General features: G+C 40.5%; 6 protein-coding genes across 8 annotated transcripts; 5 read left to right on the forward strand and 1 right to left on the reverse strand.

Annotated features, from left to right (window-relative positions):
- The first annotated feature begins 28 nt into the window (after window positions 1-28).
- On the forward strand, window positions 29-10,615 carry psat1 (phosphoserine aminotransferase 1). The gene is given in 10 exon segments (XM_030061124.1): window positions 29-206; window positions 2,521-2,581; window positions 3,450-3,519; window positions 4,633-4,838; window positions 7,619-7,665; window positions 7,668-7,793; window positions 8,237-8,406; window positions 8,800-8,928; window positions 9,634-9,771; window positions 10,185-10,615. Coding segments are annotated over 10 exon segments (1,107 nt in total). The 5' UTR covers window positions 29-149; the 3' UTR covers window positions 10,288-10,615.
- A 28,049-nt stretch (window positions 10,616-38,664) lies between these two features.
- LOC115364812 (transducin-like enhancer protein 4) lies at window positions 38,665-101,562 on the forward strand. Of its 3 annotated transcripts, XR_003928714.1 has the most exons (21): window positions 38,665-39,342; window positions 39,752-39,849; window positions 42,058-42,121; window positions 42,339-42,383; window positions 54,310-54,372; window positions 56,741-56,815; window positions 58,023-58,224; window positions 60,736-60,752; window positions 69,165-69,287; window positions 71,762-71,815; window positions 71,910-72,062; window positions 72,614-72,746; window positions 73,676-73,863; window positions 75,669-75,745; window positions 75,910-76,159; window positions 76,894-77,141; window positions 78,193-78,340; window positions 80,648-80,798; window positions 82,304-82,380; window positions 83,045-83,778; window positions 101,549-101,562. XR_003928714.1 is itself a non-coding variant. In XM_030059420.1 (20 exons), the coding sequence occupies exons 1-20, from the start codon at window positions 39,298-39,300 to the stop codon at window positions 83,150-83,152; spliced, it is 2,319 nt and encodes a 772-aa protein (XP_029915280.1). In that variant the 5' UTR covers window positions 38,665-39,297; the 3' UTR covers window positions 83,153-86,815. The 3 variants fall into 3 exon arrangements, 2 of the variants coding, with proteins under 2 accessions (XP_029915280.1, XP_029915281.1); XM_030059420.1 differs by lacking the exon at window positions 101,549-101,562 and having other exon boundaries at window positions 83,045-86,815; XM_030059421.1 differs by lacking the exon at window positions 101,549-101,562 and having other exon boundaries at window positions 58,026-58,224; window positions 83,045-86,815.
- Window positions 95,217-112,575, forward strand: mccc2 (methylcrotonyl-CoA carboxylase subunit 2). Its single transcript, XM_030059422.1, has 17 exons — window positions 95,217-95,434; window positions 98,090-98,156; window positions 98,492-98,576; window positions 98,861-98,962; window positions 99,943-100,070; window positions 100,534-100,646; window positions 102,059-102,172; window positions 102,435-102,499; window positions 102,921-103,020; window positions 103,221-103,316; window positions 104,662-104,734; window positions 104,893-104,969; window positions 107,042-107,108; window positions 107,572-107,728; window positions 108,222-108,336; window positions 109,974-110,059; window positions 111,870-112,575. The coding sequence occupies exons 1-17, from the start codon at window positions 95,303-95,305 to the stop codon at window positions 111,985-111,987; spliced, it is 1,695 nt and encodes a 564-aa protein (XP_029915282.1). The 5' UTR covers window positions 95,217-95,302; the 3' UTR covers window positions 111,988-112,575.
- A 4,295-nt stretch (window positions 112,576-116,870) lies between these two features.
- On the forward strand, window positions 116,871-152,464 carry tmem8b (transmembrane protein 8B). The gene is made up of 14 exons (XM_030060383.1): window positions 116,871-116,988; window positions 121,600-121,789; window positions 122,910-123,117; window positions 125,784-125,917; window positions 127,141-127,409; window positions 131,078-131,460; window positions 135,416-135,512; window positions 135,742-135,849; window positions 138,782-138,797; window positions 139,596-139,738; window positions 142,738-142,916; window positions 143,665-143,811; window positions 147,479-147,595; window positions 151,360-152,464. The coding sequence occupies exons 1-14, from the start codon at window positions 116,904-116,906 to the stop codon at window positions 151,693-151,695; spliced, it is 2,412 nt and encodes an 803-aa protein (XP_029916243.1). The 5' UTR covers window positions 116,871-116,903; the 3' UTR covers window positions 151,696-152,464.
- Window positions 152,465-177,914: 25,450 nt separating this feature from the next.
- Window positions 177,915-194,722, forward strand: tars1 (threonyl-tRNA synthetase 1). Its single transcript, XM_030060702.1, has 19 exons — window positions 177,915-178,066; window positions 179,007-179,084; window positions 179,864-180,054; window positions 180,755-180,878; window positions 182,480-182,604; window positions 183,383-183,500; window positions 183,606-183,670; window positions 184,580-184,658; window positions 184,915-185,061; window positions 186,347-186,445; window positions 187,672-187,838; window positions 189,017-189,179; window positions 189,886-190,023; window positions 192,000-192,077; window positions 192,160-192,260; window positions 192,834-192,938; window positions 193,198-193,270; window positions 193,770-193,884; window positions 193,998-194,722. The coding sequence occupies exons 1-19, from the start codon at window positions 178,007-178,009 to the stop codon at window positions 194,144-194,146; spliced, it is 2,175 nt and encodes a 724-aa protein (XP_029916562.1). The 5' UTR covers window positions 177,915-178,006; the 3' UTR covers window positions 194,147-194,722.
- Window positions 194,723-246,805: 52,083 nt separating this feature from the next.
- Window positions 246,806-249,006, reverse strand: gas1a (growth arrest-specific 1a). The gene has a single exon (XM_030060324.1). It carries the CDS (start codon window positions 248,436-248,438, stop codon window positions 247,656-247,658), a length of 783 nt encoding a protein of 260 aa, XP_029916184.1. The 5' UTR covers window positions 248,439-249,006; the 3' UTR covers window positions 246,806-247,655.
- Between the last annotated feature and the right edge of the window lie 39,352 nt (window positions 249,007-288,358).

A 288,358-nucleotide genomic window follows, 5' to 3' on the forward strand; every position in this document is an offset into this window, starting at 1 on the left:
TGTTTCCGTGTGGGACGTACGAGCTGACGTGGAGCACGTGAAGGCGTCACAGAGCGTCGGTCTGGAGGAGCACAGGAGGCTCACAGCGCTCAGTCCAGCGGAGGAAACACCAGGGCAACTCATCCCACACCAAACACCGTCTTTGCACCATGGAGCAGAAACAAACCATCAACTTTGGCCCCGGACCTGCAAAACTCCCTCAATCCGTAAGATCCCACCCTCATGTTAACTGTGCGTGGCTGTGAGACAGGCGAGGAAACAAGACAAGTTGGAAATGTGTTATCGCCGCGAGGAGCGTCACTTTTGTCAGTGTAACATTTAGAGCTTTACTTTTGCATTGTGCATCATGCATCTGAGTCCGAGTTTGATGGCTGGCTTATTTCGAGTCTTTTATTGATTGTGGTATGTGTATTTCCCTCGTAGTTGATGCAAGTGACACATTCAAATGTTGAGGCAAAACGGCTTTTTACATGTTTCGATTAGTCTGAATCCTCCTTCCTTGCGGTGAAAGACAGCGACACGCAAATGCCAGCGAGTAAGATTTGCTTTCACTTAAGTGTTCTCGACTTGGCATGTGTCGCCTAACCCGCTGCTGAGTTGCATCAGCCGGTTATCATTCATGTGGAAAGGGGCTTTTGTGCTCCGCTGGCAGCCGAGCAGCCTCTAGATGGCAGAAAAAAAACATTTTTGATCAAACACCAGCTGCCATGAATCTTACTCGACACAGGTTTTAACGCATGTTCTCACTACTACTACTACCTGATTCATGGTTTAGGTTTCCTCATGTAGCGCTCCCCTCAGTAATTTTATCAATGAGGGGGGGATTTTGGGTTCTTTCAATATCTGATTTATTTTAACCCTGATTAACTCAGTTTTAATATTATTTTTAGCTTAAAACACAACAGTATTTTAAACTCACTAAATTATGAATTTACTTTTTTAAGCAGTTTTTTTTAAATCCAAAATATTATGAAATGAACCTTTATTACCTTTTAAAGATTTTAACCAAGTATACCCTCTATCTAATAGAAAATAGAGTCATGAATTCACACACACACCAGGATTTAGAAAAATAATTCTCAATTATTTAATGAATGAATATTAGTGCAAATGATTAATGCACTATCAACAATGCAAATACATAGAAAAATAAAATTACTTTTTAAACCTTCCAATGAAATTTCCATCTTCCTTAAGGAAAATGCAAAATTACGCAATACCTCTATTGCAGAATACCAAAAAATAGCCTTTTCCCAAAACAGAATTTGGCAAAAACACATTAATATTAATTTTCAAGTCACTTAAGGTTTCAAGAGCCCCACAACAGCACACACCTAAAGCAGTCCCATAAAGCCGGCAAACTCACTTATTTAAACAAATAAAAAGTTGCAGGCTGGTTCAAGGCTAGAGTAAGTTGTGGCCCAAAACACAGATGGCCGCCTTCACTCTTCAGTGAGTAACATAAAACTTGTGTTACCTTAATGTATCTTGTTACTCCTCCAACAGTCACTCACGGGTGCAGGTAAGGTCCATAACAATGTCTCTCAGCACAGTCACTGTATCACCCGTTGGTCCAGTCCGTCTCTCCCAAAAGTTCCACTCTGAAACATACTGCTACGTTGTGCTCTGCAGATGTTAACATTAACCCCATAAATGCTGGTTTTGACAGTAGTTTTCCAGTACACATATTGGTTTTTACACAAACAAATGAATACAATGAACTTAATAACTAATAGTGCTGTACCATGAATTAAACACTATACTTTTTAAACAAACAAAAACACATCACATGCTTTTTAAATGCTTTTAAATCTTTTTAAACTAAACCATATTTAAATGATTTTAATACTATTTATATCATAACTTATTTATTTATGACATGTTTTTTTAACTGGGTTACACTCAGGTTACTGCTCTCATGTAGGATGTTTTACCCTCCCTGGAATAAAACTTTATCAAAGATTGGATACCACCAGCTAAATTCTGCCTAATTTCAAATCCTCATCGCAGTCTCAGCTGCAAGTCAGTCCTCTCTAAACAGGCATGAAGTTTGTATCTTAAAATTGAAGACTCGTCCATCAGAATCAGAAATACTTCATTGATCCTCAAGGGGAAATTGAATCTGTTGCAGCTGCTCACATTCTTGAGTGGAAAAAAAATAAAAAAAATAAATAAATATATATGTGTGTGTGTGTGTGTGTGTGTGTGTGTGTGTGTATGTGTGTATATATATATATACACACACACACAAATGAAATCATAAAAAATAGAAAAGGGAAATAAGAAATACATGTATGCACAGGCATGCATGCATCCACCTTGTGTTAAAGACGGCCATAAAAAGCAATGACTATCCTTCACTGTTTGCTTTTGGTTTTGATTCTTGCAGAATTATTTCACCACCAGCTACAGCTCCTTTCCCTTTAGCCCACTAACAAAATCCCTGCAACCCCTCATGTCTGTCACACTTCAGCGGTTTGGAACTGAGATGTTTATTCTGTGACTTAAAACCTGTTGCAGGTGCTGCTTCAGGCACAGAAGGAGCTCGTCAACTACAATGGCATTGGTATCAGTGTTCTTGGTGAGTATAAAGAAATAACTGAAATAAATGAATATAACAATGTGCATCGTCTGTATTCAGTGCGTTGCGATTTTTTTTGTGAAAGGATCATGAAATATACTGTGAGGTAAAGTATGTGCTTTAAATTTGCATTACCTACAGTGAGTGTTGTCTTATAAATAAATAAGTAAGTAATTAAGTAAGTAAGTAAGTAAGTAAATAGATAAATAAATAAGTCAATTAAATTCAATTTTCTCATCATTGTGAATTCTGCAGAGTTGATTTTGTTTGAAGAAATGGCAGATTGGTTCCTTTCTGACAGTAACAAGCAACAAGTTCACTGACAAATACAGACAGATTTTATTTAATTTACTCAAAACAATATATTAATATCTGAAACTGATACATTGTGTATTTGATGATGCTGTGGAGGATGATCAACAAATTGCTTCTGTCATGTGAGAATCTGGAGACGTTTCTCTCAGCTCTTGGGCTCACCAAACACTTTCAAAACTTACTGGAGAAAAGAGACAAACAAACAAAGAACAGCAGAGTCAGCAAGTTAAAACAAGGCTGTGCTTCTTAGTTTTGAAAAGCTGACATTTTGGAGATATGTGGCTTTCAATGACGGCGAATGATATATGAATATATCGACATTGCTTTGATGATGAGATGCACAAGGGGAAGCAGCCCATCAGCAGAATGAAACGGCAGCTTTTGCAGCTGATCTGTATTTCCTGAATCAGTGGAAGTTGCTCTGGATAAGTATGTCAGTGTTAAATGCCTTAAATGTAAATTAGATCATCTAAAAAGTGAGTAAAAGGCATTTTAAACAAACTCTGTCTGTCTGCGAGATGAAATTCAAACGGAACTGATTTTGTCCCAACAGAGATGAGTCACCGATCGTCGGACTTCAGCAAAATCCTCAGCTCAACAGAGAGTCTCCTGCGAGAGCTGTTGTGAGTATCTCATCTGTTACTTCACATGGCTTTTATAATCCCTCTTCTCCACTTCCCCTGTGTGACTCCAGTTTGAGCATTCCTTATACACTGTGGTAAGCCAGCATCTCAAAAAATTCAGATGATGGGTAGAGTAAAAATGCCATTTTAAAAAAAAAATTACAAACACTGGAAAAATGGCTGCTGGATTAATGACAAAGGAATAATAAAGCTAAATGAATTCCCTGTACATACTGCTCGACACAGAAGTCCTTTCTTTCTCTTGGAAAAACAGCAGGATAGTGAAACTTTGACGTTGCTGGCTGCTTGTGCCCACATGCCCGGCTGCTGGGTGCGTTCACCAAGCTGCAGACGCAACATTGCTACTTAGTAGAAGCTGCAAACAGATATATTTCTCTTCATGGTCATGCATAGATGCATCTGGAGGAGCTGACTAGCCTTTCTATACCACCATTAGTGCGATAAAGACAATAATATTCTTACAGCAGGCCTGCAAATGTAGAAAGAATCTGTTTGACTGTTCTGCCATTGGTCTTTCAAGCATCTGCATGTCAGTATTTTGTGTTTGTGTGTGTGTTTTTTTTTTTTTCAGGAATACAAATTTTACACTTACTTCCCTGTCAACATAACACTAGGCTCTCAAAGCGATGTAACATAATTGTCGAGATTACCCATCAGGGAACATGATTTAAAAACAAAAATACACTTATTGCAAATGAGGCAAGGTGTGCACACCATGTGGATGACCGTGTGTTGTCAGAGCTGCTCTGACATACACAGATCCATGTTTTTTTTTTTCCCAGAGTCTGTTTTTCATTCTGCATCTCTAAGCGGTGTCAGATCTTGGTTTTATGCCCAAGTTTCCCTCTCAGATTGGTATTGAACTTGCATTTAAAAGTCTATGGCTGGAGTACAACATGCACTGATCATATTTGCAGAGCATTTGGTTATTATTTGAATACATTTCACACACGTAAATGTATCAGATGCCAGGATACTACATCTATTTGGATTCGGATTCATACTGATATTAGACATTGTAGTGCTCTGTTATTATGTTGCTGAGTAATGGTATGTCTGCATATCTAACCACTGTAACCTTTATCTACGCAGAAATATCCCAGACAACTATAAGGTGATGTTCCTGCAGGGAGGCGGGTCTGGCCAGTTCAGTGCCGTTCCTCTAAACCTGATTGGCCTGAAGGAGGACAACTGTGCTGATTACATCGTGACTGGCACGTGGTCAGAAAGAGCTGCAAAAGAAGCAGCGAAATATGGCAAAGTTAACATTGTCCACCCCAAGCTGGATAAATACACCAGTAAGTGTGTGTGTGTGTGTGTGTGTGGGCAGGGGAAAGGTCTGCATTCCATGGCGTGTGAATGCGCACCATCAAAATTTACTGTGTAAAAACATGCTTTTGTGAATGTTTTATCCAACAGCCCGCTATTCATTAAAAGAATGCAAAGTGGGCAGACGTGACTGTGAAAGTAGGTCAACAGCAGCACAGACACGCTGGCTGCTGGTGATCGAGAGAGATCAGATGTTCTGTGAAGGCCTAATTGTTACTAATGACTGTCATGGAGTCTCCACTTGAAAGAAAGTGACAGCCACGTGCAGCCAGTAGATGTCCGCCGTGTACAGAAAAAAAAAACAACCAAAAAAAAAAACGCTGCTGTCATCACGTGAAAGCCATGCAGCTGCAGTTGCCTCAATTTATTAAGTTCATGTTGTAGTTCCTATGCTGTGTGTGTTTTGTGAACCATGAGCTCCATTCAAAACTCGCTTTGTGAATCTAAAAATGTATTCTTTTGTTTGATACCAACATTTTTATGTGCTGGTTGCAATATTAGGCCATCAAATGTTAGCATAGGTTCAGAATGGAGATACCCAATTTTTTTTGCATCAAGGACCTTCTGACTTAAACGTTTTATACCACAGACAAAACACTAACAATGAAGAAACAATAAAAAAATTAATCTCTGGGTGGTCGCTATGTTACTTTTTATGTACCAGAGAGACAGCAGCGAAGTGACTGTGGTATGTTTTTAGTCCAGCAAGTTAACAGGAAAATGATTCACATCATGTGTGCACTGTAGTTGGGTCCACCTGGTTTAAAGTAAGCAAAAAAAAAAAAAGTCACTTCAGATAGGATGAAACTCCATCGTTGCAATATGTTCTCAGTTATACTAACGTCAATAATGCAACAGGCATAATAGCATAATTGTTCCCATTTGTGAACCCATTTCCACATGAAGAAGAGCCATGGTAGAGGTGCTCTGCAAATCAGATAATGCAGGTGTCACACTCAGAAGACAAACTACAAGTAAGGCAAGAGGGTAACAGCGTAAGAGAGTATGACGAGGGTAAAAACACTATAATAAGACATGGCTGTTTTTATTCTAACTCTTATGTTGCCTTCAAGCGCTGTCAGAAAAGTCATAATTTCAAGTGGAGCACTCAAGAACGATTTAGAAAAGAGTTAAATATAACCACGATTTTAAACAAAACTACGGAATATCCCTAGAAATGCTTATTCTCTTATTTGTCCACATTATGAGGGGCAAAATATAACAGTTTGTTTGTGATGAGCCAGTCCAGAACTGCTGACCAAGACTGAAAAATGTTTCTAAAACCAAAAAGAGCAACGAAACTACATTATTTACCATCATATATCGTGGCAAAAGTATATAATAGTGACAAGTTTCAGTCCTCAAAAAGTAGGTTTTGTAAATCCTGTCATTTCTGGTCAATGGCCAAAGGTTTTCTAATTTTTGCATTTTAATTCGAGTCTTTAAATGTTGAGCAAAATCGGCTTCACTACCGTTGCAACTCATTTTGGCTCATATGAGTGTGGTCGTTTTTATTCCCAGTGCATGAAGGCGTTACACAAAAGGTGATGGCCTGTTCTTGGTGCTTGTAATAAACAAAAGGGTCCGACTCGCAATAAAAGACTCTGGCATGCAGTCTGCCTTTCCACATGACTGAGCTTGATTTTGGGCCTTCGTTTTTGTCGCTGCTGCTAGGAAGACCCTTTCCACTTTATTTTTCGCAGTGTAGTTGGTGACCAGTGAGTGAATACATGCCAAATATTAGGCAGAATTAAAGAGGAAACCTAAATTTCATCCAAATGTTGTTATCTACAGGTTTGTTTGTGCACATCCTGCTGATACAGAACCAACTGAGATCAGCTGAATAGACTCACAGTGGTTGGACCATTGTTGGGAGTATTTCATGTGGATTTTCAGGATATTTGTGCCACATGCTCCACACTGTCTTGTTCAAGGCCATTTAATGTGCTCTTTGATTTTGGACAAGTAATTCTGAATGCTGTATTCTGAAATTGACCCTGTTTATGTCTTTTTGTTTTTAACATGTGTCTCTCCCAGTTCATGGCGACCAGATATTCAAGTTCATGTTTATTTGGAGCCCTCAATCACAGTTAAGTCTCAAAGGACTCACAGGCCCCACAGTGAAAAAACAAACAAAAAAGATGGCTCTGACCATTAACTCTGCATAGTGGGCAAGAAAAAACTACTTAACTCTGGCAAAGAAAGTCACAAATTGGTTGAAGAACTATGACAAGGTAAATGGAAAGTTGACAGTGACCTTATCAGAGCTGAACTAGAAAAAAGGACTAGGCTACATTATCATTTTTTAAATTTATATACTTGATTATTTGACTCAGGACGACAATGTTGCATGATGTGTTATGGAAAAGAAGTCCGTATTAATAAAACCTCCAATGTGAATTCCTTAAAATAAATCTAACATTGCTGTCTGATTTAAAATGAAAAAGAGTAGCTGTTTGTGCATGTAAAAAAAAAAATACTATTTTCATTACAATCATGTAAGTTAGGCTGCTGTTCAGGCTGAGACGGTCTGAACTGATGTGTGGGAATATGTGAGCTTTAATTAAACAGCTGTAGTCGGCACAAGCAAGATGTGGTGCACGTCAGCTGACACGATATCAGAAAAACATGATCAGACAAATCTTGGAGAGAGGTTAGATGTGAGGAAAACTGGCCCCGCATAGGAAATAAACCTGACTATCAATGTAAAGCAAGGTCATATGTTTTGTTTTGTCTTTGCTCACTCCAGAGATCCCTGACCCCAGCAGCTGGACCCTGAACCCGTCGTCCTCCTTACGTTTTACTACGGCTGCAACGAGACGGTCCACGGCGGTGGATACAACATCACCCGGAAACAAAACGGGGTGGTCCTGGTCAGCGACATGTCCTCCAACTTCCTGTCTCGGCCTGTGGACGTGTCCAAGGTGAGACAGAAGTTTGAATGGTACTTAAAAAAAAAAGAAAAATTCAAGCTTAACTGTGGTTGTTGTCAACTGTTTTCTGAATTATTCCACCATATTGACTGATTCTGAACAAAAGCGTGTACATTTCATCAAGGCAAAGTACTTTTCGCTTTGCCAGGGTGCCTGGCCTTCCATCACAGCCCTATCAGACCAATGGACACTTCAAAATTCAACTGTAAAAAAACCCCACATTACACAATGAGTTTCAAAAGTGTATTAAAGAGCCGCACCAACATGCGAAACCTGAGTGGCTCTGGCGAAACAATTGATGAGCTTTGGTCAGAATCGATAGATATGATGGGAAAAGGGGCTCAGGTCAAGGTATGTTTTTAAAAGAAAGCCAAGTCAGTTTTATTTGTACAGCCCAATATCACAAATTATCTTTTTCCTGTGTGTTTGTGTAGTTTGGGCTGATTTTTGCCGGCGCTCAGAAGAACGTGGGCTGTGCTGGGGTGACTGTGGTCATCGTGCGAGAAGACTTGTTAGGCCACGCCCTGAATGAGTGTCCCATCGTCCTGGACTACAAGGTGCAGGCCACCAACAACTCCCTGTACAACACACCGCCTTGTTTCAGGTACAGGTGCACCTCTGCTCCGCACTAACACAACCTCCTATTTTTTTTTTTGTTGTTGTTGTTCTGTAGTCCTGTTATATTCTCTTCCCTTTGCTTCAAATGTAGACCTGCTTTTGAATATGAAAGCATTCCTATGTATATTACTATTGTCTGATAAATGCCACATATTTCCAAAAGGTTGCCTATATTTTCAGGAACGAGGGGAACATTAAATTCATTTAACATTTGTTGTGCAAATTCTAATTTAATTTTCATGCAAGAAAGCTAAAAAAACGCTGAAATTATAGTGAAAAGATTTTACCAGAACAGCAACATGTGGAAAAATATCGCTTTCTCTGTGTGTGTGTGTGTGTGTGTGTGTCTAATGTCCCTCTTCACCCTGTGTCTGTCCAGTATCTACATCATGGGCCTGGTTCTGGAGTGGATCAAGAACAACGGGGGCACGGCTGCCATGGAGAAGCTCAACAAGCACAAGTCCTCCATGATTTATGACATCATCAACGTCTCTAACGGTTTCTACGCGTAGGTATCAGAGAGCTCCACCTGTGTGCAGGATTATTAGGAAAGTCACATGGTGAATGAATCGGGCTAATCCAACAAATAAAATGTTTTTCTCTAAACTGCAGACTGCGTGAGGTATCTATGATCTTTATTGACCTTTTACCTCTACACTAGAAAGAAATTGCAACAACATGTAAAAGAAGTCACTGAAGCTTTTTAACCATTGTAGTTTAAATGTCTAAATGCAATGCCGGTTGCTCTCTTTTGCACCATCCTCCGTTCATCAGCCACCATGTTATTTCATAGATTTTTACACTGAAGTCATTTTGACAGGAAGTCTGTGCCAGAGGGAGGGGAAGGGGTCATGTGTTGACGTTTCATAGTGGTTCACTGTTTTTAAACTCTTTTAAACTATATAGAGCACTGAAAATAGTCTGTAACCATAGTCCCCTTTAAACCAAATTTAAAAGCTTATTTTCAGTATTAACATAGGAAAAACATTCATTTCTTTCCACTGATAATATCCAGAAAACATCTTTACATATGCATGCTACTACAGTATCAAATACAGGAATACTTATTTTTCCACTATAGACATCTGAAATTTTCAGTTCAACTTAGTTCTGCTGCAGGCCAATTACAGTGACTGACAATGAGAGTGAAATAGGATGTGCTGATTAAAATAATGGATTGAAAGATATCCCGGTTCTGTGTCCACCTGTGCAGGTGTCCCGTGGACGTGGCGTGTCGAAGCCGCATGAATGTGCCGTTTCGTGTGGGGAAGAAAGAGGGAGATGAAGCCTTGGAAAAGAAGTTTCTAGATGGGGCATTGAAACGCGGGATGATATCTCTGAAAGGACACAGGTAAGAGCCGACACACCACCTCTGAATACACAATCCCACCACTTGCCTGATGCTACTTTTAACATTATTATTAACCACAGCTGTGGGGTTTAAAGGGAATTATTGCTGGATTTCATGAGTTAATGGAGAGAATTTTTCACTTCTTAACAAAGCAATATTCATTAATGCCTTTTAAAGCCAACACTTTAGTCGTATTTATTATTATCAGGCAAAATAGACATAAATAAACAGTAAAATATAACATTTTACACTTACTTTGGCTAACCACATTTCTTTTGAGAAAACAGTGAGGTCATTTGCATCCATCAGCAGGTGTGTATGTGAATGCACAGTTTCAAAACGGCGTGTTGCTGATCCTGAGCTGCCTCCACACTTTAGAGCTCAAACTTGACAGATTTTCTCTCTCGCTGCAGGTCAGTTGGAGGAATTCGTGCCTCTCTGTATAACGCCGTAACGTTGGAAGATGCTCAAGCCCTGGCCACCTACATGAAAGAGTTCCTGAAGGAGCACCAATAAAACCAGACCATGCTCACACTCAGCCAGCTGGTCTGTCACACACTGACGGTCAATCACTTCAGCGTTTTTTAAGCACACCTCTGGTTTATTTGTAGGTTGGGGTCCATGGTGGATCTGTTAGCTCTTTTAGACACATGTTTTCTAACATCCACTCAGTGTTGCTAATAAGCTTTAACTACTGGACAGTAATATCTTAGTTCCACCTGTGTCTTTAATTAATTAATGTTGTTACAGATTTGTTAATTAACGGTTTTTGATGTACATAGATACTTATTGTCTGGTCAAAGTATATTTACATTCCATTAAATCTAAAGTGGCATTATTCGTATTTTGCAGTCTCGTGTTTTGCCCAAAATTGCAGTAAAGTAGCCTATGTGTTTTACACAGCCTTTGTTTTCCAACAGGCTGCATTTTGCAAATTAAAATCAGTGCAGCCACAAGATGGGGTTTATCTCGAAGCAATGAAGTTTGCTGACAAATGAGAGGAAAAGCTAAGCAACAAAACTTAACTGTACTCGCCTTGTTCCCCTTGCAAGGACTTTTTAAAATGTGCAATGTGACTAGAGAGGGTATAGATCAACCCTGCTGTGTGAAAATGAGCTCACAGCTGCATAACTTAAACTCCACTGTTTTGAATAAAATTGTAGGTGCCTCAGTATATCTGAACGGCTGAGTATAACATGACCTTCCTAGCTTTTTTACCAAGGGAGCATCATCTTCATGCAAAATCAGCATGACTTCACAATAACAATATCCAGTACAAGTCATATGTAAGCAGATCTACAGTTCTCTCTTTTGACTGTTAGCTAAGTCACTTCCTGTAGTTTTTCTGCCTGATGACAGCAGAGGCAGCCAATCAGGAGCCAGCAGGGCTAGCATCAGAGCCCACCCTTCAGCTGGATGACCAGGGGTCAGTCCCATAAAGATCTGCTGAGACTGTCTGCAAGATGCTGAGCTCCTACCAGCTCTAGCAGGTGCTGATCTGGAGGTGACTCTGACCTCTGTGCAGGGGAGTTGCCTTGCAGAGATCAGTAAAGTGTTAGGCATTATGACAGGCTAGGGAAAAGATAATTTTATGTCACCAACTATATTTTTTGAAGAGAAATGGTCTAAATGTTTTACGGCAACACATGAGCTGTGCATGAGTGCATAGACACTGTTATTTGTTCTTGCTGAGTTTTACCTCTGCATATGGATCAATATCAAGGCCTAAGGACAGGTGTCATCCACTCAGCATCTGTGTGTTATTCCCCAGGCCCCACCACACCACCAGCTTCTCCAGCTTTTAACCCCGTCTCTCTTGTGTCATCCTTCAACACTGCATAAAAACAATCAATTCATGCAACACCACCTGTTTAGCACCTCGTGTAATTAGTGAGAGTTCATGTATGGAATACAGTATACCAGCTAGAAGCTAAAAAGCCCCAAACCCCAAGACAATTTAACAGCTGTTATATTGTCCGCTCATTACTAAAAGTCGCAGTCACATTTTCCAGTGCTGTGATAGCGTGCTGTAATGAGAAGGTTTATTGAACTGCAAGCAGTAAAGCAGCAGGCTGTCCTTACTGAGACTGACCTCAAGGTGGCAGCATTCTGCAAGATATTTGTCAGCAGGTTTTAGAGCTGCTCAGTGATTATTCTCTAAGCAAATGGGGTTCTCAGACTTTTCTCAGTAATGTGTGTTGTAGCCATACATCTCTCTCTCTCTCTCTCTCTCTCTCTCTCTCTCTCTCTCACGCACATGCACACACACACGGAAGGGGATGGTTTCCTCTGATAAATTCACGGTGAATTCACCATCACAGGCAAAGGCCCCAAACAACAGGGAGAACCTACTGTAATAGTGGGCTGTTGCTTTTCTTATGGCACTGTGTTCTCTCTCAAATACATATTTCAAGCTCAGCTTCGTAATCTCTTGACATATTCTCCAACTGTTTTGTGGTTTAGCACAAATATGCATCACAGTCAATCAGGACAGTTTTAATAGATGCAAATATTTCCATATCAGGGCGATGAATTCTTCAGTTTTGAAGACATTGCGATCACTTTTCAAGTCTCCAAAACAAGAAGTAATGCAAGAACTGAAGATTTTAGGTGATTAACAGGAATGGCACTTTGCCTGTGACTCTCCCTCTGGTGTGGCCTTGCGTAAAAGTGGGTAAGATGTTAACAGAGCATGAAATATGCCATTTGGTCAAAGTCTTTATCCATCACATCTTACAACACCATCAGTGCATGATTTTCTAAGAAAAATAAAAATCTATGCAGTAGGTGAATGTTTATCCCTTAAAATCAGTCACCTTCTTGCTTGTATTTTTGCAACTTGATGTAATAATCATGCCTCTAACATAGATGGAAAGAAGATCAGGTAGAGAGTTATTATTTATATAACATCCCAGGTGATTCTTTTCAAGAAGTAATTTTGGCTGTTTGCAAATATCAATACCAAGAGCAGGGGAGAAAATCCTGAATGCTGGTGTTGACTGTGGATCCCCAGGGCAGGTAATGTTGGACCTTCTCTGAAGTTGTGTGTGTGTGTCTGTGTGTGTGCAGAAAAATAAAAATGTTCTACCAGAGTGAAATATTACCTTTAGCCTGCTGAATTTCCTCTTAATACAATAATACACTGCCTCATAGTTTTTTTTTTAATGTATGTCTTGAGCTTTCATGCCTCTGTACAGAATTCTATGTTAGGCTCGAATTTCTGTTCAGTCTCGGTTCAGGATCATCCTCATCTGTGGCCACGAAAGCCCTCTTGCTCCCTTCAGCTACATAACCTTGGCATCATAGTCACTATAGTGTGCAAATCTGGACATCAGTAAACATTGGTCATGTCTTATTGGGGCAACAGGGACATGAATATCCCTCGTAGCTCCTTCACCTCCATCCTCTTGTGCCCCTTTTCCACTAGTACCTACTCAGCTCGACTCAGCTCGACTCGGCTCGACTCTACTCGGTTTAAGAGCTTTTCCATTAGGTCGTAGTACCTGCTAGCAGGTCCCATTTTAGCACCTACTCAACCGGGGTTCCAAGCGAGCTGAGTCGAGCTGAGTCGAGCTGAAAATGTGACGTTAACGCCGTGCAGGCAACTGATTGGACAGGGAGTGACGAGAGCGACTCCCACGAAAACAAAACCCGACATTTAAAAAAAAAAAAAACGGCAACAGCGGCCGTGCGCATTGATCGTCAGTGAAGTTGTCAAAGTCGGAAAGTGGCAAGCAAACCGCGACCGCGGTCAAATAAAGACGTGGAGACTTTTCTGAGCTTGGTGGCGGCCCAAAGAATCCAGAGGGACTGGTGCGCCGCCTTGCTATGACGACTCCACCCACGGCGAGGTGCTACTCAACTGTAATGGAAAACCACCTAAACCGTGTCGAGGCGAGTAGAGTCGAGCCGAGTCAAGCTGAGTCGAGCCGAGTAGATACTAATGGAAAAGGGCCATTAGTAGCCTGAGGCTCTGCAGATGGCCAAAAACTTGTAATGAAGTCTGCAGGTGTCTCCTCACCCTCTGATCTCATCAAAAAGGTGTCGATTTAGAGGTGGATCGGGCTCGCATGTTCCAAAAAGTCTTTGATTATCTCTCATGGTAGCGAGCACAAATCAGCACAAATTAACTGACAAAATCTCTTATGAGTCACCAGTGGTCCGGCTATAATCTCCTCACAAAACTGCAATAACAAAAGATGGGTCATTAAGTGATTAAACCTGAGGAAATTGAGTCTGATAGAGCTGTAGGCACATGTACCACTTCCAATACTGTGTTGTAACTGTCTCTTGTTCTTAGTGCAGAAAGACACCTTCTGCAGGAAATGTTCGTTAATAAACAAAAGGGCATCCAAAGTATTTTTCAACCCAAAGAACAGAAACTGTCCAAGAAAATGTCCTGCTCAAAAGCAAAATAACTGAACAAAGATAGTCTTTGCAGCAAATCAATTTGTGTTTGACACACAAATAAAAGCACATACATGTCAATGACAACTAATTTACATTCAGACAAAGTACAATGAAGACAGGCAAAGAAGTAAAACTATTTAGAATAATGAAAAACAAGTTTATAGAAATGAGTCTTTCACAAGAGGGTATAAGGGTGTAATTATGGTCTGAAAGGTGGGTTAGACACACTTTTCATGGGGGTTCTCAGGTTCCTCCCCCAGGACTTTTTTTTAGCCATTTTTGGGGGGACAAAATATTTTCAAAAGTAGGGTTGGACATGCCAGTCCCTGTCACTAGTGGCCATTATACCCATGAACTCAGCTGATGGGAGGCGGATGCAGAAAGTGATGGCCAAACTGCAAATATTCAGTCACCTCTGATTTTAAGACTGGAGAAGGGAACTGCTAAAAGATCTTGATTTGTGGACCTGAGAAGCATTGACCTGTGTTATAAGGGTTCAACAATTCACTAATATAATCAGGCACCAGACCACATGATGCATTGTAATTACAAGGATTTAAAATCTGTCCTATAAGTCACCACCAGCCAGTGCAGGAAAACCAAAACAGAAGTGATGTGAGGCCTGCAGCTGGTCTTCGTCAAGAGCCTTGCAGCTGCAGTCTGTACTAATTGAAGATGCACCACAGCCTCTTGGTTGAGGCAGGAAAGCAACATACTGTAGTAGTGCAGGTGGGAGGTAATAAAAACATAAATGACATACTCCGAGTCCTTCACCAATAATAAAAGCTTGATTTTGATGATGTTTCTTAATTAATAAAAGCAGCAATGAACAAGTTTGGTAACATGTTGATCGATTCTTAAATGTGAAAATCAAGAATGACACCCAGATGCCCAGTCACACTTGATGTTAGGAGCCAGCGAACCAAGCAAGTGATGGTCTTGGTGTGTAATATAATCTCAGCCAGTAAACCCCCTTTCGGTTTATCAAGTATCAGGTTTTTAATGGACATCGGGCAGTCATTGAAGATACTTTTATTACTAAGGTCAGTTGGTTTGACTGATAAGTAAAGTTGTGTATTGTCTGCATAACAATGATGTGAATTGGGAGATACAGTTACAATGACTAATTACATGGACCAGGGGGAGCAAATACTATGAAAACAAAAATGGTCCATGGAAAGCACCCTGAGTTACCTGAGTTACCCCTGATGATGAGCTGTTAACAATAGCTAATGCCCATTAACAATAGAGACTACAAACTCTCTGTTTGTCAGGTAGGAAGATAGCAAAATTATTACTACAAAAATCAGTGTGGCCTATCGTGAAAAAACTAGACAAAATTTCACCGAACTAAACAGATGACTGTAATCCCTCACTTATCTGCTTTGATCATGCGACACATGCTACATCTCCTACAAATAAACTTTAAAACATAGTTAAAGAAGTTATACCCTGATTTCCAATTGTAACAAATTCCAAGATGGCAGGGTTGGGGGGATAAGGTCAGTCAGAGGAGGATGGAGGCAGGGTGAGCAGCTGCTTAGGACTCCTGAGACACAGCGACAGCAACCAGGCTGGGAGGGCACAGTCAGTCAGGACAAGTGGCAGCAGCAGGGGGCTCCTGAAGCACTAGAGATTGGGGGTCTGACCAGCGTCTCCAGACCTTGCAACTTATTTCACAGCCGAAGAGCCTCAGGTCGCGGCTTCCACAAAGAACATTTGCCTCACGGATTTCTGCCCTTGACCAGGATCCATGGCTCTGGGGTGGAACAGGCATGCTATTTGGGTATTGCTCCAAGACTAGGCCACATATCCGCCCTCAGAGCCACAGGTTCAGCTGCAAAGATAATGGAACCGGATCAGGGGAGGGTGGCATCCGAGTCTGGGATCATAATTGACAGGGACTATCAGGTGGCCTGGGCAGCACTAAGAGCTCCTTATTTTACTTTATTTAAAATCTTACAGACAAACAATGAAAAGACATATGGAACATTTAACAGATTACTCAGAACAATTTACAGTGAGTTAAGTGTCTTAAGGACTCAGCAGGGCACGTGGCCATTGTGGGTATTAAATCTTTGATCTTCTGGTCATGGGAATGTCTTTCTAACAACCTGGCTACTCTGCCACCCTAAACATCAAATATCATGTGGCAAATGTGGGTTATTTGAACTAATTCCCTTTGAGTTTTTGGCTTAGGTCCTAGTTATTTTTCCCCTCCTGATGGACTTCACAGCCATTGTCTTTCAACACCAAGGAAAAAATGTTTCTTCTCTCACAGTGTGTATAAAAAGGACAAGGCACAACACGCATTCTTGTCAATCTTAGGAAAGAAAACCAGGGAGTTCATACAGTTAGGATGTGTAAATGGAAGAAATCTTGATAATTATGAAATGTCCTGATGGCTAGGTATGGGGATCTTCAGTTCCAATGCAAAGCAATCAGTTGCCCAAAGGGGATTGAGGTAGATGATGCACAAAATTAGCTTTAAAATCATGTTTCAACATCCCTGTCTACAACACAAGGCCTATGTCAACCCCAAAAAGCTGCTTAGGGCTCCACTAGCCACTGGGGGGTGCAACAGCGAGTAGCAATCATGCATTGATGGATCTAATCCGGCACCACCGTGTACACATCTGCAATCATGTCTTACATGATTGAGTATTAATTGAGCAAACTTAGCAATTCACTGCTTGCACTTGTGGCATCAAACTGGAGGCATGCAAATCTGCTGTCAGACTGTGCAGGGTTATTTTCACAAATGCAAATTGTGCAAAAAGCATTTATCTGCCGGGTGCAAAAAGCAGAACAAAAAAACAAACAAAAAAGCTCATATTATTGAAGCTATATATTGCAGCAAAGATAAAGCCGTTTGATTTTCCCTATCCTGAGCCATCTAATTTCAGCAGCCCCTCAATCTGTAGAGATACATTTCTGTAGGAAATCACTTCATGTTTAATGTGGCCTCATGTTTTGAACTATTCTTTTCAGTGGAGATCTTGTATGAGTGAGACTTTGTTACTTGTTGATGTGTACATCGTAGTACTAGCTACACCAAAACACCTTCCTCGCACATGTACACTGGTAGATGAATAAATACAATTTGTATTCTGACAAACCAGTTAACCACTCAATAATTTCCGCACATCCCCAGAAATATTATCCATGACCCTGCTGCAGCGCCCTACCTAAAAGGGAAAAAAAAGTTAAGTGAAGGATAAGAAGGGAGAGAGGGTTTGAAACGCGAGTAAGGTTACTGCAGAGATGGGAGGTTGTGACAGGATTGTGTGGTGTCCTCATCCTGTCAAGCCCACTAATGTCGAGGTAATGCCACCGGCAGGCTGCAGTAAGGACGGTGATAATGAAAACACCCGGGGAAGACAATATCAATGGCTCCTCTACATCCCACGGTGGAGATTAGTCGACAGAAAAGTAGGGTGGCAGAGGCAGAGGAAGCAGAGGCAGGCTTTAGTACTGCTGATTGAGTCTCCTGTCAAGAGCTCCATGCCTGCCGCTTGAAGGTACTGTGACTGACGTCCGTTATGCAGTCTGTTTCAGACTGACACATCCACACTCTGTTGGCCATCTGTGAGTGTTGTCTGACAGTTTGCATCCCCTCAAAATGTGTCTCTATAGGTATTGTATGTTTGCCATCTGTTTCAAGAGGAATACCAATGATCTTATCTTGGAAATAGGTAGTCAGTTTGTATTCAAAGCTATTTACGTACTTTTTTTTTTTTCCTCATAGCCAGAGGCAAGAACAAAACATGATTGTGTCCTCCCCATGAACTTTGATGCCACACTGCTGCATAGCTTGGAGAATTCACTGGAAAATGAGGATTTCCTGTGGATAAAGTGGACATTATCTGGTCTGACAGTGATAGCTAATACTTATCAACTGATGAAAACTACAGTTTTTTTCCCTTTCCTTGACAATCCATGTCTGTTTGTGGAAAATATTGGTTTCAAAGGGCTCCAACCTCATCAAGCCAAAACACAAGCTACTCAATTAATGACCACATTTTTTTGTGTGCGGTGAGGCGGTGAGAGCCTTATCTCACTTTATCCCCAACCTCTTTCCAGTGCAAAGAGCCCAGTAAATTTGCTGAAGTGATGGTGGACAGGATGAAAAAAGTCCAGTGCAGTCCTTTACCCTGCAATGTTTGTAGCAGAGCTTATTATTTATAACTGGTCCCACAAAGTCCCTGTGGATCTGGGCTGGGTTGGGCTGCGTTTCTCACTTAATCAATCCAATGCAGTGGGTTTTCCACTAGTCTTACGGCACGCTGACTTAGTGCAGCTAACATCTTTGCTATTCTTGCCAGACACGTACTACCTTGACCTCTTTTCATAAGCCTAGCCTAGTTTTTCAACCTCGCCTACTTTGTGCTATAGCACGACTTTGGTCATAACACAGTGCCGTGCTATAATAACAATTACACAGTAATATTTGATCCATAACACTGCCATGGCATGAGTGCTACTATCATTTCATTTCACTACTGAAATCATAGTTTTCCACATGTGAGAGTGGTGCAGTGCCATGGCATAAATAAAACCATATTTACATTTCATGCATTTAGCTGGCATCCTTATCCAGGCTGACTTACAACAGGTGAAACAGTAGGATGGAGTCCCAATGTTAAAATCAACCAACAGCAAGGAGTGTGAGGTTCCCACCCACGATGCCCGGTTATAATAAATTAAAAGAAAATATTATTGCTGTGTTGGATCAAAGATCATGAATAACAGTGAAGTCCTAGCCAGAAAAAACTATGGACAAGCAGGGTGGCATTTTTTTTTTTTTTTAATAAAGACTGAGGCAAAATCAGACAAAGGCGGAGGAGAAGACTGCACTCATGAAAGTCCATTGGATTTACTTAAAAAAAAATTTATACATCGGTTTCACGTAGGTTTCTGCTTGCGATTATATCAGTCGTAACTGATTACATAGCATTATAGGAGTCAAAACATGATTTTGTGAAACCGACAGCCATTGTTAGGCTGGAATCTGATTCAGGAACGAGGAGGAGTGGGATGGTCTTGAACAGATGAGTTTTCAGTCACAAAGGAGATAGGGAATGTGTTGTTCTGACTTCAGTTGAAAAATTATTTAACCATTTGGGAGCAAGAAGAAACAGGTGGGGCAACATTAGGCCACCACAGGGATAGTTGAGCCCCTAACGAAAAAGAGTGCAAGGTGGCATGGAGTGAAGGTACAGTAGGCTTGCATACCATCAATAAAGTTGTAGCTTTATATGCGGAGCCACAGGGAGCCAATACTGTCAGCGCAGCAGGAAGTAGCATGGGATAATTTGGAAAGATGAAAATAAGGCAAGCTGCAGTGTTCAGGGGTGAGTCTAGAGTCACATTTACCCGAAGAAACCTATTTTATTTAATGTTCATCTCCAGGAGGTATTGCACAGTATCACTAGAAGTGCTGAATCTGTGTGTATCATTTGGTTCACAGTTTGTTACTAATTTAAGCTGCACTAGTCGAGGTTATTGCAGCTCACACACAACTTGTTAGCCTGTTCAGTGTACTTTTGAAAGAGTAACCTGGTGTGAAGTAAAAGGGAAAGAAAGAAAAGAAAGAAAGACAAGCTTTGGTTTTAGGTTGTGGCCCTCCCTTTATGCTGTAGTACTTTTGAAGTGATACACATAGATACATCACAAAACAGCACAGAAGAGCAGTACACAGCATACATTTTCACAGCATTGATCTTATTTTTCTGGAGCCATTATATCACGGAAATGAAATTGAGATTGATACATTTCGATAAGTGTATCAATAAATATTCTACATGTGGGTCCTTTAAGTGAACTTGTAATTAAGCTTTTGCCAGATCCAAACTGCTTACATTCAGTGGCATAGTGTATAGTATATTTTTGTAACTGTTCTTGCACAGATGTGAGAAAATGCACACAAGCACAAACTGTGGATTGTAGCTTTAAGCATAAAGTGCAAAGAAATTGTGCCTTTTTTTCCCCCTTCTCTCTCCAGCCTCCCTCGGCCGAGGAGGATGATAGATCTTCAGAGAGTAAGACTGGTTTGCCAACAGTCATATAATGCCAGATGTCACTTGGGGTGCTAAGTTTTGCATCATTTCATAATTTAGGGGTAAATAGTATACTATGCTGATTTTATTTATTACCTCTGTCCTTCCCTCTCAGACCCACTCGTTTGTCAGTAATTAAACATATTCACACACAGAGATGTACAATCTCTTGGATCTCTCTCTTGCCTGTGCCATTATTTAGTGAGTTCATGTGACTGAATGTCCTTTGGAAATGTCTCATTTAAAGGCTGCTGGTGATTCATGCAGGAAAAAAAAAGGGAAAAATAGAAAAGGTTGAGCTTGAATCTGGGCTGCAAAATTCTCTTTTCCCTTACTATCCTTTCTGCTGTCCATTTCTCTCTCCTTATCTGAACCCTCCTTGTCCATTCTCCTCTTATTTAACTTCATTGGCTCATTCCCTTCCGCTGCCTCTTTTCTTTACCTCCTTTCCCCCTCACTGCTTTCTTTTAGGCTCATTGTCTCCTCTTCTTTCTCTGGGTCTTTATATCTACCTGCTTCCATCCAGCACCTCCTAATCTCCATTCTCTCAATTGAATTTGTCTTCCCCTGCTTTACATTTTCCTCCTTCCCTCTCTCTGTCCTTGGTGTGTGTGTGCGGTGTGTCTTTTTTCTCCAGCAAACTCATTGCTCCATGAGGCTAATCTTGTTAGCACCAAATGCACATGTTCCACTAGCTCGTCCTAATTGCTGTTGTGTTATTAATGAGTGGGGAGTGGGGAAATCACTCTTAATTAGCTTGTCTCATTCGGCAGGCATCTCGAGTGAAGCAGTGGCGGCGGCGCACAGGCACAAACACACAGGGGATAATTAAAGCACTTCACTTGTCGGAGTATTATCTAAACCAAAGAGCAACAGCCGTTCCCGCAATTAGCCCTTGTCATTCATTAGCAGCAGAGTGCCATTGATTGAGTGTTTTAGTTGTCGTTTTGCCGCCCGCTGCCGCTCATTCATTCATGTCAGCCCCGCTGAAGTACAAGTGTGTATAGGTTATTTGTGTGGCAAGGTCACGGCATGGCCTTTGCTGTTGCACAGTTGTTTGCATGGGCTTGGCTGAGCCGCTGAGACGTGCTGTCACAAAATATGATGGTATTTATCACTGGTGTATCATTTGGAGCTCATTCATGATTTTTTCTTTGAATATGTAATGGAACAGTTTGCCGTAGAGAAAAGATTTACTTCACCGTCGTATTACCTTTGGGTTCAGTTTGACCCCATTCAGTGTTTAACATCTCTAAATATTGGATTAACATATGTTTTATTTCAAGGGCTATTTAGGTAGTCAACAAGACACATAAAGTACCTTACACATAGGCCTAAACTTGGGTAATTTTTTTATTTTAACCATTTTCTGGAGGTCTAAATTACTTGGGTGAAACTGACTCCAGTTGATAAAACATGTTTGTTAATTTGAATAGGAGGGAAAAGTGAAACTTATTTGGGGTGTCACAGTTAATATTTTGTCTTGGGGAAGATGCTACAATGCGTATGGATTCCAACAGACAGCTGCTTAAAAAAAACAAACAAACAAACAAACAAAAAAACACCACAATGTATGCCAATTCACATTCTTGCACAGTAATTATTCTCTGTACCCTTTTTTAACTGAGCTGGTATGAATGGACTGAAATTATTCCCTAAGAAAGGCTCAGCTGACAAGTCTTTCAAACAATGAATGACTTGATGAGATAAGATTAGTCTTTAATGATCCCTGTGGGGAAATTGCAAATGCATCCTTCAAAAATAAAGATATCCAATGTTTTAGAAATGGACACTCTTTAAAAATGATTGAAAAAGAAAGTAAATTCACATTGGATTGCTATTGAAGTTGTTAGCTATAGTAGCATAAACGTTCAGGCTTCAGGTTTTAAATTATGTAACAGTGAGCCACAGATAATATTGTCTTCTGAACTGAATACAGTGTGTTGCGTTTTGCAGTGAAACCCTTTAGAATAAGAGTAATTGATTTGATTGTGTGTCGGATCGTTCTGTTTTCCATTATGTACTTTAAATTAAAAACGAGGCAAACGCAAACAGATGCAGTCTTCATCTCCTACACGTCTGTATTAGTTCAAATTGCTATGTTATTGCTATCATTCACCCTTCTATTTTCCCTCTTCAAAATGTCAGTTTTACCATAAGCTCAGTTATATGATGTACAATTTGACAACACACAGAAATTCAGCAAGAGCTCTGCAGCTTTTGCCTGACCAGTGAAGGCTACATTTCACAATAGTGAATTTAAAAGGACTGTAATTTTGCATTTTTGTCATGTGCGTGTATGCATGTGTGCATGTGTGTCTGTCTGTGTGTGTGTATGTGAGTGTCGCTCCATGACCCTGACATGTTACAGAATGGAGCGAGACCAGTGACAGTACATTAAGACAAATTTAATTTGCACCAAGAGTGAAGTCAGACGATAGAGAAAAAACCTTGTGGGGCAAGGCTAATTGCCGCCTGGAGGCCCATGTATATGTCTAAGTGTGTGTGTGTGTGTGTGTGTGTGTGTGTGTGTGTGTGTGTGTGTGCCTGTGTGCCTGTGTGTGAATATATGTGCATGTGTGTATGTGCCTGCCTTTCTGCCAGCATAAATACTTGAGTGAATATTTAATGCACATGTTTATCTGTGTGTGTCTGTCAGTGTGTGATAACAGAATGTCAGCAAGACAGAGGAGCTAATGAGGCCTTGTTGTCACCATGAGTGGAGTGAGCAAGGTGCCCACAGCGCCGTGGATTTGTGTAATCACGACTGCCATGGTGTGTAATATCTGTGCAGCATGACTCACACTGCTCCCTTGACGTATATCAGAAGGAATTCTAATATATGCCCGACAAAATATTACACATTTAAATATTGTGAGAGCTGTCCTCAGCGACACTGACTTTTAGGGAGCTTGGCTCATTGGCTGCCTCTCCCAAAATCTATCCCAAATCATCTGGCTGTGTGCCAGACAAACAAAATACCTACCAACCCTACCTACTAACAATGTCGACCAACAACATGCAGCACTATGTATTCAGCTGTGCTACATTATGTACATTTTAAATGTCATTTAGATTACAGTTGCAGTTAAAAACCACCAGCGTCTTTGTCCACAATACATAATGGTGGCATTAGCACTGGGTGCCTTGCCTCACAAGCACCCACCCAATAGAAATGTCATGACTACTGTAATATTATGCAACAGTTAGATCCAACCGAGCGATCTGATTGGACGAGAGGGATTCCATGAGAACTGATTTTCAGTACAAAAGCACGCTGACCTTTTATTATTCTGTTGATCTACCTTGCATGTGTCCTGTAATAATTTTGTTTACATTAATAGCTGTGACCCATTTTATAACAAACTTCGCATTGCAATGACACAAAGATGGACACATTTCCAAACGCAACATGAGAGTTATTATTCAATTACTATTACCAAATTATGAATGGTTGACTGAAGAGGATGAGGGGAAGTAAGGAGCCTGGATCCTGCGGCCTTCTACGTTTCTTACAGCTCCTCCAGGCTGTAGTTGTGGTTATGGCTGAGATGAGGTTTAGGAAGCGCTGCTCTCCAGGCAACCTTCTGGACAACAAAGTCCCATGAGTGGATTCTGCGGAAGAAACCTCGAGGTAAGCTCGCTTGTGGTCAGGAAATCTTTTATGTTCAATTCAACTAAAGTTTGGTGGGGCCGGAAATTGATTAAGTAAATATCTCATGATTTGTTGTTGCTTATTACTGTTAACTGATGAATGGCACAGTTTCTTAAAACTGTTGTATAAAAGCAACAGAAAGATAACCCCAGCTGTGCTGATAATCAGTATAACAGCACAACTTTGAGTTTGCTATAGCTTAATTCAAAGACGACAGTGGAAGGAGCACAACAATGGATTGTAAATGGTGGTTTCCAGCCACAAAAAACCTTGGCTTCATCTAAGGAGTCCACATCAAATTAAAAGAAAACAAACTCTAAAGGTAAGTGTCTGCTGTGCACAGATACTACTACTAAGATACTACTATTTATTACTACTAGGAGGTCTTAAACCAACTTATTGAAATGGGAAGGGCAGTTTTCCCTCCATTTTCTCTTATGGACTCTTGAGACAGATATCTCAGCTAATTAAAACGGGCCACAAAAGGCTTGAAACAAATTATTTAAATGGCAAAGCTGTGCTAAATTTTGAAATGAATAGGCCACATTATTTCACAGCAGCTCATTGGATTTCATACCAATTTATCTGGCCTGGGACAAAGGTTACTGGGGAGATATGTTGCAGTTTGCATGTTATGTACCAAAGAAAATCTTCATTATTAGCAAAGCCAATTACAAATCAGTGGCACTAAAACTTTGTCTGATCAGTGTCACTTGCTTCCTGTATCAACCAAAGTGGTTCCAATGAGTTTTTGCCTGCTTTGCCAATCCCCTATACACGGCTGGAAGATTTGGACAGGCAATTATAATTTTAGGATAACATGAGTCACTTGCTTTTGCAGTTGAAAAGCTGGCATTGTGGCACTGTCAATACGACGAGGTGCCGGTGAGGGGAGGCTGTCCCAAACCGGAGTAAACAGAAATCAAGACGTAAATCTCAGCAGCAAAGTAATCACTTAGTCACTGCTACTGATCAGTAAATGATCAAACCCATACAGATATAAAGAGTTTTGTGGTTTTAGCCAGTAAAAGTCTTGCTTATTACGCCTGAAGCTCCTCAACTCTTAACCACCGACGACACAACAATTTACTGGCCTTGGTTTCTCTCAGTAGCAGCTGATAAAATACATTTTACTACTAAATAATCTAGAGTATAAAATATTACACGTTTACAGAATGAGTTTAATAACATGCTCATCAGGCAGGTTGGATTGGATTAGATAGACTGGATATGAATGTGCACCGACCTTTACATGAACCTATGAAGACACTAATATTTTTCACTTAGTGAGCCACTTCAGTTTCTTTACCCCTTGTATGAACAATTTAAATATGGTGTCTCATGTTTGCATTTCCGAATAGAGCAAGGCAAAAGTACTGTCAGGGGTAAAACTTTTTGCTCTGTATAATCTCATCTGATGTAGTATTGGTGTGTTTCCTCTGTCTCAGCCCGCTCATGTCCTCGGCAGGCAGGCTCATAAATTGGACAGCTAAGCCTTTCATAAAGTTTAATAAAGCGCTGTTGCATGGCTCAGGGGAGCTGGTATTAGTGATGAGAGCCACTGCTGCCGTTCCAGCAAATCACATCATCATAATGAGGCTGTACTATGGGAGTTAGACACCTCCCTCACCACCCACACATCCACCCGCCTCTCCTCCACCCCCCCTTTGTTTTCTTTATCATTTCTCTGACACAATACGATGTCTTCACTTCACAGCATTTTTTCCTGTGGGAATTTTGGGGATTGCGTTGTTTAAACGTCGTGGCCAGCTTGGACAGGCTAGGGTTATTTCTCATTTAGTAAAGATCACAGACGCTGTAAATGCTCCGGCGGCACGCCGTGAATGCCAACACCAGGATGATTGGCAGCTTGACGGCAGCAGCAGCATTTGCATGGCATTTAGCTGGGCGGGCGATGGCCACCCCTAACACCAAGGTGGGTAAATAAGATGACTTCTCTGTTCACACAATGCACGCACGCACAAACACACACACGCTTATGCACTCACGCATGCAATCTCACTCCTCAACAACCCAACCATCTTGCCCTGCCAAACCTGGAGCCACTCATAATTGTGTGGCATTTAGCCAGAGAAAAGGGACATCTAGTGTGGGAGAGTGGACCACAGAAAAAGTGGTACCCTCTCAGTACTATTTTTAACTGTCATTTGAGAATGATAAGGTACAGATGCAATTTCTCTCAACTCAAAAGTGTATTTCATATCAAAATATAGACTGTCCACACAATAAGTACAATAAGAAAAAAAAAGTTTTTTAAATTTATTTTCTAAAATAGAAATGAAAACCTGAGCTAGTAGAGTTAAAACATGAAAATTAGTCATGACGAAAGCATTTAGTATATTCTTGAGTGTTATGTTCTATAATCTATCATCCACCAAGATCTGAGAGTTACTAAAAGTTAATAACTGTAATAAAATAGAGTTTTAGGGGTTGTATTTCCACAGTAATACATTCCAGTATGGCTGGGTGGGCTTTAACTCTCCTTGAAGGGTAATGATACAGTCTGGACCCTATTAGACCAACCAACTATCCAGCAAAGTACAAATATCCTGCTTGTAGGAAGTCAAACAGCTACAGGTCTTCCTAGCACTGCAATAATATGTTAACACTTGTCTTAATAGCTAACATCACTGTAGAGCTCAACTGTTAAAATCTTAGGCCTACGCTTTGGAAGCTAGTGGTAGTAAAGCTCATATGATAATTTTTTTGACTGATACCACTGCAAGCTCCATATTAGATAGAATTGCACTCCTAGGCCTCACCCCTAAAATAATCCTTGATAATATAATGGATTTCTTTTTTTTTCCTTTTTTTTTTTTTTTTATCTTGGAAGAGCACAGACTCGGCGTGCCGTGCTAACAAGCCTACAGTTACTGTTCCTCCCAGCTGTTTGTTGAGGCTAGCAGAGGGTAGCAGGTGCAGCTGAGGAGTCAATCAAACGGGGAGGGGAAGAATAAAAACTGGGGTTGTGGTCTGATTGGATCGCCCCACTCTTATGTGTGAAAGTAGCTTTTAATCTCCAGCAAAAGCACTGGTTTGATTCAGGGTTTTCATTAGCATCCAGGGCCGAGTTTTGTGATGTTTTCTGCACCTGATGATAACAATAAATATTATTTTAATAAGAAATTACATGTTTGAGGTTACCATCCACTTAGGACTTATTACCTTGGTTCATTTGGTCCATGCTCCTTGTTTTATGATGGGCTTACAGTTAATATTCCTCATATTATACCTTCACTTCAACATACTGTGCTGTGCTGAGGCCTCCTGGTGAAGCACTTGTTACCTGTCTTCAGGTATGCAGGGTTACATATGTTATCACCCCATTCCCCAAACCTTGGGTTGACATTATGCACCAGGCAGGGAGCCGCACCATCACACTCGACCCTTGTAGTCAGCGTAAAGAGACAGAGAGAGAGTGAAAAAAACGTTGGTCACAGTCCATGTGACACAGCAGATTGCACAGTAGGTGCCATGCTGGGGGCCATCATGTCCAAATGGTCAAATCTCAGCGCACTCCTTTCACTGAAACACCCTTGAACAATGCCCAAGAGCTGAAACTGGTCAAGATCTAATCAGGCATTTTAACCTTCTTTGCATTATAGGACTTTAGAAGTATAACCTCAACCATGCAATGAGACAAGTGCTGTTTAGACAGTTACTTGCCCAGGGCAGGACTACCAAAGCAGACAAACAGCTGGTTGCATAAGCTCAAAGCTGGCACAGGGCAGAGTGCAGGGCGTCTCCTTTATTCAGCGGAGGCAAAGGGTGGAGGGAAAAAAGCCTTTCGGTCTAAAGCTGAGGCCTCACAGGAAAAGCGAGGTACTAAAGGAACATATGCTGGGGTAGGGTGCAAAGTGACCTTAAACCCCTCTGGAGCAAAAGAAGAATGAGGGGGTGAACTAACACTGCATATAAATTGCCTTACCCTTCTGGCTGATGCGAGCACTATTTTTCGTGCATGGAAAGCATGATGCTCTGCACACACTGAATTCATAGTCGCTATTGTAGAACCCACATTTGGATGAAACGGAGAAAATAGGAAAATGAAAATGTTACTTGAGGTGTTGGCATGTTTTTTTTTTTACACCAGGTCAGAGGTGTATGGCTGACCAAATGTCCGAAAATCATCCATTCATCACCTTTACACTCTTTGGAAAACCAGATGAAAACACAATGGCTGACTACAGGTTTTCTCTTCTGGCCATTTATTTTAGTATCTTGAGGAAAATTGTGAAAAATTGTTGACATTTGTATGTTTCATAAATGTGTGTTGATCTGATAGTGAACAGGTAAGATGGTGATCAGCTAAGTTAGACTTATTTAATTAGGATATTTTTCTGATGGAGGTAAGATCTTACCCCACATTTTATTTCTGCACTAATCAATAATTTTTCAAATATAAATGCGACTGTACAAATCTATTGTTTTAAGTCTTAAATATTTCAGAATTGTGATTTGGTTTGCAGGGTAATTTAGTGATTTCTGGTCACTGTCCCTTTTCCATTAACAATGAATTTTCTTTTTAAAATTAAATAATCATCCAGGTATATAGTTCACATATTGATTTCTTAATGTACAATCAAGATCTCAAATGAGCATTATGGTTGTAAAAAGGACTTAAAAAATTACTGAAGCATGTCACAACCTTTAACTACATCTGCTATGGTAGTCTAAATAACTCTCACAGCCATTTTAACCTTGTGTCTTTCCTTTGCATTCAATGTATCCACATAATCATAGATCTTATTGTGGCTTTATTAACATCCCACAGCTTCAGTGATTTCAGTTTCTATGGTTCCTTTTGCTTTGTGTTTTATTAATTGTGTAATATTTGGAACAACTACCTTATTGTCCAATTCATGTTGTTTTATGTACAGTGTAGTGTGACTTGATCAGATGCACATTCATATAGATTGTCACTGTATTCAAGTGTCTACATGATCACCTTCAATTAGCATCTTTATGGTGTAAGTGGTATAAATTGCAGTGTTAGTGCAATTTATATGCAATAGTCAATGTAATAGTCAATAATCAATGTTTTATATCTCACAAGATGCCGTTTTTATCTTTAACATGATGAGATTAAAGATGACTAGGAGTCTTAGGTCCTCTAGGAATGACCCAAACAAAAATAATTGTTGAACCAGCGGTTCTCAACCTTTTTTTGGGTCATGACCCCTTTAAAAAAAAGCAATGCCGACCTGTGACCCCTGTCACAGGCTGCATATGCAGAGTGGTTTCATTTACTTAATTAGCAGAGGAGGCCTTGCATTTTAAAATTACCCAGCGTTTCACAAAATAGAAAATAGAAAACAAAAGATAAAACTGGAGAAAAATCATGATGATTTTGCATACTAAAACCTTTTTCTTTTTCCCCTATGATGTGATCATCTTGTGACCGCTGAAAAATTAGCATGTGACCCCTTCAGGGTTCCCAATCTCCAGGTTGAGAACTGTTTTACAACAAATGGGGAGGACCGTGTTTGGGAGATTGATATCGTAAACCTTTAAACTCTGAGCTTCCCTTAAATTTCCCCTTAAATTGCTTCAAAGTAAAAGTTTTTTTGTTTTTTTTTTTTTGTATTGTACAACAATGTCACACACATATTCTGCATCTGCTGGTTGCAACACTGAAGCTACGTCACATTTATTTTGAGTGAAATCTTCAAACCCCAAATGCCGTTGTTTTATGGCTGCAGTGTTACATCAAACAGAAAATATCTAGATGTCTTGTGCAGCATTATAGACATATTTCCCTTCAATTCATCATATTTGGCATCTTTGGAAAGCTCGGGATCTGGAATTGATAAACCCGCCAGTGGGACTGGCTGGGTTGGAGAATTTAAGTCTGTGATAAAATTTCAAGATTTTTCATGTCAAAAAGTTACGTCACAAATTCATTTTAGAGTGGACATAATTAAGATTAGCATAATTAATGGTAGCATCAGTGGTAGTAGTACTGGTGGTAATAATAGTAGCAATATTAATCATTACTAATTCTTATCATTTGCAGTTAGTTTGCATTCCCATTTTATTCTTCACCACTGTGTAAACAGCCTGGATCCATATAAATAAATCCCGATGTATACTTTAACATGCACGTCTCTGCTCCGAGAGGAGATGATCTGTTCAGGTGTCAGAAGTCATATTAACCTCTCAAAGTCTTCATATTTCAGATCTTTTATCCAGCCACAGTGTGACACACTCACATTTACACACCGTCCCTCAACTTTTATTCACCTGAAATAATTCTGAAATGACATTACGGGTGACAGCCAGGCAATAACAAAAGTACAAAAACTTCTTTGGAAAACAATAAATCAATAAGCCTCGCCAACATATCCTGTTACATTGCCGACTCCTTGACACCTGAAGCTCATTAAACACAGCCTAACGTCAACTTAGAAGAGGAGAGTACACAGAAGCCAGCCTTTTCACAGCCTATCACAATAAGAGGTACTGAGCAAGCCTGATATATTGTATATACTAGAAATAAATATGATTGTCCTTTAATCTGATTTTATTATACTGGGGACTCCCGCTGGCAAATCTACTGAGGGCCGATAGCCTGTAATCTTATTGCAGGGGGGCACAGTGTGTTTCATATCCCTTTCTTGATGGTGTTTTATCATGTCAGGACTATTATTGTTCCTATTGGTATGTGTGTATCTGCATTTATATGTGCTGGTGTATATAACCTAATAAATGGAGTTACTTTATTGCACATTCTTGAGTGTCTGTCTCTGTTTGCATGGGCATGCGTATACAGGAAGTACGCATGCACCTGCAGATCCAGAGGTCCATCCCGCTCGGTTGTGGGTGCTAATTTTCCCCTGCAGCGTGCCGGACTGCTGCGGGGTTCTGCTCTGTTTATGAACCAGGCATATTGACCTAATTTGTGGCCTTGGCGTTCTCTCGCCAGCTCTCTCTCTTCTCTCTCTCTCTCTCCTCTCCTCTCTCTCTCTCTCTCTCTCTCTTTGTGTGCCTGCCAGGAGAATTGTGCGCCTGCTTGGCTAGAGGAACTGGCGCACTCAGACTGAACTAAACGCCACCGCATCATTGAACGGCATTACCAGCCTCTCCCCGCTCATCCTCACACTGGGTGCTGCGGGTGTGTGTGAATGTGTGTGTGTGTGTGTGTGTGTGTGTGTGTGTGTGCGTGTGTGCGTGTCTAGGTGTGTATATGTGCATGTGTACAGGGGTGAGTTAACTAGAAGGTCTAATAAATCAACCTGTCTGTCCACAACCTCCTCCCCTCCTTTGCTCTTACCTATCCCCCCATTACTCTGCTCTCTTCTTCCTTCCTTCCTACTTACCCCACTCCATCTCTCTCTCTCTCTCTCTCTCTCTCTCTCTCTCTCTCTCTCTCTCTCTCTCTCTCTCTCCATCCCTCTCCTTTATGTCCTGTAATTTTTCTTATAAAGCACAGGGGGTGGTGGTGGAGGCATTACCTGCTTCCTGATAAATCACTGTCTGGCAGCACAGCACAGTAACATAGCATATGGCCATCTGCAGATCAATTTACTGCTGTATGTGTGTGTGTGTGTGTGTGTGTGTGTGTGTGTGTGTGTGTGTGTGTGTGTATGTATGTGTGTATGTGCGTGTGTGCATGTGCATATTCTGGCAATATATATTTCAAGTGATTGCACACTTTTTTAACAGTGTGTACTGCGCATATGCACATGTGTTTCAGGTACACCTGCTCATGATAGCACATTATGTTCGGTATGTGTGCATGGCTGTGTGCATGTGTGTGTAAGTGTGCATGCACCAAAAGTGAGTGCAGTATCTGGCCGGTACTGATCTCCCTGTCCTGCTGAATGGTGGCTGATTGAGACACATGGACTGCCTTTGTGCCCTGATCTAGTTGCCATTGATTACCTATCAGGGTTTTTGATTGCATCCTGGAAGTAATTCTTTTAAATAGGCCCTAATGGCCTCCAATCTGGGCTGATGACGACCTCAGAAAGTCCAATCGCAGATCCATTTAGGCCCTTTCAGACCCTTCCATACACTCTGAAACTCTTGCTCTTTGCCCCCGCCCTCCTCACACACTCACAAACACACACACACACACACACCGATCCCACTCTTTTGCCCTGTGTCAGTGTCAGCACCAAATCTCTAAGCTCTCTTGCAAGCAGGTTTAAGCACAGCGATGATGAAATATGCCTCAAACATCATGATCATTAATAGTGTGGACTGGGACTTAGTTAAGAATAACTGTTGTATGGAGTGCGCGAGGTATGAAATCGAGAATGACGGTGAAAAAGAGAGAGAAGGGATGAGAGAGACAGAAAGACGATGTAATCCTGCCATTAACTGAGAAGGATGAGGTGAGTGGGGAGAGCCAGGGTTTGAGATATGCAAAAATAAGGTAAAGGAGAAAGGAGATGAGACACATCTGTTGGGATAAGGAATAGAGTGAGAAAGAGAAGACAGGAGGAGAGGAGGGCTGGTTGTCAGTGTGTCAGGCTGTGTATTAGGCTAAGGGCTGGATGGAGGGATGAAGAAGAGGAGGAGGAGGAGGGGGGACTGCAGCAGACAGGAAGAGGGCTCGCCGTCTAATCCTCCAATTTTCTTACATCTGCTCCCCCTCCTCTCCACCCCACCTCCTCCCACTGCCAGGCCTGTCGGCAAATGAAACTGGAGATAGCGGTGGCTTCACAGAGAGAGCGCCTGACGTAGTAAAACACACACACCACACACACACACATAAAGAAGAGATGGAGACCTCCTGCACCTCTAACAATGTAAATGTACCTAGAATACCCTGGCGGCTTGGTCATCTATTGTACCGTGCTTTAAAAAAAAAACTATTATGACGTTCAAAGCCCAACTTGAGCGATGCTGTCATGAAAACTCCCTCTGCTTCAATCAACGATCAAAATATCACAGCAACGCTAAGAGAGGAATATAAATGCACCTCCAGTATCAGAACGACATCCACAGAAAACACATCTGCCCTGTCGTGAAAGCAGCCCTGATCTTGATCAATAGCTTCCTGCTGATGAGGAGAAAACCTGATGACAGAATATAAATTAAAGAGATGGTTTTACACTGGGAATGTATTAATGGCTCACTTGGCAGACTTATGTAGTGATGATGATAAACAAGGCTCTGTGTCAGGCAATGTTACCTGCTGAACTATGTGTGTGTATATATACATACATACATATATATATGTATGTATATATATATATATATATAATATATATATATATATATATATATATATATATACAGCTGAGATTGATATAACGCTATCTAGCCTTGAGCTGATGAATGTCTGCTGCTGATTAAATCTGGGGTTTGGAATTGGGAATGAAGCTGTGCTTTTAGGGGAATTAAACGCCACATAAATTTGGAGTAATGTTCCTACAATTTACCATTGATTCTCTCACGCTAATAACAACCACTATGACCCCTCTGATCTTAAAAAAAAATCACAAGACATTGCCGTTGGGGATATTTTTCTTGGATAAAGGCGACATTATCTACTGATACTGACCAAAGCCATCTATTCTTCTATTCTCCGCTTTACTGCCTCTTTCTATTGATGATGACAAACCCACACCGACTCAATCTTAACCTTTCTTGCTGAACCTTTTCTTTTAATTTCCAGCAAACAGGCTTACTTGATTTATCTGCCCTAAAATACAATTTTACCCATTTCCTTGATTTCCATATCCCCGCCCTCTTGATTGATTTGCATTCCAATCACTTCCCATTGGGTGAGGCAGAACCCTGACTGAGTGGGACTAATTTGCCATGCTAATGAGACGGCTCCGACAAACAGAGCCAGCTGGAGACCAGAGTAAATGATCCTGTCATCAGTCAAGAACACAAACATGGCTAACAGCTAATTAGCTCGCGGCAGTTTGTAGAGGTGACATTCTATCTGATCTGCGCCGTGGTGAAGAAGAAAAAAAAAAGGAGGGGGAACAATAAAGGAGATAGGGATGGGAGGAAGGCAGGGGGAGAGAGGGAGGGAACTTGGCATGATGATAAATTTGGCTGTTTGTTTTCCCAAACACACCCTTGTGGCGTGTGACGTACAACACATACACACACAGAGACATACACACATGCACAGCACACACAAAACCACCTCTAAAGCACATCTGTAACTTCCCTGTTGCCTTTGCATTGTGCTGTGCGATGAGGATAAGGGGTGTATGGGCCATCAGAATGAGGGAGAAAAGCTAAGCAGACAATCAGAGGTGTACCCCCTGGTGTTTAACAGCCAATCAGGGCTGTCCCAGTGTGTCACTAGCCAGCAGGAGGCAGAATTAGTCCTGGTTAGCATCCAGAGTCCTGCCGAGTGGCTGATTAGTCTTTTAGACTGAAGCGGTGACAGAATGTTAAAGTCCGTCTGCTTATTCTAGCCTCTTCTGCACACCAGACAAAGGCAAGGACTTTTTATGTTCAAAAGAAAGTTAGCAGGCTTGCTTTGTGATCCTGACCCCCGGACAGAGCTGCAGCATACTAAATTGAATAATGATCATCGAATCACCACATTTTTTTAGTAGTACCTCCAAGCTGATGAGCTTTTTTAACACAGGAACTGATGTGTTGTGGCGGAGCAAACAGGGCTGAGGAGAAGACTGATCTACAACGCATGAGACTGATGTAATAGAGTCTAGGTGTAACTATATAAACTTTAGCTTTCACACATTTGTGAGGAAATTGGGCCACTGCATTTCTGACAAAGGACAGATTTGTGATGCCTTACACAATATCTGCTATGAATCAGTGTCACAGACAATGTGCTTTGCTCTAGTCAGATTGCTACATTATTTAGGCCTCTGTGATTTTTGAGTCCCTCTCCCTGTCATCAGCTGTATTCCTTATTAATTCATTATTCTTCATCTAGCTCTGTCTCCCCTTTCTCACACGCAATATCTCAATCCTTCTGTCATCTGGCTGCTCTATGCTATTTAGGTTTTATCAACAAGCACGCACATCCACACACACATCTATTTGTAATCTAATAAAGAAATGGCAGCAGTCTGTAAGTTCCTTTTTTGGGGACTGGATGACTTTGAGCGCCAGATGCTGATGTTCCCCCAGAGTCGTTACTGTGATGGAGCCGATCCTTTACTGTCTCCATAAAGACACGCACCTACTCACACACGTCACCTCCCCTCGCTCGCTCTAAGAGTGTGAAGGCAGGATTAACCTGCTGGTAGAGGAGTAAATCCAGCGCGGCGGTACCTCTGGCTCTCTGTCTCTGTGTCTGAGGAGGCCTGGTTATCCCTTCACACAAGCTCCGTGTTCAAAGGGGCGGCCGCCGGGGATTAATAACATGTTAAAGGGGCGGCCATGGGGGATTTAGGCGCAGCTTGCTGTAAGGAGGGGAGATTTAGGAACATGGACCAGTGGTTACTGCTCATTGAAGTATGATTAGTTAGACATTGAACCCCCTGCACACACACACACACACACACACACACACACACACACACATAGACACATGCACCCTCACACATGCACACATTGACAGACAGGAGTTATATTATTCTATATGCCCAGTGGTGAAAACACAATCCCATTGTTCTGGTCTTATAGTAAATACAACCCTACTCCCACAGCCCAGCTGGCCTACAGGATAACAGCAGAAGCATGTTGGGATCCTGTTTGTATCAACAAAAGTATCTCAATCTTGTAGTCAGTTGTCTCTTTGTGTGTGTGTGTGTGTGTGTGTGTATCTGTGTGTGTGTGAAGACAAACTCTGTTCACGGAAGGATAGTGGCAGACATTATGGTACATTTTCTGCACAAATTGCATTGTTTGCTATTAAATGAGCGCTGGCCTTTTGAAGTTTAAATAGCATGTAAAGGATGTAATGAGTGACACCTACATGTTTTTAGGATTTGTGAGAGAGACGCCTGCATTTGATCAAGGTGTGTGACAACAGACTGTTCCGATGATAGGATGGTATTTAGGCAAGTGTAAAGAGCATTTATGATGACAAGAGAGAGAGAGAGAGTGTGTGTGTGTGTGTGTACTTTTACATAATTAACATATAGTGAGCAGACGAGTTTGAATGTGTGTGTATGCATGAATGAAACGATGTGATCATTGCTTCACCGTGTAGCAGATTTGATCATATACAGCTGGTCAGGTTGTGCTGGTGAATAGATGGTTTAAGTCTCAAGTGAGGCTATGGGTAAGTGCTGACATTGAGGCAGCTGCTCGTGGCCAGAGACCCTCGGTTAGAGGTGAGCCTGCTGATCCAGATGATATGCTCGTCCAGCTGAGGCTGCTGAGGGAGTTTAGAGGGATAGTTGATGCCACACGACGTATCTCGTCTTACAGCTCACACCCTAAATCGAGCGCCTCTTCTTTGCCGTTTGATTTAGATTATTTTCATGCAGCATATTGGGTTTGAAACGATGCCTATTCAACTTTAATGGCCATGTAGATAAACAGAGGGTTTTCAGCTCAAGTCAGGGTGCGGGCAAATGCTAAATGTGGCCACTGTCTTCATGTGTGTGTGAAAGCATGAACTGTAACAGCTAGCAGTAGTGACAGAGTATATCACAGATAAGTACATGCAGTAGGAATTGTGTGTTTGTCTGAGTGTATAGGTGTGTGTGAGAGAGAGAGAGAGAGAAAGAATGAAAGTGAGGGAGGGATGGGAGGAGAGAGCTGCAGTGAGATTATTGTAGAGGTGCTGATAGCTTGTCGGGATCAGCGCACTGAGCAAGATGTTAAGGCCGAGTTTCCTTGCCACCCGCGCTCCATCACAACCCATGTCAAGCTGGCCTCCTCCCTCCTAATCCCTCCCCCCCTGCTAGATAAGCCACTCTGCCCCACGTACACATACATCCAGCCACCTACCCATCTACCCTCAAAATCCGCTCCTCTGCAATCTCCCGTGCATCAGCTGCCAAATGAAGTTCCTCTTTAGAAAAAAAAAAGAAAAAAAAAAAAACAAAAAACCCTGGCTGTCGAATCTTCGGCGGCGTCGCGGCTGGCGGAGAAGGCAACCCTCGTGTTGAAGCCAATAATCCGGCATCGGGGCTTCAGGTGCGCAGAGGGCCGTGATTGACAGGGCGCGATATGAGGCCCTCGCCTCACTTGACATTTGGGTTTCATAAGGTCTGGAACAAAAGGCAGGGGCAAAATAATCAGAGAGGGGCGCAGGCAAATAAATCTGTTTATTCCTCCTCACCTGCCCCCTCCCTCACCTCCATGCCCCCCTCACTCGCCCACACCAAGGCTCAACCCTTGGAGGAGGGAGGGAGGGAACGATATTACCTTTTCTGAGCCTTAGTGGATTCACGCACCACGACAGCAGGCACCTTTAGGCCCTGTGCTTACCTGAGATATTAGTTTGTATGTGTGGTAGATAGAGATGTGTATTTGAATGGCTGAGCTGGTGTGTATATGTGTGCACAATTGCATGTATGTATGAGTGAGAGAAAGTGAGAGAGGGATATACAGAGACAAGAGATGAGATAGAGACGCATAGGCTGGCAGATCGAGTGGAATAGAGGGAGAGAGAGTAGTGACATTGTGTCATATCTTGGGTATTATGCTTTAGCTATACCCAGTTGTGTGTGGAGATGTGTGTGTGTGTGTGTGTGTGAAGAGAGAGAGAAAGAGAGCGAAAGAGAATAAAATAAAAGGAATAACATGGAGATAATTAAAGAACATTTATTATGGTACAGCAAAACAACAGTTTAAAGGTGCTGGTCACTGTGTATCATAGATACCATCTTTTCCAGGACACCATTTGCATTTAATCAGTGATATAACACGACACGATAGTTGAACCAAACTGTACATAAAACAATTACACACCGCATGCGTACACAAGGGCCCAGCAGATGTGTGTGTGAGAGCTGATTCAGCCAAGACAGATGAAAGAAATTTGAAGTCTAATGCACCACAGGAAGATCACTTAGATGCTTAGAGGTTTTAGACACAGTTAGTTAGTGCAGATAAATGACTGAACACAGTGGTTAGGCAAGCCACTGACCCAGCAACAATGTGTTTCATCTACCCACACTAAACGTCTGCTCACAGAGGCAAATCTAGGCTGACACACAGTATACACTTACTCCCTCACACTGAGCAGGTGTGTGTATGTGTGTGTGTGAAATGGAAAGAAAGACAGAGAGAGAGAGAGAGAGAGACTTGTTTTCATCATAGATTATATTTCAACCTATCCAAAGGTATCCACATTCAATGTTTTAATTGAAAGGGGTTTTTTATTAGTACAATTTATTTCAAACACATCTGTTTTTGCATGGCTCATATGTTTTGCATCTTATACAAGAGAGGGGAAAACAATGAAATCCAATTAGAGTTTAATTGCAGAATTTATTTGAAGTACAGCAGATTAGTCTACAACTTTAACTGAGAGGTCAAAAGAAGGAGAACAAACACACACATACACATATAAGGGCCATATGTCCACCTTTACCTTGAAGACTATAAAAAAATCATGGGTCAACAGATACTTTCCAGATTAATTCCCGTGACATCTTTTAGTACCACCAAGCCCCACGTGGGGAGTCTATCGCAATCGCATCCTCCTGCAGGTGATTGGACAAAATGTCCATGACTGGCACGAGAATGGAACGCAACCTGTATTTTGGGTTGTCGCCATTGGCTGTCCGTAATAATCGCTCCTCCTTTCGACCACACACCATTGGCTCCGGGGTTTCGCGGAGGAGTCAGGAAGTTGTAGTTCTTTACAGCGGGCGCGCATCTGTAGTGCTTATTATCGAGTAATGTGAATTAAACTACACGTCCCGACGCCGCGATACGGGCACATATAATTGTTATGAATATGTAATTGCATTCATATGACTGGTTGCTGCTAAATTTGGTTTCATAGGGGTAGGGTGCCACAGTCGGTGAAGTGGTCGCTGTGCTGGGATGTGCACATTACCGGAGACTGTAGGAAATTAACCGTTAAATGCGCGTGACAGGACGCCGTGGACGAGCCCTCCCTCGGACAAACAGGTTTTAATTTGCTAGAAGTAGATGCTTTAGGAAAACCAGCCAAAGGCGAGATGGTTGTGAGAAAATAGAGGAATCATTTATTAGTTCGGAGGGAAATTATTAAGCTTTGAACAATACTGGATTGCGGAGGCGCATAGAATATCCCGCTCAGCCCGCTGGAGATTCTGGGAGCGAAAAAAAAAAAAGACTGAGGCAACTCGTGCTTTGTTTATGGACTTCTGAAATAGTATGTGTTAGAAATGACGGCCAGCCAAAGGTTGGAGGATATTTCCACTCTGAATGGAGCCTGTACATAACCCGTTAACCGGCCGCTGACACATCTTTACGCACGGGACAGATCAGTGCGCAGACATTTGTTTTCTTTTTTCTGTGGATGAACTTCGCAATACATTTTTAATGATTCGAGATCTGAGCAAGATGTACCCCCCGGCACGACATCCGGTAAGTATGCGTAGTAGGCAGTTTGTCAAAACAAGGCGGATTAACACCAGCGCGCCTGATGCGTAATCAGTTTAGATCAAGTTTCCGTGCCATTGCGCGCTCGCACGGACAATTACGCTCATTGTCAAGCTGATGCAGCTGTATGGGCGTGTGCGTGTGCGCGCGTGTTCGTGTGTGTACATCAGTGTGTAGCTTGGGTTCATATGTGTGAATACACGCGCGTGTATATATGCGCGTTCACATGCATACGCACGTATACAAGTAAATAGAGTGAAACAAAAAGCTATCCGCATGACAGAGAACTATTGTCAGCTACAGTGTTGCCTGTGTGAATCATGACATTGAACTTTGGTGCCTCAGCTCTGTTTTCCTCACACACTGGTTTGGTTTGATGCCGTTTATTTCCAAGATCCCCCACCAGCCGGGACAGCCGTTCAAGTTCACCGTCACCGAGTCCTGTGACCGGATCAAAGAGGAGTTCCAGTTCCTCCAAGCCCAGTATCACAGGTAAGAAACTGTTTGGATTGGAGACCACCCAGGTTGCAGGGGCAAACATCAGCTCATCAGCAGAATAGTGACAAAGTACCACTAAGGGCCTCTGGAGTCAACATTAATTGCAATTTGGGGCTCTGTGCTAGTCTGTGATCCTATTATTACCTGAAACCTAACCTTCACAAAGTCAGGGTCTTTAATCCTTAATGTCTTTAATCAAGTTAAAGATAGTTACTGCAGTAAATGAAGTCACTTCTGCACTATGAACTGATGACCTGCCTTGCACTGGGAAGATATGACCAGCAAATTAATAATAATTTAATGAACAACATAATCTTATGAAATATCAAGACTTGTATTAATTTCAATCTAATTTAAATTTTTGTTTTAGAATTTGATTGAGAAACAAAACATGCTCATATTTGGGTAAAAACACATTTTGAACCATCCTACTCCCACCTTGCAAATGTCACGATTGCACATAAAATGACTCTGCACACCCTGCAACATACAATAGACCCAACATGCCGCTAGTCCACAGTTTGTCTCAGGTCCATCTATCACTGGTGACTACCCACAGGTAAACCCCATCTAGCCTGGTATGCACATCTCTCTCTGAGTGCAAGTGGTGTGAAATACTTTTTACCCGACGTGATGAAGTGTGAAATACATTGCCCAGGGCAGAACCGTAAGCAGATGAGATGAGCAGGCTCTTCCAATGCATAATAATCGCCCACCTCTGGCCACTTGGCAATTATTGTCCAATCACCTGGTGAGATGAACCAGCGGTCCAGTCTGCTGCCCAATCCTGGGGCTGAGCGAGCTGCTGCTTTGCTGTATCGAGCCTGATGGTAACTGCATGTGCAGTGTTGTAGCAGCCCAAGTCCAACTTCTCCTTATCAATAGAGTTTTATCTGAAATGAAGTGCTCCCAAAAAAAAAAAAAAAAAAACACAGACTAGAAGGTGGGTCAGACATTTAGTGCATGCTGAATATACAGTAGAATTTTCCTTTGCTGATGTTATTTTTTTCTATACTTATTATGGGTATCACATTTTATTCGGTTTGAGGTTAGATGTCTTTTCTGTGTCTTCTCAAAAATCATTTGGCAACCCTTGGCATTTGGCAAGTAACTATCTAATCACCTGTTAAACATGGCTTTTTAAATTCAACCAGAGATGTTGTCCGTGTAAAAAATAACTTGTCACTTCAATTTAAGGATTACATGCTCCTCCACTGGTTGATAAAATTCTCTTGCTTCTTGGGCTTATGAAACCTTTTAAAAGCCTATGGATAATGTGAAACGTTACTGTCGCCAAGCTAAAAAAATAAAACAAAACAAAAAAAACAACCAGGCTCTTGTTTCTGAAAAGTTGACATTTTGGAGATAGAAATGTTTCCCCCTGAAAGTAATGATATTCTTCAGCCTCTGCCTGTAATTTTCAGTAATACTGTAAAATGTATTCAAACAGAAGATGGCATTTTTTGTCAGCACTCTTGCATTAGCATTAAAACTGACATTTCTTTAGCCTTGCATTATCCATCTTCGCCTATTAGCAGGAATAATAAAATATTTGGTAACATTTTGAACCTTGGAAATCTTTTTCCTTTGTATTTAACAATGACGGCTGTATTTGTGACAGAGACAAAGCCTGGTTACACTCGTCTTTGCCTAATGGTGATAGATTTACTGTTGTAGACTAAATGGGGGCTGATGATATGTTATCCTTCTTGTTGATGGTGAAGTTGGTGGGTCCACTCACACTGTGAGAATATATGATGAGGTTTGTCTAGCCGCCTATTGATCCGTTAATTACTGCACTGTACCTGCTGAGTAAGTGGTGGGTGTGTGTATCCGCAGGGGAAGCTGCAGCTTGATCCCAGAGCCGCAAAGCTTTCTTTCCTCTTTGTCACCTTGAATTGAGAATCCTGAACTACCTGGAGTGCTTTGTACTCACTTTCCTGAAAGGTTCAGTTTGGAGGAAAAAGCCATCAGCAGTGTGTACGGTATATTGTATTTATGTGAGGTTATGACGTGGCCATCATAAGCAAGGTAAACTGAAGAAAATCATAATTCATAATAGATGTCAAATATAGGCGCAATTCCTGATTCATGCCTCTGTGTGTGTGTGTGTGTGTGTGTGTGTGTGTGTGTGTGTGTGTGTGTGTGTGTATGTGCATCCTGGTAATCAAAATGCAATATAAAATTTCCCTCTGTCCACAGTCTGAAACTGGAGTGTGAGAAACTGGCCAGCGAGAAAACTGAGATGCAGAGACACTATGTCATGGTGAGTCTCATTTTGTGTGTGTGTGTGTGTGTGTGTGTGTGTGAGTGCGTGGGTGTGTGTGTGTATTCTCATCCAGTAAAGGCATGTATGAAAGTGTGTGCAGAGGGTATTTGTGTATGTGTGGACATGCCTGTGTGTGTTTGTGTGTGTAGGAAAGAGTGAAGGAGAAGGCCTGTTTGCTTGACTTTGCTTTGATCTCTGTTTTTTTTTTTTTCAGTACTATGAAATGTCTTATGGACTCAACATTGAGATGCATAAGCAGGTAGGAGAACATTTTCCACTGATCATGATAAATAATCTGAAAAAAGACTAAGGCTACGCTGTTGTGGGTGAGAAATAGGACAGGAAATAAGATTAATGCGTAAGTGAATGATACTGTTTTCACTGTATCATCGATATGAAACACTGATATGATATGATTTGTACTGTTAAATTCTAAGATATGGATATCGCTTTGTATTTTGCTGGCTGACTGTGCAGCGAACTTGGAGATAATTGATTCACCATGGCCTGTGTGACAAGGTTAACACTAGAGTCAGCTGATAGCTGTTTTGTATATTTGAATAGAAATATCTCAGCTTTCAAAAATGTCTCACTTTCTGAACAAACCAATGATGTTAGATTTATGTATTTATATATTTATATTGTCTATATACATACTTACATTGATGGCATGTTGGCCCTCTTTTTTGGCTATATTGTAGCACATTTCTAAAGGAAAAGTCTGTCAAAAACCGAAAGTTTTATATTTTGAAGTTGAAAAGTTAACTGGTAAAAAAAAAAAAAAAAAAAAAAAAAAAAAAAAAATCCAGTTATACTGAAGGAACTGATCCTTCTTCTCCGATATTATTATTAGTTTTTGTGTTTGGGTGCCAAATCAGACGCTCGGCATCCCCTCCGTGTGAAGATTTATACGTTGCAATGCCACAATAACAATCTCGCATGTTTGATTAAACACCAAAATGGCCAGAAATACGGCTCAAATGATCGGGAGGATTTTTCCTTTCAGGAGGTTTTTATGTGACTGTTTCCTTTTTCCAACATGGAGGGTCATTAGCATAAACGTCTGTGTTAAACACACATTAGCTGCCAAGCTAAATGGGGCACAGCTAACCAGCTACACAATCATTTGCAGAGAAATGGTGTGTGCAGTGTGTGTGTGTGTGTGTGTGTGTGTGTGTGTGTGTGCGCACGTGTGAGAGACAGGCATGAACTGCGTATGCATGCATCTGTCTGTATGTTTGTGTGGCCATACTGCACATGTTTACTTAGCTGTGTGTGTGTGTGTTCTCGTGTCTGTCTCTATGTTGGCCTGTATGTATACTGTACATATTTACATAGGTGTGTGTGTTTGTGTGTGTCTGTCTGTATATTTGTTTGGATGTACACTGTACATGTTTACTTAGCTGTGTCTATGTGTGTGTGTGTGTGTGTGTGTGTGTGTGTGTATGTATGTGTGCTCATATACTGTAGAAGTTTACCCAGAGGTGTGTGGTGGTGTTTGTGTGTCTTGGAGTGTGTGTTTCTGTTGCTGTGTACACGCAGCTTGCACACTAATCAGAGTTATATGATGAAATATGGGGTGTCTACTATAAATCCTGTGTTGCTCCCCGGTCTCTGCTGCTGGTGTGTGTGTGTGTGTATGTGTGTTTTTATATGGGTGAGATAGGAAGAGAGAGAGAGAGAGAGAGAGAGAGAGAGAGCGAGAGAGAGAGAGAGAGAGAATGTTGCCTGTAGCTGTGTGTGGTGCACAATGGTTTCTGTCAGGAAAGACTACTGGACAGTGAATCTTTAATCTCTGCCAGCAGTCTGTTTGTGTGTAACTATATGTGTGTGTGTGTGTGTGTGTGTATTTATCTGTGTGTATGGGGGTGACTGGAAGGAGATGGGGTGGAAGTGCACAATGTGTGTGCATACATGTTTGTGTGTTTATGTGCGTTCGTGTACATGTGTGCGCGGGTGTTAACGTGTGTTTTCCAACTGCGGCATTTGATGCGACGTGTGTGGCTCGTTGAATGAGCGGGGGGGTGGAGGAGGGAGGGAGGGCATTGGGGGGGAGGAGGGGAGGGGAGGGGGTCGGGGTGGGGATACAGCCCATTAAGGCAGTCGGCCTCCGCTACCAAGCAAATTGCTAATATTGCTTGTTTAGCATTTTCTGAGGGTAATAGGCCCATTGATTTTTGGCTCTCTGTGTTTTATTTACACAGAAGGGCTCTAGTGCCCGGGGAGTGAAATGTACCAACGCTCGTTAAAGAGAAATGACTCGCAGACGGAGGAGGATGAAGGGTGGGCGAGGGGGGGAGGGTGATAAGAGGGGAGGAGTGTGTGAGGGGGGTAGAGCCCGGGATTGAGCTATGAGAGGACAGGTAATCAATTGCAAATTAGCGAGGTTGAGAGAGAGAGATAAAGCAAGCGAAAGGTGGAGGGAGCGAGAGCGGGAGAGGGAAAGGTGGAGGAAAGGAGAAGCGAGTAATAACGGGTTTTAATGCTAAAGACTGGCAGTGTTTCCGACAAGGTTTGACAGCTCATTTCACTGCAGCGGAAATGGAGCGGCCCGTTTCATTATGAGGACTTTGGTCCCACAGTGTTGTATCCACCATTTTACAAAGTGGCACCCACACAAAATTCAAAATATTGTAGCCTTTAAAATGCCAGTGAATGCTGGCTGAGAAAACATCCCTGTTTCAGACTGTGTCCTTTGATGACCTTTGATGACAAGCATCTTGTATCCATTCCTTCAGATTTGGTAATGGTTTATAAAAGGGAACTTTATTATAAGGCATTTTACTAACCCCAAATTCAAAATACACTTTGTAGTTCAATGTCATGTAAATGTAACATAAAACATGAATGTAAAGAATGTGCTGGGACTTACATTGAAGCTCTTATGCTTCTGCACGGATGTGTGTGTTGTTCAATTGCTGTGCACAGATATTGCGTTATGATCAACCAATCAGAGTGCGTGACATCAGGACGCATAGTTGACATTCTTGATAAGGCACACCTACAGTGTAAGGGTGTAACAATCCATTGATCTGGATCGATATATCAAGCTAATGATCAGCACTCTAATATAACTGATACTAAGTGAAAATATCGATCCATATCGTCATCTTGGAGATTTGCTTTTATTTTGAAATTCCCAATGTTAAAGTAGTGGCAGCACCAGTAACTGATGAAGTTCAATGGGTGTATGATATTGTCTCATATCAATCGTAGGCCCAAAATCGTATCGCGGCTGATTTTCTGATATTTTACAAATATTGTATCATAGACCAAAGAATCGATCCAATATCCTATCATGATGAAACTTGTGATGTGCACCCTTACTACTTGGAGAACCATTTTAACCTCAAATATGTGTCCGATAGAGTCAGTTTACTTGTAGAGACGCTATTTCCATTGGAGGGAAGAATGTGCTTGAAACTGTGAGCCAAAACGGCTGTTCAGCTTTAACACGTTTTCAGAAAATGTCCACACTGAATATTCCTCATGCTAGAATCCAATCTCCAAATGCAAGACGTGTATTGCCGCTGCATATTGTGGCTGCAGGGGGGAGAGGGTTCAGGGTGAGGTCATATATAAGCTGCAGGAAGCAATTCAGCCCCGCAAAACTGTAAGGACTCTCCTCATGACTGCTGCGATTTAACAGCAAACAAATTCAGTTTTCTGGTTAATGAGGGCTGTGCGATTCTGTGATCACTCATGCTTTGTATTTTTTTTTTTTTTTTTCATTTGCCTCCCTTCCTATCTGTCTGACTCACTTTGTCTCGGGCACACATGGGAATATAGGCTTTATACGGTGGGTCCATTAGGTGTATTGGCTTGTGGTGAAAAGTGGTGCTGATGTGGTGCTTACGAAGCTCCACGGGGGAGAAAGACATTTGATCTTCTTTCCGACCCAATCTGACTCCATCGCTCCAGATCTAATTTCTTTGTTGTAAGGAGTTAAAGTGGTAATCTGTGAGACATATTTTTATTTATTTTTTTAAAATTATTTTTGTATTTGGGCAACAGTTTTGACGCAAAGTTGGTCCTGTGGTGAATTTTCTTCCACTGCATTTGACACTTCAAATGATGTGGCATTGTTTTCCTTGGATTTTTTGTTGATGAACCCATAAGGTCACCGTAGACAAGGATACGCTTGTAAATCTCATGGTTATTCATGCCTGCATGGAGTGGTGGCTCTGGACAGGCAGGGATAGAGTGTTCATCCCTGTAATCTGTAATCCATACAAGCTAAAACAGTTATGTGCTGGCAAGTTGTACAATCTCTGGGTCCTATTTTGGATCAAACAATGTGCAAGTCAATGGAAACAGGAGGACTTTGCCAAAAAATATTTGCTGTAATACTGAAGTTAGGCTACCACACTGCATGGACACCATTATGCCATTCATTTGCATGTCACTGACCCGACCGGGAGGCAGACCATGAAGTAATACCAAAGAGCTGCACTGTTGCCCTCACACAGCTCCATGTTCTGGATCTCCACCTCTCAGATGAGGCTCACTGATTTAATTTATTTGAGGACAGATTGCTTTAATATAGCCAGAAACTTTGTGGATTGACCTGGTTTGAGCCCTAACCTGAGAGCACTCTTCTCTCAGTTATTTATTTATTTTTTTTTTAATATTTTGTGTATTGTCAGACTGTGGAATCCAGGTCAGACTCAAGGCTATGGCATACTTGCCGCAGAAACAAATTTTGGCATGTTTGTACAGATAAAAGGACACTTTGTGGGAAAAAAGTGCTGCACTGGCGATGGACTCAGGCTTGCTGACTGAATGAGTTGAATTCTTCTCACATGAGGCGCCCATAGCACGATCGAGTGCAACTAATCTAAAATGCACGCGATTTGTTGTTGCCTTTTGGAAATGCACCTCCATTTCCTCTCCTGGTTCATTGCCTTTGTTCTAATCTCTGCGCTGACGTCTCATGGTCAGCCCTTCAGCTCGGAGGCTCGGCTTGCTGAGGTTGATCGAGGACATCTGCATCTTTATGACCCATCAAACGGCTTTCTAAATCCTCATATTCCCTCAGCTGTGTTTGTCTTTGTCTGTGTTTCAAAGGAGTTACAGATGTTGTTCTTTGGGTTTTTGTCACAGCTATTTGCAATCCCCCCAGGTTAGGTACAATGTAAATAAACCAACAATATGAAGCCGCAGCAAGTATACACAAAGTTGGATGCTGCAACGTGTTTGACTGTGTTTCTGTTCCATGAAACTTTCGCTTTGTTGCGAGTACACCGCAGCCTTCAGAGTCTGGTCTGGCAATGTCCTATTGTTCATAGCAGTGCATGACAGTCCCGTCAGGCTCCAGCAGATGTGATGACGTCTTGTGCACTGGATCCTCATCTTTGCCATTTATTGGCCATTTCCAAACAAATCCTTCCCCTCAATCAGAATGACAGAAGCAGTTGCATTTTTTTTTTGTTCAGCCTCTTCTTCAGCTGCTGGGTTGGTGCTGCTCCTGTGGTCAAAAAGCCTGAGACCAAAGAATTCCCAGTTCAACTTCCAGCTGGGAAATCTCCCCCTTCCCTTCAACATCTGCTGTTAAGGTGCTGTTGAGCAAGGCGTTTAAACCCCTGTTGTTTCAGTGGAGTTTCAGTGGATTTGTACCGGCCAGCTCCCAGGTGTGAATTTGTCAGAGTGACTGAAGCAGAAGCATGCAGACAAAGGGCATGTGTGTGTGCACAGCAGGTCTTACCAGGATAAAGATTAAATATAAAATGAAATGTCAGTGTTTTAGGTTGTCCTGGATGTCTGGGGAACAGCTGCTTTCCTTACTGAATTGTAGGGCATGAGTAAGGCTGCAAGTAATTACCTACTACTTTTTTTTTTTTTTTTTTTTTTTTTTAAATCTTGAATGAATCTTCTGGTTATTTTTTTTCTAAAAGTCAACCAATGCTATAAATAAGTTTTGACCTTAGACCATAGGCGCTTCTTTGTTAATCTACTCAAGAGTAATCCATATTGCCATATTCTACTCACTGTGCAATGGTCAATAATTTGCTATACATACATTTTACTGTGCTATTTGTTCCTCTTTATTCATTTCATATTTCATGCTTCTTGCAGTCTGCCAAGAAAAATTCCTGAATGCAGCTGATTCTGAAAGTGTGCATGTCTGATGTGCACTTTGAAACATAGTCAACGTCACAGAACTCAGTAGAAACTCGATATAAAATGGACTTATGCTGCTGGCTCATCGTTTTGTGAAGGTTGAGATAAGTTTAACATGTGATCCAAACCATGTGCGCGCTGACGCACAGCGCACTGTCTGACTTATTCGTGAAATCGGGGCAGGTGATGACATTGACTTGCACCCCAGACATGAGCCGCAAAGTGTCACTGATCAAAGACAGGTGTGTTTCTCAGGTCTCAGGTCAGTGTGTAGATCAGGTATGCGACATGCTGCATTAACTGTGTGCTCTGGCGTGCATCAGCGAGCACCGAATGGCCCGATGTGCACTGGGGAGCCTCAGGAACTATTTTACCTCGCAGGCCTCTGGAAATGAAGGTGTTCTCTGATGAATGAATAAGGCCGAGAGCTGAAGTGGGGCTTTTATCTGTCCATGGTTCAGGTCCTTTTTCTAAATCTGTGTGGCTTGATTTAGCACATTGTCTGCTTTTCATCTGTGTGAGTTCACAACTGCCTGTTTTAGGAGCTCTTCCTCTTATAGCATGACTGTGCAGGATTTGCATTCAGGTCTCCGGTGTGTTGTAGATCTCCAGTACATTCTCTTCGATGCAGTGAAAGAGGATGGATATTTATTATCCTGAGGCTACAAAGTAAAAAAAAAATCATGTTTATTTTCTGCAGTTTTTTTGCAAGGGCACCAGCCACCAACAGTGTTAGTGGCTGTGCCAAATTACTGCACTGTCACAGCCTTCTCCAAAAACTTAACCTGACTGTTTGTTTCACAGCAGATTAATATGCTAGTTGATCAGAATTTTCTAAAGTCATGCTGTGGCCAACATTGCGCTTCTCATGTGTAGACTGTCATTTATTCTCATCTATTTCTGTCCTTTGGAGGCAAAGTCCAATTATGTTGCAAAAATCGGTAACTGACAAAGGAAAATGGAGTAATTTGCAGGATAACAAGTACTGACGGTACACAATGTCAGAAAAACAGTTGCTCAACAACAAAAATCCCAGAGTTTTTCAATAAAAATGGAAATTGCCAGAGGAAGATTCATTGTGAAAGTGTTGGCCTGACAAACTGTCCCAGTTTCATCACAGAGACATAACTATTGCAGTACAAGAACACCTTATAAAAACAAGCATGCAGAGTTTTCATTAACAGTCATAAAGATGCCGTGTAGCCATTTTGAGGCTTTTGGTCAGTAGGAATGTATTTTAATCCCAGAATCCACAAATTTTGACCCCAGTAATTTAGACCTCAAGAAAAGTATTAGAGTAAAATTGTTGCCCAGGTATAAGTTCATGTGTCTCATTGACGACCTAAATACCTTAAAATAAAATATAACCTCTCCCCCACTCAACCCCGTTATACATCAGAGTTCTTGTGGAAATCGTGTTTTTCCCTCTCAAATGTCATGTGAACTATCTGTGGCTCTCACACAACTACAGGTGTGGTTATCTGAAGTTTTGAGCCCTAACGCAGAGGGTAGTTTTTCGATGATTATAAATGGCATGTCATAGTTCCTCAGTGTCCTCAAAAACAGCTAAAACAAATGTGTGTGTAAAATGTTGGTATTTCCTACAGCTAAAAAGGCCTGGGGTCAAATTCTCTCCAATGAAACACTGCACTAAACATGTACTGGCCTTTGAAAACATCATCATGTAATTTTTTTACCCACTTGTCCCCATTAATTTAGCAAAAGTCATGAAATATGAAATAAACTGTTACTCATGCGCTTAGAGGCGTTAAACATTGAATGGTGTCAGAGTGACCGCAGAGATAATAGAAGGTACAAGGATTTTTCAATTCTGAGAGAGCGAGACAATGAAACAAGTATTAAGCTTTGTCACTGACTTCCATTGCTTTTGAATGCATTAATTCCTGCAGGCACTGGCACTGCTCACATTTGGGCTGTGTGTGTGTGCTCATAACACTGTGATAGGCTTTTTCATTAAACATCATTGAATATGATGCTCAGGATGAAGACAGTGGGTATTTTTAATGATGACTCGCACTGATTTCAGAGAGGGTCACTTTGAGCCTGCTAATGGAAACTTGTCAGGTCATTCTTTGGTTAAACTGGGGTTCATGTAGAGTGCTGCACAAATCCCAAAAAAAAAACATATTGTTTCAAAACACATTGACAGCCCGAACAGAGATATAACCGTAGGCAGTGCAGATCCTTTGCTGTTCATCCATATGCTAAAAATCTGAGGCATGGGTCTCAAAATATAACGCTGGAAGAATAAATGCTGACAGAAACTGATTTACCACAGTCAGTGATGCCATACAGTCCCCAAGAGAGATTTGCTGCTGTTCTTGTGTAGGGCGGCTTGTCGATGTTTCATCTTACATGGTCTTACCAGTTAAGGGGGAGATGTCAACTTGTTGCCGCTGAAGTGCAGCCCTGTGCATCTGTGTGTGTGTGTGTGTGTGTGTGTGTGTGTGTGTGTGTTGTCTGTGTTTGTTTGGTAGATCTATGCGCACTGGGTTTGAGTTGCACTGCAAGCACTCCCGTTGGGACAGTGGATCAGACAATTTCCTGTTCCAAAAAATCTTGCATGATGGAGGAGGGAGAGAGACGTGTACTCTTTAAAAAAACAACCTTCGGGTTCAGTGAAAACATCTGATGAATACAAAGAAAGTGGCGTGTGTACTGCTTGAGTGTGTGTGTGTGGTGTGCGTGTGTGTGTTTCTTCTGCAGGGTTTGTGTCTGTCTGTGGGTTTTAGAAGTTGCTCTCTTGGCCTCTGGGGGCTTCTGTTCATCACTGATACCAGCACAGAGTAAGCATCCGTCTATCCATGAAGGTATAGGTCATACAGATTAAACAAATGTTTTGGGAGGTAAGAGAAATGTTACATGGAGAAGCAGAGGAAGCTTAACTTCCTCTCCTTGCATCTAGTTTGAACATTTTTTTTTCCCCTGAACTTCAAGGAATTAGTCTTTATCTCGGCTAATGAGTGTTTTCTCAGTACGCTCTTAATTCAGCTGATTAAGGTGAAATAAATCTCACACGTGGCCTCTGTTTGCATGTTGAACACTGCCCCTTCAGCGATCTGCTCAAGCGTTTCCCATTTCTTCGTACTCCTCCAGAATCTCAAGTGGCACGTAGATGTTCCAATTTCTCACCCGCTGTTTCTCTGTCTCTCCGGCTCACCGCCGCTCTCTCCCTCATTTTACTTCTACAAATTAACCATTAAACCGACGCCGTCACCCACAGCGACTTTCACACAGTGCAACAGTAGAATCCGCTTCCATTCCTAGATCACCAGTTTCCACTGAACGAATTTCTGCATTCGTCAGTTGATTGGAAATGGATCAATTATAATTTTGGTTATTTATAATCATTTTAGTCATTTATCAGTTTCTGATTACAGCTTCAGTAAGATCACTAAGATGCTGGGATGCAACGATATTGTAAAAAAAAATAGCATTGCGATTAAGTTGACAGATATTTTGACTGCAATATGATTCGTGTTTTTAGACGGAATGATCCTTTTTTGCATTATAATTCTCATTTTCACTGAAAAAGCTATTGGTGTGATTTTGGCTTCGGCCTGTATGAAACAAACATTTTCTCTGTAGCTGTGTAATACTTTTTTACAACAACGTTTTGGCACGCATTTGACCTTTTATCAAAAAAATTACAGCTCTGGCGATTTGGATATTGCACTTGCCCATATTATGATTGCAATAACATTTTGATTAATTGCTCAGTGTGCTAAGATGCCAAATTTTCTTACTTTTCTTTGCTGCGCTCATTATAAAGTTAATATTTTGGGGGGCTTCTGGCCAGGCTAAGGAACAATCTGAAGACATCATTCTGGGCTCTGCTAACTTCCCATAAGCCTTTGTCATTATTCTTTGCACTTTATTTACTGAATGAAACCCGATTAAGTGAAAAAAATAACTGGTCCGATTAAATGAAAATCAGCATCATACATGCAGCACTAATCACAAGTAATATTTGAAGGAGTTGAAACAGTCAAAGGAAAGAAAATAAAATAAATAAAGTGAAGTAAAAGGTGTTTTGTTATTCAAGCTAAAAGCATATTAAAGCTCTGTGCCCACTCATTTGTGTGGCGTATATACTTGTGTGTGTGTGTGTGTGTGTGTGTGTGTGTGTGTGTGTGTGTTGCTATGAGCGGCCCGTATAGATTCCCTGCCTGTAGCATTTTGCAGCTGCAGCTCCATCAACATGATTCGTATTGATACTGACAACAGCAATAACTCTGCTTGTTGGTGAATGTGTGTGTGCGTGTGTGTGAGTGTTTAGGAGTGTGTGCATGTTGTGCGTTTGGAAAAGGTCGTGTATTATTGAGGTGATTGCGAATGTGGGTGCATGAATGATTTTAAGTAACAGATAGAGATAGATGGGAGGGAGGGAGGTAGAGAGTGAGAAGAGATAAAGGTTGGATATTGACAAAGAGAAGAATTCCTCACAACATGGATCAATTCTGTTTAGTCAGCACCAAGCCAATATAGAAATTCCTTTGTGTGCTTTATGTGTGTAGTGTGTGTGTGTGTGGTGTGTGTGTGTGTGTGAGAGAGAGTGTAGGGGAAAGAGAAAAAAAGAGATAGATGAGACAGTATGTGACTTACTGTCTAAAAATGTTCATTATTTGTTCGTGGAGCGATTTTGGCAAATTAGGGCAGTGACACCCGAGAGAGCTTTCTTTCTTCTCACTCCAACCACTGCAGGATTTTTGTACCGTGGTTACCAACACGTGTGTTTTGCCTCAATGTTTTTTTGAGGAGAATGAAACACAGAACAAAGCAAGCTACACGCTGCTAAATAACTCCCTGATCAGCATGAGTTTGCATAGGAAAATATAGTATAGCATATAGTTGCTATGGCAGTTATCACAGTTATCACATGTCTGTCACTGTATCTGTCACCAGAAACTACAGTTGTGCTGTTATTCGTAAAACACTGAAAACATCTTTGGTGCTCAGTGCTCGTCCCTGTCTTGCCTCGACATGACATGGCTCGACTTGTCAGAACTGAAATCCACAGTGATGATTACTGTAATATATTTTATATTATTATGATATCCATGTGTTTGGGTAGGGCCCTATTAAATCCAATTTTATTTTTTCCCAAATTCCCAGTTTCGCCCGTATGTTTTCTGTTTGCATTTTTCTCAATTCTGTGTTCCTCTTGCTAGAGCACTGCCTCTCTTTATGTGCGTGTGTGGTAGTGTGTGTGTGTGTGTGTGTGTGTGTGGAAGACAGGCAGAGCCCTGCCCTCGGTGAAACACAGCAGTCAGAGATGTGCACGCTGCAGTAGTGTGCACGTAAATGACACCAAACATGGCAGAGACTCTCAAACAGAGTTTATTTCTGTGGCTGTGAGAAAAAAAAACAAAAAAAAAAAAACACTTTTAATGGTAGGAAAAACCCTTACTTTTAGAAATTGCAGCCATATTTTGGCAAATTAGCACATTCTGTGTTCTGGACTCTGTTTTCATGATCAAATTCTGTCATTCTGTCCGTGTTTTCTGCACACGGAGATCCTGGGGCCCACCCGGTAAAACACCTCTGTAGCTCCAGACTCTGCTGTTGAGACGTGTCGAAAGCATCAGGTCGGCTTGTCTGTTTGCACCTGTCGTGTCTGACAGTGCCAATAAAGTCTGTTCAAACACAGCGTTAACTATAAACCAGATTAATCAACACACGATGCTGCAGTTGTAAATCTCCGATAAACACAGATACAGACAGATTAGCTAACAGCACTACATGGAGAATAATCTGTGGACAACCTGCTGTCACATCACCACACTTACATCCTGTTATATTTTACTGTCTATTTTAAAGTTCAGTAAATAATAACCCGATTTATGGTCCACCTTTTTGGTTAATATTTTCACTCCGCTCCCACAGTTTTGTTGTATTCCAGCTTTAAATCGCAAGAGAGACAAACAACAAACAAAGTCTTGGAGAAAAAAATGATTACTTTAACTGAATTGAATTGAACTTGTTTGTGCAGCGGTGCCTGTCGTGCTGAATGTGTTTTCTGTGCCCACCTCTCTGTCTTGCAGGCGGAGATCGTCAAACGGCTGAATGCTATCTGCGCCCAAGTCATCCCCTTCCTCTCCCAGGAGGTGAGACCCAAACATCAGTGTGGCTTGAAGGTGGTGGGTGTGTGTTTGTGTGAGAGACAGAGAGACAGGCAGAGTGAGACAAAGAGAGAGAGAGAGAGACAGAGAGAGAGAGAAAGACAGAAAAAAGAAGAAGCTGGATAGGCAGCACAGGGGGAAGAGGAGTGTGTGGTGGATTGTGAAGCAAAACACACAACGACAGACACACACACACACACACACACACACACACACACACACACACACACACACACACACTCACACACACAAAAAATAAAAAAACAGAGATTATCCTGGGCTAATCCTCCCAGCTCGGGATAGGGAGATATGCTCTGAACTTATTAATGTCTCCCACTTACATATGCAGAAGCCAGGGGCTGAGTGTGTATGAGAAAATTCTTTGTGTTAGAGGTTTGCGTCTGTGTGTGTGTGTGTGTGTGTGTGTGGTGTGTGTGTGTGTGTGTGTGCTTGTGTGTGTGTGGCGTGTGTATTCCCGCGTGCATGTATGTGTTAAAATGCAGGGTATGTGTGCCTATAGTAGGTGTTGTGAGAAGTTTTGTATTCAGTATGTGGTTTATGGAATGTATCTTTAGGTTGTGTGTGTGTGTTGTGTGTGTGTGTGTGTGTGTAGCTGAATAAATCCTTCTTCTGGAGGAGTTGAAAAGTGTGTGTGTGTGTGTGTGGTGTGTGTGTGTGTGTGGTATGTGGAAGGGTGGGAACAGCAGGAATGAGTGAGTGTGGACTCCAAAGCTCTCCTCCAGATTAGCCACGGATTAGGAGGGTTTAGGGTGGATTAGGAATAATGGCATTAGACTGTAGCCTTGAGGCCCAGAGAGAGTGGAGGCACGCAGTGGAAATGGCTTTGGCTGCATTGTTTTGATGTACAGCCTTGTTTCGTGCGCACGTGTGTGTGAAATGTAAATGACACAATGATATTAATATTGTGTGTGTGTGTGTGCGTATAAGCACAATGCACCTTTTTTTGGTCATTTCCTGAGCTTGTTCATCCGTGCCGCTGAGAAATTTTTAGTGGGAATGTCATTCTTTGACATAAGCTACGTCTTGACTAATGAATAAATGAAATCAGAGAAGAACATGGTGCAAAAGCTACTCGACAATATTCAGAGACAGGGATTTCAAGAGAGAGCAGCTGATATGGTATGGCAAAAAAAAAAAAATCATGTTGCACTTATTTTGACAAACGTTGACAGATACTGCAATAGCAATGAGTCATGACTTTAGTGGGGATGATCATTTTTGCATCATCATTTTTATTTTTTACTGAAAAAGCTATTAAAAAGATAATGATGAGGTGATTCTTGCTGCGGTCTGTACTAAACAAATGTCTTTTTTTTTTTGTTAGATTGAGAGAATGCAATTTTCAGGCAAGGGCACCTCTCTAGCACCACAATACTTCTTTTATTATGATATTTTGTCACATTTTACATTTAACATTTTGCAATTTGGATATTGCACTTTGCCATACTGCTATTTTTATAATATTTGGACTAGCTGCTCAGCCCTGTGATACACATCCCATATTTTTTGTGTTTAATGAATGCATTACTGTCTGTCCACTTGCCTGTGTGTGTGTGTGTGTGTGTGTGTGTGTGTGTGTGTGTGTGTGTGTGTGTGTGCCATGGTCAGACAGGGTTAGGCTCAGTCAGCAGAGGTGTTGCTGAACTCGATGGTCAGGTTCATTTCCACACCTGATAAGCTCTTTCATCTCTGCTCTGCTTTGATGTTTGTGCTCATGGATGTATCTCGCTACTCTCTCTCTCTCTCACACACACACACACACACACACACACACATGCACACACACCTCGTCTGAATTGCTCTTTCTCTCACTTTACCCTTTGGATGACTTAACCTGGTTAGTTTCTCTCCATATCTGTTTCTGCAGCTATCTCTCTCTGTCTCTCTGCAGTGAATTCCTGTAGCTGTTTATCTGTCTCTTTTCCTTCTCGTATTTCGCTCTTTTTTTTTTCTTTTCCTACTTTGCTTTCACTGTCCACTTGTCTAACTTTTGCTGCTCAGCTGAGGGGAAAATCAGTGATAAGCGGTATTGTTATTACAGTGTTTTGCAGGGTGATGTATTGCCTCTTCACCAGATGTTTCCTTTGGATCTCAGCTGTTTTTCGCTAGCTCACTCATGTCTGCGGTGAAAACGTGACTTTATTGTTTTTGTCAGCCAACATTAAAGTGCAGCAGAGATTTATGTGGAAGGAGAAAAGTTCTGTCAGCGCTGATGCAACTTTATGCCAGTCGAAGTTATAGATTAATTAATCTTCCCTTAAAATGTCGTCGCTTAACAAACCGAATTAAACTCATCTCTCTCTCTCTCTCTCTCTCTCTCCCTCTCTCTCAGCATCAGCAGCAGGTGGTGCAGGCAGTGGAGAGGGCCAAACAGGTCACTATGGCTGAACTGAATGCCATCATTGGAGTGGGTGTATTTCACACAACACACATACTCACACTTGCCTCTCTCTCCCTCAACACACACACACAACACACACTCACTTTGGAAATACAAAGAGAAAAATGGAAAGAGAGAGAAATAAGACGGTGGACTTAACAATACACACTGACACAACAGTTCGTTTTCAATTTTCCAAGAGCGCGAGACCTGAATTGATCCGGTGGATTGATCACAAGACACCAAAGAGACAAACTGACACGACTGAGTCATGTCAGCTAAAATAAAATAAAACAAATGAAATGAATAAAATAAAATAAAATAAAATAAAAAATAACAGCTTGAATCAGTTTTTGTCAGTATACTGGCTACTGGTTAAGGCTTGGTCGGTTCTGAACTATTGAAATACAATCTTCAGAACATTTTTTTTTTATTTAATTTTTGATCAGTTCTTATAGTACCATTTCAAAAAGCACCTGTTAATTGCCTTGTGTTGAGGACATCTTTGGTGCTCAGTAGTGCTCTCTCCTCTCTCTCTTCATTTCTCTACCATATCTGTCTATATTCTTTTTGAACACATACAGCTTAAAGTCACCTCCAGACACTGATTAAAACCCCTAAAAAATCATCTCTGTTCATCAATATTACATATTAAGATGTCCTGAAACAGCTTAGATATAACTCCAATCTTGCCCACATTAAGGATAGCATAGCTATGAATATGCAAATAGAAGCAGAAAATAAAACCCTCATGTTGGGCAGATCTGAAGCAGGAATTCCCTATAGCAACACAAAATATATATATATATTTTTTTTCTGTGAATATTTTAGTTGTACTAATATTGTTCATGTGAGTTGGTACTGTTATTTTGACAATAAAACACCTATGCGATCTGCGGGGTTAACAATATGCAAGGCACCGCCCTGTGAGTTGATGGGATTGGCTGTGGGGTTTGTGACGTACCAAATCCAGCCTGCCTGGGATACGTTTGAATCTCAGATGTTAGGGAAGTGCACAGAAACCTCCACTTCAGTAGAGGAATGTGAAAACGCCTCTCTAGTGACCAACTTTGCACTGTGATACAACTCAGTAAAGTCCCGTCAGACATTGCAGGGACATAAACGAAAGAAAAACACATTTTGAGTGTAGAGGGCTTCTAATATGAAAATCTAGTATTTGTTTGTATTCCTGTGTGTGTGTATTTATGTTCTGGGTGTGTGTGTGTGTGTTCAGCAGCAGCAGCTCCAGGCTCAGCACCTCTCCCATGGCCATGCCATCCCTGTCCCTCTCACACCCCACCCAGCGGGCCTGCAGCCCCCTCTGCCCCCCGGGGCGGGCACTGCCAGCCTGCTGGCGCTGTCCTCGGCACTCAGCCACCAGCTGCCGCTCAAAGACGAGAGGAAGCACCATGACAACAACAGTGAGCACCAGAGAGGTACAGCACACCTGGTTTATGTGTCTTTGTTAATGTGTGTGTGTGTGTGTGTGTGTGTGTGTGTTTGTCTCCGTCTGGCTGTGTGAAGGTGTTGGTGTGTTCAGGTCAGCCTCATCATGTTTCACTGATTGTGATGTGAAATTTTGTTTTGTTTTGTTATATCCTCCTTGCCAATTACATCATAAATGACTTACTGTATTTAATTTAATTTCTGCTTCAGTTCAAGTTAAACAAGTAAAATGTTAAAAGTAATGAATCATATCGATGCATATCAATATTTAACAGTTATTACTCTGAATCAAAATAAGCAATAGAGGATGGCATCGGTGCATCTGCGCTGATGTAATTTGTCATTATGTCAGTTTAATTGGCCTGACAGGAAGCGACACACTGCCTCTATTGTGTGACACTTTTCTGTTGTACACAGAGAGCGCCTCTTGTTTTTCTCAGAGCCGACTTTGAGCTCAAGCAGTTAATTACCAGAGACGTGTGTGTGCATGCGTGCGTGTGTGTGTGTGTGTCATTTTGTGTATGTGAGTGCGTATGTGTGTTTGAGAGCGTGCTTGCTCTTAATTACTGTTACAGCTTTGTTGTGAGGGCTTTTTACAGTGTAATAGAGCAGTTAACCTCGCCCTGTAGCTCCACTAAAGCTAACAGCCGCTTCCTCAGGTAATACTTAACCCCATTAGGCAGAATAAATAGCAATGCAATTCTCCCTCTAGCTCTGTTTGTGTGTGTGCATGTGTGTGTGCGTGTGTGTGTGCATCAGGGTATGAGGGAGAAAGAGAATACATTATTGGCTCATGCTGTTTCATTGTGTCTCTTTTGGAATGCATGTTTTTTTTTTTTTACTGGCAGATGCTTTTACATCTCTGTGCACTGCTGCATGAGCGGGTGGGTGTGTGTATTAGCCAACATAATGACTTAATCATCAGACTTCTCATCATCATCATCATCATCATCTCAGAAGCGACTAAAGACAACTTCAGATATGTTGATGATGATGACTCCCAATGCATTAACTGTAAATGAATTAGTGCAGCTCATGCTGATGCTTATACATTTACGCTACTTGCTTGGCAAAAAGTTGTAAACATCACAGCCTTCCCTCTGAAAGTAGCAAATATACTGCAGTGACAGACAAATTAGCCGTCTGACAACCTCGAGTGACTTTTTAAGCAGTCAGTTGTGACTTTCCCTGGAAGAGAGAACACATGTCTTTGAATATCTTTGCAATAGCCGATCCATCTTCCCTCTAACACTGCAAGGTCGGTGTTATACTTGCTGCAGCCGTGAGTGCTAGACTTGGGCAATTGAGTGAATATATCAGCTATTGAGGTTCATCTCAGGTTGTGTTTTTTTGGGGGCGATTTTTTTTTTTTTTTTTTTTGCACAAAAAGTAGTGTAGCTCCTTCAAGGGATAGATCAGTGTGTAGGTTGTGTGTGTGGTCGATTGACAGAGACAGAGAGAGACACATAGACGCTGAGGCTGTTGACAAGAGCAGTATGAGAAGCATGAAGTTAGCAGTATAGTAGTAAAAATAGCAGAGCAATGTTTGGACACTTTAGGCTATTTGTCAGTGAATAAATGCCACAACTCCTTCAGATCCAAGTTCCAGGTCCAAGGGTCCAGCTACAAGGGCTCATCTTTCAGGCGTCTTGGTGCTAGCAGGCCGCTGACGCCTCAAACAACTTGGTTGATGGGTCATTCAATTCAGACAGATGGTGGGTGGAGCAAGCATGTATTTTTTTTTTTTTGCTGTATGTATTTCTTTGCGTCGTTAAGACAGCTAGCCGGCAAGCACCAATTAGGCAGCATGAAGCCAAAAAGAGTGTAAAATGCTCGGCACATGATAGAGGCACTCATCCCCCAAGCGTTATTTTTGGAGACATTTATTCCGGTGGTCTTTCAAATGAAAGTTGAAGTGCATTGGGAAGATTTCATTGTCTGTTATCAATTTCTTGTTCATTTTGCCCACGTCCGAGAGAACAAAGCACACTGATAATGCAACGAGGACGCGTGAAATCTGGATTGGCTGTTGACGGCTGTTGACGGCTGATGATTGTATTTTTAATTCAGACATGGCCAACTTTTCTCAGCTGACAGGCTTGTTGACACAGTAACAGCCTAACAGTCTTGGTGCTGACAGTGTGTGTGTGTGTGAGTGTGTGTGTGTGTGTGTGTGTGCTAACAGCCATTACTTCAGGTAATACGTATCCCCATCAGGCAACAGGATCAATAGCAATGCAATGGCTGTGTTCCTTTGTGTGTGTGTGTGTGTGTGTGTGTGTGTGTGTGTGTGTGTGTGTGTGTGTGTGTGTGTGTACAGAATGAGTCTTTCACTGTGTGGGAATGAGATTTGTTAGTGTGTATCTTTTTAAGGATGTGTTTGCACTTGTTTTCTTGTGCTTGTCATTCAAACATGAAATGCTTTAAGTCACGTAAAATCTTTTTCTCTGTCTGACTCCAACCTATTTTTCCTCTTTGTCTCTTCTGCTCTGACTCATCAGACAGAGACTCAGTGAAGGTAAGTCATTCATTTCTCTCTTCCTTTAGCGCTAATAGATTGTAGGGCTGGGATGATATATATCTCCCGATTGGATACTACCACAATACGTGGGAGACCAGATGATATGTGTTGCTATTCTTAATTATTCTGATTCTACAAGTGTTGATACAATATTTTGTGGTAAAAAAACAACACAAAAAAATCATGCTGTGATTTGGTATCAAACATTTTTGACATTTGGAGATTTCTGTAAGAATTGCATTTTTCAGAGATTGGATGGTTGGTGAGCATGAGGCTGTGATTATCCTAGAGGCCACAATAGGTCATTTTATACAGTGACATCAAGTTTCAAAAATGGTCACACTACAATGAAATGGCTGTGATGTTGCTTAACATCATCATAGATGAATAAAGTTGAGCTTACTGAATCCACAAGATTCTCAGCTTTCCAGTCAAATCCAATTTATGCAACTCCAAGACTGTTTAGGCCCCAGAATGCAGAAATACACCGTTTTACAACAGGCGACAATTATACATCTGTACTGCATGCAAAAACCTGCATCTGATTAGCATAAGGTGGGCATGTCAGCAAAGGGAAGACCTGTGGGTGTCCAGAGAACTCATTTACATTCAGAGATCTGGAGGTCAGAAGTCAAGGGACCCCTTTTAAAATGGCCATGCCAGGTTTCCCCTCGCCAAAGTTTAGCCTAACTTTGCTAACTAATTTAGCTCCCTTGTTGGCATGATATTTGGTAAATAATTGGTACTGCTGGATTGTTTAAGTCGTGTAGTTTCATATGATACTAATATCTGCTTTAAATTGATTCAGTAATAAAAAAAGATTTGAAAAATCAGAAAATAAAAAAAGAATTGTGATATTTGATCTGCTTTGTGATACAAAGCAGATCAACACAAATCAAAACCAAATCCAGATTAGATAGAGAGACGAGAGTCATACAGTTGTGAGAGTCCCAAAATGGTGTGGTAATGTCTGTAGTTAAATTGTTACATTTGCTTTTTGTTGTCATATCGATGTATGTTTTTTCTTTTTTCTTTTTCTTCTTTTTTTTTCTTTTTTTCTTTTTTTTTTTTTTTTGTTTTTACAATTTATGTGTTTCATTACAACTTAATGCACATGATTGTGATGTCAATATATGGTACTATAAAAGGCTTTTATTTTTTTCATAGAATGGGCCTCTAACCTCAGAACAGATCACAGGTTAAAAGAATAGTACAATTTAGAAAGGTCAAATGAACAGTGCAGTGACTTTGAAAATTCTGTGTTTTGCAATACAGTTAAAGTGAATAAAGCATAATGGGTTTTGAACCATTTGCTGAGACATTCAAAGCATTATATATCCACTTTGATAAAAAACAGTTCTTACTTGATGTTCAGTATTTGTTAAAATACAGGTAATTACATGATTTAAAAGGTTGATAATATGTGAATAACAGCCTTAATATAGCTAATAAGTAATGAGTTTGATTTTTAATCCCATAGGTCATCAATATCTTGTAATCCACAAGGCATATGCATAATCCACACCTTTCTCTTAAAAAAAAAAAGAAATCTGAAAATCTGTGAACTGTGGAAATGGAAACCCTAAAATGTGCAAACAAATAAGCTGCTAAACAAGGCTGGTTACTGGAGGAGAGAGAGGGAGAGAGAGAGGGAGAGAGAGAGAGAGAGAGAGAGAGAGAGAGAGAGAGAGAGAGAGAGAGAGAGAGAGAGAGAGAGAGGCAGTGCGACACAGAAACGTTACATCCACTGCTTGTAGTAATTAGTCCCTTAAGCGGAGCTTTTTTCCCAAGGCAAACATTTGGTTTGTTGAATACTCAATGAGCAGATTAGCATTCCTTTATTCCCGCAGTCTGAGCTCCACTGGTGAACCTATCATCCGCACACACACACACACACACACACACACACAGCCAGTTTTGCAGGCTGTGTTCTCCGGTGCTTTGGAGTAGGTGGAGACAGGAGGAATGTTTAATATGTTATCTCTTGCCCCCCATGTAGTCATATCCTCCTCCACACACACTCTTACAGCTGAAGGCACCATGATGGGAGCGATTAGGAGTGTGTGTGTGTGTGTGTGTGTGTGTGTGTTTCAGTACGTGCGTGGTAGTCAGAAGTTGTAGGGATAGAGACCAAAATGATGAATGCCTTTCATTAAGAACACACACACACACACACACACATACACATTCATACACATACACACACACACACACACCACACACACACACCTGCTCTTTGACATGGCGGCCAGCAGTCACTCTTCATGAAACCAATAAGCCCCTTGTCAGTGGTCTACAGTTACCTTGGCAACAGTCCACAGGGTGCAATGTGTGTGCATCGCATGAACATCTGTGCCTTAATGTCCTTGGTGTTGGCGCCTCGCGCTCGGACAGAGATATGTGGGTGTCGGCATGTGCACGTGCGCTCATGCCTGCGGACGTATTGTTGCCGAGACCAGGAGGCAGGCGGTTGTGCACTCGTGTTGCGTTCAAGGACTGTGGCTCCTCGTCGGTGATATTGTTGTCGGAACTGAGTGCACTTATCACATGGAGCTAATTGTTCTGTTAGTGATGCCTTTGATTTTAGCTTTTTCTCTTTTTTAAACAGCTGTGTAGTATTGATGCTACCTTCCAGTGCGCCCAAAAAAAAAAAAAAAAAAAAAAAAAAAGTTTAAGCTCAATAGCTATCCCTGGTACGAATCTAGAAACATCCTTTGTGACAAATAAAAACAGATGTTATTTTGAGAGGAGGGGGGCAGCTGTAGTGCCACAGACCTGCCTGATAGGAGGTGGTTTAAGTTGTGTTTTAGGTGGATTTTAGTATGTTAGGATGAGAAAACAGTTTGTAAAAAAGACGGATTTGTGAAAATGCAATAACTTTCAACTTCACCAGTCAAACATAATCTAATTTAAGGGGCGGCTCTTTGTTATCGCAGTGGCACAGGTTCAATTCAGGGCTCTTTGTTGCATCCCTTCCTCTTCCTGCCTTTCCTGTCTGTCTCTACTGTCACTATATGCAAAAAAATAAGGCTTAAAAAAAAAAAAACCCAGAAAAACCAAAAAGCGAATCCCTGTAAAGTTGAAAGTTTAAAATGGTCCTTCACCTGTTGAAAATAAACAGTGTAGCATTGCTGTTAGTGTTTTCTCTGCTGGGGCTGTCGGCCGGGTGCTTCTTGTGTTTTTTGTCTTGCTTTTATGCACTAGTTAATGATTTACAGCCTGCAGCCTGTCTTATACAGCCTGCAGCCTGTCTTCTCCCACTAATGTTGGGATACTCTTTTAAAAAGTGTGTGTACAGCGTGCAGACCGGAGTTTACTTTGGCTTCCCATGCTGTGTTGGCTGAAGAATAAGAAACAAATTGGACCTAACACGGGGAGCCGAGAATGGATTAGACTAGCTAACAAGATTTTTGGTGCGCGCAAGGTCGTCTTTTGTGTATGTCAGAGAGAGGGACAGAGGGGAAGAAATGGCATAAAGCGCAGGGTTTTCAAAGATCATCAAAGACATTTCTGGCCTTTTCCCTCCCTTGTCTCTGAGGATGTTTGAAGATAATCTGATCGGTTATCAGTAACTGAGGTAATGGCCGTTAACCGCCGATGGGGGGAAGAGGAGCAACTGCCTGGGTCGGAGGAAGGAAAGGAAGCAGGGGGGCTGTGAAAGGAGGAGGGGAGGTGGAAAGTATAAAGAAGGAGATCTGATATATAAAAATGTGGCATGGCTTACCAGGGGTGAGATACTTTAACAGCTGTCAACGCCACCTAGGGAATCGCACCCTAGGGAACATGGTCCCACTACTCTGTCTACTCAAGATATGCACACAAATAAGTGTGAAGAGGCAAAATGTGACTCCAGCCAAGAAAGTGATCACTTTGTTAAATGATACAATCGGAGAGACACTGCAACTGCCGTTCAATAACATGACACACATACCAAAGCAAAAGAAAAACCCACTTTCACTCAGGATTCACAAGATTAGATTATAGGAATTATAGGAACTGCTAAAGTACTGGCACCAAGGAGGAGCAATTCATGCACCGGTTTAGTCTACACAAACAATGACAGGCAAAGTAATGCAAAAGTAATGTAAAAAATAAAAGGAAATGAACATGTAGTCGAGTAAACAAGTACTTGTCAAGCAGAAAAATTGAAAATCATTTTATAGGCACTGTTCCCCCTGACATTTTATAAGTGCATTTTACGTTTTCGAAGTATATATATTATGTATGTACTTTCACGTATTTATGGAAGCTCGAGTGGAAAAATTATACCACGACTGCGTGTCAGTCATCAAACATGAACTGTCATCCACTCCGTATGTGGCACTGACAACCGGTTGTTGGACGTCACTCAACACAGTTTCCTACATTACGGTAACTTTACATTATATTGATGGTGAATGGAGTATTAAGGTGAACGTACTTGCAGCTATTGACATCACTGTAACACTTTGCCACTTTACCACTTTTGATCACTACTGTTAATCATACTGTAAAAAATTAACTGTTACTAAATCGACCCGACAAATGAATTAATCAGATTATTTTTGGGGTATAATTTTTTGTTTTGTTTTGTTTTGGGTTGAGTATGTCAGTATACTCAAGATTTGAAGCTATTTGGGGCTGCCCAGTTCTGCTGTGCACTGCGTCATTGTCCCTGATGTGGAGGGAGCACTGCCTGTGACGTTTTTTTTTTTTTTTTTTTTTTTTTTTTTTAACCAAATCAAACAAAACAGTGACGGCCATTCTGTTAAATGAACGGTCACACCATTGTGGACTGTAGAGGCGCTTCTTGAAATGGTCTTTGCACACGCATGAAAACAGGGCCCATCTTGTTTGGTCCACATCCATAAAGATGGAAAACAAGATAAATATAGTAAAACACTACTTAGTAGCCTAAGTAGGCCTGTAGCCAACGTTAATTTATGTATCATAGGCTTTCACAGATGCCATTCTGATTTACTCACTGTCTCTGGCAGGCCATATAAAAACTCAAAAGGGCTGTATCTGGCCCGCAGGCTGCTAGTTGAATAGGCCTGTTGTAGACCAGCAAGCCATCAAGATGAAGGCTATTGAGAAAGATAGAGAAGCCCTTCAAGAGATGAAAGAGCTGACGGCGAAGGCTCTGAACACGGCTACAGACATTTCTGAGGAAATCATCCTGGGCCTGAAGCTGGAGCTCATGCAGATGGAGCTCTGTGATGAACACAGTCCTAACAGTGAAGCAGCTGGACACCCTCCTAAAGGAGAGAAATGAGAGCCAGAAGGTGCAGGACATGCTGCTGGCCGACGTGTAGGCTCAGCAGGAGCAAACTGGTGCTGCCCGACTGAGGCCAAATAACAGCTGGAGAGCCAGCCTGTCCAGTTCCAGGAGGGGAGGACCTGCGTTTTCAAGGCCAAAGAAGAGACTGAGCAGGTCCTGAAGGAGAAGGAGCAAGAGTGGGGCAAGAGCAGGGCCAACATGTCGGCTAGGATCGCTGAATTGGAGAGGGAGAAAAGTCAGAAAGTGGCTAAAAAAGTCCAAGACCTGGAGGATAATGAGACGACTGCGGAGCCCGAGTCCTGACCCAGAGAGGAGAAGAAGGCAGAGGAGGAAAAAAAGAAATCCAACAATAACAAGGACTGCAACAAATTCCTCCGTTTCTTCAAGAGGAGAGCCTGAGTACACCAACACCTGTGCTCGCACACACGCGCACACACACACACACACACCCTTACACTTATACCCATTTCCAACCCACCAGCCTCAAGACCATCACATTCCCCCAAACCCTTTCCCTTTTCTTCTTACTCAATAAAAAATAGCAACAATATTAGATACTTCCTATATTGTTTTATATCTGCAGGGAATGGTAACTTCCACTACAATCAATAACCGAGGTCCAGACATCAGTGTCCTTACAGCTGGCTATAGCCATGCTTGGAATATGTATCGTTAAAAAAAAAAAAAAAAAAAAAAAAAAAAAAAACAGTGTGCCTTGGAGCCAAAAATTTTGAACCACTGGTCTAGTTTATGGTCCTGTCTAGTTCTTCCAGATTTAACTGATTCCGGTAAACATGTAAGTGGTATCTACTCGGTTATCAATATAAAATCATCACGCTATCACATTTATTACATGTACTTTAACACCGAGGGGCAAAAATCCCAGATGTAGTGAGTAAAAGTACTGTTACTTCACTGAAATGTGACTTAGGTGAAAGCAAAGATACTGATGTAAAAATCTATTTGAATAGACATTAAAAAAAAAAAAAGCTCATTCAAAAATTGGCCTAAAAATTGTGCACTGTAATGGATGTGATTTCACTGTAGCTGCATACACTACCCAAGCAAAAGTACACTCAAGTAGAAGAAAAATTAATAATGAATGAATGAGTAATGAATTTTAAAAGATCAGCAAAAACTACAAGTATGCAAAAAAAGCTACTGAACACAGTAACCGGAGGAATTATTTGTACCCGTGGCTTTTTATGATGCTTGCCATTATTAGTTTAGCCAGGCGTCCATACCTGTGATTACTAGAGGGACACACAAGGGACTTTTACAAGAACCAGGATCCTTGCAAAGAAAATTAAATGAATAAAATTAAACTTCTGTAAAACAAGAGGGCTACATGTGTCACAATCAGGATTTGAAGAACTAATTCTGAAACAGAGAAAAATCTAATTACAGTGTATTATTGTATCACACACACACACACACACACACACACACAGGTGCAATGCTTCTATTGCAGGCATTGCCTTCATTTGTCTCTGCAAAATTAATTTGCCTTGATGTTTTTTTGAAAGCGCTAATTTGCAGGCAAATTAATCTAATTAGTCTGGAGAGAAGGGGAGAGAGAGAGAAACAGAGAAGGAGAAGGTGGTGTGTGTGTATGTGTGTGTGTGTGTGTGTGTGTGTCCGGGACTGAGAGAGGGATCAACCTCTACCTGCTCCGTCTCATTCATACAGAGACAAGTGCACACACCTGTACACACACTGACATCTCGACATTGTTTGCACATGCGGAGTACTGAAATGTAAACAGGTTGAAGTGCCGCACATACACCCACACGCTCACACACACACACACACACACACACACACACACACACATGCACACACACACGCACACGAAACCCCCCCCCCCCCCCCCCCCCCACAGATTCTTTGTCATCAACACTTGCAGCACGGCAAAGGGCAACGGAAAGGTTACAAGCGTGAGTTAGTGGAAAGGTCGAGTTAAAGGTCCTGCTTTATTTTCCTCCTCTCTGTCTGTCCGTTGTCTGCCGGTTAAGGAGCGCTTTCCAATGAGACAGGCAGAGAGGGAGACACAGAGGAAACGAGAGGAAATGAGAAATGTTTAGTTGACCTTATTTTGATCTTTGCCTCTCAAAGAGGATTAATGCTTAAATGATGCTGTTTAAAAGGATGCCACATTTGAAAAAGAAAAGAGAGACATCACTGGACGAAGCCTCTTCCTCTTCCACCACAAAAAAAAAAAAAAGTCATGATGTAGTCGTAAAGGTCACGCTGTCATGGATCTTGCATTGCATGGGTACTGTACATTAAAAGGAGAGGTTTTGACAGTAAAATGATCCGCTAAAGTGGTGTGGAAATCCACCCATGGAGTGGTTCATAATTACTTTCTCTATGCATCCATCTTCATGTTTGCGTTTCTGACTGGCTTTGCACTTGAATGTCAGATTTGGCCAGATTTAGTTGGATTTGCATCAACTTTTGATTTAAAATAGAAGTCCTGACATGTACAACATTTGTGGTGAGCAGATCTCATTCAAGTTGTAATGTATAATGTATAAGTGGGTTATTGTAGGATAGACCCACATATGCCTGCCTCCATCAGACTTAATACTAACTAATATTTAACCCAAAAAGACTTGTAACGCATTTCTGTTGGTTGATGAGATTTTGCAATATCTATTTTTGGCATGTATGTCGCCTTTTACTGGTCAAACTTGCCTCAAACACAAGGAGATGTGCTACAGTGGGATTGATTGAGATTAAACTTACTGTAAATGCAACCGTTTTTTGAGTGAAGTGACTTTTCCAGCACAAGAACATTTACAGACCGATTCTAGTCTAATTTGCCCAGACTAGCTAACCTTTACATGGAGCTGTGGGTCAGTTTATAATCCTGGGTAGATGGAATATTTATCTGGGTATTTAAATTGGTTCATGCAGAGAACAATGGTTACTACTTAAAATTTTTAGTAATAACCCCAAAATTATAATGCTACCCACCAGGCAAATTTTGTTAAATATGAAACGGGAGTGATGGCCTCAATTGCTACCATTATGCAAACTTTTCCATCGCCAGCATAGAATCTGCATATGAATGCGTATTGAAATGAAAATTCTGAAAATGTGGTTTCTTCAACGCCCGTTCAGAATTGTGTCCTTATTTCTTCCAGAGCTCATCCGTGTCGCCCTCGGCCAGTTTCCGTGCCGGAGAGAAACACCGGAGCTCAAGCGATTTCTCGTCCGACAGCAAGAAACAGAAGACGGACGACAAGGAGCTGGCCTCTACGCGCTATGTGAGTGACTACGCAGTTACTGTTTTCTAACTACATTAAATAGAAGTAGACTTTTTAAAATGCCCTCTAAAGCAGGTCTGCTTGATTACATTTTGTACAGTTGAGAGAGCCAGGAAATACAGGAGACATACAGGAATATATTAAAAAAAAGTACCGAAATACCTGATACCTGTCGGGAAATGCACTTTTTTGTTTGCCCCTCCCTCCTTGGAGGTCAGAGGTCGGGGTCAGCTGCACAACAACACCTCTGGAGCTGGTCGGGACTCAGTGTCTTGCTTAAAGACACTCAGCAGGGCAGATTATTGGGATTCAAACCAGTCATAAGTCACCAAAAACAGGTCCAAGTCAAGTCTCAAGTCTTTAAGCCAGAGTCCACAGAACCTACATGAGGCATATATTCAGGTGTATAGGTGTGTCTCAGTGTTAAAGAACAATATATACTTTTGAGCGCATAAATGGGAAAAAAAAAAACTAAAGCAAAACAAACAAACAAATAAACAACTCACAGTCTACTAAGTGTCGAGACAGTTCCTTGTAAGCCATGTGACACTTGATGGTGTTGCACTCAAATTTGTCTCAACAGCTTTGCTTGCCTGTGTTGTCCAGAAATCTGCTAGAAGAAGACATTCCCTCAAGGCGAAAAGATGCAAAACAACATTCTGAATGTTAAACTCTACATAAATTTTGACTAGTGACTATAATTTAATTACATTTTTCTCAGTAACTGTAACTGATTACTGTCACATTTATTATGTAATTTAATTATATCTAACTCATTACTCCCCAACACTGTTCAGGAGTTCTGATTTATGAGTCTGAGTCAAGTTGGGAGTCATAAGGGACAAATTAAGTCTGATGTCTGCTCGGATGTCACTTAAGTACGACTCGAGAGCCTGTCTCTGATTCAAACCTGCTGTTTGCTGTTTGCTGTATGTTAAGCAACTTATCCCACTGAGACACCAGGGGCGCTCAAGAATGAGACAAATCTTTTCACGTTTTTTTTTTCTTTATCTGTTCTTTGCTCGGGAATTGACAGGAGATGTGACAAAGGTCCAAGGTCAGATTTGACCAGGGAATGAATGTGGTCTGTTTACTCTGCAAGATTATTCACCGCCCAAATTTCAACTCCTTTGTAGCCAGAATAAAACAAAAGGATGAAAAATCATCAACAAAATTTTTACTCTCACTTGATTATGTGCATGTAATTCCTTGTTGTGTTCTGCTGTCCATTTTACCATGACTTGCATTTGAAATTATTTGAAAAGAATGTCAGAATCCAGATCTGATTTGATGAAGTGTTATGTTGCATTTGCCAGCTATCTAGAGAAAGTTTTGGCTAAGTGTGTGACGGTTTATCTGGCTTGCCCCGGTGGCTCGCTACGTAGATCATGTGCCGTGTGCTGCTGGGGATCGTTTGGCTGTGATGGCTGGGTTCAGGTCCCGCTCAGGCTCTTTGCTGCATGTCGTTCCCTCTCTCTGCCCTTTCTGTCCTCTCTCTCTCTATTGTCCAAAAAAAAAAAAGAGAAAGAAAACATAATTTACAACAGAACATTTAACTGATTTCTTTTTTCCCTCTTTCTGTGTATTTATATGAGCTACAATGTGGTAAGGGTATAAACTCCATTGTCCAACATTTGGTAATGGAAAAATGGTCGAATTCCATGCAGTATTTGTATTTTGGTGTCTTAGGATCCGATAATGGATAGGCCGTAAAACAAGACATGAACATAAAATTAATTCATTTATTCACTGTAGTTTCTTTACATCCAATAGTGGTATTTCCATTTTGAGCAGAGTACTTTGCAGATGTGGTTTTTCTTTTCTTTTCTTTTCTTTTGTTTTCTTTTTTTTTTTTAAACATTTGTTTATTTGAATTTTGTGAAAATATTTGCTATCAGCATAGCTATACAAATGTATAAAACCAGCTCCGTCCCCCTCCCTCCCTTTGCCCCTGACATCTTATCTTGTCCCTTCTTTTTCATGCTTTTATTGCAAGAAGTTTATGATTCAGTGCAAACATACCACGAGTACCCGATATATTTTCATGTCCTTGCAGTAACTATTTCTTTATATTTTATACACCTAGTGACACGAAACAGAAGAATGGCCACATATCTCACCCACTTCCAACGTGCAAGCCAATGTTTTTTATACTCTGCTTCTGCATTTCTTCATCTCTAGAGGTTATTTCTGAGGTTTTCTGTGCCATTACATTCAGTCTTTGAATTGATGTACTTAAGGGCTTTAGCCAATTCCCAGTTATTTGCTTCATTCTTCATAATTAAACGGAAAAAGAGAATAATTCAAAAGGAAGGGAATAGTGTGAGGAGTTGTTACAAAGTAAGTAGTACACAACAGCATCAGAAAATGTTGTATCACTATCAAGGGACATGGAGACGTACATACTTTGAATAGAAGTTAAATGACAAACACATGTCTTTACAAACTGCGTGTATTTCTCATGTCCTTCACAGGAAAGTGATGGAGAGAAGAGCGATGACAACTTGGTCGTGGATGTCTCCAATGAGGTACGACAGTTTGTGGGCTCGCAGTGAAATGTGTCACCATAATCAGCTAAATTCATCCGTCTTACTCTCTCATCTTCGCCTCCGCTCACCGCAGGACCCGGTCTCTCCTAGAGGAAGTCCTGCCCACTCCCCTCGGGAGAACGGATTGGACAAGAGTCGCCTGTTAAAGAAAGACCCGCCCCTGAGTCCCTCCTCCATTGCCTCCTCCAGTAGCACACCTTCATCCAAATCCAAAGAGATTAATATGGTGAGTCATACGGATAATAATAGCCTCCTGCTCTTCTTTTTTCATCCTTCTTAGGGGTTTTTTGTAGTGTGAGAGATACAGAAAAACGTCAAAATGAGAAGTAATCAGTGTAACAAGGTTTAGAAGAGACTGATGGTTTGGTGCAAAAGAAGCAAAAGTGACATTTTGGCTTGTTCAGCTGTGTTTCATTGTAAATTAATATATCTATGATGATAAACAAAATTTAAATACCCAGGAATTTCAAAGGCTAGTGAGAACCCTGCATTAAATTTGGTAGCTGTGTCAGTTTTCTTCTCTTAATCTCTGTAAATGTATGAATGGTTCCAATTCTAAGCTTTGATTGAAAAAAGAAATGATCCAAAGTTTTGTTCTTGCTCCACTGTAAAATAAGGAAAAGGTCACTTGGGGCTCCTCTGCCTGAAACCTTTGAAGTTCCTGGCAGGATTCGTTGCTGCTGCACTGGGATATTTGCTCCGTCTGATGTGAAGGATTAGACCTCTGTCCAGACAGATTCAGTCCTGTAGTGAGTAAGGCTGCTTTTTTTGGTCCAGAATGAGAAGTCCAGTACGCCTGTGTCCAAGTCCAGCACTCCCACCCCGCGCTCTGATGCCCCCACCCCCAGCAGCACCTCCACCCCGGGCCTGAGGCCTGCACCCGGCAAACCTCCAGGAGTCGAGTCCCTGGGTGAGCCTCACATCACAGTCACTGTTGGTTTTTTTTTTTTCAGTTTCACAGAGTTCAAAATATCCTCTGTGTCTATCCATGAAATACCAGATGCATTCGATTAATATACTGGTCATTTGGGGTGAGACAATGCACTTTGTGAGCATGTAAGCCTTTAAATATCTGTAAAATGTCAGTTTAAATTGTACAATTTTGTTCCGAAGAAAGAAACTTCACTAAAGAAACTCATAAAATGATTGACAGCTTCAGCTGTGGTATTTTTTTTTTTTTTTTTTTTTTTTTTTTGAAGATTAGTAGTGAACAAAATGATAATCCCTTTTACATTGTGGATCCTCTGTAATTCAGAGGTACTGAATGTAGTCAGTGTGATGATTTTTTTTATTCAAAAGGGACATGTAGCGTGTTTAAAAGAGCTCTTCAATGGAGCAGGATGAATAAATGTTCCACTGTGACGGGTCAGGAAATATTCTCTCTCTACTTGCACCTGAACATTTTGTGTGTGGAGACCTAACAAGCAAAACAAAACACGCCAATTGAAGACACTTGACTTCCGCAACCAACAAGCTGGGGAGCAGGGAAACTGATCAGAGACACTGACCAGCAGATGGATCAACACAAATCAACAATATCCATACTGACACTTGCAATAAGCATTTAAACTCAATGTAAAAAATCAGTTTCAAGTATTGGGCAGGTGTACTACGTTTAAAGAGAATGTGAAATTTGTAAGAAACACGATTCCCTGACAACTGCTGAACTTGGCCTTGATGATAACTGATTTAACAAAAACATAATTTCTGTCTGCCTGTTACTTTATTGTATGTCGACCCAAATTAGATCACTGGTATGAACCCTGGCTGTCAAAAGCAGTCAATATTTGGAGAAATATGACATGACACACTTGCATCAGACAGCATTTTGTCTTCCAGTCCCTGGTCTGCGTACGCCGTTGGCCGTGCCCTGCTCCTACCCAGGTCCGTTTGGCATGGTGCCCCATCCTGGTATGAATGGAGAGCTGAGTGGAGCGGGAGCGGCCTACACCGGCCTCCACAACATTTCTCCACAGATGAGCGCAGTGGCTGCTGCTGCTGTGGCAGCTTATGGACGCACACAAGTGGTACCCATACACACACACACACACACACATACACATACACACAGTTTACAGCCTGCACATACACAGTGTATAGTATCCACCATACACTCCAACAGTCAGTGTCAGGCAACTGGCTGGTAAATTTAATAAACGTACCTGTGCATTTTAACTTATGCTGTCCGGGTTCATACGGTCATGGAAAACTTGGAAAAGTCAGCAAGTGTGAAACTATGATTTCCAGGCCCTGGAAAACCTATGGGAAAATATAATTTCACAAAAGTCTTGAAAAAGTCATGGAAATCTGGTTAAATCATCTCTGGCAAGATTAATAAGATTAATGAATTAAAAAGCAAAAAAAGGAGGGTGAGGGTGAAATCACTGTTGGGGTTGGTTAAGATTTCTGTTGTGTATTTATGTTTTGTGTGTATTTATCTTTTGTATTAATGTTTTTGTTTTTCAGCTTGGATTGGGATTTAAAAATAGAAAAACATATCTCGGTGAATGTCTGTTACTCATGTGTTCTGGAGTTATTACAGTACTTGAACTGCAGACTGATTTCCACATATATTTCCACATATTCCCGTATTTAGTTAAAACACCTTTTCAATGACAACTCTTAAAAACAGTATCTTTTGGTCACGGAAATTGAGCAAAAATTTATAGAGAAGTAATGGGAAAGTCATTGAAAATCATTACTAAAAATGTGTGTGAAGCCTCTGCCGGCCAAAATAATTGATAAATAAACATGTACATTTTGTCAAAGTTTGACTGACAGTCAGAGAGTGTGCTGTGGTCAGCAGAGAGGAGCTTGAGAGAAGGTTAAGACCAAAGGCAGTATATAACCAAGGCATTCAGATGTTAAAACACCAGTACCAGCATGGTGGTAACCCTTATTGATTTATCAGCCAAATAATTTAATCAGCACTTGGAGCTTGGTAGATGTTAATTTTGGACCTTGCCGACAAAATGCACAAACTGTGTTGAGTCTTCTTCTATTTATTTGGTCATTTTAATCATTTTTGTTTTCAGTCAACTTGTGATGACTGATTGAAGTCTTCTCAAATCACATGAACCCCTCATTACTGTGTATTCCTGATTCAAAATAATATTTCCTCCGTCATTATGTGATTTTGGTCAGAAACCCACTGGAATTAATTTATTGCAACCACAGAGAGACAGACTGCTTGTGACAGTTTTCTAATCTCCGCAGCCCAAACACCACGGACAAGCAAATACCACACACAATGAGGTACATGATTGCTGTGCCTCCCTTTTACATTTAAATATATTTGCGCAGTTCACAGGGGGTACAGGACACAGTGCTGGTAGCCATCATGTTTGACAGACAGTTCTGAATGGAGGAACAAAATAAATCACTCGCACTTGGAACCATCATTGGTTTCCAGCCAAGCTTATCTGGATTCATGCATGATGGAGTCAGAGCTGGTAGGCATTTAACCTTTGTTTGGTTAGACAGCACCTTTGTGGTTTATGGTGCATTCAGTCAAGAAAACATTGGAGCTCACGATATGTGCAAACTGCAAAAGCCAGTGTTACTTTATCTCTTATTTTTGAAGGTCAGCACACTGTATGGTTAATTTTAATACAGACATGTCACTTGCCGCCAAACTGACTCTTGGAATGCCTTTCTAGTGTGACGGAACTGAAAATATTAAATCAGCACACACCTCACCTACACACATCGGTTATCAGTCGCATCAGGATGTTTACAGCTCCGGGGTTGTGTGTGCATGTGCAGGCAGATGTGGGCGAGTTTGTGTGAGGTTAAATTACTGGCAAATTGTGTCACTCGTCCCATTCTGCAGGTGGGATTTGATCCTCATCACCACATACGTGTCCCTGGCCTTCCTCCCAACCTGTCAGGCATTCCTGGCGGTAAACCGTGCGTATCCCTCTCCTAGTTCTCAATTGGTGCAAATATGCTAAGGAAAAAAATGAACATATTCCTTCTTTATTTTTACATTCTCCTGTCTTTGTGTTTACCATCTCTATCCTTCCCACTGCCGTCTCTTGCCCCATTTTCTCCCTTTTGTCCCTTTCCTCCAGAGCCTACTCCTTTCACGTGAGTGCTGATGGACAAATGCAGCCTGTGCCTTTCCCCCCTGATGCATTGATAGGCCCTGGCATCCCGCGCCATGCACGCCAGATCAATACTCTCAGCCACGGGGAGGTGGTGTGTGCTGTCACCATCAGTAACCCAACACGTCACGTCTACACCGGCGGCAAGGGCTGTGTCAAGGTGTGGGACATCAGTCACCCGGGCAACAAGACCCCTGTGTCCCAGCTGGACTGCCTTGTGAGTCACACACACACACACACATCGCTCTGATGGCAATCTGAGCCAATAATAAATGCACTATGCACTATATTCTGTGTTCCCTGCCAATCCCATAAATATAATTAAATTGTAAAAAGGGGCATGGAGATTATGCAACTCGCTGCTTGCATTATGTGGTGCTTTGAATCAAGTCATTCATGATTGTTAAATAAAATATTGTGCCGATCTAACAGAAAACTATGAATTATAACCTATTTGCAGTAATTGTTTTTTAATAATTCTGTTGTCTGTTTTTTTTCACATTTCAGTAGAAAACAGATCAAATCACATCATTAGCATGAATCATGGTTTATAAAACTCAAAACTGAATTGAATTGTTCCAAAAAGTCATTCTTAAGTTGAATTGCCAAATAGTGAATCATATTTGAATCGTGTCATATCGTATTGAATTTAATCTCTGTAAAATCATAAATTCACACAACTCCTAGTGTGGATGTAGGTCGGTTCAGGAATGTTATAGGTAAATTGTGAATGGTTTTGAGGGTACATTTGTTTCAGAATTTAAGATACCAGTCAAATTAAGTTAAAAATTAATCTGCTACTACTAACCTGTGATTACTGGTAACAGTAACATTTTTTATTTTATTTGATAAATTGTTTCACCACAATAATGCAATCCTGTATGTGTGTGTGTGTGTCTGTGTGTGTGTGTGTGTGTGTGTGTGTGTCTGTCTGTCTGTCTGTCACATCAGAACAGAGATAACTACATCCGCTCTTGTCGACTACTTCCGGATGGCCGGACTCTCATTGTGGGGGGAGAGGCGAGTACTTTGTCTATCTGGGATTTGGCCACGCCCACTCCACGGATTAAGGCGGAGCTAACTTCATCAGCGCCTGCATGCTACGCTTTGGCCATCAGCCCCGACTCCAAGGTCTGCTTCTCCTGCTGCTCCGATGGAAACATTGCTGTGTGGGACCTTCACAACCAGACCCTGGTTAGGTATGTACCTGGGAGTGTGATGAGTGTGTGTGTGTGTGTGTGTGTGTGTGTGTGTGTGTCTGCATGCATGTGTGTGATTGTGGAAACAACACATATTTTGTCCACATATTGACTTTATCTAGCCATGTAAATTTCACTCATATCCTCAGACTCTAGAAGAATTTGACTGGGAGACTGGAAAAGTCAGTCTTCTGTATTATTTTTATTTTTTAGCTAGTGCAACTCAAAAAGAAGATCTGCTTTTTTTTTTTTTTTTTTTTTTTTTTTACTGGCGTCATGTGCAGCTTTTACACAGTTACAACCACATTCATGTTTCCAGCACTCACCTGCTTGGAGGGAAGTCAAATAATATCTTTTTTTTTTTTTTTTTTTTTTTTTTTTTTGAAATGGGTGAACTATTCCTTTAAACAAGTGGTTCTCTTCAATGTATAAAGACCAAAGAGTTATGCAGGTTTTCATGCAGCATCTCCTCTTTGGTCGAAGGTGTGTGAACCAGTGAGATTAGCTCATGTGGAGTTTATTTGGAAAATAAAACCTAAATAAGCTTGGATGTGCATTGTGTTTAACTGATTACTGCTGATTTAAACTCCTTGGTCTTTCTGAATAATTGCTCCTTTGTGTTTTCAAGTCCTCTGTGATGCATTTGTCATAATATCTACCGTTTAAATTATGATTTCAAAAGACAAGGATAAGCATGTTTGCATTGGATCTTGCAATTAATCTCAACAGAGCCAAGATTCACTGTGAGAACCACACATCAGGTCCAAACAGGGAGTGCTGAAATCAATAACACAAAACCAGTTGAAACAGCTGGGAAAATGAACATCTGTATGTAAAAACTGATTTACTGAAGTCAAGCCGACGGCCTGGATCTCAAATTTTGAAGGCACGTTCTCTTTGCTTGTTTTCCTCACAAGTTTGTTCTCTCCCAGCTCAGCTTGGGAAAAACACTCCCTACAAGGATCCACATATCGATTTGGCATTCTGTGATTTGGTAAACACCTCTATTGGCATGTGTGTGTCTGCTTGCCGCGTGTGTGTGTTTCTACAGGCAGTTCCAGGGCCACACCGACGGGGCCAGCTGCATAGATATATCCAACGACGGGACCAAGCTGTGGACCGGAGGCCTGGATAACACCGTCCGGTCCTGGGACCTGAGAGAGGGACGGCAGCTCCAGCAGCACGACTTCACCTCCCAGGTACACACACACACACACACACACACCACACTGCCATACTATTACATGCAGTTCTATTACTGCTGCTACCACCATTTCTACGGTATTTACCCTTACAACTATTAATACTGTGAGAAAAATCCGATGCAGCTTAATATTACAGTAATATTTTTTGCAACACTGCATTGATTCTGTTGCCCCTTGTCCTATATATATATATATATATATATATATATATATATATATACACACACACACACACACACATTTCTCCTTGTACTAATTCTGATTTGATAAATTGGAGTGGGAATTTTTTAATTAACTTATTTTCACTCAGATTGTCACCTGATTTGTTGTATGTTTTATTAATCTATCCAGGTGTTACGCAGTAAGCCGTATTTTAAGCTCTGCTTATACATTTCAGTTCTGTAGATTATTGTAATGCATGTGGTAAAATCTGTAGTGTGACCCATGTGTAGTGATACACGTTATATTGTGAGGTCCTTGTCACCTGTTAGTTAGTTTTACCAAAGTTTTTCACTTTTTCTATAATCATTACCTTACTACTACTGCAGCAGCTCTTAAAATGTATATTCTGCTACAAATGAAAAGAACATATAGTTTGCCAGTCTTGTTTCTGTTGGCAAATCATTCCAAAGATTTATGAACCTCCAGTCTGCCAACCTCAAACATACAAACATGTTGCTCTATATGTGGTGTATATCTGTCTGCACTATACAGTGTAAATGATATACATGCAGCAATACTTTTGAATTAGATAAATTCTTCTTGGAGTGTGTTGGAGTGTTATGATCAAAACATTTCATTTTGCACCTTTTTTTTCCTCAACATTTTCCAGTCAGAGTGTTTTTATCTTCTTATCTGTTAATTTGCGTGCAAAGTGGACTGATAGATGTAAATAGTGAATCAAAGGACAAGCTTCAGTTATTTGAAGTTGCTTTGATGAGCCTCATAGCCTTTGATTCATCACAATAAAGTGAAAGCTTGGCTCAGAGCATTAAACAAAAGCGAGGCTCTGGGCTTCATTCTTCTGGCCTCTGCTTAAATAACTTGAATGCAAAGAGTGCTGTGGGCAGAGAAAATTTATAAACTATCTCTGAGGTAAGAGAAGGGCTGGCGATAATTGACCGCTGCTGCAATTTAGGCCTGTTTTGCAACCTCAGTGCACAGATGAGGCGGAGGAGGTGGATGTGCATAAGAGAGAGGTTACAGAGGCAAAGGGCAGGCAGGTAGAGACACACAGCGGCGTGCTCGCCAACCCTCTGATGTTCACAGGAAACTCATGATTTTCACGCTCCTCTCCCGCTGTTTCGCCAGGGTCCCATATCTCCCATTGACCGCGTTTGTTAGTAACACAAGAAACCTCAACCCCTACACATGTAAGTGCTATTTCAGAACGGTATACAAAATACATTGCATCAAAAATGCAGTCTCCATGGTTACCATACTTCCATGATTGGCAGATATTCCTTTCTGATTGGGCGGACGAGACTGTTTCTGTTTGGGCTGTGAGCTGATGAGTGAGTGTCACAGACGTGGTTCTTAAAATTTAGACTAAACGAAGTCATGTTTAATATCCTGGGAAGCTACAGAGAGCAGCGTGAGATCCACATGGGTCATTGCATTAGTGAAAAACATCTTTGCTCCATAGAGGCTCCTGTTTGGTGAACTCACAGAAGGGTGATGTTATAACTTCAGGCAGCTTAAGGCAAATGAGAGATGAATTTCTTACTTCTTCAATGTGTTATTTTCATGTCATTATCTCATTAATAGTTTCTTTTGACCTTTTTTTTTTTTTTTTTGAGGAGACTGTGTGCCTATACTGTACAATATCATCTCTCAGACAAAAACGATAACAATGACAACACCACAGGAACAGCTACAGATTTAATAGTTTTCATAGTTTCATCAAGGTCATGGCCTCATCAACACGAAATCTGATTAAATCATTGGCCATTCTGATTCCATGAGGGAATAACTATTTATCAAAGCCCTCCCCTTGCTAGCAGGACTGTTTCACACTTAACAAGATTTAAGAAACTGAAGCAGCCTTCTGTTTTGACAGATTAGCATGGCAAGGACTGAAATGTTAATGATGGTCTTGAAAAGCATTCAGTGGACATTTGCCAACACACCCATAGATATGGTAATATCAGTACCCTCCCACACACACACATATATACACACACACATAGTCTCCTCATACTCAAAAATACCACAAGTACACTACATAGACAGTGTTACATTTGAACAATGAATAATAGACATTGCTGCAGTTAGAAATGAGGCTTTTGGGTGTCATTGCAGATCTTCTCGCTGGGTTACTGTCCGACGGGCGAGTGGCTGGCGGTGGGGATGGAGAACAGTAACGTGGAGGTCCTGCATGTCACCAAACCCGACAAGTACCAGCTCCACCTGCATGAGAGCTGCGTTCTCTCTCTCAGATTCGCTCACTGTGGTAAGAGTGTACGCCGTCACATCTACGTATGCGACCAACAGCTGATGGGATTTATTGCAAAATGCTTTACGTCCACATTGGAGAGAAAAATGCACCTGAAGTGCATCAGCCAATGCAAAAGACTGACAATTCTGCCAAGGTCTTAAAATTATACAGCATGTTTTTGGGAGACGTAAGTGCTTAAGATGCTTAAGTGAAATAATTAACCTTTTTGATTTAATTAACCTATGGAAACACAGGTACCAAAATTCTCCATGTGTCTCCAGTACATTTGGCCAGATGCACAGCTAGCATTATCTCACAAGTAAGGAGATATAATATAAAGTAAGCAGCTGTAAAGCTAAACAGTAAGTAATCTTAAATGATACCGTATGTGGCAAAGTGTTTCAGTTTTGTTTAGGGAAACGGTAAAATTGATATAAAATACGATATAAAAATAATGTACCATTTTAATCCTCTGCAGTCTTTGCTTTTTTCAATACAAAGTGAGCATGGTGTCTAGTGTGCAGTACAGTCAATAAAAACATTGTTGCTCAACTGACTAAATGGCATTTCATTTATTGAAATTTATTAATCTATGTTTGATCACACGAAGGCCAGGCTTAAGACAGACAAGCGGGTGATTTTGGTGTCTGTGGCGTGCTCATCACTTTCTGGGTAAAATGACCAACAGGCCAATCTGCCAAAATATCAGCATGTTGGTTCAAATGGTAGTAAGACATCATGCTTCTCTCTTAGTGACTGCTATCACTCTGCGGTGTATGTATACCATCACGTGGCTTCATCTGCATCTAATGAATCAGTTCTTAGACCTCAGCCGATATACAGTGAGCAATGGATGTGCTCTAAATAGAAGCGTTTCAGCAGTTAGTAATGGGTTGTTTGTCAATTAACTGATTCATCAGGATTATTAAATTAAATACATAAAACTGTGGCTTATCCAAACAGAAACTCACATTATACAATTGGATAGCATTTTTTTTGCCATCAGTGTGGTATTGTAAATAAGACAATATAGATATTTCAGGCCTATGTTTGTTGTTTTGTGGAAAAACAGTCAAGAGACATGATCAGAGTAAGTTTTGCTTTTGAGCCAAATGACTTGCCAGTCAGCCAAGAAAACTTTGAATTCATAGCTGAGCCCTGGGGTCAGATAACAATATACGTTCTGCATCAGTTAAGGGGGAAAAAATTCTAATTTCCAAATTTGTATTAGCCCTTTATGAGCAAAAAAAAAAAAACAACAACAACAAAAAAACAAAACAAAAAAAACACACACATACACACAAAAACAATTTTTTTTGAAAGTATTTTTTTTCTTATATGATCAAAATGAATTTACAGCTCAGCTTTTTCAATAGCCATCCTAATTTGAACTCGGTTTAATCACCACTACATCTGAATGAATCAGAGTCATTGGGAGAGGTGAGGAATGTTTCTAATATGCTGGCATTTTTTTTTATTTTTATTTAATGCAGCCTAATGCTGTGTGTCGTTCTCTGTAGGGAAGTGGTTTGTGAGCACAGGAAAGGACAATCTGCTCAACGCTTGGAGAACCCCATACGGAGCCAGCATATTTCAGGTAATCTCAGCAAAACATTCTGTCCATAACACATGTTAATCAATAAGCATGCATAGCAGGAAGTAGAGAGGCGTAGTGGTTAGAGAGACAGAGCCATTACCAATAGGCTGCAGGTGAGATCACTGCATCAGGCTGCACTCTGTGTTTCCAGAAACACACAAGTGTCATGTTGACGTGTCTCTGAGTGAGACAAAAAACTCCTACCTGTTGTTAATCTAGATTAGAGCGTCCACTAAATGGCTAAGTGTTAAATTATGAAGTGGTCGAAAATATAAGCCATATTATGGCCTCTAGGGAGGAACCGATATCAGCTTTAAAAAGCAATAGCAGCATTGGTGCAATAATATTTTTGCTGCCGATGGCCAGTTGTGGAAGTGGGACTTTTGAGAGCCTTTTTCTTCGAGTGTATCACTTTAAACAACTGTCACATTAGCAACAAAAGAAAACTGGCATGGCTGTCAGACACCTTAAGAAGGGCATGTTTGAAAAGCTTAACCTGTTGTGCAACTGCATTTATTCTACAGTTGTTGTGAAAATGCACATCAGTGTGTCATCAGTATCAGATATCCGCATCGATCTCGAAACATACTGTGTCATCTCCTCCCCTTTTCTCATCCTGCAGAGCATTTTTCATAATTTTGTGTGTGTTTTATTCCCTTTTCAGTCAAAGGAGTCGTCCTCAGTGCTAAGCTGCGACATCTCCGTGGATGATAAGTACATTGTGACTGGCTCAGGAGACAAGAAGGCGACTGTGTACGAGGTCATCTACTAGGAGCGGTGCAACAAAAACATCCTCCCGTCCAAGCACTTTGTAATATCCCCTATCAGTATGTAATTTTTTTGTATACAATGGACTTGTACGGAACAAACCAAACAATTTGATTCTTTCATGGACCGTGAACTTTTGACCTCTTGGCTGCTCGTGGATCAAAACGAACAAGCGGAGCCAAGCACATGGATACATTTTTTTTTTTTTTTTTTTTTTTAATAACTTTTGTTGTAAGGATGAATGAATCTCCATCAACACGAGGTCTGGAGTGGAAAGTAGCCTACAGTCACAGCAATGCCCAGATAACATTCCACATTCCAACGCTTCTTTTTAAAAAGCTGCTTGTGGACAGTTTGAGATTGACGCTTTTACATGTTTCGCTTGTGTTGATCTGCCTGTATTGATGCATTTATTCATAGGTTAGTTTTTCACACGTAGCTTCTCTCTCATTCTTGCCTTGATTTAAGCCAATATCTCAGACCAGATTTGTCTTTTTTTATGTTCTGATACATTTGTTGCTTGCTATGGACTAACTGTCTAAAAGCCTAACTTATACACTCGAAAAACACCTGAAAAAAACATAAAAATTACATTTCATAAAAATGTAAGGCTAAACACAGTGCTTCACAGTTTGCTTAGAGTCCCAGAAAAACCTGTTGAACAACTCTATCCATCCTGTCTAGACTGACATAGCACCCAAATAACAAAAACAGTAGTTATGTCCTTTCATGTGGCTCCTATCTGTGGAAAAGGCTAGTTTATAGTTTCATATTTAAATGGCGCAGATCAGATACATTGTGTGATGTCCAAACCGATGTTCTGGGATATTTATCGACATGAATTTTTTAAAATCTTGCTATTTTTTTTTTTTTTTTTTTAATTTTGTTTTATTTTCTTCCCTCTGCAGTTTTTTCTTCACTTTTAAGCCAATCTAGTCATGTGTATTCCCCACTTTATGACATCTGGCAGTCTTTGACAGCTGGAGATGCTTCAGGCTGACGTCTTCACTGTCAGCAGGAATCAACCGGGAAACATGAGAGGAAACACGAAGTGGCCCGGGCAGACCAGTCCCAGTTCGTGTGGTATTGCGTCACCCTTTTGCCCAGTTACATTTTTGGAGAGGTGCACATGAGCTACAGTACGGCGGCGACCTCTGCAGGCCGTGCCGACACCGCAGACGCCTGTGGTGTAGCTATGGCAACACTCTGATGTGTAAGAATAAATTAGCTTTTCAAGGTTTTTATGTATGAATTTGGTTTTGGGATCTTCTCTCATAATCCAGTTTATTAGCGTGACAGAGTTTGGTTGTATTAGTGTGGGTGTGTATGTAAGTGTGTGTGTGTTTCTAATAGGTATACCCTACTGGGCATTGAACAAACACAACAAACCCAACGAGTTTGCCTTCAGTGCCCTCACCACTGACCGACCTGTAGACTCAGCTCTCCGCTTTAGTTAGTGCTCACTGGATTCTCTCGGACGGATCAGTGTTTGATCTCCATATCGTGCCTGCGTTTATCTCTTGGACCTGTTCACTTCTCCATCACTTCTCTGGAAAGCAGATGGTCAAAGAAGGTGGTGATTCTTGTTGGATCTCCTTCTGCCGGCTTGTAGAAATAACACAGTGCCTTTAAGCTGCTAGGCTTCTGACTCCCATTTCCCCTTGCTGGATGTTCACATCAGCTACACAGGGAGCTGAAATATCCTGGGCTCTCCTGTCGAACTGGTTTTTATAACTTAATGTCTGAGTTTTGGAGCACAGAGGTTAGATTTTATTGAGCGGATTAATTATTGACAAACAAGAACGTGGTACCAGTTTGCCCCATCTAGCGTCTCTATCGATTGCCCGCTGCTGAAAATGAAATCTGACACAAATGTTCAAATATTCTCCTTATTTTTAGCTGGAGAGCACTGATCATTGCCACGGCTGTTGCAATCTGGTTGTTTTGAGGCATGACGGATTTCGCCAAAGCTGAAGTAGTTTTAAATCTAAAATCTACTTGTTTTCCCTGAGGCAGGACGAGTACTTGTATTCCCGCCCTGCTCCCCATCAGTTGGCCGAGCTCCCGCCCTGACAGCTGTCACTCATCGAGATAAACTTTCTGCGTTAACACAGCAGCTAGCCCACGCAGGCATTCGAGGTGAAGATGGTGAATGCAAACAACAAAGAATTTTAAAAAAACAACAAAAAACAGAGCTGTTGTTCTTGTTCTTTTCTCTATTATCTCATTTCTTACTGCTTTCCGTTGCATCTCTGCCTCCCCTGCTGTGCCGCCACGAGCCTCACCTTGATAGCCACAGCCCCGCTCACCGTTGGCCACGCCCACATCAGACGCTATTGCACAGTATTGCGTATTGCAGCTCCGACTCAACGTTTTTGCCTCTCTGAGCGCACAAAACATGTTGTAACATTGTGTAACTGTGTGTTTCCAGTGAGAGCAGTCTCCAGTGGAGGCACAGCATATGGGATGATAAACCTGGATTGTAAAAGGCATATTTAATATGTATTGGACCATGTTTTTTTATTCTCACGTTACCCACAGCTGTCATGTAACAGTAACCTAAAATACACTTTTCTTACGATCTGTCCAAGCCTCCTCTCTGACTTTCTCCTAAGAACATCTTAAAAGTCTTAATGGACATCAGATCTGTAAAAAATGACTTTCTTTTTTAATAAGCTACTGTAGATACAGTATTTATTGCACTGAAAAGAAAAAAAGATGGACTGGTTTTTTCAACTAAATGCCAAGGAAGAGTATACTTGAAGCTGGTGATTTTGGTTTATTTTCTTTGTGATTTGTATTGTATTGCCACAACTGTGATCCAGTCAGATCTGCGCTGAGTTTATTGCGGGATAGAGGCATTTTGACATGTTTATTAATTGTGTATTTTCCCATGTGTACAAAATGGTATGTTACAGAGCTGAAAATACTAAGCCCACTAGTTTGAATGAATTGGCTCCTTTGGTAGTCTGTCCATCTGTTATTCTCTAGTATTCAAAGATTTTGTGGGTTTGAGGAGGGAGAGCCACCCTGAGAGAAAGACATAGTGCTTTCAAGCATGACTGAGACCTGTGATACAGACATTTCACTGATACATGTACATTTTTGAGCGACTGGTCATGACGGTGATTTGTTTTACACAGTGTTTGCCTTATCTTGTATTTTGTTCCATAATCTGGAAAACCTGTTTTGTTGCAGTCAGCTTTCAGATTAAAACGAAGACTCATTCACCTTGCTGTCATTTAGTGCTCAATAGTGCTTTTTGCTATTAAAAAGAGTCTGAAAATGTGGTTGCACCTGCTGTATGGAGTACTTCACATTCTTGATACACACTGATATTGGGAAAATGCAAAATAAACTTTGGGTATACTTTACCGTCGAGAGTCCAGTTCGAATGGTGCCCACGTGTCATCCGATTGTTACAAGTTAGCTGGCTAACACGACCTGATCCAACAGAAATGATGTTACTTACAGTAATGATGCGTACAACATTTAGTTTGATTGAACTCATGACGTATGATAAATTAACTGTAAAAATGTAATAATTCAAACTTAAGGTGGAAAGAAACTTCCTGTTGCTAGTGGATCCTTTTTTCTTCAATACAAAATGCCTTTGCTCTGTTTTTCTAGTCTGTGGTTGATTTTATTAAATTATTGTGTGAAGTAAGAGTTGGTGTGTGATTTATTTGTTTCTTCAGCTAATTATCACTTAACCCCTTTTTTTTGTTACTAAATGTTTTATACTAACAACTAGTAGGAATACAAGGATATCTGAAAAAAGTGACAAACCTCGACCGTGTCCAAAATGTTTGAACAGCAGAACAAAACCACCTAACCAAGCAAAAGTATCATTATTAATCTATCTTTTCCCTCTTCTGTGCGTGCCCGAAGCATCAACATCGCTATTATTTTGCTGTTAGTCCAGCCAAGGCAGGCATTTCTTCAGCATTCAAGGTTATTCTACTGAGCTCTGACACTTGACAGCTGTTCCAGGTGTGTTGGCCCTCAAAACGCCGCTCAGTGATCTGCACTGTGTTGTGGCAAAGCAGACAAATATGGCATCTCGTTTGTTCTTTGTCTAATCTCACATGCTCCAGATTCATCGGTGGGCACAGGGGTTGGGCAGTGACCAGTAGATACCAAGTTCAAGTTCAAGTTCAAGTTGATTTAAAGCCATGTATCACTGCTTACAGTCTGAAAGCGCTTTACATGACTAAGTTTTCAACATTAGGACAACACACCCTGACTTAATCCTCAAAAACTCCCCCCAAAACCCAGCAGCTGTAACGGGGAAAAACAATGGAAGAAGTCTTGAGAAGGACCACAGAGAGAGGAGACCCCATTCCAGGCCAGACAGGGGTGCAATAGGCAGGCAAATCACAAACAATACAGTTATAATGCAAAAGAAGGGAGAACAGGGAGGGAAGAAGAGGATGGGGGGAAGAAGTTGGTGAAAGGGGGTGGGACAGAACCTGGGAAAAAGACACATTCGCACAGGATATGAATATGAGACACGCACACACACACACACACATACACACAGAAGGTGAGGAGGGAAGTGAGAGAACATTAATGGGGGTACCATGACTTAAAAAAGAGCATAGAAAAATTTTGCACTTGTGATAAATCAGGATGAAAGCCAGATGGTTCATTTAAAAAAACAAACAAAAAAACTTTATGGATAGGTACACTTATTTTTAGCTCCCTGGACTGATTTTGATTCTGGCAGTTAGTATATGTGTACTTACATATGGAGTGATGTACATTTCTTCATGCCACACATCTTTACTTTGTCATTTATTTGATACAGTACATTTATGAGCATAAGTTTATTTTTGTCCATCACTGATCTTTTGCACGGTGAGCTGGAAAAACGTGTTCTGTTGTTGCTGATCCATAGAAAATTAGGAAAGACATGAGATGTGCTTCATAAAAGGTGGATCTAAAAACATCAGTGTATATCAGTGTTTGCGTGGCACAGAAATATGTCTCTTATACACACATACCGAATCATAATGTATGGATGTGAGCAATTCAGTGGATAAAAAATGAAAATGGTGTGCTAAACTCCAAACATCTGAACCTAATAGGGTGCCAGATTCAGACAGCACTCATTAGTCTACTCCTCAGTTTCTTCTTATTAATCCAGCCAGTAGCATGCTGTATGTGTGTTGCAGCATCAGGCCTCAGAAGATGATGAAGACTGATGTCAAATAGACAAGCTGAGAACGAAAAGTGCTGTTTTTTCCCTTGTTGTATCTTTAGTGCATGGCAATAGTAAAATCAGCTAATTCATTTTGAGTTTGTTCAATTAATTCTCTAAAATGTCTCTTTCTAACTTCCTGCAGGGCTGTATAGCGATGCTTGATGAAGTATACTACAAAGTGGACCACTGAGGAGGAACTGGGTATAATCTCCACAATATGTCATGGCCATTTGCCTGTTAGGTTGGTGTACTCTTGATTGCCAGTGAAAGGTCCATATGACTGTGTATAACCTCCTCTACACCTCTGACTCCAGTCACAGCAATGCAGCCTGACACCTGAAGGTACACGCACACAGCCATTTTCAAATTAACAGGATGGTGCATATATTTTTTGTGCTGGGTATGCATAATTATATTGGTTATAAGACATATTGTGGGCTTGTGCTATGTCAGTTATAATACGACCATTTCATCAATTGCATCATTCCTTTTTTGATGATGGAATAGCAAATAAATTGTCACAAATGACCTCTGCTTTCCCTTGCACCCTCCTTCTCCTTCACTTCATTCCTCCCCTTCTCTCCAAGAGGAGCTGTCGGGAGGGTCCCCGCCTTCCCCATGACAGAAGGGAGGAGGAGTGAAAAAGCTTTGGGATTAATGCACAATGTCAGCCTGAATCTGCATAAAGATGCCCTAACCAGGACCAGACCCTGCAGGACTGAACCTCGAGCCAGTTACTGTCCGAATAAAAAAAACAAATTTTGTCTTGTTTCTGTTGCTCTGATTTCAGTTTGAATTCTTAGAAGCCATACCTTGTCTTTGACAAACTGCCGAGGCAACATTTTCATAATTTAGTGTGATAACATTTAGGTTTTTATCATTATAAAATGGGGGATTTGAATATCACTTGACAGCAACTTTGGCCAAAAAGGCTCACCACCACCTTCACACAGTTATATTTACGTGATAATGGAACTCTAAATTTCAATTTTTTTTATTACTATTATTTTTAAACTGCTTTAACCCTACTAGTCCCATTGGTGGGTTTATCAATACAAATGAATGCTGCAAATTCAAGCTTTGCTCAAACCCACAGGCCTGCCCTGCTTGAATACAGGGAAACATGTAAAGACTAACACAATGTAACATTTGGGGTTTGAATATGTTCATTCATTCCTGCAGTATATAATATAAATGTGAAGTAGCTTCAGTGAAGCAGTACAGTCGGCAGATACAAAATATTTGCCATTGTCGAACATTATGGACAACAGAAATTTCTATAACCTTAAAGCTACTTATGACGAAACTTCAGATAAAATTGGAGTTTAAGGGGTTAAAGCACTGTGTGATGGACCTTTTTTGCATTTTGACTTGAGGTGTAACAGTAGGCATACTCTATATCTAAGTTGTTAAGTGAGCTGGGAAACAAGTGTTTCAAGTGTTTTAGTGTGGCATTTCAGTGCAGCTCACAGGTCAGCGCTAGTCTCCGTCTGTCCTCCTGGTGTGAACGTGCTGTGTTCATCCAGAGCACGGTGCTGGACTGCTGAAGTGGATTAAGTGATCTAAGTGAGGACTGTGGAGGAGGAGGCTACACCATTACAGTGAATGATACTCCTGTTACAGCCCTCAAACCAGCACTTCAAAAAGCCAAAAGTGGGAGAGAAGGAGAAAAGGTGGGGATGCAATGTGGGAATGAGCCACCCTACTCCAACAATTTATATGAAGAGCACTTGCAGCTTGGAAATTGCCCACTTTCCTGACAGACATAAAAGTTGGATTAAACAAACAGGCCACACAATAGCAAGATGGTGTCGATTTGCATGCGATTTGTCATGATGCTGGTAGATGTGGCTCCACAAAGCTGCCGTCATAACATTCATTTACCACTACAAGACAATGAAGCAAATTTGGGCATTAAAATCGTGTTTGTTCATGGCAATCTCAGTCCTCTGGCCTTCCACAGACCTTCATGGTCCACGGTAGCTACCTGACGTTCCTCTGGGAACACGTTCACAAAGTACCACTCTGCAGAACCATTACAGTGCTATTCTAAATTCAGAGCGCTGTCAGGATGGCTCTTAATTAATTCAGAGCATCACTGTTTTACGACACTGACAGCGTACAATGGACTCTCTAGGGGAGGAATAGGTGGAAACGGAGTGAATATTTACATTATAGGCAAGGTAACTGCCAGTTCAAGGCAATGAACACGAAGCTCTCCTTCACCTAAACTTACATCAACCTTTTATTTAAAAACCTTTTGAAACACAATAGAGCACTGGTTCTCGAGCATGTGGCATTGTTACCCGAGCTTCTGCAGGTTGTTATTCCAACTAAACCCTACATTAGTAGTAGAGTAGTGTTAAGATTAGATGAAAAAAAAAAACCGTGATTCAAAATACTATAGTTCCTCTTGAGGCGCTATCAGTGAAAATGAGATGCAAACAAATTAGAGCAGAGATCCAACAGAGACACAAGTTACAGTTGTGAAATGTTCAGTCGAAATAACATAGCAAATACTCAAAGACACTACATTATTATATATTCTCACCCTCCAAGACCCTGTAAACCTCTGTATAATAGTGCTATTCCTTCTGACATGGTGCAAGTCATGGTTGCTAGGAGATTTTTTGGCATAATCTCACAGCTTTGATAACAGGAGAGGAATGGGGAGGTTACTGCACACCATTACTCTTTCCCAGTGGCCACCATGCTTTGATCATAAACCTCTGCTGAATTTAATATTGTTGGCCATTCTTAGGCTGAGATACACAAAATCTCCAGAGACGGAGGTAGGGGGTGTTGCACTACACCAGTGGATATGTAACCTAACTCTAGTGCACAATATATATATTTTCAGACAACGGTATTAATTTATTTAGACATCTACAAAAAAAAAAAAAAACAAAAAAAAAAAAAACTGTCAGTATCTCTTACTTACGTAGAACACTTGACCATCAATAAATATTGAGTTTGATACCTATTTAACAACAGCAGACACCCACTACAGTGGTTACAGAGAGTTTAATCTCTGCCAGGTACAAGTAAAAAACATAGGAGTTTAGCGATTGGATATGGACAAAATCAAATGCTGCAATATCAATATTGTGATGATATTGCAGGGATGACAACTGAAGCTTTCACAAGATATTTACCCTAAGAATTTTTTTGATAAACAGCCATAAGTAATGTGGATAAGATGACCAAGCAGGTATAGGTAAATAATAAAACAAGTAGAACATTGTTACAAGTTCAGAAAATTGCATCCCTTTACTGCAGTGCAGGAAAGTCTTTTCCTGGAAAAGACTTATGCCACGTCATAAAAATACGATATCCAACATCCCACATGATATCTGCTCTCACAATATCGACATATAGTCCTGCCTTGAGATTCACAATCACATTAAACTTCACTCTCAAACTAAATATGAAGCAGCTGAGTTTCAAGGCTTCAAAGCGCTCTAACAGGGATTTTCCATCCACGGTGGATAATCAAATGACTAATGAGCAAAACAGTAACTCAGAGTGGCATTTCATAAAGTGGCACTGCGCTTTGCATTAAGACAAGAAGGATTTGTCACATGTTGCATTTGTGTCCACCTGTGAGCATTAACAGCACACCAGAATGGCTATTCATTTCAGGCGCCAACCATAAAAAGCAAGTCAAAGAGCCTCTTATTACACTGAGAGGATTAAGACCATAAAAGAAAATATGTCTGGGTGGAGATTTGTTCCTTTGGCATTTCGGGAAACAAGTAAAGTAACTTTATTAATACTGCATTCAGGATGTATTGTAGTGCCTATTTTTTATCGGTTATGAAGCTCATATATTCCCTTACAGTGTCTTGTATTGCATTTAGCCTCACATAAATGTGTTCCCTTGTTACATTTAACTTCTGTTCATCCTCTCCTATTATTCACCTTGCCAGGCCTATCATATCTGTGGAAGTGACTGGATGAGGCTACATAGGGAGGAACGCGTCCATTAGCTTATCTGCTGGAGTAAATTTAGCAGCGATCTTGTAATGAGATGGAAGATTTGTGAGGAGCTCCGTGCTTTCAAGTGATTTAAAGGGACATTTCTCCCAACAACTGATGCTGCCTAACAATTTCCTGCCCAGGGTAGAGCGATGATTAATTCATGTCTCTGCCGTCTTAACGAGGCTGTGCCCGTTTAGGGGTGAGCGGCGGGGATGGAGGGGTGGGGGCCGGGGAGGAGGCGCACTCTGCAGCGCTTTGATATCCTACATTCAAGGCTGTGTCACACAGTAATGACTTCTTTGAGCTGTGAAACGAGCATCATTATCTCGTTCCAAAAAGGGTAGGATGAGAGACTACAGCTCAGCTTGTACAAAGACAGGGGAGGAATCAGTCAGGACTGCTGTTTGTGTGTGTGTGTGTGTGTGTGTGTGTGTGTGTGAGGAAGAGAGAGAGAGCTGACCATGGCCCATTGCAACCTGTTTCACTATTCATTTAACACTGGACTGTGGGTGTGTTCTGACACTGAACTGGTGAACCGAACAGGGCTCACATTTCCATTACTGAACCTATTTTTTGGTTCCCACTGTGGCCCTGATGTAAAATTACGCAACTTTTCCTTGACTTGGGAAAAACTAAGTTGGAGTATTTCCATCACCTAAACATTTGACTCCTTCCTGGTGTGTTAATGTTGTTTTTCAGTTGAGCAAAGACCTGAACAGTCTGGTTTCCACGAAATCTGGCCTGAAAAGCAGTAAGCGTGTGAAACAAGTTGGAAAACACATTCTGGTGTTGTCCTGTAAAATGACCCAGGTGTTAAATCCTCCAATATTCCCCCCCAACCCCCCTGGAGAATTCACACAGATCCTCTGACTTGCCCCATCTGCAATACATCTCTCGAAACACCGAGATAGTCCACAGATTCTCTGGCCAGCAGGAGTCATGGTCTTTCTTTCTTTCTTTCTTTCTCTCTCTCTCTCCTCTCTTTTTCTCTCTCTCTCTCTGCTATTTCTTTTGCTTTCATCCACAGCCCATGTGCGGCATTCAAGCACTTTGCCTGCACTCCATGCTCTGTCACCAAAACCATGATTTTTTTTTTTTTTTAACCATGGCTTTTCATGCCTTTACATCTCTTCTGTCGCTTCATCGCTGCAGCAGTGAGAAGGGTTTAAGGGTCGCTGCAAAGTAGAGAGAGCTGGAAGGATGAGAGGGTTTAAGTTCACCCAGAGAGTGGGGGATTGTATATTTCCTAAGAAAACAGGAGCAGCGATTCGAGTGGAGGTCATGGACATTTCCATGCATACTGATAGAATAGGTGGGAGTGTTGGAGGAGAAAGGCCTCTTAAAACTAAATGAACAAAAAGCTCTTGTTTTGAATGCTCTTCAGCCGATACTCTGCCAAATGTACTCTACCTCGGAATAAAGCACTTGGGTCAGAAGGGATATTTTTTTGAAGCTTTTAGGCTTTACTTTACTTCCCATTTCTAAATGACACAAGGCCTTTTCCTCTGAATTTTAAAGAACGCATTTCAGAGTTTACTACCACACATCACAGTGAAACTATGAGCATTTCCTTCCACACATTGTCAAGCATTTGTAGGTGAATGTAGCAAGACCATAGAGAAGCTATATGTTTAACTTTTGACATGACCTATGTCTTCCTCTAGGTCTTATTCTTGTAATGTTTTAAAATTCAAATATGGCTTGATGATGCCATTACTCCCTCAGTAAGATGTCAAAATGAATAAAACGAATGAATGAAATGATCAAACAAATTTGTACCTATGGTGAGGCCAAAATGAAAAGGCACGTATGAGGAGGAATGTGTCCATTTATTGCCTCTAATGGGTGGAATATGCTGTTAAAAGTAATTCCCCTGATTTTCTTCTTAGATAGCCTCAGCACGCAATCAAGAGCTTTTAGTATAGCATTACTGCTGTTAATAGGGTATTAACATAGTGTGTGTGTGTGTGTGTGTGTGTGTGTGTTTGAGAGAGAGAGAGAGGGAGAGAGGAGAGAGAGAGAGAGAGAGAGAGAGAGAGAGAGAGAGAGAGAGAGAGAGAGAGAGAGAGAGTTGCTGTTGCTTTGAGGTGTAATGCTCTTAAAATCCACGTGGTGGCGGCATAGAGGTAAATCATTTCCTTTCTCCTGCCTGAGATTCTGCCTGTCAGCATAAAATTAGTCATATATCCTACCCTGCATATTACCATTTTAAATAAATTAGCCTCAACCATATCAATTTTAACAGTGCAATCTGCAAGAAGCATAATTTAACCTGGCATTGCCGAAGAAATGTCTGTTCACATTCATTTTAATTTTTCACTCCTAAGGGACATGTGGTTATTGAATTTATTGAGCAGGGTCTGGAAGAAAAATGAAGGCTTTATTTTATTAATCTAATTATACTGATGGCAAAAGTTTACATATTCAAAAGTGACAATTCAAAACAAAAAACAAACAACAAAACAACTCATTGTTCTGATCAGTGACGTCAATGAGTGTGTAAAGTCTCTAATTATGAAAAAAAAAAAAGTTTCAACGGATTTACAGTAACACTCATTTGCCTGGGTGTATCTTATTTCCACAGGCCAGTGCTTTTCAAAGTGGAACTTGAGGGACTTTCCTCAAGTTTATCATCAAATTTAATTCACTAGAAACTGTAAATCCAGAAAAAGTGTGATCATTCTAATACAATCACACCAAAATGAACTTATCCGTTAATTTCCACATATGACATCTATTTCTAAGCAACTTAACTGTTTAATACAATTCTTGGAGGAAACGCAAAGAAAGAAAGAAAGAAAGAAAGAAAGAAAGAAAGCTGTTTGTGGAATGTAACTACTTTCTGCTGACACTAGGTGGTGGCACTCGTTGCACTCTGTTTCCTCCCTTAACCGTAGAAGAAGAACTTTTGCTAGGTTAGCTAGCTAGCAAAGTTTGGCGTTTAGCTACCTGGATGTGAGCGACAAAATGCTTCTGCAGACGGTCAGACCGTGGCTGCTTCGGTGCAGAAATCTCCCCCTGGCCGGCACAAGGCCCTACTACGCCGATAAAGTAGCCAGGCTCGGCTCGCAGCCCGACAAGCAGGCTCCTGAGTACCAGGTAACATCAGGTTAGGGTTAGGCGGCGGCTAACGGTAGCATGGCTGAGTTCGGGTAGCCAAAATATGCATTTCTGCTTGCAGCTAATGTTAGCGTTGAACAACTAGCGACCTCACAGGTGACTCACATCTGTCCAACAGCTGTAAGGCACACGAAGCTTAGTTCAGTGACAGCAGTGACAAGTTAATGTTATTTATCATTCATTTAATCCCCAGGCTACACACAAACTCACGCTAGCCGGGGGACTTTCTAATGTGATGAGAGGTCAAAACCTTGAGCTTGTCGCGCTGCTCACTGAAGGTCTTAGCTTTATCTGTGTCCAATAGGTGTCCAGTTTGCAGGTTTTACTGGGTAATATTACTTGCTACACACAGAATTGGCGTTACAAATTTGTCCGAAAAGGTGACCTGGCTTGTAAGCACACGAAAATGTCCCGGCTTGGTGGGTTTTAACCCGGAGGTCAAGTAGGATCTCAGTCCTGCTGTTTTTCTGTCTAATTGTTGTTTTATTGCATTGATCCCCCTCATCTTGCATCACAGTGCAATCAGGCCGTGATTACATGATTATTGTGACAACCAGCTGTGGGTCTCAGGATTGAGAAACACATCAGAAAAGTTGAAATACATAAAGGTGGATAGTCATAAACAGCATTTACTGTCATTGATGGCTTTAGTACTAAGTTGTTAGCACAACTAATTGGTTACGTTACCATATCACAGAAGGGAGTTATTTAAAATGGATGGAGTTAAATAAATAAATAAATAAATAAATGAAGTTACATGTCGGGTCATGTCAAGAGAAAAAGAAGATGAATGTTGTTTTGTTTATTTGCACAATGAAAGATTCAGCTGAGTGTTAGAGATTTTTAATCCTGAAGCATTTTTGTATAACGAGTATTATTTTAATACTTCCAAATCAATTGTATCCATATTTCCAAAAAATGAAACAAAACATTTACTTGGTCTTTACATGGATTAATTCATTTTTCTCTATTTGGTCTTGCTGCAAAACCAGCATCTGCCGCTTGATGGCAGCAGAGAGTTTAGATACTTATTTCAATGTCCCCTGATGAAAATCTATCCATCTAATCATATAATCACACATCAAATTCAGATTTGCAGTATTTGCCTCATATAATGTCAGGATGCTTCAGGACATTTTTCTTTCTTCTTCCCAGATTCAGTTGTATGGATTGAGGAGGTTTTTAGTTTGTGACATTGCTCAAGAACTAGCCACAGCCTTTAAAGCTTCATTAGCTGCTTAATCACAGAATGGACAATTTTCGGATGTTGAGAGAAGATTAATCTCAGTAGAAGACAAGAGTGCTGCTGGGGTGTACATGATGAAACGCTCAGGCAATGATTATCAACACAGTCTTTGAAAATGAGGGCCTGTCAGTGAGGGCTGCGGCTCTTGTGCATGTCATCAACAGATGGTCAGACAAGCTCATGACATTCCCAAGTTTTCATTAGTATTTGCTCATTTTCAAGGATGATTAAGTTAATTTCCTCCCCCCCTATTGTGTGGAGTTAATTAAATAGCAGCAAGAAGTACTATCTTGTGTCAACAGAGTAGCCAGCCATATAGCATGATTAATATCCATCGACCAGGCTAGTCAAACAAACTTACAAGCTTCATACGAGGGAGCAGTGGACATGGCACACACAGCTGGCACAAGGAGATGAAAGGATACGATATTCACTGGAATGGAAAAATGTTTGGGCTCAGTGGTTTAGAAGGTGGTGGGCCTTCTCTTTTAGTTTAGTAGCACGTCACCACAAACTGGTATACAGGAAAACACGGCATAGTAGAGATGCACTGATATGCAATTTCAGACCTGATAGTGATAACTGATAATTTTCTCTTTGTTGTGGCTGAAACTGATGTGATAACTAATAATGTTACTCTTGCACTTCCAAAAATGTGAAGAGGACAATACCGGCTAACTTTTTAGATTGCCCAGTTTATTTTCCCACAGATATTCTTCATCAAAATTTTCCATTTTCTCTCTTTTAAAGTGCTAACAGTGTAGTTAATACAAATTAAAGAGAGAACCTTGTATAACTAGTCTCTGTATCAAACAAGATGGGATACATAACACCCAACATATACTGTAGCGCTTGTTTAAAATAAAAATGTTTTGTGACAGCCAGTCAAGACACATAAACATTAATGAATTCAAAGAAGAGGGAAAAAAAAACATCTGACTTTCATTTTTCCCCCAGAAATGAATAAGATGTAACAGCAAAGAGCTGCAGTTATTGTATGAGAAGGCTCCACGTTACTGTATGTAATTGTCGACTGACAGTAATAATAATTTAAAGAGAATTATCAGAGGATAATAAATCTGCCACTGATATGTTGTTCCCTACTGTATCATTCCCATTACACAGTCTGACTCCCACTGCAACAGCTGCATGGGAATTAGTGCTCAGATTTGTTGACTTGGGGTTTCTAGGCTTCATTTTTTTTTTTTTTGCATATGATCTCAAGGCTTGACTGCCAGCCTGCCGAGGTCTTCATCAAGAAGCAGAACATTTTGACAGCCAGTCTTAATATGTCTTCAGTATCTAAATGTGGAGCTGAGTCTGCCAAAAATTCTCATCAATTATCATAACCATTGTTGAACAAAACAAATATGCTTTTTTTTCCCCAGGAAAATTATGAGCGGATGCAAGTCCTTGTTGATGAATTAAAAAGCCGGACAGAGAAGATTAAATTGGGTAAGCATTTGCAGATGATGGATTACACACCTTAAGCAGTGTTTACAAGCGTCTTGAAGATAAATTCAATAGGGTTTGTTTTGTGTAAAACAGTGGCAGCTTCCCAAATGGAGATAACCTACAAGTGAACTTATGAAGGCTGCCTTTTCAAATCAGTGGATTAGTTGGGGAAATCTGGTTAATGAAACTGATGCTCAAGTGCCTTTGAGCAACAGGCTTAACCCCCAGCTGTTTCATTAGAGCTGCTTAGTGGCCAGTGTGGAATGAATCAAAGTTAAAAACTCTCAGCTACCATATTGTGTGTAAACTTTGTTTATTTATTCGTGTTAATACAGGCGGAGGAGAAAAGGCCAGGAAACTTCATACTTCTCGTGGGAAGCTCTTGCCGAGAGAGCGCATAGACAGACTTCTGGATCCAGGGTAATACCATCCACCTCCACCTTTTGGTTTTGGGGCGATTCAGAATTTATAACTCAATAAAACTCTGGTTTTAGGTGATCATAGAAACAGTGGTGAAAGTTGCCTTAGTGTTGCCATCTTTTCTTTCTGATTTGGAAGCTCTGGGTGCAGGGATGAAAGGGTGCCATTGCTCTCCTCTTACAATGTTCATTCCTGCAATGCAGCATCAGTTTTTATGCTCAAAATGTTGTTAACTTTCTCTACTTTTTACAATAATTGTTTGCCTTTGTCTGATTTTCTTTCAGGACCCCATTTTTGGAGTTCTCCCAGTTTGCAGCACACCAGTTGTATGGAAAAGATGAAGTGCCAGCAGGGGGTATAATTACTGGAATTGGACGGGTTTCAGGGTAAGTGTTAACTTCTGATATGAGTTTACCAGGGTGTTAACCGTACTGGTCAGGTTGATTTTCGTAGCCCTTCATCACAAACAGATATTTCAAATGACTCGAGAGAACGAGTCTACTTACCTCTAACTAGTCAGCAATCAGTCACAAACACACTTGCGCAGTACAGTGCATGACATAAAGTAACTTGTTGAAAAGACATAACAGGCCAACCTAACATATCAATCCTAGCAAAACCAGCACCAGCAGCCTCAGTGCTCAGTGAAGACAAGGAAAAACTCCCAAGGAAACCCCATGAGGGGAAAAATATAAAAGACATTTGGGGTTGAGCAGTGAAAAATGATATTCCATTAGGATGGCAGAGCGTGCAGTAGGACCAAATGTGTAGTACAATGGAGAATGACAGTGAGAGCTGAAAAAAGCAAGTAAGCCAATGCTCTGCATGTCTTTGAAAGTGGTCAGAGTAATTCTGACAGGGTTACTGACTTTGATTGTGAGAGGTAACAACATCTTGGCATTATCAGCTGTGAAGTGTTTTGATTTTCCCACAGGTGCCAGTCACAAATTAAACTCGTATTTTAATTAACGCTTTGCCCAAGGTCAGTTTTCTTAATCCCATGTCATACTGATTATCATTAGATGCTCGGATCATTCTCACCATCTCTATAAGGAGAGGAAGAGCAGAAGGCCTGTTTGTCAGCCACATCGAGCTTTTCGGCTTCATTTAAGCAGACTACAAAATTAATCTTCTAGATCCGGTCCAACAAGGCTCTGCCTCAAATAATTCATGACGTTTTTAAAACTTTGAGAAAAATTTTTGAATGTAGAAGAATGTGACAGTTACCGTGGATGTTAATTTTGTCTCCTTGTTGTTTTCTAATTTGTTTTTTTACTTAGTTTTTTTACCAAACTTTCACATGACCGTTTCAACTGCATCATGTTCTTTGACATATACTTTCATGATTGTCTTCAATTCTCCACAGGGTAGAGTGTGTCATCGTTGCGAACGATGCCACCGTCAAAGGGGGGACGTACTATCCCGTTACAGTGAAGAAGCATCTTCGAGCACAAGAAATAGCCCAGCAAAACTGCTTGCCATGCATATACTTGGGTAAGTTGCTCGTATTTCGTTTTGTGGGATTGGACAAACAAGCAGAAATGAAAACAAATCATCTAAATCACATTTTTGTTTGACAAACCTCCCAGTGCCACCCTGGATCGGCCAGATAACTGACGCGTAATGTGTAAATATGAAACTTATGCTAAAATTAAACAGAAATATTAGATAAGAGCAGCTCTGTAAAACCAGTTCACACAAGGTGAGCATTGTATTTCAGTAGCGATTTATTAGAATTCACAGACTCTGCTAGCCAGATCTCCTCTGTAGTTGTTGCAAAGTCAAAGGGCCCCGTGGGATGCTCCAGACTTTAAACATCCCAAAGGCCCTGGTTGAGGGTCTCAGGCTGCACTTCAGCACATGAGGGAATTTAAAATGTCTGTAATATTGCCAGCGGGCAGACGTGAACAATAATTAGTGTGAGCTCAAAATATCGTGATGTTCTTCACTCCTTCAGTGGATTCAGGAGGGGCCAATCTACCCAGACAGGCAGATGTCTTTCCAGACAGAGATCATTTTGGACGGATTTTCTTCAACCAGGCAAGACTGTCTTCAGAGGGAATAGCACAGGTAATGCTCAGGTTTGGACAATACCATTGTTTTCACACGCAGATTGTGTAGCACCCTTAACTTGATTGGATTTTATGCCTCAAAAGTTTGGTTTTAGAGTTTCCTCAGAGGACTTTTGGGAGTTGTCTGTTGCCATGGGTTATTGTCAGGTAGTGTATTTGTTACTTTTAAATAATCAGCCTTGAATACTGGGCAAAATCTACAAAGCAACGAGTTGTCTTAAAAATTATTTTATTGCAGAGTGAGTGAATGTGAAACTTTTTTACGTTAAAGTAGGTGCACTGTTATAGATTAATCATCCTTTCACCTTTTCATTGTCTACAGGCAACTAAAATCCATGTTAGACCAGTTTGTGAAGAGTCTGGCCGTTCCTCACAGAACAAGATGGTTGTCAAGAGACATCTTTTCTCCTCTGTGTTTAAAAAATAAATAATTAAAGAGGCTCGAGTGTGAAGGGCTGTTTGTGAGAGAGGTGATAGATGTGGATGGCAATACAGAGAAGTCAGATCTCGCTTGCACTCACATCTCCCCAGTACACCCGAGGGTGATAAACACACCAGAATGTAATCGCACAGCTTCACTGAGCTGAATCGTCATGAATTCACACAAGTATTGTCTCTTAAGTTGATTAAAATTACAAATCATTCTAGACTCATACATTTACTGGCATCTATTTTTCATCGTATTATTAAAGGATATTTCTTTTCTTTTTTCAATTTAATTATTTCTACTTGTATTTATTACCGACGGAATTGACTTAGCTTACCGTATTACTGTGGATAAAAGTACACTTCACTGCAGCTCTGAGTATTGACTAGTCAAATCAGATATGCTTTAAAATGGGTCAATATAGCATTTATTATTGTTGCAGAGGTTTTCTTGTGGTTCATTTTAATGCATAGCCACATTTTTTTTTGAAGCCTGGTTGTCCTTCAAGTAAGTGGGTTCCGTAATTTCTTTGTTTTGGAATTATGCTGTCAAAAAGATCAGCCAATCATTTGACTTCAAAAGCTTTCACTTCTTGCCAGTTGTAGATTTGCATTCGTAATATTGAATCCAAAATGAACAGTTGCACCCGTTCTGTGAAAAGCCTTTATTGTCATTTTTACATCCAACGAGCAGCTAATATAAGTAGTGACTCTGTCAGCTGGTTGATTGGCACGGTTGGCAGTTTTGGCCCTTAAAGCTTAAAAAAATAAATAAATACTGAGCACTTACAGCTGCAGAATACAGACATAATTAGTTTCCTTGGCAGCCTCACTGGTGCTGCAGTTGACTTGGTAGGGCAGCAGACTTTCATGGGGATCTTGGTTTCTAATCCTGGTGTTGGAAAATCAGGCCTTTGTATTCGGTTCCACAGAGCCAAATAGGTCACTTTTTTACTCCAAACTCTGTGCTATTTACTCTTTCAGATTGCTGTTGTGATGGGCTCTTGTACCGCTGGAGGAGCGTATGTGCCGGCCATGGCAGATGAGAGCATCATTGTGCGGAAGCAGGGAACCATTTTCCTTGGAGGACCCCCATTGGTTGTGTCAATTTTTCAATATGTCATATGAGCATAATATTTGTGTGGAACGGTGCTTTGCATGGTTATAGCAGGGTTGGATGGATTATGCACACACATGAACAAAAAAAAATTGAGAGCTCACAAGTGGATAATGCACCATTCTGTAACTTTTATGAGCATCAGATAGTACACAGTGTAACTTGCTATTTTATGTGAAATACTGCAGTGTTTTTGGTTCCTGTCTCCGTTTAGTTGAGTATCTCTTTCCTCGTTTCTGACAGGTCAAAGCTGCCACTGGAGAAGAAGTATCTGCAGAGGACCTCGGTGGTGCAGATCTTCACTGCAAGTATGAAATAATAGTGTTTTGTGTGACATCTCCTGCGTGGGTTTCTCAGCCCAAGTTTTTGCTCTGGGAAAATTTGGGTGGGAAATAAAAATACTGTTTGGGCTGTTGTTGACCACTGGAATACTAAGACCACCATTTTTATATCAGTGTTATTAATAATGATTGTAATACTACTACTAATACTACTAATACTATTACTATTACTACTAATAATAATTATACTAATGATACAGTGTTGCAACTCAAAGTGTTTAAGAAGAAGAATGGTAAAATTTCAAGGTCAAAAATTGAATAAGACTTTCCTTCCATGAGCATTTTATTTTATCGAAATAGATGGAAAACCTTTGTTAAGTACTTGTAAGTAGCTGTTAAGATTTATGCAATGTGTTTCACCCAAACTGATCTGCTGCTTATTTGATAGGAAATCTGGTGTAACGGACCACTATGCTTTGGACGACAATCATGCCCTCCATTTGGCAAGGAAGGCAGTACGAAGCCTCAATTACAAGAAGAATATCGAGGCAAGTCCAATGAAATGTTATGCACAGGGGCATTAATGTCCCTAATGTTAGCACACACAGCAAGATATCTGCATCAGCCGTGTCATCCCGAAACAATTCATACATCGCCAAAGAAGTATTCTTGGTTGATTTTACTAAGTTATAGCAGCAAAATCGATGTTTGTAATCCTTTGACGCGGAGTCTGTGCTTTACTTTTTAGGTCACCACAGAACCGACTGAACCCCCTCTCTATCCGGCAGATGAACTCTATGGCATAGTTGGAGACAACTTGAAACGCAACTTTGATGTCAGAGAGGTATTTACCCGTTTTTCTTTAAAAGGAGAGAAGAAATTGAAGGCTCTAACTCAAAAAAAAAGTTGTCTTAAAGTTTGCTGGTGAGATTACTCAGGGGATAGTTCTGGTTTTCTGTTCTGTTCTGACTGAGAGAATCACTTTTGAAGGTGTGAAATACTCCATATCCCTTTATGATGGTATAACAGTCAAGTCTTACATTAATTTTGCTAAAATCATCACTTACACCACTGAATAGGTGTTGTTTTGTTAATCAAAATATTGTTTGGCAGAAAATAAAGATGAATTTAATTGAATTGGTTTATTGTTATTGATTGTAAATAAGATACATATGCTTTAACCTTTTACTACTCATCATTTACAAATAGAACAAACATCTTACAGTTCAAAATGTATTTTAAACAAATGTTTAGGTACCAGCTCCCTTTATAAAGAGCTAAGTGAGGTTGAGAATGAAAGACTGTCCAATCTATTTTTCTTTTTTCTTTTTCTGGCAGTGCTACCCGTGCGTTCTCTTTGGATTTAAGCTTGGGCTTTTAATTATTGTTGCACCTGCTGGAAGCCAGAATCTTTGCCACATATGTCAAACTCGAGGCTCTGGGCCAGATCAGGCCCGTAGCACAATTAAATCTGGTCCACAAGATGATTTTTGATTTCCTATTAATACCGGCCCGGTTCCATATTGTCCACAATGCAGATACTAAAAACCCCAACATGCACTGCAACGTCATTCGCTATCTAAATGAAAAGTCGAGAACATGTGATTTCAAAGTAGTTGTTTTCTGTAATCACAGGTGATGAAGAGGATTCTTCATGTTGTTTTCCTCTCTGTAATGACTTTGGATATCCCTGTTTTATAGAAGGACATTTTTTGGGAAAGTATGTTCATATTTGTGTGAATCATTATTTTACAGGGGACGTATTTTTATCAAAAGAATGACCGCTTTGGGTCAGAAGCATTATAATATTATATACGCTCTGTTTGGCCCTTGGAATTGGTAGTGATTTATTTATTTATTTATATATTTACTTTACTAAGGCAGCTTTGGTGATTGAGTTTGACACCCCTGCTCTGTGCTAATGCTAAGCACGTCAAGCTCTGTCAGTGGTTCAGAAAGTTTTGGCAGATGTTTTTGCACACAGTGTCCACGACTACAGTGGCAGCTTTTCTTTTGATTAGTCTTTTTCAACAGCAGTCACTTCTCAATACAGAGCATCTTTGGGTCACTTGGAGAATTTGACAGACATATGGTGGTTTGTCTAAAAAAAAAAAAAAAAGACTGATACTGCATCCATTGGCTTCCTTGTGTCAGTTACAGCTTCAGTCTGCTCTTTTGATTGATTGCAGGTAATTGCCAGAATCGTAGATGGCAGTAAATTTGATGAGTTCAAGGCTTTCTATGGAGACACACTTGTCACAGGTAGTATTCATCACTTATTTTATATTACCTCTATTTAAACTTGAAACTTGTATGTGAAATAAAAAGTTTTTCCCTCTGAATAAATACCTCTCTATAGGGCAGAGAATTATCTTGATCAATCTCATTGTTTCAACTTTGAATGTCTGCTTTTTTTGCAGGATTTGCAAGGATATTCGGTTATCCTGTTGGAATCATTGGCAACAACGGGGTCTTGTTCTCAGAGTCTGCAAAAAAGGTTTGCAATACAAAATATATATATATATATATATATATATGTATTTTTTAACTGAAAGTTATGAAACGGTGTCACATAGAATTATATTGTGCAGCTCCAGTTTAGAGTGTTCTGTGGAGAGGATGGGGGAGTTTCTGATGTCTGTTCCTAACAAGTTCAAAGTGTTAGATAGTCTGCACGCTGCTTTGACTCTCGCTCAGAGTTGAGATTGCGAATGGAACCGCTTCCGTCACATCGGTTTATGAGCTAATACAAGAGGCATACCGACAGACAACACCTGTGCAAATTGTGTGAAGCTAAGCCTCAAGATCTCGTTGCATTTGCGAAGGAATAACCATGTCTGTTCGATTGGTAATGTGCTTCTCAAAATGTCAAGGACTTTAAGGGTTTAAAATCAAGACTGGAGCAGTTCAAAGATTATTTTCCACAGAGATTTGCTGCTTACATCTCTGAATACCAATATTTCACTCTTGAAGAAGTTACAGTCTTGCACCGACCATATTCAGAGTCACATTCACACTGAAGACATCAAGCCCGTCTCCCCATGCATATAAGCTCTCAATTAACGCTCGTCCTGGCCATCTTGTGAACGGCGTGATGAATGGCATTGTGACATTACATTTAGACACCAAAGACATGCGACCGCAGTATTTTTCATTTAATCTGACTCATTTAATTTGCAAGCCACTCTGATCAGTGATGCCATGAATCGTGCTGCACTTGACACAGGCAGAGGCAAAACGAGGAGCTGAATTCGTCGTTATAGACTAATAATGTTTTTAGAGAACCGGTTGGAATAAAATTCTGAACAAGACCCAAAACAAGGGTTTCTTTAGCTCATTTTCCAGCAAGGTATGAATATGACACCACAGTACAGCATTAGTTATATCACCAGGGCAATTACTGCAGATAGGGACTGACACAGAGCTTCAGACACACACTGAAGTGGGCCAAACAAATACTCAAATAGCATATCCAGCAAAAATCAATACTCTAGATGCATTTTTCAGACACCCTGTCATCACTTACAACATGCCCGGCTTTCTGTTATGCTAACTGTTAAATTGTTGAAAGCTTTTTTTTTTTCACAAGTTGCTTCATTTGTGATGGGCTGAGATAATAGAGAAAAGATGCAATTTCTGTTGCTTTTAATGCATCAGAGAGCAAACTGATGGGTTATTTTTCAACAACTGGCAGCTTCTAATCAGTAGCCGTCTTCTGCTATGTTTCCAACTTCTGTTTTTCTTTTTTCTTCTTTCTTTCTTTCTTTTTTTTTTTTGCTTTGTTTTGTAACTGAGACACACACAGGCGCTGAAACAAAGCCAGCAGAGGTAACTGCCAAAATAAGGAAAACACTCGAGTAATTCAGGGATACAAAGTCTATTAAAATGAGGTGCACAATCCTGTGTGTTTGTTTGCCGATGCAGTAGCTTCTGGCAGTTTGTGGTGCGGGCAGCGTTTTTCTGCTACGGTTTAAGACCGTTCAGTCCCTTTTGAATTCAAAGTAAATGCCAGTAAATACAAAGCCATTCTGAGAGATGACCTTCTCCTGTGGTGAAACATTTCTACCCTGCCTTTTTCTTGACTTGCGATGACAGGTCATTCACAAGGCTCAAGTCTTAGCAGAAAGGCTTGATGAGCATGAAGACGTTGTTACTTGTTATGCTGTGCCTGTCTCCGTCACCACATGATCACTTGGGAGATTCTGGAGCCCTGCTTGAGGCAACATTTCGCACCACCATGAGCAAGTTCCCAACTTCTCATGGAAGAATGATCTCCACAAGAGATCCAGACGGTCTCAGAAAATATGCAGAGGCTCTGAGGCTGTTCTGCTGCTTGTGAGAAATAAGCAGATGGGCATGTACACGTGTGTGCTTTAAATATACTTTGTACTACTAATTTAATCAGGTGTTGATTTGAAAACATGGAGGTGTCAAGGAAAATAAATCAGTACCATCCCATCGCTATTTAAAGACAGAGACTATCCTTCTGTTTGTTCTTTCCCGCTGGGTAATTTCACAGCTGGGAATTTACTGGATTAATTGAATTTTAATTTTTTTTTTTGTCTTCAGGGGACGCATTTTATCGAATTATGCTGCCAGCGGAACATTCCACTTATTTTTCTGCAAAATATAACAGGTTAGTAAGATCATTGACATCATGTGTTTTGTTCCTTTATTGTAATTATGTACTAATAAAGGATTATATCAGTATTTTATATTGCTTATTTCCCATGTTACGCAGATTTGGTTGCCTATTATCCTCTCTTCATCTTCTCTGCTTAGAAGAAAATCAAAAAATATTAAGGATATCTTTCAATATTCAAGTACTTAAACTGAATGAAATTTCAGCTGTTTTCTGGGATTTTAAGCACGAAATGAACCCTGTATTTCATGAAAGTGTCTGGTTGCACAAGGCAAAGTGATGATATGCCTAAGATGGAAATCTGCAAGTTATTTGCTGATTAATAATTTATTTGCTTATTAGTAACACTGTTTCAATGCAGGAGAAGATTTCCTGGGAGATGAAGAGACTCAAAGAAGTCCTCACTTTTACTTCCAGCGTTTTATTGTTTTCTTTTTCTTCTACATCTCCATCTCAGGCTTCATGGTGGGCAGGGAATATGAAGCGGGAGGAATCGCCAAGGATGGAGCCAAGATGGTAACTGCAGTCGCCTGTGCCAACGTGCCTAAGATTACCGTCATCATTGGAGGTTCATACGGTGCCGGAAACTACGGCATGTGTGGTAGAGCCTACAGGTATGACAGCTACATTGTTAGAGATGTAATTACTGTTAAAAAGCTGACTGAGAAGAAGTTCATGTCGAGGTAATTTTCAGGTTGAAAGATTTAATCGAATCCCAACATAGTTTTATCACCTGTGTCTCACCCTGCTCCTTCTTTCTTTGCTTTCCAACTGTGTAACTGAATAAGAAATACTAAAATGTGAATGGACCGCACACTCCTTTTTAAATATTAAAAAAGAGAATTGATATCTTTTTGAAAAATCCATATTAGTGCCTGCATCTCTTCAAATTATCTCAGAAACAAAGACATGCTTCAAGTGTTGCACTTGCTGCCTTAATGCTCATCAGTTGTGTTTTGCTGTGTTTGGCATCACCTTGCTTCTTCATCTTCATTATTACTGCTTTCTTTTTTGCCTTTTTTTTAGTCATTCATATGTAGTATATAGTTGCTTATTTTAGCTCAGTGGACCTATGCAAAATGGCACTTTTTGTTTCTTCTTTCACAGCCCCAGATTCCTCTATATGTGGCCAAATTCCCGAATATCTGTGATGGGTGGTGAGCAGGCTGCCACTGTCCTGGCCACCATCACCAAGGATCAGAGGGCGCGTGAGGGAAAAGAGGTAGTATATCACTTCAAATATGACCTTACATGACCAACAGAGGCTTAAACTAGCTGTTGTGGATCTACTGCCAAAAGCACAGACATTATGGATGACATTTTTCTCACAGTAATTGCTTGGCATAGCACTTATGCGACAGTTAAGTTGGAGTTGACATGATGCTTTTTGGACAATCATGTGGACTGTGGCATTTACAGTGTCATGTATACAGTAACTCGGTCAATAATTAGTAAGTGTTGTGAGGTTGGAATATGTTTTAATCATAATTGTCTCAAGTTATTATGATGGTGAGTCATCCAAGCAGTTCAGTCATCACGGGGCTTTAACTGTGTAAGCAGCATCAGACAGTGCATTTGTAGCGCTGGAAGTGCAGTGCATGTATCTGTGCCCTTATTGTCGACTTGTGAATAGACCAGGCTGGTGTAAAGTATGGTGGCAAAGTAACTGAAAAAAATAAAAGGTAATAATTGCTTTGTTTTTTAATACGTCTGAAAATGTGCCTTTTAAAAAACGGTAAAACTCCAACATTTAAACTTACTCTTGTTGCACTTAATGTATTCATGAGTGCTCCCTTAAAACTTAGTGATTGGCGCTTTTCTGCAAATTTGGCCTTCAGAAAAATGCAAAAAAAAAACCTGAGAGTGAAAATTCACAAGGCTGGCAAGTCATTCGGTCATTGCCAATATATTAATTGGTCTTGATACGTGGTTATTGGCTCGCTGCTTTGCAAACGTAGTCTTTACACACCATTTAAATGGTATTTTGTTCTGTATTTTGCTCTGCTCTGCAGCCTGTAGTGGCACAAATCATACCAGCCAATTGCAGGTTGAGGGTCCTGTGTGGACACCATTCTACCCAAACAACAGGTCCCAGAGTAAAGGGAGGCTATTTTGTTGAGCTTGAGTGTTAGCTATCGCTCTGCAACGACAACATCACCATCTCTCCCATAGTCTATGATTTCTGTTCAGCTGGCGTGCCGTTCAGCTTGCTTCTCTTTGGTTTGCAGATGTTGCATGTCTGCTTCTATAAACAGGGCAGGTCATTATCTGACATCGGTGTGTTTGAGTGAAAATCGTTCACACAAAGTGGATGAGGGTGCACACAACTATTCCTCCCTGATCGAGTCGACAGTGGCTGTGCCAGTTGAGATCAAGCGGGCAGACCTTTCACACTGCCTCTCTAACCTGGTTGCAAATGGATTTTTGCCGCAGTATGAAGGGGGCTGCAGAGAATATGTGCTGCTGGCTCTTGTTATGGTCATTGAGTCCATGTTTGTGGTAATTGCTGGTGCCTTGAAAAAAGAAAGAAATGACAGCGCGATCTACCTTGCCCTGTAATCTTAGACAAACTGTACAGGATTGATTTCTCATTTTCAAGCCACGGAAACTGTTGCATTCACAACTAAAGAAATGACCAGAGGAGAAAAGGCCTGGAACCTTTTTTTTTTCCTGGTACAAGTCCCACAGGCCCACCTCTGACCAATCAGCTAGCCACAGTTAACCACTTAGCGTACCTGAATATCGGGCAGCCCTGTAATCAAACCTTGCATTTGTGCACAGCTGACTGTAAACCAGTTTATTTTATGCAAATTTGTTTGGCAAACCTGCCAATGCTTTTGTTTTGCAATTTATTCACAGTTCACAGCAGAACAAGAGGCTGCCATGAAGGAGCCAATAGTGCGGCGGTTTGAGGAGGAAGGCAGCCCGTACTACTCTAGTGCCAGGTGAGTTTTGGGCCCTGACATATTCTACATTATACACTGAAATGTAGTTAAACACTGGTAGCAAGGGAGAATGCAAGCACCGGAGAGTGGTGATATGGGACAAAGCTGTAGCATCCACAGGCAGCCAGCATTTTTTTTCCAATTTATTTTCCCATGTTATTGATTCATAAAGTGATCTTGCCCCCCTATAAACTGAAAATAACAAGAGCTACTCTTCCTGCATGAGAGATGATACTACACTGCGTCACAAGTGTGTTTCTTGTCATTATATGTTCTGATTTTCTGCTAATAAACCAAAATGAGACTCAGCCACTGTAAGATCTAAATCTGTAACAAGAAAATGTTGCCCATTTAACCGACGTAATCTCCTTGTTATCGCTGCAATTTAGAAGTTTTTAACCAATTTACTGTACACATATTATACTCGGTGGAAATCCAGATAATGGGGTGTTTTCCAAAGGGAAACATTTAGGCTTTATAGAGGCCATTCCATAAAGCACCAATCAAGGTCCTTGTAACTATTGAAGTAGCACCAAAACCCCTTGAAACTAAATATTTACACACCTGTGCCCTAAATTTGAACTCGTACATTTATAAATGTCCAAGTCAGTGTTTGGATGAAGGAAATACCAGCTGCAAAATTGTAATATATTTTCTCAAATGTTATTTTTTCCCCCCTTTTTTTCTGAGTACAACTTGCTGAATCTGCTGTTGCAGCCTCTTATCACAAACTGCATTACAAGTGGCAAGTCTGTGCTTTAACTTTTGATACTGGAGTTTTTTGGGATCCAAAATCCAAAAGCGATTCACAGGCACATGGCCTCAACATACTGCGAAGAGAATTTGCAAGTTTAGTTTAGTCAGTTGAGTTTTACTTGTACTTGGAAAAAATATTCAACAATAAAAATCCATCAGAGCAAATATTTTTAAAAGTTTTCAATTTCTGTACCACTCATTCAAATATTGACTAGCACATTTGTAAAATGTTATCTGGGAATTCAAATTTTGTACACAGGGGTAAATTTTTTTCTGACTTTCATGTTTTTTTTGCTACTGTTAAACCTCCATAAACAAGGATGCTGAACAGCTGAAAACACAAGGGTTTTGGTTTTCTGAAATTGGCACCAGTTTTCTATCAGCATTTGCCAGATTTGTGTAAGTCAGTGGAGTATGAAACATTACTCGCAACACTGCTTGCAAGCCATTCATAGACTTGGATGGCTGTGTAGAAATGGTACGAATAACTAATAAGTGGCTAGAAAGGATATGTTTGCGATTTTGAGAACGTTTCTGCAACCCATTGAATTGCAGTATAATTGCTAAACAGGGGCTGCTGCCTGTTCCTTACAAAAGAACAAAACACCAAAAACAATCACAACATTACAGTCATTTAATTAGCGCTCTTACACGGAGCAACTTAAAATGAGTGAAGCAGTAGAATACGCCTAAATACCTAAATCACCAGCGCTATAAGTAACTGATGCAATGGTCAGAGTCTTAGCACATGACAGTACAATAAAAAAAAAATATTGCTGTGACCTAGAATGATGTTGAAAATAGAAACATGTCATGCCTGCAAAAGAAATGACAACTAACGAGAATTATGAAGTGTTTTTAAACCTCAGACAAGAGTGTTAAAGCGAGAATATGAAGGAGACGAGGTAGGGTGTCAATTAGAGAGGGATAATAGCTCTGCACACGTACTACAAGGAGCACGCAAATGAGAGAGGCATAACTTGCCATCTAATAATGTGACAAACCTTTTTTTCTTGATTCTTTTTCTTTTTTTTTTCTTTTTTTTTTTTTTTAGACTGTGGGATGATGGTATTATTGATCCTGCTGATACTCGCCTGGTTCTGGGACTGAGCCTCAGCGCAGCACTAAATGCACCGATGAAGAAGACACATTTCGGAGTGTTCAGGATGTGATCCTCCAGTGGCTTTTACAGGTGTCCCTATGTTCACCAGTCCAGACTTGGACATGTATTTAAAGTATAGTTTCTGTAGTTGGGGAAGTATCACCACACTAGATAGCAAACAGTTTCAAAATTAAGAAAAATCATGCAACCTCGGATTCAAGGTCTCCTGCTGTCGAGGGACAATAAAATTTTTACCTTGTGCCTTAACTGTTACTCCCCCAGTGTAAATGCAACTGACCCTGTACAACTGTTTCTTTGAGTGGTTTGTGTTTGTTTTTCTTGTCATAAGATACTGTAAATGGTGAACAATTAAAATTTGATTTACCGACCTTTTGTTGTAGACCATCACTGTTGCACACATGATCCCTGACAGAGGAAAGAGTGGGGTGGGGGGCAGATATTTCATAAGAGGGTGCTATTTATCTGTGAACATCTGAGAGATTCCATTCTTGTTTGTTGTAAAGACACATTTAAGACATTTTTGCACTTAATATCTTTTAAGTGAACACATTATGGTACTGCTCAGTATTCTATGTAACAGGGTAACAGATGAGATGAAAATTGTTTTGAGAAACAAATAAAAGAAAACACAGTCTTTTGAAGTTGTCTGTGCTTCAGTGCAATTAGCTAAACATTCCCACTTAAACTTTCTATTGTCCGGAGACACTGGTGGGTTTATTGTGCCTTCTGAGCCAGCCTTCTGTTTCCCGTTCACATTTATACTTGTGCAAACTTTGAATTAGCAGGAGGGAATAGGATGCCGATTCTGTGTACCAAGGCTGAGCCAGAGAGAGGGAGAGTGCTTAACTTTACCAGCTGTCTATCCCCTCTCTCCCTCTTCCACCCTCCCCTCTTTTTCATGTGATTTTTTTTCTCCTGTTCTATCTAGGTTGCACCCAGTTGGTATGCTCACACATTGGCACAGGCTATCGGAGTGCACTCTGGCACCAAGTTACCCTTTTCCTATATTCATAGCATTATCCTCGAGGCCTAGGAGTGGGTACAGCAGTGCATTTAAATCTGGTGAATGGTATCAACCTAGCTGGCTAAAATGCTCGGGCCACTGTACGTGCAGGCTTGTCTGTGCTGGCAACCCTCTCGTTCTCTTTGGTGTATTGATGATGTGGCTGGTACTGTGAGACGGGCTCTGGAGAACCTCACCTTGGGAAAAGCAGAAATAACTCAGGCTATGGTGTGCGTGCATGCGCGCGCATGTGTGTGTGTGCCACCCACACACAAATCCTTCACCTCCCTCTACCAAGTTTTAATACTGGATTTGCTGGTGATGCCTTCATCTTCCACCAAATGTTGCTGTGGGAGGCATTAGTGAACAATATGAACCACTTTAAAACACTGATATTGTGCTGAAATGAGCTCTTTGTTAGATGGATATATACCGAGATGGAAGGTGGACTCTCCTAACCTAGTTGTCTTACAGCATGTTCTACATGGTATGTGTTTTGCTGGTGAGCAGGGAAACAAAACGCCCAATCTCAGCAATCAAATCGATAGGCTGTTGCATCTGGGCTACCCAACATGATGTAAGAGCATGTATTAGTGCCCCGTTGTTGTCAAGGCACAGAAGTGATGTAACATTTGCAGTACTCTTAAGCTGCTATGACACATGACTACTCTGTAACTGTGGTTATTACACAGTGGGTACCTCCCAGACCCTCTTACAAGAGGCTAAAGTTATTCTTTAGCCTTGTCAGAATGTCTGTAAACCACTGGATTAGGTGTTGAATGTCTTTTTTTTTTTTTTTTTTTTGCCCTGTGTATGAATACTTCATAACCTGAAGGGCATCAACCTATCCCAGCATCGACTGTGTTGAAGGCAGGTAGACAGCCTGGACAGGTTGCCATACCGGAGCAGGTTTAACACTGACAGACATGCTCATATGCGCATGTATATGGGTAACTTAAAATCTCCAAAGCACCCAGATTGCACGTGTTTGCACCACAGGAAAGTCCACACAGATGGAGGATCGAACCCGAGTCCACCAGTGATGATACTGACCGCAGAGAGCCACACAACCGAGTTATGAATTCATCTTATGTTAATGTGGCAGAGCTACATGTGTTTCACTGCAGTGCAACTTGGATGTTTCAAATGTCTGCGCTTTATACATTCAGTATTTATAGCTGAACAAAGCCATAGCTGTTAATTTCAACCAGGCATGGTGAACCTGCTGTGCTGATTAAGCTGTAGTCGCCTGGTTAACTGGTGGTTGAAACATGCAGGGAGCTGGCTGGGAATTTTTCTGCTGTTTATAACTTTGAAGGAAACTTCAGAGAAGTTCACTGCTCCCAACAGTGAGATGTAAAGCATCACTCTGATACCCATCATCACAGCAAAAGATGCCTTCTCTGGCATTTCTGCTGCGTCGAATCCAGTAGTGAACAACATTGTCACTTTCATAAGGATCTGTCCTCATCAAAATAGAGTGTGAACATCATAATCACCTGTCTGTGCACCATCTGAGGTTTTTGCTTTCTTTTGCATGAGATTGGATCTAAAACTGCCTTGTGTGAGCAGGCTGGCTGAAATTGGCTCCCATTGTTACAGCAGACCAACACAGTCACAGTTGTGTTTTTGAATGGGGTTTGCAATGTCCCAGTTTGTTCTCGAATCGAGCCTGGCCACCCCATCCCTGTCCTCAGACTGGACCTGAACATGGGAAGTTTGATTTGTTTGATTAATGTACACCTTTTAGACAGTCAAAAGTGAATGGATTCATTTGATTTGCCTACACAAAAGTCACAGATTCACAGTCAAAGCGCTTTAGGCTGCCCCTCCTGCCCCTGTTTCAGCATGATAATCTAAGACTATGACAAACATATGACATAAGACAAACAGTTAAACATCCATCATCTAAAACATTGTTAAATTAATAGTGATGGTGAACTCCGTACCTTATAAAATGCCAGGATGTGGGTGTTTATATCACAAACTAGGAAAATTCAATAAAGAGACGAATATTTAATTTAAAGCTGCACGAAGCAACTTTGCATGTTGGCAGCTCCAAATGGCAGTGAGAGATAACTGTTTGAAAACTGTCTGAACTTCAATACCCAGGGGTCATGCAACGTGACATCAGCACACTGCACAGCATGCTCATGTTTACCAAACAGGCTGGTCTGTGATCGTGTCGTAGCCTGCGCTGCCAAAGAGATAAGAGGGGCAAAAGAGCTCAGTTTTGTCTGGACTCATAGCTCACTCACTGCTGTTCAGGACACCGTTTGTGTTTCTCTTTCAAACTTTGATTGATCACTTCCTGTGGTTGGAAAAGATCCTCCCCCACCCCCCAGTGACCATACCTGAAACTAAAATTCAATTTGGGCAAATTGGTTGAATCTTTAAGATCTCAATGAAGAAGGATGGGGCATTTTTCTTTATTGCTTTCTTAGTTTTTTCCGTGTTGCCCTGTGCTCTAAACAGCAGCTCTTATCAGCCTTTGGCAAGGCAGGTGGACCACAAATTGTCGAAACCACAAATTGAATATAAAGTTCAGCCTGCTCATCATTCTTAACCTCCTAGTTAAACCATTTGCTCCACTTACTAAGTGCAAGCAGTTCACTAGGTAGCCTGTGTATAGACTAAATGAAATGCTGTCCACAACTGATTCAGCAGCTTATTCACTCCCTGACACATTTCTTCAGTTATGATTCATAGGCCCATAACAACTGCCTATAAGCTTTATTCCAATACAATCAAGCCTGTGAATTCTATAATATAAGTTTTTTTCTGTAATATTTCTTCTCAATCTCCACTGTGGAACAACCTGGAGCCTTTCAGTGAGAACGAGCAATAACTCCCTAGAAAACACAACTAGAGGGAATAATGTTCAGGTCCAGTTCCTGAGGTGAAGTAAACACCCTTGTCTGATGCCGATGATGTCAACAGACATCTCGTCATGTTTGGGAATCAAATGAAATCACTTTAAATGAAATGGATGATTCATCCGTGATTCTGCCATCACCTGCGGTACCGCGGAAGTAAGTGAGGATGAGCTAATGGCTTTTCCTACTGGAGAAATTGGTGTGTTCATTCATGTGAAAACAATAACGACACAGTTATCTTGCCTTGTTTTCCTTTCTCTCTCTCTCTCTCTCTCTCTCTCTCTCTCTCTCTCTCTCTCTCTCTCTCTCTCTCTCTCTCTCTCTTTTTTTTTTTTCTTCTTCCTCAAATCAGACTCCTGCCCTGTGTCACTGAGTTAGATTGGAATCGCAAAACAAAAGTACACTCATTTTGGTGACTTGTTTTTCTGCAGTTGAAAATGACATTATCTCAGCGAGTCCATGGGTTGTGATTGTTTATATAAATAATAAGAAGCGTGATAATCTTTTTGCGAACTGGCCTATTTTCAATTTCCTTTAATTTCCTATCTGCTCGTCTGGATCTAACAACAAGTGTCAGTTTCGCAAATCAAATACACTGCAATGCAGACAGCGCTGTAAATCCATCAAGGTATACAGTGATCTATACTGTCCAATTCTCAGGAGACAGGCGAGTCTGAGCTCAGTGAGCTGTGCAGGATCAACACCGGACCAGATGGGCTTTTATTTCCCAACTTGCCGGGTCCTGGGTACCGGGAGCACCGCGGCTGCAGCCTTGGAGGGCAGTTGCGTCCTCTGTACTTCTCACTTTGCCCTGTATTGTGGCTTGAAAGCCGAAAATGACGAGTCTTGTGGTGCAATCTACGTCCGCACTGCCCTCAGACTGACAGGGCTAGAGGTCCAATGAGATAAGTCGACATCTTGAGATTGTCAAATCAAGGCAAAAGAGGAGGCGCCGTCCCGTAGTCGTCTGAATTACGTCATGCACAAACAGCTGGTCGTTGGCAAAATCTGAAAAAATGTAGACCAGCATAGCGACTGAAACCTGCACCCGGGCTGTAGCCCATCACAAATATTTTGCTTTTAACGATGTGGCAACTGGAGCGTCTGGGCTTGGGATTTAGCCCTCCGCAGCTCCTCTTGCTTGTTTACACCTATCTCTGCGCTCTCGGAGGTGAGTAATTTCGTGGTGATTCATTCAGTGTCTATTGCTTTGATACAGGGGAGCTGTTCTTTTGTCGGGGTGCTGAAATCCTCCCAGAAGCATCATTGCATCCCATTGTGGTAGCCTTTAGTCTCCTCCACATCCAGAGCCACTGTTTATTCCCAGCCATCCTCAGTATCATTCGGATTAACCTAGACTGTTCAATTACGTGGCGCGTGGAAAGGTTGTTACTAATTATGGCACGCAACACATTGACAGATGCTCTTAAAGGTTGTGGGCTGCTGGGTGCTGAATGTGGCCAGAGAAAACACATAATCCTCCACGCTTTGATTGTTTCCACCTTTTGTTATCGTTCTTTTTTAATGTCTTTCGGATGTATTGTTTAAAAAAAAAAACATAAAAAGGTAAACTTACCTACCATGCCCTGTGCAAAATATGAAAGATTCATTGGACAATCTGGAAATGTTCAAGTAAAACCGTTTGAATTCCTTTCTTTGATTCACTTTGTTGAATTTATTCTGTAAAGACATGACAAAGGAGCCCTGAGAATAGTGTGATCAATATTAAAACAATGGCTTTTTGCAACACAGGGTGATTTATTCCCTTTATTTTTATTTTTTTACATTTCATGTAAAGGGAAGATGTGGAGTGTTTTGTCTGGCATGCTTTTTGTAGCCAGTCACCAGGATGTCTTTGCAGCCGTTCAGGATGCTGCCGTCAAGCAAGAAACCACAGTGCTCAAGTGGGACAAGAATGAGTGTGTACCTACATGGCACACACTGTTCTGGCTGTGGTCACTGGGGCCTTAAAGGTCTTAGGATGTTGCAGTCTGTTCAAAGACTTGTTGCAGTTGCAGTTTGTGCCTTTTGTAAATCATTGATTAACTTGGCTGTAGGCAGGCAGGGATGTATTGTGGGATAAGCCCACCTGAACTCAATTTAACCCTCCTTTTCAGGCTGAGGTGTTTATTTCTGAGGTTAGTGTTTGGTGCACAGCATAGTAAGTGTCAAAGTGATCTTAGTTGAGAATAAGGAGGTAGAATAAAACAAATGCTCCTCTGAAAATCGAATTGACCAGTTTTTGAAACTGCCAATTCAGGTCATAGTTTATTCACAAATTGTATTTTAAGATACACTGACAGATAGATGGAGTCATTTTCACAGCCTGTGTGTTGAAACAGTGCAGAAAAGCAGGCACACACAGGCTTGTAAACACACTGGCCGCAGAAATGGACCAAAACAGTTTGACCAAAAGTAGTCCATGGTGTTGCTTAATTTGTTGACAGTCATGACAGCAGAGGGCACAAAGTGAGATCTCTGACAGATCCAGGATCTGTATCTGCAGCCGGCCGGAGGAGGGGGAGTCGTGGCTGGAGGGGGTGTTCAGGGTCGTGTACTAGAGCGAGTGATTTACAAGTGACAGCACTGATGTTGCTGGGATGTCCAGTTATATTCCAGGCTGTGTGTCTGTTCCTGCTGGTGGCTGTGAGCGTGCTGAGGAGGATGCTGTGTGTGTGTGTGTGTGTGTGTGTGTGGCCAGGAATGAGAAACGGTAGCAGCTTATGAATTCTGATCCAATTTCCAATTCCTGTTTAATGCCTGTAGTTATTACTGGTTCACTTATCATCATTTTTTTTTTCCAAGATATTAAATTGTTAGAAAATAATGCTGAGAGATAATTAATTACGATAAGCAAGGTTTACTTGAACCGCTTCTAAAAAGAAGTTTACAGACCGTGAGCACTCAAAGAATAAATCTACAGTGGAGTTGACAAAAAGCAGGATTATCTCTAAATTAAGCCCCCAAAAGAGCAAAACAGTGGTGAGGAGGTGCTCAGTAAAGAGATTACTTAATTCAAAACCATGCTGTAAGAAAGCCTGTCGGCACTCTTCTTCCCTTATCAAAAATGAAAGTGTCTTCATTTAGGTGGCATATGAACAAGATTGTTTAAATATTTTGGCAGATTTACACAGTTATCTAAAGCCAGGTTTGCTCCACTTTTTTTCTGATCCAATTCCAAAACAGCTCTGTGACATTTCATTCAATAGCCGATATTTTCATTGTTTGTGTTCATACAGTATGGTGTTGAGTGTTACAGCCTCCAAGCTTTATGCTAAACACATTTTCAGTTGATATTTGTATTTATGAACTAATTCCATGAACCTTTCTAAAACCTCTTGAACCTCTTATCATTTTACCTTCCTTGATGAAAAAAAAACCCTTGACATTCTTCTTCCTAATATTATTTCTCTATTCTGTAATTGTTCCTTGTCTTTTTTTTTTTTTTTTTTTTTTTTTTTTACAAACATGGGCAGCCTACAGACAGCCTCCATCTTATGGCCACGTAATTCTTGTCTAGACTTCAGCTCATGTCATGCAACTTGCTCACTGCTTGGATGCCAGCCTGTTAGCTCAGGCTTGTGTTGTTTGCAGGGTCACTTCCAATTTCCCAAGAATGTCATGTTCATGTGGAGGTGGTATGTGGATTTCAGTCATCTGATTACCTCATTTGTTTCAGCACCTTCCATTGCTGGTATCTCTGGAGTATCAAGGGTAGACTTTGAATGTCAGGAACAAATCTCATAGGTAATTGCAGCCAATCAGTGTGGTGCACTACAATATGCAATAAAGCCTGCAATGTAAACTGCAAAAGATGCAAACATTTCGATGTGAAGGATAAGTCACTTGCACAGTTGGGAAAATTAACTGAAAACATGTAAGTCACAGAAAAAGTGCCTCGTTATGGCACTTTTTCCTCCAGAATCCATGAATATATATACTCTAATGAGCTATTCATCCCAGTTTAATGACTTAATAAATGTTGTATATTGTTATTATCCTCATCAATGATTCTAAACATTTATTTCCAGATGTGCAAAATGTGTGACCTTTTTATCTTCAAACATCTCTCAGTAAACCAAAACATAAACAGCTAGTTATAATGTCAACATTAGTAATCATATTTTTTGGGGTCTGTTATCTGTTACAGCTGAAAGCTTTGGTAATCATACTAACATAGCATAAACTAAGTGCAAGGAACTCTGCTTTCTGAATTATTAATTAGTGACTTGTGATCAGTTTGTCTTTCGGCCTGGTGACATGTATCCATGTAAACCCATCTATTGTGTGAAAGGGTGAAGAGCAGTACTTATGTAAACAAGGCTCCAAACAGATAGTGGACTAGGGGAAGGCTGGGATGAGAGTGAAATAATGGCTGGGAGCTTTGTGTAGGATTAGGTTTTAGCACTTGACAGCAAGATTACTTTGTTCTTATGAGTTTCTGCTTCCCTAGTTCTCTGCCTTAGTATTCAAGGTTGCTGCCATAGGTGAGAGCCATTGTGAGCTCTGATGTCTGGTAATAGTGTGTGGGAGAGGACCAGAGCACAGCCATTTTTCTCTTTTTACTAAAACACACACTGGAGCACACTGCACATTCAAGAAACACTTTCCACCCTGCATTCACGCCTTGATGCTCCGTCTCTCTGGAGGGTCACTTGATTTTCTTCTATTCAGTGTTATCATCACAGCAAATAGCAGAGGCAATGCCAAACATGCAGTTGAAAATGAAAGTATTAGTACAGTGAGTCACTTAGGTCTTCATGTTGCTATTCACAATGTATTTACTTCATACTGTTAGAAGCATGACTCCTTGATTGCACCTTTAAAAAATTTTTTTGTACTTTTTTCCACTTTGTGCATATTGCACACATAAAATAAATTATCTCCCAACAGAAAAGTTTGAATAGCATCGTTTCCCAGTAGAGAGGAAATGAAAGGCTAACATGCACGAACATGAAATAGGGGTGTACATGCTGAAAATGGGAGCCATCCTCTTTCAAAGAAACATCACACCGCTTCCTCACACCCATGAAATACTGCGACATCACACAACTCGCTCCCTTTTGTCTTTTCCACTTGTTATGTTTGTGTTTATGATAATGGTTACCTCAGAGAGATGTGCTGGTAATTAACTGACTCACACATAATTTCTCCCAGCTTTTGCTCACCCGCTGGGTGTGCTCAGTGTCGGGCCAGCTCACGTCGGTGATATGTCAGATTACACCTGTCACTTGTGCTGCGGCTTTTATGCAGAGCCTTTGGTCGATGTAATCCAAGGATTTGAAGTAATGGAGGAACCCTGCATACATCTTTCCCCCAGCTGCTTGAAAAGGAGTTGAACTTCTTTTCTCTGTGATCACATATTTAGATGATCTGGCTCATTCCAGACAGTTTGCCAGTTTGTTAATCATTAGTGCCTAAAGGACTGAGACGCTCCTCTTGCATCCGCTCTGTTCAAAGAAAAATCATAATCAAATCAAATCTGAAAATATTGGCATGTAGCAAGTAATTTGTCAAAAGACAAACACACAGGCTATTCTCCAGTGTATTTCAAATACAAAAGTACTTCACAGGCAAGGTTGTTAGATTATTAATCACTTAAACTCTAAAGTCATAATGTGTTTCAATTTCATAGCAGCAATCATTCTTAATCAAGTGTAGGTGCCAGTTTTTTTTTTTTTTTTCTTTTTTAAGATGGTGAAAAGCTCACACTGGAAAGAAACACCTCTTACATTATCTTTGCACACATTCAGCAAAATTTTCCTCTGGTTCTGTTCCCCAGATTGCCTTTTTGTGACTGATTATTTCACCCGCACGCCTCGTAAGCTGAATGCTTTCAACTCCTTCGCCAGTGTGGAACTGTTCCACTTCAATGTGCCTGATGACACCATGATGGCCGTATGGAACCTCATCACCTTCAAGGAGCAAGGGGGCACTTTTGGAGACAGCTGCCCGGACCGCAACGTGACAGTGTAAGGCTGTGAGCGGGCGGGTGTGTGTGTCTGTGTGTCTTTCAAAACAAAAGACCTTAGATACTGTAGGGAATGTACTGCTTAATATATTGCAATGATGTATCAATTATAGATTCCTGGTTTTTTGCTCCCAATTCTTAGAGAAGAGAAAGACTTAACATCGTGGTGATCTAACAGTATTCAATAAACCACAACAAATGTCAGTGGCGTATAGGATAAATATTGTTAAAACAATTCTGTTGTCTTTTTCCACTATTCCACATTTCAGAAAAAGAAAGATTTTCTTTTCAGCACTTTCCTGAGCGAAGTAGTGAATCAAATAGTTGACTTGAATTGTGGCTTACAAACTCAAATCGAATTGAATCTAACCAAAACAGAAAAGACATCGCCCATCGTCAACTAGTCGCTCAACTAGTGTATCATGAATCAAATTGAATCGATGTTAAACCAAAGATTCACACCCCTGATGACGGGGGTAGAGAGGTGTTTCGATGTGGGCTGTCGCAGCTGACAAGAAAACCTTCATTACCAAGTTGTTGAGGTACCAATGACTGTCTCAAGTGCTCTTTCTCAGTCTGGTATAAAGGGATGGTAACAAGAGCCTTGCAGACAAGAAGCCTGTCTTTTGGGGAAAGAGGCATAAAGCAGCTGGCTGAACCTGTGCAGTGTCAGCTATTATTGGCAGCCTCGCCATATGGAAGAAATGTTGTTTGAAGCATCAGCTGTATTTGGCTTTTTTCTCTTTTTTTTTCTTTTTTAATTTTGCCTGTCTGTTTCAATCAACTGGTTAGTAATATTTGTCACGAGAGCACATATGTGACTGTTAATTCAAGTCTTAATCTTCGGTGTTTGTGTCCCTGGAATGCTTTGATTGGCATGGCCGTAATTGCAGTATCATATTCAGAAGTGTAGGAGTGGATGTCGTCAATGTTTTACCTCTTTGAATGCTCCATTTTCAAAATACAGGATGCCATCTATGCTAATACTGTTGGCTGTCTTTACAGTACAATCTTGGCCGGAGAGATTTTGCATTGGACAGAATATTAGCTCTGTAGTTGCCAAGCATATTAGGCCTTATTAACAGGGATTTGATTTGGGTTTTTGGCTCTGTCATTCATAGGTACTTCAGGTCTGGGGCGCCTCCTGTAATCAACCCTCTCTACACCCACTTCCCCCGAGACACGGTTGTCCCAGGGTCCTTTGCTGTTACTCTGACCTGGACTCTCCCGAACCGTACAACAGGAGCATTCAACGTGACCAGCCCGCTCCCTGGAGACTGGTTCCTGGCAGCACATTTACCCAAGGATGAAGGGAAGATCTCAGTCAAGGTGAAACTGATGAATTTGATGAATAAAAACTATTTTCTCTATCTCAGTGTAATCTGCGAGATGATTATTTATTATCGGTGCAACATCTTGAATGTTAAACAGTCATTGCTGTGGTAATTTCTGCAGTTCACTGTTTGATTCCCGGGTGAATCCAGTGCTGTGATGTCCTTTTTTGTAGATGGCGCTGTTTTCTTTCTAAGACACGGTGGCTGTCACTACTCATGAGCAGCTGTTCTCCCATTTTTTCCATTCCAAACAAACCTTTGCAGCTGCTACAAATGTGAATCACATCACCTCCTTTATACAAGATGAATTTTCCTGGGAAAGACCCACCTGACACCATGTGTTTACAACAGCAAATATAAAGGCTTTCATGATCTGAGCGTAGATTGGATAAGTACTGTGCTATAGCGCTTGATAGAGAGTATCAAAACCAAAAGGTATTTTTATGAAAATGTCACAGATTATTACTGTAATGAGATAAATGTTTAAAATATTTTCTTCATGGTCATTCAACTCCCTTCAGGTAGGTAGGAAAAAAATCCAAATATTCGTTATTATTAGTATTCCAGCCTGTGTTACACAACTTATGAAAGCAGAATGACATCAGAGTTTTTTTCTTCATCTCATCATGTTTTGCCTGTTTGGCCACATAAACACCTGCTGATTACCATTTCAGACAGTTTATTTGTCGCTGGCATAGCGTTCAGTCGTGCCTCCTTTGTGGCGTCCACCGACTGCAATATGGTTCAAAAGTGTATTTGAAATACATACACGTAAAAATACCGTCAAAAGTCGCCATCAGTATTATGTGTACAAAAGAGGTGGTTTGCTTTGGGGGCAGTCGGATTTACAAACAAGTCATGGCTAACACGGGATCAGCTTCCAATGACACACTTTGCATGGAAGGAAATAGCATGACGTCCCCAAGTTCTGCTTCCTGAAGCAATTTCCCAGCAACCGAGACTCTAATCTGTGATGATTTCAGTTCAAAAAGGAAACATGGGTGGAAGTAATGCAAGTGGGACAGTGGGAGTGCAGGCTGCATTGCTAACAATCTCAGTCAAATACTCAACTGCAGCAATTGGCTGCACAGTATGTTAGGAGTTAGCACCAAAAAAACAGAGGGTGTGATGAAAAGTAATTGTTGTCAGACAGGTTTTATTGCCATATTAATTTTGACTATCTGTGGTGTTATGTATAATTTGACTAAGCTACCCCTTCACAGAGTATTTTCAAGAAGATTGAAAGTGGAGATTGGAGAATAATGACTCCAATGACTATGTGTTTAGACAGTTATTACTGTTTTTTGTTTGTTGTTTGGCTTGTATTATGTCTATTGGGAGACCAGTTTGCCCAGAAAATGATACTAAATGCTGCCAAGACCCTTTTTTCTAGCATTTTCTTATTCAAATTATGTCAAAGCAAGTAGGAGCCATCTTTACCCTCCTGAAGGTGTGTTGATATGGCATTATTGTGTCTGGACAAAAGCGATAATGGTGAATGTCATTGTCTGAGGGCTTAGAAATAAGGGCAGGGTATCAGTTGCAAGGGCATGTGGGCATACTGGAAAACATTGTAAACATATATAATGAATCATGATTCCCATGGGTTAACGTTAAGCTATTTAATTGATGACTTGCAGCTGTTCACCCATACGTTCATAATTTGCTCTTTTTACAAAGTGCATTGAAATTATAGTTAGATACTAGCTTGCCTACATACCAGATATCAGTCAGTCAGTATTGTCTTGACCACAGAAACATAAAATCAGTCTGTAAAAGCTGTTATTTTTGTGACACATCCTCATGATAGTTTTCCTCTATCATTGCACAGGTGCAGTGGGTCATCCTACCTCATGTTGCTGTTAGGCACTTTTGAAAAAAATCATTCATATGGGTTTCATTCAGTGGTCTGGTGATTTTCTAAAAGCAGTTTTTGGGGCTTTTACTCCCTTGCCCTTGATTGAAATTCTGTGGATGATAATAAATGTTTAATTTTTTTGGCAGCATTGAATATCAGCTAAAACACTGGCTCTTGCCACTTTCAGTCTAAAAATACTGGCGTCAGTGTCTGCCTTCAAAAAACCGCCTTGGTTGAACCCTAATTGAAACACAATATTCTCTATAAGATACCATGTGCAGGTCCAGCTGACAGCCTGTAATAAATCAAAGGGTCACCCTGGCACCTCCCGCGCTAATGACATGCCACAGTAATTGTGGCTCGAGCAGGAGGGGTTAGTGATCAGCTGACAGAAATGAAGGACCTCATTTGGCATTCACACCTGTCCTTTTCATTTGACTGCCAAAGGCCCCTTTCATTTTAAAATAAACTTTTCAGTGGACCATGTGCAGCAACAATGCACAGCCTCCTGGTTCACAGTCATTCTGTGTGCCGGGCTCGTCTCACAGTGTAATACGCGTCAAGTGTTGGTGGTTCAGAACGACAGGGTGAAATGCTGGGTGTGAGTTACACTGTGGGACAAGCAGGGAGCACAGAGTGTTATTAATCCAGGAGGCTGACAAGCTTTATGCACACAGCTCATTAGGAATTTTGACCCAGTCTGAATGGTGTCTAATCTGCTCTTTACCTGGGAGGGTTTGAGGAAACATTGGCTGGGAAACCACCGGTGTACCATCTGAACCGTTGTTCTATTATCCTTTTAGGGTCTGTATGAAGAATGTCAGTATCTATTCCAACCTCAGCTCATTGTCCAGAGGCTTATTGGGATTTCAGTGCTCTATCCTGGGTACTTTATCGACCAGATGATCCCCATCCACAACAGATCTGCACTTTATAAGTAAGTCCTCTTATTAAACTTCCATGTCCATAGGGCTGAACACATCATAGATATTGAATGTAACCTAAGACTGTTGAATAGCAAAAAGTCAGGACGTCGAGCTTGCACCAGAAAACCTCATCCAATAAAAACAGGCAAGAAAAGGAAGCTCTTGTGCCTAATCTACCTCTCCAGCCAACCGCCTTGCTGGCCATTTAAGTTATGATTTCCTTGCACTCTGCGCCGCACACTTATCTAGCATTTTCATTTTAAAAAGATACAATTTCCAAGTCGGTGCTCATAGCCTGTGCACTGTTATTAACTTCCCCCTCTCCAAAAGTCACCTCACTCTTGGGAGCAGTATGAATTTTTTTCATGGTTCATGTTGATTTTTTCATCATCTTTTCAGTGCTTAAATGTAGCAGAACCAATACTTAAGAGAATTGCTGTATATGTACTTATATAAAAAATAATAAATGATGCAACATGTTTGGAAATGTTACTTCAACATTTAAATATGACAGTTTTACTACCAATAAAAGTAAGTTACTGCAGTGTTTTCAGTCATTATTACTGTATGTACATATCTATGGATTTTTTTAAGCTCTAGACTTTGCAGTGTTGCTATTAAAGGAATCATCTAATTTAATATAATATCTAAGGCCATTCATTCAAATGAAGCCTGAAACTGACAAAAGACTGACAAGTGATTCACACCATCCATCCAAGTTTTAAATGAAATCACTATGAAAGTACCAATAAATCTATTTGAAAAAACACCATAGTAATAAGTTAAGTTACCATAAAAAAGTAATCAGTACTTTAAATCAGCCCCCCAGGCCTGATGAAAAGTCCAATCAATATCCTTGTGGATTTATTAGACACCTTACTTTGCTCTGGAATGACTAAATTTATTGGATTTTTTTGTGTGTGAAATGGCTAAACAAGGCTTTAAACCTGGTCAAATGAAATTTTTGAAATAATTGAAAAACTCAAGCAGCTATGACAAATGCATGATGTTCTCTGCTGATTTTGGTGTAAGCCATTTCAAACAGATTCAGATTCTGCAATGTGTTCACTATTTGAATACTACTATTTACAATACTTTGTGCTCTAAGTGTATTGTCTCTATGCGAGCAATGGCATTATTACTTACTAAAGCATATGTATGCGTGTGTGTGTGTTTCTGTGTGTGTGTGTGTGTGTGTGTGTGTGCGTCTGCGTGTGCATTTGTGGCCACGCAGAGTGTTCATCCCCAATTATATTTCAAAGGTGAAGGTTCAACTGGTAAACTGCAGCACCAGGAACAAGAGCAGCGACAGTTGTCCTGTGGTGCTGAAGATAAGAGCGCGGGCGCCGCCGGTGCACAACTCAAGTGCCCTTGACTGCAGGGAATGGAACCCGTGTGAATTAGACACACTCGTACCTGCCTGGGAACAATGGTACTATATTCTAGTGGAGAGATACCTGAGCAACTCCGACGTCTACTTCCGCATCGGGGTGCAGGTTAAAGGTGAGTGATTTTCGCAGGCAAAACATGCTCTGTAACCCCGCTCACAGATAGCTACAGCATGGATTTGTAGAAGTGAGGAGGAAAGAGGAGGGCACAGGAAGGGAGCTGGAGGCCGGTACAGAGGAGTCAGTGTAGGAAAACAAAGAAAATAGGTAGCTCTGAAGGGTCTGAGGCCGACCACAAATCCAATCACAAGTAACCACTGGAGATGAATTCGAGATGCATGATAATGGCAGGTGTGAACAGCGCTCCGTCTCAGCTGTCCACTTGTGATCAGATCACCTGAGAGCTGCGAACAGGGAAAAAAGTGTCATGATCGTCACTCTCAAGTTCAAGCAATTTCTCGTCGTACACACTGGAGAAAGATAATAATTCCAGTTGCAAGGGAGTAACAGCAAGAAGTTGTAGACCTTTCAATTTTAAAGGTACCATATGTTGTTGTTTTTTTGCATTTAAATAGCATTAAACGAACATATGTGTGATATTTGTCTGTTATTCTGGGTGTGCATGTGCAAATCCACCTGTTTTTTTTTTTTTTTTTTTTCTGAAAGTGTGTTTTTTAGTGATGTTCAAGACATTTGGGAGCATGATATGTCGACCTTAACAACAACAGGGCTTGAAAGCAGTAACAGAAGAACATAAAGCGAGGCTAAATGTACAGGAGACATTAACTGTTCAAATAAAATTACTTTATTTTTATCATATGGCCCAGGGAATACAGTGCATCTTTGTACTGACATAATGGTGGCTTGACCTTTTAACTGTACTTTGTCCTGAAAGCAGAGAACTGACATTCCTGTTGGCTTTTCAGGTGTTAAGTGAAACCAGGTCAGTGCATTGGCTTACAAAACCAAGGCTTTAAGTGCTGCCTATATAGTGTTGCGTGCATGAATAATATTAATATACCAGAATTTTATCACACCATGTCAAAACTATACCGACACTCAAATGCTGATGAATTTCTGGTGTCATATGGTCGTTTATTTTGTAATTGTTTAATTTTCTAATCATTCCTCTCAATATCATGGGTAGTTTTGCTGTAATTTCCCATTTTTAATTTCTATATCTGGTTTACCAATTTTGCCAATTAAAGAAAATTATTGCAGCACTTGTCAGAGGTAATGTGTGGATTTTCTCTGCGATGTTGTCAAATGATTTGTGATGATGGTGAAGACTACATTCTGTGAGCTGTTTGCTTCCAACATAGTTGATTATTTTCCCTCCTGCTGCTTTTGATGTGCAATTTGGGGCAATATCTCAGTGGTTTTCTTAAATTTTGTGGGGAATCAAACCTGAGAACTTGCAAATTAGACCAAATGGAAGCTCAAAGCAGATCTCCGCAAGATACCACATCCAATATCCATGAATTATACACTCAAAACATCAAGGATTGTGGCTTTCCATTTGCATGCACTCTGTTAGAGGATAACTGATTCTCAGTGTGATTTTTTTTCTTTTTTCTTTCTTTTTTTTTGAATATCAAAACAAAAGTTAGATAAAAACGAAAGTCTCCAAATGTCTTTTGGAACGTGTTCAAAATGCTCATCCTCCATGCAGATATCCCAGGCAGAAACCGTACGTTGATATCATGTTTTGACAGGAATGAGAAAAGGGAGACAGACGCAGTAAGACCATCAAGAGCCTTGTTCAAGACAAGACTGGAGCCTCAACTGAGGCGATTCATGTGTGATTGCTAAGAGGCCAGTGATACCACGCTTGAGTGCTACATGCTGTTTTAGAGTTGTGGAGAGCTGAGATATTCTTTATGCTCACTCCACAGGGATGGCTCACAAATCTGTGGGAAGTCCACTTCCATGTAGCGATCCCCTCCCTCCGCTCGACTCTGTATGGTGCACTTTGTCACCATGGCAACACAGACACTAATTATTCACACTCTCTTTTTCCCCCTGCCTGCCAGGCATGTTTCACTTGACCTTTTGTGGATTTGCTCTTAAATTGAAAAATACATCAAATCCAGGGAAGTACCATCAGCAGGAGCCTTTCTTCTTGTCTTTTCTAGCTGTTTTGGATATTGCTGTTATGCTTTGTCCCCCCCAAAAAATGTGCACCTGCAATTCAGTCCAATTTCCTGATGTTTCCACTACATGCTCGACAGAGGATGGTGAAACTAGGTGAAGCTTTATTATTGTTTAATCTGTATGTTCTCTGCAAGTATTTTGCTCCTAATAGATAACACAGCATTGAAGAGTTTATTTGATATACATGGGAGCAAAATCAAACCAATTCTAGGGCTTTACATGAATAATATTATGTATAACACATTTATACAGACCCCTCCTCCCCCACTCGCCCACCCACACACACACATACATATACAGTATATTTTGGTCTATGCCAATAATTTATTTTTCCACCACAGTTGCATTAGGCAAGAGAAAGCCATGTTTTAGTATTTTTAGGAGTGATTCAGCTGCCTTCCTAAATGTACATCAAAATGCTTCAAACCCTTTCAGAGGCAGCACTATGCAAACAAGACTGAGTTGGAAAAGTCTTTGAAAACCTTCCCTTTGGGGATTGGTGGCATTTGATGGTACTTTGCCAGTTGCCATCAATGACCATTTTGCTGTGAGTTGCTTTGTGTGGAGTGAAGGCACACTGTTTGCGATTATGGTGAATCTTTGTCTCATTAAAAAACAGTGTACAGCACCGAACCTTGCTGTTTACTTTATGAAAACCAGCTGAAGGGGATAATTTCAAACATTTGCAAAAGACTTGGATGCTTAGCATGCATAATAACGCTAGTAACATAACTGACTTAGTTATTGCTTGTTTGTTTGAGAATTGATGGGGATTGTTTGTTTGTATTTGTGGTGTGGAATATTACATTGGACTAGATGTTGCAAGGTGCATTTTAAAAGCCTTTTGCATCAGACCTCTGGTAGAGCATCAAAATGTTTAGCTCATTTACAAGCACCAATTTGAATGCATTTCCTTTTTACATTTGATATAATCAAACCTCCAGAGAAAGTATACAACCATGCAATAAAAATTCTGGACAAAAAGCCAATCAGATTTTAGCATTGCCACATTCAACATTAACTGAACAGTTTCGGTTCTGATAATTTCATCAAATTTGCCAGTGCTTAACTAATCTATGAGCAAATACATAAACAAGCACCCTGAGCTCTTTGAGACACGGTGAAACCTTTTCAGGTATTTGGCTCCACTCCAAAGAGTGCTGCTGCAGGGAGCTGCAACGTTCCCCATCACAAAACCTCCTTTGGTCAGACATCATTTTCTATACAGGGGATCAATATTTGGAATTCACTACTTATATAGCTCAAAACTGACCCTCACTGGGACCGTGTCAAACTTTAAATAAAATAGTTTCTAAAAAAGTTGCTAGTCATGCACTCACACTTAAATGCAAATCTTTGTCTGTTGATTTCCCTGTTTGTTTGGTTTCCATTGTTCTTATTTTACTTACTTGCATTTCTTTTATTATGTTTAATATGTAACTGTTTTAACAAAGGCCCAACTAGGGACAAACATTGCAAATTACCTTAAGCTGTACTGTAACTGTTATGATTCATGGCATCAGAATATTTGTAAAATGTTCCATGTATATGTACCAGTCCATATCAAATAAACATTACATAACTAACTAACTAACTAACTATCTAAAATATCCTCTTTCTCTTCACTAGACTGCTCCAAACCCAACCTGTCCAAGGACCAGACATCACCCAGCTCGTCGCTGAACATGCCCCAGTCTTTTGGAACAGCCATGGGTTTCTCCTTGTCTGAGACGCTGTCGGTGGCCGACCTGCCCGGCCTGTCGCAGAACGCCAGCCACCTGCACATGTCCGAGGACAGCATCACTTACCTCGCCCCCACGGCTGATCCTAACAAGTGTTGGCCCATCCGTCCAACCCTGCGCAATGAACTGGACACCTTTTCCGTGCACTTCTATGTCTTCTTTGGTCCCAACATTTCCATTCCACCTGACAGGGCCGCTGTTTTCGCCATCAACCTCATGCCTGTATTAGACAGCGGAGGCGTCCTCAACATGGAGCTCAAGCTCAACATGGTGAGTTCACATCCGACACTTTCACCACTTATTTCAGGGAGACTGTGCCTGATTGCTTGAGAGTTTGCACTTTGATGTGTTTTGATGTGTTTCTAGTATACTGCAAGTATTTTGCTGTTACAGCCTTGGTGCCTCATGAAAGAAAATATGTATCGAAAGGAATCTTGGTCCAAAATAGATATTCTGGTTTAAGGTCTTTGGGGAAGACTGCTGTGCCAAACTCACCCTCCTGGATTTTACCTATCCTATTCTCCACCACTGTAATGCCAAAGACTGAAATCAGGAAACTAAGTATGTGACAGCTAGCCCAAGGAAAATCCCCATCTAACAAGGGAGGTAATTGGGCTTACAAAGTGTCTGGCTGAGCTACCCTGCTAAATATGGATGCTGGTGTGGTCATGGTATTTCCTGTGGGAGCAGAAAAAGCTCAGAATGAGACACCAGTGTTTCGCTGGTGGCATATGTCTCAAATTCAGAGGGAGCAAAATGTAAAATTGGCAGACCGGGGTATGATAAGATGTCGTTTGGCTGTCCTTCAGATACTAATGGTTGTAGGAATGCACCTATGTTGGTTACATGGCGAAAAGGAGCCAGGATCATGGTAACAATGCGGTTACATGGCTGGCACATGGACATTTTTTTCGTGTTTTACTCCTAAAAGAAAGCAGGTGAGTATTTGATCAGATAACTACAGGAGCAAGTGTAAAATCCTAACTTCAGCCTTTGAATGCTGAGTTTAAATTACATATTTCAGATGACAATTGGTTGAATTCATTTTAGGAAGTGATGATAGTTGACTGAATATTTGGTTGGATGATTTATTGATTGGTTGGTTGGTAGATAAAGTCTTTGGGGAAATTCTCTGTGGCATAAAAATGAGAATGTAAAAGAGCAGTGTGCTGTGATGAATCTTGGTTGCTGTGATTGTTATATGAGCAGTGAGATGTATTCCTCAGAGTGAATATCTTATTATATTTTTCTGTGGGCACTTCTCTCCCCTTTGCAATGATCTGTCACTTGCTTGTCACGGGCACAGAATCCAGTCAGCCACTAGCAGTGGGGCACTCTTTGGCACAGTCGCAGGGCTTGGGCAGACAATAGCCGGAGCTACTTCTCTGCCTTGCATCAGTCTCGGTGAAAGACTGTGAAAAGACGTGAAAAGAATCCGCATAAGATTTTATTCCACTGATAGTTCACCAAAACTGGATTGTTTTAATCACATTTCATCCTTTTTTGCAGAGTTTTAAATAAAACTTTGGGACTATGCAGATGAAATTTTGCATGCACTACAATCAATGTTATGCCATAGTATAGCATATCTTGTTAAATATGTCACTGTTATCACAGTAAGGCTCCAGTGCCTGCTAAACATTACAAAACATTTCTCACCTTGTTAGTATTAGTATACTGACAAGGTGAGAAACTTGCCAAATTTTTTTTACTGGCCAACATGGGAAGGTTTGAGCAGAAAAAAAATAATAAGATGATCGTGTTATTTGTGTCCAGTTTCATAGCAACTGCCAAATTACAAATTAATTTTGCTTTAATTAGTTTGAGCATCAGGCTGTGCATGACCGGTGCATGCTGCAATTTCTGCTGCTGCATGAGCCAACTTTATCAGTGCTCCCACATCAGTTGGCATCATGTCCTGTTTGGTACATCATCAGCAGGACTCATGGGAAATTAATCCAGCAGTCACATGAGTACGACAAAAAAAATGTTTTAGAATAACAACTTGTAATTAATTACAGTATTATCTAGATACATTGCTCAGTAATTGTTCTGATCTATCTTCTCTGTTTGGGTGTTGTTATGCTATATTGCCTTTGTAGAGATAATAACTCACCAGTTTGCTACAGTAGTTTGCTTCAGTCGGTAACCTTGAGCATTGCATGGTTGTGACATAGCATTCTTGCTTGAGTTATATTTTTGCCAGCCACATTTCACAGTCCTAAGTAACATCTGCATAATGGATCAAGTTTATAAATGATAATAATAAACTTGATTGATATGGCAATTTTCACAACTGTGTCACAAAGCGCTTTACAAGCAATAGAACAATAAATAAAACCTTACAAGATCAACAATAAAAATGCCAGACATGAATTAAAAATGAGGTACAGAAGGATAAAATGGGAAAATGCAACACTAATAAAACATAAAAAAAATATATAAATAAATAAATAAATAAAATCATGTATTGGCCTGACAGCGTGAATGTGTTTTAAGACGTGATTTAAACAATTCAACAGACTTTACCAGTCATCTTCTGAGGCACGGCTGTCCAAAGCCTATAGGGCCTCAACAGCAAAGACCCAGGGCGTTTAGGAATGGCCAGCTTCCTGCCCGAGGCCCTCAGGCTACAGTCAAGCTTCATAGATGGGAGAAGATCTGAGATGTTGCTGGAGGCCAAACTGGGGCTTAGAAGTAATCAGGGAAATTTAAATTCAGTTCTGAAAAAGAAAGTGGTGTGGAGAAGCAAACGGAGGGTCAGTATGACCCTGTGACATGCATTTATTTGGTTTCTTGAATTCTGTGTGAATGGTTTGGACAATAGAAAGGGATGAATAGAACTGCAAGCAGTGATGAGCAGGGTCCAAGCCCATGGAGCAAATGACTTGACTTGATGTATTATTTTGGAGAGGTGCACATCAAGCGCAGAGCATTTAGGTTATCGTCCAGCAACTGCAGGTGAAATGGTGCCTGATACACTGCCGATGAAAAATTGGCAGTTTTTTGGGCTCTCTGGTAAAGCTTTAGATCTCAGATGTGGTCTCTTTGAAGTCCTCATCACGTTTAAAGATTCAACAGATATTGGAACTTGACATCTCCTCCTGTTTGCGTGTCTCTGCCGTCCATTTATTTTGTGCATCACTGCAAAGCTATTACAAATATGATGCTGGTAGTTGAAATACGTCTAGTGAGAGATGGAGGCAGATCGGGAGGAGGAAAAACAAGGTGCTGTTGCATGGTTGGCCCAATGGTGGCGCTGTCTCTTGGCCCATCACAAACAAGAAATTTGGCCGTTCAAGCATTAAGTGTTCAGGAACTGTGCCTCACTTCCTATTTATGTGTTTTCACTGTCATATTTGTGCTGGTGTTTCGCAGCCAGCAGAACTCTGTGTAGCAGCCGTAACAACTGGACATCTTGCATAAAATCCAAAACGGTAGAAAACTGTCAAGGCTGAAATAAAAAGCCGTATGTGCAATCCAGATAATGGGACTGTCTTGAAATGTTGGGAGTGTTTATAACAAAGCAGAGGATGGACTTAAAGCCAGAATCTGCAGCACCTGGTTTAGTAATTCTTGAGTCACTGTTATTAACTGATAAATCTTTCAGTGCCATGCAAATAAATGATACTTTTTTGCTATATGCAAATAACAATCTTACTTATTGTCCCTTTACACTAATAATTTGTGTCATGAACTGATTTCTTTTTCTCAACACGAGTAAATAAAGATCAATTCTGAAACATATGAAGAGTCAAACGTGGTGCCTTAGCTTGTATTGATGCCCAGAGCACCAATTTGTGAACATACCCAGTATTTTCTGCCACTAGTTTTTACCCCGGCTCTCTTTTAGTGGAACACTGCATTAGACCATACCGACCTGACTTCACCTCTGTGCGATATCAGACATTTTGCATATGCATATGCCGGTTCCACATGTTTGAATAATTCTCCAGGTTTTCTTATGCATGAGCCTTGTTAATTAATAATTCATGGTTTAGGGAGATGAAGTGCCAACATCTTCATTTAGCTACCTCAGACAAACAGAAGGAAAGCAATTGCAGTTGATTTGTTAGTTCTGAAGTTAACTATCTCACCACTAGAACGAAATGAGACCTGACAATCCTGAACAGCCTCAACACACTAACATGATGTCACCAGATGGACGATGGCTGGATGGATAAATCATGACTGTGCGGTTTGTTTGTGTGTTCCCCCCCTGCAGTCTACAGTAAAAGGAGCTAATGTCACAGTGTTCGGCTGTCTGAACCATGGGATGCCTCTTTTCCTACGTGAAAATTCTTCAGTGAAATGTGAATCGGGTAAGTAAATATAGCCACAAACTTGTAACCCCAGTGCAGAATAAAATTGAGATTTTATCAGCTGGTCCACTGAAATATTGCCAATAATAAACACCTTTCCTGAGTGAGGCACTTTCTCCAGTTTCAAATTCATGGTTTCATGGCATTAATTCACTTTTCTGGGGACATGACAGAAATAAAACTCCCACTCTCACTACTATATCTCCTGCTTTTGTTTCCTGTTTTCTAGAATCGGTGGCCGGCTTTCTCCTGTCTGTAAATGCTTCCTCCAATATCACCAAACTGAGGATTCCTTACCCACAAACGGGCACTTGGTACCTCAGCCTGCGTTCGCTTTGTGCCACTGACCACGGGTGAGAGCAGCAACAGCAATACTACACCTGGATCAATAGTCATTAGAAGTTCCCTACTTGTTTATATTCTGTTTTCTTTTTTTTTTCTTTTTTTTCTTTTTTTTTGGATATGTTCACTGCAGAACTCAAAATCCATATCCATAATGATCTATAATTTGAAAAACATTTGCTGGCAAGATTAGGAGATTTTTTATACTTCTGAAATGAACAGAAATAGATTTGTGGCTTTGGGGACCTTAAAATTGAGTTTCGTCCAAAAAGCTAAACTTTGGAGCAAAAAGTTTGAGTTGAATCATTGACACCAATGCATTTTTGACATTTTACAGCTCATTATGAGCTATTTGGGTTGTTCTCAAGGTCACAAAACCTTTTCTTACTATGTCAAACAATGTTTGCTGTCAATCACAGCAAGCAATTACAAAACAGGCGATACAATATTTTTAGAGTCTTATCACCATTGTACGGCTGTAAGATTCAATTGATAGTTTGCTTAAACCGTACTGGTGGTTTACCAGCGTTATTACCCTCTATGGTGCCCTCTAACGAAGGCACCATGCACGCCTGCAGTTTAAGCAGTGCAGCCTCCCTCATTCAGTTTACTTCCTTTCCCATCTGTCACCCACTAGATTAATTTGAGATTGGCTTCATAAACATGCTTCTGGTTCCCACCTAGCATATGTCGTGGTATTTTTATGGTTGGATTTTGAGCTCCTGAAGGGAGATTTTAGACGTTATCACATTAGGATGAGATGGAATTTTAACAGCGTTTATTGTGGGACACAGAATTTTAACAAATCCACCTTAAAGCACCTAAGCCTGTTAAAGCCAGCTGCTGGTGTTTTACCTTGCATTTTTTGGGGTCAGTTTTTCGATTTTTGGTTTGATGGTGTGCTATTCTTTCTCCTGTGGATAAATGGCCGAAGAGAGATTACTTAGCATCATGATACTGCATTTCCAGCACAGGCACACTGGAATATGACAGCAGAAATCTTTTCAGCCATCCAAAACACTGACAGTTAACATCAGGCTTTGTTGTCACTCCATGTTACATCCACAAAACCTTTGGCTTTTGTAAAAAACAGCCTACAACATGTAGAGCAGGCTGGCCCAAAATGTAAATGCAAGCAGTAAATTTGTTTTACAGAGCAAAGATAAACCTCTCAAGTAAAAATAAATGAGGCAGGAGGTCTGGACAAATATAACGAAAGGAGGCAAAAGCCCCGGGGCCAACAATGCAATGGGCCATCAGACCCAGAGCGCCGCTTAAACAACCAAAACAAGACCAATAAACTAAACAAGCAAACAAAGCCTGAGAAATGGGACTACTGGATTCCCCCTTTCCCAGCAGAGAAGGAAAGAAAGACAGTCAACACTAACAAACAAGAGCAGGAAACAACAAACAAAGTGTTGCAAGTGGTGTGTGCCGTCCCCTGTGAGGAAAACTCCAGGCCTACTTATGGGGCTCAAACTGTCCCTAATTGCCATCAGCTGCTGGGCCTGAGAGGCAGAGGAAAGAGAGAGGCAGGGGAATGAGAGAGAGAGAGAGAGAGAGAGAGAGAGAGAGAGAGAGAGAGAGAGAGAGAGAGAGAGGAGGGAGGGAGGGAGGGAGGGAGGGAGAGAGAGAGAGAGAGGGAGAGAGGGGGGGTGGAGAGAGAGAGAGAGAGAGAGAGAGAGAGAGAGAGAGAGCTGGGTCGCTTGTAACAGTCTCTCAGAATCAAACACAGTTTTGTTTCTAGACTCACTTTGCACCAAAGTTCATACAGGGGGAAATCCATCGTCGAAAACACAGATAAACGAGTTTCTCTACTGACAGTAGCTTCTGTCACTCTTTTGAATAAAGGATATGTCACTCACTCTCACTCTCATCAGCTGCATTTCCATAAATCATTTGACTTTATTAATAGCAAACAATTAAATGATGCAAAAAACATCAAGCAATTAAGATACAATTCCATAAAATCTGTTTGAGCAAATAAAACGTAGCCTCCCATGGCTGACCTTATCGTACTGCGTCGACATCATCAGACTGTTGCTATGGGCAACCAGTTTGTATGGCTGTGCCTAGTTACAAAGACACATTTTTGCATTTGTACTTTGCACCAGTCTTTGTAAATGGTTGCATTGCACTGATGCTTCCCGTCAACATCGCCTTTACATTCTTTGCAAATATCAGACACAGGAATGTCTTGATTTCTGCATCTGTCCACCAGCCAGCTACCTCTGAAGCCAAAGTGCATGTGATTAAATCCTGTGCACATGTCCTGTTTTCATTTGCCAAATGCATTTCCATTGAAAATAATTGCATTTCTTTATTGAATAAAACGTTAAAGAGAGTATTCACCTCAAGCACGCCTATAAACTCTTAGTCACATTTTTGGGACTTTATTCAACATTTGCCATTTCTTTGATACAGCAGCATTTCACATAAAAATGTTGATGGAAGTGTGGTTATTGTCACTGGTTCACACTCCTCCTCTGGGGATTGTCAAAAGCCCTTCTGGGGGTTGCAACAAATAAAGTAAATGACAGCACTTTAAATCACTTCTGAAATGGGCTCATTATAAATTAATGATATATAACGGTTAAAGGCTGTCTGTTAGGTGAATTTTTCCTCTAAGATGTCAAAATTAAAGTTTGCAAGGAATTCGTAAGTATGAGGTATTCAGCAGGCTGAACTGTGAGGCTGAGCGTCTAACTGAAGAAAATGTGAACAGAATAAAATCAAGCAGATTTTTCCAAACCACTTGAGAGTTTTAATTGAATCTGAATAACAGATGGTGCGGTACTTGGACTCATCCTCACATGAGAGCATTGCTGAAATAGTACAACATGTGGTAAACATTCACATTTCTGTCTGTTTGATTTTAACACATAAACACATGCTAAATCAATCAAGGCTTGCTAGTGACAAAAGAGGTGGGGTAAATACAAGGTGCTCTTCCAATTTCTTAAAAAACAAAAAATAAAAAAAAAACCCTGACCAGCTACATCAGGGAACAAATGGGATCTGAAGAAAAGAAACAAAGAGCTATACGTCTGTTACCTCCTGGAGTTGCTTTTTTGTTACGGATTATAAAACCTAAGGGACCATGTAGGCCAAACATTCTCAGTCTTGTGTTCATATTCCATGTAATATCAAGAATAAACAAATAACAAATACACAGGCTTAATGCAAATTGTTGGATTTTCACGCTACTGTACAGTTAGGTTGCTAAAAACAATCTCAAATTACATCATCATCAATCATAAACAATAGCACACAAGGCTGGGGATTGTTCACCAAAAGTTGCATCAGTTGATATGATTTATGATACAAAAAACAACCAAACAAACAAACAAAAAGACAGAATAAATGCAGATGAAGTTTGTGAAATTTTGCAGCCGAGGAGTGAAGATTCATCATCAAGGTTGAAGTTTCACAATTTAACTGGCAGAGTGAAGTGTGAAGTGGCATCCGACTGACCTGAGCTGACTTCTTGATCCCCACAGTGCTGTGATGGAAAAAAAAAAGGAAACAGTTTATAAATAAAATTCCATTTTGGGTCCAGAATATGCCAGTTCAAATCCAATTGGAAGAGAGACAGCAAGTGGAGAGGGTGTGTGTGCAAGGTGCTGTGCCAGTTTCTGCCTTTGCCCTGTTAAAAACGCACTTTCCTGCTCCAGTAACACAGCGCCTAACTTCCCCATTCCCGTTTCCCTCTAATGTTCTGCCTGTCTTTGCCTTTCCTAGATTTGAGGCGTGCACCAATGTTACGGCTGAGGTGTATATGCGCTCATACCTGACTCCGTGCATCAATGACTGCGGAACATACGGACAGTGCAAACTTCTGCGCACCAACAACTACCTTTACGCTGCATGTGAATGCAAAGCAGGTAACAAAATACTTGGCTTTAGTCTATCATCCATTCATTCTTGAGGCTTACAATTTTCTTGTTGAGAGTTGTTGATTTGAATTTGTGCATAATATCCATGTGCAGTACAGCCAAGCTGACGGAAACGAGTGAAATTCAGATTAGGAGCGAAATTCAGATTAAGAGCTGGTCTGATTGGATTTTCTGTTCGAGTTATTTTTCATTTATTTTCACACTGTAAACGCAAACCACCAGATGACTGTTGCACATAGCTGTGGGAGCCATTTATTGGTTAAACAAACCCACATAAGCGGTGAAATAATAGCATGAATGTGGTGTATGCTCAATGATGCTTTTAATTCTTAATCTTAATCAGTGATCAGTAATTAGTAATTTAAATTAGTAATCTTAATCAGTAAGTGATTTAAGTTGTAGTCAAAAGATTTATTTGCCTATAAGATAAAATGAAACTTTAATGATTTCTGTGAGGAAATTGGGTCATTGCAGCAGCAAAGATTTTCTCATTTGTTGGATAATATATCATGGAGAGTGACAAGAAGACGGGAGGGTGCAAGGTGGGATGACATAGGTCATTATCCAGACTTGAACTCACAATGGTGTGATTAAATTGTCTGCGGCTTAGTCCAATAAGTCACAGGTTGCCTCATTATTAATCTTCTAATATAAGCCCTTTTGATAAGACAATAAAACATGCTCTTAATTGTGAACAACTTTTCAATAAAAGATGAGCTTATGATACCAAACAAGGCATGTCCTCAGAGGCTTTTGAAAAAAAAAAAAAAAAAAAAAAAAAAAAAACTCCTTTGATCTTCTTTTATTAGAACCGGTTTCTCCTCAGTTAATTTCATTGTCATACTTAAAGTTTGGCTGGCCATGCCTATGTATGACTGGTTCCTGGCAGACGCTTTGTATTCAGCACTTGCCCTTGGCCTGTCTCAAACTGCAAACCCTCCATTCACCACTGGGAATGAATATTTAATACACACTGTCTTATCCAATCCACCACTTGATAAGGATCCAATTCAAATGGAAAAGCATGAGTGTTTTAACATAGGAGTGGGCTTACATCAGGAGGCTCTATTGTGCAGAATAAACGACTTAACACATACCTGTTTTCGATTATTTTTCACAGAGGAATGTCTGTTTATCGGCCCTCTTAATTCATTTTGACAGATAAATTCGAACTGTTGGAGCTTTTGAAACAGAGCGATTCTCCAAGGATTTGTTACCATCTGTTTAGCCAAAAGCTTTGAGGAGGCGTTCTTACAGTTTGTCGAGAATTCAGGGAAGAAGATGTCTTTGAACATCTTTTCCCAATTTATCAGCGGTGTAAAAACCCAAGCTTTTTCTGTCAGCACCCCTACTTGAATAGACTGCAAAAAAAATCCCCTTTTTAAAAAGTCATTTATTCTTATATTCATTGTTAAAATCTTGTTTTAATTCAAACGAGTGAAAAAAAATCTGCATGTGGAATGAGATTATCCCACTTGTTTCAATACCAATCAACTTGTTTCCGGGATTTTCTTCATCCTGGTGGGCTGATCTGCCTTGGTCTACCTTGTTTCATCATATTTACACTTGATCCCAGAAAATTTCCTGAAACAAGTGAAACTGCACTAGAAGCAAGTAGTATTATCTCATCCCACTGGCAGAGTTCCTCCAATCCATACAACCACACAGGTTGTTTGTTCCAATCCTCTAATATGACCCACAGGAACGTCTCTAAATAATAATCAGATAAACCATGTATTAAAATACATGGTTAAGGTTAGCAAAAGGTTATCTTTAAGGTAAGGGTAAGGTTTGCCGTGATGGTTAAGGTTAGGAAAAAGTTATTGTTAAGGTAAGGGAAAGGTTTGTCATGATTTTTGAGGTTACGAAAAGGTTATTGTTAAGTTAAGGGAAAGGTTTGTCCTGATGGTTAAGGTTAGGAAAAGGTTATTGTTAAGGCAAGGGAAGGTTTGTTGTGATGGTTAAGGTTAGGAAAAGGTTATTTTTAAGGTGAGGGAAAGGTTTGTTGTGATGGTTAAGGTTAGGAAAAGGTTATTGTTAAGGTAAGGGAAAGGTTTGTCATGATTTTTGAGGTTAGGAAAAGGTTATTGTTAAGTTAAGGGAAAGGTTTGTCCTGATGGTTAAGGTTAGGAAAAGGTTATTGTTAAGGCAAGGGAAAGGTTTGTTGTGATGGTTAAGGTTAGGAAAAGGTTATTGTTAAGGTGAGGGAAAGGTTTGTTGTGATGGTTAAGGCTAGGAAAAGGTTATTGTTAAGGTAAGGGAAAAGTTTCTCGTGATTGTTAAGGTTAGGAAAAGGTTACTGTTAAGGTAAGGGAAAGGTTTCTCGTGATTGTTAAGGTAAGGGAAAAGTTTCTCGTGATTGTTAAGGTTAGGAAAAGGTTATTGTTAAGGTAAGGGAAAAGTTTCTCGTGATTGTTAAGGTTAGGAAATGGTTATTGTTAAGGTAAGGGAAAGGTTTGTGGTGATGGTAAAGGTTAGGAAACGGTTATTGTTAAGGTGAGGGAAAAGTTTCTTGTGATTGTTAAGGTTAGGAAAAGGTTATTGTTAAGGTAAGGGAAAGGTTTGTGGTGATGGTAAAGGTTAGGAAAAGGTCAGGGTTAAGGTTACAAATTGTAGTTAACACTGCTGTAGCTTGGGTTTGAGCTGGCCAGCTGAGTGAAAGTCATGTTTATTGACCCATCCGCTACACCATCAGCCTCCTGAAGGGGAATTTGTCTCTCCCTTCATACTACACCCTGGTGTCGTTACTTACAGCACCACTAGAGGTCATTTAAGTTTAAAACCTAACTATAGCTCGTAATAAGCTGCTGTACAAACGACCTCTGGGGCTGTCATTGTTTCACTTGTTTTAAGAAAAGCAGGGTTTTAAGGCGCAATGTGAATCCAAATGACTTGTTAACATGGAGTTTTTTGCAATGCAGATCAAATGCTCTATGTCCAGCACAAACCAGCCACTGTATGTGATACCATATCTGCATGTGTGTTAGGCTGGGACGGCTGGGGCTGCACCGACAACTCGGAGGCCTACTCCTACAGCTTCCAGCTCCTCTCCACCCTGCTCCTCTGTCTCAGCAACCTGATGTTCGTTCCGCCTGTGGCCATCGCCATCCGAAGCCACTACCTTCTGGAGGCTTCTGTCTACATCTTCACCATGTTCTTCTCCACGGTGAGTGACTGTCACACAATCAGAGTGGTGCATTTCCTACCCTCTGCAGAATACTAAACTAGAGCTGACCTATAAAATATTTTTGGGTCTGATACCAGCGCAAACAATAGTGAAGCAATGCTACTGCTTTATAAGTCACTGTATTGAGTTTTTTTTTTTTTTTTTTTTTTTTTTTTGAGACTTAAGAAAGTAGAGTAAGATTTGCTCATTGTGGTTAATGGAGCGAAATATTCCAGTGGACAGGAAATGTCAAAACTCCACCTGATGGTTTTATTATTTATTAACCAAGTGTAAAATATGCCACTGCCGAAAGGAAAATAAATGTCTAATTATATTCAAATAGATATACTTTGGTGGATGCGGATTAACCACCGTATTTTGCTTTCACTTGATACTAAACATCCAATTTACAGCCATTTAACAGTGGATTTGTTGACAGCTTTGGTTTTACTCTACTGATTCAAAATGGTACATGTTTAAGCACCTCATGTAGCATACCGTTGTCAGTATAAAGCCTTGTATTAGCAAAAGTTATGTTTTTCAGAAACACTATACATTAAGTTTTTATTTTTTCATCAGTGCCCATGCATTTTTTTTACATTGTACACCGAGATTTTTAAACCACTCAAGGATCACTGAATGTTCAGCTACACATAAATAATGGTGCAAACTTTCAGTTCAAGTAAGAAGACCACAAAAATTACAAATTGCATGTTTTTTTTCTGCTCCCCCCAACCCTACCCCCCAGTTCTACCATGCTTGTGACCAGCCAGGCATCGTCGTCTTTTGCATCATGGAGTATGACGTCCTGCAGTTCTGCGACTTCCTTGGCTCGCTCATGTCCGTGTGGGTGACTGTCATTGCAATGGCGAGGCTCAAGTCCATCATCAAACAGGTGCGTACCAACTCCTCATTTCACTGAAGTCAACTCACGTCACTTAGTCGAAGAAAGAAAATATATAGTAGAAAGAGTCCAACCAGTACTTGGCTTTGGGGGGCAATATTAACATTTGGCAGTTAAAAAATTTCAATAATGATATATCTGCCAGTTTTTTTAAATATACATAAAACACATTTGTAGCAAGGAATCCTCAAATTTGCAGTCAAATAATTGTAATAAAGATATGCACTGGAGGCTTGATATTTTAATGCCGAACAATACATTTCTTACAATACAAAATCTTTTGCTATTCCATGATAACACTTTTTTAAAATAATCTCAAGTGCTCCTTATGTCTTTTTCTTCATATTAGCCGATACTAACCAATATGTCTGTGGTGAGTTAATATCAGTCGGGCTCCAATTAGACTATGATTTTTTATTGGGCTGTAGTTTGTAAAAGGTGGCTGGAGAGGAGAGGAGAGGAGTGAGTTGAGCTGTCGGACCATTGTATGTCCACTGTGATGTGTGCTTAGCGTTTTGGGGGCGATACGCAGTCTGGCAGCATCTGAGCTGAGTGCTCCATATTAGTGGTGGACAACTTGAGATAAGCCCCGAAGTGAAGAGGGATTAGAGTGCTGAGAAGAGGTACGGAGGAGGAAAACTTGGTAGAAAGCGATCGAGCCAGGCTATTAATGAGTACTGCATATGCCACATTTTGTAGTCTCAAATTGAAAGATCAATGTGTTGGAATCAGCGATGCGTGGTGCTAAATTCTCTGGTTGTTGACATATTGCGGTGGATAAGAGTAAACACTAACAGGTGCACCCTCTCCCTGGGTCACTCCCTGGCTGCACACCAAGATGGAACAGTCTGAGGGAAAGCGTGTGTGTGTGTGTGTGTGTGTGTGTGTGTGTGTGCGTGTGTTTATGTGTGTGTTTGTGTGTGTCCATGTCCATAAATGAGAGATAGAGAGAGAGAGGAGGGGTGGAAGGGGGCGGAGTAGTGGGAGTGAGGGAGAGTGCCTGAACATCTGCTGTCCTCTAGAGTTTTCATTTTTGCTGAGCGCTGCACTACGCAGTCACTAATCAAATCGCACATGTCAGGACTGGCAAGTGGAACTTTGTGTGTGTATGTGTGTGTGTGTGTGTGTGTGTGTGTGTACTAGAAAAAGAATGTGTGTGTGTCTGTGTTTGTTTGTTCGTTTGTTTATGTGACTGCAGCAGCAATAGAGGGTGAAGGACCCGGGGCATGCCCACTTGTGTGCATGTGTGTGTGTGTATACCAGATTTAGTTGGAGGTCCAAAGGTCCCTACAAACACAGACTACCATTACAATGACCAGAAAATATCTTGCAAGGACATTTATATGAGGCAAGGTTAGTGCTACTGTTAGTGCTGAGGCTATGCAAATCAATGTTAGTGAATTGTGCCTTGGCAAATAGAGTTTGTGTGAGAGCGATGTATGTGTGTGTGTGTGTGCTTTTGTAACTGCATACGTGTGTGTATGCGTGTGTGCGTGCTGCTGTATGTTCCAGTGGCGCAGTATGACTGATGACCGGTGCTGCGTGGAGTCCTCAGGCTGCACCACATCGCTCCTCTCCTCTTTGGTCTGAGCCAATTAGTCGTGTTCTCCTGCAGGCGGGTCATCCCTTCCCACTTTAAAATCCTCAGTTTCTCTTCCCACTCCCTGCCACTTCCCCCACCTAGGCCACAGACGAATACAGACCCCAGGCAATCCGGACAGGCTAAGGTTTCCCAAAGCGCACGTAGCACAGCTTATTGATCTTTTTTTTTGTCTCCAGCTTTATCTCTCTTATTTCCTGTGGCTTTTTGTCAAATGGGGAGCTTGACAAAAAACAAAAGCCCAATTGTTTTCATAGTGTAAGTTTCTATTGTTACAGTAGGTTTATTTTTTATTGTTATGTTGTGGCTCTCTCACGCTGAATAGGGCTTTCAGGTGATCGAATGCCACAGGACTTTTGGAATAGAATGGCCTTTCCTAATGAACTCAACACAGCACAATGTCCTGCAATGTAATGCTCCCTCCTCTCTCTCTCTCTCTCTCTCTCTCTCTCTCTCCCTCCCTCTCTATCTGTCTGTCCATCTCTCTTTTTTCCTCGCCACTGTCACCCTGTGCTTGCTCTTGGGGGAGATTTTATTCCTCGAATCTGGCCAGTATCTGTTAGATTTCTGTAAAGCGCCTTGAGATAACTTTTGTTATAATTTGACGCTATACAAATAAATTTGAATTGAACTGAAGTGAATTGAATTGAGCAGTGTGAAGCGCTATGGCCATTGTACCGGGCTAACTTTTGCGTTCCAGTTGGCAGTAACTATTAATGTTGATTTCCTTTCAGTAAGCTGCCACAGCACAGCCTATCTTTTCAGTTCTCAAGAGAGTGTGGCACACTGTACTCTGTGCATTGTGTCAAAAACACAAACGGCAACATTTAATTTTGTGCTTGCTAAACGACTGCGGCAAACAGTTTTGTTCTCTGCCATTCAAGTTCTGTGTGTCAATACTCTTTCTGGCAGCCATATTGGAGGTCTTCAGCCGTTTGGCAGCAGCCGCTGTGAGCAACTGGTTGTGTTTCTAAGCAACTGTTTTTAACTCATCTGTGTCTCAAGGTAGCACGAAGTAGAAGTTGCAGGTTAAAGGTGCATTATGCAAAATTAAGAGTTGATTGAAGTGAGGACCACTTAGTCTCAAACGACAAAAAAAAAAACAAAACAAAACAAAACACAGAAGAAGCACAGAATTGGTCATCAAGTCAGCCTGACTATGAGAACCATGTAGTTTCAACCATAAAATGTTTTGCTTATTCCAGTTTTTTTTTTTTTCTATCTTTTGAATCTAAAAGGTCCTCACTTCAGCATCATTTTGCATAGTGCACCTTTTACATTAACATCAGTTTTTTTTTTTTGCTAAATTAGCCTGCTACAGGTTGGTACTTAGCTTGCCAACAATGCCAGCTGGTTGTGTCGGTTAAATGAGCTGCATTCATTTCAATTTGGAACTTGGTGTTTCCAATTTGTACATTTCTGACCTCCGACAACATCGCCATCACAGTGTCACTCAGGAAAAATGGATGCCAACAGAAAGAGACTCAGTGTATGCAGCTGTATTTGCCTCAGTTCCACAGCGACGTTCTCATACCGAACAACAAAAGGTTTTTCTGTTCTCGGACATCACTTGAACTGAAATCAGAGAAATCAGAGCTCTGAAATGGTGCCTGAATCTCCAACTTGTAATTTTGAGTTGGACGACCGTTGGCAAGTTGGAGTTTATTTTTAATGCGTTCCAAGTTGAAATGAATGCAGGATACGGCCAAAAGGACCAGATAGGTTTTTTTTTTTTTTTTTACAAAAAACTTTGTAACAAATCTACCTCACTTGCATAATGTTACAGAGTTGGCCTGCATTTAGCTATCTCTCTTATTTTTGTCTGGTTTTTATCTGTTTATTATTCCAGCAGACTTTCCTCCACTTGGCCACCATGATGGCACAAGTCACTGTTGCTAAGAGACTTCTGACAGCTGCAAAGCCTCTATTACCATTTTTTCAACTTGTGGGGAAAAAATAACAAACCCAAAGCATTTTTCTTTTTTTTTTCTTGATCTCACTGTACAGAGTCCTAAAATATTAGAAGGGCCATTGTTGATCTTTGTGGTCTGTGTCAAGGTGCTGTACCTGCTGGGGGCGATGTCTCTGTCCATGGCTCTGCAGCTGGACCGCCACGGGCTGTGGAACCTGTTAGGACCCAGCCTGTTTGCCCTGGGCATCATGGCGGTGGCATGGGTAAGTGCAATCCAGATTTCCTGCACAGGAGCACAAATGTCTACAACTTGTTTAGTTTTAGTCCATGATCACATACACACTGAGCAGAAGTCTTTACTTAAAGAATGACCAAACAAGTTAAATGATTTATGGCACTTTCAGAGGAAATTATGAAACTTACACGGACGAAATGAAAATATTGTAACATGGTTGATCTTCTGTTTTACACATAAAAAAAAAAAAAAAAATAGTAGTTTGTCAGCATTTGTTTTCCAGACTCAGTGTATGGGATGTGAACACTTCAGCTGCTCCTCGAGGGATTGTTTTTGCACAGGAATAAATATGTGGGATTTTCCATACATGTAGGGCTGATGTCATGGACTCACATGTCCAATACATGTTTGAACATGCAGATGAAGAATGTCAGCATTGTCCCTCTATTGTTCCTGGTGCACTGTAGGTGTAAAGGGACTTAATCTGTCACTTAAGGTTACATGGGGCTACAACATGTGCATGCCTGAAACTATGGGATTCTGAGCGATGAAGCTATTTCACATTAGCATGGAAGGAGCTTTAAAAGTTTCGCAGCCTGTGGGTATTAGTCATGCCTTGTAGTTCCATTATAAGTCAGCTTGTACTTTCACTGACTCTTCTCCGAGTCATAATGTGCTCCCTGAACTGAGAAGATAAAAAATAATAGTCTTTCAGGCAAGGTACTGGAGGAAAAAAAGCCTTTAACGCCAAAGCTCTGACATGAGTTTGAAAACAAGGTTTGTGGCCTCCTCAGTGAAAGCTTTGCATTGAATAAGTGTGGGAGTTGTAGCTCTGAGAGTTAGCTCTCAGAGAGTTGGAGGATTCAACAAAAACTGTGAAAGATGAAGTACTGTTTAATTCCACAGAGCCAACCCTCCGGCTTTGGTGCTAATGGTAGAATACAGTATATGTTGCCATAGACAAGATCCCTTTCTTCACAGATTAACAAGAAGCCCTTCAGAATCCATGCTCGGCACTACTGTATCTTGTGCATTCAAATGTGAGTCTTTTCAGAGCATTACATAAAGCCATGGGCTTCTGCTATTTGGGTGTTTTCCCTAAGGATTTTGCCCATCTGTAATTCAATTACAGATGACTTGTTGACATATGTTATTCAGCAAATACAAAGTACAAATACCATGGTTGGTATACTGTGAGATCTACAGCACTGAGGGTACACATCTTGAGCAGTATTAAAAGGACTAAGGGAACAAGGGCATTTTATTTTCTTATCTTCTCATAGCAATGCACTGCAGACAAAATAGCCACAATAGCAAAACGAGAGCCGCAACTTTGCCATAAAAAGTCACTTGGATCAAATGCTAATGTTGCAGGTTTTTTTTTTTTCCCCCCCCAAAGATAGCTTTTGGGCACATGCTTTGATTCCTTGTCACTTTATAATTTATCAGCTGTTCAATACTGCATGTCTGCATTTCTGCGTTCTCTCTTCAGCGCTGTACTTCTGAATTTGAGGATCGCACATTTTCTGTGAAGGCCCTTTCATATCAACTTGTCATGTTTCTGCAAAGCCTGGCATTCTGAATGTTCGCAGACACAACCAAATTAGATCAGTCAAGCGGAGGGCACAGAGCGTCTGCTGCTTTGTGGGGGTGTCATCTGCTGTAAGTGGTAGGGGAGAAGTTCAGATCTCTCAGTGCCAAACAGGCCCTATCCGTTATTCTCCGGTCTAAGTGGGGTCCCTGACTTATGAATAAACTATCCTAGCCTGAAAATGTTTGTCTTTACCAGAAAAATGTTTATGACCACGGAGAGTAAAGGACTGCATGCACGAGCAGGAACCCTGACTGTACAAAGATTCATGATACATATTTTCCTCCACTTGGAAGAAAATATGTAATCTAGAATATAGGTAGTGCAATAAATCAGTTAGCTCCATTTCCCTTAGATCATATTTATTTTAATTAATAATTCATTTATATTTACCTTAATGTAGGGATTCGTTATAATCCTGTTTAGGGAAATTTAATATGTGTGAGCTGTCAGTGTTTAAGAGCTGAAAATAGTTCACAAGCACAATCATCAGGCCCTTTTGAAAACTGTTCATAAAGCAGGGAAATGAATTGACCGAGCCTCGCTCCACAACACTCCTGGCAATTCTGAGATTGAAAACTGCAAGGCCATTTAAAGAGTGGATAAGCACTTTCGCTATTGAAAAGAATAAAATACTATATTCATTTACTGTCAAATACAAAATGAAAGATATCAAATGCAGCCGTTTACCCGCATTTATTTTTCAAAGTGTCTGTAACCCTCAGTGTGGACCTTAAAGTAGACCAATACCTACAAACATGTGTATATTCATAGAGAGGGGGTAATGGTTAAGATATGATGTGGGCACAGACACAATCAGAGACAGGAGCATGAAGGTGAATTTTAAATTAGAGACTGTGTTAGTGCTTTGGAGTGCAAAAAAGAAAAAAAAATGAAATATACAACTTAAACCTTTCAAAGCATTCCGCTAAACAAAACAAAACAAAAAAACCTTTATGCAAGTGCAAATCAGTCAAACTTAATGTACTGTTCACAACTATAACTGTTTGGTTACTGTAAAACTGTATGGAAAATAAAGAAAACAGCTCCAACAACTACAATTCAGTTATGTTCTTCTGAATTAAATAGTCCATTTAAATGACTCTCCTTTAAATTTGTTTAGTTGGAGCTACTTATTTTAAATCCTTTGTGATCAAGTCTTTTAGTTCTTTAATGGTTTAGGGAGTTTTTTTTTTGTTTTTTTTTTTTTTTGGAAATTGGGTGTACCCTTCAAAATAAAAGTAACCACACTAGTAGAGGGCCAATGTCATCAAAGTGGTTGGCTCGCCATGTCTTTTGTCAATGAGAAATCCATTTTCCCAGAATACACAGATCCTCAAAAAACAAAGCTTGCATATTAACACTGTTACTATTGAACTGAATTGAACTGAGAATTCTTAATTCAGTGTTAATGTATACCGGCAATAGCACGCACTAAATGAGCTAAATGAGTTTTAACTGTACAGTTTTCTTCTTCAACTATCAAATTCTCTACAACTGCAACAGAGATGAACAACATCGGCTTCATTCATGTGCATATCACCAGTTGACCCAGCTCACCAGCAGATCACTAACACTGAAGTTATCTTAGTTAGTAAAACTTGACATCAAGGAAATAAACATATACCAGAGATGAAAGCAGCTCCTTGGTTGTCTCAGCCTCATTCAGTTTCTCGCTTAGTTTAGTGTATTTTCTGACTGTTTAATCAGCTTTTACAGTTTCACTTTTCACTTTGTTCTGTCTGCTTCCTCACATCTCACACACTTCGTCCTGAGCTTCTACAAAGGAGGTGTGATCAAAGTTGCAGTCTTCCAATAGGAAAATGGCATGGCACCTGGTAACCAACTAGAAGCAAAAATTGACAGGTAGCAAGTCTAAATAGTATTACTAGTGCTAGAGCTGTTTCAGTGTGCATTTGCATTTACGCAACCCAGTTTTTTTTCTACTGGATTACACGTCCATTGGCCAGTTATGATCAAATTATTGGTGCCTGTCTAGTAATTCCTCAATTGCTAAACTCACCTGTCTAACTTCAAGGTTATTGTAGCTGTTACACAGAAATTCACAGGGGTTTGGACAGAATTGACCAGCACATATTTCCAAATAAATAATTCTGCAAATTTTAAATTGAAATGATTAAACTGGAAAAAAAAATGACTCTGTGTGAGCTGACATTTTCTGTCTGCCTTTCATCTACCAGACGGTGCGCACCATTCGTCGACGGCGTTGCTACCCTCCTACTTGGAAGCGTTGGGTGTTCTTCCTCTTCCCGGGCACCATGATCGCCACGTCCGCTGTGGCTCTCTACGCCTTCGTGGAGACGGAGGAGAACTACTTCTACATCCACAGCATTTGGCATATGCTAATCGCAGGCAGCGTGGGCTTTCTCCTCCCTCCTCGTGCCAAGCCTGATGCAAAGGTGACCCCGCTGAAGCGCAGGCGGGGTTGTGGCTATCAGCTGTGCGTGAACGAGCACGAGGAGATGGGCCTGGTGGACCCAGCCATCATCTCCATCAACAGCATCTGTACCAGCTGATAAATTCCCCACTCCCTGCCCCTTTACCTTAGAGACACTCCATTGCCTTCTTTTACTTGGGAAATTCACACACGGGAAAATAAGCCACAGAACTTGAATAAGCAAATGTAAATACTTTAATGCAGATGTGATACATTGCATTTTTTTTTTTTTTTTTTTTTTTTTTTTTTTTTTTTGCTGTTATTGTCATGGTTATTATTATTATCAATACAACTGTAATTATTATCTATTGTTGAAGTTGTTCTGATGAATTGTGGGTGTACAGTGACACACTGTTGTTTGTGAATATGTATTTAAAGTCAAAGCTGAAACACTGCTGCTAATTTGACGGTGACTGTAAAACTGCTTATGTTGGTTATTTATTGACGGTCTCTTAAAAAGGCCAGTTATTATACTGTTTGGGCACAGAGAGGGGGAGAGGTTGGGGGACATTTATCAAGGGCACGGCTTTTATGATATTCTTTTGGAATATATCTTTTGCACTGAGACACAAAAATGTTATTCTGTACATTTTTATAATAATATAGTATGTATAAACTAAGACTGGCATCACAAAGTTCAATTGTAAAATCTAGTTGTCTTGTGGAATGTTAGACTGTCTTTTGCAATTGCAATGTATCGCTTTTACACGAATGTGCTGATTGTTCTTCTTAATTGGGAACAATTCCAAAGTCCAGCTGCCTGCTGAAAGTGAGGGGGAGGCAGGATTATTTCAGAGACCTCAAACCAAGACCTCAACTTCCCTGTTCTTTCTGCCAGGACCTGTCTGACACCGGATTCATGAACAATAAATGTTTTCTTTCTTTGCCTCAGTATCACTTCTGCTTTCGTATAGCTCTAAATGTGGTACAACTGGTGAACCTCACACAAAGACATCACATTGCAATTCCTGGCCTAATGGAAGCTAGTGGTAGTCGGACAGCGAGATGAGAAGCTGTCAACACTATCCTCCGAGGAATAGAGCGAGAAATAAATAATTCTCCAGCACTATAGAGCGGTGGTATGAAGGCAGCTTCAGAGCGTGCAGTCGATATACTGGAGCCTCTCTTGTAATGTGGAGAAAAGCAGGATTGTGAGAATGTGAGTTATACACTTGCTTTACTCCTTTATATTTATGATCCCTCAGTGGTTCTTCAGCCTTCATCACACTATATGGAGGGCCTTTTATCACATTCTTTGAGAAAATATAACGATTCACTCATTGACACTCAAGTGAAATGAAAACACCATTGCTACACCACAATGGAGGACTGCCATGTCACGAATAATGTAAAAAAACACTAGCTTGTTATTCGTATTGGTTTTGCAAAACATAAACTAAACAGTTACTTGAGCATAAATACAGTCACCCGTGAAGCTGAGAACATGACAAACCACAGACAGGATATTTCCTAGTGAAGTGCTTTGTGGATACACAACACATTCTGCTCCATTATCAAGGAGTATTTTCTGCTGCATTAGCACTTTCCCCAGTGACCTAATCAACAATTTCATTTTTTAACATTCAAGTTTTGCAAGTAAAGCATTTATTTATAGAGAAAAATTGTGGAAACAACTAATTTCTCATTCTGACCAGGACTGTGACTGTCTGAATTAATTACGCATCAGTTCTTTAGTCGGGGAGTGTTTCTGTTTAGCTTTGAAAATTTGATGGGATGAGGTCAGTGCAGGGCATTTTTAGTCCTCACAGGGACTTTTCTTCAGTTTTCTCTCCCTATCCAAACTGGGGGGAAAACACAGAAGAAAGAAACATGCTTGAGAACACTGATCTCACTAATTAAGTAGCCCAGAACGGCGTCTGATATCATTTTGTTGATTCATCTCCAAATCATTGTGCTCTAGAAACTGTTTCTGGAAATATTGCCTCAAAGGCTCAGATCAGACTCTTATTTGAGAGTTTATTTAAGACAAGTTAAGTTTGTCAAGTTAAGAGCTACATAATCCATATGGGATAAAAGTGGTTGAGTCTTTGTTGCTTTTTCTATCGACCTATAATGAATTCAAAAGGAAACAGCCCTGTGATCTTTTTTGGGTCCCAACCAGTAATTTTAGAAAGACAGAACTGGAAACTGGAAGTTTTAAAGCGATATTGAAAGGAAAAATCTGCCATTGAAATGCTAAAAAAAAAAAAAAAAAAAAAAAAAAACGCTATGAAACAGTACTTAAGCATATTTCTCAGCTACTCCCAGTCATTTCAATGAAAAGCCAATAAAATACCTGTAAGAAGGGACTCTATATTCCAAGCACAGAGTGCACCCTTTGGCAGGAATATAAGGCCTGTGACTGTACTTAATGAGAGAAATTATACCAAAATGACTTAAGGTCTTAGGTATTGAAATTTCAAACAGTGGATATCCCTGTACTTCTGCCATATATGAAATCAATGCAAGTACCTTTTCTGTATTCATGGATTCCTGGCCAACATATCTAACAGGATTATTACTCTGACACACCATAACCTAGAGCACTAAAGCAATTTCAGCTTGTCTTATTTGCATGGCTATTTTTCCTGTGGTAAATCCTGCCGCCTCAGTAGAGAGCTACTGTACTGGGCCAAAATATGAGCCGCATGGTGCCAAATACAGCTTGTTCATGCTGGTCCAGCTCATTCTCGCCTCAAACACAATATTTCCACCATTGTAACCTATAAAGAGAGATGTCAGTCATTTCCAAAGTGCAACCAATAATGTGATATTGTAATTAAAGACAAAAAAACAAAACAAAACACATTTTAACACATCTTAATATTTCCCACTTAGCGTGCCAAGATGACAGTAGCAGAGACGGCAACGGCCAGATCCAGCCAGATCAGCCAGCAGTTCACATTCATAAAATCCCCAATTGGTAAAACTTTACACAAACTGCGATTTGAAAGTAATTCCTCTCTGAACGGCTGCTTCATACCAGCATACATTAAGACTCATGAATATGGATCCTCAGCTTACATTTATGCCAGCTTTCATTATCTGTTGGTATTTCCACCAACAAGCACATGGAAAGGTAAGAAAAACAGAGAGGGGTGCATGTAAAGCATGTGCAACGTCTGAAAAACAGTTTTATTAAAAACATTTCCATGGTCAAATACAACTGAAGCAAGGACTTTTTAAAGAACATTACATATTTCCAAGGACTTAATAATGATTGTTCTAGTTAATTAAACAAACTCGCTTTACAAGCTAAAGTTCTCTAAAGGATGCAATAAGTGAGAATAAGTGAAATGTCAAAAAGGACTACATTTTAAGCAACTAAATCACAACAGAAAAGGCAGCCACGCCGGCAAGTCGTATTCATTTTAACACCAATTAATGGAGAGTGTTTGGTTTAAAATAGCCATGACAGTCATGAGTTCCAAAGAGGCCAAATTGCTGGCACCCAAATTGCAGGCACGACTGCCAGAAAAACAGCAAATTATTTTTTATGTTATGAAGGCAACAGCCTCAGAAATTATGGGGACAATTTAAATCCAACATGGACACACTGGATCAGTATGGAATAGTGCATGCAGGGCTGAAGCTCACCAACAGGGATAGATGGAAACCTAACAGTGCAGATACATAACACCGCAACACCACAGCCTCAGAGCCGACCACAGAATTTAATCAACACCTCTGTGACACAGGCTCTACAAAAATACATGCATTATGAGCTTTGTGAAGCAGGTATTTATGGCTGCAATTCAGAAGCCAGTGCACAAATATGCAAAATCTGGGGTAAGAAGCATAAAATGTGGAAGATGGTCTGATGAATCGCCTTTCAAAGCTTTTTTTTTTTTTTTTCTCTCCATCCAGGCAGGTTTACATTTGGAGACAGCCAAAGGATGCCTTCAACCAGCGCCGTTTGTTGCCAAATGTTAAACATGGAGGGTGGATCTGTAATGGTTTGGGCACCCATCTGGTACAAGTCATTAGATCTGATGTTTGCTTTGCATGATCATATAACAGACAGAGAAGATTTTAAAAAGACCAGATCCTCATGATGTTATATTAGGCAGGTTATGTTAGGTTAGGCTATATTGGGCACTGGCAATTCATATACTATTTCTTTTATTTTGTCTATCCCGCATAAACCCCAGAGTCCATTGCAGTAAAACATTTTAACAGTCCATTACATCTTTGGCAGCCTGCATCTAATCACAGCAAATAAAGGGAGACTGTTCTTAGATGTAAATAGATTCACAGTGCATTTGATCCATTACATTGTTTTTTTATTCACTTTTTCATAAAATTCCCCATGGAGAAGTCAAACTTGGTCCAACTGTGCATTTAACACAGTCTTGGTTGGTAAAATGATGACTTTCCCTCCTCCATCTCATACATCACTCACTTAGTTCCAGGTTTCCCTCAGCCCCGAAACAGCGAGCTGTAATGACTTCTGAACGAGCCAGGCGACTGTGTGCTGAGTTTTGTCTCAATTTTAGGCACAGATTATCGTTAGAGGATGCCCTTGTGTTTGTGCCTCAGCGAGGAGTTTAGGAAATTGGCAATAAAGCTGCCACAACAATTAGCTATATTGCAGTAGCTAGAGGAGGCTGGACTCCACAAAAATAGCTTTCTCTACTAAATATTGGGCAATAGGTGCAATAAGAAAGGCAGGAAAACAACACTGTCTATCACCATCACTGGGCTGAAGCACATCAGAGTTGTTTTTGATTTGGGAGGTGTCTCATGAAAATGTACTTGCACATACTTTGTTTCAACAGTCTGCTGTATTTGGACACTGCACTGTCTAGTTACAATGACAGCCGCTCCAAACAGCCATGATCGCTGGGTCTTATCACGTAATTGCTCCCACATGACCCAGTGTGCTCACAATCAATATCACATATAAAAATCCCCAGGCTAAATCTTAGTGTTCTTGTTGTCTCTCAAGACCCATTTTTGCTCCTGTCTCCAATTTATACCTCAGTGACCTTTTTGCTACTTTGCTGCTTTTTTTTTTTGGTCTAACTTCTTTAAGTACAGAATTTATAGAAAGTAGCGAATGAAAATGAAAGGTAAAGGCATTCTTCCACCACATCTCCCTGGCAGATATGAAGGCAAACTGTGCCTGGCTGTTTATAGTCACTGAAAAAAAGGCCAAGAAAGGTTTTGTTGAAAATGGGCATGCATGGCTAGCAACTGGCAAAGAAAGAGAACGAAAGAAAGAAACAGGGACAACAATATTGTAATTATCCAACTGCCCATCTCATCCAGCTATAATTGCTTCCCAAACTGCATTTTCGGTGCAAGTATCAATAATTCAGATGGCCCATGGATTTTGTTTATTGGAACTGCAACTAGGCTGACTCATCATCTGGCTACAACAGTTTCAAACATCATTACATTAGATTACACAGGAAAACATTCACTGTGTGATGTGAAAAGCCACTGAATGGGTAATCTGTTTGCTGCAGAACACAAATGCTATTTAAGACACGTATTTCCTGAAGAAAAGTCTGTTTTTTTTTTTTTTTTTTACATAATCCATGATTAAGTTGGTACAAGGGATTTAGAAATAGCCTGTGAGCCATCAGCTCTAAATGTTCATAGAAATTGAAGTTAAACAAATCAAACAAGCATTTGAGTTTGTGTGACCAGCTGTCCTGTTTGCACATGTAAAGAAAACAAAGGTCTGGTTATGTGTACTTTTTGACACATGGACATGCTGAATGCTGATTACCGAACTGGAAAGACGCTGAAACCACAGATGTTACAGCTCTGCAGGAGTTGTGGTTTGGTCTTTGCTATGAGTGGTTTTATTCCAAACCTACCTCTGGCTGCTCAAAGAATACATCTGAATTGATTAAGCATCTCGAGCCCTTTGCAATGCATTCTGAGAAGTCTGACGCTTTGAAATTCAGATCCCTAAATATCGGATAACATTTTCCCAAAATAGGTAACTAGAATTTAACAAGGACATTTCTCCAATAGAGACGTATAGGAGACGGAGAAAAGTGTCAAAACAGGATAGATCTGAATAAGTGACTTCATATCTCTGAATTGACTCTGCTCTGCTCTTCCCCCAGATGCCTGTCAGCATACACTGGGCCCAAACACATCAAGCAGACAGCCTGGCAGTCTGATGGGACCAAAAAGGTCATGCTACATTTCAGATGCTGTGTAGAGAGGGATGGCTGAATGTTGTTGCTGGGAGATTTAATAGAGTCTGCAGTGGGTATATACAGTGCAGCCTCACACAGACATCTGTCAAACAGGAGGAGATGATGACTGGCTTTAGAAACAATGACAGGCCCTGGGGATTGCAATGTGCTAATGACGGTCACATTTTACATAAGATGCAATAACATCACGACTTAAGAATAAGGCCTCTGGTCCTTTTTCTTGTTTCTGCTCTGATTTGACTTGTAAAGAAAACAAGCTGCAGGTCAGAAAGGACAGGGTTTTTCATTATCGCACCGCAAGGTCATCATTCTGCTGTGGGTGTTGTGTTGCTTAAAGTTACCGTGTGCTTCAAGGTTGTCCACAGTTTCATGTAGGCTGACATCAACAAATGCAATAAAGGGATTCTTTTTTCCAGTCCTGTTTTGACTTCTCGTCAAAAGTTGTGATAGTATCTGTCCATCACAAATACTGGTTGCATAACTTTTTACAGAATAAGCGTTGGTACAGTAGCTTACAGGTCAAGGCTAACGTCCTCCTTCCACTGACACTGAAAAATTCGGAATACATGGCTGGCACATTTACTAAAGTTATGATTTTATTCTATTCTGAGCACTGACAAGAAGTCAAAATAGGAGCAGTATGGTCTTTTAATAGCAGTATGCTGAATTTGCAACGATTGCAAATTGGATGACATGCCATATCTTAACTTATACAAACTTGCACCCTTGTTTTGGATTTCCACCTAATGATTTTACAACCTGACAATGCCTAATTATCTCTGCCAGGCAGCGGCCTAGAGGAGATCATGTGTTTAGGCGTGCATGTCTGTGTGTCTGTCTGTCTCTCAATCTCACAAACTACTGGGCCTATCTGCCTAAATTTTTTGTGCACACATATGCTTGAGAGATGAAGAACCTCTCATAGTTGCAGTGATTCAAAATCTTTACAAATGTTTGTTTTTGCTACTTGTGCTCTCTCTCTCTTCATTCACTGTCTAGCTTGCTCATCACACAAACTCTCCCTCTCTTGCTCTCTTTGCAGGGTCACCATACACTAGTCCCTCTCTTCATTCACTGTCTAGCTTACTCATTTTTTATCTTATTGTGGTCCTGTTCACTCTGATTGCGAATGAAAAAATCCAGGACATAAATTGCGTTTTTTTTACACACAGCTGACAAGATAGCCAGCAGAGCACTGAGAAGACACAGATCTGCACTCTAGTGTGTGCACTTGTCTAGTTATGAATGGGATGATTCAGTTTTGCCAAATCTTTAAATGGTTCCAAATCTCCTAAGATGTGGGAAACTGCCTGTTACAGTGACATTTAGCTATTAACATTTACAGACACTCTCCTCAAATAAAGTTAACTGCAATTTCAAGTGAAAATGGCCTAAATATTCCTTGATCCTTAGATATTTAGAATCTCTTAATGAATTGCATGATCCTTGGGAAAAGATCCACAATCTACAACAAAATCTAAACAGTGTCTAGTAATTAAAATTGCAACTGTAAATGCGTTTCACAATTTCTGTGTCGCATCTTAAACCATGTCAAGAGACACAAGAACGCACCAGGTGTAACCAGCACAGCAACATGCTGACATATAATTTACTCCACTGCTTTTATATCCGATATAAACCAATCAAATTAGACTGTAGTTACTCTTGAAAATTCATCCATTTTTTAATTGCAGAAAGGCTTGAAGCATATTCCCTCTGTTCTGCTGTGATTATCTCATAGTGAGAAGCAGCTGGCATCCTTGTCCCCTCCAAAAAAAAAAATCACCCAGGGGCATTATCCATTATGCTAAATAGTCAAACCTATCACTGCAAGTACGTTGGTGCCAGCTGCTGAAATTATGAAATTATGAAAATCACTTCAAGAAAATCACTATAGGATGATAAGAAACAACTGAAGTAACTTTTAGCAAACTTTGCGTACCTGCTGAAGTTGTCAGCCTGTAGTGATCACTTTGGATTTCTTACACAGCTAAACGGATGAGATTTCCACCCAAAATACTGTGACTGTGTAGTCGTCATTGTTGTGTATGATTCTGCAGGTTGACCGCAGCGCCTGTTGCAGGAGTCACAGTGACAAGCACTCCTGAGGATTTAAAGTTGATGGCACAGAGGGGCTTTTCTTCCAGCCCACCTTGTTCCTAACCTCCTTTTGGGTAGCGTGGCCAGATGTGACCTGTGCTGTGATGTGTGTCACAGAATTCAGGTTCATGCCTCTAGCTGGGCCACTCAGGCTACATTCACACCACAGGTGTTGGTGTTCAACTCCAAACTGCTGCTCATCTGATTTTTTTTGGATGACTGTTCATATATATTTTAGGATGTAACCCAGACTATCTGAAACCAACATGAACTGACAACAATGTCCAAAAGACATATGTGTGCTGAGAAACAGAAACAAAGGATGTTTTTTTTTTTTTTCTCCTTCTCACTTCCTCTTGCTTATTTTTAATACAGTTTGGTTACATTGTGTACCTGAGCAGTTTTGACTGACTTTAGATACTGAATTGATTTGGGTGCTGAAATTAAAGTTGTATTTAGGTTGCATCCCTTGGGATCACATTATGTGCAGTACCTCTTATCTAGGTGGTCCAGATCAGAACTGAAAAAAAATCAGTGGCATAATGCTTTTTGCCATTCAGAGTGATTAGCAAAAACATCAGATCTGTGTCAGGTGAGAGAAAATACTCAAAACTATGACGCTTTCAACTGCAATGTCAGCGTGGACTCAACAGACCTACTGATGTTTACTGATGCTGCTCAAAGATCTAGTCAATTAGTCATGAAGTAAAATTCTTATGTATTTTAGTTTTGATGACACAGCTCAAAGAATCAAGGGAGAGGGATTAATTTGAGCACAAAACTGATGAGATGTAAGAACAAAATAATCACTGGTTCAAGGGAAGAGCATGAATTTTGTATTATTCATATTTTGAGCAACTAAAGCTTCACAGGTGATGATTTAACCAACAGGTTTAAAAGGGATGAATGACTCTGAGCTGATGTGAAGCAGTTGGACTGGCCAAAAGGAGAAAAATACTTGAACTTAATTCATATCTATCAACTACATTTACACATTGGCTACCTTTTTTTTTTTTTTTTTTTGTAGTGGGGATGCCTATGTATTTGAGCTGTAAACTTGTACCTGTATATTTAAGGTGATCAAACAATAATGCCTTGCGAGCAACAGTGTTATTGACTGTGTTCAGCAAAGTTCGCTGTATGCTCATACTTTCTTCAAGTGTAGCAAAGAAAATTTCCACTGGGTGTTTGTGCAGAAGGCTATATGTATTTGAGCAACGGTATGTCGTGTGTGTGTGTGTGTGTGTGTGTGTGTGTGTGTGTGTGTGTGTGTGTGTGTTTGTGTTCCAGTGATTTCTACAAGTCACTATCCTTAACAAGCTCTACAGCCAGCGAGCAGTTCCACTCCTGTGGAGAGGAAGACATCCTGATTGGCTCATCCCTTGCTATGTGCCCACAGTCTTACCAATTAGGGGTTCAGACTATTGCTTTGGGAGGTGAGGGACAGGGAGCCCAGGAAGGTGGGTCACTCACTGGGTTGAGTCTGGTTAGCTTCCAGCTTGTTACTGTTTGTGGTTTCTGTGATACTGATCTCTCTGTTTGAAGCAATGTGGTGTGATCTGACAGTGGGGATGTACAGAAGTTGTTGTTTGGCTTTTTTCCCTGTGGTTTTTACACCAGGGGATGTGATGCTATAGTTCTGGTCAGTGAGCTGATACTCACGATAAGCACATTAAGAGAATTATTTTCTTTGCATAACATGCGCCAATGTTATGTAAACACCTACCTAGAAAATAAATAAAATAAAAATTTAAATTAATTCAATAAATCCGTCCTTTCATCTGAAGTTGGCGTTTCAGTTATGTTATGAGTTATGTGCCATTTGCTGTGGGTGTGTTTTACATGGCACCACTGTGCTGGTTTGTGGATACTTATGTGAAAGCCAGTGGCCACAGCACAACAACAATCCTGAGCAGTAAAGCTAAACATACAGCGAGCAAGATCCATGCAGAAATATGGTTGAACATTGGCGAGCAGTGTTTTTTGTTTTATTGCTGTGTTCATCGTCTGCTTCCTCAGTGCTTGTGGTAACTTTTAGACTGCTTTCTGCCTCTGTCTCCGGCTAGATGCTGTTTCAAGGTAGACTGCTCATCAAGATGAGTGACAGGTGTTGGGGCGGAAACTTGACCAACTGAGTGGGAAGAGGGCAGGAATAACAGTTCACTTCACTTCACTTTGCTTCACTCAAAGCAAAAAAAAAAAAAGATGAATAATGTAGCTTTGGATCCCAAACTTTTTGATGGCATAATTGAATAATTCACTTATGTTTTGAGGATGACATCACCGTCCAGATGTTCCCACACTAAGTTGAAGACTTGTCTAATGGAAGAACCTTTCCTAATGAGTACAATACAGAGACATGAGTGGTGCATTTAAACATAAAAACTGCCGATGACATGAACATTCACTTGAGACAGAAGAACGAGGCATTGCTGTAGTCGTGATGAGTTCATATAAAAGCTTGCATAAGAATTGTGAAGCTCAAAATCTACAGCTAATCTGTTAAATGCAGCAATGTTTGAGAAAGCAGTGCAATACACTGAACCATCATCATCACAGCTGTGAAAAAAGACGCTATGCTCATGAATATAAATGTTAGTCTTGGGCCAAATAGAGAATATTATCAGTGCAAAATTTACTCCAGTGGGACACTAGATGACAAAAGATCATATCACATGCACATTTTCAGGAGAATAGGACATGACCAGCAATGGCAACACCAATTTCTTAAGTTATGTTAACATAATTAGTGCTGTCAAAGACTGTGCACACAGTAACACAGAGCATTCATTGTAATCAGTATTCATCAAAAGATGAGTTGTAACCCTGAGAAAGGCAGTTTCAGGCTAAAATGTACACAGCATTTTGAGTCTCATATTTATTAGATAACCACATCCAACAACAATTTCTCTGTGAGTCACAGAGGCGTTGCACTCAGAAGCAAGCATGTATTGTTATGTTATGAAAAAAAAAAACCCTTGCATGCTTCACTGGGGACTGCATTACATAAGGATGATTGAGTAAAATCAAGCTATTGTGGCTCCAAAGCCTGCCATAAACAAATTGATAAAAGCCAATCCTCTTCTTCACGGTATCAGTCGTTTAAATTACTGCTCCAGAGCTCAGTGACTGAAGCAGTATTTTGTTGCATGCATAATAACTTGAAAACTGACTGATTAAAAGGCAGATTGGAATAGCTTATGCAGTTTTCATAGTGGTATATTAATTTGATGCATTTAAAACCAGTATGGCACATTACTATATCATATGCTGGACACAAAAAAATACAACTTCAAAACCCTTCTCATCTGCTTCCCAATAGTTTCAATATTCTTACTATTTGGCAAGTATCATTCAGTTGTGTAGAAGCTGATGTGTAATATTACCTAGTTAACTATCCACAGTGTCTGTGTTAGAGGAGCGTTTGATGGATTTATTAGTCACTGACATATGCTGCTGAAAGAGCTACTGCAGGGCTAAAATCAAAATCAAACTGTAATCTGTTGCTTTAAATTCCAGTGTGATTAGATTTTTTCTGTGTCTATCTTTCGTTTATTAATACAGGCAATAATGCAAACAAGAATGCATACAAGGCTCTGAAGAATATAGGCACCCCCACCCCAAAACACACAAACACAAAACTTTCTAACAATCCTTAAAATGGTAAAATCAGTCAAGGCGAATGAGAGGCCAACAATCACATTTTCCAAAGGTCTGTTAGAATGCTAATATGATGCTATAAAATTGTGGATTTTGTTCACTCTAGAGGCCGATTATTTTTGTGGTTCACTTTGCGTATGATTTTTGCTTTTTCCCCTTGAAATAAATCTTATGAGGGACCAAAAATCTCTGAAATCCATCATTATGTTTGTGCCGCTATGCATTTTTAAAATCAGCAAGGACTTTAAAACTCCTTGTTTCTCCAGCCTAACACAGCCTGAATGGGCCCTTGGGGAACAGCAAATCAATCACTGCTTAAATAAATCAGAGGTGCAGCCCTGCTTTCCCATCCATCGTGTTACTTTACATCTCCTTTTTCTTTGACAAATAACAGGTCACTGTAATTAAATAGCGCATATGTGTGCGTCTGTGATAGATAGAGGAAGGAAGCATACAATTTTCAATTTGAAGTCACTCCACTAGTTGCATTAAAATGTCATATCCATCCCTGGATTATCGCTGTGTAAGAAGTAAACTGTGGGTTAAAAAAAGCACCAAGAAGTCGGGTTACTTGCGGACAGTAGTAGATCCACAGCCTTAGAGTACAAGTGACTTTTTTTAAACCATTTATCTTCAAGAAAGTAAGTATGTGGGTGAGTGGGAGTGATGGGACTTTCTAGGTCAAGGAAAGTGAATCCTAGGAGAGCTTTTACTTAGAGCAACACGATTTGCTTATCTTGAGTAGCCAAAGCCGTAATCACATTGTCGCTCTGCAAGCCCGCACTATTTATAGGCTTTTCTACTCATATACACAGCAAATTGCCATGAAAAGTAATCATCCTCCAAAGTCATAAACCAAGCCAGGCCATTAACCTTGTTGCTGTCCTTCTTTGGAAATATATACCTCTTTTTACATCCGCACCTGGTACGGAGTGCTGGATTTGTGGTATTAAAAAAAATAAATGATAAAAAAAAAAAAAAAACACAACTCAAAATATAAGTGGCTACATGTTGACTCAGCCACCTCACAGTGAGAGGGACCAGAGTTTGATTCGGTTTGTATGTTCTCACTGTGTTTGCATGGGTTTCTTCTGGGTGAATCCACACACGTTTGAGCTGAGGACTCTTAAATTACCCAAAGGTCTGCGTGAGACTGTCAGTGATTGGCTGTCTATCTGTTTTATATCCTTGTGAAGGAGTGGTAACCTGCTCAATATGTTGTGCAATTTGCCAGTTTCTCTGTCTTTTGGCAAGTGTATCAGGCAGTCAGGCAGTTTATTCAATCTGCAGAGCCAGAATATTAAAGTTTGCAAAGAATTCACAGAGTTTTACAAATACCTAAAATCAAAGTGCAAACAATTTAAGATGTACAAACTGTGAAATATGATCCAAGAAAACAAACTAAATCTTCAAGGATAGCTGGTCAACATTATGGGAAACAAAAGCCTGTGATCATCCAATCTGTTGGTTCTCAGGCACAGTGGACATGGTGTGCTGTGCTCTTTATAACAAGAAAATAACATTAAGTACTTAGCCATACATTAGTGGTAAATATAGTCTAAATCAAGGCATTCTAGGTGTGAGATATAAGTATGTTAGTGATAAATGCATATATAGGCGTTTGGTATAAGCCATAGTGGTTACACAATATCATAATGATAGTGTGTCTTTAATTTTCTGTCTCACCAGAGCAATTCAGTTTCACCTGCTCATCCCCACATTCACCTGAATAAGAACTGGCAGGCAAAAGCAATAAATGAATGAACATGGGAAAGATTCCTGCACCCACTGGTATTTGTCGAATACCAGCACAGACTGCCTCACTCGGCATTTTTGCTAGTTAAAAGATGCCAAAGTGCCTGAGACATTTTTGCATTTCTTTTGTCACATGCATTCTCCTCCACCAGCATGTATCGGTAGATAGATTGTTAGACACCATTTCCACTTCAGTATGTTTAATTGTGAGACGTATAAAACTACAACTCAAACTGTTTTGCACCATTGATCGCAGTTTCATCACAGTTTCATCAACCTGCTGTCAAGGTACATTCAGCTGTACATCATGACAGCAGATAATTCAAACCAAAATCATATGACTAATATGGTAACTTGCACACATTGCCTATAAAGGCCTGTTAAGGTGCTATCCATTTCAGACATATCAGGTGGTGAATCTGTGGCAGCCTTCTTCAAATAATGAAAAAATAAGAAAGAATTCTCCATAAAATTAGCACAATATTTATGAGTAGCATGCCAGGATTCTGCTGCAGAAGGAGTTCATATTGGGTTTTAATCAGATGTCTTGCCAACTCCACCACTTTGATGGTAATAGGCTATAAAAAAAATTGTGCCGTTACTTTTGAACAAGAGGGATCAGATTCTTCTGTCTGAAGCACCCTGAGCTTATTAGTATCAAAGGCTCTCTAAGGAAATCAAACAGCTGTTCACCCATTTTGAGCTGTTGAATCAGTTCAAGTTGTCTGGAGCCCCAACAAGATAATATACAGCACTTAACGAGTGTTATTCAAGAGTTCTGTTTTAAAGCTCGATGGACAGCTTGTAACCTTCAACTTTATCTGATTCTGCCAGTGTCTCTGCTAGGCATTAGGTTAAATGACTTCCATTTTTCTCCAAACCCTGTAAAAGTGTTTAAGGACCTCTTTTCACCAAAGGCCAGCATCTGTCAAAGACACTGGCAGTTAAATTAGAAATGCACCATTCTTTCTCTCGCTTGACCGCTCCTGAGAGTGATCCCATCAGGTACATTAGCCAAAGCCAGGGACAGCGCTTGTTCCTCAGCAGCAATGGAGTTCATAACAGCATTTTTTTTCTTCATACATCAGGGGCCCATCATGGTCGAAAACAGTGACCTTGTCTCAAATCTGTAGAAACCTAAAGCTAAACAAAAGAATTCTTGAAACAAGGTTTTAGCACTGTCTCCTCAAGTGAGGACAGGTAAGAAATGTCATTTTAGTCTGATAGAAAGGAATACACCATGGTTCTTTGTCAGAGTAAGTGATTCAGTACTTTAATTTAGAACAATACAACGATTTCCTGCTCAGTAGTAGGTGGTAGGTATAAGTCTGAATGAAAATAGAAAAAGAAAAGGAAGCTCAATTTTCCATCTTGATAATTAATGGTTATGTGCTATTGTACCCAGAAGAATGCTGAGGGAGTACAAAAGATAAAAGGTAAGATTGGGCCGTCGCATGAGGGGCCTGGAAAGGAAGGGTAGAGTTCAGTGGCTTAATGTGGTTTTACTGTCTGACCTTAATGTGCAGAGAATAAAAGTGATTTAGCCAGAAGTCCCCTCATATTGGTGGCAGGAGCAAGTTCCTGCATGATGAAAGTGGATGGACGAAGCTGAACATTATATTTTTATTTTATTTTATTATTATTATTATTATTTGCCAATTGTGATCCTGAAGTTTTAGCAACACAGACAATCCAAATCAATGAAGCATACACTCTACAGATTCATAAATATGGGTAATTTGTTCGTGCACCTACCCTCATTTTTAAGCTTCAACGCCTCAGGCATACCACCTCATCTCACTTTATTTACCCAAAGTCACTGGCCTGAAAACTTTGAATTAACAATCACCAAACCACACACCTCGTCTGACCACCGGGCCTCAAGCGGCATGACTTTTAAGCTGCCTCAAATTGAGCTCGCACAGCTAGGTTGCATAAAGGTGTTCTTTGATCTGGAGGGACTGTCTAATTCCTTATCAGACAATGGTGTGACAAGAGCGGAAAGCGGAGAGGTAATCTTTGTTATTCTGCTAGAAGTAGTGTTACCCACAGGGAGAAGATTCCCAGACTGTTTAATCAGCCATATTAATCATACATTATTTATTACAATTACAGGAATTGCTCCGTGCAGAAGCAGCCTCGGCCCTCTAAGGCAAAAGCATGAAAAAGCGCGTGGGAATAGATTAAACTAAGCTTCAGGCACTTCTCACGGATCATAATGTATCATTCAGGACCTGGTGAAAATACATCTTTCCATCAACGTTACATGATGTTGGTCCAGAGGCAAAAAAAAAAAAAAAAAAAAGCTATAACATACACATTATATCACACATAATGTCAGAAATGTCCTTAAAGCTTGCACGTCTCAGCATTGTAGGACCAAAAACTGTAACCATGTATGCTTCACTTGTATGTATTGGATATTTACACTCATATTGTTGCTTATTGGTGAGCATACATTTGGGAGCAAGCAGCTGCTTTACCAAACACAATGTACAGTGGAAAGCTGGCCATTACAGGTATTTCTCTGGGTCATCCATCACCCTGGCACAGCAGCGCTGAGGTATGCTTAGGTGAGCCTGATTAAAGCCAAAGATGCCTCCCGACCACTCCAAGGGAAATGAGAAGGGTGGGAGGACTCAAGCTCCTCGCCCATCCATCTCCCTGCTGCTTTATTCATGCACTATCTGGTTCACTGGCTTTTGCTTAGTGTTCCTCCTCCATTACGTGCATTCTGCAGCAGGTGCTAGTGAAGCAGGCATGTCTCATTATTTGTTCCACAGTGCCTTCCCCGTCACTGGGTTTTGTAAGTAGCTGATTTTTTTTTTTTTTTTTTTTTCAAGACGTTTTTGACTGTAAAAATAATACCAACCATCTTCTGTGGCATGGGAGTCACAATTTTCAGGACCTCAGCAAAGAGAATGAAATAGTTATAACAACAACAACAATAATAATCACCATCATTATTATGTCTTATGTTTAAGAACAGAGTTTACAAAGTTCTTTTAACAAGCAGTTTAAAGGCAAATGTCATACTTAAGATGTACAAACATGCAATAAAAATAATAATATTGTGATATATTGTATTTATAGAGGATATGGTCAAGCAGGAAAATGTAAATGGAGGATATGATAGGGCTAAAAAAAACAAACAAAAAAAAACAAAAAACTGAACCTTGGTGAAATCTGACCTGAGAAAGAAAAGTTTCCCTCAGTAGCATGAGAATGGTCTGTGTAAGAGGTTTGAGATGATCCATGCTGTGCCTTTGATGCCAACGCAAAATTTGAAACAATCATCTGAAATTATGTTGTCCACAGTATCAATGGCTGCGCTGAGATTTAAAAGGCTAAAATTAAACTTTCACCCAATTTGGAGACTTTAACTTTGCTTTTAAACCCAGATGGAGTTGCCAGTTTCAAACATCTTTTCTGTAAAACCTTGCGATAATCGAACCTGAGTGGCTCAACTGTTGAAATTTACAGGATCTGGATTCTTTTTCTGTTTTTTTTTTTTTTTTGTGGTGGTGTTTAAAAACTGAAGGCAAAGTGCTTCCTGTTGCCAGAATGCTACTGATTATTGATAAAATACCAGGAACAAGTGTGCCAAAGGCCTCTTAGGAATTTTGTTGGGTAACATCAACGAGGGACAAGTGATGGACACTGTATGAGCAAAGCCTACTGTTTTGAGAGAGAAAATGGGTTCAAAACCACTAATAGCTACAGAAAATTCCCTTTTAACTGCTACAAACTAGTCGAGGGTGTGATTTAAAGGATTATGCGCTCATCCTCTCTGGTAAATAGCAAAAATAAAAGATATTCCCTTGGATACATGCGGCCAGGTTTGATTTGGTATGGGCATTGGGAGCCTGCTAATTTGAAAAGCATGTGGAATTAGTGCAATGATTTCAACAGTTTACAATCATCATTAACACCGAGTGCATGAGAGGTAAACCTGCCAGAAAGAATCCTATTAGGGATATTTCAGAGGAAAACAAACCAAAATCGGCCAGTTACGCATCCCACTGGGAAGCGGCGCAATCCAAGATCTAATCTCTAAGGAGAACTTCAATCAATTGTGCTATTCATAGAAGTTAATGCTGACTTAAGGCTACAATACATTAAAAAAAAACTTCCAAAGCTATGGAATGTAAGGCATTTTTGAGATTAAAAAACATATGTAGTGAAATTTCAGATCATATCTACATTACTCTATAGAGTAAGGTCCATGCTGACAAGAGTTATACCAAGTCAAATTTGACATTGTTTTCCAAATCCTGCCATTTACAGAGCGGAACAGTTTCATTACATTCCTCTCTGCTTTGTTTGCTGCTCCTGTACAGAGAGAGAATCAAATACACAATTTCATGCTCCCTGTAAGCACGCGTGAGCTTTCTGGATGTTGCTGGAAGATTTTCAATTTGTAAAATGAAATGAGAGCTTGTAATATTTAGACGGCTTACCTGTGTGGATCACGGAGGCTTTCTCAGAGTTGAGAGAAATGTAGGAATGACTCAGAAAAAGTAGGTGACGAGGCGCGGGTCGAGGTAGTTTTTCTTGTTTTTGTGCGTCTCGCTTAATGTAGCGTATGGATTTCTGCAAGAGAATTACTTCATTTCGCTAACATGTAATATTGTGCCTTTGTGTCTCTGGGGATACGCACGAAGCATGGTGACAAAATATACAATGCAATAAGAATGAAGTACATTTAGGGTATACCAGGAACCAGCCATGCTCACACTGAAACAGCCGACATACACAACACTATAATATATAATGATATTATACACTGGTCAGCCAGTCTAAATTTATGACTAGGAAGAAAACTGTCAAAATATGAGCAAGTGTGCCACCAAGAGTGCTTCATTAACTGGAGTATGAACGGCAGAATGACTTTATAGACACTGTTATAGCATCCAGGGACCATTTCCTGGCTTATGGGCACATTTCCTGGTGCTAAACTGTATGCACTATTATGAAATATTGCTAAAGCAGGAAGAAACCCCATCAAAACAAAAACACTGTCACTGCAGAAGCTCCTGAAAGTTCCGGTTTGGAAGGAGACGTCTTCCTGTTCGCAAATATTAAGTGTGATTTTTGTTTTAGGGCGGATTGTCTCGTTACAGCAGGATTCTTTTGGCAGTGGGTAGAGCACCGCGAAAAGATTACACCCTGTGTAATCTCGTAATGACAGTCAGGACCGTCTTGGCTTACATACTACTGTGAAGAGGTAGCTACAGCAGATCCTGTTAGTTTCAATTTGCCTACTGCTGAGCCAGCAGACTGAACTGAATGATAAGGGACCAGAATCAAACCTAAATCCTCATATCCACCAGTCTCTCTCTCTCTCTCTCTCTCTCTCTCTCTCTCTCTCTCTCTCTCTCTCTCTCTCTCTCTTCCAGGCTAACCATAATGAGTTGTTCTCATCTCATCTGCCATTGTCGTTGGCCGTTGTAAGAAGCCAATAAATATTCCTTTTGGTAGGGTGTGAGGTGCTTTTTATTGTCTCCTGCTGTGATTGATTCTCATTTCTCGCAAAGATGCAAGCATCCGGAAATGAGCTTAGTGCCTCACAGAAATATTTTCCTCTCTGTTTTTTTTCCCTACTCCCTCTACCAGCACAGGGAAATGGAGATGATTGTGGAAAAGGCAGTGAAACTCGTCTCTTGTTGTTTTTGACATCATGCCGCTGGATAGTCCCATGCTCATGTTTTAAGGAGGTACACAGAAATTTAAATGCATTTTTTAAATGGCGGAGGGCATAATGTGCAGAATCATGTCAACAAGATTATGGTCATATATGCAGGCTGGCACCCCTGATAAGTAATTAATCGTTGGCTTGTTGTAAAACACTCAAATGTATTACTCATGTCCAGACCCACTTTTCCTCATCATACAAGGAGAAAAGGAGACCCAGTTTTGATCTGATGCATTCATTTTGATGAGAATGATGATAAGGTAATGATGAGGATATGGAACAGTCTTGTAGTAAAAGCCCTCAGAGCAAAAACCCCAACAGAATAATAATAATAATAGCATAATTTCAGCAGCACATTTAGATTATAAAAAGATTAGATCAACTTTAATATATTGTACATTACAGTCATGGTACACTGCATACTGTCAGCTTCTCTGGCAAGAAGGGAGACATCTTATTTTTTTTTTCAGTGATTTACCTTGTATAAAAACAGGATGCACTCTCTGCTTGGAAGCACCTCTGAGAACATGTTTTTTTCAGTTGTTGTTTTCCCTTTGAAAAAGTTTTAGTTGTTTATTGTACATCTTCTGACTGTGGTGCTGTTTGATGTGCATCAGCATTTGAATTTCTGTTGGAAGGGAGCACCTTTGTCTGAACCAGAAACTGTGCAGGCGGCTCAGCAGTAGAGGGTAAACGACCCAGAAGGACCCGATAGGCTGTGTGAGAGTGTGTGTGTGTTTGTGTGTGTGTGTTTGTGTGTGTGTGTGTGTGTGTGTGTGTGTGTGTGTGTGTGTGTGTGTGTGTGTGTGTGTGGAGTGGTTTCAATGGGCAGATGTGGATCAGACCAGCCTCCTCTAAATATATTATTTGTATTCATATGAAGCGGTAAAGGTGAAAGATTTGGACCCAAAAACCCCGTCACTTTATTCACCAGGCTGAGGATTTTGCTTTACTGGCATTTGTGTTATGAAACACTGACAACTCAAAATACATACAGAGACGATACAAAGTGTGCTCTCATACATGTCAGTTGACATATACACTGGGTATTCATCATTCAGTATCTGCATACATTCAAGCAGCATGGCCAACTGTAAGGCTGCAGCTCAATGCACTATGTGGGCACTAAATAAAATGACACAAATGAAACAAATCTTGAGCGATACAGAGCACAGACATGAGTCATGAGGCTGGAAGCAGCATAGTGTGCAAGGTTTAAATTTGCACATTATTGTTCAGACGTCATGAGCGATGCAAGGCTTTGCTGCTTGGGTAATAATAAAAACAACTGCAATAAATATTAATAGTAGCATGCTTTACAAACTGTCATACTGAGTGGTGAGGAGTGGACTGTGCAGTGTGTGTTTGTGTGTGTGTGTGTTGGGGGGTGAGTCATAGGAGGGCTGGTTGAGCAGCATGACAGCGCTAGGGAAGAGGCTGTAAAGGTGACGGGTGGTCTTACTTTTACGGACTGCTACCATCTCATTGAAGATTTTGGAGCAGATGGTTGTCTGCTTGGTCAGGATCAGAGGCAATTCTCCCTGCCCTTTTCTCTGACCCAGTGTCATGCTTTTCCTTTATGGGGGGCAGCTGAAAGCCAGTGACCTACCCTGCGGTGCAAATAACGCACTGGAGCTTGTCCTTGGAACAGGCGAAGACATACCTGGACCAGGCTTTAATGGAGGCTGCAAGAATGCTTTCAATTACTGACCTGTAAAATTAGACAAGGCTTGGCTGTGAGGCATTGGCACCGCTGATGGTCGCCAGGACTGACAAAGGTGTGAGCTGACAAGGAGAAAAAAAATGTGACTTTAAAAAATAGTTCTTTACGGTTGCTTTTTTTTTTTTTTTTTTTTGCGGAGAAAGGAATAATTTTTCCACTTCCGAGGTTATTGCAATATAAGACTTCACAATAAAAGAAAAAATATTCTAGTTTACTTCAGAAAGAAACCCAATCCAACTGAATTACGCTTTATTCTTGAAAGGCATTATCAGTTCTGAACCCAATAGTGCAGCACTGGTCCCAGTAACTCCACCTGGTTGCTCTCACAGCCACCAGCCTCAAATCATTAGAGCTCTGGCTTTTACATCTTGATTGCATCACGAATTTAAGGCTTTGTTCTGCAAATTTTGGCTTTCGAAAAGGTTAGTCAGGTTTGCAAACATTAATTGGGCCATCCCAGACCACTCGAATAGTATATTAATTTTTTAACATAGAGGCACTCCCCAATATTGTTTCAGAGAGATTTTTCATGTAAGATAGGTAATAATATATACATATTTGGGAACTCATAAAAAAGAATTCAAAAAGAATTTAGCATGGAAGGATAAAATATTAATGATGCATTTGGAATGAATCCCATCATGTATTCGCCTCCGCAATTTCCTTTGAACGTGGAGCAGAGTGAAAGTGGCAAGAGCACTGAGCTGCTATCTCCAGAGATGCCTCTAGACAAATGCTGGCTATATCAAAACTTCACTGAAGGAGGTGACAATGTCAGCTGCTGAACTGTGGGGGAGTGCAAACTGCAGGCAGAAGAAAAAAAAAATAGTGGAGGAAACTCGCTATATTACATTCTGGCTATAGGATTTTCTTGTGTTTGGTTTCTCTACTGACACCTAATGGCTACTGATATAAAATATTCACGATATCTCCAAATAATAACAGAATGAATAGAGACATGGCACATAAATCTTGTCCAATGGAGAGCTGAATATTCCCACTTTCCTCAAAGTGTCACAGCTTGCTTTCCATTGTTTTTTTTCTTCTCTCTTTTCAACGCCCCATCAATTTTCAGCACTGTGGACTCTCGTTCTCCTTTTATCGTCTGAATGCACTGACTTGTTTACACAGTAACATTTATATAAAAAGTATAGTTTATAAATTATTAATTACCTCCTTAAAACTGCAGTCACTATCAAAATGTGATTTATTATTGACCATCCAGTTGAATTATATTTAATTTTATTCTCACGACTTTTGGATGACCCCACTGTTGCATTTTATCCTGTTTATATTTTACTTTATTTATTTAGTTAGATTGTTAATCAGATTACGGTAATCCTGTTACATACAATCCACTATGCTTTAGTGCTGATTCTTCATCAGCCGCACTGTGTGCCCGAGTTGGCACTGGACGATGTTTAAGGCCTAATCTACAGAGCCAAGAAATAGAACATGGTGCCTCTGACTTTTCAAGTGCTCGGAGGTTAATTATTCATCGACTTTCCCCTCCTCACAAGAAGCCAAGAACAGCGGGAGAGCAGGGTGTGCTACAGCTTCTTCTTTATTCCCTCTGAGAGTGTCAGAAGTTTAAAACCACTACCAAACTACAATTGAAATGCTGATGTTGTCTCGAGGTTTGGCGTGCTCAAACACAGAGCTGAAAGACAGGGAGGCAAACATAACATCAAACACTCACTTGGCAATCTGGGCAATCAGTGATGTGATTCTAATCAATGGGAATCTTTATTTGTTTTGATTATGCGTGCCTTGTGAGTGTTAATTATGTGTGTTTCAACGTTGGTACACTTTCATTATGTTGATTCGCTTAAAGGAAAAAAAGGGACAGATATGTATGATGAAATATGTATTGGGTCTCAGTGACTACCGCCCTCCTTTTCCACCTGAGTTGCCTTGTCCTTACTCACCTCATATCCTGCATTTCATCCCTTATGAACTCACTTTGGTTTACTCTCTGGCCAATTTGAACAACAGATGATGCAGCCAGCCTTGCAGTGCACTACAATCCTCCGCACCGGGAGTCTGAGAATACACACAGACGTATGCTCTTTATTGATTTCTTTTCAGCATTCAACACCGTCAAGCCTTTCAAGTCAGTGGAGATGGTTCAAGTCGTGGACACAGAGCTCTCCATTCGCCTCAAGATTTCAGATCTCCTTAAAGAGCGGCTCTCTCTTCTTCCTCTTCACAGATGATCTCATATCTGACATGAGCGCTATCGGGATATTAAAACATTCTGACAGCACTATAACTGTGTGCCTCATCGGTGATGCACCACGTCGTCACCGAGTGGTCAGGGAAGTTGGGTGGTGCATGGAAAATCACCGGGTCATGAACTCAGAGGAAACCAAAGAAATCATCTATCAGACCTCAGAATAGATAAAACATTAACAAAGACAAAATCCTGGACAGTGTCATCACCAGTTATTGCAAACGGGGCGGTAACTCCACTGATCGTAATGTTAGAAACCATTGCAGTCTGACTGTCTTTTTTATTTCTTTAAAAAAAACTCAGCAAAGCTTTTATCCTAACGGTGCTACCTCTGTCAGTTATCGCACTCGGCAGTAACGCAGCCAAACAAATAGAGAATTTAACTGTCATCCAGAAAGAAAAAAAAAAAAAAAAAAAATCACATGCTGCCACGCTCTCCCTCTTACACTCTGTATGTAACAGGCACACCATCAAGACTGCAAAGAAAATAATCATTCTTTCCTACCCACTCTCTTTCATTTTCCACTCTGTGGCAGGTGCTACAGGTCACTGGCAGGAAGACTCTTTCCCTCAAGCAGCACAAACCCTTAACTTTCACTGTTAACCCTCAACCTGCACGCCCAGTCTCACCACACTCCTGTGACTGGGCATGGGGACGATTCCAGTGTTAATGATGGAATGTAGATCCAGCTTGTTTAGAAAAGACCAGGCCTATCCATCTGTTGTGTTGATCTTGGATATTGCACTGAGGTTGTTATGTGTTACCAAGGATTTTTCACTTGTACTGCGCTGGCTGAGCTGAGGAGAAAGTGAGACGCTTTGGATTTTTCTCTAGAATAAGGAAGTGTCACTCAAATGATTGTCAGAATTCATACAACTGACATGATGTGACATTTAGAAATGATCAAAATTTATCCTTAAGTTTTTGTTCCTTCACAAATTTACAATACTCAAGAGGCACTGAATGATATTGGTTGGAATCGGGTGATATATGACATGTGGCTCCTTGCTGTGATTATTTATCAGGAGGAAAAAGATATTTAGACTAGAAATGTCACGCTGAGAAGCTGTGAGAGTACAATGTGCAGAGGTGGATGTGTTTGTGATTGTAGCTGCACTACGATGAAAACAGCCTTGTTGTCTTGAAAGATGAGGTGAAACGTTGATCCTGATGCGAAATAACCTTAATATTTAGACAGTGATTCCACCCTGGGTGGTACTGCTACTGAAAGTGATGATTGGGTCATGCGTCTAAATGGTTTCATTTCAGTGTATTAGCCTGTGTGTTAACCTAAGGGGTGGTAATGTATGCACACAATATTATTCAAAACAATGAAAATCTCTTAATTGCATTAGGGTCTGATGAGGATGGCCACCAACAAAATGTGAGAAACATAACAACGTATCAACATGGACTTTCAAAAAGCTTGAAAAGGAAGATCAATCACTCAATCAGTCCACCTATCAAACTGTATTTGCATTTCACTTTTCCAAACAAATCAAATTGCAAGTCAAAGTGCTTAAGAAGTGACTGACAAAACATGGCATGTTAAGTATGGAATGAGAGACCAAAACAACTTAAAAAATCAATAACTGAATAAGACAACAATAAAAGATGCATCATTATAATAAAAGATAAATAATACAAGGAGTACAAGCAATAAAAATGACAATAAGAACAAAATTATGAAATACTACAAATTTCATAAAGTAGAACAATTAAACATGAATAAAATAGAATAAAATAAATAAGGATGATAATAAATGAAGTAAGTATAAATAATAAGTAAGTATAATTTATATATAATTTGAAGGCAGTGACATCACATATTACATAAACCCCTGGATATAAATAATATATTTTATCAACATGTGATCAACATGTCTTACAAAGCATCACCCCATAGATGAATTAGCTCCACCCTCTGTAGATTTGTGTTAATCTTTACTGAAAACACATTCAGATATACAGATATGAAATATATGTGCTATATAAAGAAAAATGACATAAACAGGAAATACTATAATAAAATAAAATAATCATTCAAATAAAAAAACAAAATTGGGTAAACAGAGACTATATATAATTAGTGTAGACAAAAACAACATGAAAGTTATCCCTCTTTAAAGATTTCACAGCATAGATTTACAGTTATATTTCTTTTACAGTGTCTTTGAGTTTAACAGTTTCTTTCTTTAAATTTGTATTTTAAAAAAAATTACCATACAGAACTGACAAATTTAACATGAACACACAGTACATGCTTTCATTCGAGATCAAAAAGTAACTGATTAGACACAAAATAAAATTAAAATTAAAATTTGCTGCTTGGGTAATAATAAAAAGTAATAATAAAGGTAATAATAAAATATAAAATTTAAAATAAAATTTAAAATTTTATATTTTGTTTTACAGGCAGTTTGGTTATATTAAAATTACAAGTAAGTAGAAAATGGAGACCACCCAGTTTTTTTTTTTTTTTTTTTTTTTTTTGTAAATATATTATTTGGAATAAAACACCAATCAGAATTTGAAGCTTTAAGACATACATTAATTCACATTATTTTAAAAGTATTGTTTAAGTCAGTACAATTCAACACATCCACCTTCTTTTTTGTAGCCTGAAAGTATTTCTCTTTTTTTAGATGGTGGTGTTAATTTCTCCAAGCAAAATTAGTTAGTGTGTTATGGATTTCCTCAGAGGTTGAGTCTTGGACAAACAATGACAGAGCAGGATAAACAAATCCTGAAACGCCTCCGGTAAGACAACTTCACCAAAAACAGACAGATCCCAGATATTTTTGTCTTCATGGGTCTAGCATTAAAATTAAGTTGTTGCATATTTAACATAGCACAAGTTAAATCAATACCTAAACAGTGACATCTGTTTTCAGGGGAATATTGCCCCATGCCTTCTGCAGAAATGTTGCATCAGAATCGCAATATCCGGGAAACGTCATCAGGCGCAGACCCGGCAGTGCGCTCACACTCACCTACACATTCAGTAAAAACTTATATCCGCAGACCAGTGGCCTTCCTTTGTCATGGCTGAGCAGAGTGTGGTGGAGAAAATGAGCGAACTGCAAGTGCAAGAAGGGAAAAAGGTGATAAATTAGTCGCATGACCCGCCATGTGTAAGGTTGAACTAATTTTAGCCAGCTAGCAAAGGAGTTAGCCTAGCTAGTGCCGCTCAGCTTCATGCTGTCACTTGTGCTCTCGCTGCTGTGCCTTGCTAGCTTTTTGACAAGATATAAGTTGGTTATTTAGCTAACACAAGCTGTGATTAAATGTGTGTTTTGACCTGCACATTGCACATGCATGCTGTGTAACTTTCTAGTTAAACAAGCCTAGCTAGAGTGCTTGGTTTGGCTTTGTGATATCAGGTAGCCGGCACGTTGCATCATGCGAGGCGTGAACATCACACCAAACTCCATTCAAAATTTTGACAGCTTTCTGTTGCCTTGGCTGTATGTAAGTCTACACACCTTGTGGAACAAAATGTAAAAACTTTTAAGAGACGTTTGGATCCACTTTTCAATTCGGTGTATATCCCATTCACCAAGCGACATGTATCTCAGTAAAATTTAAACTTAAAATTCACTAGTCCCACTATTTCCTTCCTTTTAACAATCACGTTACGTGAAGTAACAATGAGAAACACTAAGTTATGGAAATCTATTGAAATGCAGTGCTACTTGGTGAATAACTTGTATGCAGAATTTACCAAAGGATCTGTGTCTTAAGTTATAATCTAACGTGTACATTTGTATTTGCCAGTAAGTAAAGCCACGCTAAATCGCCAGATTTTTGAAAGAGCCTCCATGTTTAATGTGTTACTGTAACGTAGGAGGCCGAGCTGCACACAGGCTGTGATCCTTATGCCAAGCCTTGTGTGAGTGTGTGTCATCCCGCTCCCCAGTCTGTGTGTAAACAGTGCGTGCCTTTTCTGTGTACTTGCGTTTGAGTTGGTGCTGTCAGACTAATCTTTTATCCACTTGCATTATGAGAAAAGTTTAGTAACCCGATGCTGTGACTTTGGGACAGGGGGGAGCCGAAAGTGGGAAAGATGGAGGAAAGAAGAAGGCTAAAGGTGCTGCAGCAGACTCTGGGGGCAGAGCCGAGGTGAGTCGCCACATCTCATGTTAATCTCAAGTTCCTCAAGAACCTCAAACAAACTCTATGTGTAACCTTTGTATAGCCTCCTGCCTCTGTATGTTCATAAGCACTGAAGCAATCTCCCACGTTTTTTAAGTTGTCATAATGGTCAAATACTGGTACACAGTTAAGTAGCATGTAGCACTAAGCACAGAATACAATACAATCAAATATTTTTAATGTGTTTTCTGTCGGATTAGGGGCTCTATTTGTGGGTTTCTTGCCAAGCTTTTGTGTTGAATTGCCAGAAATAAGTGTCCATGATACATTCACCAGACTCTAACAAGTCAGTTCACATATTTTTTGAGTTTACTGTTAAAGCAAAGGTTCACTCTCATTTATTCGGGTGCATAACTTGCCAGTTGTAACCAAAGTGTTGTCACATAAACATATTTACAGCACAGCTACATTGGACTTAGATAGTAGGAAAAAAGTCAATTATCTACAACATCAGCAGCAAAATGTCAGATTTTGGTGAAGAGTGTAGAGGAAAAGTGTGTAGACCAGGAAAGTAAATCACAACAGTTCATCACAAAATATCTCCTCATCACAAACTGAAATCTAATATTGTAGGATATTAGGATATAATCTGATATTATAGGAATATTGTAGCATCAGCATGTAGAGTTTTCCATGAAGATTTGTATAAACTTGGTAACTTGAAAAGTGCTTGTAGCTGAAATACTAAGAGTGATGATAACATTTTCACCTTCCCTCCATCTCACCCTCTGTCTCTCGCTTTCCAGCTCTCCCAGCCGCCTCAGTACATCGAAGACCGCCTTTCTTTGTACACAAAGCTGAAAGCTGAGCATGATGCCTTGATGGCTGAGAGGGCTAAGAAGGACAGCAAGCCCATCAAGGTGACCCTGCCTGATGGGAAGGTGGTGGAGGCTGAGTCATGGAAGACCACACCGTACCAGGTGGCCTGTGGAATCAGGTCAGTGTGTCAGTGGGAACAATGCTGACATCAGGCCAGCGGTGCTTTTATTTATTTTTCCAAAACCTCACAGCATATGATCTTGGGGTGCCCCAACACTTGCTAATTTCTTGTTTATTTTGTTTTGTTTTATGATGCAGCTATCAAGTATATTGCCTTATCATTCAAAATATAAAGGCAGCTGTCTATTTGATTTGATTTGTATGTATAAAGTAGATCACTCAGCAGTTTAAAAAAAAAAAATGCTGAGGAAGGCTGAAAACCCTCAGAGTTTGAGAAGCAGCAGTCCCCTAAAACACAGTATACAGTTTTACGTTGTGTTCCACATATTTCCAAAGGAACAAGTTTTTAGCTTTTAAATGAGCTCCATTCCTTATAAATATTCCAGACAGGACTGTCCTATCTAAGTAAATCTTGTCAAAGTAACCTAACTTTATGCTTAGAACTGATAATGTTGGCATCACATGATCATTTGCTTTTAGAAACTTAGAATTTCATCTAAGCTCTGGACGATGTCACAGATTTAGTTATATTTGTGGCTGTATTTGATCTTTTTTATTTTTAACCAAACTAGTCCTCCTGAAAGTGGTCCGTTGTCAAGATGTGGTTCACTTTGCTGTAAGTGAGCACTCAAAGCTATGACGTGCTGTGTGCATTAATATTAATTTAGTTCTGAATATTTTGTTTTTTTCCTGTCTAGTCAAGGTCTTGCTGACAACACAGTGATTGCTAAAGTGAACAACTGTGTGTGGGACCTGGACAGACCTCTGGAGGATGACTGTAGCCTACAGCTGCTCAAGTTTGATGATGAAGAGGCTCAGGCTGTAAGTGCACCTCAGTCCCGCTTCTGACACAAATCTTTGATTGGATTTTTCTTTATGTACAGTCTGAACTGTCAAAAAGAGGAAGTGCCACATAAATGCAGAATTGCATAATAATTTTAAACTGACGATGAATTTGCCTCAAACAGCTTCTTAAGCTGATTGCACACTTTGAGGTTTGCTCTGCACCGCCTTTGTCACCAGTTAGATTTGCTAGATGCTTTTCATTTTACTTTGCCTTTAAAAAAAAATCTGATATATTAACACTATCACTGCCACAATTAAAATTCTAGGAAAACCATAACAAGAAGAAATTTGTGTGTTTCATTTGAAATGCCTTCAGCCCAAAATAATGAGTCAAGTAAGTGGAGCTGGCCTGTTGACCGTTGTTTATTAGATGCATGCAGAGCCGCTTGTGCTAAAAGGCAGGATTCCCATCAAACTAATTTGGCCTTCAAGTCAAAGCGTCTTTGGCGTACAAAGTGCTGCAGCTGTTATCATTAATATGCTGCTTAATTGCAGGGAACAAATTGCTTTTCTGACAAAGCATTCACACCAAGCACTGTTTTCTCTCTCACTACAGTGATGTTATATGCAGTGGTGAAAATTAACTGCCCATGTGTTGGATTAACTGCCCATGTTGGAGAAATATTGGAATCTGCTGATCCCCTGGAGTCTATGTTGTTATGCAAAATAGAATAGCACAATAAATCAGGGTACAAATTGCAATATTGCTTCATATCGTCCAATGTCAAACCTCTGCTCTGTCTGCAGATTCAAAATAACTGATGATTTTTCAATCTTATGTTTGTGTCCGATGACATACTATTCTTTGAAATTAATTGACGCTAGATTTAGAAGCTGAGTAAGCTCTAACTGAGCTGATTTCACACATTTGGAAGATGTATGGTGAAAATCTTTCTTACTTTCTCTGTGTACAGCGGTCCTACAAAATGGACCAAGACCATAACTAGTTATTTACTGGTTGAAAATATCTTGCAGTGGTCGTTTAACTTAATTTGTATTCAGTAAGGGTAGGCTCATGAACCTGAGGCGACAAGTTTAAGTTATGAGTGAGGGTTTTATAATCAGTGATAAACCCCGGTGCTTTATGATGCAGAGTGTCCAAACCACACAAGACATTAAGAGGAGGCTCGTGAATATATAACAATGTCGCGACTAGTTAACTCCAAGAAAATAACATGACTTGTTTCTAAAATAAACCCCCAATCTCAGCTTCATTTTCTTTACAAGGTGCTGAGTATATGGCTTTTAGGAAAAGTGTTTGTAAATGATATTCCCAAGTATGTGTAAGATTTTGTCATTTTGCTTTCCATGGCACCAGTTGTTAGGACATTTTCTGGTCAATTTAGCAGCCTTATAACATAACATAATGTTTGTGTTGTCTGCATGCAGAAGATAGACTGTGCACTGATTTAAAAAGTGGTTTGGAGGCTCTGAAAGGTTTTAACAAAGTCTTAACCACAATTGTCAGCGTCACTTCTGAGATAAGAATTAACAAAATACAACAACATAAAACCTTTAATGTAATATAATGTAATAGTATCGCTGTTTTGCTCATGAGGCAGTGTTTTGCTCCTCAGGTGTACTGGCACTCCAGCGCCCACATCATGGGTGAAGCCATGGAGCTGGTGTACGGCGGCTGCCTCTGCTACGGTCCTCCCATCGACAGCGGCTTCTACTATGACATGTTCCTGGATAACAATGAGTGAGTCACACCGGCAGGAGTTTCTTATGTCTCTGCTTAGGTTGTCTTAATCAGCTCTCCTGATGGTTGTTTTGGTGTGTACTTCAGGGCACAGGAGCTGTCAGTCTGGTTTGTTTCTCAGTACTGGTAGTGCTCACATAACAGGTGGACTGTAATGAGGCTAATGCTGTCAAGCTTGATTTGTGTTGGGTGTGGATTTGAAATGACATCTGTCTTTGTTGTGTGTCTGTCAGTGGGATTGGGTGCCTAAAACCACATGAATTGGACACATGAAGCCAGAGTGGATGATTTTGCTTGAGTTTTGAACTGATGTTTAGACACCCTCACAAAGTCTGTACTCCTCATCCTCATAAACAACTTTTTAATTTGACCTTTCCCTGAAGCAGATGCATTTCTCCCTGCTCCAGCCTACGGGAAAGTGTGAGGAGCGCTGTCTAATTAATTCCACAACCTCCTTATTGAAGTCGTTTTATGCTAATGGTATTCTTGGAGACTGTTTTTTTTGCAAGGTCATTTTGACATTGCACAAGCCCTAAAGCCAAGGCCTCTGAGTATTTGACCATGCTTGGTAGAGGTTATCAGTTTCTGGCAGTCAAGAGAATTATGTTGTCGAACAAAAGGTCTGGTCACATGGCAAAACGTCTGACCACATCCTGGATGCCCTCTGGCACACTAAATTTAGAGTCGTAACCACTTTGCATGCTAATACAGACTAGGTAACATAGTCGTTATTTGATGTGCTGTTCCTGTTGTGTTTATCTCCCATTGTTTTGGCCAGGGGTGTATCGAGCAACGACTTTCCATGTCTGGAGAACTTGTGCAAAAAAATCATAAAGGAGAAGCAACCATTTGAGAGGCTGGAAATAAAGAAGGAAACTCTCCTGGAAATGTTCAAGGTATCTGCAAAAAGAAACACACAACAAGCCAACTATAAGCAGCAACACACAACTTAGTCAGCGTCAGCTACTTGCCATTCTTAAAGCAGCGCTTCTCTTCGACAGTACAACAAGTTCAAGTGCCGTATCCTGAATGAGAAAGTCACCACTCCCACTACTACAGTTTACAGGTGAGTCTGTGGCCTAGGTGAGATTCCAGAAAGCAGGATCAGCAAGTTAGCTTGATAAGTTTCAAAAGTTTTAAAACATATATGCTGGAATTTTGTTAATTGCTAACAGTCAGCAGCATGGATTACTCAATCATGTACCTCAACCAACCATTTAACTTTTGGTCCGTAGTTTCAAATCACTCTTACAAGCATATAGTATAATATCTTCCACATGGCTAACTTTCTACTCCTGCTCTGTGAAAACACTCCTGGTGGATTTTAACATTTGAATTTTTAAACAGTGACAGTATTTTAGTTTGGTGTTTTCATTGTTTTCCTAACTAGAGCTTGAGTTTGGCCTGTTATTTTGAACCCAACCCAACTGTGGCTGAACCTGAACCAACCGAAGCCCGAAAAAAAAAAAAAAAAAAAAAAAAAAAAAATTGTACGAACTCAACCCGCATCTGACCATGAGCAGCCAGAGCCTCAATAAAACCCAACATTTGTAAGACATTGTGGGAATTTTTAGGCTGCTCATTAACTTCACAGATCGCCTCGTGCCTTCAGATTAAAATACATGGATGAATGGAAAATATAAATTTAACATTAGGCTCTATCAGCCAGATCCATCCAGAAACTCAATCCAAAATAAGTTTAAATGCCACTTGATGAAATTCTTTAATCAGTCCACGCTGTAAGACACCATACATCCAATAACCATTTAAATTTTAAATAAGCAGGAAAACTTGAAGCTTGACTCGGCCTGTGTAATTGAAAATGTCGTCCTGTCCAAACCTAACCCCAACCCGACGGGAACAAGCGGATCCCACTGGGTTTTGGCAACAATCTCAAGCTCTACAAACAGCCGGTTAGCCTGTCAAACAAAATATTCAGCACTCATGTAGTTGATAAACATGCTGTATATTCCAGGTGTGGCCCCTTAATTGACTTGTGTCGAGGGCCCCATGTGAGACACACCGGGAAGATCAAGGCCATGAAGATTCATAAGGTGAACGTCTGTGTTGCTGTGATGCATGATGCTTATGTACAGAAGATTTGTTGTTATATCACACAGATTTGGCTGGTACATGTGCATTGCTTAAATCTGTTAGTCCAACTAGTCTGTGCCCTGAATGCCAGTATGTGCATGCAACCCCATTTTCAGAGAAGAAAAAACACCTTTTGTTCTCCTCTCAAGGGAAAAGAGAGACCCAAAAAATGTTATCAAAGCTGACTTTCCCCTCACTGTATCTGTGGTGTGCTAGAATTCGTCCACATACTGGGAGGGAAAGGCCGACATGGAAACCCTCCAGAGAATCTATGGAATCTCCTTCCCTGACCCCAAAATGCTCAAGGAGTGGGAGAAGTTCCAGGAGGAGGCCAGGAACCGAGATCACCGCAAGCTGGGACGGGTATGGCCTGAAAATATGAACCAAAAGAGTTTCAGAATCAGAATCACTTTATTGATCCCCGAGGGGAAATTGGGTTTACTGCTTTAGCTTTTTTTAAAAAATGGTCTCCGTATCTCACAAGCATTGTTCTTCCAAAGGTAGTTTATTTTATGCAGTTTGTGATGACATGACTGCACAATTGAAATGAAAATCAAAGCTAAAATAGATTTTATGTGGATTACTCCTCGAGTATTAAATCGTTTTGTCTGGATTGGAACACATGACCATGTCTCTCATAAAGCTAGAAATAAAAAAAAAAAAAAAAATCCAAGTCTGTGGACTGATGTTATCAGAGGACACTTTCTCCTCTGACAATAGACTAGAAACCAAATTTGTGGACAGCGCCGCTGGTTGTTCTGCAGCAATATAATAACATTTTCTGGTGGAGAACCATTAGTCCTTCTATGAAAAAAAAGCTCTTTTTATGTTTCAGAGTTCAAATATTTTGAGTCCTCAAAGCCAGACACTTCAAAAGTATCCCCTTGCTGAAACCACTGGTTGGTGACTTGGTTCTTTAGATTTCACCTGTCATGCTCACAGAAATTAATGGAGGTGTTTCAAAATCTGGAGGAATAGAGTGTGGCATGATAAAATTTTAACCATGAACTTTTCAGCAGTGAGTGATCGCAGAAACACTCAAGGCCAAGCAGCAGGCGATAAAATGATATCTGAGGCCATTGTTGACAGGAAATTGCCAGGTCAGAGTGTGTGTGGTGTCACCCTTTATTTAAAAATTTGACAGGCATGGATATGTGAAGCTGTAATTTATAATAGGGGGCAAGAGACACGGTTTTAAAGGTTCCATATTGTGCAAAGCTGTCATTTCTTAGCTCTTCCATGTTTTGTCGTTGTATATAATAGCTTAGAGAATTTGAAATCTCAAATTCCATGCCATTTCGCCACAGTTTCCTTATTTAAAAATCGTGTTATTGACAGTGGAGACACTGAGAGGCTGAAACACATGCTACAAAAGCTGGATTTAGGTGTTTTTTTTTTTTTTTTTTTTTTTAGCTGTGCACTTGGCAAACATTTTTAAAGACCAGAGGGAAGTGTATTAAATTGCTAAAAAGGAGTAAAATATGGGACCTTTAAGTCAGACAAATGCTAGTTATGTTAAGTGGGTCATCTATTGTAGCCTGCCACAGGCATGCACAAATGTTTCATCATCTCAAAGCAAAATCAGGTTGGCCCGAGTGGTGCTCTCTCATTTTCCTTCAAACGCTAACAAATTGTTTTCCTTCTTCAGGAGCAGGACCTGTTCTTCTTCCATGACCTGAGCCCAGGGAGCTGCTTTTTCTTGCCGAAGGGGGCCTTTATCTACAACACCCTGGTGCAGTTCATCAGAGTAAGACACAGCAGTGAAGGCCATGGTGGATAAATGCTGTGTGATCTTGCCCTAAACTTTGAGACACAGGAAGAGACAGAGTGCAAGGCAGACAGTTTAAATTTGCAAGGAGACCTGGGGAGAGTGGAAGCACAGCTTTGTACAAGGGCCACCAGTCAGCCTGCGGCATAATAATGCCTTCATAAATTCATGAGATGTATGTGTAGTGTTGCTATTTAAAATCATTATATGCATAATCTTCTTTTAGTCAGGAGAGGAGAAAGAGCTTGTGTTGATAATACAGCTTTTCTTTCTCATGATCTACTGGCTTGATGTATTTGAGAAACCAGCAGCTGTGTGTGTAAAACTTTTATAGCTTCACCACTAAAACCTTTGTATACTTAAGGTTGAAACCACGTATGCTCACATTTATACCCAGATTTATAAATCCCATACAACACCAGCATGCATGTAACTCCTTACAAAACAAACAGTGTATTTGTATCCATAGAAGCAGATATATTATCCACACTGTCTCAGTTCCCACAATGAGCCATAAATAGCTGTTGCAATAGCACATATTTTCCTATTATACATTTATTTTCTGTGTTTTAGCAATAAAATAGTAAAGTCACTGGACTTAAATAACCACAGCTTTGCCTGCTATGAAGACTATGAAGAAGGCGGGCAGCCAGTGTCCACAAAAAAGCACATTATTTGACGGCAAAAATAAATGTTTTCTCAACAGTGCTATGTACATTAGTAATGTCGAACAGTATGCAGCATATTGAAAGCTATTTCAGTATTGTCACAAATGTTGGGGATAAGTTCCTTATGGTAAAATAGCAGAGCCAACCTTTCTGATGGACCACGGAGAGTTTGAATAACAACATGTCAGAAGCAAAAGCATAAAACAGATGATCATTTATATTAAAACCATCATCTTGTTCATTTTTACTGGCTCTTTACTGGCTGCTTTATGTTTTGAATTGAAAAGCAGATATCCTGCATTAAAAATGTAGGTCAGCCCATGGTGCATATACACATTCATCAGTGAGGCCCTTGGTCTTGACAGGTGGAACTGTATGTTCTAAGCAGTTCTTTTTTCCCCAGTTGTGAGATGTTCACAGCGTTATGATGCTGCATTGCCGAAAGTGCCAGTAATTCTGAACACTGTTAATTAGTGAGATCAAAATCTAACGAAGATGAGTAATCAGAGGATTCTTTGTTTTCTCCCCCGCTGGCAGAGTGAGTACAGGAAGAGGGGTTTCCAGGAGGTGGTCACGCCCAACATCTACAACAGCAAGCTGTGGCAGACCTCTGGCCACTGGCAGCACTACAGTGAGAACATGTTCTCCTTCGAGGTCGAGAAGGAGACCTTCGCCCTCAAACCCATGAACTGCCCAGGACACTGGTAAAGCCTCTTTTTCCACACACTCACCTGCAGAGTGTGTCAGAGTTGCTCTTGAAATGTGGTTTTAACTCGGCAAGGCACTACTAAGGAATGAATAATACAGAGAAATCACACAGGCACCATTAGGACTGGGCTTCAGGTGTTGCACTGATGTGAAATAGATGTTTTTAGATTTATGTTTAAGCTTGTAATCAGGGAAAAGACATGGAAGTATAAAGGAAACCATTATGGCTGTAGTGTCTGAGGCAGTGCTGTGAGAGCTTGGATCACTCTGAAAAGATATAGCCACTTAACTTGAAATGAGCTCATACTAGTGTTGTCAGAATACCTGAACTTTGACTTTAATACCAATAGCAGGTTTATTATCTAAAAATTTAATAGCACTACAGCACTTTGGCAAACAAGAAAAAAAACATTAAGCTTTGTTTTACCACAGTGGAACAGCTTTATTGCACCGCTTGTATTGGGGTTTTGATATCCTTAGGGTGACCGTGTTTGTCTGCTTGGTAGTTGACATAGCTCCGTATTTCGCTCCAAGCACCAGATTTATCAGCCAGTTGAGGTGTGCTGGGAATCATTTAATGGCATGGGTGACTGTCTGATGCTGCTGCCATGTTTTCAGCTGTTTGAGTGTGTTGAAATTCACGCTGACTGCTCAATCCAATGTAAAATGCACAAGTGCAGCTGCAACTGTCTCGTCCAGTCCTCCTTCTTTCAGCTAAGTTGATGTTGCTGCCAGCTACATGTCTGCACCCTCTGGAGGTGACATTGTAATCGCAATTCAGCTTGCAGAGTGTCTGGCAAAAATTCAATATTGGCTCCAGACTTTCCCAGCAGTGTGGACTGTTTTCACAGCAGCCATTTTGACATGAAATAGCAGGGGGAGCACAGGTGTCACTAATAACATTAATTAAGGATCTGTTGCATGCACATGAACCAGAGCCTTCCGGTGAGCCAGCATGAACAGTAGCAGGACCCTGGCTCTGTTAGACCTAAGTGGAACAGAAGCTTAATTAATGTCATTGGTAACGGCTGTCTTTGCTTTCCTGTTGATGTCAAAATGGCTGCTGTGAAAAAGGTCTGTTGATGTAGTATTGGAATTGCAGTTTAAGAGTTATGAAAACACTTGCAGAAAGTTATCCATGTTCTGGACTGTGTGTTTCTCACTTTGCCACCAGCCTGATGTTCGATCACCGTCCACGCTCCTGGAGAGAGCTGCCCCTTCGCATGGCCGACTTTGGTGTCCTGCACAGGAACGAGCTGTCGGGAGCCCTGACTGGCCTCACCCGTGTTCGCCGCTTCCAGCAAGATGACGCTCACATCTTCTGCTCCATGGACCAGGTGAGGCTCACGGTCCAGCATTGTCATTGGTCAGCCAACCTCACACAACATCTACTCTGGGGCAGTAGGAGTCTGGTCGTAAAGCGTTTCAGTTGCCTCATGAGGCTGGTAAATTGCAGAAGCTCAAAACACAGGTTATTTTATTTTTTTTTTACATTGCTGCCAAATTCTCCTGGCAGTAACTTTGATAAATATCTTTCCCTTCGGCCTTACTTACATTAATAATAACAATGATGATGATGCATTTTATTGATAATGCACTTAACATTAAAAGCAAACTTTAAAAGTGCCACAAGGAAAGGACATTGAAAAGCAAGTAAAACGTAATGCCAAAGGGAAAACAAAGCAAAACAAACAGCAGAAAGGCACGATGACAAGCTGTGATGCAGTTCTCTGAAGAGGTGAATTAATTAAGGTAATGTCAGTGAACGTTCTGGATCCACTGATGTTAATATTGATGCACGTGCATATGGTTTTGTGTGGGCCAGCAATACTGAGTGAAACTTCCTTAATTGTGTAAACCTATGTACTTTACATATATTTTCTGTTTTTGCTGCACCAGAAGTTTGCTTGGTTTATCTTGAAGGCATATCAATATTGGATAGAGAGGATGAGAGGAAACGTTTTTAGCTATTAGTTATTTTTTATATCAGAAGATTGGAAGAATGTAGTTTTTTTTTTGTTTTTTGTTTGTCCTTGACCCCAGATTGAAGGTGAGATCAAGGGCTGCCTGGACTTCCTGCGGACTGTGTACGATGTGTTCGGCTTCACTTTCAAACTGAACCTGTCCACACGACCAGAGAAGTTCCTTGGAGACCCTGCAGTCTGGGACCAGGCAGAGAAGGTAATAAGATACTCACTCAAAGTCATTCCTCAACATTTGAACTTGAATGATTCTTTCTCCCAAAGTTGAATACTGTTGAATTAGCATATTAAGATGGAAAATGTGGATCTAAATGGGAAATTCTGGCACGACTGTGCATGCATTAAATGGGACACCGATTTTGTAGACTCACAGTTTTTTTATCTACACATTGACTTAATTTTATAGTGGCACTATCAGTTCAGAACCAGAAAATGTAGTTCAGTCTCTAGAGAGTCCACCTCAGTGCTCTCACCGTCTCCCTTCACTATCTATCCAGACTCTCTCTCTATGGACCAACTCCAGATTTTACATTGTGGTGGCTTCACAGATTCAGGTCTTGGTTCTGTGATGTCTGACTTTTGGAGAGTGTAGTTCATGTTCAAAACTGTTTTTCACAGCCGTTGTACATCAAAATAAGTGATTAAATTAAGTTGACAAAACTTGACATAAAACATGTTGGCCCTAAATTTGAAGATCAACCAGGTTTTTTTTTTTTTTTTTTTTTTTTAAACCAACAAAGTCCATGTAAAAAGCGTCATCCATGGGGTTGGATTTTTTCATCAGCATTTACTGTGTTCTTTGATAGGGTAAACACATTTCAGGAAGTGTTTTTGGGTGAACAGGCATTGTACCTTTTGGCAGATGTCTGGCATGTCCCCGTTCATCGGTCGGCCTTCAGCACAATGGAGGGCGGAGATGGTTGGACTTGACCAAAATGTGCAGTGCGAGGCATTACAGTTATTTGAGTGTTGACGCTCAAACCCAGAAGTACAGCCATAATCTTACAGTCTAATAAAATAAGATTTTTTTTTCCCCTTGCTTTGTAAAAATTGTGTGGTAAAGCAGAAAATTAAATGTGTTGTGCTGATACAAACCCATAGGGTTACCATGCATTTATATTGAGTGGTAATTGACCTATTTTTCCTGCTTGGCAACATTGCAGAGCTGTCAGTATTAGGTGGCGTACAGTAAATACCTCTACTGGGTCAAGCAGAAATACTTGTAGAACAGGTGGAAAAAGTGTGATTAAATGACAGTTGTCAGTTACAGGTGTCAGTAAACAGTATGAGAACTGCAGTATGCTAAGAATATACAAATCATCTATTACTGGCAAGCTATATATGGATGAACAAATGACTAAACATAAACGTAACATAGGTGGAAGTTTACAGCAGAGCCAGCTGTGTTGCTTTTTTTGTCCTGTTTTATGTTGAACGTCATCCACAAGCGTGCATCGGTTGTGAGAGGATGACACATTACCGATGATAATGGAAGTTATTTTTAACATGTTATTTCACTTAACAATCTATCCAGTAGCCACAGGAACTGTTTAAATATTAAGCACTTGATTGTCTGTGCTGATGGGAAGAGAGGAAGGAGAAAATTGAAAGACTAAAGAGACGAAGCTGCTTCTCACTCATTCAAAGTCTGCATGTTAGTGTGCCTCTGAGTCTTTCCATAGCATGGGTACTGTTATCAACAGTTAGTCACACTTCTCAAAGTTGGGATAATATCTCACTGTAAGGCTAGACTTGGAATAAAAAAAATAAATAAAAAGAAAGAAAAATCATATCTGGAAAAGTTGCACAACTTGTTTTTCTGACCTATTGCCCTGCCTCTAGGAACTGATTCATAAAACCCCCCCTAAATTCAACACAAAATTGTTTTGATTGGTCTTTGTAGGCACAAAAGTTAGACTGTATTCTTACACAACAAAATCTGATTTGTAAATTTGGTATGGTCACTGGCGCCCACTATATCTTTCCCCCATCCCTATTAACTCCCACAAGTAACCATGAAAAAAAATTATTGAGACGTTATATTTCTCAGTTCAGTGATCCATTCCAGATGACGAAAATGGCAAAAACAGATATCTGCAAGACTAAAAATACAACTTTGCTGAATGTCAGCCATTGATATTGAAACAAAGCAGTAACTGTTTGTTATTTTGGCAGCAACTGGAGAACAGCTTGAACGAGTTTGGGGAGAAATGGGTTCTCAACCCAGGTGACGGAGCCTTCTATGGACCAAAGGTGAGCAGCAGTCTGAAGTGATGATTACCTTGGACTATGGCACAGCAGGAGGCTTTCTCACATCTGTGTCCTCCCTCTCCAGATCGATATTCAAATCAAAGATGCCATTGGGCGATACCACCAGTGTGCCACAATTCAGCTCGATTTCCAGCTGCCGATCCGTTTCGATCTCACTTTTGTCAGGTAACTTCCCTGCCTCTTTTTTATTAGTCACAGCTCGGAGAAATTACATTTAAATCATAGAGTATTTTATTTATTGTCTGTGCTTGCATAAATGTGTTCCTAGCTTCAATGTGAGAGAATTAAAAAAACATACAAGATGTGAGTAACATAAATCAAATGCCAGAAGGCATAAAGACAACACATGAGAGATCCTTGTACTTATTCCAGTTTGTACTTGCTGCCTTGTGAAGAAACGATATACATTAATGTAAGAATGTAATAGCATATCGAATGAACTTAAATTGCAAAGTGCTGATGCCATAGGGCACAGCGAGGTGAATGACGCTAACTACAGATTAGTTTCATGTTGCTGTAAGGCAGTTGTCTTACTCTATTTGCCTAGCATCTACTGATCACTTGTGTTTAGCCACCCAGTCTGTCTTGTGGAGGGAATGAAAATGAGCACCTCCTGGCTGAAATGATAAGGACTTACTAACGTCCTTTGAGGACTACTGCTATTTCCCATTGGATTTCTTTCTCATTTGAGTCATTTTTATTAACATTGCTGTCGCCCCCCTCCAATGGTTTTTGTAGCCATGACGGTGATGACAAGAAGAGGCCGGTAATCATCCACAGAGCCATCCTTGGATCAGTAGAGAGAATGATCGCCATCCTGACTGAAAACTACGGGGGCAAATGGTTTGTAACAGTCAGTGCATTAAAAAGCCAGAAGTGTTAATAAAGAGGACTAACTGGTTGGTTATTATGCATGCTTGAATTTCTTGAAACGGAGATGTTTGTTTGATTGCGCTTGATTCAAAACACTGATTATAATCTGCAAAATTTAAACAAAAGGAATAAAAGGGCAAAAGCTATGTGTGGGTGCCGTTTTATTGCAAATAATGCCAGATGTGATGTGAGATGTAATGTTTTTTTTTTTGTTGTTGTTTTTCTGCAGGCCTCTCTGGCTCTCTCCACGTCAAGTGATGGTTGTACCCGTGGGACCAACCTGCGATGACTACGCCCAGAAGGTATACACCCACCACCACAATATCTTGACGTAAATCTGGACCTGCAGAAATATGAAATACTGTCACTTCTGCTACAGTCAGGGCTTTTAGCCATGTCTGGAAAGTCTTAAATAGGCACAGAAAATTAATTTGATAATCCCCTGTCCTGAACAGTTTGCAAATTACAAAAAACAAAAACAACCCAAAACTAAAGGGAATTAACAGCTGCTCAGTACTGATATGTGGCTGCACATTTTCTGTAGTTGTAGAAGTGCTAGAATTTCACAAAAATGACTATGGATAAATAATATTCAGGCAAACTGCCAAGACACCGTCAGCACATGTCATATTAATAACCGGCCAAAATTTACTAAACCAGTCTAGAAAAAGTATGGACTTGTGAAATTGAAAACTGAATTGAACCCGGCAGAATGATTAAAGGCAGTTTTCTTTTATGATCCAGCTTATTTTAACGCATACTTGCATGGAATAACCGCATTGTCTCTGTTTAATGTGGCAGGTCCAACAGGAATTCCACAACAACGGGTTTATGACTGATGTGGATGTGGACCCCGGCTGCACTCTAAACAAAAAGATCAGGAATGCACAGTTGGCCCAGTACAACTTCATCCTGGGTCAGTACTGAACTCACTCTGCTACTCCTCTCTTATCTGCCCCCCCCCCTCTCCAACTGTCCAGAGATTAATGTCTTCTTGCTTCTCTCCTTTTCTTCTTTGCCTGGGAAAAGTGGTGGGCGAGAAGGAGAAGACGAGTGACACTGTGAACGTGCGCACCCGGGACAACAAAGTCCACGGCGAGTGCAGCGTGAAGGACTGCATCGAGCGTCTGCAACAGCTCAAGTCCTGCAGGAGTCGGAACGCCGAAGAGGAATTCTGAGCCTTCCCAAACTCTCGCTGCTGTGACCTCGCATTTTTTCTCACCAGCAGCAAGTTTTTGGTAACACTTGAACCAAACCACTCGGTTGAAGAAAGTTTTTGGCAGGGGATAAAACAACAACATTATGGCCTAATTTCTTTTTATTTTACAAAAACAATCAAATTTTCCATATTATACAGTTAGGAAATCCAGTCTTTTTGTGTTTTCTAGTGTCTTCCGTTGTCCTTTGCTGTATCAGTATGGGATTTATTCGGTCAAGTCATTTGTACTATTAGATGCCATGCGCTCCATGATATTTACTGTAATCAACCTTTTCCTTTTCTGCTTCTAAAAAAAAAATACAGCTGGCACTATTATGTAATCTGGCCTTTGGGAACCTTTACAGAGCTACCTCTGTATAATTAAGTGAACTGTACCAAATAATTTAACTCTTCATGTAACAGTTTCCATAAATCACGAACAGGAAGGGAAAGGATTGTGATGTCGACTCTTTGACTGTTTCTATCTGTCATTCATCTCTATTCAGGGGATTGTACATGAGTTACAATTTTGATAATTAAACAGTTCTATTCTTGATGGTTGTGTGCACATTTTTTATATGAGAATATGACAAAATGAAACTTGATCACCATAGGGAAACTGGGTGACTGCAGCAGCAAAAGTAATAGGATAAATTGATTGTGAGCGTTAAAAATGGAATATAAAGCAAGAAATAGAAGGTTTGCTATTGTGGCATTACACAAACATGCTGATAATTTAAATTCATGTAGTTCAGAAGTATGCTAAGCTGGGAGGCACAGGAGTACAGATTACTTACATGTTTAGATTAATTTACAGTTGCTGTTTGGAGATATTACAGTCTTGGTTGCTTATAGATTGCACTTTTTTGAGACAGTTTGCTCAGTTCGCTGTTTACAGATTCCACATCTTCACACGGTAATCAAATGAAGAATGTGTCTAATAATGTAAAGGCAAGTCTGCATCATTTGGTTTGATGCAGCCGTGTGCTGTCTACACCAGCACACACACACACACACACACATGCACATACACACAGACTGGACTGTACTAAATGTTCCTTGGTGGAGGGGGTGGACAGATGATGGTGTTGTAACGAGGAGATAAAGTTCATACGTAGGACATGAGCGTAATGAGTTTGTTATACCAAACTGGGATTTCAGTGAAACAAGGGATGCAGACTGGAGACGTACTATTTCCCACAGGGGAGAGGTAGTGGATGGAGAGTTGGAGGGGTGTGTGTGTTTGAAGGAGAGAGAGAGGTGTAATGCTGTGGGGAGAGTGGATCAATAACAGTGGTGGCCAGCGCAAATTACATTCATCCCGCCTTCCCCGAGGCAAGTGATCAGGCTGTAGTGTACATTATGTGTATGCTGTGTGAAGTATACACAGAGCGGAACGTGACTCACTGTAATTGGACCTCTATTGCTTTTTTTGTTCATTTCTCAATGCACAGCTGTCATCTTCTCTATATTTCAAATCACACATACAAAATTTAAAGCCTCTTTACTGACATACTAATATTTTACCAGGCTCCCATCGCCACAGTTTTTTATTACTGGAGTAACCACTAGTGGGTGCTGTACCCAAATTCTCCACCAGTGGTCAGAGCAGTGTTTCTACATCAGTGTGGCAAAGGAAACAGTCTTACATTAATCAGTGCCAAGGTATTTTTTATCGTAGGAAAAAAAAAATCAGGACAAACTTGTTGACAAAAACACAGGCTTTAACCTTTGCATTTCCTTGGTCATCCTTTACAATTTACAATCTGTCAACAAACTCACTGAGGTGCCAGCCCAGCCTAATAGCCAGTGACTCCAGTATCCATGACTTATTTTGCAGAACATCACACATTTAAGATTTATAAATTCCCGTCTTGTCTCTATAGCAGTTGGTAGGTAGTGTTCCCTATCTTCTTTGGCAATGACCTATTTGAATCATGCATGTTGCTTATTAATTAAATAAATGACAGAAGGTACAGTAAATTATTTCTCAGTCTAAAGTTCATGTCTGAAACCGCTCATGGTTGCAGTGGTGGCTGCCTGGATATAACTGAATACAGGCCAAAGAAAACATTGATTCTGGCCGCACTACAAGTTGCAGGTAATTAAAATATGTGAGAAGCCATTACTTATTTTTGCCATTTGAAATTTTCAGCACCAAATAAAATGTGTTCGCAGATTTAATGACTTGTGGAGGGCTATATTTTATGCGTACTAAGACATAGGGCTGTGTGATGTGTTCTGTCTTGATTTTACAGCCTCTCGGTGTCAGATTTGTCAAAAAAATGTATTATCAAAGTAAATTTTATGCTTGCAACTGCAAAATTTGCAAAGAGCTATTTTTATGTCATAAATAAAATAGTGGCAATGCAAACACTGACATGCCCTAATATTGTTTACCCAACAGTCATTTCCATAAAAGCTGTACATTTTCAAGATTTATAGCTGGTCAGGTAATTTGCCAGTGAAAATGCTTGTAAGCAACAAGAGTACAGAAATCGAAATGAGATAATGTAATTTATTTCTGTGAGGGTGTAAAAGGGGTCTCATATGCAACATGACCACAAGGTGGAACAGCTGAACCAGGATATCCTAAAAAAAAAAAAAAAAAAAAATGGGGGGAGGGATGAAGAGTTTGGGGGCAAGTGTCGTTGGAGTGTGGGAGAGAAAAACATTTTGATAAGGGGTTACTGAAGAAGTCAATGGAGTACGAGTGTCAACAGAGGAGTGAGACAGGCAGAAGTCTCTGGGGATCCGGCTCCGCTGTTAACTCTCGGCCTCCCAGTGAATCCTCGATCCCTCTCGCCCCTTTGGATCCTCCCTGTATGCTTCACTGGCAACCTGGCCATGAGGGTCACAACGCCTGACTGAGCTGAGCAAACTCCTCTTTCTCTGTCCTCAAACATGCACACTGCAGTGACAATTCACACCTAAAAGACCCCAGGGCTGCAGTCCTTTACATAGATTACATTGGCACGGGCTACAGATTAAAAAAAAAAAAAAAGAAAGAAAGAAAAAAACCTACAAGTGAGCTCTCTCTCTTTTTTTATGCGTGACAACTCATGAGTTAGCCCATCTTTTATAGCTATTATTTATGTATTTATGAAATCAGGAAAAAAAATCTGTTATTTATGTCCACATTTTTAATCTGTTTTGCACCCTTTTCCCCTGTAAAACACTGTTCCAACTTATGGTTAAAACAATAAATATAAAAACTTGATTTCTAAAAATGCTTTTGAAGTCGGTGCTATTTGTAATAGACATGCAACAGCAAAGTATTATGAAGAAGCACATCTAAAGTCTATGCAGTGAGCTTTAGAAATTATTCTAACAGATTTAACAGTTTAAAACATGTATTCACAGACTTTTCTATCTATCTATTTACCTGCGTTATCCAATATAATCTGGGATATTAGATTATAGATTGCAACATTCAGTTTTTGGTCAGAGGTTTGTAAATGATGTGGTTTTAGTGGCGACAATACAAACTGCTGGACTATCTTTAGGTGTATCCACACTATTGCTTTGGTTGTTGCTTTTATTTGCTGTATTTTCCTTTGCTTGCCACCTTGACAGCTTGCTTTTAGCCTCACTGTATATTCAGGTTTTGACTGTATGATGTAGTCGGGTATAAGTGAAGGTTTTTCCCCACTTTTTTCCGAGAGTCACAGCCAAAAGCCTCCCCTATGACACACTCATGTTCCTGCCTCCTCTCCACCCTTTCATCCCTGAGTAATGTTGCCTCTGGACCTAAGAAATGCATATTTGAATGCTTACCAACCATTTTCTTCTCCAGAATACTTCTCTGTCTCTGAGCAACCCCAACCAACCCCCTCCACGCTCACACACACACATGCACGCAGCCCCTTCCAGCACCATTACCCCTCTGCATAAATGCAACAGAACCCCAAATTATGGTCAGCCGCTCGTGAAGTTAGTTTTGCTTGGGAAAACCAAGCTGCCATCTTTAATATAATAATGTTCCCAAATTACATGGTTCTAATTGGGAACTGTTTGATCACACTCTCTAGCATCTGGAAAGCTAGCGTGTGACCTTCACAGAATTTTTTTTTTTTTTTTTTACATCTCAAAGTATGACCTTTCTTTCTGACCTGACATAAATTAAGGAAACCGCTTTACACTGAAGATAGGGTTTTGCCACTAGTCACACCCTGCATGTAGCCAACACTAACATTTGAATGTGAATATCTGTGATGTAGGTCTGGTGAATCTGCAAACACAAGGCAGATTCATTTCAGCGCACATTAAATAGCAATACAGTTTACATGCACTTGACCATATTCTAAATTACTGAATGTCAGGGATTATCGAAAATAAAACTACACATGCTGGAATATGCAAGACCTGTCAGGGTATGAGGCAGCGAGAAGCTTACACTGCGGCTTAACTCATGCAATCTTCCTTATGCGGTCTGCCGTGCAATTACAGTAGATTTTCAAGATAAATCGTCATCTACACCACAACGTCTATGGTTTTTCCATTCCAGTCCACTCTATGTGCTGTTTTCCAAAAATCCACTGAGACAGGTATTTTTAATAACAATGTTAAAAAGAGTTTACAAGCAGGTGGACTTTAATTAGCCGATTATACTTCCAAACCATCACGCCTTACACAAATCTATTTAAACAAATTATCGTTTTTTCAACGTAAATACTACACCCTGGGCTTTGCATTAGCACCACAAGCTCTTTTTTTCTGCTAATATGATCCTTATGGCGAAGAATTACATAAATCCATATGTGGAGTCAATCATTCTTTCATGCCAGTGTATGTCTAAATTAGCCGGCTGCAGCAGTTCAGCGGGAGTGTAGCAGCCTCATTACAACCAAGAAAAAGCCCATTACCCCGCGCTGCCCACAGGGAACAACACCTTTTTCTTCATTAACTAAGGAATCAGAGTTGTTTCCCATAACGCCCACAGTTTCCATTACAGAGTTTTACATTGTATTGTACGCTGTGTTGCAAAATAACTCACCGCTCAACTAATTTTCAACAGATTTTCCCTTGACCACATTCTGTTCCTGAGGATATATTCTAGCATGGAATACGTAGGTTTTTTAGGTGCTTACAGGCATGAATACAGTTATTATTTTCTGTTTTGCCCTGATAATGTTCTTTCCTAGTAACACGTAATAATGATAATAACCTTCGACAATACGGCGTGCAGACCCTGACTGATCGCTCTGGCCGTTAAACTGTGAGATAGTTGTTTTAGCTATGAATTCCTCCATTCTCACCTTGCTTTAACTGAAGCACAGTATCTGCCTTATATGCAGTCAGCCAGATGTTTAGGCTGGAAATGCTCCATAGAGGAGGCCTCAGTGGTATGCATGGTTGTTATTTATCCAAATTGTATTTTTCTCTGCAACAGCATTTTTTTTCTCCTTCCCCCTTTTCGCTCTGAGGGGCAGTTTACTTTAGCCCCAAAGTAGGAGGTGCAGAGAGGAAAGGCTTTGCCAGGATACCCACAATTCACCAGTGGCTGACGGAGCTGATGAAGTTGAAGTTGACAGCTGCATAAATCACTGGCCCATGGTCCTTAATAGGTGGCGGTATAAAAATCAAGTGCAGACCACCCATGCTGAGGGGCAGGAATAGGAGCATCAAGTCATATCTAACGTGCAGTACTGTACAGCCATCCGAAACACTTAACCCCCCTCTGACTCCCCGGCCTGTTCCCGTCCAAGGGGCTCTCTTAGCAACACAGGAAAGGCCCGTCTGGCATCTGCAGTGCAGTGATTCATATTTGGCACTTTCATAAAGGTTCCAAGCTGCTGGAGTTTTTGGGCCTATTGTCGAGCGGTTCACTCCTCAGTCCCCCTTTTGGAAAAACCTATAAACATTTCAAGGCCAATAACCAAACAGGAGCCCGTGCTTTTTCCCCTTTCATATGAAGATCTCAGTATGACGTTGGATACCTTTTTTGTGCTCTTTTCAGGAGAAAAAGGCTGCCTACTCTCCAGTACCCAGATTTTTGTTTAGTATACAGTATAAGTGTATGAATGGGAAATTGCTTGAGCTCATTCAACAGAGCTGCTAAGAGAGGTGTGAAGGTGGCCACCCTTGCAAACCGCATGGCTGTTTGTAGGGCCTCTTTCTTTGTGAAGAGGCAGATAAGACACAAGCACTGAGCATGAGGGGGCGGACCTTCACCGCACAAAGCAGAGCATATTGCGCAATAACAAGGCCCAGATCCCCGGGTCTAGCACAACAAAACTCCACTTTAGGTGAAGGGCCCCCGTGCCATCGGGTTTGACCATGCATGTGGAGACTGAATGTAAAGCCCCCCTCCTCTCCGTGTTTCAGCATGTCTGAGCTCTTGTGGCGTCCCATGTGGGTCTCATGACTGTTGCAAATGATGAGAGTGTGTGCTGCAATTTTCCCAAGGGTGAAATGAACAACGTAATTTGAATTGAAATCTATAAAATGTACAGCCGTGAACTCAGGGCTACAAATCTGTCACTCATTTCCTTCCAAGTCTGAGCTCACTGCTGATGTCACATTGTAAGAAAGGACAGCGAAATTTTATGGATCCTACCTGTCAAAAATGTATTCCAAGGCCCAGCCAATCCAAAAAGTTGGCTTGCATTTTTTTTTTTTATGTTTGGGTCGTGGTGGCAAGTTTTAGAGGCATTATTTTTTTAATTGGAGTGCAAATATTCTGCATGCTCATGACATTTGAACTGCTGTGTTTGAACGTCAGCAAGTCGGTGCTTCAGTTTCTACATTTTAATGTTGTTTTGTTGTCTTTTTTTTTTCATTTCATGCCAGCCTTACCTCAGTCTAACTCTCTCAAACTATTTTACATGTTTTACAACTCACTAAAAGTGTTTCCTTGATGTTAATTTAGGTGTGAGGAATGTGCAAGCCTGTGAAAACATGGTGCATAACAACAATTAGTGTATCTGAATGAGGGGAAAGATGAGCCAATGACACTTGGGCTTGACCTACTAGCCTTCACTTCAGCTCAGCTCATAATTTCAGATCACCACCCCTGCGCACACACACACACACACACACACACACACACACACACACAGCCCACTGACATGTCTTTCTCCAAAATCAGTCTTTAATGGCCATCCACTATGGCCTCTGCCTGAAAGCCCAGTCTCTGTAGCACTAAAGCTGCTACAGGGTGTCCTTTACAGCCTATAAATGGCTTGAGGTCATCTCTCATTAAATGAGAGTGTGCAGTGAAATGACTCTTGGCCGTATTTGCCCCAGACGATAAAGCCCGAGTGTTTATGGCAACTACTCCACTCTCACTTGTGGTACAGGTGGGCGTACGTGGGGAAAAGAAAATAACAAATTATGTCAAACATTTTAAACTTTGCAGGTGGATAAGTGCTCTGTGGGTTAGATGGTTGTTTCATGATGTCAGTGACGAGGCTGATAGGTTTTTTAAAAGTATCTGTCAGAAAACACTTTAGGTGAAGAATTTCACAGTGCTGGTTAACCATGGTCATTTGACTGTATTAGTATGTGGTGCCCTATGTTATGATAAAGTTTCATTATGTTTTTTTTTTTTTTTTTAGTATTGTATAGATCATTTTTGGTGTTTCAGCATTCGCGTGTGCGCCCACATGCGTGTATTTATGTCAGTGAGTTGTTTGTTCAGTGATAAAATATGTAACCCTCAGATGTAGTAACAGTAAGCTTTCATTTGAAATTTTGTGTCAAAATTAGTCCATTATGTAAGGCAGCTCTACACACAGGTTCTCACATGTGAGCAGCAGTGCATTCCCAAATATAAAAATTCACTGATGAGCTAAAGCCCCAGAAAATATATACAACGGATTTAAGAGAGCCCTTTAATGACATGCAATGATCTCTGTGTGGAAGACTTACGGTAGCATTTCCATTTTATTTCTTTTCCTCGTCTTGCTCATGACAGACTGTGCATGATTGATGTTTAACGTGTGCCTCACCTGAAGTATTGCCGTGCACAGGCAGCAGTTTGTGGTGTTTGTCTTTAGCGGTTGTGGTGCGTGATTTGTTAGGAGGGAAAACAGAGCTGCAGTCAGCGGTCAGACGGCACTCGAGGGGAGAGGCCAGGCCTGTGCTGTTAGGCTGACCAGTGACCACAGCTTAGACTCAATGGTAGAACGGTGCTTCATTGCTATCTGTCTGTCTGTCAATCTATCTATCTATCTATCTATCTATCTTTCTATCTTTTTAGCTATCTATCTATCCTCCATACAACACACTTAACCATCCACAGTGCATTTAAGACTTGAATATATTCCAAAATGATGAAATGCTACCAAATAGCCCTGCTCATGAGGAATCATTATTACTGAGCTAACTGATTTTGACTGATTGGTTGATTTTGTTATGTGCCTCGGGTGTAGGACTTGTGTTTTTTGTGCACGTGTTTGTGCTCTTGTGTGCATTTTTTTTAAACCTAGGGCATGAAGATACCTGCATTAAACTGTTTGATTTCACAAGTAAAATCATCAAAATACAATTATGCAATGTAAAAATAAAAAGGAGAGTTCAAAAATGAGAGAAAAAAATTTCAAAATGTAATATTGCACAATGTCACTGTAAATGGCAAAAAACGCGTAATGTGCCCAGTCCCAACTGTACTATATAGTGATGTTTCTTTTGCTGTATCAAATTACCAGATGAAGCAAAGTGCAAACGGCTGCACTCAAAGCCTTAAAGTTAAAAATCGGACTTATAACACAGCCGCTATACAGTAAATGTAGTGTGTTACCTCCACCCTTGTATATAATACAGCCGGTAGGAGCTCAGTGTCTTGCTCAAGGACACTTTGACAGGCCACATGGCTGTTAACCTGTGACTTTCTGGTCACTGCTCACTCTCAAGTATCTGTATATCACCTACTTTAAGTACAAGTTGGCAAAATCAAGTTGCAACACTAAAATAATTCACAACAAGCTGCGTTTGAGCTCCACTTCTCATATGCAGTACCGTGCTGCTAGTTGCTGAGCAGTCGACAGCACGACATCATGACAGGACGTCTCCCGCTAATGCCGACTGACATGGTGTCCAACCCAAGAGTGACGTCATGCCATGAAGAAATGTGACTTCATTCAGCGAGCTGAGGAGTGAACGAGGCCGACCGCCTGCCTGCCAGTGACATCAGGGTCTGACTTTTTTCTTTTTCTTTTTTTACGTTGTCATGGGAGAGGCAACTGCACTCAAAACAGCCAAACAAAAAGCCCTTTTGTCCCTCCGTCCACATCTGTCCGGAATCACCTCCCCTAATTACCAAGGTTAGTCTTAGGAATTGACAGCATAAATATTAAACTGTCACACTGTGTCTGTTGGCAACACGTTCCAGCGTGAGTCACTGGCCGCTGAAGCTGAAGGGAAACAACACTCTCTTTCTCTGTGTTGAGGAGGGCTGGTTAGCAGAGAAGAGGCAGGGTGAACAGGAGAGTGGGCACCTATTCATACTTCACCATACCTGTTACTAATCTATTATGTGACTACACATTTTCCCATTTAGTGCATGGTTTATATGGCATTATTTAATCCAGTACAATTAGTTAGCCCACACTGTTGCTGTCCATTTTTCAAACTGCATTAGATATAACTCCTGTCTTAATTAATGGACTCCTCTGACTTCATTATTGGACTGCCTTGATTGAGGCGCTACCAAAAGCAATGCAGCAATTCTGTAGATGCCAGATATCACATAAATTCACTGGTGTTTGGTCCAAAACATGGAGTAGCCAAAGAACAGCAGCATAAAGCTCAGTGCAATGGGTAGATGTTTTGGACCAGAGGGTTCGCTCAAATGTCACTTTATCCCATCTTAAAACTGCATTACACCTGGGGTCCTATCTTTATCAACAGCTCCTTATTAGACAGCAATGTTTGTCATCTAATGTTAGATCATGAGCACTGCAGTTTAATAACGGCCGTCCAATATATCTATATTTTTTTTCAGTGTCTGCTTGTCCTTTCATCCAAACAAATGAGATACGATTTCTGATTCTTCTCCATTGTACTGATGGTGCTCTTTCTTTCTTTCTTGCTTTTCCGTTAAAAGTGGATTCCAATATCACAAAACCAAACTTAGCAGCTCAGTTGGAAATTTCATCCACAACTCAGGCTAAAAAAAAAAAAAAAAAAAAAAAAAAAAAACACCAACTGGCCAGATGGTGGCGCTATAAAAGACCCGTATCTCCTGAACCATAAATGGCAGCAACAGAATTATTTTTCCCTTGATACCCTGGGTCAAGACAAATTTGACGAATGTAACCACCTACTTATGTTAGAGTGGATGTCCACCATGTCACATTTTACAAAAAAGTTCACCAACTTTTTCATAGATCATATCTGGGCGTGCTGATTGTATAAATCATCTTCCCTAGGGATTCAAAGGTCCAGGGTTCCAAAGTTCAATTTGCAGACAATGTGGAAATCTGTGAAATCTGTGCTTTGGGTATGAGTAAAAATATCACTTGAAATCACTTTATATATTTTTTCTCAACGGAGAAATTACATGTATTCTGGTAGGGGGTCTTTTAGGCCCACATTATGGAGCAGTGTTTATTCTTTTGAGTTATGTCTTTAAGGGTTAACAGAAGAGACTGCCAGGGAAGGGTTGCAGATTACACCATAAAGAAAAAAAAATTGGCTGTAGTTAGCTGTCAACTCTCAGATGGTCTCGAGCCAGGTGTTGAAAAGACGGGGAACTTGGATCCTTTCAGAGCATGAGTGCATTTTCTTTGCTGCCATTTAGTGTGAAACACAAAGAAGTTCGCCTTAATCATTTTCCACACAAAGCATGGGATTTCTGTTGAGGAAATGTTCTGCCTACAAATCTATCACCGATGATCTTTTCAGATGTAGCTGATACCATGAGTCGCAAGCATACAGCTGCACTGACGGGCATAAAACCTAAACAAACTGCACTGACAAGACAGAGAGCTGTGCAAACAGAAGATTAGAAGGAGATGAAAGAAATAGGAAGCTGCCTCAGTCACTTATTGCCGGCAGCCTGTGGCTTCATGCTACTGTATCCAACCGAGTGTTTTGAAACCTGACTCCTGAATCCAAAACCAAAATCAAAAAACATCTCATTAGCCAAGCTCAATACATTTATATATATATATATATATTTTTTTTTTTTTGTGATTGCATTGGTATTGTCATTTGTGCCAAGTCTCAGAGGACTACAAACTACGGAAAATAATCATTCATAAAACAAAAACCACAAAAACTTATATATAGAAAGGGTGACAAAGCAATTATAAGAAAAAACAGCTTTTCTGGTTAAATGTAATGGTTAAACACAGAACTGAGGGTGGACAAGTGCACCTCCAGTAGTATTTGTGTATATTGTGCATGTATTTGTGTGTGTGTGTGTGTGTGTGTGTGTGTGTGTGTGTGTGTGTGTGTGTATGAGTGTGTGTGTTTCTGTGTGCACTCTTCCCATGACTTGGAAGCATGAAAGGACATATAGTAGGATCTCCTGATAGCTCCTCCTCTTTAGTGAGCCAACAAAAGGGCCCATCGTGTTGTTTGGTTAGTTTCTCTGTAACCCCCACAACCACCGTTCCATCAAGCAGCAGCCAAATACAAACGAACAAATGCTGTCAGGCAGAGTCGGTTGCTAAACAACCAAGGTTGGCATCCTCGGAGAAGAGCTGCACTGCACTGGGTCTTTAGGACCCCTAGCTGTGCCATGGGCTGGCCATGTCTTGCCTGCAGAGAAGTGTGACAGAGAGACCTGACAGCTCCGATGCCTTGCCCAAGGACACGCTGTCACTGAAGCATAATAAGAGTGGGCTGAGTGGCCCCCGGCCGTCAACAACACCAAGGCCCCTGCTGGACGATTAGAAAGAGCTTCCCAACAAAGAGGCAGCCAACAAAAGGTCCATGTTAAATTAGGCATTTAATTCAACATTCGGTCACAAGGGCAAAGTAATCAGAAGGAATTCGTAAAACATACTAAAGGGTCAAGGACAGGCAGAGTGTAGGATAGCTCACAAAAAATGACTTTTGTAGTCTTGGTTATGTGAAGAAATGCTGACAACAAACTACTGAAGATCGAAGTGGAACCGCAGTGAATGATGACTTATATTGGTAATGTAATTAAAAAAAAAGGTGCAAAATGTAATAGTGTGCATCGGTGGATAGAAATTTGAGGGCAGATGATGAATACCTTAACCCTAAAATCTGTTCTGAATTCCAAACTGAAAACTAAAAACACCGTTATGAAACAGCCATGAAATGAAAGCTGAGTTAGCAAGTAAGCAGGCACTAAAGTTGATTTGTCGGGTGTCTCAGTCTTAAAATTATGCTCTGCACGCCCGAGAGAGATACGGAGACAGGGTTTGAGATTTATAGATGGCTCTCCTCATGGTTCTTGCCCACAGGGACTCGCCCAGATATAGCACAACCACAGAGCACAGCTACCTTGCAGATCTGGGGCTCAGCAAGTGCTTTCTCCAGGTGACGGCAAACACTGTCGGTATCACAGCTCCGTAAACTTTTCCATGCAGATCAGCTCGAATGCAAAGATGATGGCACCATATTTTAAAGCTTCAATCTGCAGGACAGATGCTTCAATGCATAGTAATAACGGGAGCATCAGACAGAAACAGGAAAACGTGTTTTGTAATCTCTTCAAAAAATAAGGCAAATGATGACTTATGGTGAGTGCTACATTGAACGGCGACCCAGTTCACCTTCCAGATGCCAGCACTGGTCGGTGTCCGCATGGCAGGCTCTGCAGGTGAAGACCCCGTGCCTCTGCAAGGCCACCAAAGAGCAAAGCATCCTCCTACCAGGCAACCACACGGATGACATCAGTGAAATCATCTGGCATGCACCCGTTTCCCTGAATCATAGTCTTGCAGCACTCCTTTGAAAGCACTGAATTTGCAGTTGTTGTTATTTTATGATTTAATTACAAGTGTAAAGTTCGGAGGTAGTGCAGGAGAGGGGGGGTGGGAGGGGCTGAAGGAGGGCTGCTCTCTCAGGGCTTGGAGAGCAGAGGATAATTATAGGGAGGGCAAACCTCGTCAGAGTCAGAGGAATTCACTCCGATTTATTCAAGAGTGAAAGGATTCCTTGTAAGCCTTAAATAAATTTTAATTGCGGTAAGCTGTCTAACACAGCAGAAGTCCCCCCCCCCCTCTCTCAGCACCCCCACTGAGTTGGGAACTTTGATTAGATTACAAAAAAGGATTGAAGAGGGTATTAAGGAGCCACAGGGGTCTCCGTGCTCGCACAAAACCTTCATTGACATATAAGGCATTTTGTTCCAACTCAAGATACCCACCACTTGAATGAAGTCACACACCTACTCTGCCTGGCAACACACCAATATAGAAGCTTACTTACATAATTGCATGTTGATAATAAAGATAAAATGACGTGACATTGTGGTTACCTCCAGTGTTTTCCAGCAAATATTTCCCGGGTGTAATGGAACTGCGAACTTGATTTTTTGACAACCAAAGAAAATAATCGGTGCAGCCTTGTAAGTCTTGAGTTTGAACACAAAGGTGAATTAATAATGAGACAAAGCTATGCATGATCCCTATATCCTTTGGCAATACAGCATTCTCTGGCTTCATGTCTCACTTGTTTAGTCATGTTGTGGTATTTATGGGTTTGATTTTTCAACTTTGCTCCTGCTTTTTTTCCCCCCCTCGCTCTTATGATGCTTCACTTGTATGTGTAAGTGTGTGTGCGTGTGTATGTGTTTGTGTATGTATGCGTCTGCACGTGCACATGCATAGGTATTGGACTTATGTCTTGATATTGTCCCAGCAGATTGTGGAATCATTGTTTTCACTGAAATATTTTTTGCATGTGGATAAAAATAAGAACAAGTGCATATATATACTGTAAATTAACACTCAGCACAGATATGGCTGTCTGTATGTGCTTGTGCCCTAGACAAATGGGTGGTTAAATGTCTTAAATGAGTAATAGACAGGTGTTCAGCAGTCTTTCTGAAAGGAGAAATCTGTCCACAACATCCCACACTTTCTCTGCAAAATACAGACAGTACTGTCTGGGCGGACAGGGAGAAAGATAGAGATGGATGGCTGGAGGGAGGAGAGGCTCGTATGCTGCAGGACTTGAATTTCCAGGTTTCTTCTCTTTTTTTTTTTCCTGTCATATTTCTTCCCTCACATTGTGTGAATCCACCATGGGCAAACATACAGTACATATGGCATTTCTTCAACCGCCAGTTTTACTTCCAGAAGTAAAAATATTAACAATCAAATATTTGACCAGGAATGACAAAATCGCAGAAACAGGCAGGTATACCAAAACTGAAGAATTCATGCAATGCCTATGTGATGGCATAATATGACAATTTATGTTTATCTTCAGGTTTCGCTGAATGACACAAGGGGCGGGGAGTTTGAAAAGTTTATGTCTCCTAGATACGCCTTTTTTCTGGTTCAACAAGAGTTTCAAAGACCCCTACGCAAGTTGGAGCCTGCTGCTTGGTGCCTGGGCCCTCAGGGGTAAAAAGGGTCCAATGATTACGCTGGAAGGAAGGGGAAGGGAGGGAGTCATGTTCCTCCACTGAGTCCAAAACACACTACTAATTCTACCCGCTTTCACAGGCTGTTTCCACAGTCTGCCTTGGACATTTAGGGAGCGAATGCAACAAAGCAATTCTGGAGCTACCCCACCCATATTCAAACTATATTCATGTAACGGTTTGTTCTTTCTACATGGCCAAAAAGCAGTAGTAAAATGGGTAATAAAAAGAAAGCTGAAGCAAGCAACTCAGTTATAACTATCTGGCGTCTGGGTTATATCCATTCAATTTAAAATTAATCTCTTAGGCCCCAAACAACCACCTTTACACCAAGCGCAGATTAGCATCTGTGGTCTCCTGCGCTAGCACATGGCCCCTTATTTTTTACTATTATTATTATTTTTAATCTTAACCTTTATTTAATGAGGCAGGGCATTTAAGGACCAGTTCTATGGCAAGTGGATTCAGAGTTTTGCTTGATTGACAAAGTACTTTATATAAAGAAAGGGAAAAGAAAAAGAAAAAAAATCACATAACTAACACCACTTGTTGATGTGGTGGTACAAATTTCAGACTTTCCACTCACTGTTATAGTATTCACTTGGCAGCGAGTGTTAAGCCCCGGATATCCTCGTAATCCAGCATGGATGGCATAGTCATCTGGACCAGGGTTAGCTTACCAAAGCAAGTGAAGAACGATCAGTCAGTTAGACGGCCATGGCGAGGTTTGATTTTTCCAGTTTCCTCAATGTGCTGCACAAAGCACATGAAAGGTAGAAAGGAAATCTAAAACAGAAACACATTAAAATTTAAAAGGCACTGACTTTTGCTGGTCAAGGTGGAATGATTTCAGTGGAAATGCCCCCTGAGGCTGTGGTGGTTTTGGCTGATTGATCTGAGTCTGTCAAAGGTCTTGAGGCAGCTCCCTCTGGCCTCCTCCGGCTCCGTCGGCTCAGCGTTTTCTCTCAACAGACGGCCCATTCTGCAACAGCTGCTCCTTCCAGCAGGGTCATAACCTGAGGTGGAAAGGAAGGACCTCGCAGGCTCTTGACCGCTCGGTGGCAAGACCTTCTGCATGTGACTGAATTATATCTCTCTCTCTATCTCTATCCACTTCCCCTCTCTTTCCTTTCGGCGCTTTAGCTGGTGTGTGTGTGTGTGCATGTGTGTGTGTGAATGGCACATCTGTGTCTGCATGCTCAATAAAAAGTTCAAATGAAACCGATGTTTCTGAATTCTATAACACAGTTTATTTTTCCCCTTTGTGTACATTTACGGTAGAAATTGAAATGCCTTCAGTTAACTGGATGCAGACTTCTAGACTTTTTTTTCTCTCTCTCTCTTTCCAGCGCTGACTTCTATCTGCAATATGATGCATATATCAGTGCAGTCACTCAGGTTTGCACAGGCTCCAGGGAAACAGGCATCCTGCTAAATTTGATTGACATACTACAGTATTTACAGTATATGTTAGAATTTCTGGAATGTATTACTTCCAAAAGAGACATATTCTTTACTTCTAACTCAGTGACTTCTTCCTTGTACACTGACCACTACAAATGGCTCTGATTTTCTTTTCTTTTGCATTAATTGCACTGACTAGGAGTAGCACTTTTAATTTCATTGTACTTGTACAATGACAATAAAGGCTTTCTATTTCCTCTATCATCTCCATTTTCATGCCGCAACAGACCCTCATTTGTTAAAGAAAAAAAAAAAAAAAAAAAAAAAAATCTGCTTGGTTTTCATCTCCAGCTTGACTGTGAGAATTTTCACCCTCATTATTCATCAAATTTGCATACATCAGCTATATATGCATACATAATAGCCCCCCGCAAAACGACTGCAAATAATTCAATGAGCTCCGCGGTTACACTTCAAATGCTCTCATTAGTTTCACTATCATTGAAACACAACTTGTGTCTTCTTACCCAGCATGCATCATATGAGAGGGTGAAGAAAAACTTTGCCGGCATGAGAAAATAAACAAAAACCCAGGATAACATCGGTTGCATTGTGAACAGAGCACTACCCTGTCAGCTCTGGAGGTCACCGCTGCCATTGAGAGAAGCAATGGAAAGTTTGGACCTTTTTACCCAACACAGAGCTTAACCACAGAGAGGACAATTGAATTTCTTGATGTTTATCATTGGTGCGGTCAAATATGGTAATATGATTTCAACAGATGAGGCCCCTGCTTTACCCACATGGGTTTGCCAGATGCATTATTCAGTACACCAACTGACCAGAAGATAATTCAGAGACAATGTCAGACAAACATGCCAAAAAAGTAAAAAGTAGATGTAGCTAGTGAGAGTGGACCAGTATATCGGGGCAGTATTTGCCTTTTACTATATCATGGGGTCCACTGCGAATATTATAATATGACGATTAGGCTTTAAAACCTGCAATGAAATGAAATTTTATTTGGACATGTTGTTGATTTCTATAGTTGTATAGTAGAAATATAAGACTTTGTTCTTCTTATACAACAGTTTCCCCTTGCATTGAATCACCGAGATCAATTACCCTGACTTAAGGGTAACTTGAGGTGTAAACTGATATCTGGGTGTTGTTTGAGACAAATGACTTGGTGTGCAATCCACATCTTATTATGATAAAAATGCAGTGCTTTAGGGGCTGAATCAACAATGCTCTTTCAGAAGCACATGAAGGTCAGTGGGTATTTTGTAGAGTTGTGCTTTTGTTAAACCCTACATAATCAGACTGATTTGATAGCTCCTCTTCCCTCCCCCTCTCCCTGTGCTGCCGCTGCTCTTTCCACCCATGCAGTTTTCAGTTTAGTGGGGTAGGCGGAGCAGATCTGAAACGGGGGGTACCGCCCCACTTTTAAGAGCTGCACACCCACATCAACCCACTTCAGTTTCATCATTAAGGGTTTCAGTGGAGTGTTTTCTGAATGTTGTTTCAGAGGCTTTTCCATGCAGCCGGGAAGAAAATTCAGAAAATTAGGCCTGAACAAACATGGGCCTGAAAACCGTACGTATGATATTGAATATTGTCACAAAATATCCGCTATCAGCAATTTGTGTTTGAAAATATCCATGGGGGACTTAAAAACCCTGTGTCAGTCAAGCCTTGGTGGCTGCATATCCTGGGGCTGCTGTGTAAGAAGGAAAAAGTAAGTTCAGCAAAAGAATGAGTTCAGTTTGTGCAGCCCTCCTACGGAGAAGCTTGAGAACGTGGCAGCAGAAGAAAAGAGGAAACCAGGGAGGAAGGGCAAACCACAGGCTTCTTTCTGGAAAGCCTTAACCTGCCTCTGGCTTGATCCCCTCCACAAAGGAGAGCTTTGATGGGCTGATGCGCTGGCTTGTAATGAATACCACTGACAACATCTTCACACTTCCTCCTATGCACCGCTGAAATTACACAATGACTATGTCAACAGATATATTATGGCATATAAGCTGTTCTGAAAGAAACGTGCGATATACGTGTACATGCATAAACAAACACGCATGCACAAAAACATACACACAAACACACACACAAAGTGACATGATATTATGTTTCCAAAAAAAAAAAAAAGCGCGTTAAAAGTGCCTTATGCAAAATTTCCAAGGGTTGATTGAAGTGAAGACCCTTTAGAACCAACTGACAAAAAACATGCATGACGGCTGAGTCTACATGGTTCTCAGCTCTCCGAGAGATTTGTTCCACGTTTTTTGACAGCCGAGTCTAAAGATCCTCACTTCAGTCGACCCTCTGCAGTTTTGCATAATACACCTTTAATATGTTTTTGACTTCTACATGAACTTTTGATCTCCCCCCTCCACCACTGCCCTGTGAAGTATTTTTTTTAACCTCTTTAACTCCCCCTGTTGGTAGCTTCATCATCACAAATGCTATATGACCAAACTTTGTTCAAACTCACAGAACTTTACATTATAGTGGGTTTCCAAAGATACTAAATATGTCCTTCTGGATAAATGTATAAATGTTAATGGGGTCTTTATATTCCACTATGCTGTAGTGTGTTAAAAAGCATTGGTAAACTGTTGTTGCAGTATTTTTAAATGTGTCATTGGGGCAGTGTACATTAAAGGGTACATTTATTCGTGCATAAGTATTGCATTTTTATTGCCTGTCTTCCTTGAGATTTTCCTGATAGCTGGAACTACAGCTGCTAGACCGATTTGCCATCACTTGATTTCTGTACTGAGATGAGAATGCAATCATCGTCCACCATTGCTCCCCCTGCTTTCCTCCTCTCTCCATATGAGGCGCTTTAATGATCTTGGTATTTTTCCCATCCAGCATGGCACGAGCACTGTTATTCATTATCCCAGGCAGCTGTTACCACAGGGATAACCCTGGATCCCACTGACCTGTCAGACGGGAAGTTTCTTAACTTGAGATCTTCATTGGCACTGGCCCTGTTCAGGTAACAGGCAGCTCACGTCCCGCCCCCACTCTTCTTATGGCTCTTATGGGACCCTCAAAATGCTGACGAGGTCACCGCGATTGACTTCGTGTGCACTTTTATTTTTCTTCCGTCTGCTGTTTCAGCAAGAAGATATATTTTGTTGTCTTTTCTAGATATGGGCATTTTTCTGTATCCTGTTTAAAAAAAAAAAAATCAAATACAACTTCTGCTTTGAAACATTCATAAAACTAATGTTTTGAAAAGTTTCTTTGTTTTCATTGGTTTAAAAAAAATATCACAAGAAGTGCCGCAGGGTGTTCTGGTGGCTCTGTTGGCTAAAATGATCGATTTCAACATCCTAGGTTTGAATCTGGTGCAGGACCTTTGTTGCATGTCATCGCTCTCCATCTCTGTTTCTTTCGTTTTTCCTGTATCTGTGTGCTGTCAACTAACACATAAAACCATAATGCTCCCTTCCGAAATAATCTTTGGAAAAAAAGACGACGAAGAAGAAAAGAGATACAGTACAACTATAAGCTTCCTGTGTCCTGTTCTTCTGGCTGGTCGGACTTAAAGGACCTTAGGCTATCTCTTCTTTTAACTAAAGCAACTTGTTCCGTGAGAGGCACAATTAAAGAGTGGGAGGCAGGAAGATTACACACAGGCTTTATAGGCACCTCCAAATGACTCAAGAACAGACTATTCACCAGCTGGTAAAATTATCCACCATTGTCACGAAACATCCAAAGCCAATCCTCCCTCTCTACCCCACCCACCCACCCTCTTCACCGCTCGCTCTCGGCCAGGTTAGCATGACGGGGGTTATATAAAGTGGACGGGAGATTGAAAATAGTTCTGACGTTTGGTCAAAGTGAAAAAAGCAACCAGTCTGGCTGCTGTCAGAATAGATAAAGCCACAGCAGTATTCAAAACTCAGGAACGTCAAGCACAGTAGATTAGTGCTAAGGAATCGGGTAATAACTTTAACACATGACATCTTACCACTTTCCATCACGTACACAACTTCAAAGGGGGAAATATGGTATTTATTGATGGGCCCATAATTCAGTACTCCTCTAAAGCAGGTCAGGTTTCATTGGACAGGGCAGGGAGAATAGAAACCAGATGAGAGGTGGCTCAGGCCCCGACTCTGGCTGAGCTTTCGCTTTAGGCCTGCAGGTTGCCGAGGCCGAATCCTGATAGGGGAGAGCCCCATCCTCGCTGGATCATGGGGAAGAGAGAAAACACAAGTTCAACACAGCATTAAACGTGCTGCTCTTCCCTGAAACGGGACAACACTCTAATCCTGTTTATACTGGTAAACAAAACATGCATGTGGAGCCTGGCGCGGGGAGACCTAAAGCTGAGGAGACTTTGTTGTTTTTGTTGTGGTTAAAAGGCTGCAAATCTTGCTGGGGCTCTTGAAACTGATTTTAAATTTAAATGTGGTCCATCACCTCCAAACTAGAGGGCCAAACTTGTATTCAAAGCCAGCCTATGCCTGCTTGCACAACAAGATAAATCTATTTGGTTAAAGCTCTCTAACAAGCCAAATGCGGAAAAATCTAATTTGGTGAGTGATTATTTTTAGCATCGCTCACTCTTTCATCATAAAGAGAAGGCTGACTTAATGCTTCAGTGCTTTCTGCAGTGCATGTGCCATCAACACAGTTACTATCCAACCAGAAACACTCCGCTTCCAACACATGACATGAGGCACATGACTAGAAGCGGGCAGCAGGCCTGTGTGAGCCATCCATCCCATCTCACTCTGTAAACGCCAAAGGGATTTCCACAAAGCAAACACTGGTTAGCCTCGCTATTTAGTGTGGAGAGCCACCACAGCCAACAAGTTCACTTCCAGAAAATAGCTCAGTCTGCTTGATAGGGCAGCAGTCTGTGTGTGGCGTGGGAGTGTGTGTGTGTGTGTGTGTGTGTGTGTGTGTGTGTGTGAGAGAGAGAGAAATGGAGAAAGAGAGACAGAGAGTCTGTCTTTCCATCTAGATGTACACACACGTTCCTCTGTGTGTGTATGTACGTCAGTACACTGTACTTGTATGTACATGCACAAATTGTTCTGTAGTGTGTGTGTGTGTGTGTGTGTGTGTGTGTGTGTGTGTAATCCATATGATTCTGCATTGGCACCATGAGAGAGATAGTTAAAGCAATGATTCATACACTGGTAGCGCTCCAAACTGGTGTGTGTGTGTGTGTGTGTGTGTGTGTGTGTGTAATGGGAGGGAAGCAGCCACAATACAGATTGTGTTTATAAGATTGTGTCTGGGAAACAAGCCTCACATGTTCAAGTTTGTCATTTTGCTGCCTGTTGTCAGCGCTTCATGTCACCGATGCCATTTGCAGCAAAACACTGACGAACCCCGTCCAATGTGCCAAAAATAATACATTTACATGATTTTAGACTTGACCTACTGAAAGATATCAAGAACATAGTACTTTAACTCAAGCAGGGCCAGGTTCTTACATACTGTGAAAGTTTCTTCAGCTCTGTAACTGACCGAACTCTGTGAAAAACACCTGTTCCCAGGCTACCATAAAGGATAAATTTTGTTGTTAAGTTCTGCCTGGCTTACAGACCTTGCAGACAAATTCTTGGGTGTAAAATCAAGCCTCATCTGTTTGGATGGAGTGACTCCTCTTTGGTCAGCGGAGGCAGCACTAAGGCCTTTTGGGATTCATTTTGTAGAAGCGTGTTGCTTTACTAGCTGCTTCAGAAGATCAGAATTACTTTTATTTGATGTGGACAAAGTTCTGCACATAGACTACTACTCACCACTTTAATTTTGTCATTGATCATTCTCATTTGTCATTGATCTCGAGGGAAAAAGGGGACAGAAAGCTCATGTCATATTGCCTGAACTGTTAGCCTTTGTGTGCAGTTTAATGCTGATAGATTGATTGACTCATTCATTTTAAGGTCGGGTGACGTCAGAGAAAATCCAGGGAATATAGGCTGCGTTTGTCTGCTATCAAGACAAAAGCAATGAGTAATGAGCACATTGAAATTTCACAAATTGCAATTAGGTTATTTTATTAGAAAAAGTAATTAGTTACATCTATAGTTACCACCAAAATTAGTGGAATTACAGTAATGTGTTACTATATGATGCGTTACTTCCAACTCTGGTTTTCAGACAGAGCTGAGAACTGTCTCATACTGTAGTGGCATGACATGCCTTGACTCTAATTCTGGCCTTGAATGGCTCAAATAAGATCTATATATGCAATAAGTTTGTAAAAGCTGTGTATAAATATCTCGTCACAACTTCCTTGCCTTATGCCTGGTGAGTAGAGTTGGGAGTGGTACTTTGAAAATGTAATAGTATGCACAGTACTCGTATGAAGTTGCAGCCTGTAGTGTTTCCTATGGGATGACCTCCATGCAATACACGCAATGCATGTTTTTACAAGTTGCATAATGTTTGCTTTTTCCCCACAACACAGCTACAGGAATTTCTCTGATATTTTTCCTCGATTTACCGTCTGCAGTATTGTTCCTGTGATCATGACCTTTTCAAAATGAGAAACAGCATCTAGCCTAACTACAAAGGTGTGTGTTACAAAGTTGTCCATAACCTCAGTTAAAATACCTTTACGCAGGGTTTCGTGTGAACAATTACTTTGCTTTTGTTGTTGTGGTTTACAGCGGTCTCTGCATGTGAGTGTATTGCAACATTGAGAAATTCTGCACTCATGATATTTAATCTTAAAGGTACCACCTCTACTTTACCTTTACTTTGCTCATTAGAGAACTGAGACTGTGTAACCCCCAACCAAATGTCAATAACGGCTCTTTGAAACAGACATTCACAAGACACTCTCAATTATTTATTGGAAAAATTGCAGCTAATTAAAGAAAGTGTTATGCACACACGAACACACACAAACACACATATAATACCACACACATACACACTTTCCTGGGCCTCTTATTGTGCAGTCCAGCCATCTGTCTCTCAGCAGCAGGCCCTTGTTACCTGTTATAGTCTTTCTTGCCTGTCTCATTCAAGGGACCGGTCTCAATGCCTAATGGTCCCTTTCACCATCCCATCTCATAAAATGCTCTCACAGAAAATTCCTCACAGAAAGCGGGGTCCAAGTGTGTACTTTACCCTTAAACTCTGAGAAAAACTGATGAATGAGGAGATTTCCAGGCTACTTGTTTAAATTTGGAAGAATTAAGTATTAAAACCTCCAACCTTTATAGTTCCTGAAGATGTTTTGATTGCTATAAAATTAAAGGGGGAAACTGTGAATGCATCATCTTAAATCGCGGGATGTGAGCCACGTCGTTGCTGGAGCTTCTGGTCGTGGCCGAGATGGATACCAAGAGTGTTGGAGGAGTGCAGGGGACAGATGCTTCTCTTTAGAGCATGGGCGGCTGCCCACGGCCTCATTCAGATGAGATGCTAAGTTTACGTCGCACCAGTCTGCCATAGTCTTAGAAGTCAGTTGGATGTCCAGACCTCTGCCATATGGAGTTAGTTAGGAGCAAAACAGCAAGCCTCAGGCCCTCTCTCTCTCCATACGTGACCAGCAGTGAGCAGTCGCTTCAATGAGACGTTTTCCGATCGCTGCAGGCAATATATAGCTTCAAAGATTACAGTCAACGTTTATTTTTTTGAGCAAAGAACAAAAAGCTGGCTCCTATTAGAGATGAAAAGTTTCTTGAGAAGGTGGCTTGCCTACAAAGGTATTAAGAGGAAGTAATAATACACAGGTGGAATGTAATATTCAGATATGATTTGGTGGAAAATATTGTGACTATACGGGACTCCATGGCCACTTGTCCTGTACTGGAATGTGATTGTTATATGATTATGTATTTTTAACGCCATGTGTCTGGCATCTGTTAGTGCATACCTGACAGTAACGGCCATCTCTATTGTCCAATGTAGTATGCAGTGTATCGGAAGCCGTACTAACTGTGCTGTAGAGACTGAAGCCATAATATCCATGTATGTTTAGTGTTTGGTGTTTAGTGTTATGTGGCTTTGACTGGTCATTTCTAAAATCAATCGTGTGGCACAGCACTGCGGGGAGGTTTGGTTGGGATTTTTTCCAAAGTTCACTCAACCCAACTGCAAAAACAGCATAATATCCCAGCATTTCAGTATGCAAATGTTGAAGAAAGAAATCCCACTAAACTATTCCATAATTCAGCAGACTGGAATAGACTAGTAGTTAGCAGGCATTACGCTGACTTTAGACACGCAAACTGCCTTTTCACCATAGATTTTGGCTGACTTTGTTCACTGATAAACTGACAGTTTGTTACCTTAAGCTGTTTCTCATTTCAGCAAATCAAACCAACTCTTGCCTAGAAAATGAGAAGTGATGTGTGTGTGTGTGTGTGTGTGTGTGTGTGTGTATGATGCTCTTTCTAACTACCCTTGGTTAACTTTGCACCTAATGCAGTCATTATCATTGAATAACAGGAAGCTCATTTTCCTGTTTCTAAACTGGCCAACCTTTTCTGACCAATGACCTCTCAGAATAAGGGGTCAGGGCCAATTATAAGCAAGCTGCTAATAGAGCTTTAGCGAGTCCAGATGTTCGTATCCCCCATTAGCCGAAGTCGCTGCGCAGAACAAGTCACCACAACAAAACAAATAGACTCGCCCTTAAACAAAACCAGAGCACAAAATGCGAAAACATTGTCTGACAAGAACAATATGTGTTTCGTTCGCTTTTTTAAATTGGCTTTTTGCATGCTGAAATTAAAATTCACATTTGATCACACAGGACCTCCGAAATTTTCCCTTCCTTGATCTTCATACTTACAAATGTGACAGAAGACTATGCACGACAGTTTACCAAAAGCCTACTCATTTGGATAACCCTCAGCTTCCTTGAAAGAAAACCTCCCAGTGAGTCCGTTTTTATGCCTCAGGTGCATCTGTGTGACAACAAAGGAGTGTATATATATATAAAATGAGGATGTGCTCTTTAATGCTCACAGAACTGCATAATCTGTATACAAACAGGCAATCTATTTTCACCACAAAGTTCTCCTTTTTTCCACCAAAACGCTCCCTCCTCTGACAATTTAGCACGCTCTTTTAAATACTCTCCTTCTCTCTAACAGGATTAAAGTAAATTTCTATGCCACTGGCGTGCCCTATATGTACGAGACTGTTTGCTCTTTGCAGGATTAGGAACATCAGAGGCACATATGGAAATGCAATGTATATGCAGTGGAAGTCCCCACAGCAGCACAACCCAGCGTGAACACTACTTTGTATGTCCATATTGAAAACAAAACACAAATATTTTTATATATCAGCTCCACCATAACATATACTCTCAGTCCTCCTTATAACATGTGTATCAGTGGGGGGTGTTAGCTATCCATCCTTTTGTATGTGAACAAAAGTACAAGGACACTCCGTACAGGGATAATTGAGCTGATGACTTTGTCTTTTGGAAATTACAGGTCGTCCGGCCTACCGCTAGCAATGGAAATCATGATGAACTCCTGAGTTAAAGAGAAGATGGTGCAACTTTTAGACAACCTCCTGCTACTAACAGATGGACCGCATGAGATGGTGGATCTAATGTATATTTTATGAGCTCTGCGCATATTGTATTATACTGCATACTGTTGCATGTTATGTGCTGCTTGATGAGTATGTGTATTTGTGTATTTGTGTGTGTGTGTGTGTGTGTGTGTGTGTGTGTGTGTGTGTGTGTGTGTGTGTGTGTGTGTGTGTGGAGCCTTACTCCACTCACTTTTATGTGGTCCTTTATTTTGTGTACTTGTGTATAGTTCCTGCTTGAAGATTCTCTAATTTCTTCTGCCATGATATATATAAATATGTGTATGATGGCCACTTTTGGCTGCTACGTTCTGCACCTTGCAGGTGTGAAGTCATGTGGCTGTCGGTCCTCAATTAAACATGTTTTTTGATGTGTCCATGTTGCCTTCCTATATATTTTGTACTTCTCAAGATACTGAGGCTTCAGGTGTGTAAGGTACCCAAGTACATGTATATTTGCGTTACTGGTGGCTCCCTTTTATCCGTTTGTGAGCATTTTCCTTTGTTTTCCGTACTATTTTTGTCTTTTTAGTCCTTATATTCTGCAAATTGCAGTGGCATTTATCATTTTACTGCTTTGAACTGAAAAGGTTTTGATTTACAAAGTGGCAAGAGAGAGTTTTTTTTTTTTTCAGTGTCCCTCTGTGCCAATTTATTTATGTAACAAAATGCTCATTTTAGCATTTCTGCATCTCAACCTAAACATTTCTTTCTGTTAAATGATTTAAAAAAATGAGCCAGCATCTCCCTCATTAATAACAAATTATGCAGTGAGATCCTAACTTTCAAGTTCAGCTCCATTTATATGGCCTATCATCACAAGCGTGTCTCAAAGGACATTACCTCAAACAAGTCGGCCGTTGATCACAGAACAAAATGATGATACAGAAAGGAGGAAACAAAACAAAACACAAGACACGGCTGAAAGTTCTCCGTTTGGAGCTGAGCAAGAAAATGTACAACGCAGACTTCAACGTGTGCAACAGACTCCTTTGCCTTAGGACGACCTGGATAACATAAAATTATGGTCTTGATATTAATGTCATTTTCTGCTTATGACATTATCTTCGATGTTATTTCCATGTGCAGGGTGGAACGGGTTGTTGTTGTGGTGGATGTGGTTGGGTGGGTGGATGGGAGGGGGGGTCCTTCCACTTCCAGCCCCTCAGGGTGCCAACAGCTCTTTGTCAAAACACTGTCTTAGCGGCTAAACGGGAGGGGAAATGAGAAAATGTTAAAATTTGCTCAGTGCTTTTCCAAACAAACATTCCCTTTTCACTTTTGCCCTTGATAGTGAGAGGTGAACATATTAAATCTGGGCTGAAATCTTACTTTTTTAGAAATAATGTGGAATCACATGCTTTCCTCCTCCTGCTGTGTTTCAAAAGTGCCTAAAGAAATGTACTTTTTGTATGATCGCTCAGTCTCATAAACACATTGTACTGTAAACTGGTATAAATCTGTGAATGTCAGTTTGATGACCCTTTGTCTCGCTCTGTCACTTTAAAATGCTCAAAATAGGATCACCATCATATACAGACAGGGTTTAGAAATGTACTCGTGTGCATTCACATATTTGGAATGGGTAAATAAAAAGTTTAATTTAAAAAAAAAAAAAAAAACCTTGCTGTATACTTATCATGTAAGAGACTTGTTGCTAGCTACAGAGCTGCTTCCAGGGCTCGGGTTTTAGATGGTAGTCCATGAACAATTTATGTGCTTTTTTGTTTGTTTACTGTGGTTTGCCGGTCATAAAAATAAAGTCAGCTGAAGGAATTTCTCTCTCACTCTCTCTCTCTCTCTCTCTCTCTCTCTCTCTCTCTCTCTCTCTCCCTCTCTCACACACAGAGCGAGAGAGAGAGAGAGAGAGCTCTCTCTGTCTTTCTTGGCCCGCTGTCAAACCCTCCAAGCCACTTGGGCCGTCACACCCACCCTTGGCCAGAATTGAAATTAATTGCTGACTAAAAAAGTGCCTAGCAACTCCTTTGCTACGCAGCCATAACACATCAACAGGTTGTCACTTGTGATATCAGCGTTACCTCCTCTAAATACATAAAAAGCTGAAAAAGCAGCCTGTGCTATATATCTTGAATATTGGATGCTCAAATATGAAATAGGATTAGAGGTCAGGACAACACGACAATAATATCTTTATTGATGCACAGACGTTTGAGGTGAGATGCCCTTCCTCAGTGTGCTGTGGCAATCAAACAAAGGGTGAGGTCGCAACGCAGGTGAATACAATTTATAATTAAACGTTATTCACTTGCGTCTTGCCTAAAACATCTGCGTGGCAATAAAGATATTATTATCAGAGTGCTGTCCTGAACTCTATTTCGACCGCCTCTAAATTATAAGACCTGAATCAAGTAAATGATACACTTGAAGCCGAGTTTGGATGATGTCATGCAGTATCACACATAGGACAATGGCTCACATTGATGCCCAAACAGAACAGAACAGCTAATGGAAATGTACTGCCTGTGCTGCCAAAGATTGTTCAATAGATGGATAAGTTTTGTTGACATTGTGGAGAATGTGTACATTTAATTTTATGTTTATTACTGAGGTTGTAGTTTGCAGAGGTCTTGTACTGGACTACATTATATTGAGGGGTGTTTCTAATTTTTTGTCCTCCCTATTTATATACAATGAGGGGGACAGAATAGTGGAAACACCTCTCAATAAAACGTAGTCCAGTACAACAGCAGCACTAACTATGAGCTCAATGCCAAACTTATAATTGAATGAACACCTCTATTACTGTGACAAAAAGAAAACCTGAGCATTACAGGCATCATAAAAGTAAACTTTATGGGTTAACAGTTGTATTGGATTGTATTAGATTATGCAGGTGGACCTAATAAAGTGGCCACTGAGTGTATATAATACTTATATAATCCTATATATAAAATGTCAGATTTACACTGTTAGGATTTTAAAAAGAATTTGAATGCCATGTTCCCTGCAGTCTGCTGAGATCACAGGAGCGAGGAATGCTCATAATAGGAAATTGAAAATGGACTTACTCATACATGTTGGATGGAGGAAATTGAAATAATGAAGTCAAGCTTTCAGAGGCCCCGTTTCAAAACCTGAAGGGGCTTGGTCAGAGACTTTTTTATTAACCTGCGTCTTTGGTTGGAGGAAAGCTTATGAAGTGCAGCTGGCAAAAAGTCCCCAAGGCAAACCATGTTTATAATGGACCACGACAACACTCTCCACCTCACCTACTGTTTTTTGACCACATTCTGGTTTTTCAATAGCCTCCCCGTAACTACTGTGTTTTTTTCACTATGATACACTATACTGCATGTAGTTAGACAGACTTTTGGCCCACTATGTTCCTCAATCCACAAAATAGGTCCATTCTCTGATTGTAACACCGCACTAAAGTTTAGTCTGCACTCTCTCCTGTAAATGCTGAACACAGGAATTCCTTCTGTGATTTTACGCCTCTAATTTTCACTCAAAAGACAACATGCAAGTCATGACAGTCTTTCCTTATCATTCCATCTCCTGCTGGTGCTATCTTCCACTTCTGGCCAAGAATGTCTGCTGCTGTGTCAGAGAGAGTGGAGGGGGAGGCCCGCTATATGGGGGCAAACAGCAGAAAACTGAGCTTACATAGAGGCGACTTGGAAGTGCTTAGGGTCTCAAGATGTTCACAAACCAAAGGTCGGCTAATTTATGATAAGGTTCTGTTGCTCAGAGCTGATAAAAAGAGTGTGTGAGCACAAACTACGTTAAACATACCACAATAATTTTTGATAATCTTATATGTTATGAGTCCCCCTACTTGTTCCACCTTGTGTTTCTTCAATGGGAAAACATATGACTAAGAAACAGGATGAGCACTACTGAGTTTTGGGGTATTTTTGTGTGTGTGCACATACTGCGTGACATGACGCGTGAACCTCTAACAGAGTCTGGGTGTCTGATATTTATGGGAAAGATTTTAAACTTGACCTTGACTGTCAAGTGCATTTAATGTAGAGTATGATCAAAGTAATTTCTACAGTTTCTTGTGCAGTTTGTATTATATTTTATGTCCAGAGTTGAGTTCAATTTTTGGCCCAAAGTGGGATGTGCAAGCTGGATGCAGGACTGTGCGTTCAATAAACACTGGATTGGGCAATCAATAGCTGGCTTTCAGGTGAAACAGGCTTAATGCGTCCCCTGGCAGCCATCGTGGAGGTCCCTCAGTCTTGTGCAACAATAGCCGTGAAAGGCTTGTTACGTCTCAACTTGACAACTTAACTGCTTCAGCAGAATTCAAGAGACGACTTATTTTTGCACAGGTTTGACTGGGAGCTGATCATTTCATCGCCGGCATACCCGCGCCGCGCACAGATAATGTCAGTTTGTACCATCACTGCTACATAAAGAGCACTTCTGCCTTGTGTGCTGTCTAATATACAGGATCTAGCAGAAGACAACATTAGCAGTAGCTGGTAGTTGCATCTCCAAATTGCAACACACCGATTAGACATTATTTTCACACAGCCGGCTCTCCAGGACTCCCATGATGGCGCTCGCTGTGGTTGCTAAAAGATTTACGACACAACTGCAAAGCCTCTATAGATTTTGACACCATATAAGCAACCACGTATATTACAGAGGGCTTGGCATCTATAGGCCTATAGTTGACAACAGGGCTGCTGTAATTGTGTACTATTAAACGGGTTTTGTGGGTGGAGGGTTTGAATGTAGCTCTGATATCTTAGAGCAGCACCCAGGGAGAAAGGCTGTGCTCGAGGGTTTCATGGGGGGAACATTTTATCTATAGTTCCATTCATGGGGAAAGCATTTCTCTCCATTTGGCTGGGGAGAGCGCTCTCCGAGGGCCGAGCAAGAAGATAAGAGAGATGACTAAGGGCAGGAGACAAGCTAATGGGAGGGAGATTTCCCCTGGCTAGTCAAACCACTAGCAGCTGGCCATGTGCAAAAACAATACAGAGCATGAAAACATGATATTCCCAACTTACTTAGCCCATCGTTAGCATCAGTTTTTTATTCAAGACTGTGCATTTACGCCTCTATACTGTACTGTACGCAGCAGTATTTGTCACGTAATGTGAATGTGTTACTGTGATTTGACTTAAAATGAAAGATTTAGAACAAAAAAAAAAAATGAATACAAAAAAGCAGTTCAACTTTAAAACTGATTTTTGAAAATGATTTTTGTCAATAATTTATTGGACCTTTTAAGTAAATTTTGTGTCTGTATTTGCACTGTTTGCTGCAAAACATAAAATTAAAAAAATATATATCTAAAACAAGAAATGTTTTGGAACTTGGAGTCACTTTTTGGACAGTGCAAACCAACAAAACATTTTCATCTTAAGCAGACTCCTTTAAAACTTTTCACAATAATTTCATTTTAGCATGTGTTAATCATCGCCCTGCTTTCATTTGGAAAATATATTGTGAAATCATTTCTAGACACTTAACAAAAAAAAAAAAAAAAAAAAAAAAAAAAAGGTGAAAAAGGCCTAATTTAATGGAGACGACTTATTTTTGCGCAGATTTGATTAGGAGCTCATCATTTCATCACCAACAGATAATGTCAATTTGTACCGTCATTGTTATGTAATTAGCATTTTTTTTCTTTGTGTGCTATCTAATGTACAGGAGCCAACATTAGTAGGAGCTGCTAGTTGTGTGTCAGCATTAATATCAAGTTGTTGTGTTAAATTGTCCTGGTTGCTCTTTAGCTCGCCAACAAAGCCAAAACTAACTGTTACATGCTCTGCCAAAAGCAAATATCACATTAATGGTTCTTTGTACCATATTACATGACCACTGCTGCATTTTTTAACTAATGAGAGAGCACCATCAAAAAAAAAAAAAAAAAAAAAAAAAAAAATGCCATGATTACGTGACAATCGTAAATTTGTAATTAGGTTGTTCTCCCAAAGCATACTATAGTTAAACATCAAAGCTCCACTAAAAGATCCTAACATGCAATTAGAATTAAAATACTGATTACTGTGAGATTTAGTGTGGAAAAAAAATCTTGTTGAGAATCACACACTCTCATAGACCCATCCAAAGCCACTGCCGGAAAGCTTGTGGCCTGCCAGAGAAAAAATGTCCATAAACACAAGTCTGGGTTTGCCTTGGCTAGAACATGCTGCTGTCTCTCTCTTCAATGGGTGTGTAAATCTTTTCTGCTTGGTGTGCTGTGAATCAGTATAGAGCATTTAGCAGCGCTCTATGCCAGCATGTATTTTTTTTTTTCCTTAACAACTTTGCGGCGCACAGTTGCTTAGATGTTTCCCATCGCTGTCAATGGCAAGGCCTCGGGCCAGAGGAGGAACATTGAGTCATACAGCAGTCAGTCTGTCTGCCATTTCCTGTGGCGCTGCACCCTGCGATGGGATTGGTCACCGAGGGACGCCCGGCTCTGAGAATGGCCTGTGCTCTATCAGACTTCTACTGAGCAGATCAGTGGAAACCTGTCCTCTGTCCTCTACTAACAGCTGGTTTCATTTAGCCACTCTCCTCCACTCTTTCCTGCCTGCTGCCTCTTTATTCTACCGTTCCGTCTTCCTCTTCGTCTCTCGTAGCCTCTCTTTTTCCCGTCTGAAAATGATTCTAATATTCAATAACATGAGCAATAAATGGATCTGATGTTGTGGTTGATCAGTGGTTTTCTTTGACTGTGGCCAGTGTGAATATTCTGGGAAAATGTGACCACAGCGAGCCTCACTCGTGAAAAAAAAATGTATTTCTTGAGGCAAAATTCTTCAACCTTCTCGGCCAAGGAAACCAATGAAAACTTTAATCCCAGGTTCACTGGGACCTTTTTGATCCTATTTTTTCTTCTTATTATTATTATTATATTGTTGTTTTTTGGCAGCATCTTTGGTGCTAAGTTTTCCTTGCTGTAACAATTTTGCACTGCAACCCCCAGAGATTCCTCACAAAAATAAAACTGTGACCAATACTGTGACATCTTTTTCGTTAGAAGTTTGCTTCTTGTTTTCTGTCTGTTCAGCCATTGGTGGCTATGGCTGCTCATGTTAACTACCCAGTGCTTCTGCTTTTTGTTGTTGTTGTTGTTGTTGTTGTTTTAGAACAAACCAGAAACATTAAACACATCACCTCCTGTGCACTAGGACACAATTTTTCTGTCATGCACTGAGTATAGCTTATGTTTTTCAGTAATAAACTGTTATTTTAAACACCTGGATCATTGTGCCGGGTAATATAGCAGCATTAGAGCTATAGAGCTATTCTCCATACTGCCATTCAAACTGCTGACCAGGTAAAAGGCATGTTGGCTAGGTAGTATACCAGCTGGCTTAAAAAGCTTACGCTGAAATTAATTGTGGCCCACCTGACAGATTTGCTTGCATCTCTCATGATGTTACTGCCTAATTTCATCACAAAAGTTACAATACAATAGTCAGATTGCCTGAATCAAAAATCAAATGGCCAGAGTGTACACAGATCCTGGTGGCATATGAATGGTACTCAACTCAACTCAACTCAAACTTTATTTATAGAGCACATTTAAAACAACCGGGGTTGACCAAAGTGCTGTACAGATTAAAAGCAGCATGGATGATAGATAATGCAACAATTACAATAAATAAAATAAATACTAAAATACAAAAATAACATAAAATACTAAAATACATAAACACAGTGCTATAAAAATGAATAAAATAAATTAAAATTAAATTAAAATTTTGCCAGAAGTCCACTTAGACTTGATTAAAAGCCAGTAGCAGCTGATTAGAAGATCTCAATGTTCTGGCAGGGGCGTGGATATGGAGGAGCTCAGTCAAGTACTGGGGGGCTAGGCCATTGAGAGCTTTAAAAACAAACAATAAAATTTTAAAATCTATTCTAAAAGCAACCGGGAGCCAGTGCAGCAAAGCTAGGACAGGGGATATGTGGTCACGCTTGCGCTTGCGTTTGCCAGTGGTAGTGGTAGTCATACTAGTAGTGGTATTAGTAGGTTTTATGAATGAATATAGACTCAATGATGATTGTATTACATCAACTGTGCATACAACGTATGAGACTATTACTTTGAAGCTGCTATTGTGAAATTAGCTATTAAAGGTACACTATATGGAAAATTGTCAATGGACTTTGGCAATGAGCACCTTTTAGATTAAACTGACAAATAACACACAAATTAAGTGTGTAATCTACCCCCCCACCACCCATCCAACACACACACACACACACACACACACCCTTGAGAACCATGTAGGGTACCTTTAAATGATGCACTATGATGATGATTCTATGGTTTTTATCAGCTGAGTGTAACGAGTCCTCATTTTGACCTTTGAGCACGCATTCCTATTCCGGATTCCAGCAAACACTTGATGTTTGGACGTATTTACAGCAACCTGGAAAATGCTTGTGCAATTTGCTGAATATGATAAATGGGAGACACTTCAACCAATCCACTTCCCTGCATGAGGTTAATGATCTCCAGGCACAGATGGGCTGATGGAAACTGTTATAATAATTTGGTGAGTGCCTTCACTTCCTTCCTCTGACAACCTGTGCATTGCAGCACAATCACACACACACACAGTCACACACACACACACAGGAACAACATGTGAAATAGTGATTAGTTGATACAGTCCAACAGGTAGCCAAATGTTTCTGGTTGCAAACTGTGTGCAGCTTTTCTTGCGCTAAGTAAACAAAACTTCAGGAGCAGACACAGCAGAGTTTTTTCTGTCTTTAAGAGCCAGCTTAGAATAATTAGCTATCTTTTAAAAGGTCAAATTAGTCCCATATCAGAGGTGGTGTTTAAAGAAGGTTGTAGTTTTCCAGTCCAAAGTGCTTCACAAACAAAGAGTCTTACTGGGATTTGGAGAGCCGGTGCATCTCCATGTGCTGCTTGTATTGACTGTGCAAGAGGGAGAGGTAGTTCACTTTGTCTGGTGTTTAGGCAGAGCTCATTCAAGCAGGGATTTGAAAGGAGATCAGAGGGTTTCACACTGTCACTGTGTTTGATTGGACTTAATTCCTCTGAGTGCCACTAACACGCTCCCCTGTGTTGATATGATTAAATGTGAGTGTCAAAGAGAATTTAAAAAAAAGCTGCCCTTTAGCTAATAGCAACTGCTGATTGATATTTGCTTGACTTTTATCCGTGTTGGTCTGTTTATGGCAGCTCAAATTTGAAGCTTATCGTAACATAATACATGGCACATTTTCAGATGAAAGTCCATCATTTACGCTGTGATCAGATAGCATGTGCCTTTGAAAGTGGCTGTTCCTATATATTTTTTTTCCAGTTGTTTTCAGTGGTTTATGTTTTAACAGGTCATGTTTTTCTGGCACGTCCCTGAGTTGAGAATTGAAAGTTAAATAGTCTCTAATTTAGCGGTATTGCACCATATGTCAGCAGCGCCTGGAGGGATATACATTTTCCTCGTCAGTGTATGGTACGTTTAACTCCGCATCTGATACAGAGTAAGCTATTAATCCTCATCTTCAAGTATACACAGAGCGATCAGCAGTCTTCACGCATACATTTTAATTTTCAAGATCATTATCTGCATTAACTATGTTGATTGTGTGTATATAGCAACAAGAATGATGTCACACTCCTTGCATTCTTGCTCTGTGTTCGCAAGCGACGCTCACCAGTGCACTTCACATTTTAGCAGAAAAAAGTGCATCCTATGTCCTATCACGACGCACGACACAACACAAATGTCTCCATCAGTTGTGATGCACTTTTTCCTCCCAGCTCCCTAGTGCTAAGTCTATAAAACGTGCGTCTGAGGCCTTGTGCGAATTAAGCTGGAAATTGTCTGGAGCAGGCACAGTGAGCGAGTGGGCGTGTTGATGATATTCTGCTCAACATCTGCCTGTAATATTTCCCCAATCAGTCTCTCGTGCTTCCAGGTGGCTTTGTCACGCTGCTGCTGGACACAGATCCAAAACGCTGCAGCTTTCTTTCTCCAGTGGGATCTTTGTGCACCTGCTGAGCGCAGACGCTTTGTACTCTCTTCCTCTTGCCTATATGTTGCTTTTCACTCTTACGCGGATATTGGTGATATGCACAAATACCTGCTGTAGTATTGACATCCATGCAAAAACAGTCATCACTGCACGGTCTACCCAGGCGCCACCCCTCGCCGAAACCATGCAAAGTGTTTCTTGAAGGAAGAGTTCACGTGTGGAAGCAGTTATAGAGACACATTGTCCGTGTGTGGTTGGAAATCTCCATGTAAAATGTGTTCAATGCAGCGGGAGAAAGCAAAGTTTAACCCAGGACATTATTCGTAACCAAAGTTCGCACTGGTTTCTGGGTGGGAACAGAGTAGTAAAAAACAAAGGGCTACATACTAACAAAGCAATAGAGCTACCTGAATGAATAACAAATCCAAAGATAAATACAGCAACAAAAGGTGTTACGTAGGAAAGGGGCAAGAGAGCTAAACATGCCCCTGTGCCCTTTGGTCTTCTCTTTTAAGTTGTGTTTGTTTAGCAGCATTAGCTCCTGGAGGCTCTCAGAGGTGCTAAAAAGGCAGGGCAGGCTGGGTGTCAAGAGGATGTTCTCCGCTCTAAAGCCAAAAGGTAACCTGACAGACATCCAAAGAAACTTCAAAACTTTCAAAATGCCAGTGAAAAGGCTTAGCACAGCGCAAATCTCATTAAGAAGAGATGGCTTTTGAAGTGGTTTGAGGGAAGCCGCGATGACGACACAGGGAACCCTGTGAATGAGCTCGGTAATTTCACCTTAGGTAAACACTGAGGTTCGACTACAGTGGCAGTGGTTATCCCTCGGGGAACGGAGAGCACTTCTGCCGAGCTCTTTTCCAGGTCATGTCCGTCTCATAACACAAACAGGCCCCTGAGAGGCAAAGATCAACACGGCAGAGGGATTTCATGAAGACACCAAGATCACTGGCTTCTGCACACCTCATCTCCCAGCAAACGCAGCATGTCTCCACCTTCTCCACCTTACAAGGACCAGGAGACCAAAATGAGTGAAATCACTGGCTGTTCCTTCTGAGCACGGTCTGCCTGCTGGCTCATGCTTCCTGTTAACACATAAACAAAGAATAAGTAAATAATCAAATATTAGAAAAAAAAAAAAACAGATATACCCCTCTAGGCACATCCCATTGTTTTATCCAGACATCTAGATTCTCCCTCAAAATCAAACAAGCTCATTATTCATCAGTTTAAGAAGTGAAATTGCACCTTTCCAGTGGTATGAAAACAGATGTTAACAATGGAACAACGAGGACAGTAATGAATTTGCTGGAATTTGCAAAGGCTTTTGAGAAATGTATTCCACTTATGTCTGCTATATGTCGGTCATACTTTCCTATGCTTAAGTTTCCACTTTCAAAAAATATCATCCAGCAGAACACTGAATATTTTTCTATTGTACTGTGCTCTTGAATAGGTGCTTTTCTTTAGTACAAAGGTGAGTTGTGTATTGGACTTCCTGGCTGCAAATCAATTTCCCAATAGGGACAATAAAGACAACCTCGAACCTTGAACCTTGAGTATTATTGCATTGCTGTGGTAAAGGCACACAGAGGAGAAAGTGACTCATGCTAAACTTTGGTACAACATAACATACACTGAATTATGCTCAGGTTCTCAGGCTGAGAAAACGGGTGAGCTAAGCCCAGCTGATTAGTGTAAACAGGTATCTCATTATGATCTTTTCTTTGGCTGGTTAACCACCAGCCTCTGATCCCCACCACACACTTTTTTTTTTTTTTTTTTTGGCCAACCAATATATACAGCTTGGCTTCACGCCTGCTCAAAAGTACTAATGTCAAGATTAAACATTGTGGTTTTCCCCCCAAAATGAGGCCAGGGCACGTATGCACACGGGTGCACGTGCAAACACACACACACACACACACACACACACACACACACACAGCTGCTGAACCTGCACTGTATTGCTCTGCAATTAGCTTGTGTTTTGTTTGATGTTGATCTCCTCTGCCCTGAGGCCCTTTCTGAATTAGTCCTGCTAACCTCATCATACGAATCCATCATCCACCTGCAAATCTAACGACATTATGCCACACTATCTGATCAGCTGGACAAGGAAAAAACACATTGTTCTCCTGTCTTTCCCAGCTACATGACATGACAACATTAACTTTTATTGCACTACAGTTCAGGGCTTTTGTATTGCCAAAAGCAAAGAATGCCAGTAGAAGTAAAGACCAGGCTGTAAAACGGGGTGAGAATCTCTGGAGATGTAGGGAAATAATAGCTCGATTCAAACAAAAAATTATCCAAAACCCATCAGGTCTTCATTCAGTTTCCACTGATAGCCAAACCACAAACAACTGAATCCTGCGGGGAGAGAAGTGTATCTGTTTGTTTTGAAATGTTTTAAACAGGCAGTGTAATTGCTGTTCAAATCAGCTGGAGTGTGAATGTTATATATCACTTGAATAGTAGGCAAACTCTGTTGTCTTAAACAACAAACAATGCTTTTTGACAGCCTTTATATAATTCGATTTGGAGACTTTTCAACTTGTAGCTGCAAACGATCTTAAACTGTTTTCCATCGCAAGGATTCTGATGGTTTATGGATATGAAAAGAAAGACATAGGAACGGTGCCATTCTGGTTCTGTGGCTTGGATGCCAAAGATAGAAAACAAAAGATCTCAGATGGGTGTTGAGACCAACACTAGTCCCACGCAAGTCAAGACTGAGACCAAAATGGGGACAAATCCAAAAGCGAATCAAGGCTGCAGCAAATCTGCGTCTTATTCAATACCGCTACCAAATTTTTCAAATCCGTTATAATCACTCTCAGTTGTGTTTCCAGAACCAGAAAATAACTCATTATTCTCAAAGAGCAATGGCCAGAGTGGTTCTTTGGGCCTTTTACAGAATGCCTTCAGATTTTTTTGACTTGGTCTTTGGGAAGCAAAAATGCCCAAAACAACAACAAGACAAACTCAGTTCAAGTCTGAGACAAGGACCTTTGAAATGCAGATGAAACTGGAGTGCTACAGTCCTGATATTAGATCTCCTCCACAAAGCGACTGAGCCACCTGGTTGAGAGGCCCTCCGCGAGGCTGAAGGCCAAATCTCCTGCAAGACGTCAAATTCTTTGATTAACATTCCAGGCCAGGACTCATTTAGCAGCTCTGTCAACAGGTAGACGCAGGGAGACAGGCGGCTCACAGACAGAATAATTGGAGGGAATTCTGACTCTGTCCTTCATCGCTGCTAATAATGACACAGGTGAAAGAAGGAGCTGAACCTGTGTATTTCCCCGTCTCTCAATTCCTACCCCCCTTCCCCTAAAAACAAAGACAGGAAACCCAGAGGTAGCAGCGAAAAATGTTTGTGTGAGTCTTTGTTTGTGGCAGAAAGAGATAGTGATAGAAACTGTGTTATGTGTCAGAGAGAAAGAGAGAGGTTTGCTGGTGGTGCTGGTGATTTCGCCCTTGCCTTGGCACCGGGACCTCTTGTTTTTTCTGTCTCGCCCCTTTTTTTAAGAGAATTTTTTTCTTCTTTCCAAGGACCCTGGGTTCGAAAACCCTGTGAAAGCAACAGCTGTTGTTTCCTTTTCTCCAAACAAAGGCCAAGGACCCACTGGAAGCTGATACGCCATTCAGGGGCGGCTGTAAAATAAAACGGCCATGGAGGAATGAGTCAGTTCTTCTCTGAGCAATGACAATTTGTCGCTTCAGGCAAAGATAGCCTTGCGAAAAAAGAATATCTAATGGAACCCTTTTTAGCCTCGATTGAGAAGTGGAGAGGGGGGGCTTTAAAAAAAAAAAAATCAGACACAGGATGATTAATTTATTCAGCTTGGTTGCCAATGGGGAGGTGCCAAACAAATGAGTGAAGAAAAGCACAGAAAATCAGTGACACAAACAACAAGACTTTCTCAACTTGTGTCTTGCTGGCAATTCACAGCTAATAATTTGGAGGGAGGGGAGTAATATATCTCTAAGACAGGCGGTGCCAGACTAATTTTGCAAATAAACAAGTACATCATATTCAGAGTTGGTTTTGCAAATCTGGAACTGATTGCCTTGGTTTGTAAATCTCATTCTAGCCCTTGTCTTAATTCACTGAGCATTTATTGTAGAATATTTTGTTCTTGGTTAAGCTAAACAATGCACTTCAATGGATGCCTCCACATGCCATGTCACTCTGCTGCTCATTATGCTATTCTTTCAAAGGGTTTAAATGATTCAAATAAATAGTGAAAAGCATAGTTTTGCATCACAAATGAAGCCACATCTTGCATGCTACTTGAGGTGCAGCAGTGGGTCGGTCTCCAAAGTAAATACATCCTTCTCTGAACTGGTGCTGTTGTTAGACAGCAGAGTACATGCCACAATTTAATGATTCGTTTTTGAAGTTTTATGTTGTACATTTATCACCACCCTCCCTACACAGACAGCATTGATGTTATCTAGTATGTTAGATATGTTGTCTAAATACACATTTTCATACTTCCAAAAGTATTCGGTAGGTTTGATAAGAAGGCTGCTAAAGATTAAACATTCACCGCAAATAACAGCAAACATTTATCTGTTGTTTGTTGCTGTTATAGGACAGATTGTACTGGAGAGAGATAAGAGATATGATAAAGAGCCTAGATACAATACATAGACTGTTTAGCATCATAAATATAAACCTCTATATTTAATGTCATTATTTAACCTCTGTTGAAAAAATACCTGAAAATTTCCATCCTTAATATTCAAATTTTATGTATAGTAAGACTTGCAAACTGGCCAGCCAACAAGGAAGGAAACCAGCAATACTGTAGCTGATGAAGATTAATTAAGTGACTATCATGGATAAATTTCAGAATTCAGTGCTACAGTTAGTTAGCTCACTGTTTCCTCATATACTTTTGCAGGTTTACACAGACGTAACGTTCAGGATTGGCCAGTTTGTGGTTCAGATCCGCCAAAATGTGTGGGCTGTGGCTATGATTTAAAATGTAGTGAAGTTTAACACTCGGGTGATTACAATAATGCAAGTAAATGTAGTTTGGCGGAGTGTCTTTTGACAGTTTTGCAACACTGGCCAACAAATCCAGTGTTGGGGTTTTATGTTTCATTGACTTGATTGAACACGGACTTGACCGAGCACAGCGAGCCAGGATCAGCAAAGACAACCGCAGGCTGCTGATTCATGCACCTAAAACTGCACCAAGAAAATGAAACTGCAGAAAGAGGCAGCTGCAAAAATTTTCGGAATGAACACTGGATGCTGCCATTTCTCATATCTTTATCGCTTATCTGTTTCTTAGGTATTGGTTATCTATGTTTATACTCTGCTTTAACTCTTGGAGAATGTGTTTTCACGCTAAAATAGACTGCCTTGGCTTCTCCAGAGAACATCATCGCATGGCTGTTTTGCTCTGGGCTTGCTCTTTTTATGCAATTAGTCGACTAATCATTTCATGTCTATTATATTAGCTGCAAATTAGTAGGCAATATCTATCGTTATACTGTTTTTAATTATTAGATCTCCTGTGCTGTTACAAGACACTTGTTATCAATTTGATTTTTTGGCTTCACATTTTGCAACTTGAATCCAAATTTTCTGTTGGTATTTTTAGTAGAGTGTGTGTGTGTGTGTGTGTGTGTGTTGTGGTGAAGGTGGGGGCTCAGGGCTGACGGGAAGCAGCTGGCTGTAGAGGTGTACACTGTGCACTGCCACCGGCCCTGGACTGTCTGCTGCTCTCTCACTGCTGTAGATACAACAGGGGCCTCATTCCTGGAGAGCCAGTTTGTTTGCAGGTAGAAACCCATGCCAATTACCTACTAACATTCTAAAATTAACAGCAGTTAAAAAAAAAAAAAAGATTTCTCAGCTCTTCATCAGCTCCAAAGTTGACATGTACACATCTGAGGCAGCCAAAAATACAAGTTCATAACGCTAAGATGTCTGTGTTATTTATAGAGCAGCACATTGTAGTGATAAACATGAAAGACTTTGATCAAAGGCAAGTTTCTCTTTTAATCTAACTTATCTAACTTAACAAAGAGGTATGTGAAAAGTTGATTTGTACAGTATGAGGTAGTGTCAGATGAACTACACAGTGATTCTCACTCCTTTATATCTTACACCTCATACTTGGCTGCATGCAGTGTGCACATTACGTGTGATTAGACGTTTTCTGGGCAGTTTCCCTTTCCAACTATTCTTGCTTTGTTTGCAAGCCCACCATCTTTCTCCCTGTTTCTCTGTTGCCTTCTTTCTTTCTTTTGTGGAAACACACACATGCATGCATGCACACACTCACTTCCCTTCCAAAATTTTGGCCTGTTCACTTTCACTCCCGTTCTCTGTTCTCCTGCAGCACCCTCCCCCCCAACACACACACACACACACACACACACACACACACACACACACACACACACACACCAAACTTCTCTGTTTCTGCCTAGGCCCAGACTGCACTAACTCACTCTTGTAAGCTCCGCCTTCCGCTGCTGTCTTTAACATGACATATGAGCAGCTGAGGAAAAGTCTCGCTCAGAGGGCTGCCGGCTTTCCATAAGGAGAGAAAAACGAACCAAGGAGCCTCCAGGAAACAGTGAGACTGTCCTAGTCTGGCCTTTCACTTCATCACCATTGTTATTTTCATCATCATCATTATCCGCCTCCTCTTTATCATCATTATCATCCTCATCTTTGCCTTTTTCTTACTGTGTTGTGTAGCCAGATTTCAAGACTGAAAGTAATGAGTAGTGTGCCAGAATGCAAATTATGCAGCAGCAGGACACACAAATACACATTTTGCTGTTGTTATCTGAAAATTTCATCTAACTTCATTTTTTTCAACCCTGCTGAACTCCGATTTTCCTTTAAATTTCTCCCTAACTAGCTTCCAAGTTGACACTGCATGATAATATCACTTAAACGTTTTGTATCTGCTGGTTGTAAGACTTCACTGAAGCTGCATCCTGCATCAGTGAAATACTGAAATCCAGGGTGCCATTGTTTTCCAGCTGCACCATTACGTCAAATAAAAAAAAAAATCGATTCTATGTGATTCAACAGGATATTTATGTTATCTTTGGAAAACTTAGTATTTTCCCTAGAATTTAAAATATAATTCTGTGGGTTTGAAGAAAGCTCAGCCGTGCAGCATCCTTTTGTAATGATGAACCCACTAATGACACTGGCAGGGATGAAGAGAAGGATTACTTGCGTCTCTTATGGGTTGCAGAAATTCTACATCCTTTAGGCTTTGACACCTTTTCAGAGGGAGAGAGAGGGAAAAAATGTTTATATTTTGGAGAAACATCATCAGCAAGCAACAAAATGCACATATAAACGCATACACAGACCAGACGCTAACACTTAACGTCACTGGGACACGTTGAGGGTTAAGCGCTCTGCTCCTGGGAACCACAGCAGCTCTTCTGAGGAGGAGCAAAGCCAGAAAATCTACCAATTCAGATTTCTCTCTTAGTTATTCAGTCCACCAACTTCACAAGCTTGTATCTCCAAACCTTTCTGCTCCCCTCATAAAAGTGAATGCACAAAGAGGGCTTGATTAATGACCCTGAATCACCAGCCTTGCTCTGGGTTGCTTTGGTAAGCTGGACCATTGTGTTGTGCCTTTGCAGTCCAAGTGGAATTATTCATTATATGTTTAGCTCATGTCAGTCCAGTTAATAACAGAGTCATCGTGGCATGTTTTATGCCTTTGTGCTTAATAGATCACATTTTGGGACGGGACTTATAACACAGCCAGGAGTACATAAATTATTTTGTTGTGGAATTGTGAAGAGATTACAATGTTTTGTACCACAGCTTGAAACAAACAAACCAAAAACAAATCCTGCATGTCTATTCCTGTTTTGTATGATAGCTATTTCATATAAAATCAGATGAGAGAATCAGATATAGCAAGCATCACATAGGCAAAAAAAAAAAAAAAAAAAAAGAAGAAGAAGAAAAGGAATGCTTAAATGGAACTGTTTACTTTGGATAAATTCCTTTAAAATCAAGCACCTACTTCCCAGCATTTCATCATCTCAACACTTCTTTTACTGCCACTTGTTGGATTTCAGACCACGGCTTCCTCTGGTCTTAACCTCTTTCAGCTGAAGTGCAGCCTGTTGAAGGCTTTAGGATTTGTTTGCACTTTGGATTTCATTTGAAGATGTTTACAAATGCCACTGCAGGGAGCAGAGCAGGAAGAAAAGAGGTCTAAACCAATGTTTAGCATGGCAACACTGCGCTTATTTGGACCATTTAGCAGTCTGTTGAAGACATAATAAATGAACAATAAAGGAATATTTATCAGTTAATTCTTCAGTAAATACTCATTGCTACCGGATTACAAAGGTTCTTGAAAGAAGAGATTATAGCTACAACATTAGATGGGTTTTTAATATTGTCTGTGATGTCTTATCAGATAATTCGGGAATTCTCTGTTCATAGGTGGCCCCAAGTGAATATTGGTCCCATAATCCCAATGAGCAAACTATATGAAGGGGTTAAAATATGGAAAATGCTGTGTATTCCTAGTAAAATGTAAATGCCATAATTCAGCAAGTTTGTCCTCCTTTTCTATTGTCCACCTCATTTGGGAAACATAAGTGCAGTCCAGTTGGTGGCGCTTCCTGCTGTATATCTATGGTTTCACCGACTATTGGGGATTAACAGCTCAGATGTCAATCGCTGTTCCTTTCACACTACAGGATTAGAGTTGTAAATATCAAACATGTTTGATGTTTAAGACTTGCAATCAGAGAGCCTCCGATATAGTCGGTTACATTACGATTATGTCTGCAAACTCCTCACATTACAAGATCATTTGGGCAGATAATCGGCCCAGACCAGCTTCGAATCGGGAACACCCCCCTTCCCAATTGTTGGGAGGGCCGTACTGGGCCTAAAATCTGTCCAATTATCCTGCAGTCTGGGGCCAGCTGGATACTTAATTCTGCAGTTTGCGGGGTAAAATCTTGTGCTCGCTACCTTTCACAACGTCCTCTGTCCCACGACTGCCTATTCATTAATTACTTTGAGGGGTCTCACTTGTGTTTGGCTCTACAAAGCCCCATCAACTCTCACACCAACTGAACATATTTATGACCCACAGACTGTACAGGGGCTGTTCTCTATGAGCCCGCACTCCTGCCTGCCCTCCGCTGTGAAAAGAGAGAGCATGAAAGAGGAAATGAATGTGTGAGGGATGAATACGTGGCCCTGGGGGTCAGCTTAATGGAGTGAGACCCCGGCCCCTATTGACTTCCACTGCCACGCTATTAACTCCCCGCAACTCCCAAGCTCTGGCCTCATTATTCATTTTGGGATGAAGGCACACTTCCTGTTTGTCTTTTTTTTTTATTAAATTTTGTTGACTTTCAGCAGCAGATATGCGGCAAAATCATCAGTGTTTATTTTAATCTGAAGGTGTAAAAATCAATACTACACCCGTATTTAAGTTAAGTCCACACCCATCAACAGTTAATTCAACATGCTTAGATCATTTTGAACAGTTGCCCCAGAGCCATATCAGCTTTATGAGAGCAGACACAAATCTTCAGTCAAAATTTGTCAAGCCAAAGCGATTTCTCCCCAAAACTTAACAGCAATTTTCCAATGGGAAATTAACTCCGTAGACACATGCAACTTTAACACCATTCATCAACTTGGATCAGTTGCCCGGTTCCATCATGAGGCGCAGATGAGCAGCGAGAGAGCCAAGGGATCCGGATTAAATCTGTCACAAACATCCTGACTGTTGCATAGCTCGAGTTGTTTCGTGTGGATAGAGATACAATGTGATATTCATGCAGGTTCACTCGCCCTCTGGAGATTTTATGGTAATAGGGACTCCCGCTCCCTTGAGTGAGTGAGTGTGTGTGTTTGTGTGTGTGTGGATGGGGGTAGGAGGCAGAGGGTGTTATCAATAACAAGCGAGATGGGGTATGTTTCTTTAAGACAAGCCCATAAATGGTGGCCCGGTCACCACCTTCTTCACTGTGAAGGGGCTGGCTGCAGCTCGAGTTTTCCTTGGCGGGTCAAGCCTGCCATTGAAGTTTGAATGGCCTGCCATGGCAGATTACACCGCGCAGCTGTCCCCCTACCGTGGAAATTAAGTTATGCCCCGTGTCAGCAAGTTTTGTGTTTTCCTCTCCCTGTCTCTTTCTCTGTCCCTCTGCCTCCCCCTGCCCCCTTCGCTCTGCCCCTCTCCTCCTATTCCTTGGGTTGTGGAGGCCTCTCTGTCAAGTGAACAGCTATAGTGGACGCTTTAGGAGGAAGAGGTGGTGTATGGGTAATCATGTCTGCAAAAAAAGATGAGTGCCAAAGCAGTTTTGGTGCATCTATCACTAAGAAAAGAATACAGAGACTCTTTGGTATTAATAAGCAGATCACTTGATCATAACCTCGACACTCTTTCTCTCTTTTGCACAGGGTTAGGGTTGCACACAGCATCATATGCACACACACACACACACACACATCCATGTACACACCCATACCTTAACATACATGTAAACAAAGGCACACACACACCCACACCCACAATACACCCATCGGCTCCCGTCGTTACAAGACAGCGATTCCTGAGGACAATCAGTGTCTCAGCATCTCTTGGCCTCCATCCTGCTCGACTCCTGTAAAGTTTATTTGTGGGTGTGTTTGTTTGTGCTGTGGTCAAAGTGAGACACAAACACTCCAGCTCCAGTGATGTGTGAACATGCTGGGAATGTCCCCCAGAGCCCGCAAAGCAGCTGGACCCTCTGCCTATTACAGGCCAGCACTGAGGGGGAGAGGCAGCCCCTCCCAGTGTGGCTGATAAAGAGCGATAAAGTATTTAACACTTGACTAAAAAAGCAATCAGTATGTTTTTTTCTATAGTTATCTGTCTATCTATCTATCTATCTATCTATCTATCTATCTATCTATCTATCTATCTATCTATCTATCTATCTGTCTATCTATCTATCTACAGTTTCACAGCCATATTCATTTGAAAGAGATAATTGGAGAGTTTACTATGCAACAGCTTGTGTAAAAAAAAAAAAAAAAAAAAAAAAAAAAAGAGAACAAATCAAAAGAAAAAGAAAATTCCTCAATGATTATTGTTCAAGTGAAAGGATTTCCTACCTCTACTTCAAGTGTTATTTGCATCTGTGAAACAGCAGGTGATTTTTCTGGAGTTTTTCTCTTTTTTTAGGTCGATAATTCAATAGTTACTAACTAGTGGACGCCTGTTGCAGCAGCCCTTGCAGTCCTGCTGTTCATCCTCTGTTTTATTCTTAGCACTCTAAGTATGCACTAAATGTACATAGATTTAGAACTTTTATTACCTTGTGATTTCCACTGTTGTTATTTTACACACCCTATAATTCTACATTTCACATTCTATCATGGTTTTATTCATTTTGACTTGCAGTAATATGTCCTTGAGTCATTGTGTTAAGTTTAGCAGTATGTTTTATACCCTGCGTTTCTGTATTTGTTTTTGCTTGCTATATTAATGCAGTGAGCTAATTTTCCCACAGAGCTCCTTAAAGTTTCATCAGCGGCTCCACGCGCTGACTCAGTCATGACAACAGTAAACATGCTGTTGATGCTGTTCGGACTGCATGCTGCATGGACCTGTTGCATTTTGGATTTGTGGTCAACTCCTTTCACTGGCTGTCACTTGGATTACATGGCCGCCGCTTTAGGAAAGGGCATGTACTTCGGCAACCCCACCACCCCCCCCACCACCACGGCATCTCTGTTCACTTCACTGGTCTCTGTGTTACTGCTTTGCATTAAAAACAAGCTGGCCAATCTCCACTTCATGATTGGATATTCCCTCTTCAAGAAGTAGAATCTGTTGTTTTCCCCTCTCCATATGTTCATTACTACACTAGTTACAGGAATGGCTGAGTAAAAGAGGCTTTTGTTGTTACTGCATGCTTTTTTGGGGTTGGATATATGAATAGGTATTTTGTGTTGGTGACAGTTTTTCTAGCTCACTATATTGATACTGGAACATGAGTGCATATAATTAACATGTGCAGTATTTTTAAAACACTGGCACCACTTAACTGTAAGACTACCCTTACAAAATGTTTATGAATAGTTTATAATTAGGTTGTAAACACTTTATAAATCATTAATAAACCATTATAAACAAATTATAACAGTTTCCATACACTGATGCAGATACCAAGGATGGTTGACTGATAAAAGGACAAGATAAAGTAAGCAACACAACGAGCAAGAGCTGGGTTTTAACAGAATAGATGCAGTGCAGCAGTGACTTGATCTTGCCAAATAGTGAGCCTGCATCATCGTGTATAAATACCATGCTGTAACTTGTTTATAATTGTTTATTAATGTTTTATAAAGGGATTACAACCTAGTTATAAACCATTCATAAACTCTTCAGAGGGTAGTCTCATTGCAAAGTGGTTGTGTTACATTATATTTGCAACCTTCTTGTGTTACAGCGATGTCCCAGTGGTTTCCATTCGTACTCTAAATAAACTTCTTGTGCTGTTTCTTTTTCATTTTAAAGTTATGCCGGCTCTGTTATCAGGAACATCACGGCAACAACAGTGTGCAATAATTTGTGCCTCCCTTTAAAGCATTATACCAGTGGTTCGACATGTATAGGGCAGTATTTACAAAATGTATATACTTCATGCTTCCACTCGGCTTTTCTTGAAGCAAGCAGTTGCATTTTAGAACTCCAATATCATTTTTCATGCGTTTTATCTGGCAATTGACTTCCATTCATTCAACTATGATATGAAAATGAACTTTCAGAGACTTTCTTCACTCCTGTATTCCATAAACATAATTAAGTCATCCACAACATCCAATTTTCCTAAAAGCAGCAGCACTGTTGTGTTTTGATGACTTAAAATTGGGTGGAGTGAAACGGTCTATCCCCCCTGGAAAATAGTCCCTGGGAAAACATTTCTTTACACAGCAGTTATGTGATTTATGAATAGCAATGGTAGAGTGAGAAACAGAAGCAGAACATTATAAAGTGGGTGTTTCAACCATAAATTCAAATTTAAAAATCAAGGAATTTTACTTGGGGATTTGATTATATGCTGTGAAATTGTTACTGCCCCAACATGATTTGCAAAATAGTGTGTTGCAATGTAAAATGTGGGTAAATTGTAGTAAACAGGCCAAATATTCAAAATCACTGGTTAAAGCAATGCTTAACAGTGACATTTTTAACTGAGTATATATCAAATGGCTGCCACAAATAGTCAGGTAGCCAAGTGTTCTCCTGGTGACAGTGGGATTAGTCCCGCAGGTTTTCTCTCAGGACCCGAGCAGTTGGGCTGCCGCTTGAGTAAATGGATTACAGCCCTTTCCTCATTTCAAAGGGTTGTGAACTCAGCAGAGGTCTTGCATGATAAAATCAAAGTGGCAGCCTAAATAGAAGGGAGAAAAACAACATGGGTTTGGAGAAAGTCCTCTGGCATCGGCCAGGCACTTAATGAGGGAGATGCAAAATCAATGATCTTTGCTTTGCCGTGTCACTGGCATCTTCTTGTAATGGCATGAATTCAGAGAGTAATCCCCAAGCAAGGTGAGGAGGACAGCATCCTCCGGACAACCGAAATAACTCCGGTCGGCGCTTAAAATAACAAAACGCATTCCAAAAAAAAAAAAAAAAAAAAAAAAAAAAAAATCTTCTCCTTAAGACCAACCACCTTTAACAAATGTACACCTAAACTATGGCAGGAGCACAGAGGGGAGTAGAGGTGGAGCCCATTCCATCAAATACCCTGTGGTAACTTTAGGGGATTATTTCCAAATCCTTTCAAATGGACTTTCCATCTCAGTGCCTCCTCCTCCGTCTCAGCCATTCCAACTGTCCAACTGTTTCTACATCACTTTCTGCACAGCCACTCGTGGAGCCAAGACCAAAACAAATGCCTGGGAGAAATATGGCAACGGCACATCAGGAGTAAGAAACTCACTTCAAGGCCTGACCTGTCATAATCCCACTCAAAGCAGGTAGAATATTTGGAATTGCAATATAGCTTTAGCAACACGTGGAAATCAGGCAACCAAAACTAAACTGAGGGACTAATACACAGTGTACTTTTTCGTTAATAACACTGAAAGGAGATTGTACTTCTACACAAAGTAGAAAAACTGTGATTTAGACTTGCTATGCAGTGTTTGCACATATTCACCAACCACAACAACATATGAACTTCTTTAATATCTTTCCTATGTGCTAGAAGAAAGAAGTAGTATTATTCAGTGTGGAGGACAAGGAAGCATTTCATAGTTTTGGTATTATGTTTGTTTCTTCTTATGAAAATGGTTTCCCGCTGAGAGCTTCCATATAGCTTTTCCATCCTCCTGCGTGACAAAACATCACCCCCACTTGATGCCATAGGACTTCACTGAAAACATTGCAAAAGAAAGTGGGACTGGGGCCAAACAGCCCATGGTGTTAATTATCTCCAAGACTAATAATCAAAAAGTAATGCAAATAATAGCTGACCACGATGCATGTGAGTCACTTAAAATAAAGGTCGGTGTATTTCACCTCATAACCACTGACAGCTTGAATTGTTGTGTACTAATAAAATGAAGGAAGGAAGGAAGGAAGGAAAGGGGGAAGATGGTATTGGATGAGAATATTAATTTTTATGGCTCAGGTTTTCTTTGGAGAATATATTTGAGGTCCTGTTACAAGCACTCTGCCCATGTCTCCCACCTACAACATGAGTCAGTGAGGGATCAGCACCTTTTTTTTTTACACACCGTCCTGTGATCTGTTTGCGGTAAGTGTGGGGCGTTTTTGTTCACGAGTCCAAAGCAACAAGAGCTTGGAAGTGAACTGAACTCACTGAAGCAAGGTTGATGGCAGAGATACCTTACACACGCTCAAAGACCTGGAACACAAACAGCCACAGTTCGTAAATTACACCCAGAACCCCGCCACCTCCCACCCTTCTCTGTGTGTGTGTGTGTGTGTGTGTGTGTGTGTGTGTGTGTGTGTGTGTGTGTGTGCGCGCGTGCGTGCTCTTTTAGCTGTAGAAAGAAAAATTAAATTTTCAAAAATCAATTCTAATTACTTTTCTATGAACCGTTATATGACTGCATGCACCAATTAAATTAACAAAAATGTTTTCTGTCAAATACAATTTGTCTGTGATTTTATCCCCTCTAACTTACCCGCAAAAAAAAAAAAAAATGAAAAATTAGTGTAAGAACTTCTTTTATTCCCAGCACCAAATTATCAAATGCTCGTTGCTCGCCATTTCCATGTGATGTTTTATGATAGGCACCAGGCAGGCTATAGTGAGAATTTTTGCGCCTCATTCATCCATTCACACCGCCGTGCATTATTATAGACTAATCAACGCATGCTGCGCTTTTTCTAAAGTGCTGAAACTGCCTGAACAAATGCGAGAGGCAAAAGAAAGAAAAGGGGAAGGGGAGGTAGAGGAGGAGGAGTGGTGTGTGTGTGTGTGTGTGTGTGTGTGTGTGTGTGTGTGTGTGTGTGTGTGTGTGTGTGTGTGTGTGTGTTTGGAGGGGGGGTACGGATAGCCTGGGCTACCAATCTATTCTCCTGATAGAAAGCCTCATGCACGGCAGACCGCATACCGACACTGCAAAAAAAAAAAAAAAAAAAAAAAAAAAAGGCTTGGCAAGGTATTTCAGGCTACTTTGAATCCAGACTTATCAGGCTTATTTTGAGATAGGCCTATTTTTAGTAGCTCCCTGTACTGGCAGATATTTTTCTGACTCCAGTTAAGTTTTTTTTTTGTTTTTTTTTTTACTTTTTCCCCCAAGGGTAATGTCTTTAGGTATTTACGTGAAAGTGCAGAGACTCAATGTTTTATAATAATACAAAAAAAAAAAAAGTTTTCAGGTTGCATCCCTCGCCCTCTTGGAGAGGAAGCAAAACGGCACGACTGAGGTGAAAAGTGAAGTGCCGGGATGAGGCGCACATCCACCAACGCAGGAAGATAAGTTCGACCAAAATATCACAAAGAGAGGCCGGTAGGTGCGGATACCAGATAAAATCACTTGCCAAGACTGTCACTTTTTTTTTTTTTTTTTTTTTTTTTTTTGCAGGGGAGGGTTGAAACCCAAGCGGCAGCAGATCGTTCCCACATGCTTCCCCGCCGCTCGGCTCTCTAGAGGTGTCAAGCCAGCCTGAAAGAATGAAGTGCCTCCCTATTGTGCTACCCAACTATTATGTGCTTAACATTTCCATGACAAAGATGCCACTCGACTTCTCCTCCATCCATTCAGCTGGAGGGCCCTTGTCCCTTCTCTAATAAAACATTTCGCAGCAATCATTGATTTTAAGTCCCCCCTCCTCTCCTGAAAGACAGGAGTGGGAGGTTTTGAAATATGTATAATAATAATAATAATAATAATAATAATAATACGATTTTTGAATATCCTTACTAAATTAAATAAATGGTTGGAGATGATGGGATTAATTACAGGTACAATATTAATCAATGGTTGCTTCCAGGCTCAATAGGGATGGGGTGGTGGTGGTGTGTGTGTACGTGTATGTGTGTGTGTGTGTGTGTGTATGTGTGTGTGTGTCGGGTGGGGGTGGGGGGTGGGGGTATTTATTTATGGTGACAGTTGCTTTTCAAAACAGCCAGCTAAATCAAGACATAGCAGCTCATTAGGATATCAGTCAGCTGTGAAAGCTCAGTGGCATTAGGCCCTCTATGTTCATCTCAAGGTAAAATGTAATACTAAGATGGATGTTTTATCTAAGTTTTCAGGTTGACAATTTTTTTGATCACCTAAATTCATGGTCTGCACCATAGTAAACTGTGTCAAATCTATGTGTGTTATGTGGAAAAGGTTAGAAAAGGTGAAGGTGGAGGAAAGAATAAATTAATGGCTTTTTTTTTTTTTTTTTTTTTTTTTTTTTTTGGTGATATAACAGATTTATATGTTTGTTTTGCTTGATTCCCACCAACTGGACTCCATAATTTACCCAACTTTTCATGCAACACTACCAGCTATTAAAACAAGAGGTAATTCCCTCAGCCAATTGTACTTTTTTACAAAACCAGATAGCTCCAGAAACATATCTCTTCAAACACACTGTAGGCCTAAACTGCTTTGATTTCCTATATACATCCATTGAAACCCTATAAAGGAATTCATGCAGAAAATAAATAACTCGTAGTCAAGAATAATAATTTCAAGTCTCTTTTATGCCTTCTATAAAAGTATATCATTTAGGCAGTCATACAGTGGATTTAGACATTTCTTCTTCTTCTATAGGCTACACAGTGAATAAATCATCTTATAGCCTAACACATAAAGGATTCTCTGAAAAAATCTATAGGCTATACACATATACACAATGTACATTACTTTGAGGAGAATACACACAAAATAACTTCCCTTTAAAGCTGGAATTCTTACTTTTTTTAATTCACATGTTGAACATTTGGATGTAACTGTGTTGCACGTAATAAATTACTGTTTCACTTTTACCTAATTTATTTACAAGTCCATACCTACAGATTCCAGCATTAAATACTTGCAAATCAATTCGCCTGGCGCCAATGGCAAAAGCCTGTCATGTAAAAATAGTTCATACTTTTAAAGAAAAAAAAAAAAAAAAGATTGGCAGTGCACAGCTTATACTGATTAAACGTTGCATTGTTACCAAAACAAGCCAACTCTGTATCATGTCAACCTTATCAAGAACTATCAGTCTGTGACTGTGAGAAAGTAGACAATCTAATTCAGCTTATCAAATAAGCAAAGCATGTGGAGAGCCGTGAAGTGGTGTGATTTGATACGTGAATAGCCTGCAGCACAGACAGAAAATTAAAACAAAAAAAAGTGTTGTTTCTGGACTCATTTGCATAGAAAATATCCTGATGTGATATCCTTCAGCATCTCAAAGTCTCAGTTCAAACAAGGCAGACCTGTGACAAAAGACCTTTTCCTTTAGTCTTTGAAGCTCTAACCTTTAACAATAGGCTAGCAGGTCAATGAGTGACTAAAGTTTAGATTGCCTTTTATCCGGACAATAGTCGGGGCAGATTATGAACCCGGGGATTAAAGGAGAGGCAATAGAGCCAAAATGGATGCCAGCAGGGTCAAAACACAGTGGGCAGCAGGGAGGGAGCCTGTGTTTCGCCCCACATACTCAGGACTATGAGGGAAATCCTCGTCATCATCGTCATAGTCCTCCGACCCGCTACCATCGTCCTCCTGAACAGGACTATCAAAACACAGAGTCTTCATACTGGTCTTGACAAACTCGCAGATGGCCCTTTCCGTCCCATCACAGACGCAAGTATCTAATAGTTCAGCTTTGGGTATTTTGCGCATATCTGCGATCACATTCCGGCAGGCGTTTGTGCAGATAGCCCCGCTGAAAAGTTTCCCACAGTGGATTAAATAGTCGCGCATTGCAGAGCTGCACTGCTGGTCTCTCTCACACTGGCGCCGGGCTTCTGTGCAACCAGTGTTGCTAGTCCTTGGCAGGCAAGGCTCAATGGCCCGTTTTGTGCCCATACAAACCGGATCCTGGGCGCAGCTGCAGTCCTCCAGAGCCGGCCCGTTTACGGTCAGATTGAGCTGGACAAGAGAGGAGATGCAGTGGCTGGGGCAGCGCTTTTTCACCCCGGTCAGCACTGGGGCGCATGCATGCATGTATTGTCCGTATGCGTAATGGCACTCTGTCTCGGCTTGGCAGTTCAGTATGGCTTGCCAGCATATCAGTCGCCGGCCATGGGACGGCGAGGCCACGGATAGGTAGCCGCAAAACAAAAGTACACAGCAGAGAGGCCAGACAGATCTGTGAAAACTCTGTGCCAATGCGCCAGAACTTGCCATTGTTATGGCTGCAGAGAACGGTAAAACTTACACCAGTGTCATATGTGTGCACCCGCTAGACTACTTCCATGGGGAGTGTGGGAGACTCAGTTATTTTTTAATCCCGGTGCAGATGGTGCGTGATGGGCTGTGCGGCTCTTCGGCGAGTTGATATGGGCAGTAATCCCGGCTCGGTATCGGCTACAGCCAACGCGCCACTGGAAAGCCCGTCAGCGTTGATCCATGATAGTTTCAGCTGGATTCCAGTGTGAGCCTCCCTTTATCCATACATTTTAAGGTGGAAAACAAAAGTAAAAGCGCACAAGACGCGGGCAAAAAGTTACTCACTACTTTACTAAAGTTTACACAGCGTCTCATTCCATTCCAGTGAGCCTGCAGGCTCAACTATTCCCTCTTGCGTCTTCTCCCAGGGCAGAAAACTCCTGCCGAATCTTCACCAAAAGGCGAAGCCAAGACCCCCGGAGCGTGTTGGAAGTCTATGTTGAATCATTTAGCAATCCTTACACCCACAGGAGCGCAAACAAAGACTACAAGGAAAAACAACAACCCTTCTGGGTTGCAAAGTGGTCCTCTACTCTCTCCCCTTGAGCATTTGTCTTTCTGTTCTTCAGCCCCCTCTTTCCACACATTGGGTAGGTGCTTCCTATTGGTTGGCCTCTTGTTGTGAATTCCTACGTAGTGATGGGCGGGAGTTTGGGGTGGGATGAAGATGGTCTTGAGAAATACAAGGTGTGGAGGGATAAAATCAAGGATGTAGTGGAGGGTGAAAAGCAGATAACCCCAGTGTGCCCTCCTTTTTTATCTGGGGAATGTAGTTTATCCACCTTTTTCCGCTCAAATAAATCCTGTTGCCTTCTATTTATAGTGGTTTATACATATATAGACATTAGCCTAGATGAGGATATGTGTCTTGAGTGATAAAACACAAACTATTTTTTTTCCCTTTTCCTGTTCCCTTTCCCCTGAAAACAGAAAAGAAAAGCTGTTTATGTCATAGCAGTGGTTGTTTGCCTTAATGATGAGCACTGCCTGAAGGTCATTCCTAATCTTAATTTTCCACTTCTTTATTTACAACTTTGTCATCAGATAAATTTCTGTTTCTGGTTGGGGTACTTGGCTATTGACTGGTGATATAGACTTACCTAAGATCTAAAATAGGTCAGTGTATTTCTTGAAAATGGATACACAGTAAATTGCCCTGTGTCAAGTGTGAATGTTTCAGTGACAATGTTGAGTGTTGTCTGTGGTTTAAGGAGACTCCAAGGATAATAGATAGGCAGTTGACAGTGACAGTGCCTTAGCTGCTAATTAATTGAAACCTAGAATGGAATGCTTGTCGTGCTAATGATCTGTGTTATCACCCTTGCTGACAATTTAATAGTCCACATCACACCAAATATTTCTCCAGCACAATTGTTAAATGCCAATTAACTGTTTTATAATTGCCCACTCTGTTATAGAGTGATCACCACTTAACATAATCACCTATTATGACGAACCTCTTCATGACATAGGACACTATTAAGCCCCAAGAAATGTCTCTCCAAATGGTAAGACGATGATTTAGAGCACTGGCAGTTTTATTTGCTGTGTCTTGTCTTGGCCTGTCATCACTTCTGCAAACTCTGCTGATAAAACTTTTGACCTTAGGTTATTGTAAGTGTTACTGAGATGGGAAAAATACTGGTGTACAGTAATCTATTACATTTGACTGATTACATGCTGACAAATTAAACATATCTACTGGAATAGGTCATATAATTTTATTATGCTCAGGTACTTTGGTTTATTTTGGTTCTTAAATTGATAGAATGCGCAAAAACCTATTCAAATTTAGTTTGAATAGTGTTATTTTCATGATCTACCACAAGCATGAATCATAGAACCAATATAAAGCCAGTATAATCATGTTAGTGTCAATGCCACATGTCTGTTTTAATCAGATTACTGCATTGTAATCTGTAACGCCTCAGATGTGTGGAATAAATCTATTTTTCCCCAGTTTCCTGTTGAGGGACAAAAACGGCAGCTGACTGGGGGCTGAAGGACTCTCGGACACTGGTAGATAGATAATAGGGTTAATTACAGGATTCACAATCAATCAGTGGTGGCCTGCTGGCTGGAGAGAGCAGTGGGGGAGGTGTGTGTGTGTGTGTGTGTGTGTGTGTGTGTGTGTGTGTGTGTGTGTGTGTGTGTGTGTGTGTGTGTGTGTGGAGGGGTGGGGGGGTATTATTTATGGTTGACAGTTGCTTTGGACAACGGCCAGCGAAATCAAGACATAGCTGCTCATTAGAATATCAGTCAGCTGAAAAAGTTGACTGGCATTTAAAATGATCCTATTAGGTTCTTGTTCTTCATCTTAAAAGTAAAATGTAACGGTAAGAGAAACTGGAGCCGATGCTAATGGACACTTTATCTTACAAATTCACTTTGGGCATAATGGTTTCTTCCTGGCCTCCAGGCTCTTTATCAGATAACCAGGGATGTGCAACCAACTTGTGGAATAAAGTGTACGCATCTTTTCAGGCCTTCAGGCTTTCAGGCTAAGATTTATAGGTGGTTGTTTCCCTTGATTACCACCAATGGGACTTCATAGTTTACCTAAAGCCTATACAAATTTACAAATTGGAGTTTGAATGGGGCTATTTTCACCATTTACCACAAGCGTGAATCATAAAAACAACATGTAGCCAATATAATCATGCTAGTGTCAATGCCACATGTCTGTTTCAGTCAGATTACTGCCTTCTTGTTACATGTAATCTGAAACGCCTCAGATGTGTCGAAGCACATGAATGTATTTCCCACATTTTACCACTGAAGGATGGACAAAAGCAGCAGCTGACTGGGAGCTGAAAGACTCTGGGACACTGTTAGATAAAATCAGGTCTTGATGTTTAACACGTTACAGAAGTTACTTTGTCGTGAAGTGTTGCACTGAACTTGTTTGCTGTACACACTTTCCCTCAGTCTGCCTTGTCTATTTCCATTTCAGTTTCTGATTTCCTGCATATCGCAGACCGACTGCCAACAGCTTCCAGAGGGAGGGGTGTAGACTTGAGTTATGTGGTTCTATGCGGAGGTGGAGAGAGCAAAGTAATTTTTCAAAGATGACAAAAAGTGAAAGTCGCACCCCTTTCTCAAAGCCTGTATCTTGTCACTGCGTTGCATTCTGGTCCATTGCAGCTATAAACTCTATGGAGGAATTGGTTTCTGTGCATCCTCTATTATTGATTTCTCCTTGTGTGATTGCTGAATTGTCTGTGCAAAATGGTGAGTCTATAAAGATAGGAACAAAGTGAACCTGGACACTTTTCCACATGATTTATTGGAAAATAACATTTCGGGCCACTGAAGCCTTTGTCAGGTCAGGTTCCTACTGCTGAAGATTATGCAATTCAGCACTTACCCTGAAGTGAGCCACCAGCTCAAAAAAACTTGGAGTCTAAGATGCTCTTGCTTTCTGACATTGAGGGACTGATATGTCATTTTTAGATACTTAAACCACTTTCTATCAAGCTCTGTTGTAGCTACACTGGAAACATATTGAAGTGCTGTCATGTTGTCTATATTTCCGGCCAATTATCTGCAGGAAAAAAGAAAAATACACCATCAAACAACAAACTAGGCCCAGAAATGTAAGTTGCATTACTAATAGCAGTTTAGACTTTTTAAAGTGTTTTAGACTGGATTTTTTTTTTTTTAAAGAATAGCATTCCACCAGGTTGGGATTCCCCCCCAAGCAATATCTGCTCACATTTCCAAAGGACACAGTCGTAAGGTAATATGACACCCACTTGGAGAGGCAAGAATGATTTTACAAAGACTGAAAATTTGATTGTGTATTTTCAGGAGGATTTCCTCGGGCTATAGGTAGATCATGTGCAAGTGATATTACAATTTTATAATGAAGCTGTTTGGGATCCAAAAATGTAAGCAAACATTTAATATGTCCAAAAATGATTTTCCCATTGAGAGCAGCTACGGATTTTCCATCTTGATGTTGCCATAAGTTTAAGTCTTTTGGTCTCTAGCTTTAGGAAATATTTATTCATGTTCATTGCTATAGATTGGAACAATGTAGACCACAACAATGACATCAACACATTTTAATCTGAAAGGTATCATTTCTGAAGTAAGTCTTGCTATGCTGATTCTAATCAAGGCTGTCAATGTAAATCTGCAGCTACAGACACCCACTTCATCCTAAATAACATGAAAAGCCAAATCACTCCTCGTCCTGATTCAGTCAAATCTTTTTCTTACCTTGATTGAAAGAGTGTGCAGTTTTTGCCCTGTCTTCCGTTTAGATCATGAGGTCACCAGGGTTCTTAATATCATGTTTGTTTTTAAGAAAAGGTTTTGATTTTAGAGATCTTTCCCAAAAGTGCAGATAGGTGCCCTAAGATAACGACCTGGTCCTCATCATCAAAATGACACGTGTGTATGTGCCCGTGTATGTGTGTGTGTGTGTGTGTGTGTGTGTGTGTGTGTGTAAAATGATAGCCCACATGTTGACACATGAGCAGGAGGAGGCAGTTTAGCTCTTGAGGCTTGATGTGGATGAGGGAGTCAGGGAAAGAGAGCAGGGAGGGCACAAAGGCTGTTTGTGTTTCAAACAGCATTCTGATCTCAGGAATGTACCTTTAGGCCACAGCCGTGAGCTTCCCACTGCAAACAATGCACTCAATGTCAGTTACGGCTGGCTAGTGCAGACGCTGCTGGCGCTACTCCAACGACCCAACTCGTCGAAAATGATGGATACTGGGAACTCAATACCTCTGGAGTCCCTCTCCTGCCTCTTCCCTCCAGCACAGAGAATGGAAACACTGTGTGCTTCAACAAAAGATTTCCAAACTCCTACTTCTCCATTGTCTTTAAGTGCATTTAGCCCCAACTGTAATATGAAACAGGGGCAACATCACTGAAGTGAGAGATTCATTCATCTTCGTGCTAAGGATTAAACAATTAACATTGACAACGCAGCGATTTTAGCACTGCGATATCTTATGATAATGGGTTAATTCCAGATTTATCCTGTTAGCAGAAAAGGCCTATTCAAAAACTCATCATTAGCCACATGAAAAAACTTGAACCCAAAACATTTACAGTGGGGGAAAAAATGTTTGAAATATCCTACGCTCTTGCCAACAGCAATATGCTTAAACCAGATGTGCTTCACTGAGAGCTGAGCGTCGTTACTTTGAGGGCTCAATTAAATCAGAGTTCTTGCCGCAACAGTCCAATTAAGGGACAAACATAATGATATTAAAACCATCCCCTGCTGATGTTCAAAACACTGCAAGTGAGCTAGGTTCATTCCTGTTTTGTATTAAAGCACATCTTACAAGACTATGGAGCTGAGCTGATTGAAATAAAAACAGGCCATTATTTTATACAGGCCCCAAGCAATTCTAACAGGTAATATGTAAACTATGTTTGATTATATCTCGTGTTTTACTTTTGGTAAGTAGTTATCTTTTATGTGATGCTCATTCATGTTCATTTGCAGCATCAGAGGCAAGCTGTGTGAATGTGCATGTGAGTCATCTGCTGTTCATATTACTGAGACAGTAACAAAAAAAAGGGTGTCCCAAAAGTATTTCTCATGAGCCACTGGCTTACTTGACATAGTACAAGGGATTCACAAATAAACAAACAAACAAACAAACAAATAAATAAATAAATCATTGCATGTTTTTTAAATTCTTTTAATTTTTTTTTTTTATTTTACTTACTTACTTTTATGGTAGTTTCCCTCCAGTGTTTAATAAACAAGTGATTTTTGATGACATTTTATACATTTTGTAAGATTTATTAAGCTTTTTTTTCCCTTTATTTTAAACTCAGTCTCGCACAGGTGATTGTTGCTCTTGAAGTACTGGCGGTCACAGAGCTGTGTTGCAAGGATTTCATCAGTGACTGAGCTGAGTCTCAGCAGAGAGGGGCAGTGGGAGTGGGCCCGTACCGTGTTGTCTGAAAAAGGAAATATCAGACTACAGGAAATGAGTTGGCAGGAACTATCCATTCAAATTGCTTCCTCTTTGGGATTTAGTAGAAGCGATAATAGGAAGTGATAAGTTATTTGGAACACAACCAAGCAAGATTAAAGATTCATTTCCTTCCTCATGTCTGCATATTAATTTGTCTCTGTTTCGTCCATCATCTTCCGGGGATTTGTGTTGATTTGTCCCGTTCGGAATCGCTGAGTGAAGGACAGAAGGATTACAACCGTAGCACTTGGCAGGAAATGGCAGCGAGCCATGAAGAAACCATTTTGTTAATTTTTAGTGCAAAAGGCAAGGATCTCTGAAATGCAAAGACATGGTGATGAAACCAAAAACATTTTACAAGCTTCAAATGTCATGATAGATTGAGAAGTTGTGTTCTGCTTATGGGCCAGAGTTACAGAGAAATTTCCCTGCAGGGCTTAAGTCAACACCGCAGATTGTCACCGCTCTTGAGGTAGAACAATGTAAGAATGGAGCAATTCAGCCATTCAGATATCAGTGTACAAGAGAAGGACATGAGGACACATCATAGAGTTTTCAATGAATAATAAAGAATTACAAGTTGGCATGAACTACAGTCTGCAGTGTCTCTGTACTAGCTAAAATAAATGCTCTCAGCTCAGCGGGCGATCCACTTTCTTGAGATTGCACGGCATTGCACAACCTGATAACGAGTGGAAGGGGGAATTCAAATTCCTAATTTGGAGTGCTAGGATGGGTGTTTCCTTTTAATCAATTTGATCAGAGGTTTTAGCCACTTAACAGATCAAAAGCAGCTTTTCAGATGATTTAGTTTGATCATGGTAAACTCAGGTTAAAGTCATCTGAGCGCTGATCCTCCGAACTCTGTTTTTCTCTCAGTCCTCTGCACGGTGATTTCTACAAGGACACTCATCATCATCTAATCCGCACATTTTGCGTAACGTCTCACTGGGGGACACAAACTCCTGAGATATTTTTGAAAACTTTTTTTGTGTTGAGCAACTGCAGTTATTGTCTGTGTAAGTCTGTAAAACAGGGGGGGACATGAGTTTAATTTCCTTCCTTCTGTAACCACTTAACCAATATGATAATGTAAATCCAGCAATGTATGGATTATATCAGTAAACCTTGGATGATACTGACCTTGTCTTGAAATGAATGAGAATCCGAAGAGATGGAAAAACAAGGTAAACAATGAATAAAATGCATTTAAAAAATGATGGTACACAAGTATGTGTCACAGCATTGCAGAATACATTAAAGAGCAACTACACAGAGTTGAGCAGGGTTTGCTACAAGGACCCGTTGGATTCCTTTACATTCACTCCTGTCTTTTGCACTTGATTACTTTTACCTCCGTCTTGTGATTTGAAATCCCTCCCCATTATGGAAAACAGGCAGAAAGTGGAGCTGGAGCTGGAGTCACCCTGACAGACCTCTACGAATCTCTAGACGGCCTCCGCACACCAGATATCAGAAAAGCCAGCTGTTGCAACACATGCTGCTTAGCCATCAGCCTGTATAAGCGGCTATTTATACAGGGCCTAAAGGCCTTTCATATCACTGCAGACAAGCACGAGCACATATGGACGCACCAATAAAGACCTAACCCCCTCACAGGCATATGACCTTAATCCCCCAAACATGGAGCACAGCAAGGAAGAATTTAACAGTATAACACACAACAAAGCAGACATATACAGCACATAATCACTTTGACTGCATGGACTGTGAATTCTTGATTTGCTGTTGATGAGGACGCACAGCTTTGTTACAAAGAACACTATGACGGTGACAAATCCTCACACTGTGTCTGCAAAACTGAATGCATTATCAGTGCAAACTTGCCTAAATGGAGGGACCATTTCTTTTTGATTTTTTAGTCAGACACGCCGCACAGAGAAGCAAGACAGTTGCACTGAGTAGCTCTAAAACTGACCAGATAATGTTATGTTGCTATGTGTGTTTTTTTTATTTTTTTTATTTTTATGTGTTTTTAAATTTTATGAGTTAGGAAAGAAGGAGACCATTTTTTTAAAATGCCCAATACATAAATATACTTCACTGACCTCTTTTATGGAGGATCTAAAGTCTTTGTTGTGTGTGTCCTCAACATTTACACTCTCCAGCCACAGAGTATACAACTGATATGAAATGTAAACAGCAGCACATACAACAGAATACCATCTCACCATCTTTCATGGCTTTTAACTTTGTTGTGTCCCAGAGTCCCTACAGTTTTTTGGCAGGCCTCCAAGCCTCTAGTACCAATTTAAGAGATTAGACGCAGAAAAAAAAGCACACGAGACCAAGACAAATGGGTCCAAATGGTCTCCACCAGAGCTCCCCTACCCAACCAAGCATCACAGACTGCTATAGAGACGTCAAGTAGTGCGGGAGGGAATGTGAAACCCTGGCATGTTCCCCCATTTGGCACGTTCCTGAGGCTCCAAAGCAGTTATGAGGCCACTTCATAGGAGTGTAAACTGTGTATTTAAAAAGCCGTCATTGTGGGACTAACATTGGCCCTGGTGTAGGTTGTTAGAATAACTGAATGACACAATGGTTTCTTTTCTAAATAAACAGATGTGGGTAGGTTGTTAAAACCTTGATTTTTTTCCCTCTTCTTTTCCCCTCCTCCATCCCATCTGTAAGTGCCTTCACTCTCTCTCTCTCTCTCTCTCTCCCTCTCTCTGACTCAGTTGCACTCCTTCACTCTCTCGCTCTCCCTCCTTCCGCATGTCTAAGAAAGGAAAAGGCCAGTTTTCCTCTGCAGCTGTTGAGTACAGATGGGCGTCTATTCGAGCCTCTCTGGTGAGGTGATATTGGTCGTCTGCTCGGGCTGACTAATTGCGTGTCATTCCAAACTCCTGCTAGACCACTGCCCCTCTGCAGCCCCCAGAGCGTCCTCCCACGCTCCTCCCACGCTCCACATGGAGGAAATGAACTCACCACAATCCTGCTGGCACTGGACTCTCATCGAATCCAAATCTCAATGAAAGATTACTGTGGCATTTTGCAAAGATGAAGGCCGGCTCTAATAATAATCCAAAGTCTGCGGATAGTTCCTGCAAAACAGAACATAACTCACAATTAAAGTAATAATCCGTGACATTTCAATATAAATAACTTTGTGTTTTGCTACTCTCTGCTGTACAACTGTAACACAACAGTGATTTGACCCATAGTCAGATCATGAAAGCTTTTACACTTGCTGTTCTGAACACTCAGTGTCAGGTAGGTTTTCCCAGGGAAAAATCTATTGCTGCACACAAAATGATGCATTATATGTGTTTTGGGCAGCAGCAACAGAATGTGCAGGGATGAACAGGGATAAGTAGCATGGCTTAACAGAAAAAAAAAATACCTACAGAAGCTACAACTTAATTAGAAGAACCTCAGATGAAAAAGACGTCACAGAGTTAGCTGTACTTTGATAGCTCATCTCTAGTGCAGTGCAAAAACAGTACATCACTAAACATATTGCTGAAATAAAGAGAAACAAGAATGTTGCAGATTGTAATTGTGTTCACACTGATCAGCTACATCATTTAGAAACCTTCTTTAATCTGTTAGAGAAAGATTCAAAATGTGAATATGCTACCAAAACTCAAAGATGGCATCACACACTAAAACTATCAAATAAAGTTACATACATGTGTATTTATGGAACTTGTGCTTTAACGTGTTGTGTGCTGGAACTTGTGAGAGTCTGAACACTTCAGCCTTTGCTTGCCAATGTCCCCAACAAAGAGAGAGTAAATTCTCAGCTGGCTGTGTGAGATGATAAAGCGGCGGCTGCCTGGTGACCAAATAAAAAGCACATGTCTGACATAGCATCAGAGATGCATCAATCCTCAGTGAACTCTTGACTCCAAGGGGATTAGTTTGGATAAAGATGATGTGACCAATCCAAATGTCGCAGAGTTTGAAAAAATACAGGGGTCATTTTTGAGCGTCAGCTTTCTGAGAATGTTACTCAAATTCACGACTGAAGGTCTCAGTGTGATAATGCAGATAAGATTTATGCTTCAAGACTTCTGCCGAGAAGCAGTTGTGTGACTTTAATAGAGTGCATATACTTAATGTGTGTATATTTCTAATGTTGCCTATACTTGCAATGATACACTGTATGTGCAATAGCCCACTATGTCTTATATAGAGCTCACTACAGGTGAGCTCTGGGTACTGTCATATCATGTGTGCCAGTATCACTATATACTGATAAAACTGAAATATGCATCATTTATTTACAGAAAACAACAATAAATAATTAGGAAATTGGATGGACTGTATTGTTGAGCGATGCCTATTTGTGGCACAGTGCACATACCTAAGTCTCCCATTTACTTGAGCTTGTCATAGGATGTTTGGGATATTTTTGTATATATGCCCTTTGCTGTAAACATCTGTCATTATGGGCTTGGCAAATGGAAAGCTGAGCCATGTAAGTAACAAACCAACAGCAAAGCTAAACATGCAGAGACAAGAGCCATTCAAAAATCAGGGTGAGTATCATCACTGCCTTTTTATTGCAGATTCCCTGCATTCGTCATCTGCTTCTTCAGTGCCTTAGGGTGCCTTCACAGATGCAGCTTGCCTCAGTCTCGGGCTGGATGCCATTTCAAGGCAGACAGCTCATCAAGATGAGTGACACGTATTTGAGGTGGGAACTTAACTAACTGAGGGGGAGGTGGACAGGATTAACACTACGCTTCACTGACCCCAGGCATAAAGTTGTATGTTGCCGCTTTCAACTTTTTAGGTTTTCCACAGGTGTCTGTGCCAATTTCATCGAGACAAATTGCTGTTTTGTTAATGCACTTGGTGATTACCCCTCAGATTCTGAAGCAGCAGGTACAGAAACATGTTGACAGATTCTAAAATCTTTATTGAATCAGTCAAGCATGTTGTAATTTTTTGAGGGAGGGGGCAGATGGTGTGGGTGGCATGTGAGCTTTTAATCTGTCAGACACATCTAGTCAGCACAAAAGCATTTTTCCAAACCATTTCTCCTACAGGTGTACCATTAGCTGCTCACCAGTTGTCAGTGACTCAGATGCCTGGGAGATGATATGCATCCAATCAACTGGAGCATCAGTTTTCGCAGGGTAAGTTGGCACTGTCAAGTCCTGCTACTCAAACCAAGTCACAAAAGCTGCAGGGCCAAATATATGTTTATTTACAACTTACACCTCAATCAAACTTGCAGCAGATACACAGCATGATAACATGAACATTTGTGCTTGGCTGATTGATGCTGATGGTAAAGCTACATAATTTAGACTCGAAGGAATCTGGCCTTACGAAATGAATGGAGTGTTTTAAAGTGACAAATATGGTGACACTGTTACACTTTGACCACTATGTCTGTCCATTTGAAGGATGAACATGTCACTGATAAGCTTTGAGGGTATAGTATAGTCTGTAAGCTGGGAAAGCATAGATGGAAACAACATTCTTCTATATGAGAGTTTTGAAAAAGGCAGTAGCCTATATTCTGAAATTGTTGCTTTATTGAAAGTAGATAGCGCCAAGTAAAATACCTTGTACATCATGTAATGTACTTGGCAAACAGAGGTGACTTCAGTTCAGATTTTTTCTTTCAATATTGATGGCCATTAGTATTTGTGTCATGGTGCAGGGTTTGCAATGTCTGCATCTCATTAAAAGATATGGAAAGAAAAGAATAGTTATATAAGAGTCCATGACATGGAAAAACAGAACACATTGCATTGTTAATATAAACATTGTTATCAAATGCATCCAGGTTATCATGCTGGCTTTCACTCCGAGGAGTTTCTTAATGTTTATCGGTTAAGAAAACAGACTTTCAAACATTTTTTTTCTTTATGTGTAACACAAGAGAATCTCTTAGCAACCAGAGTTGCAGATGCTAAACAAAAAACAACATGGCTCTGGTATTTTTGCTGCAGTATACCCTGTCAGTGTCTGCCTTCAGCTGATAACAGCCAGGCAATAATTCTAGCGGGGCCCCAGATGGGTTTGGACAGATTCATCACAACTAGCCCCCCAGGTCACCCACAGGTAATCCATCAGGCCGCTGGGCTAATTCACCAGAGTCAGGTAGGAGCGAGGAACGTCTGTCCGACCCTTTCCTCTGCTCAGTTCACAGCAAGGTTACGACTCCATTGCCACAATATATGTCTTCATCGAAGTGTCTAACTCAGTATGGTTTGTAGAGTTGCATTGTACATGGGTTTTACTCTGATATACTATGGATAAACAAAAAATGTAATACTAGCCTCTTTAAGGCAAACAGGGCTGGGTGAGCATATGTAATAGTGAGCACTGGAGTTTATTTTTATTTTTATATTTTTATCATCATCATGCAATATCCATTAAATCCTGGGAGGAGAGGCACTCTCTCTGTGAATGTGTTGTATGTTGTGGCATTTGACTCAAATAGGAGCAACTCACAAAACCAAACAGGTCAACAGCAGCATTACTCAGCACTCTGGGCAATTCCTAACATGGCCAGCGCACAGGGAGAAATACTGAGCCAGGGCTGAACCCATTCTCCGAGCCAGCTGTGTCCTGGTTGCGCATGGCAACTGCTCACAAACAAATCACACAGTCTACAATTATTACTAAACGCTATTAGGCAACAATCCAGTCCAGAAAAAGAGGCGGGCAACAGTCTTTCACATTACCTGTATACACAGACTGGTCAAAATTACTCCACCCAACCATTTTTTCACTGCCAAAGGACACATTTTCATAAGCTGACAGATGTGATGTAATTGAAATTAACTAAGGGCGTAGGCTGTTACCAACATTTCATTGATTTCAAGAATGTTGCTCATTAGGATTTTTTTTAACAAAACATCTGCAGGCCAGGAGAACCAATGCCATGTACTGGATTGGTTTTGGATTATTGTTTCAGAAACTTTACTAAATTGTATTGTATTAACAAGCAATAACTTAAAAGTGACTTTTGAGAAATGGTGAATATTGCTGAATTATGGTGGTATTTGAACAACTGATCATGCAATCAATCAAATGTTCAACTAACCTAGGTTTCTTCTCAGCGGTTAGTTCTTATAGGCACTACTAATGACTTGATTTGTCAGCCCGAGTAAAATCCAGGTTTGTCTGATTAGGGAGATGGTGCCTTTTATGCACAAATAGTGAGCTGTTGCCGCAGTGCAGGGGGTCAGAAACTAGATCACTCCAAGCCTTAAAATAAGTCAGTAAACTCTTAAATGCACTTTTAAAACTTAAGCAAACAGTTAATAAAAGCTGAAGTGGGGGTAATGTGTGTAGTTCTTTCCTAATGAACACAGTAACCTGGAGCACTGTCCTGGTTTGGTGATTCAAACTGGAGAGGAAGATGAGAGGGCATTACAGTACACACTGAAGACACAAAATAATATGGATCCTCACTGTTTTCATGGATTAAAATGATGAAATGAATCCAAATGAAAGCCATAATGCATTATTTATTTATATTGCACTATACTAACCACAAAGGAAAAGACATAAAGAGAAGTAGATGAGGAAGAGAAGGATAATTAGGCTTTGAAACAGTTGATATTTGTAGTGTGTAAAAGGGGCTGCAAGCCAGTGCCAGGAGGATTTTGCCAATATGTAATTCAGTGTTTGCTGCATTTAATATGGTTAATAATAACATGTAAATATTGTTCAGTGCTGCTAAATTGTGTGTTGTTAAAGGACCAAACTACAAAGACAAAGAAATTTTGTCTTAATTTAGGCAGCTTTCAGCAAAGTCCCTCTGTGGTTGTCAGCTGAGAATATCAGGATGATATCAGGAGACAACATGTCATAATGTTGTGCATGAATAAAGCATTTCAAGGATAACTTCAGTGTTTTGTTTGGCACACTGATCACCTTACCAAGTATAAGATGAGAGGAAAGACACCAGATCATCCCTTTGTTTTTAGTAGATAGTCTAACAGCCATAAAAATAATACAAAATAATAATAATAATAATAATAATAATAAAAACAATAATAAAAACAATACCAACTTTGCATCACTAAAACTTTTGTCTTCATAGTTTGGATAATGCTTTGCACTATGCTAACATGTTACAGTGTGTACCAGACAGAACTGCAGATCCACTGGGGACACAGAGATGATTTTTGTACCTTTGGGGCCACAACATGAGGTAAACATCCCTAAAGCTCAGGCAGCCCAGTGAAGCTGCTCAGAGGTCAGCAGTAGAAGTCTAGATGATTATCCTGGACGTTTTCAAGGTTCGAATAATTATAACCCTTGCTTAAAACAAATACGTTTACTCAACCTAACCTGACAAGATGAGAATTAAATTTTAAAAAAATACAAACAATCAACCAAGCATTTAATCTTACCCTTTCAGAATGACGTTGCTGCTCTTCCAACGCATCCCGCAGTTGGAATAACAGGTCATTATCAGGCGCTACTGTGTATTTTGGATTGTTGCTTGTGGAGATATCCACTTTGTTTTCAGGAAAAAAAAACAACTTAGATATCAAATGGACACTGAGGTCACAAAAAATTGGTTTTAAGTTTAATTTGCTAACTGAGTCATTAATTATGAATTTGTCAAGGTAAGGGCTGAGGTTTGAGAAAAGATATGTAATGATGTTCTTGGATTTTTTTTTTTTACATTCTAGTGGATTTATTTTGCTTCTGAGGATATTTACTGGAGAGATGAGCTAAATGAGATAAGTAATCACATTTCACTTAGGTATGCAACAAGTTTAATACCACTGGAGTAAGTTTTATTTTATTTGGCCGAAAAAAGCGCTCCAGTCTTTCCCAGATCAATTTTAATGTTCTGAAGTTACTCCCTTTGACCAATGGGTTTAATTGCAGAGCACGACACTAACATTTAAAATTACATCCAGGTGTGTATCCATGGTTCCACCCTGTCTCCCTTTGTTTTAAAGGTGAGGGCAGGTATGTCCCACTGTGGATGCCAAAGGTTTACAACACTCATGCGCTGACATTTGGTGTTGCATCACAAAGTTAGCCTCTGGTCGTCCTTTCAGCTGGTAGGAATGTGACTTTGGATGTGCAGTGGCTTGCTTGAGAGGCCCTTTATGACCCTTGGGTGCCTCCTAATTCACTGGCTTTCCCAAGCTGACTTTTCTGTAGGAGGACTTTAATGGATGGACACATGCTTATGTATATGTACATATAAAATCAAGTTATGTCCTTCTTCTAAGCCTCTTGATCAAGGCTTTAGTCAGGGTGGTCTCACGGAAGTGCGTTAAATGAGCACAAGGCATTACATGGTGCTTGTACACATAAATTACCTGTGGTATTCTGAGCAAGAGTTCCTGACCCGTGTACCAGTCCACTTTGAGGTGAGACCAGTGTTTTTTTTTTTTTTTGTTTTTTTTTTTGTATTTACATTAGCTTCCTAACAGCAACCATAACTTTTCGCTAACTGTAACCGCATAGTTTTGGTGCCTAAACCTAACCAAACTCCCATGTAAAGCTAACGTTAGCTTGAATTTAGCTTGGTGTGGTGGTGGCACATAATTTTTCCTAATTGTCTTCACATTTAGACTGATTGCATACTGCCGGCATGTAATTTTAACCCATTCCACGGCACTACCACATAATGAGTTGTTATGAAAGTTGTAGTCATTTCATGTATTTCTGTGAGATCAGGTTGTGTTTAGTGCAAGATTTAGCTTGATATGCAGCACAGAAATGTATTTCCACTGTAGGTTTTTAGAGTAGAGATTCATGCAAGATTACTCTGCTTGCTTGAGAAGAAAATCCTTTGGTGAGGCCATATCCGCACCCTATTACATACCATATCCATCACCATGAGGGACGCTGAGGCAAAGGGGACATTTGGCATAATCGCAGTCATTTCCTGGACCCGGCCATGGACCCTGGCTGTCTCTATGCATGGAGTCTGGCAGTCTGGGCCTATAGACAGTGCAAACACACAGCTAACACACTCATCCATCCAGCTATCCAGCCCACAGCAGGCCTCTGATCCATCTGCGACAACAGTCGAACAATCTGCTCCTTCTTCTGCCCTTCCCTGTCCAGACATACTTTATGTCGCAATCTGTCCGCCCTGAATGAAGATAAAGGAGAATACCAGAGCCTGATTTATCTGTCAACATTGAACTATCTGAGAGTCCCTGGCACAGATGGCTGGATAATATCAACTTGAAGACTTTTCGCTCCCTCTTCTGATTTCCTTTATCTGGTTCTTGCAGACGTCCTGAGAATGCTTGAGAGCAATAATGATAAGCTCTGTGTTTCTAAGCTGGAACTTAATGACTAAGAAAGTGGTTCTCTGCAGGTCTTACTTATCACAACAACAAGGCCTACCATGCATGGATATTGAAATAGTAGCAATAGCCGGATAGTACTGATAAAAATTATGATAAAGTGAATTTTCTATTATTACAGGCCTAGACTGAAACTCAAATGGCAGGTGTTTTAGTTTTTAAATAAGCAATGCTGATAGCTCTAATAAGTCCAACAGGTTTTCTTTTATTTTACTGACAAATGTGTTGGAGAGAAAAAAATAATATGAGTTAGGCTTTATATTGTTCAAACAACAAATAGGAAGTTTTGGCTTTTGCGATGTGTATCAGCATGTTTTTTTTTTCTCTTGGTAAATTCTCAAAGCAAAGTAAGAACACCAATCATCACCGTGTAATGTGCATGTACATTGTGCAGTGTCAAAAATGTAAGAAACACACTGACACCTGTTATGCATGCACTTGATTTCTGGAACCAAACTAGATGTGCTGTCGGTGAACGCAGCAGGGTATGTCTCCATGACGACCAGAGTTTGGCTTGACAGTGGCACTGGAGGAAAGGTCATGTGGTCACCAAATTCAATAACTTTCTCCCTTAAGGGATCATGAATGTGCAGAGCAGCTTTGAGAAGGTTTGAAAAATGGGATACAACTGCAGTCAGGGTGAATCCATATTATCCTTGGCCATACAGGCAGCTGCCCATGGGCGCCATCTAATCAGTGGGCGCCAAGGCAAGACATTGGAGAAAAAAGTGAAATAAATAAACTAGTGAATAGCTTATGGAGTGTGCATCAGGGATAGGAAAGAAATAAAATCTGATTGAATTTAATAAATAACTCACATTTAGTTTAGGTGGGATGCCTGCCCTGCACCCCACTCCTTTTTCTGCTCTGCCCCCCACTGTAGACACATTAGACTCATCAGTAACACAGCAGATTAATTTTCACTCTGGATTTCTGGATTTTTTTTTCTCCCTGGATCTTGCCTAGGGCTCCAAAAAGCCCTTCCTGACAGTTGTTTCAGGGATGTAATTGAAGCATGATCACTAGTCAAGCATGTTTCAAATGAGAGAACAAGTACATAAAATACTCCATAAAGGTTCAACACGCAAGGAACACAGAGCACTCCAAATTTGACCTCACACAGTAAAGCGTCTTGTGTTTCTCAGGTTTGAAATGTGACAATTTGATGCCCAGATCAACAAAGTTAGTTCATGATGGCTATTCTCTCCTTACTCTTCCTCCCTGGGTTCCTGACTGATCTCAGCTACTCATCTGAACAAATCAGAGTCACTTTGCCAACATATTTGCATGAATTCATCTTAGCGGATTGGTGCACAGACACACTGATAACATACAAACCTTCACATTACCGGTTGGCATGCATGGCACAAGGACAACTAGAGTTCACAGGGTAAAGAAACACACTGAATACCTATCTGTCTATTAAGCAAATCCATCCCACAGATTCAAGGGAAAAAGGGAAACATTAAATCTAAACTAAACATTCCTAAGGCTGTGAAGGTTACTTTAAAATGACTGGTTACCAAATACCCACATGAAATTGTGTAATCTACAACTAACATCAGACATACTTCTTAGAAATGATGTGATGGTATTGCCAAAAATTTGCCCAATCAAAACACTTCTTATCATCAGTCATGTTTTGATGAATCAACAACAGATTTTTTTAAAAATGTGTGTTGTCTTGTCTGACTGTCTGGTCCATCAGCTACAGTGACAAATTGCCATTTTGATGTCTTAGCTCCCAAATTAGTTTCAGAAAAATGAAGATTTACTGGTTTTACGTTGCCAAAGAAAATAATTATCCACCTTGTCTGGTGAATAGTGAAAATTTAAACTCTTTTTGCCATTTTCTCTCAACGTAGCACCAAAGTTTTTCTTTTCTCCCAGAAAAGGTCAGCTCACGTCTGGTTCTCGGATCTTTGATATCAAGCCGTCCAACACACTCAGCTCTTATCATAAAAGCATATTCCACGGTTGAGTAAGCCTCTTCAGAGAGGAAGAAAGACACTGCGACTGTGCTTTGAACTTGAGATAAGATGGCCTCCACATGGTGTGTGTGCATGTGTGTCAAAGGAGAGGTTTGTGTGAGTGTGCGTGTGTGTGTTTATGTCTGTTCGTGCATTTGCATACAGTATATACATGTCTCTACTCTTTGCTCTCGGTCAGTTTTAAAGAACACATTTCATGTAGAATCTGCAGTGCACATTTGGATTCATGACCATCAATAAATGCGTGAGAGTTTAAATTTATTCAGCTGTACATAGTAAGCAGAAACACAAGAATGTTAAAAATGCAAACCCACAAACACATTAACCAATTCACCAGATCCCAGCATCAACTGTAATGTTCCTCTAAATCTCAAATTCACTCCGGTTTCATGATGATTTTGCTAGTTGTGCATGTTGAGGGCAGCCAGGGGCCAACATTTCCAAAGTTTAAGCCTTCAGAGTTTAAAAGGATTCCTTCGAACTGGAAGTCTGCAGTAAACCAGCCTGATTTTCCCATCAGACGTCAGGGGAATTTAACTCTCCGACCAGGGTTTGGGACAAGTGAGACTAGATTTACACATCCTCCTCCACTAAACCCCCTACCTGACAGGAGCAGCTGCACCTCATGACAGATAGGCCATGTCATCTCCAGAATTCCTCCAGCGATACCCCGCTCTCAGCATTTCTGTCAGCACTCAATATGACGTTCTAATTTTACCAAGGCTGGCACGTTGTGCATATGTATGTCCTGAATTATGTTGATACGTTCTTGAGCACACACACACACACACACACACACACTTGCAAACAAACACATCCAAATCAATATAAGAATAATCAGAGAGACGCATAAAACAGATGCAATCAGAAAGGCTGATCCATGTGTAGTGCTAATGAAGACAAATAGTATCTGGAAGTGGTGACAGCTAATAGTTGCTGACAGAAAATACTTTGTCAGTGAGAGATTGGTAATTTAACATCTTTGTCACAAAATTGTCTAAGCTGCAATCAAACATATACAAACACATGCAGGCTCTCTAAAGTCTTCCTTAGGCCTTGGAGTGAGCTGCATGGCCCTCTGGGTAAAAGAGTGAGGACATGTGCTGAAGGGAAACTCAAGCCCTCTTGCCATTCCAGGCAGAGCACAGCAGGGCAAGAGCCATGCACAGGATCAACGAGAAAAGCAGACAGCCAGCGAGAGCTGATGCATAAAACATGAGCCTGAAAAAGAAAGCACAATTGAGTCAATGATCATTTCCAAGTGTAGCTGGTGGGAAATAGGACCCAGCAGGAACAGAGCAAGTGCTGCTCAAGGTGTGGCTGATTAAGATGACATTATAAAAGGATGTGTCCAGGTAGAGGGGCTCTTTTCTCCAGCCTGGCTCCAGACCCTTGAGTTGTTGCCCATAACGATGTATGGGTAGAAATGTTTAATTATTTTGATGATTGATGTGGAGCTGACCTGCTTCAAGTGGTGGACCTTATTTAGAGGCACACATTGCTCTGCTGGCTGGCCCCTGCAGGCTTTGATCTCTCTCTCTCTCTCTCTCTCTCTCTCTCTCTCTCTCTCTCTCTCTCTCTCTCTCTCTCTCTCTCTCTCTCTCTCTCTCTCTCTCTCTCTCTCAAGTGAATTCTTCATCACTGTGCGTATTGTAATCTTGTTTCTTTTATTGCAGTTTCAAGTGTCGTCTATTATCCACTAGTTTCTATGTACATCTTTTAGTGTTTTAATGATTTTAGCCATTTAACGCCAGCCTCTTTTCTTGTTGTCAGGGTTTTTAACCTGTGGCAGCCAGAGGATGCACTGAGAGGCCGTTTTCCTCACTGGAAGTGGTTTGCATTGTGTGTCGTGGTTTGTAGTGGGCCAATGTGGTGCGTGAGGGACTTAAACTTGTTCAAGTGTGTAATTTGAGTGATACTACTATCACCTGCCCCTTTGGTGTGCACTGGCCAGGCTGCCTCAGCCTTTCCTTCATCTCCTCTATTCCCCCCTTGTCTTTGCAGAGCCAACCACATGAAGCCTACTTTTAATCCTACTGTACATTATTAATAAACTTGCGTGTAACAACCCTTGAACTGCATATTATGACTGTTAATTTAAAAGTGGAATTTCTCAAGGCACTGAAAACCAGTAATAAATATGAACCATATCACTCGTCTGCATAAGTAATATGCAATGAACACGTAAGTCAATGCAACAAAAAGACAGTGTTTAGACCGCCATATCACGAGTCCGTACACAATTAATTCACAAATAGTCCAGTGCACAAACATGGCAAACTTTACTTTGGTATTATGAGACAGTATTAAACAGTGTATTTGAAAATATGACCAGTGTCATAGACTAACATTAGGCATACTTTATGCAAACACAAGTACAGACTGATCTCCGTGTCTATAATTATCACACAATGTTCAGACAAAACGAGACAGTCGCTCTATTCGACTGACTTGGAGACATTACTGGGGTTAAGTCTGTGCAAATTATATTCAGTGAAAGATGAATTTGTTAAGGAGTGCTAACTCCAAGACAAACACAGTTATACAAGCATGTAGTCAAACTACTGTGTAGTCCACAAAGAAACAGCAGTTTTGTATAAATTCAGACAAGGCCAAGGAATTGTTTTGGTTGAAACCATGTGGGACTCATTTAAGAGGGAACTTCTGGCATTGATTCCAAACCTGGTTTTGATGTTCAGATAGCCATGGTACACTTTTCGGTCAACATGAAGCCATTCCAAGATAAATCTGTTGCTGTCACCCGTGTTAGAGGAAAATTCCTCACTTCACCTCCAAACTGTGAAACAGAGATACGATTTTGCAAAACTGAGAAAGAACGGGTCTTCGATTATATGGTTTGATGATCACTAATTATGTTGAGTGCAAGAAGTAGTCTGAGATCTGACGGGAAAAACAACTATGCCTCCACAATGACATCAAATTCTCCTTCAAATGTACTAGAAAAATCCATCAGCATTCTTTCTTTCTTTTTTTTCTTTTTTTTCTTTTTTTGAGCGATGGCAACTCAGGGATTTTGCCTGGTCCCTATTTTCGAATAATTTCATCCTGTATCCATATAAAACAAATGACAGTTTCAATATTACTTGTTTAAGCTGTAAAGTTAAGTCCTGCATTTTATGGCAAGATATTCCAGTAATTGGATGCCATTTTAAAAGTATAAATGCAATCATGTCTATAAAGTTACAGTGGACTTTTAACAATTCGACTTTAACAGGCATACTTTTGTCTGCCTTTCTCCCCCGCTTGGATCAAATTAGGAGAGGGGCCTGTATAGGGAGCACTTACAGCAGGGACTTGCAGTAGGTTCAGTTCCAACAATGTTCTCTTGCATCTGCTTCTATTCACTGGCTTTCACAGATCGAGGGCCCGGGCATGTCAGCTCCTTCAGTCACATCACATATGTGAAGAAGGAGTTATTGGAGGCACATGGAAGAGGACAGTTTTATGAAGGAAGGGAACCTGGTGATCTGTGACCTCCAAACTGCTCCATGTCTTGAGAGAACAGGCATGTGATCTTGCTTGATTAGTGTGTAGCTATTAGACGTAGAAATAATACTTTCTGTGCAGACTAGAAAACAACAAACAGTTGTATAGTCAATAGTGATGCTTTAACTATTTGAACATTACTAGGAAGTGTCGTTTTTGCCTGTACTATGTTTGGCAGTCAGCTTCATTTCTTGACAGTGAACTTCAAACATGAGCTGCACTGGGCATCAGCTGTCACCAGCGGCAGAAAAGCTGCTTTCCCTCCAGCCTCTTAATACTTAAAACTGAAAAGTAGCAAAATTACTGCTCGAAAGGTCTGATCCAAAACACAAACTGAAAAGTTACTACTTGGAAAAGAAAACTGAAATGTTATTACTTGGATGCACCACTGTTCAGAGTTGGTGGATGTGAATTTTAGACTAGTTTTTCCAAATTAAACAGAATGTGGTGATGATTATGGGCTGCTGGAGAGGCCAGTTTTTGTGATCGGCTGTTCCAATTTCCATGGATAAATGTGCACAAAAATGTACAACCTATTTTTTTTTTTTTTATTATTATTAATTATCTTTTAAAACTCGAAATTGCACCTTGTGGCAGAGGTCGTTTGACTTACTCACTCAGCACTTCTCTTTGACAACGGAACAACATAACTGTGAGTGTTAATATTTTGGCATCTTGACATCAAAACATGAATTTGCAGCAGTTTATCACAGCTCTGGCTCTCACCATGTCATCCATGCTGTGATGACAACCTGAAAATCTTTCAGGAATCCACTTACTTATTTAAGTTATTGTGTACAAACATCAGCCGAATATCATGCACACACTGTGACACCGCAGTCACAAAATGTTGTACGACCGGATTGAGGCAGTACCTCCGACACCACATTTTGTCGCAACTCTTTGGCCACTGGGAGGGATAATCACAAGCAGGTATAATGCAAATGATATGCTGGCAGAGTACCCTCTAATTTCCACTGGCCAACAACTTATTCAACTTAAACCAAAAGAACCAGTGGAGCCTTGAACTGGTCCAGGACTCTCAGCAGGTCAAACTACCTTTAAGGCCTTTAAGAGCAGTAAGTGGTTTCTTGGCAGGCGGATAGTGTTGGGGATTTTCTGGAAACTGTTGGATAGAGGTTTACCTTGGACATTGATTTTTGTTTGTGGAATTGTGGACTTGCCGACAGAGAAAGCTGTGGCTTGACCCACACAAGCTTATTTGGATTGCAACTTAGTAGACAGACCGGCTTAGTCTTACCTCCTAATATAGTTTCAGCTGCTTTCCCTTGCACAGTTAAGAAAAAAATATTCGTTGGAATTCGGAGTCGGTTGGCTTCCTGCAAACCGATTTTTGTTGTCATGTTGTAATAATATAACCACAGGCACCAAAAACTCAACTTAGTGATGTATGAAAGAAGAAACATTGTTTTCCCTGATACATTACTTAGATATCAGTTTGTAGTCAAGGCAACATAATAGATGTCTCTCAAATGACACACTGAAGTATCGCATTTAATTATTTATGCTACACAAGGCAAGATTTTATCAGCTTTACACTGCAAAAAACCTCCATGTTAAGTCATTTAGACTCATATTGTGTCTTCCAATCTTGTTTTTCTCAAAACAAGGTAAAAAACAAAATCTGCCTGTGGGATGAGATAATCCTACTTATTTCCAGTGCTAATTAACTTGTTTCAGGAAATTTTCTTGACTCAAGTGTCATTTTTTGATACTAGTTGGCTGCAGCAAGTGAAAGTGCATTGGAAACAAGTGAGATAATCTCATTCCCAGGCAATTAAAAAAAAAAAAAAAATTCAAAGTTAACACAGAATGTGAGATAAAATAACTTAAGATGGAGATTTTTTGCAGTGTAATAAGAAAGTGGCCCAACAATACAAAAGAATGAGGAATAGTGTCCCAATCCTGCTAACTGAGACAGATTTTCAGTGTTTGACCAGACAAGATGCCGGTGTTGAGCACTGACGCGTCTCCACCTGAGATGACAAATAAAAAACAGCAAAATACAAATGGATTCACCAACATCATATCTTTGCTGCTCTCGTCCCTTTGGTTTACTTTGGTATAACGCGTGCACAGACTGTTGCCAACATCATTGAGTCTAAAAATCACAAGGTTTTATCCCACAGAGTGAAGGTATTTTCATAACTATTAGCCAACAACACTCTAGAAATAACAAGTAATAGCAAGAAATAACAAGTGGATTAGTTGGATCTGGAGGAGGAGAGTTATTCGAGAATGCTTTCAAGTGGAGGTATTAAATATCACTCATAGACAGAAGGCAGAAACAAAGCCTGCTGGAATTTCTTCACCTCAGCTGAATTTGGCAGGCTCAAATCACAGACTCTGCATGGAGCCTCCGTGTTTGTTTCATTTTGTTTCAGGCAAGTTAAATGCTCCAAAAATGAGGTTTCCCCTTTGAACGCCAAAGAAGTGCGCTGAAGCTTCTTCTGCTGTCTGTGACTTTTTCAACCTGTAACTCCAGTCTGCCAGCAGCTGCACGCCCGCATGGAGCTGCCTCCATGGGCTGTGTGATCATTTCCCTGCCTCCATCACAAGATCCGCTGCCTGCATCCATCAGAGGGCCTGACACAGAGGCAGACAGACATATTGAGCATGACACAGAGCTCTAGTGGAGCAGGGCGCTTGCACACCAGGTAGGGTTTCACATTCACAAATTGATTGAAGGAGATACCGAGGATCAGTATGAGGGGATGAGGCAGATGCTGCTAAACCTCAGAATAATGACTCGCATTCACATGATACACACAATGCCTTTCCCGAGGACGGAAGAAGGAAGATTTTAAGATTTTAATTGCATGTGTCGTAAAGTCTATTTTTCTGATGCTGTGTGTCTTCAGAAGTGGGAAGATGTAAACTTTTGCGGGATCTTTCATCATTCCACTGCATTCGTTCTGTGTTCATTATTTCCAAGTAACAGCCAAATGAGAAAGGGGATAGCTTCACTTCTGGTGGTGACAGCTGGTCAGAGAGAGAGAGAGAGAGAGGGAGAGAGAGAGAGAGAGAGAGAGAGAGAGAGAGAGAGAGAGAGAGAGGATGCAGCTGCAGCCTGGCTATATGATGGTAGGGGTCCAAAAAAGCAGATGGGGGCCTCAAACTGCACTGCAACTCGATAGCCATTTTGAAATACCCACATATGTTGGGGGAAAAAAATGAATAAATAAATAAATAATGTTAGCGGAAACAATAACAAAAATCCAATGCCCTTATTTATCAAAAATTTTATTTTAGTTTTAAGCTCATATTTCATCGAGCAGTTCATAGATATCTATCAATCTGTAATCACATTTTGGAACTACATATTACACAAAGTAAAAACACTTGTTGCATCATGTCACGCGAAGAGATCAGTCGCTGTATGAGCCACTCGTACACACATGTATTTGTGCATTTTGCAAGGACGCCTAATCACATGTTGGTTTGCTGTGTTTTCACAAAGAAAACCGAGCCTCCCTTGGTTCTCTTGTGGCGTCAGCTGATCATGGTGTCCTGCAGTTTTGGACTGGAATTCTGCCTTTGTCCAAGGACCTCAGGTTTGCAGTGACTGAAGCACTTTGGCATCCCGTGTGAAGGAAACCTAATATTAGGAATGCCCCCCTCCATAAACCACCGCCCCTCCCCCAGGGCTTTTAGCTATTTCATCCTGTAGCCTGCTGAGGCCCCGCTAGAAAGACATGATTAGTTTTAGTTTCAGTTTCTGATTAATGAAATTTGAAAGAAGTCATTTATTGATTTCTGGTTACTTTTCAGATCTATGGATCTTCTGTTTGGGCATTAGTTGTTCTTTTCTAGAGTCTGGCAACGCACATCACACATTCAAGCAAGCACTTTTTTTTTTTTTAATTATTATTAACAACTGTTTTCATGCAGAACACACTGAACTAATTACCAAACGGTGCTTTCCTCAAGTAATATTATATTTCATCTATGATACATCTGGACTCTATTTTGCCACAGCCTTCATTGAAATTAATTGTCCAAGAAAAGTTTTTTATATGGCCTCAAGTTCATTAGATACTGGTAGTAACACAGCAAGCAAACATTTCATGAACGCCAATGTGCAGGAGGGGAGCAACTTCAACATCAGCCCAAAAGGGCCTTTGTAATAAGATTTACACCTCTGTCATTGTAAACATTCATATAATTTTTTTTCATTGATCACATAAAAATATTTAGGTCCCACTTTCACAAAATGATGTGAACAGCAGGTATTGACAACTGCACAAATCTTCTCAACCTATGTAATGCTATATTTATATGGCACAGGCCCCGATATATCTTTTCAGGGTCAAAATGTCTGCTTCAAAAGCTTTGTTTTGAAGAGTTGTGACTGAACACAGTCACCTTTTTCATCAGTGTTTGGCAGGGCACGACATCTGCTAGAAGGCCAGCGGTTCGAAAGGATTTTAGTCACAGCAGCAAAAATTATTGGCAGCAGCCCTCAGCGTCAACTCCATATTCTCCACTTGTAGGTGGCATCTTGAGATGTTCTCTGACATATCTCACCCTGCCGGTCGTATTTATGTTCCTCTGGAAGAAAGGAAAAATAAAGGAAATGCCCATCTTAAAACACATCGCCAACACTTTTTGTGCCAGTGCTACAGAATCAAAGAGCGAGGACGTCTTTCTTGAGCCATCACTTTGCACCAAGGTCAAATAATCATACAGGAAGAATCCACCACAAAAGAGGCAATGAAACCAAATTTCTCCTCTGACTGTAGCCATAACAGACTATATTGCAATGAAGCCACATGACATGTTGCATTATGAGTAAAAGATGTAGCCGTAATCACAGATGCTGCAGTTTTCACAAACTAGCTGGGTACTGACTAATGATAATACAATACAATAATAACACTTTATGTATAGAGAGGACTCTGTGTGTTTTCTCACCAAATTACACTTTTCTAGTGCAACACCCGTGCAGGATTTGCTTCACAAGACAGCTGAGAGTATATTTTATGCCTATATGCTGTCTCTGATTGAGAGCAGTAATTTCACACATTTCTCTGGGGTCTGTTGACTGTCACTCTGGGAAAACACTGGAAATCACTAACTGAAGCTGAAGTAATTGAGGTGGGACGAGGGGTAATGGGTACACCTGAAAAACCTGAATTACATTATTAAGACTAAAACGATAAGAATCTTTCAGTTTCTTCACAGCAGTAAACTAAAAACAGATAAATCAATAAATGCAGAGGTCCATGTGTGGGAACCTTATCACTCTCAACCACTTGCATTAAGCCCTTTTCTATGAAGGCCACAGCCATAATGATGACATAAGGTTGGGTCACTTTGCATCAGTTCCCGTGTATCAGTAATTATATTACATTACAAATTGCCTGGTCTCAAAATCACCCTGTTGTGTAGGTTAGGGAGCCTCAGCAAGGTTCGTTAGATCTGAGTATCAAAGACTGAAAGTGACTGAGGACAAAGCTCAGTCGCTGCCCTGGATATGACCGAGTCATGCTGTCCCCAAAGGAGCGCGATCCCTAGCAACCCCGAGGCCGAGACCCAAAGAACTCACAGGAAAATCATCCATCTTCTGCCAAATCCCTTTGATTGCCTCGCTTTTCTCATGTTTGTCTTGTATGACATCTCTGGGAAAATGGAGATAACACTGCACTGAAATCCAATGTGAGACAGAGGGCTTTAAGGTGACGCCCTCCGCAGTGCGCTTCGCGTTTCAGAGAAGTAACTTGACCTTAGTTTTTCAAACCCATGTTGTAACCGATCAGGAGCCTGCAGAACATCAATATCAGGATCAATACTGAAGTGAGGAGTGAAGATAAGACAGTGTTGGTCACACTAATGCCTATGTTAACACTAACATAGGCATTGAGCTCATAGTTGGTGGCGCTGTTGGACTGGACTGCATTTTATTGAGAGGTGTTTCCACTATTCTGTCCCCCTCCTGTATATAAACAGGGAGGACAAAAAAGTAGAAACACCTCTCAATACAATATAGTCCAGTACAAGACCTCTGCAAACTACAACCTAATAAACACAGAATTCAATTTACACATTTTCAACAATGTCAACAAACATTATAACCATTATGAACATTATAAACATTGAACTGCATTAGATTGTCCAGGTGGACCTAATAAAATGGCCACTGAGTGTATTTACATTTACCTTTACCATGAAATATCAGTGCAACAATAGCACACTACAACAGTCTTTTTTCAGGCAGGCTATCACTTTTTCTTGCCTGGTTGTTATATTCAGAGTGCTCATGACATAACTCTGACATAAACAAAGCCTCTACTGTATATTCCATGGATATCTCATGTTACTGGCAGAGACAACACTGGTGTTTGTTTACATGTGCTTGTGCTTTTTTTTTTTTTTTTTTTGCATGTGCTGTAAAAATATATCATACAAGGAAGAAATCCAATGGTTGGCCCTCTATACAGCTCCGGGACAGAATGTACTTGTGCCGTATGGAACTCAACTAAGTCCCTCTTTCAATTAATTTACCTGGGTTTTTGCATTAGGCAGGTTTTCACATTGCATACAGGAGATACGTTTTAACTGGGTTTCAGCTCGTTCTTTGCAATGCAAACTTTGGCTCCCTACAGAGCAGTCAGAAAATCCCGCTAAGAAGTACCTTTCTTTTCCCCAGCCATGCCAGGGCCCATAGCTCTTGCACGGTAGCATGTAAATCCACCTATGTAACCCCAGTCTGGACATGAGTTACAGCAGCCATAACGTGGCAGCCGTTTCACTTTTATCACTCCAATTATACTTAAAAACATGACGCCTGCATAAGTGCCTGTTCGGATTTTCACTGGTCAGGGGGAGAGAGGAGGGCTGTGGAGGAAAACGTACACTCAACATTGTGGAGCGAGGGTTTATGAAGAGTCTACCCCCCCAGCAGGAGATGTTTTATTAGCGGTGTTTAAATGACCAGCTTGTTAAACATCAAGCAGCAGGCGGGCAGCCAGGCGGCTGTGGCCTCAGGATCCACTGCACTGCTACATCACTGCTATTTTCACCCTCTTCAAAGCTTTATTTGACATGCTAGTGTGTAGACAGGGTTGTTTCAAGACACAATAATCACTTTTAACTTAAGCTGAAACACTAGATTCCCGCCTGTGACTGGACATTTGGACTGGGTGGTCTGGGTTTATTCAGGTTGTCTCTTCAGAGTTCACAGCATCAGAGGGAGAGAGAAAGTGAGTGGGCCAGAAAAAAGAGGTTAGAAAAACAAAAAGCCCTGTCAGAGGTCTTAATAATATTAACACCTTCACGTGTATGCAGCACAGACTTGGCACAAGCCTTTCAGACATCATACATGAACTTGCACATGTCCATGTTTTTTCTCAAATTAATAAGCCACTTCCTTAAATATTAATGTAAGCTGTGGATCGTGTGTTTTCTTTTGCTTTAAGGTCATGGGAGCAAATGAAAAATAAATGATCCCTTGAGATGCGGGCTGCAGTCATGGAAAATATGGGACATAAACTGCGGTCTTTGATGATTATGACACAGTTGGAAGATTGGGAGCTGGGAAACGGCAAGCAAGCTGATTTGTGGTGATTTTAGAAGCTGATTCATTTTATTTTGTTGTGTTACTTGGTTAGCTGATTAGTTTCTCTCATTCTTCTTGGTGTAAGTCATATTCTGTGCACTAGGTTTCTCCTGCAATGATATACCCCTGGCTGGTCCTGAAAGCCAACCACATACACGGCGTGAGTCCTGCAATAAGAACTGCGGAGATGAAAACATCATGAAGAAAATGTTTAAGCGTTTGCAATATAATTAAGTTAGCATTTTTGCTACAATTAAAATTTCACCAGAATTATATCTGGTCTTTTTTGGCCTTTATAAAGACAGACACATGTTGTCCACCTCTACATTCTGATAAAATCACAATGAAAAGTTCTGGTTCCCCCTGGTGCTGAGGTCAGAAGTCTGGTTCCCTTTGGCTGAGTGCAATCAGAGATTTGTGTTGCATCTCACAAAGTCTCTAGAAATATTGGTGCAATACAAAATACTACTGTACTACAGATCTTACTCCTATCTACAGTGCATAGAGCATTCTATGCAACAAAATGAACACAATTAATTCTTACTGTTATCGCTACTTTTAATTTGAGGATGTTAGTTAGAACTGCTATTAAGTACGTGGCTGTTTACCAAAACAATGTGACTTGATTGTTGTAGGAGTGTTATTTTATTTGTTTAGCCTGCACACACCGTTCTTTTTGGTTACTATCACTTCCGGTAATTGGCACATGGGTGTGGTTTCACCTTATTTACCTGTTCATTCACTTGTATGGCGGACTAGAGACAAAGAGGGGGAGTAATATCACATCATGGTCATTACAACTTGCCTCATTACAGGTTTGCCAGCATGCAGCATCAGTTGTCATGCTGCATATACACAATACAACTTTCAGGATGCTCAGTTTTCTAACAGTAACTTGCCGAAAAACAAAGAAACAAACAAACAAACAAAGGAAAACAAAGGCAGGCAAGCATATTTTAAAAAAGAAGTTGGTTTTTCAGTCATAACAGGAGTATTGTGGTCACATAAAAGCTATGTACACTAAGTAAAGACACAAGAAACCACAAGATTATCTCTCTGGCATTTTGCAATGTTATTATTGTATGGTTGAATAGTTTTAGTTTCTCTGCAGTCTTCATTTCTGTCTGTGGAGACTTTAGACCTCTCTGTGCTGCAAGAGGGGTGGATGCAAGTAATTTTTTTCTCACACTGGACAAAAAAACAGCATCGGAGAGAAATTTAAAGTTTAACTCCAAACGACGACACTTTTGAAAAACCACGTGTCACTGTTTGGCTCCTGTTTAACCTAGGTGACATATGTTCAGGTAAACAGAAAGATGTCTGATGTCTAGATGTGTTTGCATGCATTATGTAGATTTAAGGTGCTGCAATTCAAATACTTGATGGTAGAAACCATTGAGGATTTTATATCTTATATTTATCACCACCTTTATTTATGCAGGGAGGGCTAAATAAGGGCAAGCTCTTCTTTCCAGTGGCATCCTGAAAATGTTTATTTGTCATCAGTCCTTTTGTAAAATTGTTATTAACTGATGATATTTGTGAAATAATCTCAAGTAGTTAGGTCACTATTCTTACTGGTCTAATATAATGTAGTTGCCCTTTCCTCCACCTCGTATGCCTTACTTGAATCTAGAGACAGATAAACTCTCCCCAGAAAACCCTCATAACAAAAGATGGCCTTTTTATTGCAGCCACAGGTTACAGCACAGGTTAAAATTGAGGAAGAAACAAGCAAAAAAGAAAAACCTCAAGAGACAAAGTAATAGTAATAGTAGTAGTAATAATATAATTGCAACTCATACATGTTACAAACAATAAGGAGAATGTTGTACCTATTCATTGCACTGATAGTCTGTGTTTGGACAAGTTCTTGTTGTTCTGTGTTATATGTTGAGATAAATCAGATAAATCAGACCACTTTATCATATCTGAGGTTTGTTTTGAATGTAACCTCAGTCTCTGCAACTTCCACCATATCCTATTGGGGCAACAACAGAGGAGAAGAGGGAGTTGGTAATGGAGCTACCCCCCTCAACAGGTCTACATACATTATCCATGTTATTGAAACTTTCAATAACATGGATAATGCATTCTCAAACTTTTTCATCATTCAGCTAGAACATGTTCACAAGGTCTCATGATTACAGCGCTCCACCGAAAAGTCCTTACAAACGTGTTCATTTAGACGTCCTCCTCTAATACTGATGTGATGTCTTTTTCACAGGGATACGGCTTTTATTACCTAAGTCCTGGGCTGTCCTTTTGATGGATTTGATTTTGATCTGGTTGGAATTGCTCGCTGTGCTTGTCCAGACTGTCTGTGATTTATCTGGTGTCTCAAGATTAAACAGTGTACACTCCTGGAGGCCTCAGAGACAAGCTGTGCTCTGAACAATTTCAAATGTAAATACAACTTGACCATGAAAATCTATCTTTGTGCGCTGGGGCTTCAGTGTGTTCTCAGAGAGAACTAGGGTGGGACAGGGAGTTGGATGATTGACTGCACGGGGAATATTCCTGCAACAAGTGACTAACCTAGATATGAATTTGGGAAAGCTGTGTTAGCCTGGACTCTCACACTGCAGATGAGTAACATTTGGGAATAATGTAAAACAGTCTCTTTAGTCTGAAACACCTTTGGTGCAAAGTAAAGCATGATCAGTAATTAAATACAAATACTCTGGTTAAATATGAAGTATAAATAGAATAAAGTGAATAAATTAGCCTGTACTACTATATTCTATTAAATTTTCAAGCATTTCCCCCTGTAAGACAAGAGCTGAAAGCAAATGCTGGCAACATGGACACAGTGCTGTATTAATGATCCACTGGGGAGTGGTTTGGATCCAGAACATATTTCATGGGCCAGAAGAATGAGGGCTGAGGTTTCTGGTTTGGGGTCATCTGAAGAGTCAAGACCAAACATCCCTTGCGGAGTCCCCACAGGAAGTCATTGCTAAAAGTGCTATTAGACAGCAGAGGCCCCAGTTTTTCACTGAGAGTCTTCCTGTTCAAATGATAGTGCAAGCATCTCCACTTTGGGTTTAGGGCATCAAAACTGAGCAACTGACTGAAGGTCCACATGCGCTGCAGGATTATTTCAGCCAGTCAAGGATCTGCTGTTGCTCTTTGTTCTCACACAACATTCAAATATGCAAGATACAGAGCATTTTTGGACTTATAGTTGATTCAGCTGCCTCAGCTGGAAAGCAGTCGTGATGTTGTTCTGCCAAACAGACATACGGTCCCAGAGTCTCTTTAAAGATAAAAGTGTAGCTTACATTGTAAAAGAATAGGCTTTCGATTTTTTTCCCATATCCTTGAGCTGGGTAAGGGATTAATATGTAGTAATTGAATTAACCACATTTACTTTAAAAAAAAAAAAAAAATGACATTGCAATATGATCAACTCAGTATGAATTCGCAGTAATAACAAAAACTGGAGCCAAAATGGAATACGTTGTTTAATTTGATATCTGCCTTGACTGGACACACCCTGGTTGATGGACACAAAGTAATCCAAAATTAACATGAAACAATCAGCTGAACAAATTTCACTGATTTCTTATTATTTCATAGTTACACTTGTAAACAGGCAATCAGTAATCTGAAACAGATTTTGTCTTGAAAACAACCTTCCCAGTCTTGATGCTGCCTAGATGTCGCCAACAGTGCGAGGACTTTTTCGCGGCCACTGAATGATGTGTGTTTACTTCTCGAAGGGCCTTTTGTAAGCACCGGGCGGGCTCCTGCTCCAGCTGAATGTTTATGTTCATTCTGGAGACCAACCACCTTCGACTGACATCAATTCTAACAAGACAGACACAACCACCGTGTGTAAATGCTCTCTCATTGTAAATATTTCCATAGCTGTGCATTTGTGGGATGCCCTCCCTGCCAGCTTTCACATTTTGAAAGGTGTGGGCTTAGACAGATTTAGACAGTGGACGTACACTTGCTATATCGGGGTTTGTTGAAAATGAGTTGTCACTTATGGAATAAGCACTGTGTCAGCAAAGTTAAGGATTTGTGAGCACTTTAGAGCAAGTTAGATTGGTATACAAAGGGGTACATACAGGACACGCACGCACTAAGGTGAATTATGATGACTTTCCCTCATCACTTGAACATACAGTATAATGATTTAGTTAATCAGCATTCATGTTTTCTGAAGTATATGACAACAGGGCTAAACCTACCTAAAATAAAACACACTGCCCATAGAGTTTAGCTTCAATAAAGTGACAACAGACAGCCTAAAAGCCAATGTTTCCTCGCCTCAGCTCTCTGAGATATCTCAAAATGTCTTGGTTTTTGGAAGATCTAGACAAATTAAAGCTATACAAAGCAATCTTCGCCTTCTAAGTCTCATATTCAAGCTCGACCAACATGTTCAACACTTTCTCATATTTCACAGTAAGGACAAAACTGTAAAGGTAAAGTCACACAGAGCTGTGGTTCGTAATTATTTACAAACCATCAATTATAGTCAATTCAGCATTAATCACTGACAAAGTAACATGACTTTTATGGTTACAACAGGAACAATGACTAAATAAGAAAACATTATTGCATGATTAAAAGGGCTTTTGAGGGGGATAAACATGCTAGAAAAAACAAGCTTTGCTAAATAAAACTCCATCATCCAAAATGGAAGAAAATAAAACAGATATCAGGACATTAATTATTACTTGTTTATTTTTTGGATCATGATTTTCCCCTTGAAAATGAGAAGCGGCTATTTTTTGCTCATACCAGTTTGATATTCCTCGTACACAGCCTTGTTGTCTTTTCATTTCACTAAAGCAAAAGCACAACCATTCATTTTGACATAGGACAGTCTCTGGACAGTGCTCACATTTCACACATTTGGAAGAGCTTTGAGATTATGTGCCATCAAAAACTGATGTGGGGTAACAAAAAAAAAAAAAAAAAAGTTCTACTGTATCAACTGGGTTTAGAAATGGATTTCTTCAAGATAAATAATTAGTTGCTATGGCTATGCTGAAGGGAAAATATGATGTTGCTCCATCGGAATGTCTCCTCCATCCCCTGCCAAATCTGAGCTGGAAACACTTAGTAGAGAACCTGTGTGTACTAGGAACCGCTAATAATTTGCTTAAGGGAACCCACATCTGGTTGGATCGCTGAGGCAGAGGTTAAGAGTGTCGAAACTGGGCCACTGCTCCTTGCCAGTTGCAGGCTGAGAATAGGCCCTAATGTTAAACAAAAATCTTAACTACAGGAAATAGAGCTGTTATCATAATATAACCATTTGCTTTGGCGAACAACCAGACTAAAATTGCCCCCTGTTTACTATTTTTGAGTAGGGCCAAAAGTTTATGGATAGATAAATCACAAATCCTTTGCAAGCAACTGCAGTCACTGAGCTGTTTGTTTTTAGTATCATGGCCAAAAACTAGAGCAAATAGACTGAACAAGTGCGAAAAAAGACAAGTTTGTTTACACAGCTATCAGCTTTGTTTGAGGGCTTAGCTGATAATCCGAACAGTTCCGCCCTTTGAGCTACTGAATACTGACTGGTGCTCGAATGCTACACAGCTTCATACAGCTGGCTATAGCTGCCTGCAGGGACAGCAGCAAACACAAAGTGTGCAAAAGTCACAGCTTGGCCAGCACATCACCAAAAGGCCAAGTTAACAGAAAAGAATGGTAATAAAGCGGGTTTATCGTCTTCAAAAATGGGAATGCAAATGTCTCTTTCCCCTGCCAGGACTGTCTCTTGGATTTTGGCCAACCGATGCAAAACTGTAAGGAGAGGTCAGAGCGCTGAGAGCACGTCTAAAAACCTCTCCGGCTCTCCTTAAATTATTTCTACTTGCCACCCAGCAGACGTAATTGAGAGGACCTGAGGGAGAGATAGATAAGAAAAGAAGAGGGAGAGGTAGGGAAATTTGGAAAGGCATATGTTCTCCAGCATCTTGGGCAACATTGAGTCAGCATCTTGGATGAAAGGAAGTGTGATTTTTGGCCTCAAGGGTCTCACCTGTGCTTCACAAACACTGGTGAGCTCTGCTGATGAAGCTTTCTGTCAACTCGCTAAACCCTCCCTTCTTTTATCTAATAAGTTTACTCAAACTGACATTTTTTAACAGGTTCAGTTAAAGCGAAAACAACTTTTCAAAGTCCCTCTGAAAGGCCCTTTCACAACTGTGGCAATAGTTGTTCGACCTGAGCAGCTCAGTGGTGACCGGCAACAAGCCTCAAATCAGTCCTGTTTTTTTGGCAGCGTGCCTAACCCTGTGCTAATGGAATCAGTGTTTTGGTTCCTGTGTCAGTGTGGTGTAGTTTTCCATCAGAAATGGGGTGAACAACATCCATATGAATTGCTGCATATTTGAGGTTATTAAAGCAGGAGCTTAGTGGCCTATGCTGGCACGCTGATCCCCAGTTCTGTGTATGATAAAGTTTCAGGACCCCGGGACAGCGCGGCACCCTTGTTACTGCAGCAGTCCTGCTGAGAGAGGCCTTACGTAAAAAGAAAGAACAGCTGGAAACACTTAAAACCAAAGCTTAAAGTTTTCTAAAACAAAGTAAAGGTCTCTTGCACTTCACATTCTATCGGTAATATATCAGCTTTTCTCTGCCTCTCTTAAATGTAAGGAGTGGCTGTTTTACCCAGCTTGTTTTGTGCTTTGTCTGCCAAAGAGATGAAGGGTCTCTAGTTAGCTTTGTTTCCACAAAGGAATTCAAGTTAATGTTGCCTCTCCAAAAGGTCTGGGAGGGACCGATATAGAATAAGGAGTACAGTATGACATCACAACAATTATCCCCTGAGAAAGTCCCATGGCCAGGCAGCAACCAAAATTGTTCCCAAATTAGCTATTTTGTTTTGCTTCTATTTGTGTTTTGGAAGTATAGCCTGATGGTGCAATGATTTCAGAATACCATGCTATTAGAGAACTGCACTGATAGGATCAAAAATCTCAGTGTTTGCACTTTTTTTCAGCGTGTTTATGAGACACAGATTAGAACAAAACAGAAATGCAGCATAAATCTTGGAGAAGCTGACATGACAGAGAAGGAACATTAAAAAAAAAATACTGTGTGTATTGTGTACCATGTTTTGTCTTACTATCAATTACACCAGCTCACTGCATAGACAACTCCAGAGGGATATAATTAATGTCTCAGACCAACAAAAAACAGATGTAATTCTGTTCATAAAGAGGCCACCATGCAGCTTCTACCCATGTATTACGGTGAAACTATTTGCTGCAGGCACTGCTTCATGGTTATTTCTTTTAACAAGGATTTGTCGGCGCATGATTCTCTCATATTTAAGCAGTGAAACACAGTAACAGATCCAATGAAAAAAGGCTATATTTAATGCCGAGTTAAAGCAGGCACTGAGATAGTCCAGGAAAGACCTGATGCACAACCTCACTTGGCTCCATTAAACACTGTAGCACTGGATCCGGCCCATTCCTTTGGAAAAACAAATGAACATGTGCTACCAGTGAAAGAGCACCAAACTTTGACAGCACAGCAACACATCCTGAAAGGTCATGAATATCCAAGGCAGCCAAGTGTTTGATTTGAACGCCATGAAGAAGTGCTGTGTAAAAACACAAGCTCTGCCAAGTGGAGAACACAAAGTGCACCTTTTTCACAACTATTCCTCGAGTAAATTCTGACTTTTATTAAGACCACTTGTTTAGCAAGCAAGACATAGAGTACATATTGGTGATAAATGCTGGAATAATCTCATTGTTACATGCTATTTCATTTAAATCAGAGTAATGGTTAGTAAAGTACAGTTGTGTTAAGGTTGCCATACAAGGGAAACTACAAGGAGTGCATATGGAGCAAAACACACTACCATGCCAGTTTTCCCTGTGCAGAATAGCAGTCAAATTACTTTATTATTGTACTAAATTAATGTGTTTTGTGTAAGTGTGCGTAGGCCAGTCATCCGGTTTCTTTTCAAATAAGTCAAACCTTAAATCAAGAATTATTTCTCTCATATTGCTTCTTCTCCGCTTACCAGTTTCATGCATCAACTACTTTCTAAAGGCTTGTTGTTTTTAGCTTCTCAAAATAACAGCATTACTTACTCATATTCTATAATAACAGGTTTATTTAACAGGTTTATTTGAGGTTTACTGTCACTTGAAATGGAAACGGCACCGCAAGTTAAACTTACTCTAAAATGCCATTTCTCTCTGCTATTGTTTGAGTCCCACCTTTAATAGTAGTCCATTTTCTACTGGACTCAGACTCTGTGGGCATTTTTAATATCCTGGTCAGGATTAGCAACAGGAAGTTTTCTGTAAGGCCTAAAGATCAGCCTGTCTTCTAATTTAGTGTGCTCCCTTGCATCCTACAGTTTCTTTTTTGCCTTCATCTACCTTAGTTAAGTTTGGTGTTTTCAATGTTAGGGCTCTCTGGCAAGACTATTTTAAATGATTTTATCATTTCCAATCAATTTGTATTTATGCTGTAGGGCTGACTGTCAGGTTTGTGGGCTACACCCCCTGTTTTATGACTGTTTTAGTCGGCCCAGATTAAACAGTGTGGTGAATGTCTAGCTGCAGTTTTTCACAAACACTTCAAATGTGGCCCGATTGAAGCGACGGATGTTTTTAGTTTGTTTTTAATATTGAATGTGCATCTCCACCCTCTGTGCAATTATCTATTGTCCTCGTATCACTTTTTTTTTTTTTACCTGAATTCTCAGGTTTTTTTTATCATCCATTTGTTCTTACTTATGATAGAATTACTTTAGCTGGTGATTTTAATATCCATGTTTCACTGTGATTCATGTGCCACAGAGTTTTCTAACAGTAAATTCAGCTGGTCTTAACCACGGGCATACTTTAGACCTGGTCTTAACCTATAGTATGGGTACTGGTCGCATAAATTTAATTGGCCGGTGTCTTGGTGGTGACTTGGTAAACAAGACTCAAACAATATGCTCACACACTTTTAATGAGGAAACTATATCAAACTTTTTTTTAAGGATTTTTTTCTGCAGTAATGGTACGCTCAATTTCTCAGACACAGGCAAGCTGAGAAGTGACATCAACCTCCTTCTTAAATCCACTTTAAGATCTGTCGCACATTTTATGACAAGAGTTAAATGCTCATATAGGATTGGCACCTAGGATTAATAATGACAGTGCGGAGGAAAACAAGGCTTCAGGTTCTTTTTAACACTGTGGACTGTCTTTTAAATCCTGTACGTTTTAATCAGCATCGTAATGAGTTTAAACAGTCATCTAGTGAGGTATGTCTTAAGTCTTTTAACCTTTCTTAATGGTAAAATTGGTTACATACAAAATTGGGACTCCTGATTTTTGTATTGATGCTCCCTGCCCAACATTTGCTATTTTATCAGGTTTTATGACGATCTCTTGAAATAAGCTCATGATCACTGTGGTGCACTTCAAACGCTCCTCATGCCCTGTAGATATAATGTCTGCTAAATCTCTCTGCGATGTACTGGATGGGACTGCTCCTTGTTTGCTCTCAATAATTAAGAGTTTGTTGTCCTCTGGCTGTGTCCCAGAATATTTGAAGACTGCTTGGGTACAGCCACTCATTAAAAAATACGGCCTCGATCCATCAGAATGCAGCAATTACAGAGCAATTTCAAAATTACCTTTTATTGCAAAACCCCTTAGAAGTTGGTCTCTCTACAAGTCCTCAAAACGAGACAAAACAACATTTATGAAATTTTTCAGTCAGGTTTTAGACAGCATCACAGCACTGATATTGTGTTCATTAGAATAACAAATGAACAGCTGGCACTGGTGAATGTTTCATTCTTGTACTGCAAGATTTAAGTGCAGCTTTTGATTCTGTTGATCACCAATTCTGATTGACAGGCCGCAACACTCGGTTGGTATATCTGGGATGGCTTTGAAGTGGATTTGTTTTTATTTGACAAATCAGAATTTTTTTCAGCGTTTCTTTTTTTTTTTTTTTTTTATCAGTGACCGTGTTTCCCCTCACTCAAAATTGTGGAGTCCCTCAGGGGTTTATGCTGGGACCAGTTTTATTTTCACTGTATATGCCTCCACTTGGCCAAATGATAAATAGACATAAAATTTCATTCCACTGCTACATTAATGACACACGGCTGTATCTCCCAGTAAAGCCTACCAGAGCTCCAAACCTCTCCAATCTTACAAATTGTCCATCAGTTGTTGAAAAATGGATAAATTAAATTAAATTGGGATAAAACTGAGATCCTGAGATCTCATGGTCCCTTAGCAAATAATGTAAAGCCACCTGTCAGGAACCTGGGTATGCTCCTTGACACAAACCTCACTTTTGAGAAACAAGCAAGCAAGACTAATATGACATCAGTCTTGCTTCTGTCGTCTGAGGAATATTGCTAGGATACAATCAATGCAAAGTTTTATTCACACTGAAACTGTCGTGCTTCTGTTGTGCTTCTGTTGGAATATTGTAGTGGTCTTTAAATGGGTATGAATCAGAAATCAATCAATAGACTCCAAGTTGCAAAATGCGTCAGCGAGACTTCCAACAAAAACCAAGAACAGAGAACACATAACTCTGATTTTAATGACCT

Source organism: Myripristis murdjan, chromosome 9 (genome assembly GCF_902150065.1).
Source record: "Myripristis murdjan chromosome 9, fMyrMur1.1, whole genome shotgun sequence".
Classification (NCBI taxonomy): domain Eukaryota; kingdom Metazoa; phylum Chordata; class Actinopteri; order Holocentriformes; family Holocentridae; genus Myripristis; species Myripristis murdjan.

Bases quoted from the DNA above. Each gene is read 5' to 3' on its own strand.
- tmem8b (XM_030060383.1), top strand. From the start codon at position 116,904: ATGTGGCAACTGGAGCGTCTGGGCTTGGGATTTAGCCCTCCGCAGCTC. The intron at 131,461-135,415 runs GTGAGTTCACAT...CCCCCCCTGCAG, and splicing joins TGGAGCTCAAGCTCAACATG to TCTACAGTAAAAGGAGCTAA. The intron at 135,513-135,741 runs GTAAGTAAATAT...CCTGTTTTCTAG, and splicing joins TTCAGTGAAATGTGAATCGG to AATCGGTGGCCGGCTTTCTC.
- mccc2 (XM_030059422.1), top strand. From the start codon at position 95,303: ATGCTTCTGCAGACGGTCAGACCGTGGCTGCTTCGGTGCAGAAATCTC. The intron at 103,021-103,220 runs GCAAGTCCAATG...TTTACTTTTTAG, and splicing joins ATTACAAGAAGAATATCGAG to GTCACCACAGAACCGACTGA. The intron at 107,729-108,221 runs GTATGACAGCTA...CTTCTTTCACAG, and splicing joins ATGTGTGGTAGAGCCTACAG to CCCCAGATTCCTCTATATGT.
- tars1 (XM_030060702.1), top strand. From the start codon at position 178,007: ATGGCTGAGCAGAGTGTGGTGGAGAAAATGAGCGAACTGCAAGTGCAA. The intron at 190,024-191,999 runs GTAATAAGATAC...TTATTTTGGCAG, and splicing joins TCTGGGACCAGGCAGAGAAG to CAACTGGAGAACAGCTTGAA. The intron at 192,078-192,159 runs GTGAGCAGCAGT...CTCCCTCTCCAG, and splicing joins GAGCCTTCTATGGACCAAAG to ATCGATATTCAAATCAAAGA.
- gas1a (XM_030060324.1), bottom strand. From the start codon at position 248,438: ATGGCAAGTTCTGGCGCATTGGCACAGAGTTTTCACAGATCTGTCTGG.
- LOC115364812 (XM_030059420.1), top strand. From the start codon at position 39,298: ATGATTCGAGATCTGAGCAAGATGTACCCCCCGGCACGACATCCG. The intron at 69,288-71,761 runs GTGAGTGACTAC...TGTCCTTCACAG, and splicing joins AGCTGGCCTCTACGCGCTAT to GAAAGTGATGGAGAGAAGAG. The intron at 72,747-73,675 runs GTGAGCCTCACA...TTTGTCTTCCAG, and splicing joins TCCAGGAGTCGAGTCCCTGG to TCCCTGGTCTGCGTACGCCG.